The 287,632-nt window shown below is 47.5% G+C and overlaps 4 protein-coding genes and 1 pseudogene across 18 annotated transcripts; 3 read left to right on the top strand and 2 right to left on the bottom strand.

Annotated features, from left to right (window-relative positions):
- Positions 1 to 5,603: 5,603 nt before the first annotated feature.
- On the top strand, positions 5,604 to 70,454 carry Cpt1a (carnitine palmitoyltransferase 1A). The gene is made up of 19 exons (XM_028871527.2): positions 5,604 to 5,685; positions 30,561 to 30,714; positions 34,877 to 35,016; positions 39,350 to 39,521; positions 40,970 to 41,071; positions 44,436 to 44,573; positions 46,897 to 46,974; positions 48,003 to 48,110; positions 48,650 to 48,737; positions 51,721 to 51,916; positions 53,796 to 53,984; positions 54,629 to 54,734; positions 58,625 to 58,741; positions 61,837 to 62,001; positions 62,825 to 62,959; positions 64,368 to 64,520; positions 66,759 to 66,872; positions 67,168 to 67,260; positions 68,448 to 70,454. Exons 2-19 carry the CDS (start codon positions 30,574 to 30,576, stop codon positions 68,532 to 68,534), a joined length of 2,322 nt encoding a protein of 773 aa, XP_028727360.1. The 5' UTR covers positions 5,604 to 5,685; positions 30,561 to 30,573; the 3' UTR covers positions 68,535 to 70,454.
- Positions 70,455 to 74,552: 4,098 nt separating this feature from the next.
- Positions 74,553 to 91,520, top strand: Tesmin (testis expressed metallothionein like protein). The gene is made up of 9 exons (XM_028872547.2): positions 74,553 to 75,029; positions 78,622 to 78,780; positions 80,399 to 80,519; positions 82,561 to 82,634; positions 83,628 to 83,719; positions 85,689 to 85,779; positions 87,220 to 87,357; positions 88,060 to 88,235; positions 90,658 to 91,520. Exons 1-9 carry the CDS (start codon positions 74,646 to 74,648, stop codon positions 90,848 to 90,850), a joined length of 1,428 nt encoding a protein of 475 aa, XP_028728380.1. The 5' UTR covers positions 74,553 to 74,645; the 3' UTR covers positions 90,851 to 91,520.
- A 1,686-nt stretch (positions 91,521 to 93,206) lies between these two features.
- Gal (galanin and GMAP prepropeptide) lies at positions 93,207 to 98,621 on the bottom strand. Its single transcript, XM_028872562.1, has 6 exons — positions 98,406 to 98,621; positions 98,116 to 98,196; positions 97,408 to 97,462; positions 94,774 to 94,863; positions 94,345 to 94,422; positions 93,207 to 93,451 (listed from the first exon to the last, which is right to left on the bottom strand). Exons 2-6 carry the CDS (start codon positions 98,194 to 98,196, stop codon positions 93,381 to 93,383), a joined length of 375 nt encoding a protein of 124 aa, XP_028728395.1. The 5' UTR covers positions 98,406 to 98,621; the 3' UTR covers positions 93,207 to 93,380.
- Positions 98,622 to 148,626: 50,005 nt separating this feature from the next.
- Positions 148,627 to 282,230, bottom strand: Ppp6r3 (protein phosphatase 6 regulatory subunit 3). Of its 15 annotated transcripts, none has more exons than XM_037208602.1 (25): positions 282,127 to 282,229; positions 244,467 to 244,618; positions 227,184 to 227,416; positions 222,249 to 222,435; positions 218,995 to 219,132; positions 215,875 to 215,940; positions 213,259 to 213,371; positions 208,931 to 209,044; positions 194,585 to 194,714; positions 191,167 to 191,319; positions 189,610 to 189,759; positions 188,161 to 188,225; positions 184,906 to 185,021; positions 182,806 to 182,891; positions 175,993 to 176,079; positions 171,572 to 171,651; positions 169,721 to 169,775; positions 169,263 to 169,393; positions 165,445 to 165,566; positions 163,194 to 163,347; positions 162,511 to 162,617; positions 160,953 to 161,103; positions 153,686 to 153,703; positions 153,299 to 153,418; positions 148,627 to 150,744 (listed from the first exon to the last, which is right to left on the bottom strand). In XM_037208602.1, the coding sequence occupies exons 3-25, from the start codon at positions 227,408 to 227,410 to the stop codon at positions 150,693 to 150,695; spliced, it is 2,622 nt and encodes an 873-aa protein (XP_037064497.1). In that variant the 5' UTR covers positions 227,411 to 227,416; positions 244,467 to 244,618; positions 282,127 to 282,229; the 3' UTR covers positions 148,627 to 150,692. The 15 variants fall into 15 exon arrangements, with proteins under 15 accessions (XP_037064497.1, XP_028727374.1, XP_028727393.1 ...); XM_028871541.2 differs by having other exon boundaries at positions 171,572 to 171,669; positions 282,127 to 282,228; XM_028871560.2 differs by having other exon boundaries at positions 171,572 to 171,618; positions 282,127 to 282,228.
- On the top strand, positions 249,914 to 274,890 carry LOC114692348 (annotated as a pseudogene).
- Positions 282,231 to 287,632: the final 5,402 nt, after the last annotated feature.

The raw sequence follows: 287,632 nt of genomic DNA, 5'->3' as shown, positions 1-287,632 counted from the left end.
GTATCCCAGAATCTAATCAATATTTATATGTATAGTTCAGCTATTATTTGGCTTAAAATGGCTTACTGGGAAATGTTATCATTTACTATTTTCTACAGAAAATATTTTCCAGTTTCAAATAACTCTGGACTTTGGAATTATAACCTGTTTTTATGTTAAAAAAACATTTAAGTGGAAAATACTGAAGGACTACTGAACTCAATATTGTATTTACATATCTATATCCGTATAAAATAATGATTATAAATGTTTGTTTTAAAAGGTGAAAAAAAAACAAAAAAGAAAAAAGAAAGAAAAAACCATGATGTAGAGGGATCTAGCTTGAACAATGGACACACACTTTCAACCACCACCACTTGTAGTAAATATGAAGCCCTCGGTGAATATTTTCAAATGAATGTAGGATGGTTCCATAATTAAATGAAGACTGCAGAAAGATTTGCTTGTGTGTTTAGAGACAGGGTCTCCTGTAGCCCTGAGCTGGCCTGGAACTAGAGAGGAGTTTACCTTGGACTCCCTCTACCTCCTGAATTATGGGATTAAAGGTGTGTTTAAAAAAAGAAGAAGAACAGTTATCAAGTAGGAATTACATTCACAATGACCAGTCCATTTGATTTGGCAAATTCAGAGAAACTACTCTGTTATCTATCCTATCTTGGTGAGTCCAAAGTTTGGTATCTAATTCACTTTCTATCCTAACTTATATTACCACCCAAAACTATCTTTTTAGACCTCTAAAACATTTTCTTAGATAAATAATTTAAGCTTCTATGTCTCTCAACCTTATACATTTTATACCTCTTTGGTGAGTTTCTTTTCTGAATCTGGTAACAAAGAAAACTGTAACTGTCTCATCCTCAATTCCATCATAGACTCAAGAAGGATATAGTATTACCTGAGTAAACAGGAAGTGCAGCATAAACTACTTCTAAAACTATAGAAATGACAAAAACAGCTGGCTGCCTGGATAGTCACCCAAGGTTCCTTTGCCACGTTGGGACATCCATCTTTGGCCTACAGACCTACAATATCTGACAGACTTTTCTGTGAATCAGGAATTTTGAAGGACTGTCCTACCTTGTCTTGGCAAAGTTCTGCAGTTGTGTGTGTGTGTGTGTGTGTGTGTGTGTGTGTGTGTGTGTGTGTGTGTGTGTGTTCTGCTCATCCAGTTTGAACAGCATACCGTCAGTAGTCCAGGCAAGGGCAGTTTCTTGCCCAAATGGTTAGCTTTGTCACAATAAAAGCAAACTCCATATGGAGGCTCTTCCATGCCTATCATCCTCTTGATGCTGCCAGAGGCAGATGTGTCTCATCGTCATGAAAAGCCTTAGGTTATTAAGACATCTTAAATGCCATATTATGTACATTATTATGTAGGTCTCTGAAGTGTTTAAAAACCACCTATCTTTCTAAAATATATCTCTGTTTAACCTTGAAAACTTACTTAACATGACTACAAGTTTGATTACTGTAGATGACTAACTGGTAACCTGTATTTCTTAATTATACATTACATTTTTTTTTTTTTTTTTTTTTTTTTTCTTTAGTTTGCGCTTTTGACTCACTTGTAACAGGTGGCTCGAACTCACAGATCGCTGCTTGCTTCTTTAACTGCACTATATACATTACATTTTTAAATGAGCTGCATAGTTACAATACCTTAAACAAGAGTAGAAACATATGCGTAGTATGCCAAAATAACTTTAAATTTGTATCAATATACAAAAATATCTTAAACAAGAGTAGAAACAGATATAGAGTACAGTCTAAGGTGTGTGTGTGTGTGTGTGTGTGTGTGTGTGTGTGTGTGTGTGTGTGTCTTTTCCCTCTGAGCCATCTCACTGGCCTTGTCTTCATTTCCTGAAGTAGTGAAACTGAGGCTGACAAGGAACAGCACGCTGACACTCCTAGCCTCTGCTCTGATGTCTTCACAAGTTTCTCTGGGACAGCAACCAAGGCCAACCTTCCCTTCTCTGGGTGCTGGGGGGAAGGGACAGAGGAAACCAGAGTGGAGTCATTGACCTGAAGGTGGCCGGCAGGGAAGGACACCGTCACAGGACGTTTGCACTCTCTGGTGGGAGCCCCGGGGAACAGGAAGAGCCCCATGGATTCCGAGTTCCTTTCCCCACGTCCATGGGCAGCCTTGTTTTTGTTGTGCTTGTGACGTCTCCGCTGTCCCTCATTGAACCTGGTGACGCTGGCTGAACAAATACTACCTCCGCTATTGACTCAAAACGTGTACAGGGACTCAAAGTTCAAGTCCAGGGGGACCTGAGGCTTTGAGGGGAGGGGAAGCACCGAGTTCTGGGATTACAACATTCTTTATTATGGGGTAGAGTTCCCTCAAACTGTGCCCCATAGCCGGGTTTCCAAAAATTGTATGCTCTTGGATGGAAACCTGTTGGGCGCTGCTGATGGGAAAGGAGGCTGGGGAAAGCGACCATGCAGCGGCCGAGCTCTTAGCAAGACAGTAGGGGTTTTGAGAATTCCCTGTTGTCTATCTGTAGTAAGTGGGATAATTAGGGTTAGGATGTGGCTTGGCCTACTATGTGTAAGACCTTGTCTATCAGCACTAGTACTGCAAAAAATAACAAAATAGGAGGGCTGTGGTAGCTCAGTGATAAAGTACCTGCCTAGCATGCATTCGTCTACTTAACTTATTCTTTTCATTGTTCTCAAACTTGATATGTGGCCAATGACAACCTTGAACTTCATGCTGGGATCACAAGTGTGCATCGCCACATCTGCTTTATGTGGCACAGGGGATGGAACCCAGGACTTCAAGTATGCTAGACAAGCACTCCAACACCGAGCTACATCACCAGCCCTGGTTTGTTTCTTCAGAATTTTTATTTTAAAAAATATGTGTGGGAGGGTATGTACACACGAATGCAGGTGCCCGAGGAATGCCGGAAGAGGGCCTCAGATCTCCAGAAATGGGACTTAGAGGTGATTGTGACCCCCTCTTGAAATGGGTGCTGGGAATCAAACTTCGGTCCTAGGCAAGAACAGTGCTCCCTCTTAGCTGTTGAATCATTTTCTCCACCTCTGTTTTTGTTGTTGTTGTTTGTTTGTTTTGATTTTTTGAGACAAGGTTTCTCTGTGTAGCAGTCCTGAATGTCCTGGAACTCACCTTGTAGACCAGGCTGGTCTTGAACTCACAGAGATCCGCCTGTCTCTGCCTCCCAAATGCTGGGATTAAAGGCATGCACCACCACCGCCCGGCTTTATTTTTATTTTATTTTATTCTATTCTATTTTATTTTATTACTTTGAGACACGTTCATGCTGTAGCCCAGGCTGGCCTCCAATTCATATGTGATCCTCCTGCCTCAGTCTCCCAAGTGCTGGGATTATAAATGTGAGCCACTACAGAGGGCAAACGTGTCTATCGTGAGCAGCTGGCACAGTCTATGTGATTAAAACTGGGGAAGAATGTAACAAACAAACAAAAAAAAAGCAGAAGAGCTTGAGAAAAGTTATTCTAGCTTGGGGCCAGTTCCTGAGATATTTTCAGCGCTCAGGGAGTTTAGGTTAGCCCCCCCCCCCCAAGCTCTCCCCAGGGGCGAGCGTGCTGGCTCGCTGGCGGCGGCAGGGGGGGGGGCGGTTCGGAGCGGTGTTCTTTAAGCTTTTATTAATAGCCACCTCGGGAGCTACAGTCCCTAGGAGCAGAGTCATAGTGGGGGCAAAGGAAGGAAAATGAGGTTCCCATAGCATAAACCAGTTGCAGGCGGTTCTGACTCATTACGGTACCTCCCCAGGGCACAGGTACACGAAATAAAAGGCGCCGGGGCGCTCCCATTGACCAAGTCCCCGCCCTGCTCCTGCCCCGCCTGCCCTGCAGGTGGCACCCAGGCAGCGGCAGGGAGGGCCCACGGTCAAGGCCGCAGAGCCTTCCCGACAGACAGGGCACAGGGCCAATCCAGATGGACGCAAGGGAGGAAGTGTCCTTGGGGAGGGGACTGGTTAGCGCTGGGGTTCTAGGGAGAGGAGGAAGGGCATTTAAGGTGAGTGTGACAGTCCACACTGTAAAGGAGCTTTAGGTAGGGAGCGGCAGGAGGTGACGCTAGGGCCACCAGGGCAGATGCAACAGGTAGCAGTGCAGGGCCTAGCCTCCTGCCTTCTAGGTCGGAGAAAAGCGGCCTTCTGCAGGCAAGCCTCAATAACAACAATAATAACAACAACAATGATAATAATAATGCCAATGAAATTAAGAAGTTCTTCCCCCTTCACCACTTTCGGCCGGGTGGACGGAAGAAAGTGTTCCCAGATAGCACCTCGGTTGGTGCCACCCACATGTCACACTTGTCATATGCTTCCACGCCCAGAAACAGGTGCTCAGAGAAGGGTGCTTAAGAAGGCCCATGGCATGTGCGTGTGGATGTCCCTAAATGTCCTTTGGAGGCCGGTTTAGTTAAGTCACAGCAGAACTGTGCAGCCAAGTGAAAGACCCCAATTATATACCGAGTCACTTCACATAAACTAAGTAAAACCGGCCAAGTTACACGCAGCAATCGCCTGGGCTTTTAAAACAATAGGGAGTTGGGGGCGCGGTGAGACACAGCAACGGTTAACCACAGTCGGGGGCGGGATCAAAGGGGAACTTTCATTTTCTCTTCTGAACCCTTCCGTAGCACCACAGGGAAAGATGGAGGCAAACAACAAGGCTCTTCCATGACCGGGCGTGCTTGACTTCAATCTTCCTTCTTCAGTGCCTTTATGGAGCGGTTGCTCTAAGCAGGGCCTGGATCCGCAGCCTGGGAGGGCGCCCCACCTGGCGGGGAGAGCGCCCTGCCTGGTCTGGCCCGGCTTCTTCGTAAGGCACCCGCCAAGCACCTGCCACCTTCTTCCCCTGAGTGCTGCCAGGCGGTCCCTCTGCAGAGGGCCACTCTGCACCAGGTTCCAATCTCTTCTCTCCCGGCACCTATTAGTTCTAGGCGTCCAAAGAGTAATTCTGTTCTATTGCCTTTTGGTGCTGAAAATCGAGGATCTTACACAGGACAGGCGTGCACCACACCATGAGCTACACCCCCAGACCCCAATTGTCATGCAAATGAGACTTTAAAAAAAAAAAAACCTAGATGATTTTATACAAGGGAGCCTACGAGTGTGTTGGCCTCTGGAGCCAACCTGTCCTAGGATAAAAAACATATGTCACTCAGGCTTGGGACTTGGGCTTCTTCACTCGGTGATGTCAGGGAAGCCATTCCATTCCTTTTTCCGCCTAGCTCCTGTCTTGTTTTGTTTGGTTGGTTAGTTAGTGAGTGGGTTTAAAAAAAAAAAAAAAAAAAAAAAAAAAAAAAAAAAACAACCAGTCCGGAGCATGAACAGCAGGGGTGCAGAGAAGTTTATATGCCTGTGCGAATGTAAGCCAGGCATGATGTAAAGAGTTTTTGTGGGCAGAACCCTACCTAACGAGTTAGCCCCTTTTGCAGAAGAAGAAACAGGCTTGCAAGGTGAGGAATGGTGTACTAGGACGGCTGTTGGCAAGCTCCGGTGCTAGCCTCAGTTTCCTCACGGGACTCCTCCCCTTAGCCCCGCCCCGTCCAGGCCCCGCCCCGTCCCGCCCGCGCTGCAGCCGGGCCCAGCTCAGCCAATCACCCGCGGCGCGCGTCCGTACGCTTGGCCTCGCCCGCCCCGACTCGGACTCGGCTCGCTCATTCCGCCGCCGGCGTCCTCAGACTCGGTAAGGCAGCGCTTGGGTAGCGCTGCGGCACCGCCCTGGGCCGGGCGCGCGGGTGTCACCTATGGGAGCGCGGAGGGGGACACAGACTGTGCCCACAGGGTTCGCGGGAGCTGCGCGTTGGAGAGGCTGAGGGCACTCCCTCCCCCGCAAAGTGACCGGTCTGGGGATCCCCGGGTGGGAGGAAGGATGCTTGATCCCCGGACTGGGCAAAGATGCCTTCGCCAGGGACGCGTGGGGCCTCGGCCCCTGGTGTCCCTCCCCACGGTGGAGTCTCTCTGCGCGTGGGTTTGGGGTCCTCAGTGCACCATGACGAATGCTCAGGATTAGGCATGACTCCTTGGTCCCTGTCAGTAGGGACGTCAACTCTTTTTCCCGCCCCATCCCACTCCCCACTCTGCGGGTGGCTTGGGGCCAGTGTAAACGCCGAGCCCTTTTCCAGCCCCATCCCACTCGTCACTCTGCAGGTGGATTGGGCCCGGGGGTCCGCGAGGGTCGGGCGCGGCAGCAGGAAGGATGCTCGGCCTCGGGACTTGGCAGGTGGCCGGCGCCCCCTCCCCGTGCGGGTCCCTGCAGTGCAGCCGTCGGGACACGCCCTTGGCGCAGAGACTCAAGGGTTGAGCACCCCTCACTCTGTTTTGTGCAGGGTTCAAGGGCAGGTGGGTGTCCAGAGACTGCCCAAGGTCGCGCAGGGACTGGAGCCCGGGAGGGTGGGGGTGTCACGTGACCCGGCCTGGGCGAACTTGGCCAGGGACCGCCCGACGGCGCGGTCTGGGCAGCCCCGAGATCCGCTTGGCTGTGTTCTAACAGCCGGTTTTTCTTCATCTTCATATTGTGAATCCGGGCCTGGCTTTCGTTAACGCCACAGAAAACAGATGAATGCTCACTTTTTGAAGGAGTTAAAAAGTTCCTAGGGTGAACCAGGCTAGACATAGATCAAGATCAGTACTCTCAACTCCGGGGACTCTCAGCTCCTTTCTGTCCCGTGCATTCAAATAGCAGTTCCAAGAACAAATTTTAGTCGGAAACTGCAAACTTTGAAAGTTCGTAAATAAAACGAAAGTGAGTTTAGAAGCCTTTGGGAACGCGTATTTAGTTACAGCATTTCCTCGCACAGGCGTCTGGTTTCTGGTCATTCCTGATATTCAAGCATGTTTATCTCTGTCAAAACCACAAGCCAAATGAGTAAAATACAGCTTTGGCCTTTTATTTGTGCCAGCAAGCATACATTTCCCCCACCCCGTCTCTAGTCAGTCGACTCTGGGCTAAGTGAGGACATAAACCTGAGGACTTCGGTGCGGGGACGGTGCAGGCAGTAGGCAGGACTGCACCATCCGCATTCAGTGTCTTCTTCTTTGCGGCAGCACCAAAGCTCTTTTGTCATGTAAATTAACGTTATCTTAACTATGTCGCCTCGTTAGATTAACCTTACACTTCAATTTTCTCTTTTATCTATTACTTTTTTTTTTTTTTTGAGATTGGGTCTCACGTAGCACAGGCTGGCCTCGAACCCCTTAATCTCCTTCCTGCCTTCCCCCCACCCCCAAGTGCTGTGATTTCAGGCGTGTACTACCACTCCCGGCTTTGAACTCCGTCTTAACCGTTTCTGGAATCGACCCCGGGTCAGGTTTTGTATCAAAATTGGCCGAGGCGGCTTCTTGCACAAGACAAAACCCTTTCGAGTTTGAGCTAGAAAGCCACCTGACTGCAGATGAGGGAGAGAAACGCCTCCCTCCCGCCGCTGCGCTTGGCCGGGACCCAGTGGTCACCGAACGGGCAGGCCTGGTTCTCCCGGGATTTGGGGGCGCTGGCCGGAGTTTACCCAACCGATTCCTCTTGCCCATTTTGCCCATTCATAAAAGCGCTGTAATTTTTACTTTTTTTTTTTTTGGCTTGGGAGTCTCGGTGAAACCCTTTGAGGCAGAGAGTCCGCAGGCTGTTTTGTTGCAAGCGACATCTGTTGTCGGACAAAGCGGTCGGTGGCCCGGGGCGGCGCTCTGGGATGGCAGCGGCGACGCGCGCCGGCTAGCTCCGGAAGGCCTGCGTGGGCTCGGCCGGTGGAACAGGATCCGAGCGCCCGGGACGCGCCAGCACGGGGGCGGGGCTCCCGTAACCTTTCCCCTACTTTTCTCAGCCGCCACGTGACCCCCGCCGCGGTGGGGGAAGGGGCGGGGCGGGAAGCCGCGGTTGCTAGTGCCCTTCCCTTCTCGAGCGCCTTGAACTTGCAGTCTTGGTCTCCAGGCGCCCAGAGGCCCGGGACGCTCCTGTACTTTGACCGTTTGCAGGTTTTGTTTTGTCGGAAAATATGTTTAGTCACCCTGCATAGATATTTACGGCTAGGCCAGAGTTTTATGGCTGGTGGAAGCCTGCACTTGAATTACGTTAGAATAAATGGTAGTCCAAGGTGAATCTCTTTTAAAAGTGTGTTTAGCAGATGTCCAGTCCCCTGAGAGGGAGGATCGCTTGAATCCGGGAGTTGAGGGACAGCTTGGGAACATGCAAAGATCCATCCCCAGAAAGAAGGAAAGAAGGGGGGGGGGGCGGGATTGCTAAGCCAGAGGCTCGCCTAGCAGGCTGAAAAAAAGGATTACTGCACACTTGAATTAATGCCAATTTGAGCTTTTATTGCAAGAATTTTTGTTGTTAGGAAAATAGCCTGCTGCCAAACCTGACGACCTGAGAGGGATTCAATCCCTGAACTCACAGAGTGAAAATTATCCCGACTTCCGCACACGTGCTATAGTGTATAGTGTGTGTATGTTGCACTACCATAAATAAATGTGATACACATTTTTGTTTAAGTAAAAAGCAATAGCATCGTACTGTGCAAAGCTGAAAAGGCGAAAATGGGGGGTGCCAAGTGATCGCTTTCCTGCTTGGTAGCTGGTGCAGAGGCCACACCTGTGAGCAGTTTCTTCAGGACTGTGATGGTGTTTGGGAGGTGGGTAAAGGAGATCAGGGTTTAAGGCCAGCTGCAGTAGCAGGGCATCGGATTCCTGAGCGGGATACACAAGAACTTGCTTCTAAACCAAACCTAGGCTATGCATAGTTTGGGTTTGGTTTGGTTTTGTTTTACCTGACACAAGGAGTAAGTTCTGCTTGTTGATTTCAAATGTCTGTTACCTTTTGTACCCTTCACCTTGAACCCCATGCAAATACTGAGGCGGACATTGGGTCCCCGTAGGCGCTGGGCTAAGGCCAGCTTTGCCCTGTTTAGGTAACGTGGCAGCCAGGTTCCGAGAAATGCCCACCTTTGCCCTTTTTGTGCGAGTTGTTCTGACCTTCAGGAATGTTTTTCCGAAGTTAATAACAGAGGGCACGCTGCCCGTTGAGGGGCCCGACACCTGGGTAACTGCCACTTGGAAGGTTGGGAAACACGGTGACTGCTGACCTTACCTCTGAGGAGTGTCAACCCATGTTGCACACAGACCCATTTAGATAAGAGGGAAGTTTGATATGGTTGAAAACATCTTTACTCCCAGTGGGGTTTTGGGGGGGGGTGGTGGTGTGCTAAGGCAGGAAGATTGCCATGAATTCCAGGGCTATATAGCAGAACCTTCTCTCAAAAAAATAAACAAAACAAACCCAAAACAGCAAAGCCAGGCTTAGCTATCTATGCCTATAATCCCAGCTCTTGGGAGATGGAGACAGAAATTTAGGAGTTCAAGATCAGCCTCAGTGACATACCCAGTTTGGGGCTAGCCTGGACTACATAACAAAACAAGGAAATAAAAAATGCTGTGTTGTGCACTGGTGTTGGTGGCTTGTGGCACTTAGGAATGCGGGGTCATCTGGACTCTGTCCCCTTGTCCAAGTGTGGTCGGAGCTGAGTCTGTTACTTCTGTTCCTTAAGTCCCTCCAGAATTCAGCTTCCTCTCGGTCTCCCTGACCCTGTGCAGGTGTGCGTGTTCTTGCTGAAGGAAGGACAGAGGTTGGGGCACCCTTTCTCCACTGGACTGATCAGCCTACTGATATTAAATTAAGAGGGTGGGAGTCCTTTGGGAGTTTCACTGGTTGTACCCTAGAAGTTCATGCCTGGGAGGCAGATATCAGAGCAAGTGGTTGGGCCCCTGCCTCAGTGCCTCTTCCCCCATGCTCTGTACCTGATACCAGCATCCTACCCCCATCCCGGCCACTAGCTGCAGTGACCTCATCCACACCCACCTAGATGGCTTCCTTTGGGGTTCCCTTGGCTTTGAGTTAAGCCATAAATAGAGAACTCAGCATGCCTTGTTATGATGCCCTGAAGGGACATTCATATGCAAGGAACAGTGAGTGACTCCTTACACCTCTACCCACCTTGAAACAAGAATCTCACTATGTAGTCCTGGCTAGCCTGAAACTCACTGTGTAGACCTTGCTAACCGGCTGACCTGGAACTTCTGATCCTCTTGCCTCGACCTCAGCCCTTTATGAAATGGATTCATCCCTAGCTTCCCAGCAGCTGCCGTGGACATGCTCTGAGGAAGGTCTACCCCCGGAGATTTGTTGAGCACAGCCCATTCATCGTGTCCTGTGGGTCAGTGAAGGCATTCTGAGAAGAAATGAATGAACTGTCCAGGTTAGTCAGAAGAGAGGCTAAGTACCCCGTGCTGACATTGAGGCGTTGATGTAGGTGGGGTGTGGAGGAAGAGCAAGGACGGACACCCACTTTCTTGAGCACAGGCTCCTGCTGGAATGGCAGAGTGTAGTGCTTTGTGCTGATGAACAGTGTATACGAGTGATGTCGGCCAGTGACAGATAGAGCTGGAAGTGAACCCACATCTGTGTTGAAGCCACTTTCTGAGCTAGGCCCAAGTCACCAGTGTCACAGAGCAGGGCTCTTAGTGGTGACCCTCACCCCCGTTCATGCAGACTGAGACTGCCTGTGGCCAGATGTGAGCATGCCTAGGTGTTCATTTCTTCCTCTGTAGCAGCTCTGATGCCTGCCCTCCTGTGTGCCCCGACTCCCATGAGACTCCACTAAGGGGTTAAACTCAGTCTCAGCACTCAGGCGGCAGAGGCAGGCAGATCTCTAAGTCTGAGGCTGGCCTTGTCTTCTGTGAGTGTGACCTATGCACAATCTTGAACCTCATGATGCTTAAAAAAGAAAAAATAATTTATTCTATTTTGTTTTTGAGACAGGGTCACACTTTGTAATTCTAGCTGGCCTGGAATTCGCTGTGTAGACCAGGCTGGACTTGAACTCACAGAGATCTACCTGCCTCTGCTTCCCCAGTGCTGGGATTGAAGTGTGCCACCACACATGTTTTTGTTTTTTAACTTTTTAAACTTGTGTGTGTGTGTGTGTGTGTGTGTGTGTGTGTGTGTGTGTGTGTGTCTGCATATGTGCACATGAGTGCAGGTGCCTCTGGAGACATCAGCTGCCCTGGGGCAGGAGACAGGTGGTTGTAAGCCGCCTGACATGGGGGCTGGAAGCCAAGCTCCATCCTCTGAAGAGCAGCATACACTCTGAGCCTCCTTCAGCCTTGTCCCTGATAAGTGAAAACACTATACGTCCCATAGAATGTGAATGTAGGAGGTTAACTTTGGATCTTTCCCTGGAGCTGATCTTTCCCTGGGGCTGATGGAGTGAAATGCCATCTTCTCTGTGACTCTGGTGATTTCAGTGTGACCCCAGGCCCTTCACAGGACATTATATTGCTAAGGTACAACATTCAGTAGATTGGATTGAGTCAACATGTTTTATTTTTCCTTCCATTTTATTTATTTAATTATTTATTTTGAGACTGGCTGCAAGGTTGTTTGGTGGGGTGTGGGATTCAGCACAGGGGAAGCCCTCAGGAGTGCAGGTCCAGGGGACCACAATTTGTACCCCGAGTCATCAGGGATGAATCAGTCTCAGCTTTCATGTCTTCAAATCCATCTTCCTTAAACTTGAAGCCCCGCGCCTTTGAGATGCGGGTCCTCTGGCGTCCAGGGAACCCAGCCCCTCGAAGGGGCTCATTCATACCTCCCTTACTCTGAAGCTTGATGAGCATGGACATGCTGACCTAGTCAATGTGAACCCTGGCCGCTGTGCCTGGGGACTTCTCAAAGGCATCCCATACCTATCTGGAGCTGAGGTTGGGGACATCAGCGGCATGAATATCCACCAGAAACCTGTCCCCAGGGTCTCTTGACAACATATACACTTGACAAGCTTCTTTAGCTACAGCCCCACCATTCTTAATGAAGCAGAGGTGGAGTCAGGAAAGGTATCTAAGTAGAGGCTTAGGCACAAGAGTTAGGAGGAGAGGCACTCGGTAGAAAGTGAGACAAGACACGTCTGAGAGCATGGAGAGTTGGTGGGAGCCCTGTTTTCATCTAACACTTTTTTTTTTTTTTTTGAGACTTATTTTCTGGAGACGGTGACCCATGCTATAATCCCAGGACTCTCTATAGGCAAAGGAAGGCAGCTCTCTGTGAGTTTGAAGCCAACTTGGTGTATACAGTTAGTTCCAGGCCAACCAGGGCTACATCGTGAGAACTTGTCTTTAAAAAAGTTATGTATTTGTGTGTGTGTGTGCGCGTGCGTGCGTGCGTGCGTGCATGTGTGTGTGTGTGTGTGTGTGTGTGTGAACCACTTGAGTGCAGTGACCTCTGAGTCTAGAAGAGAAGGTTGAAGACACGAGAGCTGGAGTTTGAGGTGTGTGAGCTACCCCACGTGGGTGCTGGAAACTGAACTCCAGTCTTCTGCGATCAGCACACATTCTTAACCCCTAAGCCAAGTCTCCAGACCCATTCAACAGCATTTTTTTTTTAATCTGGAGGAGGTCTGTGTCGTGTGACCCCTGTCCCTGTAAATCGGGACATTTGTAGATCATGTGACCCCTATAAATCGGGACATTTGTAGGTAGAGTTTCCAGATGTCAGGATTGCGGCTGGACAGGTTTTCAGGTTGTCGCTGTGTTCTGCGTTGCTCGTATTGCAGATGTCAGATTGCTGAGGGGACAAACGTGCACAGGATGAGCAGGGCAGCCCCAGAGGTTATGGGACATTTGTGGGAACAGTGTCTTGGCATGAGAAGTTTGAGCTTCTTGAGTTGATAGATACGTGCCCCTTCCTGCAGGCTAGCATTCTGTTCTGCACACACACACACACACACACACACACACACACACACATTTCTGTGCCACCTGTGAGGAGGTCAGAGGACAGTTTGTGGAATTGGTTTTCTCCTGTCCTGTGTGGGTCTCTTGAGGACTGAACTCATGTTGTCTGCTTGCAGCAGAGGCTTCTTCTGCTGAACCATCTTGTTGGTCTCCTTTATTATTTTTATTGCTGTTTTGTATTTTTTTAAAAGATTTATTTATTCACTATGTATACATAGTGGCCTGCATGCCAGATCTCATTACAGATGGTTGTGAGCAGCATGTGGTTGCTGGAATTGAACTCAGACCTCTCGAAGAGCAGCCAGTGCTCTTAACCACTGAGCATCTCTCCAGCCTTGTTTTGTATTTTTTTGAGAGAGAGTCTTGTATATGCATGCTGTCCTCAAACTCACTGTGTAGCTGAGGGCAGTCTTGAACTTCTGATCATTTTGCCACCACCTCTTGAGTGCTGGGATTTCAGGGGTGTGCCACCAACCTTGCTTTAGTGGTGCTGGAGATGTGCAATCACCTGGACTTCTGACAGGCTAGGCAAGCACTCTGTCAGCTGAACCATATCCCCAGCCCTTGTTATTTTCTTTATAAAAGAGTATCCTTTGGTTGCTTTCCCTAAATCCATTTTGCCAAAGTCACATTTCTCTGATTACCAATTCTTAATGACATGGTGCAGTATAAAGCCTAAATTTGAGTTTCCTTTACTTTTACATTGCTTTTCTTTTTGAGACAGGACTCACTATGTAGCTCTGGCTGGCCTGGAACTGGAGATAAAGACCAGGCTGGTCCCAAATGTACAGAGATCCTCCTGCCTCTGCCTCCTGGGATTACAGGTGAGCACCACCACATTCAGTTTTTATTTATTTATTTGTTTGTTTGTTTTTTTTTTATTGAGATAGGGTCTCAGGTAGCCTAGGCTGGCCGTGTAGTCAAGGATGCCTTTGACTTTATGATCCTCTTGCTTTCGCCTCCCAAGTGCCAGAGTTAGAAGTGTTCACCATCATGTCCAGCTTGAATTTTTACAGTGTGTGACAGGTGGGAGTTGTGTTATTTCTGAGGGTGTAGGTTGAATGATGACTGAAAATTTACTTCTTACCATCGAAATGCTAAGCAGACCTCACACCACTTCTACTTTGAGAGCAGATGGCACGGCATAAACCTACATTCATTTTCCACCCTGACCTGAACTGTTTTGTCTAGCCCATCAATGCGGGTGGCGTATGGTGATGTGCCTTACTGTGGGAAGTCACCTGTGGCCGAATTATATAATAATGCTAGGGAATGCTCAGCCATGAATTCGAGGTACAGCTTTTTACAGTGAAGGTTCCTTGCTGTGCTTAATCTACGACCACACGTGCCCCAAGTGAAAAAAGCTGTTGAAATCTGGTAGCCAAAGTGACAGAATTTCCAAGTCTTTGGGTCTTGGAGTCTTGAGTCTTTGAAGGGGACAGAGGTTAGTGTCTTGGTCTGGAGCTCGAATCCGTTCTCATAAGGCGCACTAAGTCAGTGCCTGGGGCCCTGCCTTCTCCTCTCCACATGCTCACTTCCACTCTTGTCCAGGCTCCCACCAGTCCAATGGCTTCTCCTGTCAAAGGACATAGCATAAAGCCCTCACCGGGAGGGAGTGACCCTGAACTCCCCAGCCTCTGGAACTGTGAGGCATGTAAATCTCTTTATAAAGTGCCCCACCCTCGGCTGTTCTGTTACAACAACTGAAATGTGCTAAGATGTCCCTTTGTACCCCAAATCCACCAAAAGCACAAGGTACGCATGTCCCGTTCTACGTCACTTCCGCTGGACACATCAGTCATACTGAGATTTGTAAATCTCTTTTTTATTTTTGATGTGCGTGCATTTGACATGTGCATGTAGTCCAGAGGCCCGCAGCCAGTGTGGTCTTCAATTTTTCTCCAACCTTTTTGAGACAGAATTTCTCTGTGTAGCTGTGGCTGGCCTGGAACTCGCTCTGTAGACCAGGCTGGCCTCAAACTCACAGAGATCCGCCTGCCTCTGCCTCTCGAGTGCTGGGGTTAAAGGCGTGCGCCACCACCAAGCTCAGCCTCACCAAGTTGGAGCCATTTCTGTTTAGGAGAGCAAAGCATTCCTAGGAGTTACGGGTGATAAGAGACCCCACTGGCAGCATCTTTGGGGTCTGTCCAGGGGCAGGGCCCAGCGCTCATCAGCCTGGTGAGGGATGCTTGCCATGTTCCTAGATGCCCTACCTGGAATCCCACTAAGCTGCCTCTTCCTGTGGGTGACGCTTTCTCTAAGGATTTCCAGCAGTTGTTTACTGCTAGGCGAGATGGACAGCTGGTGAGGGATTAGAGCTGGAGCAGAGCTTGCTCTTGTGCACCGTGAATTACGCAATTCTAGTGGGCAGCTAGGCCACACTGATAAAGTTAGCCCTGGGCCGTTTGTAACAGTTGAATTTCCCTGCTGGCTGCCACCTATTATTTTGGGTACAGCAGTGACCTAAGCCAACGTGTGTTGCAACTGCAGGAATCTCAAGCTGGCCTCTGCTGTCACAGCCACCACTGCACTTTGGTAAGTAAGGACATGCCCGTTGGCTCTGGGCCTAGACTTGATTCCTGCTCCGCTGTTGGCTGGCTGTGACCTTAAGCAAGCTTCGGATGTCTAAGTCTTGTTTTCCTCGTAGTGAATGGGGACAGACATGGGTTCATTTCTTAGAGTTGTAGTGAGAATTTAATGAGTGGGTAGAGGTAAAACAAATTAGTAAGAAAATGATGTCAGGGGGCCTCGTGTGATGGCCCATGCCTTTGATCCTACTTGGTAGGCAGAGGAAAGTTGATCTTTGTGAGTTCCAGGCCAGGCAGGGCTACACAGGCCCTGTCCAAAAAAGAAGAAAAAGGCAGGGGCCGAGGAGACGGCTCAGTCAGTAAAGCACTTGCTGTGCAAGCATCAGGACCTGAGTCTGGATCCCCAGCAGCCCCCTAAAAAGCCAGGAGCAGTGGTGCACATCTGTAATCCAAACACTGGGGAGGCAGAGACAGGAAGATTCCAGGGACCCACTGCCCAGCCAGCTGGGCCAAATTGGGGATCTCTGGGTTCAGTGAGAGACCCTGTCTCAAACAATAAGGTAGAGAGTGATAGACACCAATTTGGACACCTGTCTTCACACACATGAGCACACACACACAACGGGCATTGTTTGGTGTGTGCCAGGTAGGTAGGCGAATGGGTATCCCACATTTTCCTTGCCATGGAAAACATGAAACGCACCTGCCTGCCATCTCTGCTGGTCTACTGAGTCACCGCTCTGCCTGTTATCCTCTCTACCTGTCTACCAGCCTATCTCACTCCCCATCTGTGTACTGCGCTGCGTGTTGAAATACTCCCTGGAACACAGAACCTATTTGCATGATTCCGTTGCTCGGAAGCCTGTCATCCCTGGGCAAGCCTGACTGTTTGATTTATATGATGGACACGATTTCCACATTGTCGTTTCCCTGGCGTGTGCCAGTTTCTGGCGGTGTGCTGGGCCTCTTGAACTTTCCCCTCCTTTCCTAGCTGGCTGCCTGCCTAAGCTCCGCGGCGGCCGCAGGGAACTACAGGGAGAGCGGGGATGCTAAGAGGACCTGGTCTGGGAAGGGAAGTTGGTTGTCTCTCAGGGGTGGCAGCTTGGTGGCATGGCCAGTGTTAGGGCTCAGGGGCTGACCTCAGAGGTGAAAAGCTTTTGATGGAGAGGGGTCGGCTATGGAGAAAGCGAGCCCAGTGGGCACATCCCATCAACAAAGCACAGAGCCATTTATGTAGTGAAGGACTGGGGCTCAGCCCAAGCCACGTTATTAAAATGAAGACAGTCTTAAGTCAGCAAGATGCCTCAGTGGGTAGAGTGCTTTCTATGCATGCCTCTGAGATCAGCCCCAGATCCCGTGTACATGTAGGAGTAGAGAAGAGCAACTCCACAATTGTCCTCCACATATGCTCAGTAGCACACACACACACACACACACACACACACACACACACACACACACACACTAATAAATAAAACTTTAAAAATGAAGACAGTTTTGTCAGTGGCAAGTGAGATGCAATCCACAGGGTCCTCAGGATTCAATCAAGAGCATGGTAAGATTGGTGTCTTCGAAAAGCTTTCAGCTTATTGGGGAATGATTAAACACAGCTTGGAAGGGGAAGCCCTCTACCAGAATGCACAGTTGAGTGACTGAGTGTGTCTTGAGGCATCACTATGATTTGGGAATGTGAAGTCAGTAGCTGGTCAAAACTGGGCCCTGATGGAGGGGTGTATTTAGCTAAGTGTTATGAAAGGTGAGCACAGGAATGACCCAAGAGGGCTTGAAGAGATGCATCAGTCAGTAAAATGCTTGCTTTGCAAGCATAATGACCCGAGAAAGGTCAGGCATGGCAGTGTATGCTTGTAATCCCAGCTTTGGAGAGGTAGACACAGGAGTTTGCCACCAACCAGCCTGGCCTAATTAGCAAGTCCCAGGTCAGTGAGAAAAAACAATGTGCGTGCCCCCTGAGGAACAACACCCGAGGTCGATCTATGGCTGGTGCGCACACACACACACACACACACACACACACACACACACACACACACACACACACCACCCAAGGTCCATCTATGGCAGGCACACACAGGCACGCACGCATGCACTCACGCACACACCAAGAGTAGCAGGTAAAGGTTGGAAGCATTGAGTCTAGTGCAGGTGGAGGTACAGAATTACAGGCTTGGGGGCAGCTACACACCAGACCTGACATGTGAGGTTGGTGGTTTTCAATGCAGGCATCCTGTTCTGCATTTCGGTGTGCCAGGAGCGGATTACAGTAAGGGCTTAGGACTCTGCTGCAGCCCTCCTTGGGAGTCCCTCCCCAGCAGTGGGGCTGGTGTATAAATGGTGTAGGGCCTGAGTGTGGGGGCACCTGCATGTTCCCAGGCAAGGAGGTTGGCAGGTGGGAGAGGGCAGTCATCACACCAACGCTGTCACTTGGGGCAGGGGCAAGAGCCCAGGCTCCACACCCACTTCTCAGAAATAATTTTGTCCTCCCTCTGACACCCGATACCACAGCCCAGCCCTACCTACACTGTCAGGATTTTTTGCCTCTGGCATGGTGCATGCCTCCCTAGACATCTTCCTGGCACCTGGGAGGTTCCTGCCACAGCAGCCACCTGCATGCAGATTTGCCATGAGCCAGTTTGAGGACACAGGGCAAGAAGCCACCTTGTGTTAGGAACGATCCCGGAGGGGCCTTTCCTTTGTGCCTGGCCAGACCTGCTTCTGGGGTGGAGCAGTCAGTGTGTTTACCTAGAGGGTGTGTCCCGGGTAAGTTTTTCTCCCTGGTTTAGAATTCTAGTCCAAAGGCTAACAGTAGGTAGGTGTGGTTTCGTATACTGTAACCCCATTATGAGAAGAGCCATGAGTTCAAGGCCAGCCTGGTCTAGATACAAGTTGTTCTTGTTGAACAACTTGGGAGGAACAGTGAATGGCGGAGGGGGAAGTCCAAGCCCTCTTTTCTCCCATCTATATGTTTTTCGCTTTTACGCTTTCCTTTCCAGTATACGTTCTTGTGGCTGTCGTTGAACTTGGGACACAGGTGCATGCCCTGCGGTGCAGTTACTTCCCTGTGGTCCTGTGTGTAGACCTTGTGTCCAGGGACACTACCTCTCCACCCTGGGCTGCGATGGATCAGAGGAGCCCCACATGGGCCAGCCCCCGGGGGAAACATACAAAGCAGAGCTTCGCAGGACACTTGGGACATCTCTGAGAGTGGCTGTAGAACCTGGAGAATTGGGAGGAGCCGTGGAAGGCTGAGTCTGTGCCCAGGCAAGGGAGGGTGTGGGTTTAGGGGTGGGGGGCGCTGGTGGGCTGACATCCTCCGTGGGTTGTGTTGCCTGGGTGAATGAAACGCTGGGGGGGAAGGCAGTTGAGACAGGTGTGGTCAGTGCATGCCCCACTGAGGCAGGTCTAGTCGGAGAGAGGCAGATAGAGAGGGTGCAGCTCGAGAGAAGGTGGGCTGACGTCCAGTCTGCAGGTTTGGCCTTGAAGGTGGGCTTGTAACACCTGTTGTGCACGGGTTGTAGAGGTCTGATCAGGGACGAGGCTGGCTGGCTCCCAAGGTCCAGAGAGCCCAGAAGAACCTTCCATCAGTGCCGACAGAGGTCAGGGGCTGGAGACCATCGCAGATGATGTGGTAGGCCAGGCTGGAGCCACTGGTGACCTGGGCGGGAAGAAGGAGGAACTGGAAGTGTGGGCTAGTGCTGGGAAACCAGTGTTTTAGTGCACACTGTATGGAGACATGGCTGAGGCCTCCAGCCACCATGGAGGCCTGCCATGCCATCTTTGCAGCAGCCTTGGGAATGGAGGAGGAGGCTGCCCAGAGTCAGTGGCCTGTGTCCAGGCACAGCTGGTCTGCCAGATAGAATGGCTGGGCCAGCGGGCCCTGAGGGCCCTCTTCTAGTACGTCAGGGTCCCCCGCTGCACGGACGCAAGGACACAGCCTTAGTGCCGGGTTAGGCAGGGTGTGATGGCTGGAAGGGCTCCTGGGAAGGGAGAGCTGAGGGCAGGGCAGTGGGAGTCCTCAGTATCCGGGCTAAGGTGCTTTGCAGAGAGCCACCTCGGGAACAGACTAGCTTTCTGTGGGCAGGGGAACCGGTGGGTGGGTCAGTCAGGGAGAGGCCTGTCCCCAAGCCTTGCATCTGAGACAGGAACACATTTCTAGAGAAAGAAGAAGGGCTACCAATGGGCAGAGAGCTTGAGCACGCTTCCTTATGAGGAGGCCAAGGTGAGGTGAGTGGGGCAGCCAGGCTCCAGGGAACTGAGGTGGGGACACAAGGAAAAAGACAGCCATATCTGTGGACCACTTGTACAATAATTCTTGCATGTACAAACACACACACACACACACACACACACACACACACACACACACACACAGTGTTAGGTAGCCTGTGGCTGCTCAGATATGAATGTGAAAGAGAAGCCCAGAGTTGCAGGGGAGATGTGGTGTGACAACGGTGTCCTGTGTGTATGAATGTCTGCCTGTGCCTCATGTGTGTGCAGTGCCCTTGGAACCTAGAAGGCGGCACCAGACTCCCTGGAGTTGGAATGGGCCACACAACTGGGGTCCTCTGCAAGAACAGCGTGCACCCTTAACTGCTGCGCCCCCTCTCCACTCCTTTAATGTTGTATTCTTATGTTTTAAATATTTTTTTATCATTTTAAATTGTGTGTCTATGTGTGGTTATGTGCGTGTGAATGAAGGTGTCCAGTCTCCCTGGAGCCAGAGTTACAGACAAGTTCTGAGCCACTTGATGTGGGTGCTGGGAACAGAACTCTGGTCCTCTGCAAGAGCAGTGTGCATGTTCTTAACCACTGAGCCACCTCTCCAGCCTCCCCCCACTCCCATCCCCATGCCGTATTCTTAATTAAAAGGGCCAGATAGCTCTGTAAGTCTGTGTCACCAACCAGTCATTTCATTTCAGGGTCCGGTACATAGACGAGGTTTTGTACTCAGCTGTGTGTGTTGTATTTTATGACTTTGAACATTTGGGGGGGGGTTTAGGTTATGGCTAAGATCATGGAGGCTTTGGGGGACACTTCCAAGGTCCTTGGATTTATGAATGTTTTGCTCTCCTCCAGGGGGCGGGATACCCCTGCCCCTTCTCAAGCATCGGTTGGTTTTTCATCCCTCCAGCTTGTCTGGTCACCCCTGCGCAGCCACTTTGGGCTGTCTGCATGTTGGATGGCTCTGCCAGGTGCTCCCAGGACTCCCAGTCCCACAGACAGGTCCCCTCGCAGCCACTGTTGAGGGCAGACTTGCTTTTGGTGTTTTACAGAGAGCTATTTATTCTCCCACGTAGCTTCAAAAGGGAGATGAGGAGGGACACGAGGATGTCCAACCCACAGCCTGTGGGGCACATGCAGCAGAGGCTATGAAAATAGCCTGACATAAATCACAGAATGACACGTGTGTCACAGCACGTGAGTAGAGGTCAGAGTTCAACCTCCAGGAGTTGGCTCTTGTATTCTACCCTGTGGGTCCTGGGGATTGAACAGACAGGCTTGGCGGCAAACACCTTTGCCCACTGAGCATCTTGGCCCAGAATTTTTTTTTTCTGTTTACTTTTTATTTTTTGTAACTTGATTTTTGTAGATAGTAATGGCCTGTTGAAAGTCAAAATATGGCTGGAGAGATGGCTCAGAGGTTAAGAGCACTGGCTGCTCTTCCAGAGGTCCTGAGTTCAATTCCCAGCACCCACATGATGCCTCACAACCATCTGTAATGAGATCTGGCGCCCTCTTCTGACATGCAGGCAGAACACTGTATTCATAATAAATAAATCTTGAAGAAAAAAAAAAAGTCAAAATGTGAGACGCCCTGAGAAGAAAGGCCTAGTTTACCGAGCATACTGACTCAGTCAGGGGCCAGGAGGACCTCCCCCATCTCTGGCCTGGGATCAGGTTGACTAAGTAGAGCTATGGTGACTGGGTTGGGACTCATTGCGACTGCTGTTTCTGCGGTGACAAAGCCTTCCAGAGACATCTGTGCCCACCTGAAAAGTAGGGAGCTGCAGGTGGCAGTCTCGGCCAGGTGTGGGGTGTGGTCTCCTGTCCAGGAAGAGGACAGCAGGACCAGCATGCAGCCCATGAGGGACCAGTATCAGCTCAAAGACCAAGTTCTCAGCACAAAGGAGATTTATTTGCTCCAGAGGGACAAAGGGCAGGGAGTAAGAGACAAAGACAGGAGACAGAGGATGAGGGAGAAGGACAAGGAGGGGAGAGGGGTATTTGTCCAAGGGGCAGGGCACACAAAGGGCCCATAGGCAGATGGCGGTTTATAAAGGTCAAAGGAGAAACCCCGTGTTAGGATGAGGTGTTTAATTTTGATTGGGCACGTTAATTAGGGGGGCCACAAGGGGACTTTTGATTGCTGGACTTCAATACTTGGACAGCTGGACCTTGGTAGTCAGCCTCAGGAGGAGGACATGGCCGCCTAAGGGAACAGACCTTGGTGGCCAGCTTTAGGAGTGTGATCTAATGGTTTTTAGCAAGGCAGAGGGAGTGGGGGAGAAGGACAAGGCCCACCAGAGTCATGCTTGCCATGGCCGAGCTGGCCAGAGTCCCCTCAGCCAGACCAAAAGTGCAGTTCGGTCTTGTCAGGTCTCAGAGAGTGGTGTATGTAAAAAAAAAACTTGCCCTGGAGAGAACAACACACGGGTGTACTCACTCCCAGATAGGGATCCCACAGCAGACCACCAAAATCCAACTTGCTGGACCAGTGGCTTTATTGGGGTGACTTACGAAGCAGAAATGACTCAAAGATAGCTGCATCACCAATACCCACCCAGCATGGTCACAGTCCACAGAAGCTGGGAACCTGGAGCTCACTGGGCCCTTTCTAGGTGCCTCAGTTCTCAACTTCTGGTCAGCTTGGGTGATTTCTGCTTCTTGCAGGCAGCTGGTCTGGTCTCAGAGTCTTCCTTGCAGCTGGGCTCGTCTGGGCTCATCTGAGTCTTCAGAGCAGCTCTGTTGTGCTAGTCTCAGAGGGACTCAGAGCCTTTATTGCTCACCCTGGCAGGGAGGAGCCTAGTGCATCTGGTCGGTTTCAGGGACTTCCTGAAGGTATTGTGAGTTGTTTACCGTCCCACTTAAGGAGCTTCCCTGCAGGGTGGAATGTTTTGGAGGCAACTGTTACCCAAGTGGGCATATGATGGGGGTGGGCTCCCGTTGCAGCAGCTGTCTCCCATGCTCCTTGGCCACCTGCTTCATCCTCCTGTCTCCACTTCATCTCCTACAGGAGTCTGCTGTGCAGTACCTGGATGGAGCAGGTGCTTCCCGTCCCAGGAGGCAAGGGCACTCGGGACTTATTTAGCTCCCATGGGAGCTCTGGGACATGGAGGGGACAGCTGCATTAGATACATTAAGAGTTGTGGGGAGATCTCAGATGTGTGCAGAAAAAGAGCCTAACAGAAATGACCTGCGTGTAGTCACCATCTACTTTCCCTGGCTCTCAAGAAGCCTTTGCTCGCCCCTCCCCATCCCAGTTCTAGGTGCCATGAAATCCGCAATTGTGTGTGTGTGTGTGTGTGTTGTGTGTGTGTGTGTGGTATTTATATTGTGTGTGTGTTGTGTGCATGTAGGCAAGAGTCTACCTTGGTTGTCATTCCTTGTACCGATCACCTTACTGTTTTTGAGGCATGGTCTCTCTTTGGCCTGGGCAGATGCCTTGGCAGGCAGGCTGGCCAGTGAGCTCAAGGGATCCTCCTGTCTTTGCCTCCCCAGTCTGGGATTACGAGAGTGCTCCACCATGCCTGGCTTTTTATGTAGATTGAATTTAGGTTTTCATATTAGTGCAGTGGGCACTTTACTGACTGAGCTGTCTGCAGATATTCGGTATTGACCCTACTATGTTAGATGATCTCTGAAGAAAAAAAAAGTATTTCCTTAGTGCTGGAGGATGGCGCTCATTCTCAATGGAACCTTGGTGAGTATGTTAGGGTCCTGGAGAAGTCCCACAAAAACTATTGCATGTACAAGGCCTCCCTATCCTTGCTGTCAGGGGTGTTGGAGACTGATTGTCCTTTGTTTGAGGCTCTCTCAGAAAATGCTTGTTTAGTCTCAGCAAACGAAATTGAGGCCTGATCTCTTGAGAGAAGACTGAGCAGCCTGTTATGGCATATGCTCAGTCCTCTCAGGGAACAGTGATCGGATGGACTTCTAGATTCCACCCTGATGCCTCCAGTTGTGTATTTGGCCAGGGAAGGATTAGATGCTTGAGTGTTAACTAGACAATATTTGTGTTTTGTGAGAGGACATTTTCTTTTCTTCAGTTTATTTTTCTTTGTGAATGTGCATTTATGCTCATGTGTGTGCATGTGTGTGTATGCATGTGTGTGCATGTGCATATGGAGGTCAGAGGTTAACGGCAAGCATTATTTCTTAGCAGCTCTCTACTTTTTTCACTTAAAAATTTTAGTTTATTATTACTGTATGTGTATGGTGTGTGTGTGTGTGTGTGATGGTGTGCATGTAGTGAGTGTGTGGTGGAAGGCGTTTTTGACATGCACCACTTTACAGTGAGGTGTGGCGCACGCTTTTGCATTGGAGCAGAGGCAGCGATTCTGTGGAAGTCCAGTTCGTTTCCATTCACAACTTTTTTTCTTTAATAAAAAAAAATGTTTAGGATGTGTGTATTTATGTGTGTGTATACACCGCATGAGTTCAGTGCCCACAGAGGCCAGAAGAGGGTATCAGATCTCCTGGAACTAGAGTTACAGGTGTTGTGAGCTGCTTACTGTGGGTGCTGGGAACTGAACTTGGATCTTCTGAAAGAGCAGCCAGCAATCTTGCTCACCAAGCCACCTCTCCAGCCTCTGAGATAGTATTTTTGAATAACAGTCTCATTGAGGTGTGCCCTAACTAGTTTTATGTCAGTTTGACATAGACTATAGTCATCTGAAAGGAAGGAACCTCAATTGAAGAAATGCCTCCATAAGGTCCAGTTTTAAGGCATTTTCTTAATTAGTGATTAATGGGGGAAGGCCCAGCCCACGGTGGGTGGTGCCATCCCTGAAAGCCTTGGGGAGCAAGCCAGTCAGCAGCACTTCTCCATGGCCTCTGCATCAGCTGCTGCCTCCAGGTTCCTGCCCTGCCTTGAGTTCCTGTCAGGACTTCTTTTGATGATGGACTATGATATGGACGTGTAAGCCAAGTAAACCTTTCCTCTCCAGCTTGTTTTGGTCTCGGCGTTTCATCACAGCAATAGTAACCCTGAGTAGGACAATGTATAATTCACATAAGCAATTCACCTATCTGGTATTTTGGAGATTTTTTTTTTTTTTTTTTTTTTTTTTTCAAATTTTTTTTTTTGCGCTTTTAGTACTTGGTAGCCAGGCTCGAACTACAAGATCCGCCTGTCTGCTCCCAATGCTATTAACGTGCGCACACGCCTATTTTGGAGATTTTTAATTTATTCACAACCATGTGCCACTATCATTCGACTCAGTTTGGGAACATTTTTATCAACCCCCAAAGAAACACTCCTTCCTAGCCTTCATCCCCTTCCAAGCTCTCTCAGTCCCTGGCAGCTCCGATCTGTCTATTTCTATAGATTTTTCTGTTCCAGACATTTTGTGTAAATGGAGTGAGATGACATTTGGCTTCTCGGGCTTCGTGTTGTGCTCTTGGCCTTTTTTTTTTTTTTTAATTTATTTAAATGAGACAGAATCTCATGTAGCTCAGGCTGGCTTCTAGCTTGCTCTCAAGCCAAGGATGATTTCAACGTCTGATCCCCCTGCTTCCCTGTCTCAAGTGCTGTGATGATAGGCATGTGCCACCATGCCTGGTTTATGTGGTACTGGGCTTGGAACCCTGGGCCTTGTGTATGCAAGGTGAACCCTCTGCGCACTGAGCCATGTCCCCAGACCCTGGTGTCATAGTTTCATCTGTGTCGCTGCGTGTGTTGGTGCCACTTTGCTTCTGAGGGCCGAGTCCTGGTCTGGTGTGTGAGTATGTCACAGTTGGCCTACGCTTCTCCTCCTGTGGAGGGCCCTGGCTGTAGTCTCCTCTCCTGCCATGGAACACCTGGTGTTTTTGTCATGATCGAGGCTGCTGTGGACAGGCCTGTATAGGTTTTAGTGTGGACTTGTTCGAGTTATCCTGGCCAAGGAGAGGAGTTGCTGGGTTCCAAGGCTTTTACATTTTTGCTTTGCTTTGTTGAGATATGGTCTTTTTGTGTAGTCCAGGCTGGCCTTGAACACACCGCCTCGAAGGAGCTTTATGCTTAGCCTGTCTTCTGGGATGACCTGACCCCGTCACATTTCTACGGCAGCAGTGGGTGAAGCTCATGATTTCTCACTGTCCTTCACACCTGTCACTCACGGATTGCATTCCAGCTGTTCCCGGGGTGGCTCTCCAGTGCCTGTCACTCACGGATTGCATTCCAGCTGTTCCTGGGGTGGCTCTCCAGTGCCTGTCACTCATGGATTGCATTCCAGCTGTTCCTGGGGGTGGCACGTGCTGTGATTTGATCTGTACTTCCTGGTGGCTTCTGGGAACACTGACCATCTGAAGTAGCCCGTGAAGCCAACATGGAGCCTGAGGCTGACTCATCTGGCACCAGTGCCTGCTGAGTGGTTTAAAGCAGTGAACCTGCGTTGTGAACTGCTTTTGCAAGCCCACAAAGCAACCGGAATGCCTGCTATGATGAACCTGTCAGAACAAACCAGGCCTTCATCAAGTTTAGGCAGTCTTTTTGTCTCTTTGTGTCATGGAGACCAGGCTGGTAACTCACTGTGTAACCAAGGGTGACCTTGAACTCCTGACCCTCTTGTCTCTACCTTCCTGCTGCTGGGTTTCTAGGCTTGTGCCACCACACCTGGCAGGTTCAGGTGGTCCTGAACATTAAACTCAGGTCATGAGGCAGGGACATTTCACCCTGGAAAGGACACTGTAAGTCCTCATGATTGTCCTGAGACTAGGTTTGGTTTCTGGGCAAACCTGGGGTTCACGCCTTTGGGTAGAAGTGACTGCAGCACGGTGTTTAATCTGCTGTTGACAGCTCCTCGAGGGCTGTGGAGGTGACTCAGTGGATGAAGTGCTTGCTGAGCAGCTCGAGGACCTGAGTTTGAGCCCAGCATCCTGTAAAATGCTGAGTATAACAGTGCTGGGCCAGTAATTCCAGCTCTGGGGTTGGCAAACGGTGGGAACAGGATACGCGGACTCAGGGATCACTCCGCCTAGCCAGTCAGCACTCTCCAGGTCCGGTGAGACACCCTGCCTCCAAACAGTAAAGTTGAAGGTGATAGAGGAAGGCAGCTGGTGTTGAACTCAGGCCTTGATGCACAGACGGGTACAAACACCGGGGAAAACATGTGCACACACATATGCACAACAGAAAAGTTTACATCAAAATAGTTCCCTTGTGTTTTAAAATTTTTCATTAATGTTTTTATTGAGTTTGTTTTTGTTTTTGCAACAAGATCTGTCTGTAGCTCAGCCTGGAACTCAGTGTTTAACCCAGGCTGGTTTTGAACTTGAAACAATACGCTGGTTCACTTTTGAGGTCATGTAAACGATTGGCAGGGTGGTGGCCAGTCACGGAATCCTGTCTGCCCAGATTGATGCCTGTGGTGCGGGGTTCGTGTCTGTGCTACCAGCCTCGTGAGTGCTGCAGATACGGGAAGCTTAACCTGGGGCTGGCTCTGCAGTCAGTAGGGTGCCTGCCTAGCATGCCCTGCCTTCATCCCCGGCAGTGGATAACGCGAGTACAGGGGCTCCTGTCTGTAATCCCAGCACTTCAGAAGTAGATGGAGGAGGAGCTGAAGTTCAAGGGGATTCCAGACTCGAGCCTCCTCACCCCGACCAGAGCTGCGTTCTGTGCCTCACTCAGGCTGTGTATGTGTCTGCCCAAGCACAGGTCGGTAGTCTTGTTGCTTTCTCAGGTGGGGTCTGTGCCTTCATCACGGCCAGGCCCTGTCACAGTTTTCCAGGACGTAAACACACTGGAACGTAGCTTGGGCTTTAAGTTATTTTCAGGACCAGGTTGTGTTGTCTCCTCAACCTTTTGGAGGTCAGCGCAGAGCCCAAAGGCCAGTTTCCAGTTGCGTTGCCCACCAGCACTGTCCTCATGCTTCCCACATCCGCCTGTCCCTGGCTGCTCCACCTCGGTGTACTCTGTAAGCTCTGCGACACTGACTTTTCCAACTCAGCAGGTCCACAGGTGAATTGTCAGCGCCTGCTCCCCCACCCCACCCCACCCCACCCCCACCCCCCCCCCCCCGTACCACCACCCCGCCCCAGGACGTGGCTCCGCAGAGCACATAGTTCAAGGCTGGAGGGCCCCTTTTATCAGCATGTCCAGCCCATGGGACTCAGACCTGTGGAGTTGGTTGTCGTCTTCATCCCTGATGGCACCGCACTGGGCCAGGGCTGTCTGCTCTCCTCTCTGGGATGGTGTGCTGAGCTTCAGGGTCTCCTGTTCGGCACCTCCTTTTCCTGCACCTAACTGCCACGGAGGCATTGCTTGCTCTCGGCCTCCTCTCTGTGCCACAGGAGGGCAGAGGGGCCATTTCTACCAGGGTCTAGGTTCTCACCTCACTGGTACATGGGAAGCAGCCAGCAAATACTTGTTGAATGAGCAAGTGATTGGCAGTTGACAGGGTTTCATTCTGCAACTCAGGCTGATAGATCAGTCTGTGACAATCTTTCTGCCTCATCCTCCTGAGGTCCATGCCAGCACGCCTAGCTTTGGTTAGTATCTTTGAACTATATTGATATGTACCGATTAAAATTGTTTTTGCATTGCTGGGGATGGAACCCAGGGCCTCACAGATGTTAGACAGATGTTCTACTATTGAGCTGCATCCCCAATTCTACTTGTTAATGTCATGTAGCCCAGGCTAGCCTCTAGCTTTCAGTATAGCCAAGGATAACTTTGAACTCCTGATCCTCCTGCCTCCACCTCCTGAGTGCTGGGATTACAGGTGTGCGCCACCACACACAGTATTGGACATCGTACCCAGGGCTTGTACAAGCTCAGTGGGCACTCTCTACCTGAGCTACAGCCCCAGAAACCTGGTTGCTGTTTTGTTTTTTTAAATACACATATTTGGGCTGGAGAGATGGCTCAGTGGTTAAGAGCACTAGCTGCTCTTCTAAAGGACCCAGGTTCAATTTCCAGCACCCATGTGGCAGCTCACAGCTGTCTGTAACTCCAGTTCCAGGAGATCCAACACTTTCATACAGGCAAACCAATGTACATGAAATAAGAATAAATAAATCATTTTTAAAATGCACACTTAAAATTTGGGGGTGTTGTCTGAGTGTTTTGCCTGCATGTATGTATGTGTACCATATGCATGCAGTGCCTAGGGAAGCCAGAAGAGGGTGTAGGATCCTCCAGAACTGGAGTTACAGATGTTTGTGAGTCACCATTTAAATTCTAGGAACCACACACAGGTCCTCTGTAAGAGCAGTAAGTGCTCTTAACCGCTGAACCATCTCTCTAGTCCCGTTACCTGTTGGTTTTGACAGGTTTATCAGACCTTGTGGGCCTCAGTGGGAAAGTTATTATGTGATGAGAACATACCCATAAATTAGATCTTACTATGGTTCTGAATAATTTTTACCTCTTATCTTTAAAAAAATATATGTATACTTAGTGCTTTGTAACAAACAGCTTTGGAAAACAGAGGGGTTGCACACCTTCAGAAGAGGTGACTCCTCAGGCAGCTGCTGGGGGAATGAGGGAACCAGGAAGGGAGGAGGTGACATTTCTGCTGAGTGTGAGAGTGGGTTGAAAGCTGTTGGATTAGACAGACCACAGGAGTAAGTGAAGAAGTGAGGGGAAGAGCACATTGTAGATCCCTCTTGTTTTATTATGTATGCGTATTAGTTTGTTCTATGTGTATGTGCTTGTGAGTGCAGTACCCACAGAGGCCAGATGAGGGCATCAGATCTCTTGGAGCTGGAGTTACAGGCAATAGTGAGCTGCTTGACTTGGGTTCTGGGAATAGAACACCAGGCCTCTGCAAGAGTAGGAAACATTCTTCCTGGCCATCTCTCCAGCCCAGCTCCTCTTTGTGTGTATGTGTGTCACTGAGACAGATTCTGGAGATTCCTAAGATTTCCTGTAGTGAGTGAGACAGGACAAACTAGTGCAGAAGAGGCCATGTTTTGTGCAGGAACAACTAAGGCCTGATACATGGATGCCTTAGACCAGTTGGACTTTAGGAATAGCCTCAGAGGATCAGGATCAGTTAGGGTCTGTGCAGTTTGTGGGATGTTAGTGGAATCTTTTTTTTTCCCTAAGTTTTTGTTTTCTTTTGTTTTGTTTTTGTTTGGGACAATGTTTCTCTGTGTATAGCCCTGGCTGTCCTGAAACTCACTCTGTAGACCAGGCTGGCCTTAAACTCAGAAATCCGCCGGGCGTTGGTGGCGCACGCCTTTAATCCCAGCACTCGGGAGGCAGAGCCAGGCAGATCTCTGTGAGTTCGAGGCCAGCCTGGGCTACCAAGTGAGCTCCAGGAAAGGCGCAAAGCTACACAGAGAAACCCTGTCTCGAAAAACCAAAAAAAAAAAAAAAAAAAACTCAGAAATCCTCCTGCCTCTGCCTCTTGAGTTCTGGGATTAAAGGCATGTGCCACCACCACAACCCAGTGTAAAAAGTATTTTTATTTATTGGGGGGGGGAGGGCAGGGCGTGCGCACCACAGTGCGTATGTGAAAGCCAGAGGACAGCTTTGTGGGATTGGTCCTCCTTCCACCTTTACTTGGGTTCTGGGATTGAATTCACATTGTCAGTCTCTGGAGGGAAGGGCTTTTCCAACTGAGCCACCTTACCACCCATCCTGAGTCTTCGTAGCCCTCTCTGAAGTTGGAGGGGCAGTGGTCCTGCCTGAAGGTCGGGGTTCAGGGCTGCTGGGGACTCGTTTGTTGCTACTTCCGGTGTTTTCATGACAGTTCTGGGGATGGGCTGTAAGAATAGTCATCTCTGCTGTGCAGGTCAATACATGGCCGCCAGTGACCTTTGTCATGCTGGCTGGGGATGCCTTTGGGGGCATGGTTCTGTGGGATGGGCAGAGGGCGTGGGACGGTGGTGACGTGGGCCCACACCATCACCCTAGGCCTGTATGGATCTGGACAGGTGAGAAGTGTGGAGTGAGGGACAGCACTGTATCTGTTGGAGACATGTGTAGGTCTGTTAAGGCACAAGGTTAAATTTGGAGGACCTCCTTCCACTGGAGGCATGTCCCTGGTTTCTGGTGTCAGGCTTCTCTAAGCCATCTCTGTCCCTGCTCCAGGTGCCTATTCAAGATGGCAGAGGCTCATCAAGCTGTGGCCTTCCAGTTCACTGTCACCCCCGATGGCATTGACCTCCGCCTGAGCCACGAAGCCCTCAAACAGATATGCTTGTCGGGACTGCATTCCTGGAAGAAGAAGTTCATCCGATTCAAGGTTGGCTGGCTGGTCTCTGCAGTGCTTGCTGGGATGCCCAGTGTATCTCCTTGGGTCCCGCTAAGGAGAAAATTGTGTCTTCAGTGGGTCTCTGAGAGAGCAGAGGTCTCCATGCTGGCTAAGGCTTGTGGTGGACACTTATATAGAATGGGCTCATAGCTCCTTATTGTTGGGTTTTTAGAGGTTTTTGTAGTTTATTTTTATTTAATGTTCTTTGGTGTTTTTGCCTGCCTGTGGGAGGGTATCAGAAACCTTGGGACTGGAGTTACAGACAGGTGTGAACACACAGGCAGCATGTATGTGTCTGGTGCCCAAGGAGGTCAGAAGAAGGGGTTGGATCCCCTGGAACTGGAGTTACAGATGGCTGTGAGCCATCAAGTGGGTGCTGGGAAATAAACTTGGGTCCTCTGTGTGGGGCCAGGGCTGGAATCCAGAGCCTTGCCCATGATGGGCAAGTGATGAATTGCTGAGTTATAACCCCAGTCCAATTTTACTTTTTTTTTTAATGAATCTAGGTCCTCTGGAAGAGCAATCAGTGCTTTTTTTTTTTTTTTAGATTTTATTTATTTATTATGTATACAGCATGTATGATTGCAGGCCAGAAGAGGGCACCAGATCTCATTACGGATGGTTGGGAGCCACCATGTGGTTGCTGGGAATTGAACTCAGGACCTCTGGAAGAGCAGTCAGTGCTCTTAACCTCTGAGCCATCTCTCCAGCCCCGTTGTTGTTGTTTTTTGTTCTGTTTTGTTTTTCGAGACAGGGTTTCTCTGTGTAGCTTTGCGCCTTTCCTGGAACTCACTCTGTAGACCAGGCTGGCCTCGAACTCACAGAGATCCACTTAGCTCTGCCTCCCGAGTGCTGGGATTCAAGGCGTGCGCCACCACTGCCCGGCTCCAATTTTACTTTCTTTTAAAAATCCCAGAGAGAGTAAATGCAGGTTTGGAGCAATTGCAAACAGTCCCCCATCACCAGGGCCTGCTCCTCCAGCCTGCTGGGTACCGCAGAGGAAGGTGCCACCACCAGAAGCTGGGGCTGTGGCAGATGCATCTCCAGGACCAGGCACAGCACAGGTGTCCCTGGATCTCAGTGGCAGCTTCTGGGACTTGGTGATCAGTGTTCTGTGAACCAGAGTAGTGAAGGTTCCACCTACAGGAAAACCTAAGTCTGAGAGCTGGCCACACTTACACAGGGTGAGCAGTATAGGGTAAGTGGCACGTGGCTGAACTCCAATACTTTTTTCTTGGAAGGCAGTGCCTTCACTCTGAGGAAGAGGGCTGGTCAGGGCCACCACTGCTGCAAGGAGCTTGGCTTTCATGTGGATTCAGAACCAGGAGGTTCAGTGGGCAAGAGCCCCGCCTCACTTTTACTTATGTTTTATCTTTGTTTTTTGAGATAGGGTTTGTCTGTGTGGCTCTGGCTGTCCTGGAACTCACTCTGTAGACCAGGCTGGACCTGAACTCACAGATCTTCCTGCATCTGCCTTCCCAGTGCTGGGATTAAAGGCGTGTGCCACAATGGCTGGCTTATTTACTTGTTTTTAACTCTAATGAATTACTTACTTACTTATTTATGCTCATATTTTTGAGATAGGGTCTCATTCTTGCCCAAGCTGGCCTTGAATTTAAGACAGTCATCCTGCCTCAGCCTCCAAAGTGCTGGGATGACAGGGGTAAAATCATACTGGCCTTGAAGAACCTTTTGGTTTTTGTGACACGGGATCTCATGTAATCCAGGGTGGCCTCCAACAGAGTGTGTAGTGAGGGATAGTTTTGAATTCCTGCCCCTCCTGCCCCTACCTCCTGAGTGTGGAGATCACAGGTATAGGATTTTATTTTATTTTTTTTTAAGATTTGTTTTATTTTTTAACTATGTGTATCACTGTGCATCGGTGTATGGGTGGGTGTATGTTAGTTACAGGTACCTGCAGAGACCAGAGGCATTGGATTCCTGGAGCTGGAGTTACTGGTTGTTACTAGTTACCTGACATGGATGTTGGGAATCGAACTCAGGTCCTCTGCAAGAACAAGTGCTGTTAACTACCTAGCCATCTCTAGCTCCAAGAATGTGTTTTTAATTGAAAGATTTTTCTTCTTTGTTTTATTTTGTTTTGTTTGCCTGTGTGTATGGTGTGTGTGGGTGTGGGTGTGGGTGTGTGTGTGTGCATGTGTGTGTATGTGTGCATATGCGTGCACACACACTTGGAGGCCCGATCTTTACATTGGGTGTCTTCCTCTATAGTTCTCTACTTCATATATTCAGACAGTCTCACTGAAACCTGAGCTTACTGATTCTGGCTGGTCTAGAGCTTGGCTGGTCTCAGCCTGCTGGTCTAGAGCCTGGCTGGTCTCAGCCTGCTGGTCTAGAGCTTGGCTGGTCTAGAGCCTGGCTGGTCTAGAGCCCAGCTGGTCTAGAGCCTGGCTGGTCTAGAGCCTGTCTGGTCTAGAGCCTGTCTGGTCTAGAGCGTGGCTGGTCTAGAGCTTGGCTGGTCTCAGTCTGTTGGTCTAGAGCCTGGCTGGTCTAGATCCTGGCTGGTCTAGAGCCTGGATGGTCTAGAGCCAGGCTGACCTAGAGCCTGGCTAGTCTAGAGCTTGGCTGGTCTAGAGCCTGGCTGGTCTCAGCCTGCTGGTCTAGAGCGTGGCTGGTCTAGCTAGCCAGCTTGCCTCTGGAGTGCTGGGGTTACAGGGGGCACCGTTCCTGTCTAGCTTTTACATTGAGTCTAGAGATCCAAATGCTGGTCCTTCCTCCAGTTTGTGTGGCGAGTATTTTACCCACCGAGCTCTCTCCCCAGCCTGGTTTTACTTTTTTGAGATCGAATCTGACCCTGTAACCCAGGCTGGTCTGTAACTTAAAGCAGTTTTCCTGTTCCCCTCTCACGTGCTGGGAAGACATGTGAGTCCCCACACCTTGCTCGGAGAATTGTTGTTCTTCTTGTTGTTATTATTATTGTTGAGTTAGGGTCTCACTGTATAACTCTGGCTACCCTGAAGCTCACTATGGAGACCAGGCTGGCCACAAACTCACAGAGCTCTGTCTGCCTCTGCTTCCCAAGTGCTGGGGCTAAATGTGTGTATCTATTAAGAATTAATTTATTATGCTGGGCATGGTGGTCCACCCCTCTAATCCCAGCATTCAGGAGGTAGAGGCCAGCCTGGTCTACATAGTGAGTTCCAGTACAGCCAGAGCTATATAGAGAGACCCTGTCTCAAAAAATAAAACAAAACAGCAACAAAATAGATTAATTTACTGTAAGTTACAGACAGCAACAGAGCAGAGAGAAGACAGACAGCATTCCGCATCTCTTTCCTGCCGGTTCCAGAGCCGGCAAAGTCTGGCCAGCTCTGATTCACACAAGTCTTCTCCCACCAACCTCTTTTTTCAGAGACAGGGTTTCTACATAGCCTTGGCTGTCCTGGTACTCACTCTGTACACCAGGCTGGAGATCCGCCTGCCTCTGCCTCCCAAGTGCTGGGATTAAAGGCGTGCGTCACCACCACCCGGCTAACCTCTTTGTTAGACAGATTTTTGAGTTGGGTGGGCAAGATTGCAGCCCAGCCCGACGACCTGAGTTTGACCCAAAGTCCCCAAGGTGGAAGGCGAGAACTGACCCTCACAAGTTGTCCTCTGACCTCCACATGTGCACCATGGTGTCCTTTATCCACCCATGTACAATAAGTACATGTAACAGGATACTTTAAACTTAATTCTGCCGGGTAAGGGTTATTTTACAGCAATCCCAGTGGTGTGAGGGCTCCTATAAGCACATCTTGATTTGGACAGTGCAAAGGGAATTTGGGAGCTTGGCTCCCTGTCTGCCAGACAGTGTCAGACTGGGAGTGGGACCTTATGGTACCCAGGCTGTTAGTCCTGATATGAGACCTGTGTGGTAAGTCAGGCCTAGTGATCCTGCTGACCAGGGGTCCCTCTGTGAAATCTCCCAGGGTACATTGTGGCTCAGAAGTTGGGAAAGAAGAAACTGCATAAAGGTGAGGCTGTTGTAGCTCCAGGAAGAGTCTCAGCTACTGGGTCCTTGGTGGCCTGTATGCCATACCTTCTCCCTGCTGCCTGCTGTCCCAGCTGCCTGCTGCCACAGGCAGGGCTGCTGCAGGGCAGGGACAGTGGCCTCGAGAGGGTGCTGCTTACAGCTGGTGTGTCTTTCCAGAATGGCATCATCACTGGTGTGTTCCCGGCGAGTCCCTCCAGCTGGCTTATCGTGGTGGTGGGTGTGATATCATCCATGCATGCCAAAGTGGACCCCTCCCTGGGCATGATCGCAAAGATCAATCAGACCCTGGACACCACGTGAGTAATCCCCGCTCCCAATCTTGGTAGGAGGATGACAGTACCCTCTTGACTGTCCTTGCTTTGGGATCTCCACATGGGTCCTCTTCACTTTTCTGACCCGGTGTTGAAATCCCTTGGAAGTCTATAGACACAGCTGTCCTGGAGATTAGGCTAAGAATGGCAGGGGCCATTCCCTAAGGTCATCTCCCTACGGTCAAGCTGTGGCAGTAGGTGGAGCCCATGGTGGCCTCAGAGGGCATCTCTGCCCCCAGAAGATGGCTTCCAGTGTGGCTGTTCCCCTGGAACTAGTCTATCCAGTGATCTGGTCCCCTGAACTGACTGCCATTGGTTGCTTAGGGACACTTCAGCCCTTGGCCCCTCTAGAGTGGCTTAGATCCCCCAGGGAGGTCCATTATACCTTGACTTTGAGTTTTAGTATATTCTGGGAACTTGAAAGTAGTTGTCATCCTGTTCAGAGGCAAAGCCTGGCCGGCTTCGGGCTTTTCTTTCCTTTTTAAATTTTTTTTAAAGATAGGGTCTCACTGTATAGCTCCAGCTGGCCTGACTCTGTAGACCAGGCTGGCCTCGAACTCACAGAGATCCACCTGCCTTTGCCTCCCAAGAGCTGGGATTAAAAGTGTGTCCCACCACACCCAACTTTTTTTTAAGTTTATTTATTCATTTTTATGTATGTGAGTATTCTGCCTGCATGTATGTATGTATGCGTACCATGTGTGCCTGGTGCCCTCAGAGGCCAGAGGAAGCTGTTGGATCCCCTGAAACAGGAGTTACAGGCAGTTGTAGCTGCCTGATATGGGTGTTGGGAACTGAACTCAGGTCCTCTGCAAGAGTAAGAAGTGCTCTTAACCATTGAACCATCTCTCCAGTCCCATAAGACTTTGTTTTAAAAAGGGGTCCTTTGTATCTGGGGCCTCCTGCTGGATGCCGGACCTGCTCTAGAAGGTAGCCAGGGAACATTCTATGCACTTCTCTCCTTTTCTGGGATGGCATAGAGGCCTGGGCCTTGTGCATGCCAGGCTAACTTAGCACTGAGCCACGCCTTGGCTCAGGTCACCTCTGGTGGCAGTTATTCCAGGCAGCTTCCCACAGGTCCCTGACACCATCCAGGATGAAGGATGTTAGACCCTCTCAGTGTGGAATGACTTGGACACAGGACACCATGCCTCGGTTACCCTGTGCGTTATGACTCCTGCATTTAGACACATTTTTTTTTTCTTTTGTATTTTCTGAGACAGGGTCTTAAGTATCCCAGGCTGTGTAGCATAGGATGACCTTGAACTCTTAATGACCTTAACCCTCCTGCCTCTCCTGGGAGTGCAGGCATTTACTACCACACTGGGTTCAAACAGGTTGTTTCAGAGTTGTCCTGTGCTATGTGTCCTTCACCACATGACCGTCAGTGGGTTTTTAACTGAGGAGAAATAGCCACAAGGTCCTTGTTATGCACTTGGCTTTGTTTTCTGACCAGGAATTGTGAAGGCTCAGTGCAGTGTTGAGGGTCAGGGCTGAACTCACCGAGAGTGTGAATTCAGTACAGTGCTGAGGGTCAGGGCTGAACTCATCTGGAAGTTGTGAGTTCAGTACAGTGCTGAGGGTCAGGGCTGAACTCATTGAGAGTGTGAGTTCAGTGCCTTTGGAGGCCAGTTGAGGGTGTTGGGCCCCCTGGAGCTGGGGTTACAGGTTGTTATGACCCACTCGAGCATGTATGCTGGGAATAGACCTTGAACTCGGGTCCTGTGGAAGAGCAAGTCCTCTAACCACTGAGCCGTCTCTCCAGCCCAGCTCTGGACCTTTCTGATCTTGCTTTCCTGGTTGTTCCGATGTAGAGACTGTACACTAGAAAGGATTGCAAAAGCCAACTGACAAAAGAGTGACCCCAGGGGACGCTCACAGCTGGAGGAGTTGGTTTCTGCTGACTCAAAGCCATGCACAGATTTAACCCAACAGTGTGGGTGTGTTTAGGACAGCTTGGGTAGGTGCTCCAGAATCCTGGGCCTCCATGCCCTGCCCTCTGATTGAGACACCCAGGAGTTACAGAGAAGCCAGCCAACTCCTCAGCCTCCAGCCCTCCAGGCAGCATTGGTCATGCCTTTGTAAGCAACCGCAGGAGACCAGATAAAAATGCCCGTTCAGGCATCCTGCCAAGTGCCTTGTCTGCCTGCGGCCTGGAGCATCCACGGGGCCTAGGTTATCCGAAGCAGCTGGTCACCGCACACTGGACCTGTGCTGTCCTCCTCCAGGTCCTGAGAGGCGAGGGAAGCCCTGCCAGCATCTCGGCGTGCTGTCCTGTGTGTTGAGCAGGGCCAACAGTTCTGCTTTGCTCTTACCATGGGCTGTGCCTCAAAGCCGGATTGCACACAGCCATGCCAGCTACTAAAACCTTGTTTAATCTCAGTCTTTATAAGATTTGTTTCTTTGTCCCTCGGGATTTATTTTCGTCAACTGGGTCATCTCTGACCCAAATTTAGAAAGGCCAGGTGAAGGGTCAGAGTCCTGCAGCCTGGAAGGCTGTTCTGGAACCATCTTCCCATTGAGGACGGAGTTCCTGTGTCCCTAGGCTGCAATTCTGTTTGATTAGATCTGAAGAGAAGATGAAAGAGGTTGGAGACGTAGCTGGACTTTGGATTACTTCTTTATTTTATTTTATTTTTTCTATTTTGGTTTTTGAGACAGGATCTCTCTATGTAGCCCGAGATATCCTGAAACTTGCTGTGTAGACCAGGCTAGCCTTGCAAACTTAGAGAAATCTGTCTGCCTCTGCTTCTGCATGCAACACCATGCCCAGCTTGGATTATTTTAAAAATTTTATTCTATGTGTATGCGTGTTTGACCTACATGTATGTCTGCATACCATGTGTGTACCTGGTGCCTTCGGAGGTCAAAAGAGGGCGTCAAATCCCCTGGAACTAGAGTTGAAAATTGAACCCAGGTCCTCTGGAAGAGCAGCCAGTGCTCTTAACTGCTGAGCCATCTCTCCAGCCCTTTGAATGCTAGGTTTGACCAACTGTGGGAAAATACATTTACCTCAGAAGAAACTTGTCTCTGTTACTTACATGATGTTAAGTTAATGTTTTCTAATATCTGAACTTTTATGGTTCTGTGTGCAATTGTTTTGATTGCTTGGGGACTCTTAGTTTTTTTAAATAGAGTATCTTTTATTCATTCCTTGACAGTTCCATACATGTCAGCAGTGTATCTTGATCGTATCCATTCCAACTCTCCACACCCACTCTTTTTTTCAATCCACTGAGTCTAAATCGTGCCCCTGCTGGAGTGTCCACTGATGCAGCTGGCTGGACCTTGGTCCACGGCCTCAGTGAGTCCTCGTGTGCAGCGGTATCATATCCAGAAGACGGCGTTTCCCAGCTTTCCTCCCCACCCTCCTGCTTTGCATTATTTCACCCCTTCTTCCTTGATGTCTCTTGAGCCTTGAAGAGGAGGGGGCTAGTTTTTATTTTTGCCACTGTTTTTCAATTTCCAAAACAACTAAAATAACCCCACAAAAATAGCTGCATTTTTGTCTTGGTTTTTCTTTCATAATCAGTGGCCTTGTTTTTTTTTTTTTTTAAGTATTTAAGATCTTTAAAGTTTTTTTTTTTAATTAGCTTTATTTATTTTTATTTACGTGTATTTTTTTGGTTTTGTTTTTGAGGCAAGGTATGTAGACCAGGCTGATCTTGAATTCACAGAGATCCACCTGCCTTTGCCTCCAGGGTGCTGAGACAAACAACATCTAAGTATATTTGAGGACTGGGGGTGTGGCTCAGGGGTTGAGACCCTGCTTAGCATGCATGAAGCCTGAGTTCAGTTGTGGGCACAGCAAAAAACCAAGGAAATCTGGGATCTCTGTGAGCAGCAGGTGGCAGTCCCCGCCCATGGGAATCAGTTGCCATTGTGAGCAGGTCTTCGCTCCCCCCCTCCCCCCATGGTCTCCACTGTTCCCCTGAGACTGAGACTGGAGGGAATTGTGTTGTTCAGGAGTGCTCAGGTCACTAGCAGGTCTCTGGCCTCTTCTTCGGGGATGGAAGGCTCACTGTGTTGCCCAGGCTGGTCTGCGGCCTCTGCCTCCAGAGCTCCAGGACAAGAGGCCACTCTGCTGCACCCAGCCAGGGCTGGCCCATTTTGAGAGGGTTAGAGAATGCCACAAGCACTAGGAGAGTTGGTGGGTCCCTCAGGCTTCCTTCTCTAACGACCCCAGCTCTGCTTTGGGGCGCTGCAGCCTACTCTCTCCTGTCCCTGGAAAGGTGCTTGGTCCCACTGCTTGGAGGTAGTGGCCGTGGCCACCTTCCCACACTGACGCCTTCGCTACTTGTCTGGTCCATCCCCACAGTGGCCGCATGTCAAGCCAGACGAAGAACATCGTGAGTGGCATCCTCTTCGGCACGGGGCTCTGGGTAGCGGTCATCATGACCATGCGCTACTCACTGAAGGTGCTGCTCTCCTACCATGGCTGGATGTTCGCAGAACACGGCAAAATGAGCCGGAGCACCAGGATCTGGATGGTAACTACCTGCCGCTAGCTAGGGGACCCGCGGTGCTGACGTCACGAGAGGAGGACCCTTGCCTTGTTAGACCTCTCCTCCTTGGCTCCTTGGTGTGTGACCTGTCCCCAGACTCTGGCTGTGGGAGAGCTACCGCTCACCTTGACACTCTCATGGAGCCGAGGGCTGCTTGCTAATGGTTTCTGGGAGTTCTGCCATCTCTGTTCACCTCTGTTGAGTCTGTAGTTCAGGCTGGACGCTGAGCCGACATGCCACCCACCAGGTCTTTGTGGCCTTGGGGCCGCTTTGCAGTCAGACGCTTTTGCTGGCCAGATCACCTGATTTACCCTAACTTTCCAGTGCTCTCCATTTCACCCTGACCCTAAGGCCAGGCTCCCTCATTTAAGGAAGAGGGTTATGCCATATGCAGGAGAGCTATCAGGTTTTAACTACTGGTGCAGGTTTTGTTTGTTTGTTTGTTTATTGTTTTTGTTTTTTGAGATGAAGTCTCAGGTCACCCTGGCTGGCCTTGAATTTACTATATAGCCAAGGATGACCTTGAGTTTCTGGTTCTCCTGACTCCAGCTCAGGCATGAACCACCATGTCTGGTTTTTTTATGAGATGCTGGTGATCAAACCCAGAGTTTCGTGGCAGCTTAACTTGGTGAGCTGTCCTACCCACTGAGCCATATCCAAAGCCCCAGCTAGTTGTTTTTATAAGCTCAGTGTTCTGGCGTGGGGGTGAGGGGTGGCTGTCCAGAGTGGAGATCACCCCTGGGGCCTCCTCTTTGGCATCCAGCACCCCCTCCACTGTGTGGCTGTTACATGTGCCTCCACCCACACGGTCACCACTCGGCTCTGGTCTTGAGTTCTGTTTTTTGTTCTTGTTTTTTTTTACATGAATGTTTTTAGAAGTAGAATGCTTAATACCATAATAATGTTACACAAATTTAATATACGTGAGTATAAAGTATCTAACAAAAATCTTTTTTTTTTAGTTCTGCTTTTTTTTTTTTTATAAAGAAACTAATTTTCTGCTCCCAAGGTTTGTAAATGATTTTAATGAATTTGGTTCTAGTGAAATTGTCTTTTGAATTGCTTCTCTCTGGGGCTCCTTCTTGGTGTGTTGGAGAAATGGGTCAGCTTGACCTTGACCCCTGGGGGTGGCTGGAGGACCAGGCGCCTCAGCTGACCTTACTTCCTATATCCAGAGCCTGCACCAGCCTCAAACCAAGAACCTTCTAGAAGGCTGGCAGTCGCCTGCAGAGCGCTGTCAGCTTCAGGGCTCCAGCCAGGGGTGACAGTCGGCAGCCACACCTGAAGCCTCTGTCGGACCTGGTTTTTGTTCAGCCCAGTTTTTAACCTGATGTTGTAGGTCACCATAGACAGTCAGCAGGTCACGTGCAGGTGAACCCCGGCTTTGACTCTTTAACACAGCCTCACCTTTGAAATGTATCTTGTATCTTCAGGCTATGGTCAAGGTCTTCTCAGGCCGAAAGCCCATGCTGTACAGCTTCCAGACATCTCTGCCGCGCCTGCCTGTCCCAGCCGTCAAAGACACTGTGAGCAGGGTAGGTATGACTCCCCTCGTGCTGAGATGCCTGAGTCCTTTAGATTGATGTGTCTGTCTAATTGTTACTGTAAATTACAGTCCTTACTCTTTATTAGTGCCCAGCAGCCTCTCCTGTAGGGTTAGTGTAATAATGCCACCCCATCTCAGAGTCCTTGCATTGGCTAGACAAGACCATTGAGCCAAGTCTGCAGCCCTTTGATACATAGTTTCTGCATACCAGGTCTTGCTAGGTAACGCACACTGACCTTGAACTTAAATTTTCTTTTAAGATTTGTTTATTTTGTTTGCTTTATGTGTATGAGTGTTTGACTTTTTATAGATATGTACACTGTATGCATACACTATATATATGTATGCAGTGCTCAAAGAGGCCAGAAGAGGGTGTTGGATCCCTTGGAGCTGGAGTTACAAACAATTGTGAACCACTAAGTGGGTGCTGGCAATAGAACCCAGGTCCTCTGCAAGAGCAGCCAGTGCTCTTAACTGCCAAGCCATCCCTCCAACCCCATGACCTTGAACTCTTGATCCTCTCGCCTTAGTCTCCTGATGCTGAGATGGTAGACATGCTTTACCATACATGGCTTGATGTTGTTTTTCTCTGGCACATTAATCACATCTTCAATGTTTAAATGTGCCATATCCCACCTGTTGGGGAATGTTTACTTTTTAATCTTATTGAGATGCAGTTTAACACCATAGGATTCCCTTGTGCATGGCTCAGTAGTTTGAGTGCATCCTTTATTTTTAACTGTGGCAAATACATACAAAACCCACATTTATTATTTTTTTAAAGGCTGGTCATGGTGGCATATGCCATTAATCCTAGCACTCAGGAGGCAGAGATGGTCAGAACTCTGTGAGTTTGAGGCCAGCCTGCTCTACATAATTAGTTCTAGAGCAGCCAGGGCTACACAGTGAAACCCTGTCTCAAAAAAAAAAAAAAAATTGGAGGAGGAAAATGGGTTGAAGGGATGGTTCAGTCAGTAAAATGCTTGTCTTGCAAGCACAAAATCCTGAATTTGGTTCATCAGAACCATTATAAAAATACCAGGTTTGTGGCACACATTTGTAATCCCAGTACTGGGGAGTGGAGACAGAAGGATCCCTGTGACTCGCTGCCCAGTGTGACTAGCCTGATTGCTAAACTCCAGGCTGCTGAAAGACCCACTTCCAAGGGGGTGGATGGTGTTTGTAAGGATGGCACTGAGGGCCTGTGTCTTCCAAATTCCTCCATGCATGTGTGCATATCCTTGCATGTGCATGCACGCACACACACACAAGCATTTTAACTGTTTCAAGTCTAAGTTTATTAGCACTAATTATATCTAGGACATTGTGCAATTGTGGCCACCAAGGATTGTCAAGCCTTTTTATGGCCTCATGCAGAAACTGTAGCCATTAGGCAATAGCTCACACGCTTCCTGCCCCGGGTCTGCCAACCTCTGTTCCACTTTCTGTTTCTAGTTTTGCCGAGTCAGGGAATATTACCTGACTGGGGTTATGTAATGTGTGACTCTTGTGGGGTTTCCCACACACACACTTTTTTTTTTCTTTGAGGCAGGATCTTACTGTGTAGCTCAGGCTAGCCTCAAACTTGTAATCCTCCTGTCTTAGCTCCCCCAAGCAGGGTGACTCCTCTCTGTCTCAGCATGCCTGTGCGCCTTCCCTTTTTGTGGCTGATAACGCTCATTGTGTGGGTAGATCCTGTGGGCTGTGTTGTAAGCAGGGAAGCTGGGGATGTCCATGCAGGCGTTTTTATCTGGCTGGCTGCTGCTGCTTCTTGATGGCAGGTGTCCACGGGTGGGGTTTCGTGTCACGGAGTAGCAGAGAGTGGTTCTGTGTTGAGCCTGACCTGCTGTAGTTCTGTGTTGAGCCTGACCTGCTGTGAAACGGCCATACCTAGGTGTGCTCCAGCCTGCAATTCGAGAGGACACCCATGTTTTGTGCCTCCTGCCCGATTTTCAGAACCGTAAATCAAAAGCATCTTGGCTTCCGGGTTTGGATCCTGCCTTAGTGATTCAGTCCCTGTTGACCTTGGCAGGTTTCTTTCCATCTCTGTTCTCCCAGAATGGGAAGAATGAGACTTCGCATCCCAGCCACCTGGCTGTTGTGGTCGGTGCTCACGCCAGAGTGTCCAGGGCCCCTCTTTTGAGACAGGATCTCACATTGCCCAGACTGGTCTTGAACTCCCTAGACTTTCCTGTGTAGCTGAGGATGACCCTGAACTTGTGATTCTTCTGCCTCTAGCACCTGAGTGCTGGGGTTGCAGGCTGATCCTACTATACTCAGTTTTACGCAGTGCTGGGGCCCAAATCCAGGACTCCGTGTGTGCTCGGCAGGTGGTCTGCCAACAGAGCCCGGGAGAGTGCAACCTTTCTGTCTCATCAGTGTTGCGCTTGCAGTGAGCCTCAGACCGCAGCGGCTGGCCCTGCAGAGGAACGGCTCCGCCCCTCATTGTGCAAAACGGGTCCTAGAGAACACTGCTGTCCCCAAGCTGGAGTTGGTTTTTATTTGTTTTTTTCTTTGGAGACAGGGTCTCACTATGTAGCCTTGGTTGGCCTGGAACTTTCCATGTAGACCAGTCTGGCCTTGAACTCTCAGAGATTCCCCCTACCTCTACCTCCTAAGTGCTGGGATTATAGGTATTGTACGTCACACTCAGCTCCAAACCTGGTTTTGTTTCCTGACTCATCAGATCTGATGGCAGTTCTGCTTCCTGGAACTCACTCGGGGTACAGGTTCTTTGGGGGAGCCTCTGAGGTTCTTAGAAAAAGTCATGCTTAGTCAGGCATGGGGGCACATGCTTGTCATCCTAGCACTTGGGAGATAGAAGGAGGAGAAGGATCAGGAGTTCAAGGCCAGCCTCAGCTACATGGTGAGTTTGAGTCCAAATTAGGCTACATGAGACCCTGTCTCAAAAAAAGAAAAAAGAAAAGATGGTGTGTGAGATATTCCTGTGTGTCTTACCTCCAAATGTGTTCAAGGTGTGTACCTGTCAGTCTTTCTGAACCAAGCGTCCAGACCCTGGAACCATGGTCCTGTCCTGCTCTGCCTGGGCACCTGCCTGACCCTCACTGGGCTGTCAGGGCTATCCCACCCATCTTAGGACACCATCTCAGGTCATCATTGAAGTAACGGCCAAATAGTGGTTGAGAGCTGTCTTGATACCTCCTCCATGAGGAAGCAGTGACCTTGATTGTCGCTCACCTGCCCTGCAGGGGGTTGTCTTGTCTGTAGAGAGGGCAGGCCGGCCTAGGGAAGCTTCCCCAACCTTTTCTACATGGTCTGACTTTCTGAGGTGTGTGAAGTGGTCCATAGCTCAGGGGTGGTTATCTAACTCAGCCCATGTTTTCTCACTGCAGTACTTGGAATCTGTGAGGCCATTGATGAAGGAAGGAGACTTCCAACGCATGACTGCACTGGCCCAGGATTTTGCTGTCAATCTCGGACCCAAATTGCAGTGGTATTTGAAGCTAAAATCCTGGTGGGCCACAAATTATGTAAGTATTTCTGCACCTGAATCTTTCCTCATAGATCTTTTCTCGATGAGATATTTTGGTGTGGAAGGGCTCACGGAGTTCTAACTGTAGCTGAGGGCAGCCATACTCATCCCTGAGAACTGCACAGAGCTACTGCAGCCTTTCCCTCATGCAGAGGCTCCTTAGTAGCCTTGGCACCCCACTCAGGGCAGGGAGCTGCTTTGCCATGAGCCTCTAGTCCTCGCCTGGCAGGCCACTAAAGGCTGTTCCTCCTGTGGTGGCCCAGCCACCTCACCTCCTTCTCTGGTACCTTTTGCATCCAAGAGTATCTATCCCCTCTGAGTTCCTGGTCAGGGTTCAGATGTTGCTGACAGGGGTAACTATGGGAACGGCTAAGCTACATGTGGTGTTGGGCGGGGCAAGAGGGCATGTTGGGGGTGTGACACCAAGATGGGGAGTCCAGATGTAAGGAATAACTTTTGTGGAAGGTAAAGGTTTGAAAATAACCTATTAGCCAGACACAGTGGTACATGCCTATAATCCCAGCACTCACAAGGCAGAGGCAGGAGGATTGTGGGCTCAAGACTAATCAGGACTGCACAGTGAGACCTTATCTCAAGAAAAGCTCTTAAATTTAAAAACGTATTTTTATTTATGTGTATGCGCCTGGGTGAGTTCATATGTATTGCATGCACGTAGATGCCAATGGGAACCAGAGGGCATTGGATTCCCTGGAACTGGAGTTTTGGGTGGTTATGAGCTTCCCAACATGGGTTCTGGGAACCCATCTTGGGTCCTCTGCAAGAGCAGGACACACTCTTAACTCCTGAGCCATCTCTCTAGTCCCTCAAAAAAAAACCCTTATAAGCGCTGGTAAGGAAGCTCGGCTGATGGAGTCCTTGCCTATGGTGTACAATGCCCTGGGTTCAGCGCCCAGCATTGCATGTGGTCACACACATGCATTCCCAGGGCTTGGGAGATAGCGGCAGGAAGATCAAAGTTCAAGGTCATCTGTGGTTATATAGAGTTCAGGACGGGCCTGGAATGCATCAGACCCTGCTTCAAAAAACAAAACGAGGGGCCACAGAGATGGCTCAGTGGTGAAGAGTGCCTGTCATTCTTGCAGAGGACCTGGGTTTGAGTCCCAGCACCCACTTGGTGGCTCACAATCACCTGTAACTCCAGTGCCAGGGGATTCAACATCCTCTTCTGGCCTCAATAGGTACCAGGCACATGCATGGTGCACAGACATATATGCAGGCAAAACACATACATGAAAAATAAATCTTAGCCGGGTGTGGTGGCACACGCCTTTAGTCCCAGCACTTGGGAGGCAGAGGCCAGCCTGGTCTACAGAGTGAGTTCCAGGACAGCCAGGGCTGCACAGAGAAACCCTGTCTCAAAAAAGAAAATTTTTAAAAATTTAAAAACACAAATAATAAATAGACAAAAGCAAACAGAGAAAAGGGTCAGACAGAACCAGCAGAGGGTACTAGACACAGGTACTATGCCCAGGAGGGCAGGACTCCACCAGACTCCCAGGCTATGAGTGGCCGCCATGTTTTGGTTTTCATCATAGGCCAGCTGGACTTCTGCGTACCTAGACTCTCATGCATACCTTTTCCCAGTGTACCTCAACACAGTGCTCAAATCAGCATGGGTTGTGAATGGGCAGCTCAGGGTAGCATTGTAATGGTCACTCTGGAGAGTAAAGACAACCCATGCTGACCTCTGGCTTATTGCTGTAGCTCTGGGACAGACCCAGCATCAGGAAGAGGAAGATTGATCATTGGGGAGATGTGGGCTCATCTGTGGGTTTTTTGTTTTGTTTTTTCTGCAGTGCTGGGAATGGGACCCAAGGCCTGGCAAATATCAGGCAAGCATGTAACATTGTACCCCACTCTCAGCCAGGGCACTTTGGCAGTTACTCTTGTTTGGAGACACGGTCTCATGGGGCTCCCAGGCTAGCCTCAAACTTGCTACACAGCAGTCTTGAATTTGCTCTAACCTAGAGCTCCTGACCCCCCTGCCTGTGTGTGTACCACTGTATGGTTTTGTGCCCAGTTCTGTGCCATGCTAGGGATGAACATTCTAGCAGCTGAGCTCCATCTCCAGCCCTGAAACTTTTTTCTTTTAAGTGAATGCTAAATGATATTCTACTATCTAGCCAGGTCTCCCCTTAAGACCAATGTGTTTCTCCTTGTGTCCTGTCTGCTTAAGACAGCTTTGTTTTGGAGCAGGACTCTTCCAGAAAGTTCTGCACACATCTAGAGCAGCCTGATCCTGGGAGGGCAGCTGCGTGGCTGCTCCTCAGAACTCTCTCTTGTTTGTGTTTGCACCGTAGGTGAGTGATTGGTGGGAGGAATATATCTACCTGCGAGGCCGAGGGCCGCTCATGGTCAACAGCAACTACTATGCCATGGTGAGTTGGTCTTCCATGACTCCTGCAGCCAAGGTGTGTGCATTGTGCTGGACAGCCCTGCTGGCCGCCTGGGGAAGCTTGGGGTGGATTCCTCTCCTCTTGCTCCTGCTTCTGTTGTCCACAACTTCATGTTGCTGTGAAGTTCCGACCTGGGGCCTGTGTGTTAGATCCCTTGTGCCTGTGGGGTCCCTGCCCTCCACCCAACAGTACAGACACCTTTGTATTGCAAAGTGCACCTTCATGGCAAACAGCACTTGCTTAGTAAGCCCAGGCTGGCCTTGAACCTGTGGTAGAAAAGGTATACACCACCATGCCCAGCAAAATCCTGCTGGCATTTATAGCCCAGGAACAGATGGAGGCTGGGGTTAGAATAGATCAAATAACAAATGTAGAGCCTCTTGTGGTGGCTCATGCCTGTCAGGCCAGCACTGGGGAGTTGGAGACAGGGGGATCAGGAGTTCAGGGTCATCCTTGGCTACACATGGAGTTCAAGGCCCTCCTTGGGGCTGAAGAGATGGCAGTGTAAGAGCACTCGCTGCTCTTCCAAAGGACCCAAGTTCGGTTCCCAGCATTCATGTCAGGTGGTTCAGAACCATCTGTTACTCCAGTTGCAGGGGATCTGGTGCCCTCTTCTGGTCTCACTGGGCACCTGCACACACATGTACACTTAACCACATACAGACACAGACACACATAGACACATAAAGAAAAAACAAATCCAATCTGCCAAAAACCACAAATGGACGTAAAGCAATAACAGAGCTGTCCAAATACAGGGAACTCATATAACAATTTGTTAAGTTGTAAAGTCGGCATAGTGACACATGCCTTTGATCCTAGCTCTCAGGAACCCGGGAGCATCATATAACCTGGTCTCAAAACACCAGAACCCAAAACAAACATAAAAAGTGGTTGTAACTGAGCACAGCTGTAGGGACACCTTGGTGTCATGGAGGGAGGGCCTCCACCATGTGTGCAAATCCCCATGCCGTCCCCACGAACACTCTCTGCTGTCACCTCCCTCACAGGAGATGCTGTACATCACCCCCACCCACATTCAGGCGGCCAGAGCCGGCAACACTATCCACGCCATGCTGCTGTATCGTCGCAAGCTGGACCGTGAGGAACTCAAACCCGTAAGGAAACTCCCCTTTAAAACGTTCTTTTGGGAGGCTGGAGAGCTGGGCTCAGGGGACAATAAGGGGCTGGCTTTGAGAAGAGCATGAGGAGCTGGCACAGTGTCCCCGAGGCAGACGCATTGGTGCATGGTGGGAACCCCAGCACTGGGGACCAGAGATAGGCAGATAGCTGGGGCTCGATAATGGACCTAACCGGGGAGCCCCAGGTTCAGTGAGAGACCCTGTGAGGGCTGAGCACATGTGTTCAATTCCTGGGGGAAGAGAGAACCAGCTCCTGCGCATGTGTGTGACAAGCTGGTGAACTGCTCGGGAGTACCGTTTCTTTCATAACCTCGGGTGGCTTAAGTGTTTCTCTGGAGAGAACTTCAGTGCCCTGGCACAGCCCAGCAAGGCCCTCAGGTACCACCCCAGGGGACAGCAGGAGATGGTGAAGTCAGACTGGGCAGTATGCACAGGAAATAGCATTTTAATCAACTCCGTTTCAAGTTTTCCTGGGGGATTTTTGCCTGTTGGTTTAAAACACATTTTTATTACAGATTCGTCTTCTGGGATCCACAATTCCGCTCTGCTCTGCCCAGTGGGAGCGACTCTTTAACACCTCCCGCATACCCGGGGAGGAGACAGGTGGGTGGTGCTCACTGGGGCCTCCCCTGGGACCCAGCGTTTGGCATTCTGCTGCTCAGAACCAGGAAACACTGGGGGACATTGAGGGCTGGATGATCGGCAGGGTCTTTCCCGAGAGCTTCCATTTCTGAATGTTCCTCCTCTTGGAATCCTTTTGTTTTCTGTCATTGATAATGGTTTGGGAACAGGAGCTCGTGTGTTCCAGGATGGCCTGAAACAGTATTTAGTTGAGGATGACCTTGAGTTTCTGGTCCTCTTGCCTCCCACTGGGATTACAGGCATGTGTCACTGTTGGGAGTATTTGGTGTGGGAATGGAACCCTGGGCTTCACACACACTGGACAAGTATACTACCAACTGAACCCCAACTCCGTCCTGGATTCCTGTTGTCTTTACTAGGTCTAGACAATGGGTCAGTTCCAGATTTTAATATTTCTTCAGTTCAGAGTTTTGTTCACTGGACATTTTCCCTAGACCTGCTGAAATATTCTCTTGGACATCTTACTTTGGCCCACATGCAGGGTTTGCCATAAAATACCGATGCCCAAGGAGCTGGATCATGGCCCAGCTTCTTGCTGTTGGCCTCCTGGCCCAGGCAACGTGGTCATATAATCTGCCTTCCAACCTAAGACATCCTTGGAAAAGATAGAGAGGGGGAATGGATACTAGCTGGTACCATGCAGACCTGCAGGGTTCAAGTGCACAGTATCGGTCCCTTTTTAGCACTGTGACAAAATACCGGAGCAAAACCACTTAGGAGAGGAATGATTAGTCTGCCTCATGGTGCCAGGTCCATTGTTTCTGGGCTGTGGGAAGGCAAAGCATCATGGGATGCAGGGCACATGAGGGAGCAGAGTGCTTACCTTCTGTCAGCCAGGACACAGAGCTCGAGACGGGCACTGGAGTCAAGGATACCCTTCAGGGCTGGCAAGACGGCTCAGCACGTCACTGTGCCTGTCCCCAAGCCTGGTACTTGTGTTTGATCCCAGGAACCCTTGTGGTAGAAGGAGAGAACCGACTCCCACAAGTTGTCCTCTGCCCTGTGCATGTGTACTGTGGCATGCCTGTCCTCACATGCTTGAGCACCCACACAAGATAAGTGAATGAGTGTAATTTTTAAAAATTTGAAAAGCCCTTCAAAGATGCACACTACAGAGGCCATCTTGAGGGAGTTGGTTCTTTCCTTCACCGTGCGGGGTCAGGCTAGGCAGCAAATGCCTTTACCAGCTGAGCCGGCTCGCCGGCTCTGTCACGGTCTTTAATAGTAGTGACAATAAATATTAAAATCTGGGTAATGCCGGGTGTGGTGGAGCACACACCTTTGATCGCAGCACTCAGGAGGTGGAGGCAGGTGGATCTCTGTGAGTTTGAGCCCAACCTGGTCTACATAGTGAGTTCTAGGTCAGCTAAGACTACTTAGTGAAACCCCGTCACAAACAAAATCAACAAATAACTCATTAAAATGTAGTGTGCCTGGTGGGCTCATATACACCACATGCTGGTGCTCGGGGCTATGTTGCTTAGTTGTCCAGTCTGTTTGCTTTCTTCTTTTGAGACAGAGTCTCATGTTCTAGAACCCCCTATGTAGACTAGGCTGGCCTTGGACTCACAGAGATCCACCTGCCTCTGGCTCCCAAGTGCTGGGATTAAAGGCGTGCACTGCCGTAACCAGCCTTCTGTTGTTAATTCTTTTTAAGTTTTTTCGTTGTGTTTATGTGTGTATGATTGTGGGAGGCACACAGCCACACTACATCACTCCCGTGTGCTCAGACGACAGTGCTGTGGGGCTGGCTCGCTGCTCTGGCCTTTACGTGGGTTCTGGGGATCAGACTCACACCACTAGGCTTGTGCTGCAAGGGATTTTACCCACAATCCTCTCCCTGTTCCCCTGTTGTTTTTTGTTTTTGTTTTTGTTTTGTTGTTGTTTTATTTTTGTTTTTGTTTTTGAGACAGGGATTTATGTAGCCTTGTATGTAGCTGAGGCTGGCCTTGAACTACTGATCCTCCTGGGTGGTACACCATCATAATGCCTGGCTGAAGGATTTCATATTTTTAAGATTTATTTTTGCTTTTTATTTTCATGTACGTCTGTGTCTCTCTAAATATGTGTATGAGGTGGCCAAAGGAGGGCACCAGATGCCCTGGATCTAGACTTACAGGCGGTTGTGAACCACCTGATGTGGGTATTGTGAACTGAACTCGGGTCCTGTGGAAGAGCAGCAAATGCTGTTAGCCACTGAGCCCTCCCTCCAGCCCCCGAAACAGCTTTTATGTTGGAGTGTTCCACTTTCTTCATCAGAACATTTTCCAGGGTGCCCTCTTATGTAACTGTGTAGCTTGGGTGCTTATAAACTCATAAGCTCTGTGGGAATTGGGTGTTCATTCATGAGGAGGATGCTATATTATTTTCTGTTGGGATAAAACACCTGTCCAAAGCAACTTCTAGAAGGAAGGGTTTATCTGGGGCTGGCAGTTCCAGAGGGATAGAGCCCACCCCCATCATCCAGGGGAGCATGGCGGCAGACAGGCAGGCGTGGTGCTGGAGCAGCAGCTGAGAGCTCACATCCTGATCCACCCACAGGAGGCAGAGAGAAGAACACTGGGGATGGCAGGAGGCCTTAAGCCCATCCCAAAGGACACACTCCTAATCCTTCCCCAATAGCCACCAAAGGGACCAAGTATTCAAATGCCTGTGACTTATGGGAGACATATCGCTCAAACCATCACGTGTGCCACCCACGTTTCACAGATGAGGAACCCGAGCCTTAGAAGGGCTGGTTAAGCCAAAGGAGTGACTCAGTCTAGAATCAAGGGCCACACACCTGTAATCCTAGCACTCAGGAGGTAGAGGCCGGAGGATCGTCCAAGGCCATCCTTGGTTTTCTATATAGGGAGTTTGAGTCCAGCCAAACGAACCCTCGGATCTGCGGCTCCCACCAAGGCCTTCTAACCCCTCCTCTCCCTTTGTGTCCTCACTGCCTCAGACACCATCCAACACATCAAGGACAGCCGGCACGTTGTGGTGTACCACAGGGGGCGCTACTTCAAGGTCTGGCTCTACCATGACGGGAGGCTGCTGAGGCCCCGAGAGCTGGAGCAACAGATGCAGCACATCCTGGATGACGCCTCAGAGCCTCAGCCCGGGGAAGCCAAGCTGGCCGCCCTCACTGCTTCAGACAGGTGTGTGGCCTTGCAACCCCTCCTGGGTCTGGGCTAGTGCTCTGAGGGGCTCTTCCTCATGAGGTCCGCCCCCACGGATGCCAGCAGCGCCACCTAGTGTTGCTTCATGATGTCCAGTCTCGGGGGCCGCAGACGGTGGGTCACAAGGGCAGCTGAATTCAGCACATGGCAGCAGGTGTGTGTGGGCAGGGAGGGCCACCCAAGGGCACATGGTAGAAGTGAAGGCGTAGCCTTTTCACGTGGCTGTGGACACACTTGTTAATGGCCTCAGGCTTGCTGTGTGGCTGTTCTTAAACTCAGGGTCCTCCTGTCTCCACCTCCTACATGCTTGGATTGAAGTCCTGTACCACTACATCCAGCTAACTTCCTTTGTTTCTTGATTTCTTTTTCTGAGGCAAGTGCTCTGCCACTGAGCCAGCCCCCAACCAGGGAGACTTGCTTTGTGTGTGTGTGTGTGTGTGTGTGTGTGTGTGTGTGTGTGGTGTAGTGTATGTGCATGTGCGTCAACACTGGGTATCTTCATATTATTTTTTTTTTTTGAAGACAAGGTTGTGCTCAGAACCTGGAGCTCACTGATTGGCTATTCTGGCAAACCAATGAGCTCTAGGGATCCTCTTGGCTCCACCTCCTCAGTTCTAGGATGTTAGGTGAAGGCCACATATCCTCATACCACTGAGCAGTCCCTCTGCCACTACCCAGTGAGTCTGTCTTTAAGGCCAGCTCCACGAGAGCAAAGGGATCAGGTAAGAGTCTCTGACTCACAGGGAAAGAGAAACTGCCCTGTGCCCTGCTTGATCACAGTAAGGAGCAGGTGGATCAAGAAAGTGTGGAGGAGATTTTGCTCTGTGAGGTCAAAAGTCCCGACATTTCACAAAAGACCATCTTCCACAGAACTGCTCTCAGGAGCCAAGGCCAGGGGCCAAACGCGTTAAGAAGCAGTTGCTCCAGGCACTCGGGAGAAACAGGCTGTGTGTTGTTTGACATTTGGAGCCTTGGCCTGAGAAGGAAAACCAGTTTCATCTCCTGCCTTGAAGGCTGGGTGCCCTGGGGACCTGTGGCATTTGTGGGTGTTGACACCAAAGGTTGCCAGAGAGTGGGGTGGAGGTGGGCAATGGAGGCTGAGGACTGAGTGAGGGGCCCAGGAGCAATGGGAGGAAGCTACCGCAGAGGGTCTTTGAAGGGACGTGGGCCTCACACCGAATTCAACAGGGTGGTAGGCACAGGATGATCATCTTAGGAGTATCATGTGACCCGTGTTCAGGGGTCAGATGGTTTCACTCCTTCCTGCTCCAAAGTAGTTGTGGCCTGTTCTCTGTGCCTCGGGTTTCCTCATCTGGAAGATGGGTCTAAGGTGCTGAAGAGATCAGTGGACTCAGGCTTGAGAGAGGCTCAGAGCAGACCTGGCTCCGGGGCCAGGTCCTTTGGCATTTGTTGTGCCTTCTGCTGGGGGATGTTTGGGGCAGGGAAGGGTGCCCCTCCCTGGTAGCTGCAGAAACAGGCTGGACTGCATTCTGAGTGTTTATTGATTTAATCCAAATCCCATGCCCAGTCAAGTGTGTGTGTGTGCGCTTGCATGCTCCCGCACACACAATTAGGGCATTGTTCCTCAGGCACTAGCCATCCCCATTGATTTTGGAGACAGGGTCTCTCACCAGCCTGGAGCATGCCAGTTTGGGTGGCCTGGCTAGCCAGTGAGCCCTGAGGAACCTGACTTTCTCTGCAGACCTGGGATTGGGAGTATGTCCCACCACACCTGGCTCTTTTATGGGGGCTCAGGGGGTGATATCGGGTGCTCGTGCTAACAAGAGAGCACTGTTGTCCACTGAGCCGTCTGCCCACCCAGGGCGGCCGTCTCTAGATGCGCTTCCTTCTTCCGCAGAGTGCCCTGGGCAAAGTGTCGGCAGACCTATTTTGCACGTGGGAAAAATAAGCAGTCCCTGGATGCGGTGGAAAAGGCAGCGTTCTTTGTGACTCTGGATGAATCGGAGCAGGGTTACAGGAAGGAGGACCCGGAGGCATCCATAGACAGCTACGCCAAGTCTCTGCTGCATGGCAAATGTTTTGACAGGTACCTCCTCCCTTTAATCTCCAAGGTTGATGGGGGCTGTGGGAGATGTTCCTGGGTGTGCTTTGGAGCAGCCTCCTGGAGTCTGACCCCACCCCAAGGGTTGTTCTCTGAAGGGATGAGCATCAAAAACCAACCCTGCTTCCCTCCACCCACAGCCCAGGCCCGATGGATTTGCGATCTCTTCCTTAGCCTGCCCCAGCATGTTTCTTAACTGTGGGTCACTGGGCTCCCAGCAGAAAGGGGCACACAGGGCAGAGGGGGGTCAGTCCCAGGAGCGAGCGCTGGCCTTGGTTGTGGTTGTGCAGCTGCTGTGGTCCTGCCCTCCCGGATCCCCTTTCCAGAGTGGCAAAGTGAGGAGGAGGAGGTGCCTCCGGGCCTGGCTGGAGAGGCCATGTGCCAGTCCCAGGGTTACGGTAGTCTGCACTGCTCTGGTCCCAGGACACACAGGTTGCGTTTTATCTCTGGTAGAAGATATGAATGACTCTGTGTCCGGTGTGTCCCTCTATTATGCCTTGCTGGGGTGTAGAAACCTGTAGAACTGTCAGGGGTGGGGAGAAGCCATTGGTCAATGCAGAAAGAAACACGGCTTTGGGACTTTGGTGTTGATGCAACCCTGGAAACCCTGATCGCGTTTTCTTCTGTAGGTGGTTTGACAAGTCCCTCACGTTTGTTGTCTTCAAAAACAGCAAGATAGGAATGAACGCAGAGCACTCCTGGGCGGACGCGCCCATTGTGGGCCATCTGTGGGAGGTGAGCCACGCCATTCTTACCTATGGCTGGATGTGGAAGGTGCTCTGGGAAACCCACGCAGACCTGCCTGAACTTGGCTGTATTTGTCTCCTCCTCTGGTCCATGACCAAATACCTGATAGGAAGGAAGGAGAGATTTCTTTTAGCTTAGGCTTTGAGAGGGCATACCCCGGGGTGGCAGTGGCGTGTGGGGGCTGCGTGCGGGCTGCATGCTCACTTCCCAGTACACCAGGAAGCAGACACCAGACAGGAAGCAGGGCCCTGGCTGTGGACCTCAAGGCCTGCTCCCAGTAACACACTCCTCCTACTAAAGTTCCTAACACCCAAAATAGCACCGCCAGCTGGGACCAGGTGTGAAAACACTCGAGCCTGTGGGGGACTTCTTACATTCACACCACCGCACAGCGTCCTTCACTGGTGTCGGTACCACACAGGGAGTTAAAGGCATTTGAGCCTTGGTTTCCTGTAACTTATGTTCCTTGAGTATAGGCACATGTGATGTCTCGTGATGCAGCCGAAGTCACACTGTGGTTCTCAGCTCACGCAGCTTGATCTGAAATAATAAACTTATTGCTAGACTTCCTGGTTTCCCCATTTAGTTCGAGGGCAAACAGAAAGGTGCATATTGAAATCTGGCTGTGGGGGCAGGGGCAGGGTTTGCCCGGGATAAAACCCAGGACCTCACACACACACGCTAGGCAGTGCACTCCACACCAAGGCAACAATCTCAGCCGTTATTTTAGAAACCAGGTCTCACTAAATCAAACATGTTAGACTCAAACTCACTCTGTTGCCAGGTTCCTCAGACCTGGAATCCTCCTGCCTCAACCTGTTGAGTATCAGAGATTATAGGCAGTACCACCAGGTCTGGTTTAAAGTCTTAGCTTATAAAATGGTGATGTGCCAGTGGCTAGAGAGACACTAGCAGGGCAAAGCACTTGCCATGAAGGCCTGATGATCTGAGTTCAATCCCTGAAGCCACATGAAGGTAGAAGGGGAATGCCTCGCGTGTGCACTCACACACATCAGAATAATAAAATTACAAATTAAGTTAAAAAATTTAAGGTGATATATCTTACTGAAAACTTATTTTGTGTGTGTGTGTGTGTGTGTGTGTGTGTGTGTGTGTGGTGGGGGGTTTAGACAGGGTTTCTCTGTATATCAACAGCCCTAACTATCCTGGAACTCACTATGTAGACCAGGCTGGCCTCAAACTCACAGAGATCCTCCTGTCTCTGCCTCCCAAGTACTGGGATTAAAAGTGTGCACTGGGCTGGAGAGATGGCTTAGAGGTTAAGAGCTCCTCTTCCAGAGCTCATGAGTTCAATTTCCAGCAATGACATGGTGGCTCACAACCATCTGTAATGAGTGCCATCTTCTGGCCTGCATGGATGCAGGTGGAACACTTTATACATAATTTAAAAAAAAAAAAATCTTAAAAAAAAAAATAAGAGGGAAAATATGGCTTAGATCTTCAGGTGGATCTCTGTGAGTTTGAGGCTAGCCTGGTCTACAGAGTGAGTTCCAGGACAGCCAAGGCTACACCGAGAAATCCTGTCTCAAGGGGGGAAAAAGTGTGTGCCAGCTTTTTAAAACACGTTTTAATGATTTATTTATTGTTATTTTATGTGTATTGGTGTTTTGCCTAAATGTATGTCTGTGTGAGGGTGCCAGGTCTCCTGGAACGAGAGTTACAGGCAATTGTGAGCTGCAGGTGGATGCTAGGAATTGAACCTATGTCCTTTGGAAGAGCAGCCAGAGCTCTTAACCTCTGAGCCATCCCTCCAGTCCCAACTGAAAACATTTAATTACTAAACTAACCTAAAATTACTTTAAGACTTAAAGACCACCAGATCTCTGCACCTCCTTTCTCCCAACCCAGCTTTCAGAAATACAGAGTTAGGTGTGGGGACATGTGACTGTCACTCTAGTATCCAGGAGGCTGAGGCAGGAGGATCAGGAGCTTGAGGACAGCTTGAACTACAAAACAAAACCCTTCTCAAAACAGAGAGGCAAAGAGAAAGCAAAGGAGAACGTCCTTCTGCTTCTCAGTCAGGCTCTGTGTTCCAGAAATATGAAATACTTTAAATGCTAACACAACTCTCCACAAAGTTTAAACTTTTGGAAGATTTTAGATTTCAGACTAGGGATGCTCTCTTCCTTCCTCTCTCCAGGGTCTCACCATTTAACCTAGGTCAAATTCCAATTCACAGCAATCCTCCTGCCTCAGGCTCCAGAGTGCTCCTGGGATCACAGTTGTACGCTGCCACACCCAAAAGTGCTGTGCCTGGGATTTCTTTTCTTGTGGTGCAAAATCAACTGCAGAGTACATGCCGTGTCTTCCTGCTCATGCGCGAGCTCTGCCCTCTCTCTGGAGGGGAGAGGTCTTCTTTAGGACTAGCTGACCCGACTCCCCTCCCCCCACTTCCCCGAAACATACCCCCCTCCCACGAGGTTAGCAGCACCTGTCTCACCTTCTCTCATCTCTCAGGTGCTCTGACCTCTGCTTGGAGTCTTGGCAAAGTTCCAGGTGCTGCTGATTCAGCAACGGACGCTTTCCCACATGGAAAAGCCCGGAAAGGGAGAACCAGGCACTGGGAGCTTTAAGACACCAGTGCACTTCTAACACACAGACTCCAAATGGCGACGTGCAAGGGCTTATGTCCCTGCCAGGCCCTGAGCTGATGCCAGCAGAAATGTGGACTCGGTCAGCCCAGATGTACATATGTGCAGATGCCTCATCTCCATTGGCCCCCAGACACTGCAGCTCACACACACACCCCAGGGAAGCTCTGCACAGCCCAGTAGTATAGGCCAGCACATCCCAGGGACTTTGCACATAACACTTGCAGAGAGCTGTCGCTGGCTGTCGAAGGTCTGTGGGGCCCAGGCGGCTTGCAGCACACAGATCACAGTTGTCAAGGGTAAACATAAGAGGACAAATGGTGGCACATGCCTATAAATCCAGCACCTAAGAGGCTGAGACAGGAGGATTACTGAAAACTTGGGTAATCAGGGCCACATAGTAAAACAGACAACACAAAAATCCAAAAGCATGGAAAAAGAAGGAAGAGAAATCCGTTAAGATATCCACCCGGTCTGCCCGAGTCTAGGGTTTATTGTGTGCGTATGCGTACAGTACGTGCAGCAACCAAAAAGGCAGATCCCTAGGAGCCGGAGTTACAGGTGACTGTGAGCTGGGAACCAGTCCCCAAACTCCTGTCAGAGCAGCAAGCCGACTCTTATCGGCTGAGTCATCTCCAGTCCCTCAGCCAATATTTTAAAGTAAGTCTGATCAAGATAAGGTTAAGGATGTGAAGCCTTAGGCCAAGGATACAAGTGGAATCAGTGTTTAGTTTTCTGTCCACTGGATGGAATGATGGGGCCTCTTAAATGGAGCCCAGGTGCCTGGGAGAGTGCTGGGGACCTGGCTTTCATCCTGGAGGCTGAATCACATTGCCACGGGCCTGATTCTGAGATGTGAAGCCTGGTAGAGGCAGACACAGCTGAGGCAGCATCCTGGGAAAAGCCTGTACTTCTCGGGTATCACAGAGGACACAGAAAGGCTGTGCAGGTGGACACCGGAGATGCAGAGGGTGTGACCTGCAGTGAGGTTGGAGCCGTTTTACCCCCCTGACCTCTAGAAACCACACATCCGCTGTCTGAGAGCTCCCCAGTCTGTGTGTGTGTGTGTGTGTGTGTGTGTGTGTGTGTGTGTGTGTGTGTGTGTGTATGTGTGTGTTGAACTGAAATGGGCACCCACCACCCAGCTGGTGGGCACTGGGGAGGTGATGCCCTCACTCCCAAGACTGGTCCCAGGTGTGTTCTGTGCTGAGCATGGAGGAGACACTGTGCTCATTAGAGTTTTCATTCTTTCTTCTTTCTCCTCAGTATGTCATGGCCACCGACGTCTTCCAGCTGGGCTACACAGAGGATGGACATTGTAGAGGAGACACCAACCCCAGTATTCCCAAACCCACCAGGCTCCAGTGGGATATCCCAGGAGAGGTAAGCCTGCTGATCCAGAGCATCCTCACCCGGGTTGGAAGGCTATTTTCCCATGATGTTCCTGAAGTGGTCCCAAGCGCTCTTCCAAACAGAGGGAAAGCTGTTTGCCCAGAGCTGGAGAACGGGCCTGGGCTGCGGAGGGAAATGGGGCTTCGGTTTTCAGCTCTCGGTTGAGATTTCAGCTGTGAAGTCACTGAGCTTCTGTAAACTCCCTGAAAATAAGGATAAAAACATAAATCATAGCTGGGTAGTGGTGGTACATGCCTTTAATCCCGGCACTCAGGAGGCAGAGGCAGGCAGATCCCTGTGAGTCTGAGGGCAGCCTGGTCTACTAAGCGAGTTCCAAGACAGCCAGAGTTACACAGAGAAACCCTGTTTTGAAAAGCAAACAAAAAAACCTAAGTCATGTTGACTTGAAATCCTCTAAGTGGTTTTTTAAATTTTTACTTTTTTGAAACAGAATCTCATGTAGCCCAGGCTAGACTGTAGCTTGCTCTGTACCTGAGGGCAACCTTGATCCTCTACTGGGATGACAGGTGTTCACCACACCGTGGATTTCTGGTTCTGGTGATGGCACCCAGGGCTTCATGCAAGCTAGGCAAGCTCTCTACCTAATGAGCTACATCCTCCCGCTGCCAGATGGGTAATTTATAATATTTAAAACTTAAAACATTCACTTGGGAGGCAGAGGCAGGTGGATCTCTGTGAGTTCGAGGCCAGCCTGGGCTACCAAGTGAGTTCCAGGAAAGGCGCAAAGCTACACAGAGAAACCCTGTCTCAAGCCCCCCCCCAAAAAAAAAAACTTAAAACATTATTTTCTCCCATAGATATTTTGGGGCTGTGTTAGGGTGGCCTACTTCTGTCATCCCTGCCCCTGTGGCTGAGGCAGGAGAACCACTATCACCTTGTCTCAAAAAGCAACAAGATTCAGAACTGCAGTTTACATGTGTGAGATTTTAGAAGCATAAATAATATTATTTTTAAAGGACAATAAAGAGATTTTTTTTATAGGAGTCCTGGGAAGAAGGGAGGGTAGGGTTGGATCATCCCAGCCTGTAGGAATTTCTGGAGCCTGAGAAGTACTCTCTCATGTGGTAAAGTTCTAGACCCAGTGCTCTCAGGTCCCAGGGCAGTATGGGATCCATGGAGAAACCTGACCTTGGGGCCGGGGCTGACCAATCACAGGGTCTCCCCAACACACCTTACGTTACAGCAGTGTTGGGTTCTCGGCAGAACTGAGAGGGTGAAGTGGTATTTCCTGGGTGCCACATAGCCTGCCCTGCTCAGCATCCCTAGCAGAGTGGTCTGCCTGTGAAGCGTCCTGGCTAATCACCAGATTCCTGTTTACACCGGGTCATCTGGGTGGCGTAGGTTGTGTAGGCTTGGACAGTCATGTGTGTCCTGTGTCTGCTGTCACAGCATCAGTCAGCGGTCACTGCTTTAAATACCCCGTGGCCTCCCCCTGCCGCCACCCCCCTCCTGGCCCCTGGCAAACACTGATCCCTTTAAAAAGTAATATTATTTATGCTTCTAGAATTTCACACGTGTAAACAATATATTTTGATTATTTCCAATCCTCCCTCCAACTCCCCCTGGGTCCTCCCTGACACATCTTCCTCCCAACCTCATGGCCTCTTTTAAATTTTTACTTTTAATTATATGGGTCTATGCCCTTGTGGGTTATGTGTATGTGTGTGAGGTGCCCTTGGAGGCCAGAAGAGTCAGATCCTCTGGAGCTGGAGTCACCAGTAGCTGTGAGTCACCTGATACGGATGCTGAACTCAGGTCCTCTGCAAGAGCAGTACACACTCTAACTGCTGAGCCACCGCTCCAGATTCTCTATAAAATAATAACAACAGCAGCCCAGAGTCCACTAGTGCTCCCCGTGTGCTCTTGGGTGTGGGCTGGCCACCAGAGCAGGGAACCTCCCATTGACCTCACCCCTAAAGAAAAAGGACAGTTCCACTCCCAGCAGCCAAGAAGTCCTCAGCTCGAGGTGGGGCCTCATGAGCCCCTCTTTCGCCCATCCATGCTAGAGTGTTAACTGGCTTGCTTGTGTGCAGGCGGCCACAGCTGCTGTGAGTTCATGAGCACAGCCGTCCTGTCGAGTCCAGAAGATGCTTTCATGCCCCCTTCTATGGAACATCTTCCTCAAAATGAGCTTGCTTTGTGCAACGGACCCACAGCTGGAGCTACCTTCAGTGTCTGTTGGGAGAAGTCTGTCCCTGGGGAGACACAGAGTCTGCCCCTCAGAGACCCCAGTGGCAAATCAAAGTATGGTCCCACCAAAGTCGGAGTTTATTAGGCTTGCTCATGGAGCCTGGGTGAAGGTTGCTTCCAGGAGCGTGTGGCCCCAAGAGCAGCTGTGCCAGAAGAAGGTCTGACTCACCATGGATGATGGCTCCCCCATTGCCTTATAGATGGAGTTCTACTTTCTGGTACCCTTCCGTCACCCACATAGTCTAGCATCTTCCAAGGTGACAAAGGCCACTTATGGTTGGGGCAGAATCACATACAAATGGCTACAAGGAATGTGAGGGCACACATCTGTCACCTAAGTGCTCTCCAGTGTTAATTCTTCTGATCTGGCTGGCTAGGCAGGTTTCCTTTCTTCATTACTCCTCCTTGTTAGTCCCTCCTGAAGCTGCCCACCTCGTCAAAGAAAACCTTCTCCTTAAAGAGCAGGGCCATCGTCCTATCAGAGGCAGAGAGTAGCTGCCCTCTCTAGACCCTCCGAACAAGGACCTGGGCGTGGGGGAGGGGCTGCCTCGGAAGTTTCTTCCACGCAGTCCTAGCTGCTGTGATGGTGTTGCCTGCCGCATCTGTGACTGTTCTGCTGCACTCCAGGACAGTCTCAAGGGCAGCAGGAGCTGTGGCTCCTGACTGGGTCTCCCCAGGGGTGAGGTAGCGATGCTGTGCCTTTGCCTCACTGGGACTTCCAGGTCGCCTTTCCAGAAAAATCCCAGAGGTGGTGAAATGCACATCTGCAAACTTGGTCCTGCCGTGCTTGCCCGCTGAGCAGGGCCTGCTTCTTTCTCCACAGTGTCAGGAGGCCATCGAGGCTTCCCTGAGCAGGCCTGCTTCTTTCTCCACAGTGTCAGGAGGTCATCGAGGCTTCCCTGAGCAGCGCCCGTCTTCTGGCAAATGATGTGGACCTGCATTCCTTCCCATTCGACACCTTTGGCAAAGGGTTGATCAAGAAGTGCCGGACGAGCCCCGATGCCTTCATCCAGCTGGCGCTGCAGCTGGCACATTACAAGGTAAGAGGGGAGCTGGGCTCACCGTGGGCCCTTTGGGGTCCTACACACATGCATCTGGGCCGTTTCCCTAGTGGGCAGAAGGGGTATGAAGCCTAGCATGGAGGGCAGCTGATACCAAACATCAGCCCAGTAGGTCTCTGAGGTCCTCCCCTTGCTTCAGCAGCTGTTGGTACCTCCCATCCCGCCTTCCACAGGTGGCCCTTCTGTCCCATCCTGAAAACAGGCTTTTCTCTTAGGGACTTCTTTCTGCATCTGCCAGCTCCCAGGGCTACTGTCTCGTCCATGGCCACACTGATTGAACTCCTCTTCATCCCCCTGGTCCTGCCCTCCTGCCCCTGTCCTCCCCTGTGTCTCTCAGATCTTCTCATGGCCATGACCTTGCTGTGTGCCTTGTCCTAAGCGTATTCACAAGCATTCACATCAGCTTGGAGGGCTTTCGTCAGGGTGTGGATGGCCTTAGTCGTATCTAGGAACAGAAACCAGGACCATCCAGGGGGCTGGAGAGATGGCTTGGCAGTTTAGAGCACTGGCTTTTCTTCCAGAGGACTTGGGTTCAATTTCTAGCACTCACATGGCAGCTCACAATCATCTGTAACTCCAGTCCTCAGGGATCTAATGCCCTCTTCTGGCCTCTGGACGCCAGGCACATACATGTTGCTCAGATGTACATGCAGGCACAACACCCATACATATACAGTTAAATTTTAAATAAAGGGGGGACAGACTCCCAGCTCCTCCAGCCCCATTCCAGGCCACTTCTCCCTGTGGATGTAGATGGTCGCTCCAGCCTGTCAGCCTTGAGCTGTGTTTCCTTCCTTCCTAGGACATGGGAAAGTTCTGCCTCACGTACGAAGCCTCCATGACGCGGCTCTTCCGAGAGGGTAGGACCGAGACCGTACGCTCCTGTACCACAGAGTCCTGCAACTTCGTGATGGCTATGATGGACCCCACGAAAACGGTAAGGCCGTGGTGGCAGGGCATGGCACGGTGCATGCTTTCCCGGAAGACCCTAGAACGCCGGTCCTGAGGCTCTCTGGCCCTCCCGTATGCACCCCTCTGCCCTCTACACCTCCACTCACACCTCCTCCCCTGGCTCCTCTCCCCCAGCTCTTCATGCTTTCTCCTTTGCAAAGGAACAGAAAGCATGAAGAAGTTCAGGAGGGACACATACAGAGTGTTGTCCACTGAGCTTTTGGGAAGGAGATTATGTGTACTGAGAACGTTCACGTGAGAGTGAGCATAGCCTAGGAACAGGAAGCACGACACCATCACTGGTGTCAGTGGACTTTGGCCCTGGGGTCTTCTGAGCCCATTGCTCGCTCTACCAGACAAAGCTGGGACTTCCTGTGCTCTGCCTCATAGGAGCCCTGTAGTAGCCTTGTGAAGGGTAGACTCAGGTGAATTCAGTTCACTGTTGGTACCAGCTCGCACATGGCCACATGCAGATCTGTGCCCAGGTCCCCAAGCCCCCGATAGGTGCTTACCACCAACAGACAATAGGCTGCAAGAGCCCCGACTAGGGCTCTCTTTCCTCTAGGAAAAAAAAAAAAAAGGCAAGTGCCTCGATCTGTCAGTAGATGCTCCTGCGAGGCCGGGTCTGTCATAGGAGGGTCAGTGCCTCGACATATCTCCAAATAAAGGGCATATGGTGCTCAGATGATGTTCTAATGTCCAGAAGAACCCAAAGCAGCCTGTGTGTATGTGTTTGTGGTGTGTGGGTGTGAGTATATGCATGTGTATGTGTGGTGAGTGCGAATGGAGGCCAGAAGTCACTGTTGGTGTCTTTCTCCTTAGTCTGCACCTTGTATTTTGGGACAAGGTCTCTCACTGAGTCTGGAGCTTGCTCTGTTTGGCTAGACTGACTGGTCAGCAAGGCCCGAGGAACGAGCTTGGGTCCCCATGCATCTGTGCGGCAAGCACCTGTTTTCAGTTTCCCGAAGCTTCCATTCAGATCATATTGAGGCCCTCACAGTACTGTTTTAGCAGAATTGCCAAGGAGGGTTAGTACTCGTCTTCTGTGACAAAATCAACTGAGGGACAGCCGGGGTAGAGCTCCAGGTTTAACAAGAACTCTCTCAGCTTGAGAGGTCCACATTTGGCTAGTTCACAGGGCTGTGTTCACAGCAGACACCCCACACACACACCCCGACACACACAGGATGCCTCTCCAACAACCAGCCTGCCCCAGCAGCCCTTCTTGAGGCAAGAATCTAGGAAGGGATAGTGGGCCAGTGAGGCTCTGTGAAGACACTTGGTCATGAAACCCTGGCACATCCCCACAGCCTTCTGCAGACCACTGAAGAGAAAGTGGCCCAGTGCACAGCAGAACCGTGCAAAGCATATGCCCTTGTCCTGTTGACCCTTAGGCGGAGCAGAGGCTCAAACTGTTCAAGATAGCTTGTGAGAAGCACCAGCACCTATACCGCCTCGCCATGACGGGCGCCGGCATCGACCGCCACCTCTTCTGCCTCTACGTGGTGTCCAAGTATCTCGCAGTTGACTCCCCCTTCCTGAAGGAGGTAAGCCGCCTGCCCCAGGCTGCGCACTCAGCCTGCTCATCGGGAACACATCTTAGTGCTCCAGCCTTGCACATCAGCATGGGGGAGAAGGCAACAGGCCTGTGGAGATGCGACCTGCAGCTTCGGTACCATGCTTCTTCAGCAGCTCGGAAGGCTGGCCTGGGCCCCCCTGACAGCAACAGCAGGAACTGAGTGCTGGTAAAACATGGGAAGGGATTAGGAAGAGATGAGCACTGAGTATCTGTCACCTTTGTTCTGTGGGTGTGAACCTGTGTGCACTCACGTGAGCAAGCGTACGCACACATGTGGGTGGCACAGGAGGACCACAGACATCTTCCGTCGTCACCCTCCACCTTAGTCCCTTGAGAACTGAACCTCCAGGGTCAGCTCTTCATTGTTTTGGCAAGACTGGCAGTCAGCGATGCCCTATGGTACTGTTTGCACCCACACCCAGCACTGGGGATGCTGGCATTGGTACTGCTGCATTTTGCTGTTTCTCCCGTGGATGCTGGGGGTCCAAACTCGGGTCTTCCTGCTTGTGCAGAAAACATTCTTACCCACTGAGCCGTTTTCCCAGCCCTTCGTTTTTGTTCTTTTTTTAAATGATTTTGTATGTATGGCTGTTTTACCTGCATGTATGTCTGTGTGCCATGCTTGGTGTTTATGGGGGGCATCAGGTCCCCTAGAACTGGAGTTACACATGGTTGCGAGCTGCCATGTGAGTGCTGAGAACAGGACCTCTGGAAAAGCAGCCAGTGCTCCTAACCTCTGAGCCCATCTCTCCAGTCATCTTTTTTTGGGGGTTGAAGCAGGGCCTCACTATGTAGTCCTGGCTACCCTGGAGCTCACTCTGTAGACCAGGCTGCCCTCAGACTCACAGAGATCCACTTGCCTCTGCCTCCCACGTGCTGGCATTAAAGGTATATACTACCATGCTGGCTTCATCTTTGATCTTAATATTTGTGAGTTTAAAAACATGTAAAGTTTAAGATAGTGTCACCATATTGGCCAAGCTGTTCTCAAATTCCTGTGTTCAAATGATTCTCCTGCCTCAGCAACCTAAGATAGCCAGGACTAAAATCATGTGCCACTACATCCAGATTTCTAAAACTTAAGTTTTTTGTTGTTGGGATTGTTTTTTTTGGGTTGTTGGGTTTTTGTTGTTGTTGTTGTGAAACAAAGTCTCTCTGGCCTCAAACACACCACATAGCCGAGGTAGCCTTGAACTGCAACCTCCCTCCACCGCCGAAGTGTTCAGCCTGGCTTTCCTGTCTTCTTGAGACAGGATCTCACTTTGTCGTCTAGGCTAGCCTTAACTAGCAATCTTCTTGTCTCTGCCTCCCAAATGCTGGGAGTACAGTTACACATCACCATACTGGCTTTTAACGGTGGCCGAATATAGTAACTAGCTTTAAAAAAATCAGTGAAAATGTAGAGGTGGGCTCTTAGAGACTGTCCCAGACCCCGCTGACTGTCTTCCACCTCCTAAGTGAGCGGTGGTTTGGTCAAGGGGAGGGCCTCCTGCTCACACACTTTAATCTTTGTTCAGCCCTTGGGGTCTTTTCCTTGTCTCCCTGTTAGGGGTCCTCAGGCTGCTGTCAGAAAACACTCAGACCACTTGCCACTTGGGGAGGGATGGAGTTATCTGGCTTACACTTCCAGGTCACAGCATCCCTGAGGGAAGTCTGGGCTGGAACGTAAGCAGGAACTCAAAGCAGAGACCATGGAAGAACGCTCATTGCTGGCTGTGCACAGGCTCACATTTGGTTAACTTTCTTTAAAAATATTTTTTTACATGTATTAGTGTTTTGCCTGTATGTATATATGTATGTGCATCACGTGTGTGCAGTGTCCAGAGGGCTGTCTGGAGTAATAGATGGTTGTGAACCACCATGTGGGTGCTAGCAATCAAACCCGGGTCCTCTGCAGGAACAAGTGCTCTTAACCACTGAGCCACCTCTCCAGCTCTGTCCAGCTAGCTTCCTTATACTAGGACACCCTGTCCAGGGAACAGAGCCACCTACAGTGAGCTGGGCCTTCCTGCTTCACTTAGGACAATCTTCCACAGACACGTTCACAAGCCAAGCTGACACAGTTACTCAGTTGAGAACATTTTATGTGCCGCCCGCCCCCTGCCCAACCAGGTGATTCTCAGCCGTGTCCAGTTGATAGGCAATGCTCACTAGGAGGAGAGAGGGGTGGGAAAGTGTCATTCGGCTATGTCTTGCTTTGTCACAGGTTTTGTCTGAACCGTGGAGGTTATCCACAAGCCAGACTCCTCAGCAGCAGGTGGAGCTGTTTGACTTTGAGAAGCACCCCGACTATGTGTCCTGTGGAGGTGGCTTTGGACCAGTAAGTACAGCCAGGCCTGCCCACTAACTTCAAGCCCATCCCATTGTCCTCAGGCTGGCCTTGAACCCCTCACTACATATCCAGCCTGGCCTTGAACCCCTCACTCCATATCCAGCCTGGCCTTGAACCCCTCACTACATACCAGCCTGGCCTTGAACCCACTGCTTCAGCCTCTCCAGTGCTGGGATTCCAGTGGTGAGGCCCCACTGCTGCCCAGTTTTATATTGAGAACAGGAAGTCCCCATACACATGACCTCATTTCCTAGTGATGAAAATGACCTTTCTCTCTCTGTAGGTTGCTGATGATGGCTATGGTGTTTCCTACATTATTGTGGGAGAGAATTTCATCCACTTCCACATTTCTTCCAAGTTCTCTAGCCCTCAGACAGTGAGTATATTGGGAACTCCTTTTTCCAGAAATGGGGTAATTTCCTTTTTGGAGGGAGCACATCATTAACAGAAACATTAATTCAGGTTTATTAGCTTAGGTATTTTCACACAGATGAATTTTACTCATTTGAAAGACATATGTTTATTTCGTTTACCTACCTTTGCTGGTAGCAGTGGTCTTAAGTGTGTGTGTATGTGTCTGTGTGTTTCTGCCATTCTATTTTAAACAACTCTGTAAACAAGTTCTGGCCTCACATGAACTTGGTGTTGTCTGAGGACCCCCGGGAACCTGTTTGATGGCCTCTGTAGCTTCCAATTCTACAAAAGCTTCCTGGCTGCCAACCCCCACCATCGACCCAGAGTCCTTGAGAGTGTGGTTCAGGAAGCCAGGTGTGAGGTGCGCACCTGTAATCCTAGCACTACTTAGAAAGCTGAGGCATGAGGGTTGAGAGTTCAAAGATAGCCTGGGATTCAGAGCAGAGTGACAGGAGGCCTCAGATCTGACCCATCCACCTACATAGCAAGTCACCTGTGGGCTGTCCCCCCGGATGCTCAGGATGCTTCTCTCACCCCTTCAGTCATTCCCTCAGAGCTCAGAGAGTAGGAAGACAGGAGGCTGAACTAACCCAGGACAGAAGATAATGGGAGACTCTCTGCATTCCATTTTAGTTCTTGTTCTCTCCCTATCCCTCTCCTTCTCCCCCCCCCTCTGTGTGTGTGTGTGTGTGTGTGTGTGTGTGTGTGTGTGTGTGCGTGTGCATGCACACACACACATGTGCACACATGGGTGCAGGGAGCACTCAGTAACTATCCTATCAGTCTCTTTATTCCCTGGAGACAGGGTCTCACTCTGGACTTGGAGCTCAGTTTAGGCCTAGGCTGTTTGACTAGCAGGTTTTCAGAAATCTTGCTGCCTCTGCCCCCATCCCCAGCTGGGTTAGAGGTAGGTAAGGCCATGCTTGGTTTTTATGTGGGTGCTGGGGATTCAAACTCACGTCCTCAGGTTTGCACAAGCATTTTGTCCACTGAACCATCTCCCCAGCTCCTTTCATTTGGATTTTGAAGACAGTCTTGCTATAGCCCAGGATGGGCTTGAACTTGATGCAGTCCATGCTCCTGCCTCATCCTCTCAGTTGCTGGGGTTTGCCCGGCTGCTGATGTGGTGTTCTGCTCTGTTTCCTTCAGGACTCACACCGCTTTGGGAAGCACCTGAAACAAGCCATGGTGGACATTATCACCTTGTTTGGCCTCTCCATCAATTCTAAAAAGTAACTCTCCTGAGGCACGTGGAAGGAAAACGGACTCTTGTGATACAAACCAAATGAAGAATAGGTGTCGCTCCTGATCGTAGGACAGGCAGAAAATTGCTCTTCTAAAACTCAGTTTTCCTTCCAGAAGGTTTACCGTCTGTCTCCCTAGAACAACAGTGGGCTCCACCGTGTGAAGTGCGACCCTACGACATCCAGGGATGCCCTGGCTCCAGGAATACTGGGCACAGTCCCCTGAAGTCTTTTGAGTCAGCTCCTACTGGATGAAGGGATTAGAATGCTGGTGAATTCCTGGATTATTGGGGTTGTAGCTTCACACGTGTTGGAGGTGACAAGACTTCCTCGGGGTAACCTATAAATACCTGGGACTGGAGGGTGCCTGACTCCACCCAGGCAGTGCAAATGTCCCCTTGTGCAGAGAGTCTTCGGAGCCAGCGGAGGTAACAGCTGTCGCTAACACACACGTAATGCACTAATGGAATGCCTGGGCTGGGGTTAAGGTTCTGCTGTGGGTGCCCGGCGTCATTCCTGTGGGAGTCCGCATCTGAATCTCCACATTCCCAGGAAACACCATTTGCTCAGTGTCGCCATCCTCACGGGTCTCCAAAGCCCAGTGCCTTAAAGACGGAAGCCCCTTGGGAAGTGGGGCATTAGGAAGACTTACCTGTCAAGTCTTTGGGTGGATATGTGAGGATATTGCTTCCCCTCACGGTTGCCTACATAGGGAAGCAGGCACTTCCCCCTCCCCCCAGAAGACCAGGCCCCTGGTGAAGGCAGTGATGCTGGAGTCTCATTGCCAGTTCCTCTAAGCAACAGAACAACAGGCGAGTGTCAGCAGGGGGGCGGGACTTGGTAGTCAAAGGCTCCACAGCTGGAGGCCAGCTGGAAGGTGTGGCTTGCTGTGCTTGACCACTGGTGGTCACTGAGTCGGGCACAGAACTGACACAGGCAGCCTCACGGGCAGCAGGAGACGAACAGCCTGGACATCCATGGAATTACCTTCTAATCCCACCCAGTCAGAGAGGAGGCCTGCCCTCAGTTCCATAAAGATGAGGTCATTTTGGTGACAGACTCAGGGGTCTCAAGTGATGGGTGCTTTGTACCTAAATGCCATCCCTCAATGGGAGTGCCTTTCTTGAAAGCGCCTGACGGACCGCAAGGCAATCCCACACCAAGTCTGTGTGGTATTATGTAAACTTAAGCATAATGGATCCCCCCCACCCCCGCCCCCCTGTCGCCATCCTGTCCTGGCAAGCTTAGCTATCGGTGTTGTCAATCATGTATTTATTTTTCTGACCACTTCATTGTGCCCTCCGGCCTGGCTCCATCCCTGCCCCTGTGCTCGCACTAGCACGAGAGTGAGGGCGGGGTGACCAGAGTGCCGAGGCGCTGGCTGGGCAGCTTATGCATGTCTTATGCATATACATGTACAAATTTTGTAATCTAAAATGATCACACCTGAAAGGGCCAAAGATTTGTTTCCTCTTAAAAACAAGAAAACAAAAGGCAACATAAATGCAAGAGCAGACACAAACCTAAGTCAGAGCCACCTGAGGGTCGCTGTTCATGACCACTGACCAACCTGGGTTACCCCGAGGAGCCCCGCTAGTGCCCAAGCGTCACATTCCTCTCTCTCGGGTTTCCAGTGTCCTTGCTGCTCTGAGCAGTTACCAATGCAATTCCATACTCCTTACAAGGCGGAAGGGTGGGCTTTCACTGTGTGTGTCGAAAGGAGGAGGTAAGACTATTATGTATTTAATTTAATGTTGAACAAAACGTAGTCTTACTGTAGCTGGTTTGAATTCGGTATCCTAATCTGTCCATTGCCTGTAAATACCATATGCTGTCTGGATATAAATCTTAGAAATGCATGTGTGAATGAACATAGCTGACCATTAATAAAACATTAATCCCATCTACGACAGCATTTGTCCCCATCTCCTTCGTCATACTAATCACTGGGGGTTATATGATGCGTCCTGGCTTCTGAGCCAGCAGTGTGGGGGACAGCACTGTTCATGGGGGACAGCACTGTTCATGCACTTGACTGAGGAGCAGCGTGCAGTGGAGCCCGCCTGCTGTCACATTCTCCACCCACTCCTTTGTGAGTGCCTGGCGCCACAGCAGGTGCTTAGTAAACGCATGTTACATGAATGATGGATGTGTTTCCTTTCCTAGGAATGTGTAATTGTGTGCCTGTGTGGCATATGCTCATGTGTGTACAGCTGTGTAGGTACATGCAGAGGCCGAAGGCGTCCTCCTCCATCACTCTCTGCCTCCCTCCTTTGAGACAGGGAACCTGGGCTTGCATTTCTTGGCTATGCAAGCAGCCAGCAAAGCCCCTGCAGTCCTGACTCTGCCCTGCCTCAGTGATGGGGTTACAGGCGAGCACACCTGGTCTTCATGTTGTCTGTGGCTTGCCTCCTGAGCCATCTCTCAGTCCAACACTGAGTGTCCTCCACAGGCTTTCCTGAACATCTGCTGTAAGCACTGAGAATGCAGATCCGACTCCCCACCGCCAGTTCTGGGTGTCAGCTCCAGTCCAAGACAGCCAACTGGAGAACGAAGTATTGTAACTCCAGTGAAGGCTGGGAATGATGGCATGAACCCTGAATCCCAGTACTAGGAAGGGGAAGGTAGGGAGATCATACATGGATTTGAGGCCAACCTAGGTTACATAGTGAGTTCCAGACTATCCTGGTCTCATAAAATTAAACAATATGGAGCTGGACATGGATCATCAGTTAAGAGCACTTGCTGCTCTTGCAAGGGACCTGGGTCAATGCCCAGCACTCATATGGTAACATACAACCACCCATAACTCCAGTTCCAGGGAATCTGATAGCCTCTTCTGACCTCCACCAACACCAGGCATGCATATAATACACAGACATGCATGCTGGCAAAACACTCATACACATTAGAAATTAAATCTTAGAATATTATTTTTAAAAAAAATGAGAGCTCCAAGAGGCATTTGTGGAGAGTGGAAGCTGGTAGAAGGAAGGACCCAGCTGGGAGTGGATTGGAGCTAAGACCAACAAGAATAACAAAACAAGACAGAGCCAGCTTTGACCAACCCACTAGAGACAGCATCAGGCACAGAATTACCGGGCGTGGTCTGACCAGCTTGGTGACACACCAGCGTCTGTGTGTATCTGGTGGGTAGGTGTCTAAGACTCCTTACCATGCTCTTGGGTGGATTTTGGCTTAGTGCAACAGGATTCCCTGGCCTGTCCCCTACAGTGCTGTGCTTATTCCAGCTGTGGAACATGTGTTCATAGACAGCAGAAGGTTGGAGATAGGAAGCATCGTGACAGGACACCTAGTGCACAAGAGGATGTCAGTCTTGTCTACCATTTAAACATTTGGTGGGAGGCTTGCTGAATAGGGGGCTCTCCTCATTTTAACTGGAAGAAGCTGCCAGAACATTGTGTAGAACGCTTCCCATGGATGTGGGAATGGAGAAGCTGCAAAGAAATTCTTGCTGCTAAATTGAGGATATGGCTCAGTCTACAGAGTACTTGCCTAGCATGCAAGAAGTCCTGAGTTCAATTCCCATACCAAATAAGCTGAGCATAGTGGTGCACACCTATGATCCTGACACTCAGTAGATGAAGGTAAGAATATAAGTTCAAGATCAAACTTGGAGTACATAGTAAGTTCAAGGCCAGCCGAGGGAGGGAAGGAGGGAGGGAGGGAGGGAGGGAGGGAGGGAGGGAGGAAGGAAGGAAGGAAGGAAGGAAGGAAGGAAGGAAGGAAGGAAGGAAGGAGAAAGAAAGAATTTAACTGAGATCAGTAGCGTACAATTGTAATCCCAGCACTCAGGAAGGCTGAGGCAGAAGGACTACTTCAAGTTGGAAAGCAGCCCGGACTAAATAGTACCAGGCCAACCAGAGCCACACAAGACCCTGTCTCAGAAAAACTAAATCGGCTGATGAGATGGTTCAGTGGGTAAAGGCTTGCTGCCACGCCTGACAACCTGAGTCGGACCCCCGTCTAAGGGCCTCTGTTGCAGTGATGAAACACCATGACCAAAAACACAAGTTGGGGAGGAAAGGGTTTATTCAGCTTACACTTCAGCATTGCTGTTCATCACTGAAGTGTAGCTAGAGTTTTCCTGCCTGGCCCACAGTCAGGACAAATCTCTGTCACCCGCCAGTCCCACAGCCGCTCCGACCCAACCAAGTAAACACAGAGACTTATATTGCTTACAAACTGTATGGCCATGGCAGGCTTCTTGCTAACTGTTCTTATATCTTAAATTAATCCATTTCCATAAATCTATACCCTGCCACGTGGCTCGTGGCTTACCGGTGTCTTCACATGCTTCTTATCCTGGCGGCGGCTGGCAGTGTCTCCTTCTGCCTTCCTGTTCTTTCTTTTCTCCTCTCTGTTAGTCCCGCCTATACTTCCTGCCTAGCCACTGGCCAATCAGTGTTTTATTTATTGACCAATCAGAGCAATTTGACATACAGACCATCCCACAGCACTGAAGGAAGTCAGGACAGAAACTGAAACAGAGCAGGTTCCTGGAAGCAGGAGCTGATGCCGAGGCCATGGAGGGAAGCTGCTTACTGGCTGGCCTCCCATGGCTTGCTCAGCCCAACTTCTTATAGAACCCAGGACCAGCAGCCTAGGGATGGCACCACCTACCATGGGCTGGGCCCTCCCCCATTGATCACTAATTGAGAAAATGCTTTACAGCTGGATCTCATCGAGGTATTTCCTTAACTGAGGCTCCTTCCTCTGATGAATCTACCTGGTGTCAAGTTGACACACACACAAAAAAAAAAAACAGCCAAGGCCGGGCGGTGGTGGCACACGCCTTTAATCCCAGCACTTGAGAGGTAGAGCCAGGCAGATGAGTTTGAGGCCAGCCAGGTCTATAGAGCGAGATCCAGGACAGGCACCAAAGCTACACAGAAACCCTGTCTCGAAAAACCAAAAACCCAAAACAAAAAAACAAAAAACAACAACAACAAAAACAGCCAATACAATCTCAGAATCCACACAGTAGAAGGTGAGAATCAACTCTTCACTCTGGAAAGTTTTCCTCTCCTTCAGACTCATGCCATGGTGTGTCTACACATGTACACACACATGCACAATAACTGTAAATAAACAAAAACAAAACCTGAAAGCAAAGACTTATGGTACAGGACTTTAATTCCAATTGCTAGGGAGGCTGAGACAAAGTAACAAGTTCAAAGGCAGAGAGCTTGCCTAGCATGCAGGAGACCCTAAATTCAATCTCCCATACTACATACATAAATAGATAATGAATAGATAAATAGGCTGGAAGATGACTCCGAGGTTAAGAGCATTTGCTGTTCTTGCAGAGAACCAAACTCACTTTCCAGCACACATATGGTGACTTACAACCATCTGTAACTCCAGTTCCAGGGGATCCAACACCCTTTTCTGGGCTCCTCAGGCACTACACACACACACACACACACACACACACACACACACACGCACTAAAAATAATCTTGGAGAGACAGGGATCAGATGTCAAGCTAGGAGGCCCACTTAGCACTGCTTCAAATTCCTTGGAATCAGTTATGATTTTAACCTCAACTCTAGGGAGGCAGAGGCAGGTGAATCTCTGTGAGTTCCAGGCAGCCTGCGCTACCTAGTGAGATCCTGACTTAAAACAAAAACCGATGGAAATGATGTAAATACAGTACTCGGTATGAAATTTTCAAGAGTTTACAAAAAAAAAAAAAAAAAAAAACACCACCTTGGGAGCCTCAGTTTCCCCACTGGAGGCAGGAGTAGTGGTTGATGCCTGGAGAGCCGGTCCCTCCAGCCTCCATCCAAGCACACAGAAAGGCTGCACTACAGGCCCTGCCCACCAGCCACAGCCCAGGCCTCGCCCATCATGCTCGGGCCCCGCCCACCACGGTCCAGAGCCCACCCTCCACGGCAAGGCCCCGCCCACCACAGGCCCCACCCACCACAACCCAGGCTGCTGTCAGCTTGGCCGAGGCCCCACCCACCACAGCCCTGGCCCCGCCCCGTCCCTAACGGTCAACGGTCCGCACATCCTCTCAGGGTCGAGGCCAGCCGGGCCACCGGGTCGGGTCGCGGTTCTCGGGTCCCCACGACCATGGAGGACGCTCTGCTCGGAGCCATGACGGGCCCCGAAGACGAGCTGGGCGCCGAGCTGTTCGGGCCTGAGCGCGGGTTTACGGACGGGCTGGCGCTGAGCCCCGCGACGGGTGCGGCCGAGCGGGATGAGCTGCCTGTGCTGGCCGACGCCTACCTGGGCGCCACCGAGCCGGGGGAACAGCTGCTGCGCGCGCTCAGCCCCTCGCCGGGCGCCGAGGTACCGGCCGCCCTGCTCGGCGACTTCCCGGGGCTGCCTGAGCTCCGCAACCCAGACGACGCCGCGCCGCCATCCGCCTACAGCGTGCACGTGCTGTCGTCGTTACTGCCCGGTGCGCGCGGGCCCGCGCTGTTGCCGCTGAGCGCAGGAGTGCGCGTGATCCCAGTAAGCGCCGGCAGGGGGCGCCGTCGCGCCGTGTCTCCGCGTGCAAACCCCGGGGGTCTTGTCCCAGACCGCATGCTCACAGGGAGTCCGGGCGACGCCCCGCCCCGCGAGAGTGCCTCTCGAGCACCCCTCAGTTTCCCTGTCCGGCCTTTTCCCCTGCAGGTGACTGTGCCCCGCTAGAAGAGTTTATAACTGTTGCCATCACAGTGGGTGTTTGTATTGGACACCTGCTTAGTTAGCATCGCATAGCCAGGAAATCCTTCCTTTCTGGTCTGTTGGACTTGTGTGTTCCCACCCCGCCCGGGCGGTTTGAGGGATGGAGCCCAGGACCTTTTGTGTACTCTGCAGATTGTCTTCAGCCTAGTCCTATAGGTTTGGGTTTATTCATACATACTTGTCCACACCAAAGACTTTAATGTATTGAGGAGTTGATTAATTGATGATTTTTCCTCCTCTGTAAAATAAGGGTTCTTCAAACCTATGTAATGGAGTCTGAATGAATGCTGCTTCTCAGTGAGCTACTATTCCTTGAAATTGCTATGTAGCTGAGAATGACCTTGAACCCCTGATTCTCCTGCCTCTACCTCCTGAGTGCTGGGCTTATACCCACCTTTATACAATGCTGGGGATCAAACCCAGGACCCAGTTCATGCTAGCCAAGCACTCCCAACTGAGCCACATCCCCAGCCCTTCTGCTTTCTTGCCAAAATGAAGGAATCAGCTCTTTAAAGGGAGCCCAGCACATGTGTTAACCCCAATAAAACCCAGCTAGGGAAAGAAAATGGGTTCCTCATCCAGTCAAGTATGTCAGGTCCAGAGTAAGCTCTCACGGGATAGTTGTTGAATTGCTGTGGAGATGACAGGAGCCTGGCTTTGTAGAGCATAAGTCACAGCTGCTGGAGCTCAGGGTCCAAAAATCCTGTTCCCTGCTTAATTGAAAGTTCCCCACAGGAACTTTAGCCCAGCCTTACCCTGAGGCAGAGGCCTCCTTCCAAGTGTCCAGTGGTTCCAGATGCCAGCAGCCCCCTTTACCATTAGTGGAAGCTCACCGGGCACAAGCTTGTGTCTGATGGTCCTGAGCCCTGCCCCCTCCCCTAAGAGTGGAACAGGGGAGGCAGTGAGCCAGAGTGGAAGAGGGGAGGCAGTGAGCCAGAGGGGAAGGGGGAGGCAGTGAGCCAGAGGGGAGGGAGAGACAGTGAGCCAGAGGGGAAGGGGAGCAGTGAGCCAGAGGGGAAGGGGGAGGCAGTGAGCCAGAGGGGAAGGGGAGGCAGTGAGCCAGAGGGGAAGGGGGAGCCAGTGAGCCAGAGGGGAAGGGGGAGCCAGTGAGCCAGAGGGGAAGGGGGGAGGAGGGGGGGGGGAGGCAGTGAGCCAGAGGGGAAGGGGGAGGCAGTGAGCCAGAGGGGAAGGGGGAGGCAGTGAGCCAGAGGGGAAGGGGGAGGCAGTGAGCCAGAGGGGAAGGGGGAGCCAGTGAGCCAGAGGGGGAGGGGGAGGCAGTGAGCCAGAGGGGAAGGGGAGGCAGTGAGCCAGAGGGGAAGGGGGAGGCAGTGAGCCAGAGGGGAAGGGGGAGGCAGTGAGCCAGAGGGGAAGGGGGAGGCAGTGAGCCAGAGGGGAAGGGGAGGCAGTGAGCCAGAGGGGAGGGGGAGGCAGTGAGCCAGAGGGGAAGGGGGAGGCAGTGAGCAGAGGGGAAGGGGGAGGCAGTGAGCCAGAGGGGAAGGGGGAGGCAGTGAGTCAGAGGGGAAGGGGGAGGCAGTGAGCCAGAGGGGAAGGGGGAGGCAGTGAGCCAGAGGGGAAGGCAAGGCCTCTTTCAGTGTCATCCAGGTTTAACAGATCAGTGGGCAACAAAAAAGAGACTCAGCTTTTTGAAAATTTTGAAGATTTTTTTTAAACATGTGTTTGTCTACGTGTAGGCACACTGTGTGCATGCAGTTTCCATGGAGGCCAGAAGATAGTACCAGATGCCCTGAAAATGGAGTTACCACAGTGAGCCACCATGTGGGTGCTGGGAACTGAATCCAGGTCCTCTACAAGAGCAACAAGTACTCTGAACAGATGAGCCGTTTCTCAGGTCTCTAATTGAACTGTTGGAGACTATGTCCTAACTCATTATTTAAAGAAAAAAAAAAAAGATAGGACATGGGAGGTGTATTTACCCTTTAAACAGATGGAATTGCTGTTTCTATTAACTATTCAGAGGGAATCACTAACATCTTTTTTGTAGACCTTTTGTTTGTTTGGTTTTTTTTCTGTATTTTTTTATTTTATAATTTAATTAAATTTACATATCAGCCACGGATTCCCCTGTCCTCCCTCCTCCTGCCCCCCTCCCGCCCTCTCCCCAACCTCCCCATTCCCATCTCCTCCAAGGCAAGGACCCCCCTGGGGATTCAGCTCAGCCTGGTGGATTCAGTCAAGGCAGGTCCAGTCCCCTCCGACCAGACTGAGCTAAGTGTCCCTGCATAGGCCCCAGGCTCCGAACAGCCAGCTCATACACTGAGAACAGGTCTGGGTCCCACTGCCTGGGGGCCTCCCAAACAGTTCAAACTTAATCGACTGTCTCACTTATCTAGAGGGCCTGATCCAGTTGGGGGCTCCTCAGCTATTGGTTCATAGTTCATGTGTTTCCACTAGTTTGGCTATTTGTCCCTGTGCTTTTTCCAATTATGGTCTCAACAACTCTTGCTCATACAATCCCTCCTCTTTCTCGCCGATTGGACTCCCAGAGCTCCACGTGGGGTCTGGCCATGGATTGTTTTGGTTTTTTGAGGCAGAGTTTCATGCAGCCCAGACTGGCCCTGAGCTCTGTGTATGATCTTAGACTCATGCTCCTCTGTACTTGTAGCTCAAAGGGGCTAGGATTCCAGGTGTAGGCCAGCCCACCTGGCTCTGTCTGTGGGAATCCTCCCCTACAAGTCCATACATTTAGGTCCAGTCTCAGAAAGTGGGTTTCTGCTATGAAACAAATGGTTCTGATATTTGGTGCTGATGGAGAGGCCAGCAATTGTGTGTTTGTGGGTCCAGGGAAGTCATGTCAGTGAGACTCCAGTGCACTAATTCTGGTGAGTTCCCAAGGCAGCGAGCACACACAAAAAGTAAGTTTTCTGCATTTCCATAAAATTTGAAATGTCTGAGTAAGGCTGTCACTCAAAATCTAGCTGTGCTTTGTCTTCTAAGGTTGGGGCCACTCAAATTTGACATAAATTTGACGCAAGTGCCACAGTACACATGTGGCAGTCACAGGACAAGTTACAGGAATTGATTCTCTATACCACGTGTGTCCTGGGGATCAAACTCGTGTTGTGAGGCTGGTGGCAAGTGCTCTTACCTACCAAGCCATCTTACTGGTCCTATTTCTTTCTTTCTGATGCAGGCTCTCAGTATATTCCTAACTCTAGTCCTCTCCACACCCTGGGACCGCTGACTGTCCTCAGAGGCCTCTGTCCTGGGGCTGCTCAGCTGGCGTATTCCCTTCTTCCTTTCTCACAGGGGAAATGGTTGCTGTAGAGGGCCAGCACTTTGCTCTGACTTGAGTGTCCTGTGTGCTGACACTGCAGCACACAGCCTGTGCACTCTGTCACCGTCACTGCTTTTCCAGGTTGAGATCAAGGAAGCGGGTGGCAGCGTGCCGGGCAGCAGCCCCGAAGACGCAGCCTTCCAGACCCCTCTGGCTCAGGAATCCTGCTGCAAGTTCCCATCATCCCAGGAGGCAGAGGAAGCTTCCAGCTGCCCCCGGAAGAAAGACTCCAGCCCCATGGTAACTGGGGGGGAAAAAAAGACATCATTCAGCCTGTCAAAGACCCCTGTCCACTGTCATTCACCTGCTAAGTCCCCGTTCTTCGCTTGTCCATCTACGAAGGGGGAGAGTAAACTTGAGCCCTCCACCTTTCACCTTTCACCCCTAAGATTCTCATCTCCACCCCACCTCAGAAAATCAAATAATGATTGGGACATTGCTGTGTCCCATAGGGGAGCGGCCGTAAGTCACACTGTCCATGTAGAGTCCAGAGTTAGGAACTGAGGTGGGGACTAGGGACCGCCTAGGTTTGCAGTGTTGGTTGGCCCACGGCTGCGCTTCTGCAGCCTTCCTGCCTGCAGGTTACCAGCGACTCCAGTGTGCAGGGTGTGGGGAGTGTACCTGTGTGATGTCATTTCCTTCCCCCCAGCTCTGCAGGCGGCCCTTCTCTGACTGTCTTAGCCCTGGGTGTTGCATGGTGTGCTTCTAGAACTGCTCAGGGGACATCAGGGAGTCACCAGTGCTTCAGCCGAGCTTGGGCTACACACGTAGTGCGCCCTCAGAGCCTTCAGCACCTCCAGATGAGGCCTGATCGAAGGCAGACTGTGCCCCAGAAATACTGGAAATAATGTCCTTGTGAAACCTGTCTTTGGGGTGCAAACACTGATACCCCTCTGTGTCCGAGACTTATTTGAAACCCCAGGTTCTGATGGCAGAGCTTTCCCACGACCTTAAAGAAGCCATAGGACAAAGGACTCTGACTCCCTCTACACTGTAGGGTGGCACCTGCAATCTCTTCCTGGGGTGTGAGCTGGAACATGGCTGCATCGCCCTCTGAATACAGCTGTGCAGGGTGCTGGCCTCTCCAGTGTCAGGACAACATGAGCGTTTGCCCTGGAACCTGCTTTTCCTCTTCTAGCAGGTCAATGGGCGCTATTCAGATGACCTCGGTCCTTTGTGCCTGTTTGAGTGCTCCTGCCCCAGTGTCCACACCACACCCTAGAGCAGCTGGGTGTGCAGGGCGCTGCATCCCCCAGCATCTGGATTGGTGGCCCTGATGTGCAGCTATCCATAGCTTGCTGAAGATCGGCAGTCAGAACCCAGATGGGGTCTGGCAGCGTTTGTCAGACCCCGTAAGCTCAGCACGGTTTCTCAGGAGTTTCCAGTCACTGACTTTACCTTTCTAACTGGATTTAGGGGAAATAAAGTCAATGGGCATAAAACTACCTGTTAGATAGCAGCCTGGTTCTGTGTCAGGAAAACACACAGCAAATTAAAGCTAATTCTACAGATGTGCTCAGTCCCCAAGGGTCTCAGAGGTGGGAAATTGGGGTTCAGGAGACAGCCCAATCCCTGTTCACAAGGCTGTGGATTGAAGGCCATCAGGAAGGAATTCCTGTGCACAGGCACGTGGTCCTTCAGCCAAGTCCTTCAGAGGATGCAGGAGCTCCTCGAGTGTGTGGAAACATCACAGGAATGCATGGGGTGGAGGTTAGGGACAGCAGTTATTATAGAGGAAGACAGAGAACACACCCACCTTCTCCCTCCTCCCACTTAAACCCCAGGGGGAAAGTCCTCAGATTTCCTCCGTTCCTGCTCCAAACTGGAGTCCCTCACCCTCTTCACCTTGTCATTTCAGGTGATCTGTCAGCTGAAAGGAGGTGCCCAGATGCTCTGCATAGACAACTGTGGCACGCGGGAGCTCAAAGCGCTCCATCTGCTTCCTCAGTATGACGACCAGAACGGTTTCCCACAGTCAGGTAGGTACCACAGCACAAACGCTGCCCTGGCTCCAACTGGAGGTGGCGAGGGATGGGGCAGCAAAGGAATCTGTTAGACTTTGTATCGAAGGATGTGAGGGGCTAGGAGGAGGTTGTCAGTAGCTGGCAGGCCAACCTAGGCTACTCCCCAAGAGTCCCAGCCCAGTGAGAGACCCTGCCTCAAAGAAAGAAAAGATGGTGGATGGTTACTGAAGAACAGCATCTGAGGTTGTCTTCTAGCCTCCACATACAAGTGCATACATGAGCACACATGCACACAGAGAGAGAGAGAGAGACAGAGAGAGACAGAGAGAGAGAGAGAGAGAGAGAGACAGAGAGAGACAGAGAGAGAGAGAGAGAGAGAGAGAAACAGGCCATTAGTGTATTAAATGGGTGCTTGGACAAGCCTGGACAATAGCAGTCAGAGAATGGAACAAAACCAAGCACCACAGCCTAATCTGTCCAGACCACATTAAGCCTTCCTGCCTGGCTTCTCCCACTGCCTTGCCTTCTAGCAAGTGGCAGCTCTCATCAGGATGGCTCTGCTTCGTTCCTCCAGTCAGGGCAAAGGTGTCTTGCCTGAAACATCAGCCTGCCTGATGACCGGAGGCCGTGCTGCTCACATGTGCTCTAAATTACTGGTGCTTTAATGCAAACAGCGTGTGATCAGTAAGGCTGATCCCTCTGCTTTCATCATCAGGAGTGATTGATAGTCACCCAGCCAACTCCTCCCATGACACACTCAACAAATGACCTCAAAGGCCCTCCCCTGCTGCTTGTAGCACACCTACAGCCTCCAGTCTGTCTCACTGAAAGGATACAGAAGCCCAGGGCAGGAAGTAGATGCAGGCTGGAAAGCTGGAGGGCTGCAGGGAGGAGGAGGAGGACACACCAGCTCTGTGGGGCTGTACCCTGATGGAGCCTTTGGACCAAAGTACAAATGGTTTCATCTAGAAAGCATTGATAGCCTAACAAGTTAGGACAATGCAAAGAAAAGGAGATGCATCAATTGAAAGTCATGGATCCAACAGTGTGGATCCAAAATGGATCCAGCTGGGCGGTGATGGCGCACGCCTTTAATCCCAGCATTGGGAGGCAGAGCAGGCGGATCTCTGTGAGTTCGAGGCCAGCCTGGTCTACAGAGTGAGATCCAGGAAAGATGCAAAGCTACACAGAGAAACCCTGTCTCAAAAAACCAAAAAAAAAAAAAAAAAAAAAAAAAAGGATCCAAATCACTAGGCTTCCATTGAAAGTGTAAAATGACTCAAGGTGTACAGTAAATTCACTGTGTCATGTAAGGGCCCCTTGGTACGTGGTGTTAGAAGCTGGGTGTTAGCATTTTTTCAGTATAGTAGACCTCTGCAATGCTCAGGCCAGCAGCTTTATGATTTTTAAAAAAACAGCTAAGACTATAAAAGTTTAAAAGTTACAATAACCCAGCTGGGTGGTGGTGACAGTACACATCTTTAATCCCAGCACTCGGGAGGCAGAGGCAGGCAGATCTCTATGAGTTGGAAGCCAACCTGGGCTACAGAGTGAGTTCCGGAAAAGGCTCCAAAGCTACACAGAGAAATCCTGTCTCAAAAACACACAAAAAAATTACAATGACCCAAAAGGGTCTATAGAAAAATCACAAACCCCAGGGGTAGTGATGCATGTGTGTAATCCAGCACTGGAAGGTGGAGACAGGAGGACCACATAGATGGTGAGCTGAGTACCGGCTCTCTGAGACCCTGTCTGAAAGCAAGGGGTAGAAGAGATGGCTTAGCAGTCATGAGCACTCGCTGCTCATCCAGAGGCCCCAGCTCACACCCACTTCATGTGGCTCACAAACTGCCTGTAACCCTGCACTCAAGGATCGGACACCCTCTTCTGACCTCCATGGGCATCTGAACACACACACAACATATACCCACACATCCCCACAGGTGCATAAATAAAAAATTAAACACACTGACTAAATCAGGATAAGTTAAAGCCTTGCCCGTGGACCCCACTTTTCGACGCTTGCTGTCAGTTCATGTCAGTTGTTTTCCTACAGATCTCCCTAAGCCAATGACAACTTTAGTGGGAAGACTTCTGCCAGTGCCAGCAAAATTAAATCTCATCACACAGGTGAGTCATTCAGGTCCAAACACTCAGGTCTTCTCCTGGCAGTGTATTGCTGCGTGTACTTCTGAGGTTCTCCAGGCTAGTGAGAGCCAGGCCGAATGACACATGCCTGGAATCTCAGAAGCTGGGGAGTGGAGATGTGAAGATCAGGGGTTCAAGGTCATCCTCATCTATATAGCAAGTTCAAGACCAGCCAGGGTTACATAGAACCTTGTCTTAAAAAAACAACATCAAAATCAATAGTGAAGTAGTTACTATGTATTTGTCCCTTCACACCTGTGTCAGACCCTAGCTAGACAGAAGACCAGCGACAGGGCCATGAGGGTCTGGAGACTGTGGAAAAGGGCAATAGTCACAGCGTTGGCCAGGAGTCCCTTAGGTTCCCATGGCTGGCCCTCCACCTGAACAAATGCAAGATGGGAGAGATGTGCTGGCAAGGGTGTGGGGAGGAATAGAGGGTGCCCATCTGAGTGTTGACAGCAGGGATGTTTTTGGACAGGTGGGCAAGGTATGGGTATAGGGATGGAGTCCAGCTACAAAGTCTAAAAAATAAATGAACAGTGTTTGCCAGTGAGACTTAAGGCCTCTTTGTTATTCTGAGAACCTAATACTTTGGGAACACGTCTAGTCTGTGGACATCTGTAACTAATTGTGTTTTCAACTACTTGTTTGTGGACACAAAGTGCTCCAGTGACAGTGTCAGCAGCCTCCAAGTGACAGCTGTACATACTGCTCCCTATCTTGTCCTTGCAGCCCTGGGCCCCACCCCACCCTGACTGTTCTCCTCAGCCCCATGGTCAGAGACTTTGAACTCGGGGGCCCTAGGCCTGGACCTGGCCAAAGCTATTAGCTGGTCTTAGCCTATAGGCTCAAAGTTGGTGAGCTTGCTGTGGCTATGAGGCCTGGCCATGGGATTGTGACTTCCACCTGTAGGGATTGCTGCTGGCACTTTACACACACTCTGAAGAGACCATTATTGCTTTTGCCTCCATGCAGGTTGATAATGGAGCTCTTCCATCGACTGTCAATGGAGCTGCCTTCCCCTCAGGACCCGCTATGCAGGGGCCACCCAAAATAGCTCTGGCTGGGTAAGGATTAAAATGGGAAGCAGCCGGCCGGGCGTTGGTGGCGCACGCCTTTAGTCCCAGCACTCGGGAGGCAGAGGCAGGCGGATCTCTGTGAGTTCGAGGCCAGCCTGGGCTACCAAGTGAGCTCCAGGAAAGGCGCAAAGCTACACAGAGAAACCCTGTCTTGAAAAAACCAAAAAAAAAAAAAAAATGGGAAGCAGCCACTGCCTTTAATGCAGGGCCCCAAGATGCTGTGTGTAGGATGCACTTCCTGCTGCACTGTAGAATTAGCTTTGCTGGAAGATCAGGGTCATCTCCCCTCCCCAGCAAGGCCACTGACCTTCCTATGGGTACATCAGTGATGGCCCCGGCTTCTCCTCCACGCTCTGCTGTCCTGTGCATGTTCCAGGGTCCCCTGGCTGTTCGTAGCTGTCATAGTTTTTCCTGTACTCGGGTAGTGCCACTGTTTCTTCTTGGCAGTCATTGATCCAGGTCTCATAGGGGCAGCTGCTTATGTGGATGACCTTTGCCCCATCATTTCACAGAGCAGGAAGGGGGCTCTCACTGGGCTGAGGGCCTCTTCCTCTTTGGGGCGCACTCTGAAATGGGGGCTGGTTTGTAAATGAGTGTATGTAGTTTACAGAGCAGGGTTTTTTGTTTGTTTGTTTTAGGGGGTTTCTTTGTATGAGACAGAGTCTCTCTGTAGCCCTGGCTGTCCTGGAACTTACTACGTAGATTATGCTGGCCTGGAACTCACAGAGATCCACCTGCCTCTGCCTCCAAGTGCTTGGAGTGACAGGCCTGGTCTCATGCAGCTCAAACTGACTTCAAACTTGCTATGAATCCAAGACTGGCCTTGAACTCCTGATCCTCCTGCCTCCCTCCCCTGAGAGTTGGGGTGACAGGCCTGTACTCCCTCTTCTTTCCCATGTTAGGACACTGGGTCATTTGGAGACTGCAGCTCACAGCACTGGTATCTGAGGCGCCAACTTGTCTGAGTCCCTTGAGTTTCTTGAGTTTCTGCTCACCTGGTCACCTTGTGTTCTGTGGCTGCTTTTTCCTGTGGATTTCATCAGTGGGGAGTTTAGGTGAAGGAATTTTTTGCAGTTTGGTGTGAATGAGCTTCCCCAGAGAGTGTCTTCACTTCTCCCCAGAGCTGTGGCTCTCAAATTGTACTCTCCAGCTCCAGGGTCTGCTGCCTCGAGAGGGAACATGGAACAGGACATCCCAGACATGTCCTTGAACACTCTTACCTCTTCATAAGCACCAGGGCAGGATGACCCAGAAAGCATTGCCCTCAGCCACCCTGGAGCAATGTAGATCTAGAGTGGCTGCTGGCAGGTACCAGAGGCAGCAGGTGCTTCACCAACACAAAGGGACACCACATTCAAGTGGTGGCTTCCATGAGGTTTCCCAGGTAACAATGGGGGTACACTGATGGCAGATGATGCCAGTACCTTGCAGGAGCCTGAGACCAGGGAGAGTGCCGTGCCCAGCTTCTCCTTGCTGCCACTGAGGTTGCTATGCCAACTTGACTTGACGTGACAGGTCAGGGCTGGTGGCAGAGGGGAGCAGTGCTGCCCAAAAGGAGAAGCCACAGTCTGGGAAGAAGGGCCAGCGGCTTGGTAGTCCCTCACTGCTGTGCCAGGAAGATTAGAGGAGAGCGGAGGGCGGTGTGTGTGTGTGTGTGTGTGTGTGTGTGTGTGTGTGTGTGTGTGTGTGTGTGTGTGTGTGTGTGTGTGTGTGTGAGATGACGGACAGCATGTCCTCCAGGAAATGGGGCTCATTTGCAGACTGCTGTCTTATAACCAATGGCTTTACCAGTTTGTCTTTCTCCTGTGTTAGTCCTCAGACATCACACCCCACCTCCAATTCTGATTTTCATATGAAAAGTCCAGAGGAAGGCCCTAAACTGGGTCACCTGTCCTTGATGCCTGTGCTTATCTCAGGCTGCCTGTGCCTGAGGACTCAGTGAGCCTTTCCTTCACAGATACTGCGACTGCTTCGCCAGCGGAGACTTCTGCAACAGCTGCAGCTGCAACAACCTCCGCCATGAGCTCGAGCGCTTCAAAGCCATTAAGGTAATGCACTTGGCGGCTTTACCGGTGAACGGTCTCCAGAGTCCGATTCAGGCAGAAGCCCAGATGGATGCAGTGACCCGGGCTCCAGTGATACCCAGCAGCCAGGGGCTGCAGCCAAGTCTGGGAGGCTCTGACTCAAGAGCACAGAGTCTGTCTTGGCTCGGGGTTCATAACTCTGGGTGGCGCTGTGCAGGGAGGTACAGTGTATCACCTGTGGGTGGGAAGCACTTGGTTGGGCCTCATAGACTTTAATCTTTGATTCCTTTAGCTTCAGGTGCAAGGGGATCTAGGCTTTCTCAAGGGGCAATGAAGCTGCAGGCTGACTGCAAGATCCTGCTGCATCTATGCCTTCCTGTGGGCCCAAGGACCAGGAAATGGGAGGGGTAGCTAGGCTGGACCTGGCAACTTCTCCAGGGAGATACTTCCAGGGGCCTCAGGAGCCATCAGCTGAGGCCTGAGGGTATCCTGGTCAATGGAACAAAATGACCCTGAGCCTTGAATCTGTCTGGTTTGTTTTTCCCCAGAACAATTTCATTCTTCCTCTTGAGTTGCAGGTACATCATTTAGAACTATTACCAATTCTGAGATGGCCAGGCCCAGAGGAGAAAGAAAATGGCCATGCCCAAGCTTCATGTCCCCAGCTTCATGCCCCCCCCCAAGCTTCATGCCCCCGAGCTTCATGCCCCTGAGCTTTATGGCAGTCAATTGTCACTTTTTATTTAGTGGTGAGTGTAATCTGTTACTGTGAGTTTAGGGTTCTCATGTGCCAGAGATGGAAACATGGCTTGATACAGCTGCTCTGAGAAATCTTTAGCAGACGCTCTGACGGCTGCATGGTTGCCTAGATGTCACCCAACCCCAACACACAGCCAAAGGAAATTAGAGGAAACCCTCACAGAGACTTGCCATGCAAGTTCTCAGCAGCTTCGTTCATAACAGACAAACCCTGCCATAAGCCCACAGCCCATCAATGGAGGGATAGAGCAACTGCCAGCTGGGTGAACAGAGGGAAAGACCAGCGGTTCCCTCCAGTGAAGGAGTCATGTTGGCCTCACCCTTGTTCTGAGCTGGTACACATCGTCTGCCTGATGACCCCACAGCTTTAAGCTCCCAAGTTTGCCAGCAGGATGAAATGAGAGACAACACACAGCACAGAGAAAGATGGCTGGGTGTTGGTGTGAGCTCTTCTATGCCATGGCCTCACCTGCCTCAGGCAAAGATGCGAGGCATGCCGGGAGAGTGCCCTGGTTTCCTACCATGCATATGCCTAGCTATCAAATGCAGAGAAAGGGCTCGGGGCTTTATCATAGAAGCTTTGAGGCCTCCGGCGTGTCCTGAGGCCCCAGCTACCTCAGTGGCTTCCCCTGTGTGGCCTTCTCTTGCATGGAGCTGTGCTTCTTGCTCCCACACATTTCCTGATGTTCCCATATTCTCTCTTAGGCGTGTCTTGATAGAAATCCTGAGGCTTTCCAACCGAAAATGGGGAAAGGCCGGCTGGGCGTTTCCAAGCTGAGACACAGCAAAGGGTGCAGCTGTAAGCGCTCGAGCTGCCTGAAGAACTACTGTGAGTGCTATGAGGCAAGTGGTAGCTCCCGGAACAGTGGAAACATCCAGATAGCTGTGTGGTTAGATGTTTACTGTGATGTAAAAAGAGACTCACAGTCCCTGTCCTTCCTTCCCGAGTGTGATGGTAGGTGCTGCCAATTTGACAGTCTAGAGTCCCCTGGGAGACAGGCCTCTGAGTGTGCCTGTGGGATTATCTTGAGGTGGGAGGAAAGACCTGCCTACTGTGGGTGGCACCACTCCCTGGCTCCGGTCCTGGACTGTGTGCGTGGAGAGAGGGAGCCGAGCAGCAGCGGCGGCGGCTTTGCTTCCTGATTGTGAATCCCATGTGACCAGCTCCTAGCGTCTTGACCGCCTCTCCATGCTGGAGAAAGGAAGCCCTTCTCCTTCCAGTTGCTTTTGTTCAGGGTGTTTTTATCACAGCAGCAGGAAACAAAACTAAGACTTAACTATTCTGTTTTTATAGGTGGGTCTCATATAGTTCAGGCTGGTCTGGAACACAATCCAGACCAAGGATGGTGACCTTGAATTTCTGATCCTACAGCCTCCACCTCCAGAGCATTCACTAATACTGCCATGCCTGATGTTCTCCCTGGTGAAGCCTCTAGGAGTCATCTGACTAATCTGATCAAGCAGATGGGCAAAGGCAGATGTGAGTTCTGGGTGGCTTGTGTGGGGGGGAACACTGATTTCAACAAAGCATTTTTCTATTATCAGGCCAAAATCATGTGTTCTTCGATTTGCAAATGCATTGCTTGCAAAAACTATGAAGAAAGCCCAGAACGAAAAATGCTGATGAACACACCCCACTATATGGAGGCCGGGGACTTTGAGGGCAACCACCATCTGTCCCCAGCCATGTTCTCAGGACCTCCAAAACTGAGGAAAACTAGGTAGGTGCTGTGAACAATTAGACTGGGGTGATTCCAAAGGAGGTTTAAAGACCACATCTGCATTAGCTGAAGTGTGCAGGGCAGAAGGTACAGGAAGATGGAAGCCCACTGTGCTGGGCATACACACACACACACACACACACACACACACACACACACACACACACACACACACGGCTTCTTAGCTTGTCCTTTCTTTCCCTTTGCCCTGTCCATGTGTCCCTGTTTGTACTTACAGGCTCTGCCCACACTGTTAGCAGGACTAGTGGTATTCTGATGTCTCTGAATGAGGTCAGAGTCCTGCTCGGATCTGGCAACAAATGCTGGGTCCTACCCCTGCCCCCTTCCAGCCTCCCTTCCCTTCCTCTTCTTCTCTTTCTTCTTTCTTCTTCTTCTTCTTTCTTCTCTTTCCTGTCCATTTTCTAGGCTAAGGATGGAACTCAGGACCTCCCTCTTGCTAGGCAAGCACTTTCACACGCCTGACCTTTCTTTACTGTGGACAGCAGCACAGATGTATCTTGGACACATGCTGAACTCTTAGCTGAAGGGACTGTGGTTGGATGTCTTCCAATGCGTAGTTCTGAAGCCACGCTGATCTTAGTCTCCCAGAGGCTGAGACATCATTTGATCATATATTAGACTTGATTTACCTCTTTAAAAATATTCTTTCCAGGGGTTGGGAAAGGTGCCTCTATAGGTAAAGTGCCTGCTGTACAATCATGAGGACCTGAGTTCAAATCCCAGCTCCCATAAAAAGCCAGGCTTGATGGCCTGTGCTGGTAATCCAAGTACTGGGGGTGGAGACAAGATCCCTGGGGCTCACTGGCTAGCCAGGCAGCAGGCAGTGAGCTCTAGGTCAACCAGTGAGAGAGACTATCCTGAAAATAGGGTGGACCTTCTGGGAGAGTACTCAGTGCTCAAGCCTTCAAGTGCAAACTGTGCAGTCTGGGCAGCTGTGGCAGGTGCCTGTAATCCCAATGCGTGGGAGGCAAGGACAGGGGATCCTGACTCAATGATATGTATTTGTCTCAAAGTATAAAGTGTAAAAATGATCAAGGAAGACACCCAGTGTCAACATCTGGCCTCCACAGGTGCATGCAGTTACACATGTCCATACACACGCACCATACACCACACATGTACACACATGCACACACACTGCAAAACCTAACCAAACAAAGGAAGGACATTCCTTTAAATGGTATGCAGTTGGTCACCCAGGTGTCACAAATGAACTGTTCATTTGCAAAGCCAAACTCAGGCTTATTTGGTTAAAGCCGTGAGATAGACTCTCACCAAACCTGCATCCTCCGTGATGCTCTCCTCCTCCTGGGGCCAGCCTCCTCTGAGGTTGTCTGAGGGTGTCACTGTGAGCCCCACTCATAGGTGCCTGGGTAAGTCTCCCTGTTCCAGAGCTCAGAGAGGAAATGGCCAGCCCTAAACAGAGCAGACCAGGCCAGGACTCTTCAGAGTGTCCAGGGTGAGGTGACCGCATGGTATGCCCACAGGTGTGACAGCAGAGTCTCAGCCACACAGCACTTTGCAGCTCTCAATGCCCTGCAGGAAGGTCCTGCGGACCCCCGGGCTGGCTGTCACACTGCCAGCTCTCCTCTGCTGACTTATCGGGGAGCCACGAGCAGCTGCAGATGTCTGGAAGTCCTACATGGCCGAGCCCTGTGTGACCTGGGCTTTGCCACTGAGGCACATGAGCCTCTAGGTCTGTCAGTAGCCATGACACTGAGCAGGGTCCCTGGGCTGCTCTCCCAAGGCCGGCCTTCACACCGTCTCTGTTTAGTTCTTTATTTCCGGTGTGTTAAGACAGCATCTCTCCCTCTACCTGGGCCAGTGGGCTTGGCACAAACGAAGACCTTTGATTAGCAGAAAGGGACATGCTCCTTTTAAAAACTGGGTTTTGGGAATTTCATGCCTGTGTAGAATGTGTTGTGATAGTCCCCCTCTTGCTCTCTTTTCCCTCACCCCATCCCTGCTGACCCTCCTCTTCCGAACTAGTCCTCTTCCTCCGCGCGCGTGTGTGTGTGTGTGTGTGTGTGTGTGTGTGTGTGTGTGTGTGTGTGAGACAGACAGACTGACTAACTTTTTGTGTTTAATTATGGCTTCTCACCTGTGGAGGGGATGTGGTTATTTACTGGGACATGGACTATTTACCAGTGGGTACATCCCTGAAGAAAATGACCCTTTTCTGCCAGCAGCTATTAACTGCCAATCACTCCTCAGAGAGGGCTGGGACCTCATGAGCCCTCCCACCCGTGCTAGGCTATTGAAAGACCTCTGAGATGTTTCCTGGGCCTTGAAGGGAAGGTGATGTAGGTGTCCCTTCTAGAGGCCATTGATCCTTGAACTAGAGTGATGGGCACTGCCCTGCTGAACTGGGAAGGCACTGAGTGGCTGTGTCTCTCATCAGGCAGACCTTCTCCTGCATCTCCTGGGAAGTAGTGGAGGCCACATGTGCCTGCCTGCTGGCTCAGGGCGAGGAGGCAGAGCAGGAGCGCTGCTCCCCAAGCTTGGCCGAGCAGATGGTCCTGGAGGAATTCGGAAGGTGCCTGTCACAGATTCTCCACATCGAGTTCAAGTCCAAAGGGCTAAAAATTGAGTAGAGTGCAAGCTGGTAAAGCAGAATGCCTGTGCCAGCCTCAGCTCTGGGGAGTCCGCACCTAGGAAGGTGGTGCCAAGGGACAAGCAGGAAGCCCTGCGACATGGCCAGGCCAGCCAGCCATGAGGGCTGAGCCGTCCCTCTGCTCAAGGCACCCTGAAGTGCGGGCAGGCAGAACTACCCTGAGGGTGGACACTGGCCCTCCTGTCCCTGGGGAGGCCCTCTCCCCCCCCACCCCCGCCCTGCATAAGACGAGGGTGGCTTTCTGATTGTTGTTACGTGTTCACTTTTCAAGCCGCTTAGTGGTTTCCCCATTCAAGTTGTTATGAGCCTGCTTCAAGTCTGGAGAACAAGGCTCTGCAGGTCAGGTGGCCAGCAGGGGTCTCCCAGGCCAGGCCTATGACAGCAGGGTGCGGGAGGGGGTCAGATGGGAGCCAGGTTCTTGTGAATTTCTGCTTGAATTGAGAAAATGTTCTCCTGTCCAAGCCTCACTCCTTAACTACTATTGCACTGTGGCCTGCGAAACAGTCTAGTGACCAGCTTGCCGACCCCAGCAGGTGAGGTGGCTTACTGTGCCCATGGTTTGCATCCTGTTGTGAGAGTGAACCTTCTAGGTTCCCAGTTGGACCTAGGTTAGTAGCTGAAAATACATTTGTCTCAGTAGCCACTCTGGACTCCAGTGAGGCCTTGTCTTCTCCCGAGTCTGTGTTCCCCAACAGCACTGCACGTCATCACTGTGAGAGTGTTAGGAAACCTGGGCCCAGACAGGAAAGTGCCAGGAGGCTGGCTGGAAGCCAGGAGTTCACTGACGGGGAAGGAAGGGACTGGAGAAGGCTCAGCCAGGAAAGTGCTTGCTGAACAAGCATGGGGACCCGAGGTCAATTCCCAGAGTCCCGGTTAAAAACAAACATCCCCACCCTCGCTGCAGCCATATGAAAACACAAAACCAGACTCGGACTTATAATCCCAGCACGGGGAAGCAGAGACAGGAGGCCCTCTGGGGCTCACTGGTCAGCCAGCCTAGCCTAATTGGCAAATTCCAGGCAGAACAGACCCTAGCTAAAAAGGGAGCTGCTGGAGACTGATGCCCGTACGCATGTGCCCTTGTACAGACATATATGCACAAACACACCATAAAGGAAGGATCTAGAGAAGTCCGAAGATGATGTGTGGGGAGCAGGAGGGAGTGGACAACTGTGCACTGCTGACCCAGATGTGGGCAGCCAGGGCTACAGGAACACTCCTGGAGGCCAGCCTGGTACCAGTGGCCTTGCAGGAACGTAGAGCTCAGGAGGCTCTGATGAACTGGTCAGCTCCCCACAACTAGAGCAACAGCTTTTTATTAGGGTGCCCCCACCACTGGAGCCAGAAGAGAAGAAGGCTGCTGCATGACAAGGTGGCCCTGCCAGACTCCTGGACCATGTGCCAAGGTTGCCAGGCATTAGGAGGGACATGTGGGAGGGCTGAGGTGAGGTGAGCCTGGAGGATTGGGGGTGGGGCACATGATGTCACGGCCCTGGACAGGAGGGAGCAAGGCTAAAAGGATGCCACAAGGGCAGGCTTCAGCCTGGGGCGCTGAGGACCAGCCCAGGCGTCACCCTTCTGGGGATTCTTCGACAGCACAATGTGGCCCACAGAACCCCTGACACTGGGCAGGGCCTGGTGTTCTGTAAGTCTCAGGGTCCAGATGTCTGCTCAAGTCAGGTAAGTGTGAAGAGGAAGAGTGGGAGGAGCCGGAGAGGTGCTCGGCGGTTAAGAACACGGGCCGCTCTTCCAGAGGACCTGAGTTTGGGTCCTAGCACCCTGTCACCCTGGGTGACTCCAGGTGAGGCCTGGCTGACAGCTGGGGAGACACACAGGCCAGGCTCCACTCAGTCTAGCACGGGGCACCTGGCTCTCTGTCACCCATGGTCACCTCTGACCACCTGCTGTTGTCTGCTTTCGGCTTAAAGCCAGTTCTCTTCCTGTCTCCACAGCCGCCGCTCCAGGGGGCGAGGTACCCGTTTGTGCCTTTGTTCATGCCAGCAGCACGCTGGACAGCTCCATCAGACTGAGCGAGCACCGAGATAACTAACTGTTCCGGGCACAGCACTTGCTGACAGGTGTTCTTCAGTCCATGTGGAATTCAGGTTTAAATCTCACCTAAGGCATGGGTGGATATCTGCCGTTACCCTTCAAAACACACTGGTGGGGAGCCAGAGAGATGGTTCAGCAGCAGGTAAAGGCGCCTACTGCCAAGCCTGTTGACCTGAGTTCAGTCCCAAGGTGCACGTGAGGACGTGCACACAAATAAGCAGGATAAATAAATAACCACACTGGAGGTGATGGACTGCAGCCTAGAAGAAGCAGACAGTCCCAGGTACTTGCTAGTCTTTATTGTGTCACAATATATTTACTCCAATCAAAACATCTTAGTTATAACAACACAGGATCAAAGCGGAGAACAGAGGGTTTGCTTGAGGAGCTGGCAGAAGATTCTTCCTGGAGTGACTTTCAGTTACAGCACAGGACACAAGTGCCCTGTGAGCATGGTCTCAGGACTGCTCTAGGTCTTCTGAGGAGGTGGCCAAAGGGAGGCCAGGCAGGCTGTCGAGGGCCCCGGCCTCTGAATAAGGAAGAATAGCAGTCAGGTAGTTAGCTTCAGAGAAAATCGCATGGCAGCACCCATGGAGGGGGCGAGTTCTCACTGTGGGGACCCTGAATTGGAGACAGCATCCGTGAGTCTAACCTGAAGGACTGTCCACTCTTCAAAGAGGGTAGGCCATTAGAGTTGTGAAGCTAGTGTCTAAGAATACTGTGTCACAAGATCAAAACCTCTGCAGCAGTCATGCAGAGATCTGCAGAAAGCCCTAGAAGCTCCCGAGAGGCCTGGGGACCTGGGGCCTAGGCGCTAACACTATCGGCTCCCCCACTCTCCCTGCCCGGATGGTTGGTTTTGCTTTTTTAAAGGCTGCGTGTGTTCAGATCTTCTGAACCTGGGTTACGAGTGGTTGTGAGCCACCTGACCTAGGTTCTTGGAACTGAACTGGGGTCCTCTGGAAGAGCAGCAAATGCTCCCAAGTACTGGACTGTGTCTCTAGGTATCACCCCCTGCCCCACCACTGTACCCCTATAGGTTTGAATCCCCTGCCCTTCAGCGCCTCTTGGAAGGGCAGTGACATGGCAGAAAGCTGAGTGAGGAAACAGCTCCCAGAGTCGACCTGCCAGGTCCTGTGCTAACAGAATATGACTTCTCATGGCCTCTCAGAACCTGGCTTGAGGCATACCATGGGGCCCCCAAAGCTCCTCTCCCTTCTTAGTAGTGACATCAGCCTGTTGACATTGTCAGCCCCAGCACAGGATGTTTGAGTGTGCTGGGCCTCAGTCCTAACATAGGGCAGAGTAGGGTGATGGATGTCCCCCTGTGGCATTCCATGAAACCCATTTTCAATCTTTCCTGCCAGTGCTGGGGATGCCCTGAAGCCAAGGTGCCATTTTAGGTGGAAAATACTCCCATACCTTTAAGGTGCAGGAAACTCAGGAACTCCATTATGGTGTGCACGATGTTGCTCTCAGGCAGGGGCCCATCAACGCTTCCTAGACATTGGAAAAGAACAGTGTTCATGGCCTGTTTTCTCATCACCCTTCTATCACCCATCAGAGGCCAGAGCAGCTGGCTGAGAGCCTGGGGGCATCCTAGGCCATCCAGGGCCTCTAGAGAAGTGGAGGGGCCCTGGGCCAGCTTTTCCAGGACCTCATGGCCAGCACCCTTGTTGTAACTGCTCCATGACTTTGTTCCCCATCCTGGCACTTGAGAGGTGTGTGAGGCCATAGGCTCTCAGGTCCTGCCTGGCCAGGACAGTCTCAGGCAGGTGTGGCCACCATCTCCCACATGTGCCTGGGAGTCCCAGGAAAGATGGGATGTACATCCAGGGACTTGGGCCTTACCTGGTCTCCCTTCCTCTGCTTCCAGTTGTAGCTCCCGCTTGCCTGTGAGGCCATGCTTGTCGCTAAATGATCTGTGGTTGTCAATGGCATCTGTTTGCAGACCAGAGAGGGAGAGTCTGCTGTCAGTGTGGCTTATCCCATTTCCACCCCCAGGGGAGGACCACACACAGCTAGACCACCAGCATAAAGCCAACGTGGAAACCCCAGAAGAGGGAAGCATTGTCTCCAGGGTCCCTGGGTGAGGGTGGTGATCATGGGGAACTGGGACTCCAGTGGGAAAAGGGAGGCTGATGGCAAGGAGGGGTGGGTACGGAGGCAGGGGTCTCAAACAGAAACAGGTGCCAGGTGCAGCTGGGAATACCAGAGGAGCTGGCTCCCAGGACAGTACCTCCCACAAAGATAACAGAATCTGGGTCTCTGCATCCCTGGAGACTAGGGACACTGGAGATGTCTAAAACATGCCAAGGACCACTCCCATGCAGGAGGATTAGAGCCAGGTAAGGTGGGGGTGAGGAGTGGGGGTGCAGAGAGCTGACTGTGGCTGTGGCAGAGAGATCCCTAAGAGATAAGGTCAGAATCCAGGAAAGGAACGACAGCCGATGAGTGTTGAGAAATGGCACAGAGGCTGGAGAGGGCAACTTAGGAGACAAAATCGGTGATGTGGGTGGGGCTCAGGGCTTCTGGCCACTTAACCCACTTGCCAAGCTTGACAAAAAGGCCAGCGTTCAGAGCTAAGTTCGTGGAGTAAGTCGCCTCATCTCGGAGCTCCTGCCTGAAGCACTGACGTCCCAGCAGCTCTGGCCGTCAAAATTTGCCACACCTCAGTGACATCAAAAGTATCTGACACCTGGCTAGTCCACAGTGCACCTGCCGACCCACCTGGATGGCTACATGAACTTGGCAGTGGGAACAAGTTTTCTACTCTAACGCCAAAGTTTTCCTGATAACATTTTCAGTATTCTAAAGCTACAAGGGTCAGTGCCAGACTCATACCTGCAAGGACCCTGGGTACCAGTCTGCAGGCCACTCCACAGACCTGAGCTAGGAGAGTTTCCCAGGAATCTGGTGACTACGTGGACCCTGCACAGGGCCCAGGCAGGTTTGGTCAACCCTGTGCCTTGTTTCTCAAAGGATGAGCACAAATCTGCACTGTGAACACATGGCCTCAGGCAGACTCAGGCTGAGAAGCACCAGCCTCACTCCACTGTCCCTTCCAGTCTGGTGGACTGAGGATAGGGGGTAGATGGGGGATACTTTGCCTCTACCCATGTGTCAGGGAACAGTGACTGGGCATTTAAGATGGACAGGCATCTCAGACCCAGCTGTGAATGGAAGTTTGAAAGCCACAACAGCCAAGCAACTAATCAGTCAGCACTCAGGAGGGAGCCAGTGTCTTCCAGCCCAGTCCCCTCCTTTGGGATAATTCCCCTCTGAAGGCATGAATGCAAGTCACAGACATCCAGGACATAGACCATGGGCCCGGGCAGCTGTCGGGGGAGGGGGACAGACACAAGATGCCTGTCTGCAAGCCCTTCCCGTCTATGGCTGCCCTGTCACAGCAGAACTGTCTGCCCCCTGGTGATTCTGCAGCCCCAATCAAAATCCCTGTCTCCGGTGGTCACAGGTAACAAAGCATTCGCACCACACAGAAACATGAACTCAAAGAAGGCCAATCGTCAGTCTCCGTCCCTCACAGGGTGACGCATTGAGATGTGATGTGTCATCAACACAACAGGGGTGATCTGCCCCACCCCACTCTGTGCAAAGTCCTCAGATTCTAACCCTCCCCAGCCATGAATGCAGAGAAAGTACTAGTGACAGAGTGGGACCTGTGTGGAAGGGACAAGACTAGCGTTACTGTAACGTGCGGGGGTGACAGGAACAGGTTTGAGCAAGAAAGAAACCAGCTCAGGTGGGTCTCGAGGTGGGCTATCTGGCTACCTTAGTTTGTCAGAGTGCCCTACTGGAGCTCAGAGGGAAGCTTCAGGATGCCAGGAAGTGGAAGAGGGTGTTAGTGAGACCCAGGGATTCAGGGAGAGGCCCAGTCAGAACTCCAAAGAGACCTGGAAGACTCGCCCAGAAAATCTGAACAAAGCCCCATGGAGTGGCAAGGCAGTAGAAGAAACTTTTAGAAGGAACAGGTGCTGGGGAGAGCAGTGCAGAGCAGTGATGGGTGGTCCCTGGTTTGCCCAGGGGCTGTGGAGCGCTGAGTGGGGCAGGGCGCCTTTCAGAAGTGGAGGGAAAGGAGGTTCAAGCCAGAGCAGGCTCAGAGGCTCTGCCCAGATGAAGCAAGGAGGCTAGGCACTGGGCTTCCCAGGAGGCTGGTGTGGATGATATCAGGAGACCCCAGGAATGAGCTCATCTGCTCTGAGTAAGAGTGGAAGCCTGGAGGGGTAAGGCCTTTCTGGAAATGGGAGAGCCCCTCCCTCCCTGACACAGCAGGTGTTTTAAGTCGCAGCAGCGGGTTAGGCTAATGGAAACCCACAGTTCCCACAGCCACATGAGAATGCCCCCTGCTTTTCATCTGAGAGTGAATTGGCTATGAGAACAGTGCCTGACTCCCATAGTCACATCAGGACCCACACGCAGCCTCTGCACCCCAGCCCTACTGCACCCCAGCCCTACATCACTCACGTGGGCCCAGAAGGTAGCCAGCGCTGTTCAGGGTCCAGCCTCTCTTCTCCTTTGCCTAAAATACAATGACACAGGTCAGACAGCCTAGGTCCCTGGGCTGAGGAGCAGAGCATATTGTGCCTGGGCATCCAGGCTGCCCAGAGTGACAGCATTTGACCTGAACACCTGTTGTATGCACTAATTTGGGGTCCACTAATGTTCAAACCAGAGCAGGGCTCAGCTGATAACACCTAGTATCGGTGACAGACTTACTCCCCAGCAGCCTCAGGGCTGAGGGCTGTGCCACAGCACTCCCAATCTCCAGGGGAGGTTAGTCTATTCACTACAGGCTGGTCAACAAATGGGAGCCCCTTCCTTGCTGTTTTGTTGAGACAGCACCGTGTGTAGCCCAGGTTGGCCTAAAATTCGCTATGTAGAGGGAGGCCGGCCTTGAACTTTTGATCCTCCTGCCTCTGTACCTCCCTCCTGAGTGCTGGGATTACAAGCCTGGGCCCCTACACCTGGCTAAGAATGGAGCCATTTTGAGCCTGTCAGTGTCCAGCTGGTCCTCACCCCTTCTCCTGGGACCCTCCCCCACCCTCCAGCAGCTGCAGGGAAACGCCATCCCCCACCCCTGCTGTGGGGAGAGGGAACCATCCTTTGCTCCTGGCTGATCCTCACGTCTGACCCCCTTAGTCCTCTTTGGTGGTGGTCGTCCTCAGCACTTACTGGCATCCCAAGCCCCAGAGTGGCTGACAGGGTCACAGCCAGCAGGAGCCAAGCTAGCAGGAGGACGCTGCGTCTGGCCATCTGGAAGAGAAGTGGACGAGTTGACACCATCTGAGCACCCCCGCTCACGCACATGTCTGGGGGCCACTCGGACTGCGGACAGGAATGTCGTCGGGGTGGGAGGAGAAGCGGGGAGACAGGGACAGAGCTGTGAGAGGGGCAGGGGCAGGGACGGGGCGGCCAGCCACCCGAGGACTCGGGTCTGGCGCACCTCAGTGGGGCGCGGGTACCTTGAGCAGCGGTGGGAACCGGGTGTGGCTGGTCGGTGCAGATCCGGGGTGTCTCGGTCCGGGCGTGGCGTGGCGGATGGGCGGGTCGCTCACCGCATGGCGCAGCGCAGCAGCGTGAGGAAGCGCGCGAGGATCCCTCGACGTGTCCGCAGCAGGAGCGGCGCTGCCACCGCTATTTATGCCCCGCGGGAGCTGCCGCGTCACCCGCTCAGCGCCGCCTCCCGCGAGTCCCAAGGGCCGCAGTGACCGGAATCCGCTCCCGGGGAGCAGGAGAGGACCACCCCCACCCCAGACCGTCACCCGGGCCATCCCTGCATCAAAGAGCCCCTCCCCACTCTTCCACCCCGGTGCTCAAACAAGAGTGACTCTTACACCCCCATCCTGAGGCAAGCGGGCGAGGAGTCTTCCTCTCCCTCGCAGGGCTGGGACTGGAAGGACCACATACAGCCCAAGCGAGGCCAGTCACAGTCGGGCACCTCCTGAGAAACCAAGTTCCCAGGTCCTGCTCCCCACCTGGATGTGACCGCAGCTTCACCACCCTGGGCCCAGCGACCTCCACTCCTGTTTTGCTGAAGCGGGAGGAGGCAGCCATTCAGGGGTGAGGGCAGAGCGGAGGGTGGCTGGCCGCTGCGCACTCTTCCTCCTGCACCCCAGCACGCTTCTTGGAGCCCCCTGTCCTGAGCACCCTGTGAGTGGGCTCTGTGGGAGCTGCAGTGGAGTCCTGCAGAGTCCAGGACCAAAAGGCAGGCAGGGGAGCAGAGCTGCCCTCCCCCGGGAGTTTAGCCACCTGTCTGAGAAGCACACGGCCTGGCCACACACCCTGCAATCACATCTCAGAGCAGCCACAGGGGTAGCAACTCCGGACTCCCAAAGCGTAAGATATTCCAAGCAGGTGCAGCCCCATGATGAATGGTACTGCCCTTGAGGTCACCTGGCTCAGAAGTGGACCCCACTGGCATTGTCAGCCAGTTCCGAGACGCCTGTAAGCTCAAGAGAAGAGTTCCGCTGTCTGCTTAACACGGATCCTTTGCTGGAGCAACCAGCAGAGTGTTCACATGAAATAGGGTCACTCGGGATAAGCCAGATGTGAGGCCTGTCCTGGTGCACCCTGGCCTGACTCTGGGCAGAAGAATTCCCCTCTCCCATAACCCCACCAGGGACCCTGTACTGAGCGAACTATGGGGCAAATGGTGTTTGTCAATTCCACATTCCAGGTGTCGCCACACTAAGGAAGCTGTGCAGCCTTGGGCCACCCCTGAAGGCGTCCCCTGACTCACATGGACAAGGCTGTAAAGTGTTGGAACACTCTGGATCAGTATGCCTGGGCGTGTGTGGCATGGCACACGTGTGGACGTCAAGGGACAGCTTTGCAAAGTTAGTTCTGTCATATTTACATGGTTCTGGGTCTCCAGGCTTGTACTGAGTGCCTTTGCCCACTAAGCTGTCTTGCTGGCTCTCCTTTTAACAAAATGATACTTTTGTCTTCAATCACCCCCTGTCATGCAAACGTTCAAAACCAATAGGGGAACAACACCCCTCTGCCCACATCTCCCAAGGTCTCCAGGGAAATGTGACCTCATGCAGGCGAGGGTCTGAACACCTAGCCATCAGGCCCTGCAGAAGTCTCGAGAAGAGAGAGAGAGAGAGAGAGAGAAGAGAAGAGAGAGAGAGAGAGGAGAGGAGAGGGGAGAGAGAGAGAGAGAGAGAGAGAGAGGTGCCTCTCATGTTGGCTTCTGGCTGAGATCTCGGCCAGCTGAACAGAAGATAGAGCCCCAGTGTGTCCCCCTGATCAGAAGCAGCCAGGGTAGAGGAGGAGCAGACCAAGCGAGTGTCTGCCCCCAAGTCAATGAGAACATCTTAAAAGACCGGAAGCCAGGCACAGTAGCAACAGCCTGCAACTCAGCTGCCTGGGCGAAGACAGGATGGTGTCTTAAGCCTAGAAGTTCAAGGCCAGCCTGAGCCATGTGGTCAGATCCTATCTCAAAACAAAAACAAAAACCAAAAACAAGAGCAACCAAGACCACCCACTGACCATCTCTCCATTGTGTCTCACAGGGAAACCACGTGGCCCTAAACAAACACTTGAGTGTTTGAACTCATTTAAGCTGGCTGCAGTGGTATGCACCTGCAACCTCAGCACTGGGAGGGCTGAGAGGCAGGCGATTGAAGGTCCTTCTCCACTATACAGTGAGCTCGAGGCCAGCTTGGAATAAATTAGGCCCTGTCTGAAAAACCAGAGGAAAGGAAGGAAGGAAGGAAGGAAGGAAGGAAGGAAGGAAGGAAGGAAGGAAGCTATGTGGAAAACTTGGGCCAGACTCAAAGCTCACCCTTCAACAGCACTCCCTCCAGGGTGCTTCCACCACTGGGGGTGGCCCCTGCAGTCACTGGTCCCCATTTTGGTGGGGTGACAGGGTTTCTGTCCAACTCTTAGAGTATGACTGGCACCTTCGGGGGAGACACTGGGAGGGGGGAACAGAACAGGGCTGTGGCTTCCCACATCACTGACAGACGACTCCTCCAGATGAGCACAGGGTGCAGGATAAGAGGCCCCCGCTTCCTGGTACACGTTGTGCTGGAACCCACGGCCATATTCTAATGGGCTCCTCACTCAGCAATGACCCAATGGAGTCATTGTCAACTTGTCATCTTCAAGGCGGCCCAGCATGTGGCTAGCAAAATGGATCACCATTAGAGTAATGGACACGAAATACAAAGCGTCATTTTCCCTCCTGGAAGTCCAGACTTTCTCAGAAGCTCTGCTTGCCGCTGCCACCAAGAAAAAGCACCCAAACCCGAACAGCCAAGAGAGCTGGGGGCTCAAGGACAGTGCCCCGCATGGGAATGTGTCAACAGTGCCCTGGCGCTGCAGCTGTGGCCCTGAAACCATCAACAGAGGGGCCTGCCCCCAGGGGGACTCCAGTCTGGTGCAGACCTAAATATTCATGTGAATTCAGGGAGCCGGATCTAACTGGCAGGCAGGTCTGTCTGGCTGAAAAGCCAGGGCACCGCACATTCCAAGTGGAGGACAGCACGTGGGTACGCCTCTTTTCAGTCTGCCTTTTCTTCCTTCTCCGGCCTGGAACGTAAGCGTGAGGGCTGGAGGGAAGAAACCATTCTGGAGCCCAAGGTGATGGATGCCAGCCAGACTGAGGGAGCTGTGGTTGTGGGGACCGGAAACTGGGTCCCGTGCTGCCCACCTGCAGGCATTTTTCAGAACCAAGTCCACCTTTTACTCAAGCCTACGTCATTTGGAGTTTGTCAGTGGATGCATTTGGAGCTCCTGTGATCAGCATCTCCCGCAAAACACCCACCGGAAGTCTGATGGATGAAGGAGCACATAGACAAATGGAAAGACAAATCACTGCCGTCGTTCTGGTCATGCTGGGAAATGGACTCGTGAAAGGAGAGTCTGGGAAGAGCCGCCAGCCTGAGAAGCACCCCACACCCCACTGTGATCTCAGTGTGACTGGAAAAGCAACCAAGGGAATGGCCGGGTGATCGAACACTGGTTGACCTTCACCCTGAAGATGCCTGTGCCCTCGACTCTCTTCCCGTGGTTTCTACTGGCCCCATTCTTTCCACCGACCCGGTAACGCTGTGGTCACTGGGGAGAAAAAATCCCCAGACTTAATTCTCGGGGGGAAAACAGTAGATGGGTCTAGGGTTGTGGTTCAGGTGTAGACCACATGTTTAGAATCTTCCAGTGAGCGGCTGGGAGTGTGGATCAGTGGTAGAGTCCTCATCAGGCACTCACAAGCCACATAAATAGAACATTAAAACAAAACATCACCTTGGGAAAGATTTAAATAAAGTGACATGTCAACAGACAGAAGTGTGTCATCCTGTGAGTGAGTCCCTGTACTCAGTTGTCCAGCCTAACTCTGTGACAGGGTTTCAAAACACACGTGAAAGTTCACTAACATCCTTCATATAAATAGTGGGCACTTTCCTCAGGGGTCAGGAGGGCTGGGGCTGGCATGCAATTCGAGGAGGAGGGAAGCTTGGGGACATTTGAGGATGTTCAGTTAACAAGCTCTATGTTTTCTAAAGTGCTTACATTTTTATTTATATTTGTATGTGTGTAAGGTTTCTTGCCTGAGTGTATGTGTGCCAAGTGCATGCAGTACCTACAGAGGCCAGAAGGTGAAGTCAGAGCCCCTGGAATGTGATTGTGAGCAGCCACAGGGATGCTGGGAATCAAACCTGAGTACAGCCTGTGCTCTTAACTGCTGAACATCTCTCCAGCCCCAAGTTGTTATCTATCTTAATTCTGGAGTGTTCATTTAATTTTTATTTAATTTACTATTAATGGTGCGTGTGTGCGCGTGCGTGCGTGCGTGCGTGCGTGCGTGCGTGCGTGCGTGTGTGTGTGTGTGTGTGTGTGTGTGTGTGTACAGGTGAGTGTGCATGTGGAGGCCTGTGATGCTCCCCAGGAGCTGTCCACCATTGCTTCACTTTGTTTTGTCTTGAGACTTGGACCCTCAGTGGGATCTGGAGCTTGCAAATGAAGCTCTGCTGACTGGACCCTGAGGCCTGAGGCTTCACCCACTGCTTCACAAGCGTGCATCGTTTATCCCCTGGGTTTTCACACAGCTGTTGGGGATGGAATGCAGGTCACATGGCACCCACTTTACTGACTGCATCCTCTCCCCAGCCCCTATTAGCATACATCAATTATGCATAATAATGGGTTTCATCATGATATGTTCATATGTGTATATAATGTATCTTGATTGTATTTGCCTCCCATTAGAGAATTCTGTCCTTAAGAAGCTTCTGGAAGATGGCATGCCCACTTTTAAATTTTAAAGGCCTAGGGGCACCCAGCCATGGCGGGGGCAAGTGGTGATGTCCTTCGTGTGGCCTATGAGGTGCTGGATGGGCACCATGGCTCTGAGGTTGAGAGGAGAGGAACATGGGACACAAAAGGACCTGGCGAGCACTGTGGCCTGCTTCAGGTGGGGCTTCAGGGCAACGCCACTTTCTTGTGAAACCCCGCCCAGCATGGTTACCTCACACCGTAACTTTGTCCACTGGCCTCCCTACATGGGGAGGGTTGAGTTGGTCAGGCACACTCCTGGCAGGCTGAGATTCCACCTGTACCCTGAGGTGACTCACCCAGCTCAGCGTGGAGGAAAGAGCTGCTGCTGACCAGGCCACTGCCCACAGTGAGGGCTGAGGGAGCCTGTGACTCAGAACCAGCCCTGGCCAGCTGCACCTGTTTCCTGGCCCTGACTCAGACAGACCCTGAGCATTGTCCAGACCAGACGGGGACCATCTGGCTTTCGGGATGTGAAATCCCGGGAGGACCAATTGGCTGTGGGGGACATTCTGCCTCTGCCTGAGCTGTGCAAAAAAGTCATCACAGTCTTGCTTCTGTATCAGTCTAAGGGACCCACTTCAAAGAACTTCAAAAACACTCGTCACCAGGCCTCATTCAGAGTGTGACATCCATTTCCTCAAGCATCCATGTCTTCTGTCATGCCGCCCAAAGGTGCCAGTGTTGAGGGCAGCTTCTGAAGCCTCCCAGTGGCTGCTTTTCTTCTCAGCACCTACTTCATTTTCTCCCAATGGTTTCTGGGGTTTCCACCTCGTCTCTTCGCGTCCCTGCATGTCCAGAACCTCAAGGGCCAAGGAGCAGCTTCCTCTGGGGGCAGCAGCATCTGCCAGCCTCCTCGCCGCTGAGCTTTTGTGTGACTAGGACAAGAGAGCCCTACTGAGGCAGTCCCCATGCTCATCTATCCAGTCCTCCTCAGGGGACCCCCATCTGCTCACACCGTCTCCAGGCCCCAGACACACCCTCACAGCTCCATGCTCTTACCCTCATCCTCTCTACAATCCTTCCTGTTCCATAAGCAATCATGCCAATGTCCTAGCGTGGAGGGGGTTATGGGACACGGAGTTTCCAGTGTCAAATCCAAGGCAATCTGAGACTCTAGTGGGTGCCCTTCACCCTCCACGTCTACCCCGGCCACTCCTCCCCTCAGCTTGGGAAATCTGCCTTGCCCAAGTCTCTCCCACAGGGTGCACCCGTGTCTTGACTCTCCCTCCTCACCCCACTGCTCCCATCCTGGGCACCCCAAGCCCCCCTTTCTCTGAGTCTTTCCTGTAACCCTGCTCACCTCGCTGATCCCTGCGTGCCTCAGGCCTGGTCAGGCACATACAAACAAAAAAAGTGTAGCTAAACTGGAAATTCAGATAAACAATTTTAATTTTTTTGTCTTATTTTTTAAAAAGATTTATTTATTTTCCTTTTATGTGCAAGGTGTTGTGCTTGAGTGTATGTTTGTGCACCACATGTGTGCAGTGTCCATGGAGGCCAAAAAAGGGCGTGGGATCCCCTGGAACTGGAATTAAGAACAGTTGTAAGCCACCACGTGGGCTAATGGGAATTGAATCCAGGTCCTCCGGAGGAGCAGCCCTGTCTCCAGCCCCTAAAAAAATCTCCTTACCCTTATTTAAGTTCACAAAACACCCCTGTAAAGGTCAGAGGACAATTTTCAAGAGTTGGTTCTCTCCTTCCACCCAGGAATTGAACTCAGGTCACCAGACTTGGCAGCAAGTGCCTTTCCCTGCTGAGCCCTCTCAGCCACTCAACAAAGAGTTCTTTTGAGCATGCGCTCCATGCAATACTCAGGACATATCATCCACAAGAGTTTGTTCTAATGGTCTGAAGTCTAAATGTAACTGGATGCCCCACATTTCTGCCTGTCCCCAGGTGCCAGAGCAAGTGGAAGGTGGGAGTCCAAAAACTGAACTCCAGGACTGAGGAGACGGAGCAGAGGTTAAGAACACTGGCTGCTTTTGCAGAGGACCCAGGTTCGATTCCCATGGTCTACATGGCAGCTCACAACTGTCTGTGACTTCAGCTCCAGGGTATTCAAAGCTCTTTTCTGGCCTCTGTGACCAGATGCATGTGGTACACAGATGTAAGTGCAGACAAAATACCCAAACATGCAAATAAATAAATTAGTTTATTAAAAACAAACAAACAAACAAACAAAAATCCTGAGCTTTCAAGCCAGGTGTGATGGCCCAGACATGGTGGTACACACCTTTGATGCCTATTTGTTTATTTGTTTGTTTGTTTGTTTGTTTGTTTGTTTTTCAAGACAGGGTTTCTCTGTGGCTGTCCTGGAACTCACTCTGTACACCTGGCCTCGAACTCACAGAGATCCGCCTGCCTCTGCCTCCCGAGTGCTGGGATTAAAGGCGTGAGCCACCACTGCCTAGCACCTTCAACACTTTCCAAGAGGAGGAAGTAGACAGAGCTCTGTGCATTTAAGGCCAGTGTGATTTACATGGCATGTTTGAGTCCAGTCAGGGCTGCCTAATGAGACCCTAAGAAAAAGCAACCAACCAACTAACGAACATAACCAACTAAGCCACCTTCGTGGGTTAGTAGGAGCCATAGAAGATGGAGCATCCTGTTGGGGTCTAGTTTGTTTTTTTTTTTTAACATAAATCTGGCAGAAAAAAAATGGACATAAGCATTAATTAAGAGGAAGTCCAGTTGATGGGCCCTTGGTGCCTAGGGACATCCCCTGTGATACACAAACACCAGCATGCATTGTGACCTGGGTGGGGGGAATTAGATTGCCAAACTCGGTTATTCTATTTGAAGAGTCGTACTGAACTCAAAAGGAAAGGACATGGCCAATTACTGTCTCCAGGGACAGCTTTTTCCGGGGAGGGCAGCTGTCCTACAAGCTGCCCGGATGGCAGCCCCTGCCCGACAGCTGGCCTTGGCCCGTGCCATCGCCAGGGAAACTCACTCTGCTGGATATGGGCATGAGTGCGGAGGAGGTTGCAGGGACTTTTCTCAGGAAATGACACTCAGGGACAGCTGTCCAACCTGCCCAGATACCCTGGGCCACTGTTCTGGTCCCTGCTCAGCACCCATGAATGAACCAGGCCAAGTTCTCCTTCCCAGACACAGATTGTTCCCAAACTGAGTGGCAAGTGCTAGGAGCCCGTGTCCACCACCCAATGCAGCACCGCCCGGCGTCGCTTTAGCTTTTGACTCAACTAGTTGGTGTGATTTGGTGCTGGCTGGAGGCATGGGCACCACAGCAGACAGTGGTTGTGTCTTCAGGGCCAGCTTTTTGATTTTCCTCCTTGTGGTTGCTTGGCCTTCCTCACAGGATGGCAGCTGAGAGCCAAGTCGGAGGAAGTGGAAGACGGCCCGGCCCTCCACAGGCCAGGCCTGATTACGGATCACTTCTCTTCTGTGGTATTGGGCAAAGCAGCCATAGGCTCAGCCTGCATGGAGGGGCGTGTGGTGAGGACTAGCCCTTCTCACAGCAGCGCTCAGGTCCCTTTCACCTTCTCAGACACATATCTGACCCTTATTTTGCCTGGAGACCTCAGGAGCTATGATCCGCATTGGTCAAGTTCAAACGTTTTTCAGCATCCAAGGCTCTCCAGGTCTGACTTGAACCCAACTTCCTGCCTCACTGGATGCTTTGACCTTCTCACTCCTAAGCCTTTGGTCTGCACCCCTGAGATGCCAACGGCATGCTTGCTCTTATTCTAGAAACATCTGTCTTTCTCGCCACTGGGAATGGAACTAATGGCATCATATTGACTTGAATTGCTTTTCTTTAAACTAGTCACCTGACCAAGAGAATGGTAGCTATCTGGCTCGGCTCAGCACTGGGTCAGTCCTGAGTCATTCCCACCCACATCACAATAGCTTCCAGGAGGAAGGTGCATCCCCAGTCTGCAGTGTCTAGGAGGGAAGTGGAGGTGGGTGGAGAGATGGGCCGGGGGACCAGAGCCTTTGGTTCCATGCTCTGTGAATCTGCGGAACAGTAAGAGGGCCCGTGGATGTGGTAGCACATACCTGGGTCCTCAGTGGCCCTCAGAGGCAGGCTGGCTGGTGCCTCTGGGGACCAAGTCCAGCATCACCAGTGCTCACAGGGCACATGAAGGTAAGCGACATCTAGTCTCTCTTGGAGAACCAGAGCGTGTGTTTCAGGGCCTGACAGCTAGAGCAAGGCGAGAGCCTCAGTGGTCTCTGAGCCCTAATGAGGCGTTTCTCCAAAGATGAAAGGCCAGCCTGGGCTGCCCAGCCTGCCAGACTCCAGGAGAGTGGCTTTCATGTCATGTCTTCTTTAATCTGGGGAGCTGCTCGCAATGGGCCTAAGTGGCTGGCTGGTTCTGTCTATACAGGCTCAGTCCACAGAGCCCTGGCGGCTCTGGCTGTCCTGCATGGCCTCTGTCCCTTCTGGGCTTCCTCTAAGGAGGGGTTACAGATGCTTCTCACTCACCCTTGGGTGACTCGAATGTCTTTCCTCACCGCTTGCTGCCTGGTTCTTTGGAGCCTTCAAGATCAGGCAACTGCCCTTAATGGGCCCTTGTAGTTCATGGATCCTCAGGAGAAGAGACCGTGCACTAGCCGGGACACTCCTAGGGGCCTTCACACCCCCGTAACACACTCTATGGGTCACCCAACATGCCTTTCTCCTCACCCCAGTTTCAGACTAGAAAGTGGGGCTCAGGGAGGCACCAGCCATCCCAAAGCCACACTCTGGACAGGGAGAAGGCTTGGCCCTACTGGGGAAAGGTTAACTTGAGACCCATGGACAAGAGGAAGGCCTGGGCCAGGCTGAGGTCCCTCCTGACCCATCCTCACCCTCGTAGTGTGGACTAAAGAGAAGCTGCACTGGGGGAGGGGCTAGGGGGTTGATTGGCATTTTCAGAAGGGACAATGAGCTTGCCTGGTTTCTGTAGAGGAGACGGGCTTGATCCCAGGTGGGAACCAGACATGGGCTAGTTTAGCTGGGTGAATGCAGACAATTCCAAAAGATGCTACCCACAGGTTAGAGGTGTGTGTGAGGTCTTGGGAGGACAGCCCCCTAGGCCCTCCTATTGTTCTCCATGGGAGAGAGCAGTGTGCAGGCTGAAGCCCTCAACACACACAAAGCCCAGTGTGGGGATGCCATGGCTTCCATCTGGAATGTCCTCACAGACTTGTATACTGGAAGCTTGTTCCTCGGCTGTTAGTGCTACTTTAGAAGATTCTAGAAACTCTGAGAGGTGGATCCCCGCTGGGAGGGACTGTCATCAGGGGCAGGCTTTTAGAGGAACTGGTTCAGGCTTCGATTTCGGCTCTGTGGTCCACTGAGCTGTGAGCAGTCTCACACAGCCTGGTGCCGCCCCACGGCGATGGAGCCCTGAGCCAAAGAAGCCCTTCTTCCCTCAAGGTGTTTCCACCAGGCATTTTGTCACAGCCCACTGCAGTGACGACTACTAAGACAGATTCCATCCCCTTGTCAACTTCAGAAGTGTTTATACCGTCCCTGCCCAGCCCCAGGGGTGGGGACCGCCACCATCCAGGGAAACTGGCTCTAAGCCAGGTCCCCAAAATCACAGACCCAAGTCCACCATGAACGAAGTCCCCTGAGACAAGGACATTAAGAACGTCTCTCACGTCTGTGTGCCTGGTGCCCACAGAGGCCAGAAGAGGACATCGGATCTCCTGAGACTGGATTACAGATGGGTGGGAGCCACCATGTTGGTGCGGGGACTCCTCTACAAGAGCAGCCAGTGTTCTTAACCACTGAGCCATCTCTGCAGCTCCCCCTCCCCCCAAAAAACCAGTATCTTTTGTTCCTTTGGACCCATTGTCTTCCAAATGGTGAGCTTGGTGTCCCCTGGAGCTTGGAAACTGCCTGTCACTTGATAAGTGGCCGCAGCCCATCACAAGACAACCTGCAGATAACAGATCCACACTTAAACTCTTAACTGTGACAAGGGACAGAACTAAGTAGCATTTAGCACCTCTCTCTAAGAGTTCAGCAGTGAAGACGGCTGCTGGCATTTTTGTCCGATTAACCAAGAAGAGATTTCAAATTACCTTCAGAAATCCCCTTCCCAAGACACAGCGTTCTTTAAAAATAGAGTGGGATGCCCCAGCGAAGCGGAAGGAAGAGAGACGGGTACCAGCTGTGGAGCCCTGTGGGCTGTGGGAGCCCTGGAGCTTCGCTCCCGCAGGCTATGAGGTCCCACAGGCTGGGCTGGCTGAAGCAGAGAAGCCCCAAGGCTACCTTGGCCACTGGTGAAGAGCAGACTGCCAAAGGGCACAATGTGGCCACCCACTCACAGCAGGTGCCCAAGAAGAGCACAAGAGGTCAAGTTCGTGGAGCCCCAGGGCAGGTGGGCTCTGCCTGCTCAGGGACAGGCAACAGTTGATCACAGGCAGAGCTGTGACTGAGTCAGGGACCTGGTGGGTGGTGCTGGCCCCAAAGCCAGTGAACAGATGCGGTGGCAGAGGCCAGTCTGTCTCTGGGAGGGAGTCGTCTAAGGAAGTGTATTTACAAAGCTTCCAGAGCAGGAGAGCTGTCTGAGTGGGTAAAGGTGCCTGGTACCAAGCCTGACGACCCGAGTTCGGTGCCCCAGGACCACATGGTGGAAGGAGAGAATCAGCTCTGCCCTCTACACATGTTCCAAGGCATGTGCACACACATCTACAGTACACACACATGCCTTCCCATGCCATTGCTCTCTCACACACGTGTTACGCGTATATGCACACTCAGTACCGGCAGACACACACCTGCTTGTGCATCCTCTTTACACTACACACATCACAAGCATAGGCACTTGGTCCTTTGGCCCAGTAACGTGAGGGCTGCTGGTTAGGAAACCACAGTTGCACAGGGATGCGGTGTGCCATGCTCCATGGCCCCTGAGCTCTCCTGGCTGCTGATCTGAGGCAGGGCCTGCTCTCACCCTGCCCACCCTCCTGGGCCTAGCTGCTCACGTAAGCTCTACCCTAACTGGACTTCTGAGGAAATTAAGGACAGCTCTGATGAGAGACAGCGGAGCCATGTGTGTGGCGCTGCAGGCTAGAGGACACTGCAGGTCTGGGGACAGAGGGAAGGTTCAGTTTTCTCTGGTCTCTGGTTCTGCTCTTAGAAATGGGGATGAGAGCCAGGCGGTGGTGGCGCATGCCTTTAATCCCAGCACTCGGGAGGCAGAGGCAAGCGGATCTCTGTGAGTTCGAGGCCAGCCTGGTCTACAGAATGAGATCCAGGAAAGGCGCAAAGCTACACAGAGAAACCCTGTCTAGAAAAACCAAAAAGAGAAAGAAAGAAAGAAAGAAAGAAAGAAAGAAAGAAAGAAAGAAAGAAAGAAAGAAAGAAAGAAAAAAAGAAATGGGGATGAGAATTAGGGGAACTGAAGTCATGTGTGTGGCCAGGTCATCCCGGGCTAAACGCCTGCTGTAGTTGGAAGTGGCTTAGGAATTGACTTATGCATGCATGGCTAGCAGGTGATCCGGTGTTTCTCTCTCTCTCTCTCCCATTGTTTTTTTTTTACTTTTAAAATTATATTTATTTTCTTATTTTAAAGATTGTTTTTAACTTTTAGTTTGGTTTGTGTTTGTTTATTTTGTGTTATGTGTATGGGTGTTCTGCCTGTGTGTGTGTGTGTGTGTGTGTGTGTGTGTGTGTCTGTGTGTGTCTGTGCACTGCGTGGAGTCAGCAGAGGGTGTCAATTCCCCTAGAACGAGAGTTACAGATGGTTGTGAGCTGCGGTGTGTATGCTGGGAATTGAACTCGGGTTCTTTGGAAGAGCAGCCAGTGCTCTTAACCACTCAGTTGCCTGTCTAGACTATTTATCTATTTGTGCAGGCCTGTGCTGCCATGGACATGTCAAGCAACAGCTTGTGGGAGTCAGTTCTCCTCACAACATATGGGTTCTGGGGACTAGAGTCAGGTCATCACCCTTGGTGCAACTGTTCTCGCCCACGAGACTCTTGGGCTGTACCACCGTAAGGAAGCAGAGAATGGCCCCCACCTCGGCTCTGTGGGCACCCAGGACAGCCCATGGCAGGCAACAGAGAGACAGACCAGGCAGCCTGTCCTGTCCTGACAGGAGCTGAGCTGGCAGCATCAGCCACGATCTTCACATCTGTACCACAGCTGTCATCTGAACACCCGGCCATCACAGTGACCTAGAAATAGACGTGACTCCGAGGAGCTGGAGAGCACCATCAGAGGGTCGCAGTGTCCTCCTGCTCCTCCTGACAGCCGTGGACTTATGCCATCCAAGCCCATTTTCGATATTAAGTGACGCAGCTGTCCTCGCTGGCCACTGTGAGTGACTCTGGCATTCTCCCAGCCTTCCCGAGCCTCTCCAGCCCGGTCAGCATCGCAGAGATTTTGGAAACCGAGCTTTGAAATTTGTAAAAAAAATTTTTTTTTGGTTAAACTACTTTTGGGGGGATTTGTAAAGAATCAATATTTTGAGGATATCTCCCACTAACTCCCTTGTCCGAGTTTCCTATAGCTCAGACTGGCCACCAGCTTGCTGTGTAGTAGCTAAGAATGGCCCTCACAGCCCAGGGACTTGAGAAATACTTAATAACGGTAAGTTTCTAAGCACAGGTCATTTGTTTTTTGAACCGAACAAATTCGGTTCCTCCAACAAAGCAAGGCTTTCTTTTCTTCTCACCGACCATTCCGCCCCCCACGGTGTTTTCTTTAAAGCAGTGATCCCTCAGACGACACCACCCTCCAAGCCTGATGACCTGAGTTCAATTCCCATAACCCACATGGCGGAAGGAGAGAACGACTTCCCACACATGTGCCATGGTGTGCGCCTGCCTTCCCTCCAGATAAATAAATAAAGATATATCCAAATGTGTATCGAAAGGAAAGCAAGATGTTAACTCTAAGAATCACGGGAAGAAAACACCAAATCCACGATTGTCCAATTAAAACAAGTTGGATTTGGGGTACACCCGGGACTTGACAGCCAGTAGTCTCTCCCTAAGTCGGGATTTGAGAGAGCAGTCTCTGACAGCCCCTTGGGGCCCTTTTTATAGATAATGTTTTTGTTAGTGTTAGAGATAAACGCAGCTCGCCTTTATCCAGATCGGAGCAGGGCAGATTGGTGGTTAGCAGGCTACAAGTGAGTTAGAAAGCAAGCTACACAGAACCTGTTGAAACAAGAAGTAAACGCAAGGAAAGGAACAAGGCTAAGGACAGACATCATGTGACTGGGGTCGCAAGTTTAGTGTAGGTGGAGAGACGTGTTTTGAGGTTTACTTCAAATCTAAGAAGAAGGAACTTATTCTTAATTACAAACAGAAACCTTAACTTACGAGGACTTAGGACAGGACAAGCAGGAACTTACTCTTTAACCACAAACAGAAACCTTAACCTGCAACATGTATCAGTCCTGTCTTGGTCTCACACCAGGAAGAAAATGGCAATGGGCGAGGGCTGCACCTCCGGAGGTGAGTTCACCTGAGTTCCACTTGCAGAGGACGGAACTCCAGTCCTTGGGCATCCAACAGCCTCCTCCGACCTCTGAGAACACCCAAACACACATGCAAGAGCACACACACACACCAAACACACATGCAAGAGCACACACACACACCAAACACACACAAGACACACACACACACCAAACACACACATGCAAACACACACACACACACACACACCAAACACACACACACACACACACACACCAACACACACACACACACAAACACACACACACCAAACACACACACAAACAAAAAAACAAAAACTAACAACACCAGGTGACGATGACAAAATTGAGGGGGGACTGGACACTGGGGAGACGTGGGGTGCTCAGCCTCATAGCAGGACCCAAGCTGAGGACAGTAGTGCTCACCTACTGATTGTTCTGGAAACTGAATTTGCTCTAATAAGGAAGCATGGTTTGATTTTGTGCTGTTTACTGCTAAGTAAGCCTCAAGAGATTTTAAATAAAGATAATTTCCTGACTATCAACGTCTTAGGACTCAGGCTTCCCTTCAGGCCAGATTTCTCGCTCAGCATTCTCTCTAAAGCTGTGTAAACAACCTGGGGTGCCACCACAGGCCTCTCTGCCCAGTATTTGGGAAGGGGAGGCAAGAGTTTTGTGAGTCCAAAGCCAGCCTAGGCTACGTAGAGAGATGCCATCTCAAACTTTTTTTCAAGATTTATTTTATTTCATGTGTATTGGCTTTTCACATGCATGTACGCACACCATGTGCATGGCTGATGCCCTTGGAATCCCAAAGGGCAACAGATCCCCTGGAACTGGAGTGACAGACGGTTATGAGCTGCCATGTGGGTGCTGGGGATTGAACTCAGGTCCTCTGGAAGAGCAGCCAATGTTCTTACCCACTGAGCCCTCTCTCCAGTCCCTCCCCCTCTCAAACTTAATTAAGCAAAATAAAAATGATGAATTAGGTATGGTAGTGCATGCCTGTGACCCTACCACTCAGGAGGCTTGTCAGTTCAAGGCCAGCCTAAGCTACATATGTCAAGAAAGGGGGCTGGAAAGAGACGGCTCAGTGGGTAAGAGGGTTTGCTGTGCCACAGTCACAGAGAAAGCCGGGCGTGGGAGCTGGCGAGATGGCTCAGTGGGTAAGGACACTTGCTCTCGCAGAGGACCTGGGTTCAATTCCCAGAACCCTCAAGGTGGCTGACAGCCATCTCCAGTTCCAGCCCAAGGGATCTGACGCCCTCTTCTGACCTCCAGGCACACCAGGCATGCACGTGCACATATACACATGCAGGTAAAACATCCATGCACATTAAAAAGGAAAAAAGCTGGACATGGCTATGTACAGGCCTTTAACCCCAGTGGCATGGGGATTGGAGACAGGAGGATTGCTGGGCCTTGCTGGCTGCCAGCCAAGCTCAGTGAGAGACCCTGACTCAAAGGAACAAGGTGGAGAGTGACGGAGCAAGACACACACATACACACACACACACACACACACACACACACGACACGCGCACACACACACACACACACGCAGAGCACACACACACAAAGACACACACACACACAGACAAACACACACACACATGCACACGCACATACGCACACACACACACGCGCACACACACACACATGTGCTGGTAATCTTAACAGTGAGGAAGCAGAGGCAGAGGAAGGATCCAGAGTTTAAAACCAGCCTCAGCTACACAGTGAGTCCCCAGCCTTGGTTGCATGAGACCTTGTCTTAAAGTATAAAATTCAAATGAAAGGGAAATAAGGCAAAATTGGCTCACAGGGTGAAAACTGTACAACTCAACAGGAAGGTCACTTGCGCCATCACAGACAGGCTGCAGGACAGCAGTGGCATTTGGATATTTGGTCTTGGCTGGTGTGTGTGCCTGAGCGAGTGGCTGTGTGTGTAAGGTGTGTCTGTGGGTGCTCCTGTAACGTCACTGTGTGCACAGTGTGGCTGTGGGCTGTGTGCACCTGCCTGGGTAGCTCTAACGGCCCTCACCTCAAGTCATTCCCCCTGCCCCCTGCCAGCCTTTCAGAGGCAATAAGGACCCCACCAAGGGAAGACAGAGCCCTGGGGGAGGCCCGATGTGGGCCTCAGCGTTGTCACTCAGGTCAAGAGCCGCTGTCCTCTCTGTTTCTCCTGGTGGTGGCACTCTGCTCACTGTCCCAGATGTGGCCCTGGGCACTCGCCACCTTGCACAGTGTCCTGGCCCTTGACTCAGACTCCACCCATGCCCCATCCTCCTCTCCCATTTCAGCCACGCTGGCAGCCGGCTGACCCCAGCCGCTGTACAGACACTGGCTACAAATCAGATTTGATTTATTAGGTTATTTCTGCCCTTTACAGAGAACGTCACCATGCCTGGCAGCCTTCTTGATTGAATGACCCACCAGAAATGAACTTTTCTTAAAGTAAAAGCCCCACAGCCCCCAGGGAGGTGACTGTGGCCTCCAGAGCCTGCGCCTGCTTCTGCTCCCCAGAGAATGCTGCCCCACCCACAGGCCATGCTGCCTCTCTTGGTACAGGTTGCTCCCTTGGTCATGCCTGGCGGGACGAGATAGGTCCCTTGGGCTCAGAACACAACAAGGAAGAGCCAAGGCCTCCATGGGCGTTCCTGTTCCCCTGTCAGAGAGCTGGGTCTCTGGAGAGCTGAGCCCTGAGTTAACTGAGCCTGCCCATTCTCAGGATCAGTTGCTGGGCGAGGGTTCTAATGGATGGGGATACTGAGGGTCTGTGAACAGCCCGTGGAGATCTAGTGGCACTCGGGAGAGAGCCACTCGGGTGTTTGGAGGGCCTCTAGGCTCTGAGATGGCTTGCAGAGGCTCACCTCATCAACATAGCACAAGAAAGGGGCTGTGGTGGTGATTGAATGAGAATGGCCACTGTCTTCGTCACTGTTCTATGTGAAGAACATGGCCATGGGGGGGGAGCATTTAACTGGGGCTGGCTTACAGTTTTAAAAGGTTAGTCCATTATCATCGCGGCAGGGAGCATGGGAGGGGGCAGGTGTGGTGCTGGAGAAGTAGCTGAGAGATACATCCTGATCTGCGAGCAGAGGGGAGAGAGTGAGCACCTGGGCCTCACTTTGTGAGCTTTTGAAACCTCAAATCCACCCCCAGAGGCTCACTTCCTCCAACAGGGCCACACTTCCCAATCCTTCTAATCCTTTCCAACAGTTCTGCTCCCTGGTGCCTAAGCGTTCAAGTATATGAGGCCATTTTTATTCAAACCACCATATTCAAACAACCCCCATTAGGTTCATATGTTTGAATACTTTGTCCCCAGTTGGTGGGACTTTTGGGAAAAGATTAGGAGGTATGGCCTTGTTGGAGGAGATGTGTCACTGGGGCTGGCTTTGAGGTTTCAAAAGACCTGAGCCATTCCCAGGTGAGCTCTGCTTTCCACTGGGGATCCAGATGTGAGAGCTCAGCCGTTGCTCTGCTGTCATGGATGCTAACCTCTGAGACTGTGAGATGTCTTTTGTCAATTGCTTTGCCACAGCGTTAGGAAGGGAGGTAGGGCCGGGCGGTGGTGGCACACCTCTTTAATCCTGGCACTCAGGAGGCAGAGCCAGGAGGATTTCTGGAGTTTGAGGCCAGCCGGGTCTACACAGAGAGAGATCCAGGTCAGTCACCAAAACTACACAGAGAAACCCTGTCTCAAAAAAACCAAAACCAGAAAGGGAGCTAGGACAGCAGAGTGGGGGTGGGGGTGGGCCGTTGCTGTGACAGCCTGGCCAGGATGTTGTTTGGAGGAATGTGGAAACTGGGAGATTTAGGACTAGGGAAGCGGTTGAATGTTGTAAGTGGGACTTAATGGACCATCCTCGTGGGAACTTGGGAGACACGAGTGCTTTGAGCAGTGTGGACAGGAGGCCCAGCTTAAGTGGTGTCAGAAGGGAACAGTACTAAGAATAGCAACTGGACTAGGGCCCAGACGTGTGACATTTTGGCCAAGAATGGGTCTAGCTTCTGTCCCTCTCCTAAGAATCTGCCCGAGACTAAATTGAAAAGAAATTGGACTAATTTCCTTGTCAGAGAAGAGCTCTAGACAGCCTGATGATAGTGAGGCTATCATGTGGTATTAGTGATCACTCTTGTGACCTGATAGTGACACTACCCCGTGTGGTATTAGTGATCGCTCTTGTGACCTGATAGTGACACTACCCCGTGTGGTATTAGTGATCACTCTTGTGCTGGTCTGCAGTGAAAAAGAGCAAGTGGAGCGGAAAGAGACAGACTGTTCAGTCTAGAGAGAAAAGGAGCGCCAGGAAAAGGAGCGAGGGAGCCTCCTGGCCTGAGAGGACAGGAGTGAGGAGAGGCCTGGTCTGCACTGGAATGGGGGGTGGGGGGAGGGTCAGAGCAATCAGAGCAAGACTCCCTCCAGCTAATCCTGCTATTGTGGAAGAAAAAAAGCCTAAGGAATTTTCTGTTCATAAGAAGCAACCACAGCTGGGCAGTGGTGACGCACGCCTTTAATCCCAGCACTCGGGAGGCAGAGGCAGGCGGATCTCTGTGAGTTTGAGGCCAGCCTGGGCTACAGAGATAGCTCCAGGACAGCCAGGGCTACACAGAGAAACCCTGTCTTGATAAACAAGGTGGGGGATCCCACAGCAGCAGAAGCTGCTGCAAATGTGACTTGAGGGGCAGCCCCCAGCCCAGGCTAGCCCCAGCCCAGGCTAGCCCCAGCGCTTCACAGGGCTATCTACTTTGTTCTTCCAAGTTTCACTGCTGAATTGGGGTAAACCCTGGCAACCTTGAAAAAACCACAAGAGATCTCAGAACACTATCAGCAGGCTTGCTCCTCTCCCTCCAGGTAGAAGTCCCACCCAGTGCAGCGTCCCCAGGCCTGTAGCCATGCTAGAAGCCCATCGGTTGTCACAGCTGGTGACAAGCATTACTGGAGGAGAGTAGACCATTCATCAGTGTGTAGATCACTGCCCCGCGCCAAAAAAACAAACAAACAAAAAAACAAAAAAACAAAAAAACCTCCACTGCTGTACATGCAGTGGCCAAGAGCCTCCTGCAGGGCCTGGGACATGCTGGAGCTAGAGGAGTGACCGCAGACAGGCCTCATTGTAGTTTCTGATGCTTGCAGCTCAGCTCTGGATCTCTCTTCTAAAAACTGTGACTCCCCACAGCCAAGGAGTGTAAGGCAACCAGAGCCCTCTGTTCCAGCCTGCAGGGCCTTTTGAGGTCCCACGAAGATGTCCTTCTGGCTCTATCCCAGGCCTCTGAGCATCCTGTTTCCGCTCTGTGATGCCCTTCCAGAGGCCAGCCTTCAGCCGGGTGACCCCAATTTGGGGTCAGTTTAGTCTGCAACAAAATGCCAGAAACCAAACAGCTTAAGCAACAGAAATGTCATCTTTCTCGTGCCCCTGGAGCCTGAAGGCTGGCGTCGAAGCGAGACCTGCCTGTATCCTGAGGTCTGCTCCCCCGGCCTGTGAGTGGTACGTCTCTCTGCATGCTCACTGACCTGGCCTCTTGTCTGTGGGAGTGGAGGAGCAGGGAGACAGAGAAACCAAGAGAGGTGGCCGGGAGACAGTTTTGCTGTCTCCTCTCGGAAGGGCACTCATCCCACCAACCCAGGGCCCCACCCTCATGGCCTCACCACTCATGCCAGCACGAAGGCTCAAGGCAAAGCATCCTCTACTTCCCCAGCTCTGGTCCCCCTGTCCCACAGCCTGAGCCCAGTGACTCCGACGTGATCCACAGAGGTTCTATGCTGGGTGTCAGTCTCCTGACATCACTCTGGAGTCACATGCGGGCCTGCTAGAGGGCAGGTCAGAGCTCACAGCCTCATCCTGAGTCTGGCAGGCCCATTGGCAGCCCCAGATCTTCCAGGAAAAGGGGTGAGGGGCAAGCCAGGGACGTGCCCACCCCACGCCTCTTCTGCCTGCAGAGAACAGTCTCACCTCTCACTCTTCAACAAAGGACAGGAACGTCCTCGCGGCAGCGAGTAATGGTCTGATTTGTGCTGAAATTATCGGTAATTTGGGCCATTAAGACTGAGCGCTGACTGAACACTGAAGACCACGACGTGCCAGGCATTGTGACTGCTGTCACATTGGGGATTTTGCTTTTTGTTTCTTCCTATATATTGTCTCTGAGGCATGAGGCTCTTCCTCCGCCATAGCCCAGGCTCTTCTTTTTGCTGGGGGTCACGCTGAAAGGTGAGACCCTGGCAGAGGTCAGGCCAGGACCCCAGTGCCCAGGGAAGGGCTATGCTCATTTGCATTTTTATGACTTTATTCACCTCTCCGTGCATAATTTTAATAACTGAAAGTGTTCCAGGCAAGTGGAGATTTATATTTAAATTCGCATTGGCGTCACCTAACAAGATTTGAGCCTCACTTGAAACTATTAAAAACACATTTCAAGACCATTTTCCAGAATTATCAACTCAAGCTGAGAAAATTCCAGAGAAGTGCCCCTCCTGAGAGTCAGCCAGACTCCCATGGGGAGTGAGTGCCATAGCCCACGGCTCTATTTCACACACACCAAGGGTTCAGGGTGGGGCCTCAGGCCACGGGATCAGCCCACGCTTGAGCTCTGTGTAGCTATCTCCTGACCTGGTTCGAGTCTCCTCAGGTCTGCTGGTGGCTGAGTGGGAAGCAGCCCTTGGCTACCCCTAACTTCAAAGCCAGCAAATGTTTTCTGCCAAGGACAACAGCATGTTGCCGGCCATGTAGTCACGGTCACAACTTCTGTGTCCCACCAGCATGCACACAGCCACCAGCAGCACAGGCTTGACCAAGTAAGGCTGTGTGCCAGTAAGACTTTATTGATGAAAGGCAGCCTGTGGGCCTGAGCTGGCTCACAACAGAGTTCCTGTCCCTCGCCGTCTCCCCTGCCTCTTTGCTGCTAGAAAGGATTGCCTCAGCTTTTTCCCAGCATCCCCTTGGGCCCTGCCTTGGTTTCCCCTTGTGCTATATCCCCTGCCTTTCCTTCCCTGCTCAGGCGGCTCTTCTCTCTGTTCCTGTTCACACCCTCACCCACCCACACGTTCACACCCTCACCCACCCACGTGTTCACACCCTCACCCACCCACATGTCCACACCCTCACCCACCCACACGTTCACACGTTCACACCCTCACCCACCCACACTTTCACACCCTCACCCACCCACATGTTCACACCCTCACCCACCCACATGTTCACACCCTCACCCACCCACATGTCCACACCCTCACCCACCCACATGTCCACACCCTCACCCACCCACATGTCCACACCCTCACCCACCCACACGTTCACACCCTCACCCACCCACACGTTCACACCCTCACCCACCCACACGTTCACACGTTCACACCCTCACCCACCCACATGTTCACACCCTCACCCACCCACATGTCCACACCCTCACCCACCCACATGTCCACACCCTCACCCACCCACATGTCCACACCCTCACCCACCCACATGTCCACACCCTCACCCACCCACACGTTCACACCCTCACCCACCCACATGTCCACACCCTCACCCACCCACACGTCCACACCCTCTTGCCCCTGACTTCTCTACTTCCAGCCTCTTGTGTCCAAATTTTATATAAAGACCATGTGATTCCCCTGACCTGACCATGCTCCCAAGTGCCCCCTGGGTAGAGGTGAGACCGGACAAGTGGTTTGGGGTCACCTTTACCTGACAGCCAGTGGAAGTGGAGTGAGTGAGGTCTGGCTGTGTGAGTCCATTACATACCTGGACCCGAATGTCTTCTGCTGTTAACACCCCCCCACCTCACCCCCCACCCCCCACCCCACCCCACCCCTGCACACAGCAGCCACAGCCCAGGGCCTGCACAGGTTCAGCAGTTGGTGCTGATAGGGGTGCCCAGTCTTTATTCCAAAGTCACAAATTCCAGACTACTGAGGGTCCCCTGGCCCACTCCTGGGATCCAGCCTTCCTCTGGGGAGGGTTTCCATGGCAACACTCACTGTTCCTGGCATAGTGGGGTTTGGGGATCTCCTGAAGGGCTCTAGGGGGTTCAGATGCTCAGCCTGTTAGGACAGCCTTTTGGGGACTTCTAGCAAACAGTGTCTGGGCCCAGGGCTGTGTGTGGCCAGCTGCGGCTGTCTCCCTGCGGCCTAACCCAGTCCTTTAGTTAGCTGGCTCTGGATCCTGCGGGCCTTGGTGCTAGGCCAATATGAAGCCTGAGGAAGACAGCAGTGGTCCCAGGTGGGAGAGGAAGCCCCAAGCTGAGCCCCCAAATTGGGCAGTCTTAAGGAGGACCTGGAGGTGTGTTCATGCCATGTGTGAACAGAGCCAAGTTTAGCTGTTTTCAATGCAGCCAGGTGCAGATTCAGCTCAGAGCTCTTTAGCAGTACCCGCTCCCACCAGCCATGCTGGGGACCACAGTCCTTTGCTGGGCTGACAAGGAGCGAGGGAGTTGGGTTTATAGGTTCATCTCCAGTGGCTGCTGTGGCAACACCATGGACTGGGTGGTATAAGACAGCAGACACTTACTCTCGGAAGTTCCAAATGTCCAGGTGTCAGGTGTGGCCTCCCCTGAAGCTGGCCTAGGGGGCTTGTCCTGCCTCTCCTAGCCTCTGTGGGCATGCCTGGCCTGGAACTCACTTTGTAGACCAGACTGGCCTCGAACTCAGAGATCCTCCAGCCTCTCCTCCTGAGTGCTGGAATTAAAGGCATGCACCACCACCGGCTGGCTGCTTATGGCTACTTTCTAGTCCCTGCCTGTCCTTCCTGTGACGGTCCCTGTGTCGTCACAAAGGGACTTCCTTCCAGAGAAGAATACCAGCCATTATATTAGGACAGCCTAACCACTCCAACCAAGTGGACCCCATCTTGACGAAGACATTGTTCCCAGATAAGGGCCCTGAGATAGTGAATTCTGATTTTCTATTTGATTTGATTTGGAGTCACCTAGGAGACACGCCGCCTCTGGGCATATCTGTGAGTGCAAGTCCGGAAGCTTTAACTAAGGAGGGAAGACCCATCTTGGATGTGGGTGACAGCATCCCGCAGGCTGGGTACCAGACTGAATAAAAGCAGAAAGCGAGCTGAGTCCCGGCACTCCTCTCTGCTTCTCACTATGGCTGTGATGTGACCAGCTGCCTCATGCTCCTGCTGTGGCGCTGTGCCTTCCACGACAGACTGTGCCCTCAGACCATGAGCCGAACAAGTGTCTCCCTCTGCAGCTTGTCCTGAGAGGAGCCGGGAATGCCATCCTGGTTTCTGAGATCGAAGCTAGAATTTGAATGGTAGATCCATCTGAAACCATCACCCGCTTGTACTTTGCTACATCAGTAGGTCAGCACTCTGGGTGCAGAGGTTGGCACTGTGGGTGCACAGAGACTCTGCTGAACCTGGGGTGTGAGCGGCTGTGCCCCCCTGGGAGGCCAGGGCAAATCTCTATGCATGTCCAGGTATCTGCTTGATTCAGTTCCACAGTATGATAGTACTTGAACCCGTCTTTGGGGGGCTGCCATTGAGTCCCCACACACCATGGGGTTTGGAATAAGGTTTGAGGTTACTTCTGGGAATGGTTTCCAGTTGGCTGTCCCCAAGCAGAAAGGACCCTGTCCAGGACATCACACCGATGCCCTGGCTTGCCACAGGGTGGAAGCTGCGTGTGGTGTGACTACCTGTAGCACCCAGCAAAGATGGGGTGAGATATGGAGCTGGAAGCCAGCTGGGCTCTCTCCCAAGATCAGCTAGTGAGGGATTCTGTGTGCCTCACACAGAATCAGAATCCCACTCCTCCTTATCCTTTTCTTTGTTTGGTGGTGGTGATGGTGGGGAGAGAGAGAGAGAGAGAGAGAGAGAGAGAGAGAGAGAGAGAGAGACCTGTTCATGCATGGGCACAAACATGCACGTATGTGTTCATGTGCCTGAGGTTGACGTTGGACGTTGGAGGTTATTTTTTCACACAGCGTCTCTCACTGGACCTGACTTTAGCAGTTCCCTAGGATGTCAGCCGATGGACTCCAGGGATCCTCCTGCCTCCCGACCCTCCCTGTGCTGGGATTACATTCCCCATTTTAGCACAGGTTCTGGGGGTCCAAGTGAGGTCTTTGCACTGTGCCGCAGACACCTTCCCATCTGTGCCCCTGCCCCTGCTGGTCTAGGGGTTGAAGGTGGGGTTTCATACCAGCTAGGCAGATGCTTTACTCCTGAGCTGTGTTACCAGCCCCTCAGAATCAGAAAGGCTTTCCTCCCGGGCACCTGCTCGCCAACGTGGTGCCCACCCTGCCAAACCCACCACTCTTTGTTCCTAGTGGGGGCTGAATGAGCTGCAACACCGTGCGGGGCCAGCCCCACAACTACTGCTGCCTCCTCCAGGGAGGAAAACAGGGCACTTTCCCCTAAAACTGCCCGCAGCACCACCAGGCCTGAAGTCTTTGGGCCACCCGGCTTTATCAGTCATGTGAGAGGGAGGTTGTGGTGTCCTTCTGTTCTGTCTGAAGGGTGAGAGTCACATGTTGGCCGCCACAGGAGAGGGGACCAGGGGCGCACTGTGGAAAGCAGGGTGAAGGTTTGTGGCAGTCAGGTGACTGCTGCCGTGGGACCGTAAGCACTTTGAACACTGGTGTCTCTGGTCTTCAGTCTTGTACCCTCTGGAAGCTGCACTTCCGGCCGGACATTTGAGACTCGTCACTGCATGACTAGAGCACTTCCCCAGCCTCCACAGTCCTCACCTGTGACATGCCCTGTCCCCAACACAAGACACCCAAAAAATGTCACCAGGCAAACTGCTGCATGTCCCCAGGTGCAGAATCTAACTCTAGACCAAGTAATGAGGACCTGACTGTGGACAGGTGACATGGAGCTAAGGGTGTCTCCTACATAGTCGTGCCTCAACCTCTCACATCACCTAACGCTAGGATGTCCCAGAGGGTAGAGGTGGCTCCCCTTCCTATCCATGGCTCATAGCACCTCAGAGCCTGGGGACTGTCCCCCTGGAAAAGTCAGCTGCCATGCCCAGCTTTGGGGAAAATGCACCTTAGGTCAGGTCGGAGTGCACAGTAGAGAGGGGACCTGGACTCCTGAGAGTCCTTGGCTGCTCTCCAGCTCTTGGTCTAGCAGAGCACCCCCTCATCGGGACAGAGCACCCCCCCCATCGGGACACAGCGTAGTCACTGGCACCAGACAGCCCCTCCCCCTGGATTTGGAGCAGACTGCTTTTTAACAGCTTCCCTGAGACCTGTCTACCAGACAAGAAAGCTACAAGAACAAAGCGAGTTATCTGGGGACTCCTTGTCCCCAGAAGGAGAGATGACAGGGGACAGCCTGATAAAATGTGTCTGCACCTGAATGCCACTGCAAGGTGGCTTCAGTGAAGAGCCCACCCATCCCTGAGACGTCTTTTCTTCCTTTCCGGACAGTCCAGGCAGGTCCTGAGTGACTTGTACCTTGGCCTGGCAAGGCCGGGGGACCCAGGCCGGCAGAGGTGGCATGCAGCTGGTGCAGCCGGGGGACCAGGCTGGCAGAGGTGGCATGCAGCTGGTGCAGCCGGGGGACCCAGGCCGGCAGAGGTGGCATGCAGCTGGTGCAGCCGGGGGACCCAGGCCGGCAGAGGTGGCATGCAGCTGGTGCAGCCGGGGGACCCAGGCCGGCAGAGGTGGCATGCAGCTGGTGCAGCCGGGGGACCCAGGCCGGCAGAGGTGGCATGCAGCTGGTGCAGCCGGGGGACTCAGGCTGGCAGAGGTGGCATGCAGCTGGTGCAGCCGGGGGACTCAGGCTGGCAGAGGTGGCATGCAGCTGGTGCAGCATGGGCAGTGGGTCCTCAAAGTGCAAGGTTTTCCCTTGTCACCTCTGTCCCCTGGCTCCCCAAACTGATGTTAAATTGCCCTTTGCCCCTGTGGGTTCTGAAACTGGCTTCAGGAGCCATGGCTCTTCAGAATTTCTTGGAGCAGAATTTGGCCAGGCCAGGGCTCTGGATTGCCCACCTCAAGGGGCAGGAGGAACTGGGGTCCCCATCCTGACCTTCTGGAATGTTCTCCCTCAGCAGCCTGAGTAGCCCACAAGGGTGGCCATGACATATGTGGATGATTTGGCCGCCATGCCCTGCTGTTCTGGGGTCCTGGGGAGCCCTGGGCCAGGAGGGAGCAGGAGAGGGTGGCCCGGGGAAGGCGTGAATCCCCAGCCCCTGGTATTTGGCTCTGTACTGAAAGTCCGTTTGATGAAAACACATTTTTCATCTCAGCTCAAATACCCATCTCCACCACAATGGCTGCCTAATGGAATATCACAGAGATAGAGAAAGTGACGCTGCGCCCTGTAACCCCAGGGTATCTCACAAACTCCCTATGTAGCCAAGGACGACGAATTCTCCTGCCTCCATTTCCAGAATGCTAGACTTACAGCTCACATCACCACTCCTGGTTTCTAAGGTGCTGAGGACTGAACCCAGGGCTTTGCATGTGGGAGGCAGGTGATCTAGCTACAGCTCTGGCTGGTTTGCCTGTTTGTGACAGGTTCCGGAGTACACTGGTCTTGAACTTACTATGTAGCCAGACCGGCCTTGTACTGCCAATCCCCCTGCCTCCACCTCCCAAGGGCTGGTATTGCAGGTGTGTGGCACCACACTCCAAAGGCTACGGTTCCAGGACAGACGACAGAGAATATCACACTCTTCTTTTTCCTCTTGTGTGTTGAGGACGTCACCTCCACCCACGAAGCATCCACTTTGTGGCTGGTCACCAAGGTCCTCACATGCAGGGAGAGGATCCAACTGCAGTTGGAATGGATGTGGGTTTAAGGTGCACACACCAGGCCTGTCCTGGAGTGTGGAGTGAAGCCACCCCCAAGAGGAGAGTTACCAGCAAAACCCGAATCTAGATGACAAGGCCAGGAGCCAGGTCTTAGAGGACCCTGAGAGTGGGTTGGAGATGGGAGGTGCCATTGAGCACCCACAGGTCACTGCTGAACTGAGCGTTCAGAGGTGTGGAACTTAGTGACAAGAGGCAGGATGTCTCAGGGGCCCAGAGTGCGGCATGCAGCGAGCTGTCCCATGGGGATCTCGGGCTACAGCATGGATGGCAGGGCTCAGGAGGGCCCCTTGCTTGGAGGGGGAAGGGCTGCCACTCCAGGCTGGGCTGTCGCCGGAGGCTACCCCCTCCCTGGAGCAAGTTGGAGAAAAGTGCAGCTGCATCTGTGAGGTCTTCTTAATGGGCTTAATGTCGCCCGAGCTCCGAGGCCAGTCATTTGCCTTCCCACGCACAGCTTTGAGGAAGAAGAGAAAAAAAAAAGGGTGAACAATGCCTCTCATCCTCTTCAGCAGAGAAAATAAAATAGTAGAAAAATAACAGAAATTATTGTGCAACTTTGCTCACCTTTAATTTTTATCCGCCTGCTTTCACGAGTCCCAACAATGTGCCAGGGTCCTGATTAATTTCCGGATAGCGGAACCTTTCGGGCGCTCGGCTCTAACAAGCTGCTGAGTAATTAGCGTAATGCCATCCTCTGTTCAAATTGCTCTGCTAATGAGGCTGACTGACAGCGGCAGGCAGCATTAGCGTTAGTCACAGCCTGGAAGGCCCCCAGGCTCCTTTGGTTTCCTGGGGGAGGGGTGTCACATCTGTTTGCAGCTGTGGTTACTGGCCCTCAGGACAGGGACCCCTGAACTCTTCTCTGAGGCTCAGCAGTCAGGGTCTCTTCACAGAGAGTTGACAATGGTGACCATGTCCTGTGTGCCCTCATCTGCTTTCTGTGGCTGTGACAAAACTCTGGCCAAAAGCAACTTGGGGAGGAAAGGGTTTATTTGGCTCAGGGTTAGAGTCAAGCATCCAGGATCCAGGGAAGCCATGGCAGAGACCTAAAGGCAAGACCTGACGCAGACGCACTGGAGAAACGCTGCTTACTGACCTGCTCCCAGGCTCATATTCAGCTACATTTTTAATTTAATTTAACTTAACTTTATTTTGAGATAGGGGCCTCACTATACAGCCCTGGCTTAGAAGTCACAGAGATCCATCTGCCTCTGCCTCCTCTGCTGGGATTAAAGGTGTGTGCTAACCCGTCCTTTCTTATAAGGCCGAGGCCCAACTACCTAGGGATGGTACCGCCCACAGTGGGCTGGGCCCTCTACATCGGTTAGCAATCAGTTAGCCTCACAGACACGCCCATACAATAAAACAGACCCTAGACTGTGGGGCATTGGCTCCTGTGCCGTTAGCACAGGTCAGGACGCAGCTCTCAATCCAGCCCTGACCCCAGCAGAGGAAAGATTCCCCCAGGAAACACACCGGAGAAAGTAGGTCAAATCGCCAGTCCCCCAGTTCCCCAATGTGCTTTACCCCCGATTCTGGGGGTGGAACCTAGGGCCTTGGATATATGGTGGGCAACTGTCCTATCCCTGAGCTATGCCCCGCCCCCTTTGTTGAGGCAGGTCTCTATGTATCGCAGCTGGCCTCAGACCCTGTGTGCTGGGACCACAGGGGGGTCCCCACGCCTGACTCGCTATACATTTTGAACAGGACAGAAGAACCAAACATTATGTTTGTAAAAAGAGGAAGCTGTAGCTGTGGTTCAGTGGTAGAATGCGGCCTACTGAGCATGTTAGAAACCCCGACTGCGATCCCCAGCTCTGCATAAACTCCAGAGGTGGAGGCAGGAGAATCAGAAATTCAAGGTCCTCTGTGAGTTTGAGGCCAGCCTGGGTTGTATGATTTCTATCGCAAAAACAGTAAAGCAAATCTTTGAAAATATAATAGTGAACACCTCCTTAGAGGAGGAGGTTCTTTCTCCATAGCTTTCCTCATCTGAGAGCAGTGGACCCTGAGGACAGCAGCAGCTTCCGGATAGACCATGTGAAGTCAAAGCTGGGTGATCTCTGATCTCTGTCCTTGTTTTGTTTTTTTAAGACAGGGTTTCTCTGTGTAACAACCCTGGCTGTCCTAGAACTCACTCTGTAGACCAGGCTGGCCTAGAACTCAGAGATCTGCCTGCTCCTGCCTCCAGAATGCTGGGATTCCACACTGCCCTCCACGCCCACCCAACCCCCCATGATCTCTGTCCTATTCAGTCTGCAAGAGCTCCCCTAGGAAGGAGGTCAGATCCTGTCTGTCTTCCAGGGTGGTCCTCTGCGTGCTGAGAAGCAAACTCAGAGCTTTGTGCATGCTCTGTCAGCACACTGAGCTACAGTCTCAGCCTGAAGGTGTGGCTCCAGCTGGCCTCAGAATTGTGCTTCCTCCCTGTCTCTGCCCCTCAGCATTTGCCTGCCAGCATGTGCCTCCACAACTGGCTTGTTTTGTTTTTTGAGACAACATCTGGATACACATCAGACTGGCCTGGAATTCTGGATCCTCCTGCCTCTGTCTCCCAAGTGCTGGGTCTTCAGGTGTATGCCACCATGCCAAGCAAGTGGGGGGGGGGCGGTTATGTCACCCCTGAATGTTTGACACTGTTTAAACTATCTTCCATATTGACATTTTGTGTCTGCCCTGAGGAGTTTGAGAATGTTCCAGATGCAATCAGCAACCTTGAGGCATGATGACCCAAGTTAGGGCCTGGTCTCCATTGCGCTGTAGATGTGAGCAAAGCAAAGGTCAGCCTCCCTTTGGGGGATCATCTCCTAAGCTAATAAGCAAGCCCCCATCCCACCACCCCCGACATGTAACTCTGTTAAGGATTGGGCAGCACCAAAAAGGCCCCCGGTTGCTGCCTTTGCCTCTGCTGAGACCCCACCCTCCTACAGTCTCTCAGAAGGTTCTGGCTGTTCCAAATGTCCTTCTCCTTGTCTGTTTGTCCTACAGCTCGCTCCTCCAGACAGTGTCTAATGGGCTGCATTTATCTTGTCTGTTGAGGTGATGGCCACGTGTGACTGCCCACCCCGAGGCAGACACTCCAATTTTTCTCTTTAAAAGCTGCATAAAACTCTCTGGCATCCAGCGCTCCCTCGAAGATGGCATTGTATTTCATGCCTGGTTCCACGAGGAGCCAAGCCGCAGTGCAACCAGCTCTGAAGTCCCAGGCCTTCACAGCTCCGTCACTTTTAAAGTCTGTAGGGCTGCCTTTGAGGGTCCTTAGTCTCACAGAAAATGATGTAAAACAGACTTAGAGGGGAACCCGGGGAGACTCTCGGGAGCATTCGAGAGGGAACAATTGGGAAGGCCAGCTGGACAGCTCCAGAGCTGTGGGCCGGAGGGAAGGCCACACTTTCTGAACTAGAAGACAGTGGGTGTACCCAGTGCTGGAGATCTGAGAACTCTGTCTGGGACAGGGACAGGATGGGGGGTGGGGAGAGAGGGAGAGGGAGGCAGGGAGGGAAGGAGAGACAGACAGACAGACTGAGCCCTGAGGATGGGGATATGTGTGTGACATCTCATTAAGGGAATAACTGTTCCTCCTGTCTAAGCAAATATGAGTGGCCATGCCTGGGAACAAGCTCCAGGTTGTCCCAAACAGCATATTCCAACATGGCCACAGTCGTGACAGCAACAGAGAAAGTCACAGATCAACACACTTGGTAAACACGTGGAGTGTGTGCGTCAAGCAGGCGGGTTTCCAGCAGCGCAGGCGCGGGTACTGCCAGGGGCAGCCATTCTTGGCGCTTGGCTTGCTGGAAACTGGGGGGATTCCAAAAGGACTTACCTGCTTGTCACAGGCATTAGGGCACACAATGGAAGGTTATTAAGGAGAACGTGAAGGACTGTCCAGATCGGGTCGGCCTGTAGACACATCTGTGGGAGGCAGCCTTGATTTTGTTGATTGATGTAGGTGCTGTGGGGACACCATTCCTGGCAGGGGATCCTGAACAGTGTCAGTGCAGAGGGGGCTGAGCGCTTGCTTGATGGTGGAGGTGACGCGCTGCTGCTTCAAGTTCCTGCTGCCTCGACGTCCCCACAAGGACGGACTGGGACTTGGAACTGCAGAACTGAGCAAACCCTACTTCTCTCTTAACGTCATTTCCTGTCAGGATAGTTGATCACAGCAACAGGAAATAGCTAGAGCAGAAGTTAAAGACAGCCCAAGATATCTGCCTCTGACTTGCAACATTCTAACTCTCCACAACCACAGAAGCACTTTTTTTAAATCCACGTGGAGAGTTTATTATAATAGAGAGAGATGAAGAGGCAGAAGGACAGAAGGAGGGAGAGAGAGAGAGAGAGAGAGAGAGAGAGAGAGAGAGAGAGAGAGAGAGAGAGATGCCAAAAGTACTTCTTAATTGTAATTTTTAAAAGTTTAAATGCATTTTAATTTTGGGCAACCTACTGTATTGCAAATTCTAGTTGGTCAGATATCAGGGTAAATGCTGCAAGACCAGAGAAGTAAAGGAGCAGCCGCAGTCACCTCTTACCTCCATGACTTCTCAGACCAAAAAGGGGCCGAGTTCTTGTCTCTGCCTGCCTTATATTCTTCTCTCTGCCCAGCTATATCACTTCCTGTCTGTCTGTATAGACCTCCAGACCTCTATGGTTAACTAGTGGCTAGCTCCACCCTCTGATCTTCAGGCAAGCTTTATTTGTTGGAGCACTAACAAAATATCACTGCATTTCCCCCTTTTTGTCTAAAATAAAAAAGGAAAGTTGTAGCTAATATAAGAGAAACTATATACAATAAGTACAATAACTATGTAGAATATATGCAAGCAATAATTACATCAACAATATCTAGTTCATTAACAATTGACAAATTCAGAGAAAATAATTAAGACCAATTAGAATTCGTGCTACAACCTACACGACACTTTAGTCTTAAATAAATAATTCCTCCCCTCTAAATAAATCATGGTCATAGTAAAAGAACTCAAGATGACATCAGTCTCCTTTGTCTAAAGTTCCGCTGTATGACTGACAAGCTGCATCCAGCTGACAGGTGACAGACTCCAGGTAACTGGCTCATTTGCTACTCTAAAGACTGGAGATTCCATGAAGAGCTTCCCCAACTTGAGCAGGTGGCTTTCCTGCCATACGAATGTCCTCCCCGGTTCAGTCTGGACCATGACAAAGACAGAAAGTGCAGGGAGCATTTTCAGCTGCTCCCTAGTGTTGGTGTTATTTCTATTTACGTGTCTGTCTGTGTGTGTGCCTGCCTGTTTGCATGTGCACATAAGCATGCGGGTGCCTGTAGAGGCCAGCAGAGGGCAGCAGAACCTGGCACCTGGAGCTAACAAGTCGTTGTGAACCACCCAACAGTGCTGGGAACAGAACTCAGGTCTGTTGCAAGATCAACAAGTGCTCTTAACCCGTGAGCCGTCTCTGCAGCCCCAGTCACAGAATTACAAGCTCTGTGGCACCTTAAGCAGGAACATGGCTTTTATTTTTCTGGAAACCTTAGTTCAGTTCAGAGTCTCATCTTCTAGATGTGTCTTCAGGTGGGTCACAGTTTGGAAGTTTCTGGAACAGACTTTTTTTTTGTGTGTGTGCATGCGTGTGTGTGTGTGTGTGTGTGTGTGTGTGTGTGTGTGTGTGTGTCCGTCCAGTGCATGCAGAAAATGTTGGCCCAGAAGCAAGGCTGTGTTACAAGCATCTCGAGTATTTACCTTGGCGGAAGGGAGTAAGGAAGCCAAATTGGTGGGTTTTTGAAAGCCTCAGTCAGTGTGTGGAAAATAGTGCAGGCTTCTTTCTTTCCCTGAGTGACCTTTTGCTGAGGTAAGGGATTTTTCTGTACCAACTTTTCTCCCTGCAGGAAGGCTTCAGAGCAGACTCAGCCAGTGGACACTGAGAAAGTGTAAGAAAGGTACTCAATGAGGAATGTAGCTCAGGGTTAGAGCAGTTATGTACAAAGCCCTGGATCTAATTCCCAGCAACACACACGTCTCTGTTTGCAAAACAGTTTTTTGTTTGTTTGTTTTTCCAGATGGGTTTCTCCATGTTTAAGCTCTGGTAGTCCTGGATCTCTCTTTGTAGACGAGGCTGGCCTTGAACTCACCAAAATTTGCCTGCCTCTGCCTCTCGAGCGCTGGGATTAAAGGCGTGAGCCACCTCTGCCCGGCTAATTTTTTTAGATTCATGTATTAGAGGTTTGAGAGATTTGCCTGCATGTGTGTCTGTCTGTGCACCTCGTGTATACCTGGGTGCTCGTGGAGGTCAGAAATAGTGCCAAATCCCCTGGGACTGGAGTTGGAGATAGTTGTGAGCCTCCATGTGGGGGTGCTAGGAATTGAACCTGGGTCCTCTGCAAGAGCATCAAGTGCCCTTAACCAGTGGGCCAGCTCTCTATCCCCGCTTGTGCGAGTGTTGTCTTTTGTATCCTGATTCTCCGATGAACTCATCTCTTAGTTGTATAGCTTTGTGTGGAATGTCTGGGGTTCTGCTATAGGTAATTTACTAGCCTGACTGCCTTAATAGGACTCCCCGGCTGATTTCTCCTGGATGCTTTGAGGGTCTGATTTGATGTTTTATTTTCTCTTCATTCTCTTTTTGGCTTGCTATATACTTACTAAAAACTTCCTCATTCAAAACCAAAAGCATGACTACCATGGATCGTTCCCCAGACCATAGAGAACTAGTGTATGTGGTGTGCATGTGTGTGTTTGCCTGTGTGGGGACAGATGGTGTGCAGGCATGTGGGCATATGTGTACGTGGAGGGTCTGAAGTTGATGCCAAGGGCCTTGTTCAATCACTCTTCCACCTTATTCATTAAAACAGGGCCTCGATTAAGTGCAGAACTCACTAATTCGACTCTTTTTTTTTAATGTATTTTATTTATTCATTTTATTTTATCTCTGTGTATGTGTGCTTGCCTGGGTTTTATGTGCACCAAGTGCTTGAAGGAGCCTGAGGAGGTCAGAAGAGGGCATTGGATCTCCTGAACCTGGCGATACAGATGTTCAGCTGGAATCTCCAGCTCGGGGCCCCAAGTCTCTCTCTCCAAACGCTGACCTCTCAGAAAAACCGATTCTCCCCTAAGGCTGCCAGGCCCCATTTCCCAACCCAAAGCTTTATAATTGGGCACAAACAAACCCAATTTGTGGAGGATGAGTCATTGCCTCACACCTACAGAGTATTTAAGCCCCCTTCTCTAGAACAGCCATGTGATTTCTCTCCTGCCCTCTTCCCCCACCTCCCTCTCTGGGGCCTGGAGGACTCACCTGGGAGTGCTTTGCTCAAATACACCTGGTCTTTTACTTTTTTTTTTTTTAAGGTAATTTTTTTTTTTGGTTTGGTTTGGTTGTTTTTTTTTTTTTGTGATATATATTTTTTATTTTACAATACCATTCAGTTCTACATATCAGCCATGGGTTCCCCTATTCTCCCCCCTCCCACGCCCTCCCCTTACCCCAGCCCACCCTCCATTCCCACCTCCTCCAGGACAAGTCCTCCCCCGAGGACTGTGATCAACTTGGTAGACTCAGTCCAGGGAGGTCCAGTCCCTTCCTCCCAGTCTAAGCCAAGTGTCCCTGCATAAGTTCCTGGTTTCAAACAGCCAATTCATGCAATGAGCACAGGACTTGGTCCCACTGCCTAGATGCCTCCCAAACTGATCAAGCCAATCAACTGTCTCACCTATTCAGAGGGCCTGATCCAGCTGGGAGCCCTCAGCCTTTGGTTCATAATTCATGTGTTTCCATTCATTTGGCTATTTTTTTTCAATAATTGAGTAAAACTGAAATTTATTATATGCCACAGTCGTCCTAGGGACCTCCATGCTATATATATATATATAGCCTTTATGGTTCTATGGGTTGTGGTCTGATTGTTCATTTTATATCTAGAATCCACCAATGAGTGAGTACATACCATAACTGTCTTTCTGGGTTTGGGTTACCTCACTCAGGATGATTTTTTCTAGTTCCATCCATTTGCCTGCAAATTTCATGCTTTCATTGTTTTTCTCTGCTGAGTAATACTCCATTGTGTATATGTACCACATTTTTTTCATCCATTCTTCCGTTGATGGGCATCTAGGTTGTTTCCAGGTTCTGGCTATTACAAATAGTGCTGCTATGAACATAGCTGAGCATGTATCTTTATGGTATGTATCAGCATTCTTTGGGTATATGCCCAAGAGTGGGATGGCTGGGTCTTGAGGTAGTTCGATTCCTAATTTTCTGAGAAACCGCCATACTGATTTCCACAGTGGTTGTACAAGTTTACATCCCCACCAACAGTGGAGGAGTGTTCCCTTTGCTCCACATCCTCTCCAACATTGGTTGTCATTGGTGTTTTTGATCTTAGCCATTCTAACAGGTGTAAGGTGGTATCTCAGAGTCGTTTTGATTTGCATTTCTCTGATGATTAAGGATGTTGAGCATTTCTTTAAATGTCTTTCAGCCATTTGTAGTTCTTGTTTTGTGAATTCTCTGTTTAGCTCTTTAGCCCATTTTTTAATTGGACTGTTCAGTGCTTTGATGTCTAGTTTCTTGAGTTCTTTATATATTGTGGAGATCAATCCTCTGTCAGATGTGGGGTTGGTGAAGATCTTTTCCCATTCTGTTGGCTGTCTTTTTGTCTTATTGACTGTGTCTTTTGCCCTGCAAAAGCTTCTCAGTTTTGAGAGGTCCCATTTATTAATGGTTGTGCTCAGGGTCTGTGCTGTCGGTGTTTTATTTAGGAAATGGTCTCCGGTGCCAATGCGTTCAAGAGTGCTTCCTATTTTCTTTTCTATTAAGTTTAGTGTAACTGGATTTATGTTTAGGTCTTTGATCCACTTGGACTTGAGTTTTGTGCATGGTGACAGATATGGATCTATTTGTAATCTTTTACATATTGACATCCAGTTATGCCAGCACCATTTGTTGAAGATACTAATTCGACCCTTCTGGCTAGCCGGCTTGCTCTGGGGAGGCCCCCTCTGGCTTCGGAGGCTGGAATTACAGGCAAGTTGTCATTCCGGTCTGGCATTTCCATGACTTCTTAGGCCCTGGACTCTGGTCCTCTGGCATGTGTGGCAGGTGCTTCATCCATTGAGGTCTCCCGAGCCCCAGATCTTCCTTTGTAAGCTTGGTGCCTCTTGTTTTTCTTGTCTAACGGCCTGGTCTGCAATGTTGAGTACTATGTATAACAGAAGACTCTGCCCTGTTCCTGACACTGGAGGACAGGTTTTGGGATTTTTCACCATCTTACTATGCACCGGGGCTAGGCTTGAACTTGAGAGCCTCCCGGCTCTGGCTCTTCCTTTTGCTTTACCCAGACAGAAACCGCAGGTGTCCAGAGAGATGCTCTGAAGTGCATAGGCAGCTTTGGTATGGTTAGCATTTGACAGCAAAAACAGGCCAGCAGCCGCGAGTGGCGCCCCCTAGTGTTACAGCTCTTGGGAGGTACAGCTTTTCTGCAGGTCCGGGAAACTGCAATTCCTTGATCACTGGCGGCAGCTAGCTAGCATTGCGGCTTTGGTGTGTTTTCCTTCTGCAGCTCTTTACAGCTTCCTCTCCTTCAGCCCCGACTCTTGGACTTTTCTTTGCTTTGCCGTTCCTGTCGTGACGACCACGGCTTCTTCGGCGGCCGAGCGACTGGTCTCCTTGCCTCTTTTGCAGCTTGACCCTGTCAACTCCTGTGGCTGCCGCTGCTCCATTGGGCTGGCAGCCAAGCCTTTCCTCGCTACTGAAAGTGTAAGCCCCCGAGGCACACAAGTGCCCAGGCCTCCCCTGAGGACCTCCAAGCATCAGGTTACATCCACAGAACACTCTAACTGTTTTAATGCCTGGATCCAGTCCCTGCCCTACAGAGTAAAATGCCCACGCTCTGAACTTGAAATCCCACCAATCCACACCCTGGAAACATCCGCCCTGGAAAGCTCTGCCCCCAAAGAAACTCTATATAAACCCCATTTTCTGCTCAGTTCTGTGCTGCTTCTCGCCTGAGCGGAGGCAGCCTCCCTCCTGGGGTTTTCCCCACCGAATAAATCTCTGTGTGAAGTTTGTTGTGCAGTGTGATTTTGTGGTATTCCTTGGCTTCTGACTGCCAGGAAGCCTTTCCCATCAGAGCTGTAACACTTACTTGGGGTCTCACCTTCTAAGGTCCAGTTGTCCATTCCTCAGGTAACTTATCTGGGATTAGCTGTCACTCGGACTCAAAAGGCCATTGTCCTAGAAAGGAAACATCTAGTCCAGTCGCTTCCAGATCCCGCCACCAAGGACGAAATTCTATCCTTTCTAGGGCTGGCTGGCTTCTTATGTTCCTGGATTCCTTTCTCTCTTCTTGCCTGCCCCTTATATGAGGCAGCCTTCAGACGAAACCCTCCTGTGCCCACTTCCGATCCTTTTTGTAAGCTTCGACAGGCCCTCCTCAGGCCCAGCCCTACATCTTCTGAACTTAACTCTCTCCTCCCTCTGCTACAGAAAAGGAGAGATATGCCCTTGGGGTCCTGGGTCACCGACTGAGACCTTCCTTTGTGCCCACTGCATATTTATCAAAAACAACTAGATCATACTATCCGAGGATGGGCACCGTGTCTGTCTGCACACTCTGGTCACAGCTGAACTTCTATGCAGATCAGAAGAAGCTAACAGCTGGCTCACCTAGCACTGTTTTCTCTTCCGACACACAGTGGTCTCCAAACACTACCCTCTTCCCGAGCTCTCTCTTCAGGCAGTATTGATAGAAGACACCGCACTGACCTTCCAGCCACACCCATCTCTTAACGTTTCAAAGCTCTTCCCCTGACCCATCCCAGAATACTCTCCATATCACTCTTGCATTGAGACCCTGTAGGGAGCCGCCATTCTAAGATGGCGCTGACTTCCTGGTAGCCCAGCTGTAAACAACTCCATATTTGGCTATGCTCCTAGGACTACGTGTCCCGAGGTCTGCGCATGCGCGTATATGGTAATTGACTCTATGTCCTCAGCCTATCCCATGGCTCCCCGTGCTCTCATTCTGGCGGGATCCAATCACGGACTGACCCGTGTGCTTGAGTCCTCATATCAGCAGCTGCATTTTCGTCCTCGGGGCCCCTCACCTCCCGCTCTCCCTTAACCAAGAGGCGCTCCAATAAAGTGTGATCTGAGAAGAATCCTCGAGTGGTGGTCGTTCTTCCTCGCTGGCCGAGGAGCTCGCCACAACTGGTGCTGAAACCCGGGACACTTCGGACACCAGGTGAGGGGTCGAAGAGGATTCAGAACTCAACACACGGAGTGGTGACGTCGGTAAATTCTCCAGGTAGCGGCGACATCGGTAAATTCTCCAGGTATGCAGATTGCTGGGATTAATCCGCTTGTGTTTGCTCTTGTGTTCATTCTTATGACAATTGTTGTTCTTCTTTGCTGTTTTTTTTTTTGGTTTTTCGAGACAGGGTTTCTCTGTGTAGCTTTACGCCTTTTCCTGGAACTCACTTGGTAGCCCAGGCTGGCCTCGAACTCACAGAGATCCACCTGCCTCTGCCTCCTGAGTGCTGGGATTAAAGGCGTGTGCCACCACCGCCCGGCTACTTTGCTGTTTTTTACATGCATGTCTTAAGGAAGGACACAATGTGGAAATCATTAGAGAGAGACACAAGGCATTGATTAAGCACCAGGATAGTCTATCAGAGTCAGACTCTAAAGGGGAGAACTTAAGTAGGCCTAAAAAGAGAGAAAAGAATAAAGAAAAGGAAAATAAAGAAAATAAACCAGAGAAGGAAGAAAATTCAGAAAAGAAAGGGAACCCTTTATATTCAGTATTAGAGGAATTTGCAAAACTTGATTTTTCTGACAATGAGTCAGACCTTGATGAGGAGGAAGATTTAGAGAAAGCCGCCGCTGAATGTGAGAAAGAAAGATATGGGCGGCGGCGACCCCCTCCTTATAATGTTTCTGCTGGGGTGAATGCGGAACCAATGGCGCCTTCGAGACCACATCCACCCCCAGCATCATATCTGCAAACAGGTGGAGGTTGTCATTTTATCAGGAGAGACACCTGGGCGCGGCTAGCGTCCACGTTTCCAGTTTTTGAAAATCCGCAATCAAACAACAGATATCATGAACCTGTGCCTTATAAACAATTAAAAGACCTGGTAGAGGCTGCTCGAGCCTACGGAGTAACAGCCAGTTATACCTTAACATTATTGACTAGGCTCACTACTCAGGCTATGACTGCAGCAGATTGGTTCGAAATAGCTAGAGCATGTCTAACTACAGGACAGTATCTGGATTTCAAATCTATAGTTACAGATAGAGCCCAGGTACAAGCTAGAATTAACCTCCAGAATAATCGACCATAGTGGACGGTTGACATGCTACTGGGTCAAGGACAATGGACTGTAAATCAGACGGCATATCCTATTGAAGTTTATCAACAGATAAATGAGATTTATTCTAAAGCTTGGAAATCATTACCAAATAAAGGAGAAGTTTCAGGGAATTTGACTAAGATCATTCAGGGCCCGAATGAACCTTTTTCAGATTTCGTAGCTAGATTGATGGAGGCGGCAGGAAAGATATTTGGAGATGTAGAAACAGCTATGCCTCTGGTTCAACAATTAGTATATGAGCAAAGCACAAAAGAATGTCGTAGAGCTATTACCCCATGGAAAGGAAAGGGATTAGAAGCTTGGCTAAAAGCCTGCTGAGAAATTGGGGGACCACTAAGTAATGCTGGCCTAGCGGCAGCAGTCCTTGTGGCCACACGAGCTGCACAAGGGAGAAAGAATGAAGGATGTTTTCACTGCGGGCAGAAGGGACACTTTAAGAGGCAGTGCCCTAAGGCCAGGGAACGCTTATCTATGCCTCAAAATCCCACAATGAGGCAGCCTGGCCTGTGTCCTAAGTGCAAAAAGGGGAAACATTGGGCAAATGAATGTAGGTCGGTCAAGGACATCAATGGTCAACCTATCCCTCAGTCTACTGACCAAGAGCCAAAAAACGGGGTGAGGGGCCCACGTCCCCAGGGCCTGAAAGTTTTTTGGGGCAATACAGGGTCCCAACATGAGGCCCCCTCCTCAGCAAGGAGAGCAACCCCAGGCTCTGCAGGGCTGGACCTCCGTGCCACCACCGGACTGGTACTGACTCAGAAAATGGGAGTACAAGCAATTGAAGCCGACATGTCCGGACCACTAGAGAAGGGAACTGTAGGAACAGTACTGGGACGGTCTTCCTCCACCATGAGAGGGTTGTTGGTATTTCCTGGGGTTATAGATTCAGACTATACAGGGGTGATTAAAGTACTGTGCCATTCCCCCCACGGGATCATAGCCATAGCTCCAGGGGATAGAATTGCTCAATTGCTTATCTTGCCTTCCATGCATGAGCGATTTCAAGCTAAGGACAAAGAGAGGAAAGGTGGTGGTTTTGGTTCCAAAGCATGAGTTGACATTCACTTGTTATTCCAACCATTCTCAGATAGGCTATAGAGAAGACGCCTCTCCTGCCTTTAAAATTTATCAAACTTTGGTGAACAGCACCACCTATCAATCTAGCCTTGTGTGTGTGTGTATCCTCCGTTTTTGTTTGTCCTATCCAATTCTAGCTTTCTAAATTGTACAAATGATACCTGCTGGATGTCCCAGTGTTGGGACAGTGAGAAATTTCCCAGAGCTCTCGTTGCTCGGGTGCCTCGATGGATTCCAGTGCCAGTGGAAGTGCCCAGTACAATGACACTGTTTAGGCCAAAGAGAGATGTTGGCATAACTGCAGCAATTATAGTTGCCATTTCTGTTGCTGCAGGCGCAGCCACCGCTGCTGGTATAGCCATGTCCACCACTGTGCAGACAACTGCTACCTTAAATAATTTGTCTGCTGCAGTGGCCCAAGCCCTGGATACTCAGACTTCTTTAAATGCACAGTTGAAAGGCGGCCTTATGGTGCTTCACCAGCGCATTGACGTGGTACAAGAACAAGTCGACATCCTTTGGCAGCTGGCCCAGTTGGGCTGTGAGTGGAGAATGCCTGGTTTGTGTGTCACCAGTGTGCAGTTTCAGAATGGTTCCCGAGCAGCGAATTTGTCTAAACAACTGTCCAGTTATCTTATAGGAAATTGGTCCGGAGAATTTGAAGAGACCTTGGAGAAACTGAGAGTGGCGGTGGTGACCATCAACTCCACACGAGTGGATATCAGCCTGGCGGAGGGACTGTTCTCCTGGATTGCTTCTACCTTTTCCCTGTTTAAAGAATGGGTGGGGGTGGGTATATTTTTGGCATGCTACCTTGAAGGATGTGTGTTTTGTCTGTGGTTGGTCTGCCGTTTGCGAGCACGTACAAAAAAGGACAAGGTCATTATCACTCAAGCATTAGCCGCTCTGGAGTGTGGCTCCTCCCCTCAAATCTGGCTTTCTGCCTTAAAGAACAACTAATATCCACATAGCCTTTGCACCCCTGGGACTGGCAGTCCATTGCACTCGGGAAGGTATGTGGACAGCTTTCACATACTTGTATTGAGCACAGGATGCCAGGCTCGTGCACCGCACTTGAAGTGTAGGACATTTTCCTTCCTTCAAGGAGAGCAAGTCTGACTGCATATGGGTTCACATAGCCTTTGCACCCTTAGGACTGGTTAGTCCATTGCACTTGGGAAGGTATGTGGACAATTATCACAGTTACTCACCTTCGATCAGTCAACACATCATGAGGTGGGGACCTGATTGGGTGAAATGGCTGTGTTATTCATCTTCGATCGGTCGACACATCATGAGGTGGGGACCTGATTGGATGAAATACTTGTGTTGCAGAAATCAGACCTATACTCTCTCCTGCTGCTTAATTAATAAAGAGGGGGGAGATGTAGGGAGCCGCCATTCTAAGATGGTGCTGACTTCCTGGTAGCCCAGCTGTAAACAACTCCATATTTGGTTATGCTCCTAGGACTACGTGTCCTAAGGTCCGCGCATGCGCGTATATGGTAATTGGCTCTATGTCCTCAGCCTATCCTGTGGCTTCCCGTGCTCGCATTCTGGCGGGATCCAATCACGGACTGACCCGTGTGCTTGAGTCCTCATATAAGCAGCTGCAGTTTAGTCCTCGGGGCCCCTCACCTCCCGCTCTCCCTTAACCAAGAGGCGCTCCAATAAAGTGTGATCTGAGAAGAATCCTCGCGTGGTGGTCGTTCTTCCTCGCTGGCCAAGGAGCTCGCCGCAAGACCCCAAAATAATTATAACCTCATCCTACACATATACACAAGGCAACACTACCCCAGGCCACCTCCTGGGTCAAACTCACAACCACCATTCAGAGCCTCACCCACTGGACTACTAGACTCTTACCTCACCTCTCTTAACTGCTCTGAGCCAAATACCACACCACCCCTTCTCTCTCTCTTCAATATCGCAGGCTGTTTTAACTCCTCAGGGACATGCTTTAAGGCACACTGGCTCTCTCAGACTATAATAACAGTTTGACTCTGAGCACTGTCCCCAGCCCCTATGTCCGAATGTTCACAAAAACTCGGCCCTCTGCTGCACTCAGGGTTTACCGCTGCCTACCTGCCAGGACTTGTGCCCTGGTGTGCCTTCTCCAAAATTAGAGTGGTACCTGGTGCAGAACCCTTGCTGAGTCCCATCACACGGTTAATAGTGGCATGGCGTGACAAAGAAGCCACTCGGAGCCTGTGCTTTCTCACAGTCCTGGGTATAGCTGCTGGTGTTGCCACTGGAGCAGAGACTGACTGCTCTTCTTGCTGTTTACCATCAGTTTCCCCTAAGTCCATCCAGGACCTCCAGCGGGTGGCTCAGACCATCCTTACCCTCCAGGGCCAAACAGACTCCCTGGCCACCATAGTGTAAAACAAGTGAGAATTAGATTTATAACAGTAGAGAGAGGTGGTCTTCATCTCTTCCTCAGGAAATGTTGCTTCTATGTCAGCCGGTTGGGTATAGTAAAAGATGAGATCATACAACTCCAGACAGATCTCCAAAACCATAAGAAACAGCTTGATGCCTCTGGTTAGTGGATCACTGACAGTCCAATGTGGAATTGGATAGTATCCTCCTTAACCTCCTTTTCTTAACCCTACAGTCACATCCTGCCTTATAAACTTCTTGTCTAGATTTCTTCAACAGACCCAAAAGATTTCTATCCAGATATTTTTATTAACATAATTTTATTGATTCTTTGGGAATTTCCCATCATGCACCCCAATTCCACTCACTTCCCAGTCCTTCCATGTCTTCCCTCTACCTTTGTAGACTCCCTCCCCTAAAAGAAAATTAAAGAGAAAAAAATAATAAAAGAAAGAAATGAAAAACCACTTCAGTCAGTCCCATGTCTTTCCTGCCTCTCTATCACAGAGTCGTGTGTCCTGGTGGCCTCGGGAGCTGCAGTGTAGCATGCATGTACCCTTCTGCCCAAACAGCTTTACTGCAAATGTTCATTGCAATGAGTTCAAGGCCTCTGGCTTCTGGTACACCATCAATACTGGATCCTCACAGAAACCTCTCTCAGAGATCCCACTGTTGCCCTGAGTCTTGCAGATCTTGCGGTTATGGTTACCAAGTACCAGTCCCTTCATGTGCTCCAGCAGGTTATAGATGGGGTAGATGTTGGGGTGGGCCAAGTCAAAGCACATGTGGGCCTGTGTGGTAGCTGAGTTGGTCAGTGTAGACCTCCACCAGGACCTCCCCTCCAAGTCCCTCGCCCATGCCATCAGGTCCAGTTCTCCTGGCATGGATGGTGAGGGATGGAGCCAGCTCTCCCATTTCAGTGACCAGCGAGGGGGAGGGCAGTTTTCCTAGGGCCGTTGAGGGTCTCAGAGGTAGCTTTCTCAGGACACTGGGGCCAGTTCTGCCCGGAGGTGGGGCAGCATTCCCATTGAGGTGGCCTGCAAGGAGTGGGACCAATTCTCCAGTGCCCAGGCCACCAGGGCCAGCTTTGCCATGGCCTCTAGTAGTAACACAGGCCATGGACATCGTCATAGACCCTGGCTGTGGTAGAGCCACAGACCCAACCATGGCCGTTGGCAGCAGCACAGGCCATCACATGGCCCCAGATGGCAGCGTAGGCCACCCATAGCTGATTGTCCCTCATGCCCTCACATCTTCAATTCTGCTTCTCTTCACAGTACATGAACTGCTCTGCCTCTCCTCTCCCATTTCTCCATCGCATACCTGTTCATTGTAGTGGTACCTGTCCACCCAGGTCGCTTGGTGTTGGGCAGACCATCTAGACAGACTTTTAATCAGTTGCTATTACAGGATTACCGGTTCCTAGCTCCAGAGCCAGAGAGAGGCCAGCGACTTCTGATAATATCCTAATAGTGAAAGTCAAGTTTTTCCAAGGGATTTCAGTGTCCTCATTGAACAGGAAGTAGTCCAGTGATAGCATTGTTCTCCCTTTCCTGACTCCTAATTATTTGTTGATAAACAAAAAAAGGGGGGGAATGTAAGGCCCTTGAAGCACATGAGTGGCTAGGTCCCTCCCCTGAGGACCTCCAACCACCAGGTTCCACTGACAGAACACTCTAACTGTCCTAATGGCTAAACGCAGACCTGACCTACAGAGTAAAAAATTTCAGGACTTGAAATCCCACCAATCCACACCCTGGAAATCTGCCCCCCTCCAAGAAACTATCTAAACCTGTCTTCAGTTCTCTGCTGCTTCTCGCCCCAGCAGAGGCAGCCACCCTCCTAGGTTTTTCCAATCAATCTCTTGTGTGAGGTTTGTTGTGTGGTGTGACTTTGTAGTATTTCTTTGCTCCTGACTGCTAGGAAGCCTTTTCCAGATAAGATAAAAAGGTAGATTATTGTATCTACTTTTAGAAAGCAACTACTAGTTTTAAATATTTTACATTGAATTGGATTTTTGTATATTATATACAAATTTTGTATATTGATACAAATTTGAGATTCATTTTGTTAGAAAATACTGTACATATATGACTAATCTTGTCCAAGGTAATGTACATATACACATCATATAACAATGTAATGCAAATTGCTAGTCTTTGAAAGTTGTTATTATCCACTAATTAGGATATAAAGAAATGCAAGTTAGCATTTAGTCATCTATTACACTCAAACTTATAGGCATATTAGGTATGTTTTCAAGGTCAAACAGAAATATATTTTAGATACATAGGTCATCTTCAAACACTTCAGAGATCTACAGAATATGGCATTTAAGATGTTTTAATAACATAGATTTTTTTTTTATGACAATGAGACATGTCTGCTCTTGGCAGCACCAATCTACTTCAGAGAAGATGATGGGCATTGAAGAAACTCCTTATGGAGTTTACTTTCTTTGTGGCAAGTTAGCCACTGGGCAAGAAAATGCCCTTGCCTGGACTGCTGACAGTATGCTGTCCAAAATGGAGAAGCAGGACACAAAAGAAAGGGCTGAACCTTGCCAAGACAAGGTAGGAAGGCCCTTTAGAAAATCCTGCTTCACAGATGAGTCTATCAGATATGCTAGGCCTGTAGGCCAAAGATGGATGCCCCAACGTTGCAGAGAAATCTTGGGTGGCTGTCTAGGCAACCAGCTGTTTCTATCATTTCTCACATTTTTTGGAAGTCACTTGTTTACACTTCCTGTTTACTTAGGTAATATTATTTCCTTCTTGAGTCTCTGAGGGAGTTGAAGATTTTATAGGGTTTTCCTTGTTAATAAATTCAGAAAAGAAACTCACTAAAGATGTGTAAAGTGTATAAGTTTGAAAGACATCAAAAGATAGTTTTTGATTGGTAATACAAGTTAGGATGGAAAGTGAATTAGGTACAACATTTTAGACTCACTAAAATAGGATAAATAATGGAGTATTTTCTCTGAATCTGTCACATGTCAATGGACTGGACATTGTTAATGTAATTCTTGACAGTATATATTGTATATACTTATTGTATATAGTTTTTCTTATATTAGTTATAACCATTTATTATTTTAGACAAAAAGGGGAAATGTGGTGATATATTGTCCACCCTAATAAACTTGCCTGAGGATCAGAGAGCAGAGCCAGCCACTAATAAAACATAGAGGCCAGACAGTGGTGGCACACACCCTTAACCCTATCACTCAAGAGGCAGAGATCCATCTGAATCTCTGTGAGTTCAAGGCCACACTGGAAACAGAGCCAGGCAGTGGTGGCACACACCTTTAATCCCTGTACTGGGAAGCACACACGCCTTTAATCCCAGGAAGTGATGGCAGGGTGGAGAAAGGTACATAAGTCGTGAGGAAACAGGAACTAAAGCAGTTCAGCTGAGACCCTTTCGGGTGAGGACTCAGAGGCTTTCAGTCTGAAGAAACAGGATCAGCTGATGAGTTGGTGAGGTGAGGTTTGCTATGGCTTGTTCTGCTTTTCTGATCTTTCAGCCTTCACCCCAATTTTGGCTCTGGGTGTTCTATTAATAAGACCTTTTAAGATTCATGTTATATTTCCCACCAGAGCTATACAAAATACCAGAGCTATATACAGCTCTACTTACAAAAAGGAGACAAGAGTACTTGGGAGAAGCCTGTGTTTTGCATGTGTCTCCCAGCTCACCAAGGGTGCCAAGCACCTGCTCTATAGCATAGACGGGCATCTGTCCCAACCACAGAATTGTCTCTTTAGCACCAAACATGGCAGCCCTCTTGCTAGGTCACTAGAGGAAGTGTCAGCTCTACCTCAGGTGGAACACAGGTTCCTCTAAGATCACCACTGCTTCTGATGACATCAAGTCCAACATAGTTAAGATATGGAAGATGGCCTTACTCAGTTCCCACGCCTCTTTATTGTTATGGCTTAAGTATGGTGTGTCTCTCCAAAACTCACTTTAGAGTTGAATCCCCACTGTGAGGATGAAGTGGAGGGGATTGATCTGACTCGGGCGTCTGGAGATGAGTCCTTGGGAGAAGCGATTGGGATCTGATAAGGTCACCAGGGTGCAGTCCTATTAGATGAGAGGGAACCCAGGAAGCAAACACACATGCTCCTGTCTCTGCACAGGATGCCTGGGGCTGCCAGGACTCTGCTAGCTGTCACAACCTTGGACCAGAACCACAGCCACAGTAAACCTTGGTATAACTTATGGTCTGCAGCAGTATAACTTATGGTAGAAGAAAATCAAATACCTCCTTCTTGTGAGGAAAGTTTTTATTTATGGTACTACCAAATGGTTTGCCCCATTCTATGACTTTGTAGACAGGTGGACTATGCACTCTGGGTCTCCATCCCCACTATACTTTGAGGTTCAGGTACACTGAGGCACTCATCATAGTTCATTCTTGTTTACTCAGGGGTAGACTTCTAGTATGTGACTGGACTGTCATCCACCTATTTTCTGGCCATTGGACAGTTATTATCAGTAAAGTGACAATAAATTTCTCTGTGAAAATATTTTGTGGGCATGTTGTCATTATGTGAACATGTAAATCGTTGAATTATAAGTCCGTTTGCATAATTAAAATTCACCCCCACAAAAGCCAAAACAAAACCACACATGCTCAGCAACTTTCTAAACAGGTGCATCATTTGCAGTGATGACAGATGCTCCAGTGCTTCATGCTCTCACCAGTACTTGATCTTGCTAAAGATGTTCCATTATTTGTGGGAAAATTTGCCCATATGGACCAGATCACAGCCCCTGCAGCTGAAGTTACAAGCAATTGTGAGCCACTCAATGTGGGTGCTGGGAACTGAACTTGGATCCTCTGGAAGAGCGGCAAGTACTTTATCTTAAAGGTTTGTTGTTGGGACAATCTTTTTGCACACTGTGTAAAGGTGTGTGTCTGTCCTTCCTCACCTGCCTAAGGCACCTTCTGATTGTTTAATAAAGAGCTTAACAGCCAATAGCTAGGCAAGAGAGGACAGGAGGGACTTCAAGGGAGAAACAGGAACTCTGGGAAAGAATCTGAGGTAGGAGATTCGTCAGCCAGAAACAGGAAGTTGTATGTAAGGTACTGAGGAGAGGTAATAAGCCATGTGGCAGAATGTATATTAATATAAACAGGTTAATTTCTAGTTTTAAGAGTTAGTTGAGAACAAGCCTAAATTAAGATCAAGCTTTTGTAATTAATAAAAAGTCTCCATGTCATTATTTGGGAGCTTGCAGTCCAAAGAAAGTCCAACTATAGTTTGTTTATATGAGTGTCTGCCTAAGTATGTATACTAGGTGTGTGCCTGGTGTTCATGGAGGCCAGGAGAGGGAGTTGGATCTGCTAGAACTTGGGCTATAGATGGTTGTTAAGCTTTATGGCCTGCCACATGACTGCCGAGAATGGACCCTAGGTCCTTTGGAAGAGCAGCAAGCACTCTGCTGAGCCATCTCTCCAGCCCCGGGTTGCTTCTTGCCAGGTAGTTATAACAAGTATAACCGACACCCCCCAGGACAGGTAATGTCGGACCTGTAATGTTGACTTGCCATCTGAGTATTCACCCACTGCAAACGTGACTATCCTACCTTACTTCTACTTTTTTCTTGTAAGCCATTGCTCCAGCCTTGTCCAGTTTTATTTACAAGTCCAAGTGTTGTACCAAGGTTGGCACACACGTTGTAGCAGATCCCAACACATGACAATTAAATACATCTGACTGAGAAATATGAACAGCATGAGTGAACACACCAAAAGGCCAACAGCAGGTGCCGCTGTGCTAGCGCAGGACGATGGCACCTTCACCCTCATCAGGAACCATCCCACTAGATTCTACACACACATACTCTTGACCCCCAGAGAAACCAGCAGAGGAACCGACCTGCCCTTGCCGCACTAGCATCTACGGCCAAAGCCAGCTGTGATTTTCAGGGCTGTCTCTAGAGCCCATGACGTTGCCTGTGTTGACACCTGCCTGGGATAGCTGCAGAATCCAGGAGCATGAGGCATGTGCCTGGCAGAGGCAGGACAAATGTGATGAGAAATGAGTTATGGCATGCCATTCCTCCTGCTTCTGCCTTGAAGGCAGTGTCTCTGAGCCAGCACGAAGGCTCAGTAGATGACAGCGCCTGCCCATCAACTGTCCAATACCGTGGACCAGCAGCTCTCAACCTGTGGGTATCGATCCCTTTAGGCTCAAATGAGCCTTTCACAGGGGTTGCATGTCAGATATCCTGCATGTGAGATATTTACAAAAGAAAGTAGCAATGAAGATAATTTTATGGTTGGAGTCACCACAGCATGAGGAATTGTATTAAAGGGTCCCAGCACCAGGAAGGTTGAGAACCAGTGCCTTAGATCCAGAGAGTGGAAGGAGAAAGCCAATTCCCCCAAGCTGCCATCTGAGTTCCACACATGCATGATGGCACATGAACAACCTCACACACGTGACAGTCTAGGCAGCCTACAGTGGCTTTGAACCAGCGATCCTTCTGCCTCAGTCTTCTAGGTGTTGGGATTATAGGCATGCTTCACTCAGCCAGTTCAGTATTTCTTTAAAAAAACAAAAAAAGGCAGACACTACAACTACTGCCATGTGTTCTGATTATGTGTGAGCTGACTGGCACAGAAATGCCATGATGTGCATGTAGAGGTTAGGACAGCTGAAGAGCTAGCTGTTTGTCCCTTTGCCCTGGCATGTGGCTGACTTCATTAATATCAGCAGACTAAAGGCAGAGGCAGAAGGACCTCTGTGAGTTCAGGGCCAACCTGGTCTCCATCAAGTTTCAGAACAGCAAGGACTACAGAGACAAGGTTATCTCTCCTCCTGCAGCCATGTGGGTTCTGGAGACTGCTAGTGGACTGCTCAGCTGGGGGAGGGGGGCATTCTTTAAGACAGGAATAGAGCCGGGCGGCGGTGACATACGCCTTTAGTACCAGCACTCAGGAGACAGAGCCAGGAGGATCTCTGTGAGTTTGAGGCCAGTCTGGTCTACAGAGCGAGGTCCAGGACAGGCACCAGAACTACACAGAGAAACCCTGTCTCAAACAACAACAACAACAACAACCGACAGCAACAGAAATCTGTGAAACCATCCTAATGCTATCTGCTGGCAATCAGAGCAGCAGGGCGAGAGACATGACAAAGCTGACAAGCTGGAGGACCAGGCAGAGTATCTCAAGACGGCAGCTGATGGCCAATTCCTCTTAGCAAAAACGTACTGAGCACCCATGGGTCAGGCACTGATGGCTGTAGGTAGGTGTGGGTCACAGCAGTGGCTGAGAGCGTTTCTCCGGAGCTGGCATGCCCAAGAGCCAAGACAGGAGAAAGCTGGAGGACTCTGGGCACAGACCCATACCATGTGGCTACTAGAACCCAAAGAAGGCACAAGAGAACTCTTTAGAAAGAAAGCATCAGGCTTTATTTTGTTATTACTTTTAATACAGGTATTGTACTGCAGACATCTGTTAGTCTTGCGATTCATACGGCCAATACACAGAAAGGAAAGGAGCAGGAACTCATCTCAAGCCCTGGCTGGCACCCTCCTACCCAACACCCCCGTCCCTCTTACCCTCACAGCCGTTCCCCAAGCAAACCTAAGTTCTTCCCCAAAGACAGCACCCAAGTGCTCCTTCCCTAGTGGACGGTGGGATGGAAAAGCCAGCCCAATCCACAGCAAAGAGGCAGTGTGGGCTGACAGAGGGCCAAACCCTGGCTGTGGCAAGCAAGGCTCATCACCAGGAGAGACAGGAGCATACCATCCGCCAGCAATGTGAGGTCCTGGGCCACGCAGGTCGACCATCCCTGAGACGAGCAGAAGGAGCCCTGTCCTCTGGTGGCACCAGGTTCCAGAGGAGAGCAGCCTCTCCTGAAGGAGCTGTGACTTAAGGGTCCTGGGTGGGCATGCACAGGCCACCGAGCCCCTCACCACCAGTCCCAGAGCCTCCTGCTGCCCACTGAGCCTGGTGACCAGACCTGCCTCGGTCCCCTGAGGCAGCCCCTGCACTGTCTACAGTGAGAAGCGAGGAAGGAGTAAGGCATCGGACACTTGACTCTTCTTTGCACACTCGATGTCATGTAGGCACGCTGCTTGGGATGCTGGTTCTAAAAAACTTGTTGGCCATTTTTCAGAATATCCTTTTGGTTTTAAATACTGGTCAGGAAAAACAAATGATGTAAAAATACGTGAAGAATTTCCTATTAAAGAAATGAAAAACTGATCTGCATCTAAAAGTGCAGGAGGTGAGGTGACTGAGCCCTTTCCCCAGACGCCACGGCAGTGCGCAGGCCATTGCTTCAGCTGTTGGAGGAGGCTGGGATGTGTTTATGCTGACATAGAAAATTATAAATTACACTGAATTAGTATCCATAATCACTATATACACACAGACCAGTTCAAAATCCACTGGTTCACGAGTGAAAAGCTCACAAGGTACAGTAAAACAAGAAACATGCTTGGTGCCAGGTTGTGATTCTGTTAAAGCCAGCCCGCTTGATGGACGCATCCTACTCCGTCACCAGCGCGAGCATTTCCAGGGACTCACTTCTGTGACTCGGAGCAGTGTGGATGCAGACCACTCTGAAATGGCCACCAGTGATGCTTGCTGACAAGGGATGTTTTGGTGACTGGGTTAAAAGGCAGATGAACTACCAAAACAAAACAAAAAACAGAACCCCCCCCAAACAAAACAAAACAAAAACAAAAACAAAAAAAAGCCAACCCGACCACAGTCATGTATACTCCAATAGTCTAGTGTTTCACCTGTAAAAGAAACGCTCTGAGCAAACAAGACCTCAACAGAACATATGGCTTTACAAGAACTAAGTCATAGCAATAAATACTTAATCTCCACCAAGACTCACGCATTTGATCCATCTGCAACAATACAGAAAACAGTTACCAATCAAAAGCGGGTTATAAAAGAACACCGAGTATTATTCAAAATCACTTTGTAAGTCAGAACAACCAAAAGAACACGCAGAGGGCTTTTCCATCGACAGCTTCCGTGCCAACCTGGAAGAAAAATGAATTCAGAATTTTGTACAAGGTGGAAAATGTATGAAAACTGCCTAATACTTTGGTCACACTAATAATTGTCAAATAGTTATGTTTTGAATACAATAGATCTGTGTAGTCACTTTATAAAACTATTCTTACAACCATCTGAACTATGTATCACTACTATTATTACATGGGCGGCAAGATCTGATGTCACAGGCTACCCATTATTTAGATCAATACAATATAAACATACGCAAAAATTCTTGGTATTTCTCAATGTGCAGTATTTTTACACTTCTGAATTTCTCTGTACAATGTCTTAGAATCTAGAGTATAAAGGTTGCTGGTCCTGATCCCTTGCAGAGTGCAGCAGTGGCGGCTTGGTAGCTCTGGGTGACCCCTCCAGAGCCCCTGGGTGGTGGTGGCCTGCAGTCCTCAGTCAGCAGCAGCAGATGTCACTCATCATACAGGGCCGTTAACTGACGTGTCGCTTGGCATGCTTGGCTGGTCAGTCCTACAGAGAAGGAGACGACACCTGAGGCACTTGAAGCTGAGCGGGTCAGCTCTGCCCACCCTCCCTAGGGCACACAGCTGCCAATGGTGATGGAGCAGGTGTTGGAAGCTGCCCACGCAGCTGCTCAGAACTGCACGTAGGTATGTGTGCACACCATAGTTCAGCTCTGGGCTTCAGAAACTCTGCTCTGTCCTACGGGGGTGCAAACCGACTTCCACCTGCAGAGCCGAGCTCTGCTACTAGGAAACGGGAAGGAAAAGGTGTGTGCAGAGGCCCACTGTTGAGAACACAGGGAGGGCACAGCCACAGACAGACAAGTAGCCAATGGAAGCAGACTGGGGCTTCTGCCACAACCCCAACCCGAGCCGAGGCACCGGACAGGTTCAGCCAGGCTGTAGCCAGAAGGACACAAACACTGTTTCCCTGGACTGCTTTCCCTGCGGGAGGCCTGCCAGCTGTGACAGGAACCAGCAGGTGCTCCCCAAAATTGTACTCTAATTACACATGATGGTGCCTTAGTCCCTGAGAATTCTAGTCCGACAGAGCTGGTTGTGACTGCAAAGTTAGGTTGCTAACCTCTCAGTCCTGTTTCCCCTCAGCAGCAAGGGGACAATACCGTCCACTCTAGGGCTTTGTGAGGCTGGTGTGTGCAAACACTAGCACACCAGCTGTGAAAACAACAGGTGGGACGAGACTGGTGGAGCTAGATACAGTGGCCACGCAAACCCTTCAGGCTCCACTAAGAACCGTCCTGGGAAGGCCAGGACCCAGAGCAGGGCCAGCAGCACGGGTGTGTGTGTGTGTGTGTGTGTGTGTGTGTGTGTGTGTGTGTGTGTGTGTGTGTGTGTGTGTGCGCGCGCGCGCGCATCTACACTCTGCCCACCCCACTGGCTGCTTCCAACACGAGTGCTGACAGTACACTGAGCTCCCTGGCACCAGCTCACTGGCACTGCTCAGGGGCCAACCCCAGTACCCTCACTTCTACATGCAACTCTACAGTCTCCCTTTGAGCATGCTCTTTGGGCTATGAGACACCTGCCACTGTGGCTTCACCAGTGAGTCCTGTTCTAACCAGTGCTGGGTGGGGAAGGGCAGATGGCCCAATACAAGCAGTGCCGGCTCTTCTACTGGCTTGCCCTAACATCTTGCAGCTCATCCTGCAGACTGAAGGGCAGGGCCTTTCATGCCCATATAAAAAGCTAGAGAGGGCTGGACAGTGGTGGCGCACACCTTTAATCCCAGCACTTAAGAGGCAGAGGCAGGCCAGTGAGTTTGAGGCCAGCCTGGTCTACAGAGTGAGTCCAGGACAGTCAGGACTGTTACATAGAGAAAAGAAAAGGAACAGCTAGAGAGGAACCCAAGGTGCCCTTTGGCAAATAAGTCACCAAGGCAGAGCCAAGAAGCGAATGCAGCCTCTTGTATGAATTCTGTCAAGACGGCCTGGCTGTCCTGCCTGTTCCACAGCCTCAACTCAGGAAACAACGGGCAGATGTAACCATTTAAAGATACTTGCAAACCCCAGGAAAAGGGGGACTTTCCCAAATAGCTAGAAGCCTAGCTGGTGCCCTTTTTTCCCAAGCCTTCCCAAGAACTATCTGCTTACACAGTACCTACAATTAATTTTATAGGCAAAAAGACAATTTTTAATCATAACCCATACTTCATTTTGCCTAGAATTTCTATGAGAAACCAAACAGGGCGGAGGGTTGCATGAATAGGCGCTTCCAGAGCAGGAGTGGTGAGCGCCCCCTGCTGGTTCCTGCTCACTGGTTCTGCAGAGTGCAGCCTACAGGGGAGTCTGGCCAGGGGAAAGCACAATGCCTCTGCAATTGCTTTAAAGGTCACTTTATTCCTTCCAGAAGGAATACATATGTTAAATGTATATACATATATATATACACACACACATATATACATATATACACATATACATATATATGCCCTCTGCAGATGAGGCCCTTGGCTTGGCCTATCCCTTCAGACCACTGGCTCAATCTAAGCAAAAGATGACTAGAAAGAAAACACCACATCCCAATCAAATGGCTCTGGCAGTGGGACCCACCCACATGGTATCAACCTTCCAGGGATTGATCTCACAGGGTCTCCCCTTCTAGGACTTCAAGTATTTAGCAGTCCATGGCAAAGGGCCTCAGACAAGTCCCGTGGTGTCCCAAGTGTGACTGTGGGAAATGAGGCAGTTAGGCCTGTTCCCATCACAGGATCACTGAGGACTCCAATCCTGAAGGGCTCAACACCATTCATAGTACAGCCTCAGAAGAACTGAGTCAGGAAACTGAGATTGCCTAAGCAATCATTTCTCCCCAGGACCCTTCCTGCACAAGCAGCACATCAGGTAGGCTTGCTGGCTGGGGCATCTGACTCCTTGAGACCCGAGAAATGCCACTGTGCCTAGCACACTGCTAAAGGTTTCGGTACAGCTGTACAGACCTTTCAAGGCCCCACCCTCAAGTGTTGACTCCCTTCTAACTTCCAGGAGATGTCAAGCAGAGGCATGGTAGAACCTTCAGAGGGTACAGGCAGGTGGGGTGGTTACCTTTGCTCAGGACTACTGCTGGGGGTTTGGGGAGCTGTGCACTTGGCCTCTGCTGGTTCGGGGTTCTCTTCTGAATCTTTGCAAGCAGCATCTTGAGAGGTAGACAGTTTTTCTTCCTCACTATAGGAGAGAAGAAGACAGGTGCATCACATACCAGGCATGATGTCCAGGGCCAGAGGATGAGGTCACATGCAGATGGCTCTGACGTCATGACTGCCATGGAGGCAAGCCCTGGGGCTGAGCATGCTCAGGGTGGAAGGATCACAGAAATGCAGACAGTGACTGGGGAAACCACAAGAGGAAGGGACCACACGCAGGTGGGAACTGAGAGGGACAATGTAATGTGGCTGGTGTCTGAGAAAGAGCGGTCCGTGTCACCGTACATACCGGTAGGACTTCAACACTCTGAGGCCAAGTGTGCAAAACAGAAAAAGAAACGTACAAGAGTTTCAGAACACTCCTAGAAATGAGGAATTGGGGAAACATGTCCACGACTGCACATGGCACCCCGCAGATTCGGTGGAGGTGTGAAGAGAACCTGTTTGAAGGAACAGGAGCCTTTAGTTCCACCGTGCACTCAAGGCCACGCCCACCACTCGCACGAGTTCCTGGCTTGCAGCCTCGCCTCAGACAAGAGGTACCCACTGCTAAGCCAGGCAGTAGAAAGCCTTCTGCTGCCCTCCAACAGCGCATGCCTAGAGCAGACACTAGGAAGGAACAAGGAGCCAAGAGTTGAAGCAGCAGCGAATGGGAGCCAAAGTTGCCTGTGGGCAGTTCTTGATGGAGAAGAGAGCAGGCACATTCCTGACTGATCTGGAAACTTATCTGTGTCTCGCTCTACCTGGATTCCCACTTCACCCAATTTCCGAAGGTAAGCAAGTCCTCCTCAGATCCAAGCGTTGGCTTGGACTTGCACATGAAACCCCCAACTTTAGGGCAGTTTACCAGGCCATTCAGGAAACTAATCACAACCTACAGATCGGGTGCAGGTCTGACCCCTAGGCTTTCTATAGTGCTGGGGGTGGAACCAGGGCATGGGCATGCTAAACATGTACTGGATCACCAAGCGGCATCCCAATCCCTCCTAACTTCTTTGTCAACTCACTTTTCTCACCCTCTCCTACCCCTTCTACTCTAGTGCACTTATCCAGACTGTCTTTATTTCAAGTCTACTTCTCTGAATCCTGCACATCTGAAGGGCCACACGTTCCTGAGCAACAACACTATGCCCATGGTGAGCACCACTTCTCTGTGGCCACAAGCAACCAAACCTCACTCAAGCTCCAGGCCTCAAGTAACCACCAGCACAGACACTACTTAGGGTGGTACATCCAGGAGAACATCACGGGCCTTTTGTTTTGTTTTGTTTTTTTGTTTTTCGAGACAGGGTTTCTCTGTGTAGCTTTGCGCCTTTCCTGGATCTCGCTCTGTAAACCAGGCTGGCCTTGAACTCACAAAGATCCACCTGCCTCTGCCTCTGCCTCCTGAGTGCTGGGATTAAAGGCGTGTGCCACCACTGCCTGGTGCAGGCCATCTTTTTTTTATCAGCAAAGAACCTCTCCTACAAACATGCCTTCCCCACTATCAAGGCCTGGTCCCCAACTTAAGTCCCTTTCCAATCTCCGGAAATTTCTGAAGAAATGGGTTGTGGTGCCTGCTCTCATCTCTACAGTGACTCAGAATGCTTTCTTTACCTTTTCAGTCTTTTTTGGTTTGCCTGCCTGTAAACTGCTGTTTTTTGCTCATATTCTGATTGGGTTTCTTCTGCCCATCCCATCCACTTCCTTCTCTTTGAGACAGGTCTCACTATGTAGCCCAAACTAGTCTCAAAGTGACTAGCTAGGCTGGAGACATGGCTCACTTGGAAGAGTCTCACCAAGCCCAAGGTAATTACCTCCTCAGGATCTGAGAGGTGGAGTCCGGAAGATCACAAATTCAATATTATCCTCATAGTGAGTTGAGGCCAGCTTAGGCTCTACGGAACTGTCTTAGAGAAGACACTTTCTCTGTAGTCCAGACAGGCCTGGGCTGCCTACAGTCTTTGACAGGCACTGCTGACTCCTGGGACCACACCCCAGCAGCCTTTCTTGTTCCCATCATCATACAAAGATTATCTGAACACTAAATTCCAGTTTCTTGTTTAGGCACTACGCATGTCTTTCCCAATCTGCTCTCTGCTCTTTCTAATCACTGAATAGAGATTTTTAATATCAATATGATCATCTCAATTCTTTGTGCATTACAGTTTCTGGTTTTGTCTCTATTTTTTTTTTTTTTTTTTTTGAGACACAGTTTCTCTGCGTAGTTTTGCGCCTTTCCTGGAGCTCACTCTGTAGACCAGGCTGGCCTCGAACTCACAGCGATCCGCCTGGCTCTGCCTCCCGAGTGCTGGGATTAAAGGTGTGCGCCACCACCGCCCGGCTCTATTTTTTATTTTTACTTTATGTATGTGAGTATTTTGCCTGCATGTAAATCTGTGTACCATGTGTATACCTGGTGTCCACAGAGGCTAGAAGGTGTCAAATCTCCTGGAAATGAAGTTACAGATGATTGTGAGTCACCATGTGGTTGCTGGGAATTGAACTTGGGACCTCTGGAAGAGCAGCCAGTGCTCTTAACCTCTAAGCCATCTCTCCAGTCCTGTTTTCATTATTTTTTTAAGGTTTATGTTTATTTTTATTTATTTATTTTTTTTTCGAGACAGGGTTTCTCTGTGTAGTTTTGGTGCCTGTCCTGGTGCTCTGTAGACCAGGCTGGCCTCAAATTCAGAGATCCACCTGGCTCTGCCTCCTGAGTGCTGGGATTAAAGGTGTTCACCACCACCGCCAGGCTTAAGGTTTATTTTTAATGATGAGTAGGTGTGTCTATCTGTATGTGAGCATGTGTACGTGACTGCAGGTCTCCTGGAGCTTGAGCCATAGATGGCTATGAGCTGCCTGACATGAGTACTGGGAACTGAACACAGGTTCTCTGAAAGAGCAGAAAGTGTCCTTAACCATCGAGCAATCTCTCTCCAGCCACCCTTCTGGTTTTCTGCCCACAGGTCAGAAGCAGAGTCTACCTTTTTCTCTGTTAATTCCCATGAGACTATGGGCACACCATTTAGCTCTAATGCTCAGCTCCTGGAAAGTGTGGACACCTGGAAAGTGTGGACATCTCACAGTTGCACCTCAGAGGGTTCCTGAGAGGAAAGAGCTTCTGTAAGCAGACCCACGCACAGGGTCTAGAGAATGAGGACTGACATTGAAGACCTAGGTGTATATGCATTCTCTTACGGATATGTTTTAGATATGAAGCAAGACATTAACACAGTCAACACTTGCCTCAATTTCCCAAGTGCTGAGATGACAGGCATGTGCCACTATGTACAGTTGGTTTCTCTTTTATGTGGGTGTGGCGTATGACTCTGTGCATTTGCCCATGTATGCATGCCTGGAGGTCAAAAGCTGACGTTACCTACCTTCTTCAACTGCTCCTCACATTATCTGAGCCATTGTCTCTCCATAAGCCTGAAGCTCTCAAAGCTAAGCTGGATGGCCAGCAAGCCTCTAGGGTCTGCCTGTCCACTCAATGTTGGGGCCACAGTTGCACACACCTGTGCTAACCTTTTACATGGCTGTAAACTAAAGTACTCATACTTAGGCAGCAAACACTTTACCCACAGAGTTGCCTCCATAGCCCCATCAACTTGTATTCTCTTTGTAATCCCCCTGCGGTTGCTTTACAAGCTATTTAGGGGGGACTGACTGGACTTGACTTTTTCAGGGGAACTAACTTCTTTCCACTCTTACTTTTCAAAAGGATGCTGGGGATGAACATGGCCTTATATATGCTAGGAAAGGCTCTACCACCGAGCAACCCTGCCCTCTTTAGCTTCATCATCATGGCCACCCCTCAACTACAAGAACATCACAGCTTCAATGCCCGTGTCTTTGCAGCATGACTGCACAGGCAGCAGGCAGATCTTTTAACTGGACCTCTTTGTCCTCCAGGCAAGCTAAGAACCTTGACTTTCTACCTACAGTTTAAGAGTATTCGGAACAAATTCCTTCTAAGAACTCTTACTGAACTTCAAGGCTAATTTGAGTTAATGGATGTCTCTGTAGCACTGAGCTGTCCCACGATGGGCTACAGACGTCTCCACTTGCTTAGGTCATCTTCAAACTTCTCTACAGAAATCTTCATTACAATAATTCCTAAATGAAAATGAACTTCATGGTTGTCTGTGTGTTTGTGTTCAGTTCTGTTGTAGTATTTTTTGTCTTACTGTTGTTTGCTTGATTTGCATTTTCTTGGTTTGGTTTTGGAGAAAATACAAAGTTTGGGTGGGTAGGGAGGTGAGGATGTATCTAACAGAGGTTGGGGGGAGTATGATCATAATATATTGTATACATTTTTTTTAATAAAAAATTCCTAAATGGATATATTGATGTGTTTTGTGAAAGGTGTACACCAACACCCCCAGCTTAAGGCTACTCATTAAAAAAAGAAATTGGCTCGACCACTCTTCTGAGGTTTTGCTGAGTTCTGTTTGCTACCGACCTGGCTGGCTCACTGCCACGTCTGCAAACAAGCCGCTTCTCCTACTCCTTCCCAAGCTCTCTCCCTATCTCCATCCTTTCTTTCCAGGACAGCTTCCCTCTCTCCTCCTGACTGATACTTCTCTTTAATTCTTAGCAAGTTAATGGAATCCACCCTTCTGTTATGGTGGTTTACAGTATTAACCATGTACTAAGTATAAAACTTTATTTTAAAAAAGTCAAATTTCTTTGATCTGATGTATGGATTTCCCTGATATCCAACCATCCTTGAATTTCAGGATAAACTTTTTTTTTTTTTTGTTTTTGTTTTTGTTTTTCGAGACAGGGTTTCTCTGTGTAGCTTTGGCGCCTGTCCTGGAACTCATTCTGTAGAAGACCAGGCTGGCCTCGAACTCACAGAGATCTGCCTGGCTCTGCCTCCTGAGTGCTAGGATTAAAGGCGTGCGCCAGCTCAGGATGAACCTTTGCATTCAGTCAGTAACTAACACCCACAGGACTTCTGTATTTAGTTTGCTTACAAATAAGTGGCTCTATTTTGTGTTTACTTCTGTGGTTTTGGAGTGGCTTCACTGCCATCATGAAATGATCTGGGTGAGTTTGGCATTTTCTGTAACTTAAGCTGGCAATGGCACTGAGCAGCACTGCAGTTGATATTGGCCAGCAGCCAGGCATCCCTGTGTGCTTTGCTTCTCGTTTTCCTCCACAGATGCAAACCTCAGTATATCCTATATTCACCTTTAAATGTGAGTTCTCTCTTGCTGACATCAGACTCTTTTTATATTCTACCTACTCTTTCCTGGTTGGGGCTTGTCTTTTAACTGTGTCTTTGGCAATATTAAAAATTGAATACATTCATCAATATTTTCCTTTATAGTTAAAAAACATTTCATACTAAACAGTCAAGACATTTTCTGTCTAAAGGCTGCATGAACATGTCATTCCTCTTCAAATGAGGAGAGGCCTGATTTTATTTTTCTCCCCAGGGGGCAATCATTTCTCATTCGTCTGCAGTCTTCCTCACTGGAGTGCATGTCGTTCTAACTTATTAAGTTCAGGCTGAGGAGGGGCCTCTCTGTTAGTATTTGGTCATCAGTGCTTTATTAACCAGTCTTAAGATTTACCTATGGTGAAGCCCTGACTCCTTACCACAAAGTGACTTTGGGTTTCTTTCTGCTCTTCTTCAGAATAGCACAACTTCTGTGAAACTGTCTGTGGGATGATGGGGATCTGACTAATTTTAAACGTTTGTTGAGAAAAACGTTTGTTGAAGGTACCTTTCCATTAATAAATCTGGCACATCTCTGTATTTATTTCAGTCTTTATTATAGGTTCCAATAAGATTTTAAATTCTTTTCCCTTAAGATTTATATTCTCATTGATGAAGGCTCACATTTTATTAAAGCACATACACCTCAATCGCCTGGTTTATAAGACAAATGAGTTTTCTTATGCATCCAAAAAAATTAATTCCAATTCTTATCTATAGATTTAATCAGAATGTTCTATGTAGAAAGTCAGTCTATAAACAATGACCATTTTCTCTACCTCACATCTTTACATCTTATATTTTTATACTGCATTCACTAAGACACCAACCCAGTGCTGAGGAAAAGCAGACACTAGGTCACGCTGGCTCTGTCTGTAATGTCCCATTATCACTAGTAATTTTATGTCACCCCAATGTGACCTCATGCTGATGTTATACAGTCTTGTAACGTAAATATACTGTGGAGGAGGCTAGAGAGATAGCTCAGCGGTTAAGAGCACTGGCTGCAATTCCCACTACTCACATGATGGCTTACAACCACCTACAGCTTCAGTCTCAGGGGACCTGACACCCTCTTCTGGCCTCTGTGGGCACTGAATACATGTGGTGAAGACATATATGCAGGCAAAACACCCATACACATAAAATAAAATGGGAAAAACAAATAGGCTGAATTCTTTGCTATTTTTAAAATTATTTTATTCATTATTATATGTGTATATGTGAGGTAGGTGTGTGTGTGTATCTGTGTGTCTCAGAGGACAACTTTCAGGGGTTTGTTCTCTCTTTTTACCATGAGTCCCAGGGAATAAAAACAGGTTATCAGGCTTGCATAGCAAATGCTTTTACTTACTGAGTCATTTTACTTGTTTGTGTGTGTGCATGTGTGTACAAGTGTGCACTTGCTTGCATATGTGTATACATGTGAGTGCACATGCACTTGCCTGTGCATGCATATGGAAGTCAGAGCTCAACCCTGGTGTCATGCCTCAGGAGCCATTCACTTCTGTTTTTTTTAGTCCCTCACACTGGGACTTGGGGTCCAACAAGTAGTCTAGGCTGGCTGGCCAGCAAGCCCTAGGGTTCCTCCTGTTTTTGCCTCCCTAAGTGTGTGCCACCATGCCCCACTTTTGCAGTGAGCACTTGGGATTCAACTCAGGCCCTCACTCTTGCCCGGCAAGCCCTCTACCCGCTGAACTGCCTCTCCATCTCCGAGTGTGCAAGTTTTTAATGGCCAAGTGCTGACTGCATCGCCACACATGGCATAACTTTACAATCTACTTCTCTCATTCGTGGTTCTGTCTTGTGGTGTCCTCATTAGGCAATGAGAAAGGCACTGCTTCAGCTGCAGGCCAGATCATGATGGAAGTGTTTTCTGTTACCCTCTATAGCTTCCAGATGTAAATTTCCATCTGGATTTACGATTGCTTTTCTATTCCATGAATTACAGAAGTGAGTCTGCTATTTTCTAATCAAGTCTGGTGGAGTTAGCACTAACCTCTTGCTGCTGAATTACAATGATTGCATTACATCTACAGAATACAATCTATCTGCACACTGCTGAGCCTTGGATGACAGGTGGCCTTTGCAGCCTCTGTCCACGTCAACTTAGCAAAGCTGAACACTGTCAATCTGCTAGACTCTGAAGACACACACACATGAGGAAAAATGCACTTTAGGGGCCTAAAACTCTCCATCTCTTGGTTAACATGAATGGAGATGTTAGGAAGACAGCAAGCTAGCTTTTAAATACTCATTGGAATCTAAACATGTCACACTGGTTTCTTCCCCTCTTCCCCCTTCCTCCTGACAAGCTGTCACCGTAGGAGCCCCAGGCTCTGGTTACCTTTTGAAGACTGCAGTCTCTGTCTTGGCGTCTACAGTGAGGCTGAGTGTTTCCTTCATGCCGCCATTCATCACGGTCTCAGTTACCTTGTCTGTACTCTCGGCATCCTCTTCCCCGTCTGAGCTGGCTTCCATGGCCACACTGCCTGGTGCTGAAAATGCACACAGTGGACAGTCATATCCAACAGACCTACTGTGGAGCTGATGCCCTTTTCTAGAAAGACTCCCCTGCCTTAGTCCTGCCTACTGCTTCAAGATGTTAACAGTAGCAGCTCCAACTCTTGATGGGCACAAGTTGCTTATAAATGCCCACTGGGGTGGCTCTCTCACATGTTTTCCTCAATGGAGGACTGCTAAGTTCCAAAGAGCCTTCTCAGCTCTATGGTCCCATTTCCCTCCTAGCACACCCCCATTGTTCCTAGGTCTACTCTACAACATGGGGGAATGTGCCTAAGGGTCTTTCCTTTGTTCTACGATAGGAGGCCACAAGGTACGTTGGTCATGAGCTTGGACTTGTCAGATTTCTGGGTCTGAACCCAGTGCCCCTACTCCCACTCTCAATCTGTGCAACCCCAGGCAGAGGAGACTATCCTGTGCCTCTAGCTTCTTACTCATCAAACCAGCTACAATGGTGTTTTAAATATTAAGTTGCCACAGTTCACAAAGAGCATCTCAACTGAGTAACTCTATCAGGTGGGTCTGAGGGCATTATACAGATGTTAACTGATGTAGAACACAATCAAGGTGGTGTTTTATGGCCTCTGCTCCTGCAGGTGGATGCCATGTGGCCAGCTGCTTGAGTTCCCAAATGATGGACTAGAACCTGAATTGTAAGTCAAATGGAGCTTTTTCTTTCCTAGGTTTTTTTTTTTTTTTTTTTTTTTTTTTGTCAGATGTTTTATCATGGCAACAAAAATGAAACCCGAATACCAGGTCAATGGAGTGCTGACAGAATTTTTTTGGGCTCAATTATTTGGAGTGATAATGCCCCCACCAGCTACCTCTTCTGGCTCTGAGGCTTCTGCTCACTGCCTCTTTCTTTTCCCAGAAACTCACTGCTTCGCTCTTCCTGAGGCTCTTGCCTCCATACACACACACACTCCCTACCACAGGCGCTGCTGGTTCACTCTCCCAATGGCTCTTCACCAGTCTGCAAACAGTTCAGGGTCAATGCAAGGAACACAGGTGAACATTCTGAGCAATGAGATAGCTCCCTAGGATTCAGACACCTATGACCATTTCATCTGCTCATATGGGGAGATCAAGTTCATACCCCATGTGCCTCGGCAAAACCCCAGGGGGTCTTCAGGAACAGGATGGAGGCATGGTATCTAGTCTGGTCTTCTCCACTCTGGGCATTATGCTTCCTCCTCTCTCTGACTTTAGATACCTATTCTTAACCCTGACAAGATGGACACCTGGAACCAATCCCTTCTAGACTCCCCGTTTTGTGATTCTGCCACAATACAGGTTCTTCTCTATGATGACCAACAGACATTAGAGCCACAGCCTGTCTGTTTCTTCTACCTGCTGTGGGCATGTTGGCATACTGTACTTACCCTCTGGCTGAGTGGCCAAGGCAGCAGCACCAGGTGTCAAGGGATCCATAGGCTCAGTGCTGGTTTCCATTTCCACAGGAGAATTACTCCTTAAAGACTCCTTTGTGCTTTCAGAAAAGAGAAAATTCAGATGTCAGCAGTGGGAACAGACCTCAGTTACACAAAATGAAACATGAAATCCACACTTAATATTCAAATGTTGACAAAGCTATACAGGAAAATTATGCAATGAGGTCTGTCACTGAGCCGCAGTGACACCTGCTTGCACTCTAATTTACAGCACTAGACTGATGGCAAGTGAGAACCAAGCTCACAGACACAGGGAAGTCAGACTCTGCCTTATATTGTGCCATTCCACAGGTGTTGGTCAGGGACCGGCTCTTACTCCCCACAATGCACCTGTGGAGCCTAAGACACTACGCAGCTCTGGAAGTGCATCTTCCATTCCATTCTGCTAAATACCCTGGGGCTTATCTCCCCAGGGTGTCTGATGAAAAACCTCCCTTTCTCATTTGCTGTGGTGCACAGCTGTGTCAGTATGTCCCAATCACATGCTGACTATTAATCCTGTTCAAGGTGCCACATTCCAAGGTAAAACAAGGTGCAGAACACATGCTCCCAGTAAATGCATACTGCCTGCTTCACGCAGGAAAAGCTTCAAAAGACAGCACATGCTTGCTCACCTCAGAGAGGACGTGAACTCTGAAAACGAAGCCCAGCCTGTCTCTTTAGTTGGCATCGGCTCCTCTGTGCTCCAGACATCAGAGCCCACTGAGTCTAAGGGTGCACCATGGGTGGTTTCCATTGGGACGTCAAAGTTGGCTGACCAGGTGGGTGCTGAAACGAAGGGACGATTATCACTTGAAGAAGTCAATCCTTGAGTTTAAAAAGGGACCATCTTTCTGAGGCTGAGTGTGGTGGGGTATGCCTGTCATTACAGACACTTGGGATGTGAGCTAGGAGAACTGTTTAAGCCCAGGCAAGATGAGAAGAAAGTAGTTCCTCTAGGAGAAAAGTTAACATGGTGCTACTGGGAGGTGGGACTGGCACTATCACTGGAAGGCAAGGTGACCCTTGTGGCTTTTCATCTAGCAATTTGATTCCTATGAATATTTCCCAATTGAAATATTCTACAAAGCTACAAAGTATATACAAAACTCCGCCTAACAATTAATTTTCCTGCTCACCACATGCAAAGTTCTGGCACCAGTTCATTGGGTCAAGAGCTCTACTTCACAGTGAAGACTACGGGGAAGGAATTCTATACTCTTAGGATGTGTGACAGTCCTTCCCAAGGTAACTCCCAGACCTAACAGCAGAAACTGCTCAAAACTCTGCAAACAACCCAAGAGAGCGGCAGGGAGAGAGGTAGGCGTACACACACACACACACACACACATGTACACGCACATGTGGATCACATGTTCAGAGAGTGAAGTGTCTCATATCTACTGATAAAAAAGAAGCCTTTCCCAAACAGCATGGAGATAGGAGGCTGCTGTCCTGTGGTGCTGAAGTAAGTACAAAGGTCATCCAGACATCCCCTCAAGGTACAGCAGAGGCATGTTGTTTAAGTCACACTAGCTCACTTCCTTCTGAATCCCCCATCCATCATCTTCCCGCCCCCACCCCCTTTCTTTTGACCCTCCTTTTTCTCTTTCCAGTTTTTTGATACAGGCTCTGTAGCTCAAGTTGGCCTCAGACTTGCTGAGTAAATGAGAATGAACCTGAACTGCTGATTCTTTTGCATCTCCCAAGGACTGAGATTACAGATATGTGTCACCATGCCCAGTGATTCTGGAAAATTCTTTAGCTTTAAAGGAAAAAAAAAACAAGCCCTGTATCAGCTACAACAGGGAATAAATTTGAAGGCACTGCTGAGTGGAGTGCACCGTCCCCAATGACAGGGCTGTAACGGCTCCGAATACATGAGACATCTAGACTAGCTAGATCCAAACATCTCAAAGAACAGCAGCACTGAGACTGAGGGCAATGGGACTGCTTGGCAGGGATGGATGACAAAGCTCCGGTGACCTGCTGCACAACAGTGTGAAATGTGCAAACCCAGGGGCAGAGCCCAGGAGAGCAACCCTGCAGACGCCAGAGCGCCCTCCCCCTGCCGATTTTAAAGGGGCAGCACAATCAAGTCTTCTAGTTAGTAAGCAGGAGGGTACAGATGTGGACCAGCTGAACAAGGCTAAAGTTTGGAGTTTCACAACTGTAAGACATGTTTACAATTATCTGAGCTTAATTTGGCTCCCCTGGTGCACTCCATTCATAACTCCATAAGACACAATTATTTCCTCATTTCTATAGGCTGTCTATGTCCTAACCAAAAAAAAAAAAAAAAAAAAAAAAAAACCTTTGTGTCCAGGTGCCCACGGCAGGCAGAAGAGAGCATCAGATCCCATGGAGCTTGAGGCAGTTATGAAGGACCTCCTGATGGGGTGCTATGAACTGAACTTAGGTCTTTGGCAATGGCAGCATGTACTCAGAACCACTGAGCCATGTCTCCAGGCCCAGTCTGTGATTTTTTTCCACTGCTGTTACAGTATCAGTGCCTGGCTCTGGAGGGAGGTGAGTGTGTGGGGTGGGGGGCATGTTCTCTAGCTAAACCGTATAGAGACAGTGTTCAAACCGATCATCTCCAAGTATATATAACTCGTTCCTCCCTAGGAAAGACTCAAAGTTACACAGCAGTGGCAACAGTGTTTCTACCTCAACTGTGCCTCAGAGAACATCTCAGATGTCACAGGCCATTCTTTTGCCAATTTTCAAAAACAGGCAATCCCCCCACCCCCCACCTCTTTTTTGAGACAGGGTCTCTGTAGCTTTGGCTGTCCTGGCCTCAACCTCACAGAGATTAAAAAAAAAAAAAAAAAAAAGGCAATTTCAAGCACTAGAATATTAACTCCTAAGGACTGGGTGACTCACGCTCATTCAGGTCCACCTCCATCTTGTCCTCTGCGCTTGCACTGCCAGACTCAAACAGGTCTTGTTTGGCCCCATCCTCTTCTTCTGAATCTGTACTTTCTTCACTGTCTGTACTGCCGGAGCTACAAAACAACATTGACATATTTAAGCTGCTTAATCAGTGACCAGCCATGTCCAGGAAGCTTTCAAAGGACATTTACAATGAAATTTACAGTGAAAACACACGGTACTTCAGCTGAACAGTGCCTGTCTATGCCATTTCACAAAAAGGAAGACTCTGTATGTGCCAAGCATACTAAGCATCTTTCCAGACCTTTTGTTTTGTTCTTTTGTTTGCTTGTTTTTTGAGACAGGGTTTCTCTGAGTAGTCCTGGCTCTCCTGGGAATTGCTTTGTAGACAGGTTGGCCTCGAACTCAGAGATTTTCCTGCCTCTGCCTCCTGAGGGCGGGGATCTTTTCTTCTCATCATCCTCTATAGACCATCTTAGGGTACTGAAACCCCCCCCCTTTTGTTTCAATTGGGAAAGAGACTTCTAAAGCCTATGTGCGAGTTCCTGATGGACTTGACCTGCAGTGCACTCTCCCCCAGCTGTGCCAGTGCATGTGTCCTTTGCCAGCATATGGGCTGGTATTTTATCACAGCAATAGAAACCCAACTAAAACAGAAATCACAGAGAATGGCCTATTGCTATGACACACCAGACCATATTTTGAAGAGAACTACAGAAGGATTCTAGAACATTGAGCTGGGAAAGCCATTGAGTACTTGGGTTTAATGGGCTATTGTTCTGTGTGAGTCTGAATATGTTGAGAGCAATGCATAATGATGGAGGCCTGGCTTGTGAAGTTTGAGAAGGAAGCAGAGACTGAATCTGGAGCATTTGCTATTCTGTATTAAAAAAATTAAGTGGTTTTGGTCACCTGGAGCTGAAGAATTGACTATGATTAACAAGAGACCAGAACTTCTAAAATGAAACCTTTGCTTTGCTGGGACAATCAATACAGATCCAGCTGCTGCTGAGATTAAGAGATGTGCATAACTGAGTCAAAATCTTCTGGGAAGTGTTTTGTCTGTATGGATTTAAGAACCAACTTGTAAATAGTTTGAGAAATCACTTCTTAGGATTTTGTTGGGTACTGTGTGGATCTCATGGATCCATGTGGGGAACTAGAGCTTATCTCCAGTTCATCAACCCTCATGAGTTTTAGAGTTCAGTGTACTAGCCTTTAGAGCTATGTATCTTACTTTTTACAGTCTTGTGAACAGCATCATTTAGTAATTTCAACAGTTCCAGTAGGGAGGGGTACAATTATACTGATCATGAGCTGTGAGACTTTGCTAAATGCATTTGAATTATCCTACAGTCCTTTTCTATACTCAAGCAAACTTTCTACATTAACAATGCTGTCCAAAAACTGTTCAATTTCTTCCTTTATGATTTGCCATCTTTTCTCTTTTCTAACTGAAATGTCTAGCAGTCCGGTATAATATTAAACAGAAGTTACTCATCAGACACATCTGCAAGCTCACAATCTCCACAGGAAGTCATTCAGCCTTGACTGCTAATGAGGTGAACTCTATAGTTTTCATCAATACTTTTAATAAAGGTGAAAAATTCCTTTCTACTTCTAATGTGTGGAGATTGCTTAAATTTAAGACTGGATGTAGACACTTGAAGAGGTTCAAGCAATTCTGCAGTCTTGGAATAAACACTTGGTCCTTTTTCTATGTTACTGTATTTAATCTGTCGTAAAAATAGTTTTTAGGTCATAGTCTCATTACGTAGCTCAGACTAGCCACACAATTTTGATCCCTCTGCCTCAGGCTCTGAGCACTAAACTACAGGTATGTGCTACCACAGTTGACCTGTTACAACTTTTAAAGGGGTTTCTGCATCTCTGCTTATGACCCTACAACCCAGTTTTCTTCTCTATAATGTGAGCGAGTCAAATTTTTGTATCCAGAAGCAATAGTGTGATTTTAGAATCTTTCTGAAATGCTTACTGGCACATCAGTGAAGTCATTTAGACCCAGATCTCTAGAACTTCTTATCCTCTTGTTTCTGTCTCCCCAAGCATTGTTCTTACAGATGAGTGCTAATAGGCCTCCCTGAGGAGAAGCCTTAGAATAGAAACTCAAGCCTAACAGATACAGCACTGTTCATGTCACACCCTCCAACCTTTTCTTAATTATGGTTCTTCGTGTCATTCAAAGATCATTTAGGGTGCCACTGGCACATGGGTTGTTCATTATCTCTCATCGTTTTCAATCTTTCTACTATCTGTCCAACCTCTACTGACATGAACACTCATTCCTGCCATTAGTTGCTACCTTTTCCTGCTCACTGGGCAGCTTAGTACAGTGGTCTTCTCAAAGAGCCACTTCTATTTCACAAGCTTCCTCTCCTGTTTTTGTTCTGGAGTTCAGATCCTACTCTAATCTATAGCCTATGTATTTGGCTTTAATCTGTTCATTTTCTATTTTCTTAATGTATATGCCGAGGCCACAGAAGCGAGGTACTTTAAATCTAATATGGCCAGTTATTTCCCACATTCTGCTATACTGGCATTTTATTTTCCATCAGTTTGAAAAAACATGAAGTTCCTTACCCCCCCACCCCTATTTTCCCACAGTTTCACTATGTAACTGAGGGCTGGCCTAGAGCTCCCTCACAAGCTTACACTAGCTCCCATGTGCTGAGGTAACAGTACGTGACTCCATACCCAGTTCCCAGGGACCTGTTTCTGATTTCCAATTTAATTCTTCTATCAAAAAACTATCAACTCAATTTGTTCACCACGCTTTGCAGTTTTGTTTGCTGAATTTGAATCTGTGTCATTAGGTAAAAAGCAGTTTAAAACTGTTATGTCCTCTGAATGAACTGATCTCCTCTGCTTCTTGGTGAGAGAGAGTTGGAGAGTGAGAGCGTATACATGCATGCCTTCATGTGTGTAGAGAACAGAAGATGATATGGGGGGGGGTCGTCTCAGTTGTCGCTTTATTTATTTATTTTTTTCCAAGACACTGTTTCTCCGTGTAGTTTTGGTGCCTGTCCTGGATTTCGCTCTGTAGACCAGGCTGGCCTAAAACTTACAGAGATCTGCCTGTCTCTGTGAATACTGGGATTAAAAGTGTGCACCACCGCCCGGCCCACTTTATTTTTTGAAAAGTTTCTCACTGAACTTGGAAGAGGTTGCTAATTGGCTAGACATTACTTGCTGGATAGAGATGGTCCAGTGGGTAAAAGTGCTTTGTGTCAAGCCTGATGAACTCAATTTGAGCCCAAGACCCACATGCTCAAAGGAAAAAACTGATTCCTGCAAGCACATACATGCACAACCTAAATAAATAAATACATAAAATTTCTTCACTAAGTTACCTACAAGGGAGAACCAAGTTAAAAGGGAAAAAAAGGATGTGTGTGTGGGGGGGGGTGGCAATAGGGTCACATTCCATGCTTCCTATGTAAAGAGTTTTTAGGGTGGCTTTACCTGCCATGTTGCTGGAAAGAGGGGGCTGGCCCATTTCCTCTGAATATTTTTTGCTTGTCTACTTATTTAATGTGTATAGGCGTCTGTGTACCACCACTTCTGTGCCGGGTACCCACAGAGGCCAGAGAGAGCACTGGATCCCTTGGAACTGGAGATACAGGTGGCTATGAGCTGTCATGTGGGCACTGGCAATCAAACTGAGACCTCTGTGCTCTTAACCCCTGGGTCTTCTTCTCCAGGCCTCCATCCACTCTTCAGAGCATTCCTCCTGATAGAACAAAGCACTGGCCCTGGGTTCAGGCTACACTGGTGGTGCCGCGGCTCACCTGGACCTCCTCTGGGATTCTGGAGTAAACGCAATGTGCTTCTCCTCCCAGATATCCTCCTCATCAGAACCGCCATCGTCAAACTGCTGTATCCGTTCTTTACAACATGCTTCAAACAGGGCAATATTTCCCTACAAAAAGTGAGCAAAAGAAAAACAACTAAAGTCAAAATTGTTTTCTCTCTCAAATCACCAGTGAAAATTATTTTTCCATTTGCTTTTTAAAAAAAGGTGCCTATCACATATACCCAAATAAAGCATAAATATAAAATGTTAGCTTCTATGTAAACAACAAAAAATTCCCAAGAAAGCCTGGACTTTAAACTAGCATGTAAAAGGCCTGCATACATTCTCCTTATGGGCTCTCTTGCACAGGACAAATACATGCAGCCTCCAGCAAAACCCATCGGTTCTCCACCTCTTCAGTGGCATATCACTTACAACAGTAAACTTACTTACACTTTCATTTGTATTGAGAGTAAAGTTGATGTCTGACACCCGATCAAAAGAAACACTGTAAAGAAAGCATAAGAATTGTTAATTATCCATGGGTAGCTGTAAACAGTGCTCTGAAACTCTCAAAATTTGAAGTACTTATCATTGTACTCTCCATTGGTAATATACACACCCACTATATTGCTATATTCAATGGTGCCGTCTTCCTGGTACTAATGAATGGATAAAGAGGACAGCTGGGATGGGAGCCTGTTGAGATGAGGCTGTGAGGCCCCTGATAGCCTTTCTACAATGCATTTCTAACTTCTGTGCCAACTATGGTTCCAGGGACTACACCAAAAAAAACAAGGAAAAAAAGCTTTCTAACAACCAAGCCCAAACATTAAAAACCACAAAAGCATTGTAAAGTACTAGGACAAACTCATAAATGAAACACAGGGCAACCATGCCATCCTGCCTCCATGACAGTGAGGGGTAAAATGCAGTTACAATGAGCTACATGACTGTAAGTGGTGGGATAATGTGATCAATCCTCAAAGGTCGGTTCTAACCAATCACCAGCCCAGCACCATGTTCTAAAAGAGAATGCTAATTCTGAACTTAACACTTAAAAGAGCTGAGATGGGAAAATCCAAGATGTCAAGTGGGGATGGGGTGGGGATGGGGTGTGTGTGTGTGTGTGTGTGTGTGTGTGTGTGTGTATGTGTGTGAATGCTCATGTGTGCACACACGCGTGCAGACTGCTAACATGACAAACACATAACGGCCTTGTACAGTGTTCTTGTTCTTTCTGGACAGAAATGCGCCAACGTGGAGGGCAGCTGGCTGCCTCAGTGCTTGCTGCTTGCAGGAGAGCCTCTGCTCCCGAGTGCCAGCACAGGAAGTTCATGCAGTGTGCTGTAAAAAGATTCTACCTTCCCAGACTGCAAACTCCAATGTGTAATAAAGTAGCCTATACTGGCTGACGTCTAACAACTACTGCAAACTACTGTTATGGTGCCACAGTGGACTCAGTGAGAGACATCACCTGAGATCTAATCACAATAGCTTAAATCCTCGCTTCACCCCTGTTCTCAATAATCCATGAACCTCATGTTGAGATGTGTTCTCCTTCCCAGGCAGGATGCTAGAGTCTGGGCTCTCAGTTCTGCCAATCAATCTCCTTGTACATTTCCTTTCACTGCTCTGCCAGTTTCTAATTCCCTCTCTGCATTTGACTCTGACCACAGAACAATGGTTAGAGTGCTTGGATCTTGCAAAACCACCCCAACAACATTCTTACAGGGACTTCCCCAGAGCAGAGAGCACATGCAAACAGGGCTGGTCCTACTGCCCTGGTCATCTGCAGGAATGAATGCAGTACCCAACAACATGCTATACAGTCAGTGACTGTTCTGACCAGGTACCAAAATGGGAAAGAATTACTGACTTACTCTCAGTAATGCTATTACATATGCTGAAAAGAGCAGAATGATGGCTGGGGTCTTTATAAGCAAAGTAACTTGAGGGCAAGGGCAGGTATCTATGGTACTAGATGCTTAGGAAGCTTAGGCAGGAGGATACTTGAGCTCACAACTTCAACACTAGCAGGGGGCGACATAGTGAGACTCATCTCAAAAACAAAGACCCCTTGACCCCACTCCCACCCCACAAGGTCCCCTGGAGTGTGGCTCTTAGCTGTTCTCCTAATTACCTAGGCTCAAGGTTGGATACTGTAAGTAAGCAACAGGTGGGGGTCTCCCAGCTCAGGGCTGTTACAGAATCCACGAAGCCACTCACGGGAACCGTGTGGAGACAGTTCACTTTAAAAAGCATGTGTGAGAGGTCATTAAAGAAACAGGAAAACAGACTCACTTGCCAATGTCGTCTTGATCTGCAAACTTCTCATCGTTGAAGCCAAACTGGTCAATAAAATTGGACGTCATTTGTTGCATCTGATAATCAGAAAAGGCCTGGCAATCCCAGGACCAGTGACAGTGACATCATGATTCTAATGACATTCTATACATTATTTGCCCATTTGTGTTCCAGAAACCACTTAAATTCACACAGCCATGTGGCTTTAAAAGTTGGTGTGTTTTTCTTTAAAAAAAGAAAAATCAAATAATTTCAGACACGTTTTCCCCCAAAGGGGGGAATTTTTAAAATGTGACACACAAACTGCTCCATTACACATCATTAAGAAATACTTAAAAGATCACACTAAAAAGTGATTACTATAAAGTCTCTGGACAGAGAACTGGGTTAACCTTAGTGTGAAGAGGTGAGAGACATGTAAGTCTGAAATTATCAGAAGCATCATCATCTCTAGACACAACCAACGGCATCCTAAACTATAACACACCACCCCTAACTTCCCACCCTCCCTGGCCCCCACCATATCCCCACTCCCATCCACCAGAGCAAAAATAGCATCAGAGGAAGAAAGATTGACGGACATAGTCACAATCCTACAAATGAAATGCTGTCTGCCTACGTCTTGGAGGCTGGGAACTGTCTGAGAAGAACACTTCTCACAGCCTCCCTGAGAGACAGGGCAGGAAGCTTTAACCTCATCAGAAATCGTTCAGAAAAGCCTGAACACTGCAAGGCCTACAGAGGAGCCAATTCTATTTCCATCAGGCTCAGGTGAGTCTTCCCAGGTGGAAAATGGGGGAATGTTCTACTGGACCCCACCCAAGTGCTAACAATCTACTTATGCCATCAGGAAACCTGTCCTCACCACCCAAAGACACCAAGTGCAGCCTCCCTCCTCACTCTCACCCACACGATCACCCTGTGAGTACTACCCGTGGTCAAGGACAGAACCAGCAGTGGAACCCACACAACAGCACTTGCTAACGAGGGCTTCTGAGGACACTGGTTGCCAAGGAGGCAGCTGTAATGGCGTCAATAGAGTTCTCCTTGGGTCCTTACCTCAGCAGAGCCCACAGTTCCCACCCTGCACTGTAGAAATACCTCTGCCGTTCATCTTGACCACACTAACTCTCATAGCAGGGAATTATGGCATGGATAATCCAAGTTGTATGTAACTTAAAAATAAACTTCATGTTTGGCTTTGGAAATTATATTTTGCTTAGGTGTGAAAAGAAAACAAAAACAAGGAAAACCTAACCAACCCAAGCTTCACTTTCCTCTCAAGCAAGACAACACCCTCCCCCATCAGGCTCACGGAGATGGCATGACATGAGCTCATGGGCGTATGGGGACAGTGGGCAGTTGGCTGTGGGACAGGTATTCACAGGGTACCCAGAGGCAGCGTGGCAAGACTGTGCTGGGTAAGGTCTGCAGTACAGCTGAAACAGTCATGGGAAGCTGATTAGAGCAGAAAAAAAGGAAAAAGTTCTAGTGCTCCAGGGAACCAAAGGAAAAAAGGACAGGCAGCCTTCACAGCCACGTCAGCAAAAGCAGCTCAGGTCCTCTGACCTGAAGCCTTATCGCTTATGAGGCAAAATAGATGCTCAGTACTTCCCAGGTGTGTAAAGGACCCATGGGGAAATCTGTTAAGCAAACAACACAAGATAGGCTCTAGACTTATCTAGACTAGAATCTCAGAGCAAGGCAAGGGTCCCTCCCAGCTGCTTGCTATAGATTGGCTTTCTTCAAACTTGTCATGCCGCTTGTAATACAATTCTTTTAGATATGAATGGGAAGAAATATTCCTTGAAGTTCAACACTTTACCAGTAAATATACAACAGCAAATACACTGCAAATGTATGCATACATACATGGATACATACAGATACATTCACATGTACCCATATGTACTTTTATTTGTTGGCCCTATGCACCTAGATAGAGAGAGCTACAGCAACTGACAGAAGCTAGGATCAGAGAGTCCTCCTCTGTCCTTGGTGTAGCACAGCTTCTGAGTAAAGCAAAGAACTTCCTGTTTGCACTGGCTTTCTACACTACTGCTACAGAAGCCAGCACAGCCAAAGTGAAGAGCTGCCACACCTTCCATGCAAGGGTGCTGAAAATTCACCTGTCCTAACCTGGAACAACACACCTGGCTGCAGTAACACTAAGGAGCACTGTCCAGTACTGCCACCCTGGAGAGGGTGGGGACAGATCTCTAATAGGACTGCCACCCTGAGCACTGAAGCTGCTTTGAACTCAGTGTGACTTGTCCCAGGCCTGTGTGTGACAGGAGGTGCTAAAGGCGTCTGCTTATTTCTGACACCTATCCACACAGTAAAGGGGAAGAGCTCGTTCCCTCCCCACCTCTGGGAAGCCAAGTTTGGGGGACACTGGGAATCCAGGAAGTACTAGAGCAAACAAAACAAAACTGGCAGAGGCACGCACATCCCGAGGCACTGGCTCTGCTCAGGGCCACATCTGTGACAGGATTACCTTGTCAATAACTGTCCCACATTCTGCACACTTAGGGGCTCTGAGCAGGAAGCCCACCTTTCAACAGGAATGAGAGAATTAACAAGCTGCTATCTACAGATTGACATTCTGCTGACAGCAGAGACTATGACGACACTGTTAGGTTAACCTAGACCTTCTTTCTCCAGAAACACATTTTGGATCAGATTCATTTCAAAACAGTCCATGATTGGTTCATAGTGTAAGTGTGCAAAAAAGAGCTACCATATACATGTCAGTAAGAGTGACTAGTAATTACTCCCTATGTATAGAGGTTACAGGCAGGGGATGGAGCCCTAAGCTGAGGGTTCTGGTCAGGGCTATGTCAGGAAACCAGTTTTGTGACAGGACTGAACATGAGAAAACACTCAAAAACAGACATGGGTCTAGAACCAGGTATCATAAAAAGTGAGGCAATCCACTTTCTAGATGCCTAAAAATAACATCTAGATTAGATCAGTAGCTGTAAGTTTAGCATATGTAAAGTTTTCAGTTTGATTTACAGCAGTGAGAGGAGGGGAGGGTATGTATGACAAAGTTTAGCGACATAGGAAGATACTAAAGGTATCCTTTTTCCCTTCATATATTTAAAATTTATTTATTTAGTGTATGTATGTGGAGGTCAAAGTCCCATGACTTGTGGGAGTCAGTCCTCTCCTTCCACCATGTGGGTTCTGGGGAGCAAACTCAGGTCTGCAGCATCTCAATGGCTGAGCCACCTCACTGGTCCAGGCATCTTTTTTTCTTAATAGTAGATCCGAACAGGCACAAATCTAGGTTTACAGTGATGCATTTGGGCTCAGGCCTGGTCCAGCTGACTGTCTAAATAGTCTCCGGTGGAAGTGGGACAGTGCAGAGCTCTGATAACACAGGGCTGCTTGGAGCACAGTTTGCGGGGCTGGGCTCCTAGGCAGCCAGTGCTTCTTGAGTAAGATGCGTGTTCTCCAAGAAGACACTGCTTCTCCACAATGCTTCCTAATTCTAACTTTAGGGGAATGGCTGCCAACAGGAGCTAGTGTCAAGAAAGATAGGGAGACCAGCAAGTACTAAAATTTTACATCATATCTAGCTGGCTGGGAAAAGCTAAACTTCTTCAGTATCAAAAGCAGGCAACTGCTCAGTTGCAATACTGGAATGTGATGGGCATGCAATGTGGAAGCAAAAAACAGCCATGCAGAGAATTCAAAGCTTCACACCGACCCCAGTAAAAAGTGTTGCTGGGACTGAGAAAGAAGCCAAGCACCACCTAGTCTAGTGTGGCAGTGTTTCCTTACTCCTACTGTCACACTGAAGCCTGGACCAGAACAGTTAAGCACGGCCTTCTCCCATAAACAGCTGGCCATCTGCTTCTATTCTGAACTCTCAAACTCAACTCCCAGTAGACATGTAAAATCAACTGTCAGTTTTCTAAGAATGACCACAGTATGATAAGTCCTCTGTTTTTGCTAGACAAATTAAATGCAGTTAACAAATAGAGATAAGTTGGGGGCAGGAGTGGCAAGAACGATTCCAACTAAAACTCCATTTAGATTCCACAAGACATAATTCACTGAAGAAGGACTATCTAGATAGCCCACGTGGTTCAGAGGCACTGCACAAAGGTTACATCTAAGTAACACAGCAGCACAGCCATTACGGTCTGCAGAATGAGCATGGAGGTGACCTGTTGACTACCTGTTTCATGCCGTGCTCACCAACACCCACCATTCCTCACTGTTACCCAGGAACATAACAGTATAAGCACACCTAGCGAGTCCCCAGCTCTCCCTGTTTCAATCATTTTTGCCTAATTGGTAGCAATTCCAAACCGCATTCTAACACAGTGACAGATGATGATTTCCAAGGGCAGCTAAACTATGCACTTAAGATAAAAATAAATAGCAAAGCTTTAGGTGTGACTCACTTGCTGCAAAGAGGAATCCTGTGAGAAACCCGTGTCTTTAAAGTCAATTTCATCATCACTGGATGAATGAATATGGCAGGTTGTAACCTATATGCATAAAAATGTAAAAAACTATTTAACATAGAAAAGTGGTGGACATTTTGTATCAGCATTTTTTATGGAAAAAAATATCACATTCAGTTTTTGTTTCAATGTACTAAAAAACAAAAAACCCCAGAAATAACAGTTACGTGGTCAAGCACACCCAGTCAATGTAGAGTCCACTTTGGCTGCACACCCAGTTGGCTGGTGGTTCCACTCCTCAGGACTAGCATCCCCAGGAATCACACAGGAAGGATGAATTACTCCATTCAAGGGGAAAGGCTGAAGTGCAGTACAGATGAACAAAAATAGCATGTACGTGTCAGGCCTGTGGGGGTAAAACACTACCCTAGGAATCACTCATGAGCCACTATAGAGGTCGGCCTTGTAGATAACCATTTCTCTTCAGTCTTGACTTTTCTGCCTATACCAAGAAAGACACTGGTCATAAATGCTCTAAAGTCAACAGTCTCCTGACCAATAAAAGACTCTCTGAAAATGTGACCTCCCTGCACCACAGAGAGTAGTCAACTCAGTAACTACGAAAAACACCAATATGAACTGCTTACCATTCATGGTCAAGTAATGCTTGCTAATCAGAAACGTGTTGACTAGCACAGTACTGATAATAGCCCTCACTGTTAGCATCTACCACAATGAACAGTCAGTCAAATTCTGTAAGAAGTGTTATATTTTGGAAGGTCACTTACAATGACTCTAGAGTTCTTTATATTGGTTTACTATGTAGCCTAGGCTTGCTTCAGGATCAGATCTACCTACTTCACTCAGCCTCCCAAATGCTGGGATTACAAGCATGTGTCCCATGCCTGCTCTTCTGTGCCTTTAGTACAAGTGTTCTGGGTAGAGATAAGACACGCGTTCCTCTGCCAACTCTATGGCTGTGCTTCAGAGCCTGGCATTAGCAAACCAGTACACACCATGTTAAGCCAATGTGTATTTGGGGTACAGCCAGAGTATTAGGCATAGAAACTGGACAATTGAAATTTAGCTGGCCTGAATGAAGACAGCAGAAACCTAGCTGCTCCCAGGAATCCTGTCAAGTGCAACTAGGGTACAAAAAAACCACAGGTCAGTGGTTCTCAACATGTGGGTCACGACCGCTCTGAGGCCACAGATATTTTTACATTACAGTAACATTAGCAAAATTACAACTATGAATGGCAACAAAAATCATTTTATGGTTGGGGGTCACCACAACATGGGGAATTATATTAAAGGGTCGCAGCATTAGAAAGGCTGAAAACCACTGCCATAGGATACCCCCTCCCCAAAACAAGAGTTAATCACACTGTTGAATAAGGAGGAGAGTTTTGTGGAGTAACTAGGAAAGGCGAGACATGCAGCTCCTTTACACATGGTTGCTAAACTGTTGCTGTGAAGCACCTCCCTCCAGGGAAGTGTTTATAATATCCCCACTTTGGACTAGGCAGGCCTTGAACTTGGGATTCTTCTGCTTCAACTAGCATTATTGGGGTATGTTACTGCACTCAGTTTACAGTGTTTTCTCTAAAGATAGTTTTAGCTAATTATGATTACTAATAGCACACAATGCAGGCAGGCCTTCAGTTGTGTGTTAATGGAGGGTGCAGCTCTGAGGACACCCACAACATGAGAATCTGAAAGAATTAATAAAGCAAGCTAAAGAGGACTTCATTGCCTCATAGGGGATCAGAATCCCAACCCATTCATCAGCAGCTAAGTGGAGCCTGAATTCCTGATCTACATCACACAGCCCTTCTGAGGTACTAGAAGCTCAGAAATGCTACCTACATTCTTCTTCAGCTAAAACCCTGGCTGTTTTCTATCTTGTTCACAACTGCCATGCCACTCTGACCATGTAAAGAAACCTTACCACTCCTCACTAAACCTGTCAACAGCTAGTGAGGGGTTATGAATAATGTCAGTGAGGCTGCTTACCATGCAGTCTGTGTTCAGCTCAGAAGCCATAGAGATCTTCCAGAAGTGTACATGGGATTAAGTCACTTTTTCCTTCTAAACTTAGTGGTTTCTCACTGTCTGCCTCTGTCTTCACTTCCACCCTTATTTGCTCTGATACAATAGCCACGGCAGACTCTATACCCACCCCCTGCACACACTTGCAGCCCCTCCTCTGAGGTCTGCACTTTGCTTCCCTCTCTTTGGCTACACTACCTTATCTGTAGTGAAGTTTTCCTTGTTTAAAAAAATTTAGTGTGTGTGTGTGTGTGTGGGAGGGGGTTGTGGGGAACAAGTTCCATAACACATGTGTAGAGGCCGGAGAACAACTGTTTAGTCAATTCTGTCCTTCCATGTTTACATAGGTTCTAGAGATGGAACTCAGCTCTCCAGGCTTCCCTGCCTGCTGAGCCATCTCACCAGCCCCTCCGACAACCTGTATTCGGAACTTCCCATCTTGCTCCCTGGCACTATGACAAAGAACAGGCTATTCGACAAAGCCCTGTTTCCCAAGCTTCTGTCTCTTCCCTGCTTGGTTAAGTACTAGTTAGTATGCTCTATGAACGGCACTGCAGGCACTAGATTGTCCGCTCAATAAAAGAACACTAGCAAGTCACTAAATGACACCACTCCTGCCAAGGCCATCATGTCAGTGAGATTACATTTGATGCAGGCATGAAAAGGCAGCTCCCAAGGTAGCACACTCTTTCATAATTAGCAGTCAGCATTGCTAATGTGTTAACAGAATGAGCAACAGAGTGACCAAACCCCGAGGCTCTAAAGGAACACCCTAAGCATGAGGAGACTGCTGAGTGTGGAACCCATCAGCAAGATGTAACACTGTAAGTTCTTTACTGGAGACTCTCAGCACCTGCCAGCTCCAGGGCTGGGGAATTCTTGCTTTCACCCTAGCTACATGGACAAGACATTCACACAAGTGTGTGCCTATCACTCCACACTACCTCTAGGCCCTGTCTGTCAATGCTGGGGAAGAAAGAGCAGTGCTTCTAAAATACTCTCCTCGCTGGAGGGATAAGCAAAGACAGACAAATTCAACTTCTCAAAGTTAGTACAAAACATTTTCTAATTTCCATTTTTATCTAAGTCAAAATTCAGAGCTCTTTGTATTTAACTAAAACACCAAAGTTGGGTGTGGTGGTGTATGCTTATAATCCAGACATTTGAAAGATTGAGGCAGAAGGATCAGAGTTTGAGGCCAGTCTGGGCCACAAAGTGAGATACTGTAAAAACAAAACCAACCCAACAACCTAGTCCAAAACACCCAAGTTTAACAGTCTAGCTCCCTCACATGAATAGCAGCATCACAGAAACCAACTGTGCACATATTTTGGCTTCATTCCAGTGAAGGGGCTGAAAGACTGGAGATTCCTCCAACTTAGAGCCAAGTTAGAAAGCTGCAATGGAAGCCATAGGAGCTTATGCTGACATGGTGGGGGGCAGTAGGATAAGTGTGGAAGAAGCTATCCTTAGGTAAACTTTAAAAAACAAAGGGCCAAAGCAACATACCAACATAGTAACTCAAGCTATGACTACTCAACACTGCAGAGAGGCATCTGAACCACTTAACGCAACAGAGTAAGGCAGCAGATCTAGTCATCTACTTGGCAAACTCAATCTATTACCCAACTGACATTTCCACTGGTGAATGAGCTTTACTAAGACCACACATTACATTCACAGGCACTGTCACTTTTTCAAGGACAAATAAGGGCCACAGTATTTAGAAATTATATTTACAGCAGTATTCTACAGTAGCCTACTGCCCCTCACCCCTCAAATGTGTACCTAACCCCACCAAAGTAAGTTGAATATATTCTGGGGAAGAAAATAACTAAAACCTCTTTGGTAGCTAGATTAATCCTTAAAATCTTTAAGAAAGAAAGAATGGAAAAGGTCTTAAGCCAATCCAACCATGTCAGCACAGCAAAATCTTGGGAGAGGGGCTAACCCAACAGGACATCAACATGCTTTGATATTCTTTTAATTAACTAATTAACTAACTAACCAACTAACTAACTAACCAACTAACTAACTAACTAACTTTGTGTGTTTGGGGGGCACACACATGCCACACATGTGGAAGTCAAACTTGTGGGGAGTTCATTCTCTGCTTCCACTGTGTGAGTTCTGGGGATCAAACGCAGGTCAAGCTTGGCAGCAGGAGCTTTACCCATGGAGCCACCTTGCTGGCCTGTTTGAAGGCTTCTCCCCGGGTCCTCTTCCTGTAGAATACCTATGTGGTCAAGGTATGATGACATCTCAGGGAGAACATAACTCTACTTTGAGTGAAAGATGGTGCTCATACCAGCTTTCCCTCAATATGGGATGGGTGTAAATGCCCACCAAGACGGGGCTGGGAACACGTCTGTGCTGCTTGCACCGTGTACTCAGGATTTATAAAATCTCGCCGGGCGGTGGTGGCGCACGCCTTTAATCCCAGCACTCGGGAGGCAGAGGCAGGCGGATCTCTGTGAGTTCGAGGCCAGCCTGGGCTACCAAGTGAGTCCCAGGAAAGGCGCAAAGCTACACAGAGAAACCCTGTCTCGAAAAACCTAAAAAAAAAAAATAAATAAATAAATAAAATAAAATAAAATCTCTGCAGGCCTACTGATAGCATGCAAAGGAGCTGAGGAAAAAGTGTGGGCAGCAATGGCACCTTCTTTTACTACAGACTGCTCTCAAAGAAATCTGTTAAGACAGCTTAGATACAAGATTGTAAAACATCAGTAGCAAACTTCTGCCCTCCGGGGTCCTCCCATTGTGCTGTAAGCCTGTAATTAAGACCTCCTACCCCCTTCAAGAAATGACATTCGACATTTAAAATTAAATATATATATATATCTGAATGAATACTGCAAATGTAATCTATGAATACCAAAAATGTGATTAATATCATGAGTGTAATTTAATAAATAAATAAATAAATAAATAAATAAGAAAGAAATCTGTTAAGATTAAAGTTGTTTTTCTTTTTGGGGGGGTGGTGGTGAAATAGGAGGGAGATGTTTCTTGTAGTCCAGGCCTCAATCTTGCAAAGCAGCTGAGGCTGGCCCTAAACACCTTGTATTCCCCCTTACCCCATCTGTATGTTTCTGTATGTGTAGTGCATGTGTGGGTACCTGTGGAGATCAGAAGTTTCTGACCCAGAGCTCACCATTTCCATTAGGCTGGGATCCTCCTGACTCTCCCCTGAGGCTGGGTTACAGGTATTTACTGCCATGCCCAGCTCTTACATAGGTCCTGGGAATTGAATGCAGGCCCTCATGTTCCCACACCAAGTGCTTTATATAACAAATCATCTGCTGGCCATATAATCAATATATCAATATATCATATAATCAATAAGATTGATTTGGGACCCCAACTGGCAACAAAATGTCACAACATAAGAGGGCAGTGCCACTCTTCAGAGCAGCCAACCATTCACAGCTACCAGCTGGAGTGGTTTCAAATTCAGCCTCAATTAACTTTAACCAAATGACTAGTACAGAGAAGCCCAAACTACCCAGCCAGGTAACATTTTTATAAAAAGACTGCCTGCCCTTTCTGCTGGTCAGCACTGTTGACAAGAGTGTGTGTTTGTCGGCCAGGCAATGGCACACACATCAGAGCCCTCAGACCTACTGTAACCACATGGCTCCACAAAGCTCCCTTCTACAGTCATCTCTTTACTTTTCATGTTTCATAATTCTGTATTAACCCCACCTTTAAAAGCCATTACTTGGGGGCTGCAGAGATGGCTCAGTGGTTAAGAGTACTACTGGCTGCTCTTCCAGAGGACCCGGGTTCAATTCCCAGCACCCACGTGGCAGCTCACAACTGTCTTTAACTCCAGTTCCAGGGGGTCTAATACTTTCACACCAATGTACATAAAATAAAGTTAAATATAGATATAAGCCATTACTCCACTACTCTAGTCAATGGAGAGGCAAAGGTCTATGCAGAGAAACACCGGATGACCCACGGCTCTACAGCTCTTACCTGTGAAGAGCTGCCTCCTGCTATATAAATAATATATATAATTTTGTTAATGACTGAGGTATTATTACAAGAAACTCAAGGCCACCGTGGCTAGTGCTGACAGCACTTCTGAGTCAGGCCACCACCCTGATCACCAGCTGCCACATGCTAACAAAGATGCATTCTCTTCTGCAAAAACTAAAACAAAGCAATACTCACCTTAAAACTTAATGTGTTTAAAAAACAAAAACATATTCCAAAGTCCAATATAATTTTTTAAAATTATCAATGCCATTATTCCCTGGCTGAAAGTACCAACAAATTCAGTTCAACATTAAAAAGCTGAAGTTTCAGAGTCATCTACAACCCTCTTCTCCAAAACTGACCTAAAGTGAGAATAATTTCAACTCCATAACACTTGGAACATCCATGGGAGTTTGGGATTCTAAGCAACTCAAGAGTGACATGAGGCCCAATGTAGAAAGCCACAGAACAAGAGGAAGGCAGAGGATGGTGCTGAGGTGCTTAGGGGGCAGGACCCAGGTGAGACAAGACACTCATACAAGCTGCAGTGGACATGGGTGGCTTTTTAGTACCCTTTTGCCATGCAAGGCAGGTTACTAGGAGGTGACTGAACAAATCAAGAATGCCGTGAATACTGTCCTCTTTCTGCAAAGAGCTTATCCTTGGCCCACATTCACTGGGCCTAATGGATATCTTTAACATTTTTCCAAGTACATAGGCAATGGCCGAGAGCACCAAAAATCCCCAGAGACATAACCTTGTGAAACCTACTAGATCTACCGTGTTCCTCTTGTTCGTCTCTCCTAAGGAGCTCGTGCAGAATGTCTCCCATCGCTCCCTGACTTCGTCGGGAAGATCTTCAGAGTGAAAAAGGAAAAAAAAGCATTATCACACAGTGACCCATGAGGACAAGAGTGCACAGTCTCAAAGAGGAGCTACATTAAGAGTATGTGGGGAGTCCAATCAGCTGAAGTCCTGGCTATAGCTAGGACAGTGGTCCAAGAGGAATGAGTCTAAAAAACTCCAACAGGCCCAGTCCACAGACTTGAGCCCTAACGCCCCACTCTACCAACAATGTAGGCCTGATCTGGGCAAGAGCCGTGACTTAGTAATTACTAACAATGCTTCGCTGAAATGAAACATGGAATTGTATCTCCAAACAACTCTTCTGAAAGGAGACAGGTAGAGGTGGGGTAAGAACTGTTTGGTCAAGTTTAAGAAACTCTACAAGCATTAGCTTCTGTCCTTCGCTGGGATCCTGTAATGGACACCTGGCTGGTGAATGAATGGTTCACAGAACCCTGCTGGATGCTGAGATTGCACTTGTACTGTCTCCTACGTATTTGGCTCATAAACAAATCATGAAGAAATGCTCTACAGCCAAATTCTACTTTCCAGAGAAACTTTGAAAGAATGACTTACAATGACTTTCTGAGAAAATGAAGCCATGGCTCTACACCTTAGAGGCCTACCTACAGAAGGGTGGTCACCTGAAAATTCTGGTTTAAGCAACCATACACAGGCACACACTTATACAAGTAACTTCCAGGAATGGCCTTCTCTCCTTGATAAGGATATGAACCCTGAGGGGTGGCTTAAGCAAAATCACAGGTGAACCAGCCTCAGTTTTTTTGTCACTGGGTAAGAACTAGGCTTTTAGTGCACACTCAACAGAGCACCACTTCTTACCAAGAGTGCCTCAGTTTCCCAAATTCAAAGAAGTCTCTGAACTAGCTATGCCCACTAGACAGAGGCCTGCAGGTCAAGGCACTGGTGCTCTCATTCTGGCAAAAATGAACTTGTGCTCTGAGCCCTGTAAGTCACCTTGGGCTGATTCAATTTAAATGTTGGTAGAAGAAGAATCCTTTAGGAGCCAAAGTCTGTCGTTTTAGTAACAGAGACATGGAAGAAAGGCTGACAGTGCTTTAGTATCTCAAGTAAGGAATTTAATCCACAGGAGGGAGGATGGGTTAGATTCTGGACGATGAGAGATAGCTCAGTGCTTACAAACATTTGTTACTTTTCCAGGGAACCTAGGTTCTGTTCCCAGCACCCATATGTGGCTCATAACCATTCATAAAGCAAGTTGCAGGGGATCCAATACCCTCTTCTGACCAGGTATGAACATGGTGTATATACATGCATATAGGCAAAGTACTAATATACATGGGGGGAGGGGGTAACGCTTCAGAAGAAAAAGCAAGAGCCACCATAGCTTGAGTGGTTCTACTCCAATACAGAAACACAGAACCAGGTCAGAAGCTGGAGAGATGGCTCAAGACTTAACAGCACTGACTACTCTTCTAAAGAACCTGGGTTTGAAGAAAAAAAAAAAAAAGAACCTGGGTTTTATCCCAGGCAACTCACAACCATCTATAATTCCAGTTCCAGAGGAATCTGACATCCTCTTCGGACCTCCACAGACACTGAATGCACATGGTATACAGACACACACACAGGCAAAATACCCATACACATAAAATAAATAAATAACCCTCCCTCCCAAGACAGGGTCTCACTGTGTAGCTCTGGCCATTCAGGAACTCACTGAACAGACCAGGCTGGCCTCAAACTCACAGAGATCTGCCTCCCAAGTGCTGGGATTAAATTCGTATACCACTGTCTGGTAAATAGATAAATCTTAAAACAAAACAAAAAGCCAGGGCATCAACAGTGCTCTATAACAGGAAGTGACTCCAGCATGCAAAGGTATAGTGAGAACTACATGGTTCAAACATTCTCAAGAGCCACAGTGAGCTAGCCAAAGAGTCTCTAAAAAGTAAAGAAACTTCACCCTGTTCCCAGCACTGAAACCTCTCCCCTGCTCTCTGATCCCACACAAATGCCATGAGAACTGGTGAAATGACTTACCTTTGATAAGCTGCTGTACTAACGCACTATTCGGACCCTTGTCAGTGCTGTGCACAATACAGTTAGCTATCCTGGTGAGGTGCCCCATGTAACCATGCCGTCGTCCTCCCTCAGCCCTGACAAGAGAAAGAAAAACTCTTCAGAATGGGAGAATGGACACTTAGCATGGCAGCAGAGTAACAGGACAGTTACTCCAGTGCCAGCAACAATCTCTGCCACTGACGGTATCTGAAGCAAACGTTCATTAATGCCCCGCCACTAGAATTTTCCTTTACAGTTTTTTTAAAACTCTCAATTTCAGAATTTAATTAGATTATAAGAAACTGAGGTCAGAATTTTGTTGGCCTAACCCCCAATAAAAGACATCAAGTTCTATTTATGCTAACTGACAGGCATAAATTATAAATACTAATGGCAATTCTCAACGTGACACAGTGGCTTCTCTGAAAACTTGGCTGAGGTAAGGAAGGTCCCTTGCACTTGTTAGAGACCGTTCAGAACGGGCCAGTGAACTCAATCCTCAATGCTTTCTTCTGCCAAGATCTACTTTCTAACCACATTCATTTTTACATTAAGATTATTTTTTAATGTCCATGACTTACAAAATAAAGGATTTTTGTTGGAGTCAGCAGGGCAGAGACTCAAGAGACACTTGCTTAAAGGGAGAAAACCCTTTCAGGAGTCACTAAAAGATAACAACTCTGTGCTTGGAGGTCCGCCTGGAAAATACAATACCTGCTGGGTAAACTCCAGGGCATGTGTGGAATTTGAGGCTCACACTGAGCTGCAAAGGCTGCCTTTGGTTCCACAATAAGTTCCAGAGACTCTAGTGCTCCCAAAGACAACTTCTTAGCCCTCCCATACTCCCTTAAGGCCACAGGTAAGAAACAATAGCCTATCTGCATGGCTTCAGACATAGTGAAGCACTAGAGAAAACTCTTAGGATCCTCGAGATTGTGGGACTGTTTATTCATCTGGCCTTTAGAGGACAGGCCCACAGAAAGAGAAGAGCATACCGGATACTTATGTGCTGGCCCAATGAGGCAGGAAGAGGAAGAGAATGTAGGTGGAAGGTCATAGAGCACACAGAACAGCTGACAGGTCAGACACAGAATGAGAGTTGTCCAGCAGGCCTCACATAGTTCCCCTAAAGGAGTGCCACCTGGAATAATGTGCCTGCTAATCAAACCCCTTGCTACAGCCACAATAGCTAGTACCAATTTCCAGTACGGCCACATCAAAACCCAACTGTGTTTCTCAGTGTTTATTAAGTTCATCATGACCACCACCAACACCAATACACGCAAGCTGATTCCTGCCCTGAATCACTCAGCTCCTTCAGGAGCTAAATCCAGATCCGAACAGTAACAGCATAAACTACTGAAGATAAACTCAGTTGGTCAAATGCAGCCTAGCTTGCACTAAAGTACTGGATTTGATCACTTGCACCTCATAAAAGCAGACATGGGTACATGGTTGTAATCACAGCACTGAAGAAGAGGCAGGACCAGAGAGAGGTTCAAGGTTACTTTCAGCTCACCTTCCAATGACTTTGATGCCAGCCCCCCAAAAGAGAGAAGGGGAGGGGGAGACAAGGCATCTATGAACGATGATGGAGCATTCATTCTACATTCTGACTGCAGTGGTGGTTATGTAAGGCTTCACACAGCAGTCATACTTCCTGAAATGGGTTATCTAGGAAAGGTATATCATGACAAATGAGAAACAGACTTAAACCTGACTCAGAAGGAAGCATAGTCATGTTCATAAATAGCACTGGTCAAGCTAGACATACTCATGAAGTACAGTGAAGCCAGAGAGCCACCTCCTCACCACAAACTAAAGCAACGCAAAAGGACGACTGAACTGAAAACAGACACCATGAAACCACTAGAACAAAAAACACTCACAAGCCTAGTCTGGGCAAAGACATTTTGGAAAACACCCCAAAAACACTAATAAGAAAAGCAACCAAAAGCAAATGGGATCACCTCAAACTACGAAGAGACTGTAGCAGATGGGAGACATTGCACACAGGAGGTTAGTGGGAGCCTGAGCACTTCCACAGTGGAGCACTGCCAAGAGAACACAGAAAGACCAACAGCAAATCCCTCCTGATTCTCCCTAAATTTTATGTTTATGGTATAAATAGTTATTTCCCAAGAGAAGACACACAAATGGCCCAAAGATATACAAAAGACACACAGTGTCACTAATTGACAGGAACATACAAATCAAAACCACAAGGCTCAGATGAAGATTGTTCAGAAATGGTATTAATAAAAAATGGGGCAGTCAGACATAATAAACAAAATTCTGCCTGCCATTGTGGAATTGAACACTATCAGGAGAGGTAAGAAAATATGAGAAGACATTATGTTCTTACTCACGTGGAAACTAAGAAAGCTGACTTCATAGAAGCAACAAAAGTAATAGTGGTCACTAGAGGCTGGAAGGATAGGGGAGGAGGGCAGAGGGTGAACAGTGAATTCTAACCTCTCCCAGTGACTAAGTCCCAGCATCCCACGGCATGGCAGGACAACCAGTTTACCTACATACCCCAAATTATCAAGAAGAGAAGGGACCGAGGATTCCAGCACAAACCAATGCTAATGGTCAGGACTCAATCTTCCCACCAATATAAATGCATATAAAAACCACCACCCAGTAATGCCATCCGTAAGTTAGGTGTCACTTTTATAGACACACCCAGCCTCATACAGCAGCACATCCTGAAAGGATTTTCCAAACCCTCCCTACACTGCATGTTTCAGAATCCGGGGGTGATGTAAAAACTGCCAGGGTTTTTAAAATGGTGCCCACTAGCCACTGCTGTTGCTGCCGCCACCATGATGATGACCACCACCACCACAAGAACATCTTATGTATGTCCGTAGGGCCAACTAATACTTCCCAAAAGTTTGTCTATGAAGAAAATAGTCAACACTGTTCCCCTTTAGGTACTACCTGCAGTGACGCTTTTCTCTGAGAGCATGTGCATGGAATGCTCTGCCCTGAGAGGGAAATCACTGCACACCAGGGGAGAGCCAACTTCGGACTGTTTTTATTCAACTCAATACTATTTCCAGAAAGTCTTCCAAAACAACAGTTCCAAAACCTGAACAAAGGTTATTAGAAAAGTATCTGTTATGATGCAACTTTATTTTCACTTTCTCTAACTAGCCAAGGGGAGATGCTAAGATTTTCTGTAAATTACAAATCAAATTGTACTGCTTTCCAAAACAAGTTACTTACTGTTTCTTCTCATTTGTGTCCCAGGCTTCAAGAATTCGCTCTATTAGTTGACATTTTTGGAAAAGCTAAATAAGAAAGAACACTCCAATTATTCCTATTATTCACACAGTGGTTAAAGCATTAAAACACTAAAGCAAACTAAGTTTGGTGTATCTGCCTTTAACTCCAGAATTCTGGAGGTACAGACCAGCCTGATCTACATAGTGAGGCCCTGTCTTTTAAAAACAAAAAACTTTACATAAAATGAAACTGCATGTGGTTCTTAGTCACTGGTCCACCCAAATGCAACATGGTGTCATTTATTCCAGATCCCCTGTGGTCAGTTCCATTAGGACTCTGGCCATACAGAGCACTAGGTAACTTGCTGCTAAAGGTGTTGCCACAGTAAGCAGTGAACCTGAGGCAAAGCTAGGATCTGTTAACTAGAAAAAGCTGGTCAATAGCACAGGGTCCAGCTAGAATTCAAATGATGAAAGTATGCTCTGGTAAATTTAGTACAGCTCTATTTTTCTGTTTGCTTTATTTTACTAGAGGATGGGGGTGGGGAGTGGGTTTAAGACAGGGTCTCATGTAGGACAGGCTGGTCTTGAACTCACTAATTCTGTCTTTACCTAGTATATGCTAGGTTTCTAAGCATGCACAACCATACCTAGCTTACTTCACTTTTAAATGTGGACAACACGACTTGAACATATCCTAATACTTGTGTAATACTGAGAACTTGTGTCCTACCAAAACACTAGCAGTCCAAGAGAAGCAGCTGTGGGCTACAAACTTCAGTGAGCAAATGGCACCTGTCTGCTCTAGTCACCTGGGTGCTCAGGCGAGCCTTTCTGCTTTCCAGGTCAACCACAAGGGAACTAGGAGTAGGTAAAACCATAGGAATGTAGAACTCTGAAGACTGACCCAGAAAAATCACTGTAAAATGGGAATTTTACAGAAAAGAGACCCTCAAGCCAGGTATCACTGCACATGCTTATTTATAACCCCATCTCTTGGGAGCCTGAGACAAAGTTCATGAGTTCAAGACCAATCTGGTCTACACTGCAAGTACCCTCTGCCCCTTGCCCATAAAACAAAAGAGAGACCCTAAAAACATCACTCAACATTGACTAAAACTCATTTTGCTAAACTTTTAGGCACCTATTCAGCACCAAAAGTCAAATTCTGGTGTGCCATAGTACTGTATAAGCATTCTCAGTAGTACTTAATTATCTATGGTTCTTTTAACGCCCTCAAGGTAAGTTCAAACTTCTTATGTTGCCAGGAGAGTGGGCCTACAGTTCATTTAGAGGTGTTACGTCCAGGATGTGGTTAACAGAATCACTGGTCCAAGTGCAATGAGCATGTGGTAGCTAAACCTTCCGACGTGGAAACTACTCAATCTGTTTTTCAACTGTGATTGATTTCACACTCTGGAAAACACAGTAACAAGGAAATAATGCTTACATGCTTCAATAACAAATTGTCACCAGCAGAGTCTTGATCAGTAATGGTGCCATTTTCTGCATTCTCAAAAGGACTGGCAAGAATGAGCGCAATACAAATTTCTACTTGCGTATGTAGAAAGTTATTCCACGTGTACTTGAAGAACATGTCCTACAAAATAAAGTGCAGTCTCTTCAATTAGCTCAGTGCTGGAGCCACCACTTTAAACATCCACACAGTAGTAATTGTTTCAGGGTGAGGAGATGCTCACTCAGTAAAGTGGTTGCTGAGTAAGTGGAGGATCTGATTCTGGGTCCCAGCACCTACTAAAAGCTGGACATGGTGGCATATAAGTCTGCAATCAGTGCAGGGGAAGTGAAGACAGATAGAGCTAATGGACCAACCAGTCTAGCCTAACTGATGAGCTTCAGAGTCAATGAGTCTCTGTCTCTAAAGACAAGAGAGAAGGCTAGCAAGTTTTGGCCTAGAAGGTAAAGGTGCTTGCCACCAAGACTGACTACATGAGCTTGATGCTGGGAACACACATGATAGAATAGAGAGAACTGACTTCTAAAGCATGTAGTCTGACCTCAACATGGAATCCATGATGCCATATATGCGTATGTACAAACAGACATGTATACATCCACATTAAAAGTAACAAAAGTTTAATATTTAAAGGGGAGGTTTGAAACACTACTTCATAATCCATATAACTATTCATTCAAAATGAAATGCTAAATTTGCATAAACTATATTAGAAAATAGAGGAAAGTTCCAGAAACACGAAGAAAAGATGAGCATAACCTTCTCACAGAGAAAGTTTTTAAAGTGATGCAAATATCCAGTTGAGTCCATTTCCATGCTCTTCACTTTGTGACTCCAGGGAGAATTACCATTGCTTCTTCAGACCACCAAGCAAGCAGTAGGCTTTGCTTTGCACTTTCATGAACTGCACAATTAAGGTTCATTTTTAAATGAAGAAATGGAATACAGAGCATTATTTTTATTGAAAATGAAGGTCTAGGTTAACCTAACAGTGTCGTCATAGTCTCTGCTGTCAGCAGAATGTCAATCTGTAGATAGCAGCTTGTTAATTCTCTCATTCCTGTTGAAAGGTGGGCTTCCTGCTCAGAGCCCCTAAGTGTGCAGAATGTGGGACAGTTATTGACAAGGTAATCCTGTCACAGATGTGGCCCTGAGCAGAGCCAGTGCCTCGGGATGTGCGTGCCTCTGCCAGTTTTGTTTTGTTTGCTCTAGTACTTCCTGGATTCCCAGTGTCCCCCAAACTTGGCTTCCCAGAGGTGGGGAGGGAACGAGCTCTTCCCCTTTACTGTGTGGATAGGTGTCAGAAATAAGCAGACGCCTTTAGCACCTCCCGTCACACACAGGCCTGGGACAAGTCACACTGAGTTCAAAGCAGCTTCAGTGCTCAGGGTGGCAGTCCTATTAGAGATCTGTCCCCACCCTCTCCAGGGTGGCAGTACTGGACACTGAGTTCAGACCACACCCATTTCAATTTGTAAGACTTAGGAACTATCAAGAGTGATTTCAAATGCCTGTGAGGAAGAATCTCACCAATATGACACCAATGCTGTTCAGTTCCATCAGGTCCCCATTTATACTGCTGGTATTGGTTTGGAGCAGGCTGGATATCAACCTAATCACATTCAACCGAGTGTTCCCAACAGGAGGGTCCAGTATACCCCATGTAGTCTTCATTACACTTTTCTGAAGAAGAAAAAAGCCTTCAAATTAAATTCAGTTAAATGAATAAACAAAAAGCCCATGTGCTGACATATAAGGCCAGCTAACACCCATACCATTTACACCTGACCCCTGAGAGAAATCTAAACTTGCATGCAGCTGGAATCTTTACAAGAAGTCAGAAACAGCTACATATGGTAAAAGATGAGTGTTTGCCCCGAGAAACGTGATGGATGCCTTGTTCTGGTCTAGAAAGGGAGTTTCAATAATCTGAAATCACAAGACAGAAGCAGATACTGCAGCATTTTAGACATTCTGACAGGAAAGAGTGACAAACTAAAATGCCCTCCCTGAAGGTTCCATACAAGGCCCCCAACTCATTCACTCATCTCTGGAACCCACATAGTGAAATGGAAGGAGATAACCAGCTGCTACAGGTTGTCCTCTAATCGACACACACAAACTTTTTAAGAAACAAAACAATACCAAAACATAGTATGTAATGCTAATTAGGGTCAGCCTCTTATTTCCAAGATTCTCAGACTGCCTAAACCAAACCTTTACACTTGCCCACTCTCCTCTTCTGGCCCAAGCCTTACAGTTCCACTCCACGGAACTTGGAGACTTTTTAAAAAGCTTCATGATGCCTAGGGGTGATTGCCTGCTTAGCATGTATAGACTACATTCAATCCTTACCACAGCAAGCAAGTTCATTAATCAATTAAGCTTCTTTAAAACACTTCCTGAATCTACTTATACTTACACACGTTATCACTGAGTGCAGCTACCTGTGTTACTCATTCCTAGAGTGAAAGGAATCTCAACAAGAGACTGACTCATTATGAATTGGGGCCATGAGTCAGGGGCCTCTTTATGCACTTAGGGAGAAGCTGAGTGGACCATCTAAGACACAGGCTGAGCCCCAATCACACCTCTCCTATCCTCTTGTCTCCATTTTTTATTGGTGATGCTCGCTCTTCTTCTAGATTCTTTTTCTTACTCTTGCTCCGAGGACTGCCAAGAAGGATGCCACTGGCAATTTAGCTGCTAATCATTGAAAAAAAGTTTCCTAGGGTGAATGAGCTGAATAAAGATGCAGAGCTCTGGCTGGAATGGGCCCAGTAGGACCCTGAGCACATAGAGAACTGCTAGGTACTCACACAGCAATGGGCATCTGAACAACAATTTGGAAGCTAACCAGACCCTTGGGCTCTAGACTTAAGGTATTCTGCTGTCCCCTCCTTCAAAAGGGTAAACAGAAAACAATGTGGTCGTCTGAACAAGAATGGTTCCCAGAGGCTCATGTATTTGAATTCTTGGTCCCCAGGGAGTGATCAGCAGGATTAGGAGGTATGGCCTTGTTGGAGGAATTGTGTATGTTGGAGGAAGGGCTTGGAAGTTTCAAAAGCCTTGCCAGGGCCAGTTTAACCCTCTCTGCCTGAAGATCAGGACATAGCTCTTAGCTACTGCTCCAGTGCCATAACCCTTACTCCCATAATGACAATGGACTGAGACTCTAAAACTGTAAGCAAGACCCTATTAAATGCTTCCTTTTCTAATAGTTGCCTTGGTCATGGTGTCTTTTTACAACAAAGAACAGTAACTAAGTACCGAGACCTCCTATACAGTGACAAATGCATATACTAACTTCTCAATGCACCATAACAATGTATACACTACAGATGACACTGGATCCAAATGTACAGGGTAAAGACTCAGCACTAGAACAGTGATTCCTAGTGTGTCTCTGGTAGGTCTCCTCAAGTCCTACTGTGTTCAGTTCTGCACACACATGTTCCTCACGGAAAAGCAACACCCTGCTCCAGGTCCTTTCCAAGTTGTACAAGACCTCAGTAGACTGTATCTCAATTAAAACATTATCTGTCCATACTATCCCCAAGCTCTTATGAAAATGCAATTTCAAAAACCAGGCCATGAAAGGTTAATGTAGTGGATAGCTGTTCTGTCTAGGACCATGAAACATCACCCCTAGAGATGTAGCAGGTAGTTAACTGTCCCACATACCCATGACTTTGAAGTACCTGCTCCCGGGGAGTGCCTCAGGCTACCCTTAAAACCTGAGACACACATAGGCTGCCCTCTTCCCTCTCTCATGGAACTTGGATGCTGGGACAATCTCAGGCAGAAGAACAGTGTGGGACCCTGCTTCACCTTTTCAGGACCCTGTGACAATTCCTCTGTTCTATCTTATGAGGTTTCCTTTCTTAATAAATCCCTTTGCCCTTTAAGCAGACTCCATGGCTTTCTCACTTTACCTGTTGCCCACATGGGTGGGCCATCCCCACGGCCATTATCTGTGAGGGGAATCCTAAAACCCTCGCCTGCTAGCAGCAGCTCAAATCCCACCCACAGAGGTCAGCAGTTTCTGCTCCGCCAGACACATGCCTGCGACACCATCTAACTGTTCTGCGGTCCAGGGCTAGCTGCATGTGGCTGAGTGACCTTTCATGAGCCACACAGATCTCAAAGACCAAAAAAAGTATGTTACAAATAGGAAAATGTGGGCTGGAGAGATGGCTCAGCAGTTAAGAGCATTGGCTGTTCTTCTAGAGGTCCTGAGTTCAATTCCCAGCACCCACATGGTGGCTCACAACCATCTATAATGAGATCTAGCGCCCTCTTCTGGCCTGCAGGCATACATGCAGACAGAGCACTGTATACATAATAAATAAATCTTAAAAAAAATAGGAAAATGTTTATTTTACTGATACATAAGTGCTCAAAGATTTGTAAAACAAAAAAAGTCTGAGTTTACTAACTAGATATTTTTAATTCTAATTTTCCCTCATCTACTAATTTTAGACAATGCATATGAATAAAAGCCAATGAATAAAAGCCAGTTTCAAAACTAGCTTATAGGAGGCACAGTGATACATGCCTGTAATCTCACTACTCATAAAGCTCAGGTAAGAGGATAGCAAATTCAAGGCTAACCTGGAATATATAGCAAGACCCTGCCCCCAAAAACCAAACCAAACCAACCAACAACAAAATAGCTCAGAGGCAGCAAAAACTAGTAGTGTACCTTTCAAAATACCATGCAGGCTGAGGAGATGGCCCAGCGGGGGAAGCACTCCCCTCCTAACCTGAGTTCCATCTCCAGAACCCAGAGTCAGATGGAAGGATAACTGGTGCACATGCATACTTTTACAAAACACAGTATGTAATGCTAATTATGGTCGGTCTCTTATTCCCAAGGTTCTCAGACACTCTTGACTGCCTAAACCAAACCCCTGGCTGCCCGCAACACTTATGACAGCAACCTTACCTTGGGTGGCTCAAGCAGGAGTTCGTGGAAAGATCCAAGTCTTCCTCGGATGGCTTCTAGAACACTCTTGTTAACTGAACAAGCTGAGTGACCCATGCCTGGTGGGCAGATCTCTATATGGCCTTCAAATCTGGAAAGCAAATGAAGGTAACTACTGTGATTCAGAAGAATTCACTAGAGTTCTCCATGTCAACTCTGCAGGTTCACACTTCATGAATCTGTGACTACATTACGGTGGTATCAAAGGCTGAGAAACAGAGAGCATTAAGACTCATGAGATTGGCCACCATGCCCTGAGAACCTAAAGGGGTTGAGGTATTGACAGGTAAGCTATTATGTCATCTCCAGATTCCCCTGAACCATCCATTTCCTGTCTCTACCTGATCAGAAAATGTGGAATCAAATAGAGGGCTGATCCAAGTCACAAGACACATTGCATTACCTGCCAGCTGGAAATGTTAACAATTAGTGGGCCCCTACTTATCCCTTAGAGTATTTTTGGATAAATATCACTGATTTCTATTTAGAGGATTTAATTTATTTTACATAAAAGTCAGTTTTCAATCATTACAACTCATCCCTTAAAAAAAGAAAGAAAGGAAACTCTAGGTGTCTAGACTTGATGTGGGAAAAATTTCACAAACGAGCCTCTTGCACTGGGCAGCCAGGCACCATTATGGTGAGTACAGGGTGGCAAAATGGCAGGGGGTGGGAGAGAGAGACAGACAGACAGAGGAGGGGGATTCATGTGCTGGGGAAAAGCAGATCTGAAGACATGAGGGCAGTCAGGAACGGGCTGAGGTAGATGCCCTGTTTGTCACCCAGGGCCATGACTTGTTTCAGCTGTGGGGATCATGTTGATATCCATGGCTGCTACCATGAAGGGCCCTGTGGATGCCTGGAGTCTGGATCACCACCTGTGACCAAGTTGATGTTCAAGAGATGTAGACTCACAGGGGCCCTGATCCAGAATTCCTGTGCCTCCACCCAGGACCATGGTGACGCCTGGTCCAGACTGCTGCCGGGGGCCACGTCTGGGTCCATGGCCCTGCTGCAGCTGGGCTGAGTTGATATCCAAGGTTCCTGTTACCACCAAGGGCTATGCAGAGGCCCGAAGTCTGGGCCTACACCTGAGACAATGTTAGTCTTAGAGGATCAAGCTGCTGCCGGGGTCATACAGACCTAGGTAGCCTATGTCGTCACCTAGGGCCATAGTGTCATCGGGTCCTGAACTATGGATGTCCATGGACCATGTCTCGTTCCATAACACAACAAGGGTCTGTGTCAATGTCCATGGCTCCTGCTACCATCAAAATCTGAGTGGATACCCGGGGTCTGGGCTGCCACCTGGGGAAATATTGGCATTTGGGGGCTTCACTGCCATTTGGGCCATGCTAATCAGGGTGATCTGCAATGCCAACTAGGGCTGCGATGACATCAGGACCCAGGCTGTTGCCAAGGACCATGTTTGGGTCTGTGGTCCTACTACAGCCTGAGTCTGTGATATCTGTGGCCTGTGTTGCCACCAAAGGCCATACTGATGCCCAGAATCTGGGCCCACACTAGGAGCCATGTGGGGGTGTGAGGATTTGAGGGCCACGCTGCCATAGTAGAGCTGACCCTGTGGACTGAGGTGCAGGTGATCTGGCACCGCTGATGCTTGTGGGAGATACAGCCCTACCCTTCCTCTACAATATGGAGTGGGTGAAGGAAAGATGACTTCTCCCCTCCCCTGCCCTGTGGTGGGTGGGAGAGCTGGCACTGTGGTCATGAGAGTGGGAGAATTGGCCCTGTACCTCAATAGAGCTGACCCTATCGGCTGGGATGCAGGTGAGCGAGCTTGGGGGCATAGGAGCGGGAGGACTGATCCTGCCCGCCCATCACCTGCCATGTAGTGGCATGGGTGAAAGAAAGAAGCCCTCCTTCCCCGCTTGCCACTTGCAGCAGTTGAGAGAGCTGGCTTTGGGGCCATGAGTGTGGGAGAACTGGTCCTGCGCCCCACCAGCTACAGCACACGGGAGAACGGGCACAGCACCTCACTAGAGCTGACCCTGTTTGCCGGGGTGCAGGTGAGCAGAGCCTGTGGGTATAAGAGCAGGAGAGCTGCCCCCGTCCGCTCTGGTATACCAGAGTAGGGCAAAGGTAAAGAAAACATGCCCTCCTCCCCACCCCTTGCCACCTGCGACAGGTGGGAGAGTCGACCCTGGGGGCATGAAAATGGAAAAGCTAATCCTGCCCCTCACTGAGTTCAGCAATCCAGAAAGTAGGCCTGTACTTTGCCTGAGCAAAATAGTAGAGCTGTTCTTGGGAGTGTGAGTGTGGGTGAGCTAGTCCTGAAGGTGTGAGAGCAGAACTCGCCCCATTCCTTGCTGTCTGCTACATTGTGTGAGGTAGCAGGGGCAGTGCTGGAGAGCTTGCTTGGGTGGTGATGATGATGAGGGAAAACTGGCAGGCTGACCAACCTAACTATCAGCCAGATCCAGAACCAGACTATAAGGGAGTCCACCCCAGCACCCACCCACCTCATCTATGAACTGTTGGCATATGTGAAGGAGAGGAACCTACAAATCCAAAGCTGCAGGATCTCGATGACACAAGGCAACACAGCATATCCATGAGGAGCACCTGTGAGGCCCAGTACCAAGGGTGAGCAGAAGCCAGAGGCCTTGAACCAGACCAGTGCCTCATCTCAGTGAAGTTACAAGACGTACGGACTAAAGGATATACTGTGTGACTCACTGGGCCACACTACAGCTTCCATGCCAAGATTTCTTAATTATTTCTATTTTACTTTTAAGTTTTGTTTTTCTTGGGGTGGTGCAAGGGCAGAGGGCAGAAAGAGTGGGATTAGGATGCATGGTGTGAAATCAAAAAATAATAAAAGACTAAAGATAGAATGGGACTCCCAATTTAAGTGGTACTGTGACTACAAGGGGACAGTAGTTCTCAAGTAGGGGAAAGAATAAGTCCAGAAAGGGAAGGAGGACCTAGCTCAACGTGAAATGGGGCTATGAAGTTCAATTAAAAGTGCTATGTAGACTGTTACAGTCAGATTGCCTCTGACCTCTTCAATTATCAGTTAATTACTTATCACTAACGAAAGAAACCCCTGAGGATGTCCTTCCTGGGACAGCAGTGAGGAGCCCATCAGGCCCATCAGCAGGCCAAGGGCTGCACACCTCTGGGCACACCTGGAAATCAGAGAGTGCTCACTGCAGTCAGGAATGCTGGAAAGCACACCACCTGTGCTATGTTAGCTTCATCGAGTGCTGAAGGCAGCTTTCAGAAACAAAATTCCTAAAGAAAGGGGAAGAGCCATCCCTCTGACTGAGTGCTAGCTCCTCCAGAGAAATGCCACCTTAATCCTCACAGCCTGTGGAAACTATTTGGGGAAAAGACCTCCAAAGATGTAAGGACTTTTGAGATGAAAGAGTAACCTGGATTGTGCAGATGGACCCACAGCGCTATCACAAGGGTACTTAGAGAAAAGAAGACAGACAGACAGACACACAGAAAGATAAGGACAAATGAAACAGTGGCCATAGGCTATGGAGTTGCCAAAAGTCAGTAGAAACTGCAGAGGCAGGGAACCATTTCTCTGTGCCTCTCTGGGAATGTAGCACTGCTAACACCACAGTCTTTAAAGTCTGGCACTGAGGACTGCTGCTCTAGGACTCAGCTCCTGAAATGGTGGGTTGCAACCCAATATGGGGTAATATAATTGACGGTGGGGGTGGGGGTGAGGAGGAGAGATGGAAAAATATTTGGCAACAATAAAGACTTCTGGATGTACACAACAGGCAAAAACTAATTCACAATCAAACGTGTAATGAATCCAAGGTGCTTCTTACAGGACTCACTTGGGTTGCATCACGAACTTCCTGGCTGCCTGGGTTCTGGACATGTAACACATGCACATCCATCACACCACATGATGCCAATAAAGACCACTGAAATACCTTGTCTTAGTTGGGGTTTTTATTGCTGTGAAGAGAAACCATGACCATGGCAACTCTTATAAAGGAAAACATCTAACTGGGGCTGGCTTCCCGTTTTAGAGCTTTAGTCCATTATCGTCATGGAGGGAAACATAGTGGCATGCATTCAGATGTGGTGCTGGAGAAGGACCTGAGAGTTCTACATCTTAATCCATACGCAGCAGAACCAACTGTGTCCCACACTAAGCAAAGCTTGAGCACAGGAGTCCTCAAAGCCTTCCCGCACAGACCTCCTCCAACAAAGCCATACCTGCTAATAGTACCAGTCCCTATGCGAGCCATTTTCTTTTAAACCATCACACACCTTGGCTCAGATTTGAGGCTATGGTCTGCTGCACTGTTTTATTGCACAGTTTTCTGCTCTTAGACAAATATGACAGTTTAATTATAATAATCTCAGCACGAAAAAACCAAATTAGTAAGTCATCAGATCACACTTTGTTACAATGTTTGATTTTAAAACTACTGTTGGAGTTAATGATGAAGTTCACACGCCGTTAATCCCAGCACTCAGGAGCAGAGCCAGGCAGATCTCTGTGAGTTCGAGGCCAGCCTAGTCACAGAGATCCAGGACAGGAGCCAAAACTACACTGAGAAACCCTGTCTCCAAAAAACCAAATCAAAACCAAACAAAACATTAAGTGAACACTTACTTGGGATTAGAACAAAATTTCTTTATATGGTCCTAACTATACATCTGCCATTTTGCACTGCATAGCCTTCTTAGCATTGAGGAATATAAAATAAAGTTGAACAAGCTCCACAGCCTGCAGCCATGATTTATTTATTTAGGTAAAATAAACAAGCATATCCATCTCACTATGAAAATTTGCTTTTACCTTTAACAGTAAAATTGTATGTATACTAACGACTGTTTTAAAAGAAACTTAAAGCCAGGTGTGGTGGCACACACCTTTAATCTCAACTCTCAGGAGGCAGAGGCAGCCTGGTCTACAGAGCAAGTTCCAGAATAGCTAGGCCAACACAGACAAACACCCTGCCTAGAAAAAATGAGAGAGAGAGGGAGAGAGAGGAGGGAGGAGGAGAGAGGAGGGAGGGAGGGAGGGAGGGAGGGAGAGAGGGAGGGAGGGGGAGAGAGGGAGAGGGAGAGGGGGAGAGGAGAGAGAGAGAGAGAGAGAGAGAGAGAGAGAGAGAGAGAGAGAGAGAGAAATTTAAGCCTTGTCATCAATAAATGTTTGATCTGCACATTTATTTTATATAAAGTATTAAGTGAAAATGTCTTTAGTCAAAAGGGACCATGAGTGGGAAAAGTTCAAAAAACTTAACTGTAAGCTGCCAAGTCGTGGCTTTGTTTACAGACACAGAAAACAAAATGGGACTTTCAGAAGTATGCAATAGTGAGACTAGAGATATGACTTGGTAGAGTGCTTGCCTAGCATGGAGGAAGCCCTGGGTTCAATCCCCAGCACCACTGAAACCAGGTATGCTGGTACAAGCCTGTAATCCACTCTGGATTAATGATCGATGGGGGGAGGACCCAGCCTTGTTGGGGGAATTCCTGCAGAGCAGCAGCTGGTTTGATGACCTGCCTTTTGTGATCCCTACCTTCTACCTTCTATCTCCAGTACCTTCTGTTTCAAGTCTTATCTAAGAGTTTCCTAGGTGTTCAAAACCTATGCAAACTTGGTTGAGGGACAATACAGAAAACTGTGGTATTGCTTAAATGAAAATTTGCATTTGGCATTGTCCCTTTGGGGAGCTTAGATAACAGGTTTTGGGATACGGAGATTAACTTGCTAAAGGTGTAAATTAGGGAACAATAAAAAGCCCTTTGCTAAGCTATGGTGAGTCAGTCCAGAGAGGGTGATAACCCTGCAGATGGAAAGGCTAAAATGCTCCTTAGGTGCCTCTGTCTTCTTTTCCACAGACGCGTGTGAAACCCACACCGGATATACAACACAGACCACAGTAAGCAAGGACACCATTTGGCTAGTAGTACTGGGTGTTTACAAGAAAGCAGACGCAGCAAGCCATGAAGAGCAAGCAGCACCCCACCATGGCCTCTGCGTCAGTCAGTCCAAGTCCAGGTTCCCACTCAGTCTGAGTTCTTACTTTGGCTTTCCTCAAATGAACTATCATTCAGGATATGTAAGCCAAATAAACATTTTCTCCCCTAAGTTTCTTTTGGTCATGGTGTTTTATCACAGCAAAAAAATCACCCTAAGACAGTCTCCCATATTGTACTGGTTTTGAAGACATGAATGGGTTCATGGAGAACAGCTGAGGCTTGTTACAACATAAAGAGTCAGAGATACTGAAGGGAGATGAAGAGAGGCCACTGGTGAAAGTACAGCCTATCTGCAGCAGAGACCAGAGGATACTGGAAATGCCAGGACTATGGACCATCTGCCAAAACAGTATGCAGTTGTTAAGTTCTGGAGCCTGCTAGGCCTATCAGACAAACAGTGTACAATACAGATAGCAGAGCTGGAGAACTGGGAATAACCACGAGTTAATCTCAGAAGTTGAGCTGACATTGATCTGTTTACACTGCCTTTTGCTGTGATCTGTTCATAACTATACTTTGGTTCTTTCCTTCTGGAATAAGAAAGAATGTAACTCAATTTGGTTTTTCGGAAGCTTCGGAAAGATGGACTGTGTTTTTGTATTGTCATACTCATATTAACATGAGCTCTAAGGGACAAAGAAAATGTCAAGTTGACAAGGAGTGGATCTGTGGTGGCTAATCGTGGTTGTTAGCAGGGAAGAGGGAAGCACACTAAAGAATTGCCTCCATCTGATTGGTTATGGACATGTTTCTGAGGCATTTTCTTGATTGCTAACTGGAAGGGCCCAACTCACTGTGTGAGGCAAAATCCCTAGGCTGATGGGCCTAGGTTTTAGAAGAAAGCTGGCTGAACATAATTCTGAAGCAAGTCAGTAAGCAGCATTCTCATGTTCCATCTGCTTCAAGCTCCAGCCTGAGCTGCCTTGTCTCCTCTCAATGACAAGACTATAAACTGTAAAATGATATAAACCCTTTCCTCCCAAAGTTGGTTGGTCACAGCATTTGTTACAGCAACAGAATTCAAAAGTAGAACATCAAGGATTATGATTTGGCAACATGTCTAAGAAAACTGCCTGGGTCAAAGATTTTCTTCTGGAACTTCTAGAGTTTTAGGATTAACTTCTGCCTCAATAATACATTTCAAGTAAGTTTTTCTACGATCTAGGAGTTAAAACTTTTTTTTTTTTTTTTTTTTTTTTTGCATAATGATGTCAAATACACTGCCCCACAGGCACTTATTGAAACTTTCCCCTTTCCCCACTGCACTGCCTCCACATCCCTATTAGAACTTGGTGTGTGTGTGTGTGTGTGTGTGTGTGTGTCTGTCTGTCTGTCTGTCTGTCTGTCCTAGGGATCTGGGCACCTACTCTCTTTCCACTGTCCAGTTGGCTATGGTTTTGTACCAAGTCCTGAAATCACAGTATTAGCTGTTCAACTGCATTTGAAATGATTGTCTGGGCTATTGTCTTCACTTTAGAGTTTCCACAAAGTTTAGAATTAGATTGATTTCTATTACAACTTTTGTTTAGATTTTGAGTGGCACTGTCTGCATCTATAAGTTAGTTTGGGGAGCACTGACAATATGGAAGTATTTACATTGACTTAGGTCAGTAAACCTTCCATTTTGCTAGATTTATACATACATAATTCCTTTTCTATAATGGACAAATGTTTATTTCAAATTCCAATTGCTCATGACAAGTACGTATAAATGCAATTATATTTTGAGTATTTTATTGACTTTCTGTCCCAGACTCTTGCTACATTTGCTTACTAGTTACGAGGTTTCTTTTTGCTTTTTAAAAAAAGACAAAAATAGGGTCTCTGTACATAGACGTGGTATGCCCAGCACATGAAATATTATTTAAGATTTGCTCAAAAACAATCCTGTGATTTATGGCCAAGCAGTTCTATATTATCCTCTCCTATCTAGATGCCATTTTCTTCCTCTGCCTTACTATACTGGCTATAATCCTTGCAAAAGATTTGCTAATTTACATGAAAGAATTTAAAGAAATGATGGAAAGGTCTTCTTTTGTTTATATGATTTTTGAGAGACAAATGAGCCTTGCAGTCACTTCACTGTACCATATTATGCTTTTAGTATATTATTTTATTGCTACATATTTTGTTTTAAGGGGAGTGTACACGCATGTGTGTGGCTGTGTGCCTCTGCATGAGCATGGAAAACAGAGGATGTCTGGTGTTGTAGAATATTATGTGTGTTACTTTTGTTTATGTTGTATTTGTTTAACTCTGTGAAGCTGTGTTACTGTGCCTGTCTAAAACACCTGATGATCTAATACAGAACTGAATGGCCAATAACAAGCAAGGCGGGAGAAAGGATAGGAAGGGCTGGCAGGGAGAAAGAATATAAAGAGAAATCTGGGAGGAAAAAAGAAGTAGCCAGGGAAGGAGGAGGGCTCCTGGGGCCAGCCATCCAGCTACACAGCAAGCCATGAAGTAAGAGTAAGATTTACAGAAGTTAAGAACAGAAAAAGTCCAGAGGCAAAAGGTAGACAGAATAATTTAAGGAAAGCTGGCAAGAAACAAGCTAAGCTGAGGCCTGGCATTTATAATTAAGAATAAGTCTCCATGTGTGATTTATTTGGGAGCTGGCTGGCAGGCCCCCCAAAAGAGCAAAAACAAAACAATATTTTGGCATATCAACATGGTGCTCGAATTTCCATAGGGCCTGAGAGTTTAAGAGTTTCTGCCTGCTGGCAGCCCTTGAGCAGCCAGTCTGTTAAGCAGGAACAAAAACTAAGTACAAATGCCTACCACAGTACAAGCACTGGCATTCTAGAGCTCTAGGAAGGTTGAATGCAGTTCCTGGTCAGACAAACTTCCAAGCAGCTTCAAATTTCACGCTTGGTTTTCATGACCTGAGAAGCAGGTGGAGCCAGCTAAGAGTCGTGCAGAGGATCCGGGTGTAGGTTAGCAGTATAAAGGTTTGCTCATACGGTCAAAAAAGGCTGAAGATAAGATGAGAAATACATATAGGGAGTCTGGATCCTATATGCTATTAGGTTGATTTTGAATTTTTTGGATAGTTGAAAAGCAAAGGACAGCTGCAAAGAGACCTGGAATTGAAAGAGGGACTGTTGAAATAAATCAGCCTGTATACTTTAGGACTACCTTAACTTTTAACAAGTCAAAAAATACATTTGTCAAATGGAAATCAAAAATGCTTTGGAGAAGTTTTTGCTTTTGTTCCCACAGGAGATGAGAAGCTATGGATTCCTTCAGTGTTAATATGGATCAGGTTTGATCAGAGACCTCCTAAATCTTGACAGGTGATATCTATCAGCAAAGATTACTGCTGGTCTTCCCCAAGATTTGGCCATTATCTCAAATTTTCTCTCTGGGACCCTAAAGATAATTCGTCCTCAGACAACAGGAAGCAGTTTGGAGAATACTATGCCCAAATTCCAAGAGAGGGGTGGGAAGCTTTTGGTTATTTGGTGGGTTATGGGTGTTTGTTATCATTTAGGGAAATATAGAATATTGTTACAAATTTAGTTATTTTTGTTACATTGTATGTTCTACTCTTGTTTAAAGGGTTTTTTGTATATTGATAAAAATTTTAGGTTATTTTTGCTTACAACATATTGTATGTATGTTTCTATTTTTGTTTGAGGTTTTGTGCCTATGCAGTTCATTTGGAAATGTGAAGTTCTAGTTTTTGAAAACTATTATAAACTATATAGGATAATCAGGAAACACAGGTTAGTGGTTAGTCATTTATAACAATCAAATTTGTAGATATGCTTTCGAGATCATATAGATATATTTTAGATAGATAGATGGTCTTCAAACCTTTCAAAGACCTACAGAATATGGCATTTAAAATCTTTTGTTAAACATAGGGTTTTTCATGACAATGAGACACATCTGCTCCTGGCAGCAACAATTTATTTCTTTACTGAAGAAACTCCTTACAGAGTTTCCTTTCATTGTGGCAAGGTTAGCCATGGAGCAAAGAAACTGCTCTTGCAAGGTTTGACTGCTGACAATGTGCTGTGCAGACTGGATATGCAACACACACAGGAAAAAGACTGTTGAACTCTGCCAAAACAAGGCAAGGACAGTCCTTCAAAATTCCTGTTTCACAGAAGAGTCTGCTAGATATTCTGCAGAACACACAGGAAAGCGACTAACAAATTTTGCCAATATAGGCAGAACAGTCTTTTAAATTTCCTGCTTCACTAAAAAGTTTACCAGATATTCTGGGCCTATAGGCCAAAGATAGATGCCCTAACATTGATGAGGAACTTTTGGTGAGTGTCCAGGCAGCAAGATGTCTCTGTTGTTAGAGAATAGTAATTCCTTCTGGGGTCTTTGATGAAGTTAAAGACTAAATAATTAGAGTTTCAATTTTTCTTAGTTATGACAGAAAGTAAATTATGAATAAAACTTTGGAGTCACTAAGATGGATGGATGGTGGAGTGCTTTCTCTGAATTTGCTAAATGTAAATGGACTGACTATAAATTAATTGATAACTGTTTTTGTTGTATGTAGTTATACAATGTTAAAGTTAAAACCTTTCTTTTTATTTAGATAAAAAGGGGGAAATGTAGAATATTATTTTAAGGTGTGTTACTTTTATTTATGTTGCATTTGTTTAAGTCTGTGAAGCTGTGTTACTTTGCCTGTCTAAAGCACCTGCTGGTCTAATAAAGAGCTGAACAATCAATAGTGAGACAGGAGAGAAAAACAGGTGGGGCTGGCAGGCAGAGATGATAAAAAGGAGGAGAAATCTGGGGAGAGAGAAGAGCAAGCCAGAGAAAGAGGAGGACATCAGGGGCCAGCCACCCAGCTACACAGCTAGACAAAGAGTAAGAGTAAGATTTAAAGAAGAGAACAGGAAAAGTCCAGAGGCAAAAGGTTGACTGCATAATTTAAGGAAAGCTAAGGCCGAGCATGTGTAATTAAGAATAAGCCTCCCTCTCTCCATGCTCCTCTTCCTGTTTCCTCTCTCTGTTCCCACTCTGTTCCCTCCCCCAGGCCTGGCTCTCCCCTCACCCCCCTTTTTCCTCCAATAAAGCTCTAAAAACTGAAGGAAAAAAAAAAGAATGTGTGATTTATTTGAGAGCTGGGTGTCCCCCAAAAGAGCAAAAACAAAACCAACAACAGTCTGGTGTCCTGCTCTATCAGGTATCACATTCCTTGAGACAGGGTCTTTCACTGGACCTGGAGCTATGCTAGGAGCCAGCAAGAAACCACCGTGAGCCTCTTTGTCTCTGTCCCCCCTGGGGGGACAGGACATTCATTAAGCCATCCATCTCCAGGTCTAACTGATGTAATTGGTCAGCTACTATTTCCTTCAGGCATTTTCACCTAGCTCTTGTGTACTCCTGTTATATGTAATGGTTATTTTCATCTACTTCAGTTAGTTTCTTTTTAACAGGGGTTTGCAATGCGTCCCTTTTACACACTGATACATCTCTACTCAGAATTCATCTTCTGCACCTAACTCAGGCAAGGAATGTTCTTTCTGAAGGGTTCAACACGAACTTATTTTCTTCAATGGCTATAAAATGGAGCTATTTCTTAAGTAACCCTTTGCAGGTTTTTCCCTTTAGGAAGTTAAATTCCTTCAACTCTTGAATATTTTTAATGAGTTATCTGTGGCATTTCTATATTCTTTTAATGTCCACAAAACAGCTTCTTTTCCACCCACCTCCTTTTTGTTCTAATCTGTATCTTTTCTACTTTTCATTTCCACAATCCGTCTAATGGTTTACCCATTTTATTGGTCATTTCAAAGGATCAGCCTTTGGTTTAATTGGTTTTCTGTATTTTTTTCCTCTTTATACCACTGATTTCTTCTCTTTAGTTTTATTATTTCTCTTCTACATAGGCTTAATTTTAAAAAGGCTGAATGGGCTGGAGAGGTGGCTCAGTGGTAGAAGAGAAGCAATTCCTACAGTTGTCCTCTGATCTCCACACAAATGCACGCGCACGCGCACACACACACACACACACACACACACACACACAGAGTGAGGGGGTGCCAGTGGAAACCACACCTTCCCCTACTACTTTCTCAGTATTTCCTTGCTTCGTGGGACTTTCAGTTACTGTGTGTTGATTGCACCAGCCATTTCTTCAAGGGTGCTTTGGTTCTTTTTTATCAGACAACAGGGTCAGAAAACAAGACTTAAGGCACTCAAATTTGTTCCTGTAGTTACTGTTTGTTTGTAGTTACTGTTGTTCTCAGCTGACAGGAGATGTTTGTATTTAACTCTTCATCATGGTCCTCTCTGTGAGATTCTCTCAAATGTTGGGGCCTATGATAAATGCTGAGGGCTCTTCATTTGTTTTCATCTCTTGCATTTCTCCCACAATCTCCCATCCCTGAATCTTTCCATCTGTTCTGTTTGCATACTGCCTACTTTTCCATTGCTCTAACATGATAATGGCGTTTATACTAAATTCCCTTTTTCTGACAGTGGTCCTTTAGTGTTGACTTTGACTCGATCTGGTTAACAGCGAGTGAAGCAAGGCTTAGGTTCTGTTGTTATGCTTGCCTTCAGTACTCCAGTCTCTAGTTATTTTGCATGTATGGTTAGGGCTCGTGTGCCAAATTCTTCTCTACATATGTTGTACCCATGGTTTATATTGTCCCTGTAGGCCTGCTCCTCCTGGGCCTTGGGAGAGTTTACATTACACACACACACACACGCACACGCACACGCACACGCACACGCACACGCACACGCACACGCACACGCACACGCACACGCACACGTACACACACTTTACAAAAATATAATTGAACTACTGTGTCATCAACATGAGGAAACTCAGGGAGGATGCAGCTAAGATGCATAGGTGAGGAGCTGTAGTGTGCACTCACACCTTATTTTTTGAACTCTGTTAAAACAACCTGGAATCTATTCCAGTTTTCGGCATGTGAATTTTCATATCACTACCTTTCTTGGTTGTAACACAGCAGCAGGTTTCCCACCATGGATCTTCACTTGTACTTCTTGGGCCTTAGTAACAGGACAACACAAGGTAGGGCACAGTTCTTCCTCTTCCCTCACACCCCATAAGCCTTTCATCTGAGATCCTGGCTTTACAGATATACTGCCTGGTAATCTGATGCTCTTCACAAGTAATGCTTTCTTCTTAGCCAGATACTTCTGAGATTTAACCCTTTTTCCCTGGGATTCAGAAATCTCACCAAGATCAAGTGAAGATCCATGATCTAATGTACTTTCAAAGTTTGATCTTGCTCAATGGTACTGTGTTTTCTCCCTTACATCTGCTAAAAATGTCATATCTACTATTCCTCGGGTTTCTTTCTTTCTCAAGTCAGAGTCATCCTATAAGCCACACAGTACCACTCAGTATGACATTAAAACATAGAGAAGGTAGAAGGCCCTGAGGCATGAGCTGAAAGATAGCTGGACACAACTGAGGAATACCTACCATGCTGGTTACGTGACTTAAAATATGAATTTCTAGGGAAGAAGGAGAAAGGCAAATTACAGATTCTCCAAATTACAACAAATTTGAAAGTCTTACTACCAAACTGCCTTCCATTATTACTGAGATTAGGCAGGCCAGTGGCAGGGGCCAGGCATTTGGGGAGTAGGGCTGGTAAGGCTGCCTTCACTATTACCCTAGAGACCTACATTTCATCACTAAGAGGAGCAACAGAAGCCTTGGCTGGCGGAAGACTTCACCCTTCTCTTCATGTCATCTGCTTCACTGGAAAGGTCCAGTAACAACAGGCGAAACAATGCAATCTCTGCATAGTCCTCCAACACTTAATCCGTGGCTTATTGAGACACATTCCACATTCATGATATGAAACACAAGTGTTTCCTTTAAAGCCTCATGCTGCCTGCTCATCCAACCTCTGAAGTGCAATACTCACAGTGAGCCCCAAAAAACAACAGAAGTTAGTCTGAGGAAGGGAATCCGGAGATGAAAGAGCCCCTCCCTCCATCAGCACCTGCCAATTGGGGCACCCCTCCTCCATCTTCATAAGAACATAGCCAGACAGTTGTCTGGGCCACTGTCCATGTTTGGGGTTTACTCACCTCGCATCCATTTTGGTGGCACACTAACTACAGCAAAGACAAAGCTGTGTCAAAAACCTGTTTGATCAAACCATACTGTTCAACTAAATCTCTATAGGTTGCACTCAGTTAAATGACATCAGTGTCTCTACAGCAGTAAGATTCAACATCTCATCTTCAAAGGCATGCTACTGTAGCTCACCTGGCATTTAACTCTTAGTTTTTAAGACATCTAAAAGCAAAACAAGAAGGATGATTTAGTGAGATAAAAGGAAAGCTCACGTTGGCCGTCGAGTCTCAAGTAGAGTCAGTAAAATCTGGATTGCACTGACTATGGCTGATTCGTTCTTCTCCTTGTGAAAAATATTTGATAAAAGCTGCTCTATAATTTCTTGCCTGGGGAAAGAAATCAATAGTCAAGCACTGATTGCAATGTTATTTAACAGTAACAACTAAAAAGATGCAACACAATCCTTAGGAGCACTCATCCATACACAGGCATGTTTGCTTTCCACTTCAAATGTCACTACTACAGCAATTCTTCTTAGTTAGGAAGTTTATCCCCCTTTAAGAGGATAGGGGTCCCAGTTTGCCTTTACCAACCTTGCTGTTTTCCCTCACAGGTATGGCTGCTGTGTGATTACCAACGATCCAAAACAGGTAAAACAGACTATTACCCACTGACTTTTACTCTACAGTTCTCAATGGTAAGTCAGGAGAAGTAGCACTATAAAGGTGGGAATATCGTGTAGAGGAGTCACAGCACTAAAGGATAGACTACAGCAGTGGTTCTCAACCTTCCTAACACTGCAATACAGTCCTCATGGTGTGCTGACCCCAACTATAACATTATTTTAGTTGCTACTTTATAACTGTAATTTTGCTACCGTTATGAATCGTAATATAAATATTTGATATGCAACCCCTGTGAAAGAGTCATTAGACATGCCACCCGCCTCCCAAGGGCATTGCAACCCACAGGTTGAGAACCACTGGGCTAGGGGTTTGGAGCTGTGCTTCTGCCAACTATGTTCTTCAATGGTGGCTTCCCAGCTGGAATAGCACTGATGCCTGTCTCTATCAAGCTTGGACAATGCAGGGTTCTCACCACAGGAAAGTCGCTGTTAGAAAAAACTGACATCTATTCAAAGGCAATGACAAACAGGCCCCAACCATCTCACGGCTCTATCAACTCGGAATTCTGTCACACCAGGAGTTCTGATGGACAAAACAATGTAATAACCAGCAAAAACTTAGGATTTAACAACACAGTAGTGGTGCCATATCCAGAGCCTTATCCAAACACCACTATCCATCACTCAGACACCAGCAGCAGGCACAGGATAGAACGTGCCACACAGGATAAGGGGATGCCTTTCAGCCTCTAGATGAGGAAGGGCTTTCTCACAGTCATGCTCCCATTTTCAAACACAGGAGTGATATTAGCCAAGCATCAGTAAAACTCACAATGTATGAAGCCTTCTAGATCATTCATCCACATCATTGGGACAAAGGCTTGTACTCTGAGTTTTGTTTTTCGTATGTGTGGCCACAGAAACTTACATCTATAAAATTGACTCAAATGAACAAAACTGAGTTCATTACGATCCAGAATTAAGCTGCATAGTCTAGCTCAACGAATTATTTTGAAGAATTTGAAATTTGGGGCTGGAGAGGTGGCTCAGGGGTTAAGAGCACTGGCTGTTCTTCCAGAGGTCCTGAGTTCAATTCCCAGCAACCACAAGATGGTTAACAACCATCTGCAATGAGATCTGGTGCCCTCTTCTGGTGTACAGGTATACTACACACGTGATAAATAAATCTTAAAAAAAAAAATTGAGGGCTGGAGAGATGGCTCAGAGGTTAAGAGCACTGACTGCTCTTCCAGAGGTCCTGAGTTCAATTCCTAGCAACCACATGGTGGCTCACAACCATCTGTAATGAGATCTGGCTCCTTCTTCTGTGTACATAATAAATTAAAAAAAAAAATTGAAATTTTCAATTTCAAAATTTGCTAGAGATACTAGCTAGAATATGCTTTTAATTCAGACTCAAACTTCCTCCTAAACTTCCTGTCCACTAACACAGGCTTTCTTTCTTGGTAGTACTTCTCTCAAACACTCTTCAATTTAGGCCCATTCAAACCCACCCCTGTACACCTTTTTCACTCGTGACATACATACACAGTGGTACCAAACCTTTGGGTTATTCAGTATTCTAATACAGGGAATTTTTGACGTCTCACTAAAAGACTGGCTCTCTGATATCTCCATTACAGTAACTACACTATTTGATCGTTAACCATAGACTACATGGTGGTGTGAATGAAAATGGCCCCCCTAGGCTCACGGGGAACGGCACTATTTGAAAGGATTAAGAGGTGTGGCCTAGTTGGAATAAGTATTTAACTGGGGGTGGGTTTTGAGGTTTCAGAAGCCTAAGCCAGGTCCAGAGGCTCACTCTCTCTTCCTGCTGCCTACCTATTGGGATGCAGAACTCTCAGCTACCATGTCTGCCTGCATGCTGCCATGTTCCCTGCCATGAGGAGAATGAACTAAACCTCTGAAACTGTAAGCCAGCCCCAATGAAATGCTCTCTTTTATAAGAATTTCCATGGTCGTGGTGTCACTTCATAGCAATAGAACACTGGCTAAGACAATACATTTTTATATACTGTTATCAGATGTATTAACCAAATATGTGGAGTGAGCAACTATAGTTAATGAAGGTTTTCCAAACTCACAGCAGCCTTCTATTATTACTATAGTTTCTCAACCCACAAACAATAAAAGAACCAGCACCACAAAACTGTCAAATATAAGATATTCTGAAGGGGAGGGCAGCGCTCTCGCTCTCTCGCTCCCTCCCTCCCTCTCTCTCTCTCTGCTTCCTGACTGTATACAAAATAACCAACTGCCCCATACTTCATACATACATCATGCCATGATGGACTTTACTTTCAAACTGTGAGCCAAATTAAACTCTTCATTCCTTAAGAGAGAGAAGTGGGAGGGAGAAAGAGAAAGAAGGAGAAAGAACCCATCATAATGTACGTTAGGTTTTAGAAGGGCACTAACTCACCTGGTACATGTATCTGAAGAAATTCACTCTAACATGTACTGATATAAACCATGACTATATACTTCTCTTAATTTCAGAAGTTAGCGAGAACTAGAGTCACAGCTTGAAGGTTAGAAGCAAGCATACACACGGCCTCTGGTGGTCCTATGGAGCTCAGAGCTCACTCACTGATGGCCAGTTCAGCAGGTAGACCTAGTCTGTAGCACTGGCCACTCACTACATGTGGACACCAACCAACAGTCAGAATATAACTCATTGACTCTAACATGTTCTAATATAAATGCCAGCTTCCAAGACTCCATATTTAAAAATCATTAAAATTATGTGTTGCTTTTTGCTGTGTTTCTATTGCACAGCAGCTTTGTAAACCATATGAAATTGCTGATACTCAAAAAAGGAAGTTTTTTTGTTTTGTTTGTTTGAGACAGGGTCTCACTATGTAGCCCTGTGTCCTGGAGCTCAGAAACTGACCTGCCTACGCCTCCCAAGTGATGGGTAAGGGCATGTGCTGCCACACGCAGCCAAACACTCAGAATTTTTAACTGCCTCAAACAGCAGTTTTACACGGCTCACTTAAAGAGCACTACAATTGGTAGGATCTGGATGTGGAAGAGGAATACATACATAAAATGAGACATAACACCAAGAACTACTGGGCTCTGTGCATGTGCCATTCTCTCCTTTGGCAACAACTCTGGGAATACAAATCCGTTTTCTCTCAGACAGCTACAGAAGCTATTTTGTCTCTGGTTTGGCCCTCCCTTGTCTTACAGACACTTTGGCAAAAGATGCAGAGGAGCCTCTTTGCATCACAGGACTACGAAGGGACACGTAACACCATGAGAGACAAGCCAAGAGCAGTAGACTGAAGTAGACCACCACTGTGTCTAGTGCTACTGTGCACTCTTTCCAGACATACCTTCCACAGGAGTCTACTTTTCCATAACACCACTTTAACAGTGTGGGCATAAGCCAAGGACATACCCATGCTAACAACCAATGTTCTCTCTGAAAATGTGAGAATCATGGAAATCAAAAGAGCAGCCAGTCCCTGAGGGATCTTCCCCTCAACACAAGCTTAAACAAGGTGACTACCCAGGCAGCCTGAGTCAGCTACAAAGACACAGTGGCCTGAGGAAGATCTTCAGAAGAAACCAACAACTTAAATGGGTCAAATGCATACATACAGAAGACTCTATTTAAAATAAAAATAAAAATTAGAAAGAAAAAAAAAAGAAACCCTCCAAGTCATGGTGTGATTGTTTCACGTCAGGATGGCTCTGTAAAACTCAGCTTTGCAGGCATAGAGGAGTTGAAAGTCCACATATACATGCCACTGGTTCCCCTTCTTGCTCTTTTGGTCTCTCCTGTGTCACCAATGGTATAAAGAAGAAAAGCAGGCTTTCCTGCTTTGCATAGGGTTTTTCTGACTCAATGTCCACAAATGAGCACTTCACTTACCAGTCACTCACAATGTAACACATCGAACTGCATCAATGAGGAAAGTAAGAACCAAACGGTAAACATACTTTTCTAGAGTGGCAAGCAGGGGATCTGGTTCTGTACTGTTCTGAACTTGTAACATCTGGTCTCTGCTCAGGCGAACAATTTCACAAAGTGATTGTGAGGCATTTGAATGTCGCTAGAGGAAAAAGGTACAATTTTAGCTATAGAACTTGTTAGAAGTTAACTTTATAGTAAAAGTGAAGGGTAACACAAGTTAAAACCATCTATGAGCTTCAATGAGCAATGTAGTCGCAAAGAAAAGGACGAAGCATCTAACCACCAGGTTGATGAGCTTCCCTTCCACAACTGCACAGTGCAGATAGATCACCATGTGTACAGACGTGTGAGCAAGGCCTGACATGGACAAATGTCTTTGACCAAATACTTAGGGGGGAAAAAGGTACCCCACACACATACCTTTATTAGCTCAGACAGATAAAACACACACTAGCTCAAATATTGAAAAAGAAAACAAAAAACTTAATACAGTTTTGTGGAAGATAGAAGGTGGAGTGTCCATCTACCTTTCGGGAAGCTCTAGCCTCGGCATTCATTTCCTGTGGGAAACCGTAACATTTCAGAACACTACCTTCCTTAGAAATGATACATACTGGGAATCAACACCCATACACTAGAATAGTAACCTAACACTTTTTAAAATGATTATTAACCCTCTCACCCCACCCCTGTATGTGTATTGTTTTTTGAGACAAGGTCTTAAGATGTAGCGTTGGCTGGCCTCCAACTTGTACAACTCTCCTGCTTCACCCTTTCATTTGCTGGGATTGTAGGCAGGAGTCACCAAGCTAGTCATGCTTCGTCCTCCTCAAAAACTGTGCTGTACGCTGGAGAGATTGCTCATCAGTTAAGAGGACCCAGGTTTGATTCCCAGCACCCACAAGGTGGTTCATAACCATTGATAACTCCAATTCTAGGGGACTGGACACCCTCTTCAGGCTTCTGTGGGCACTAGGTATGCCTGAAGTACACATACATATAAGCAGGTAAAACATTCACACACATAACATATAAAGAAATAAATCTAAAAACATTATTTTAAAAAAATTTAAATGATGGGTTAAGTATATTGGAGCAGAAAACCAGAGTGCAATAGCAATAACCAAGAATAGTTTCCTACAAAACTAAACACATACTTAACAAATGAGCAGCAATGGGGCTGTCTTCCCAAAGAAATAACATGCAGGCAAAACACACATACACAGAAAATTAGATTAAAATTGGAAAGAACTGAGTTTCTCCTTTACACTTTCTGTTGGACTCTGCAGACAAATGTAATGCCCTGTAATAAATAAAGTTCTGTTAAAGAACACAGTGAGGAACAAGCCTATTTACGTAAAGCATCCCCTACAAAGTGGCCAACTTTGCCTATGTCAACCTGTGTTGGCCATGACCCTAGAACATGGGAACTGAGCTCCTGAACTACTGAGCTCCTACCCAGAGAAGAAATAAGTACCGTTCTAGACAGTTCTTGCACCAGAGTTCTCCCTTAGCACCCAGCATATACAAGCTCTGGGATGTATGAAGAACACCAACTCTGGCAACAATAGCAGCTACTGCAAGGGAGCATGTACTCCACAATCCCAAGAGTGGATGGTAGAAAAATGAAGAATGTATCTTAGATCTGCTCTAGGCACAAAAAACTTTTTTAGATTCATCTTTACTTTATGTGTACCATGTATGTGCCTGGTGCTTATAGAAACCAGAAGGAGGAGGGGAAACCTGGGAACTGAGGTAGTTATGAGGTGTCAGGTGGTGCTGGGAACTGAAGCCAGGTCTTCTGCAAGAGCAACAAGTGCTCTTAACCACCATGCCATTGCTCCAGACTATAAACATTTTTTAAGTAGACTATTTAGAGAAGAGGTTAAATCCAACTCCACAGAAAATCCACCCTTGGATAATATCCTCTGGCTAAAAATCCAGCTTCCTCTGCCCTGCTCATCCATGCTGCTTACTCCCCATTCTAACCAGCAATCTAGAAGAAGTATGTGAAGAGGACCTAAGGCCTCAAAAACACTCTGGACCACAGAGCTGTCCTGCCTGCAGATAATGTTTGACTTTGGATAGTATCACACATCTTGGCATAAGTAATACTTGAAGAGTGGATGCTGCAGACCTCAGGGACACACACCCTGACCACTCAGGACAGGGTTCAATGTGAAACAGCCAACTCAAGCTTCAGAACCACTGTGGTATCTGTGTCTAATCTCCAGCACCAGGGGAGGAGAAGAGATGGGGGCAGGACACATGGTCACAATGTCTGTCTCTAGCCTCCACACTCAGGCTGAACCTGTTTGAGGCTTCAGGGTCAGGACCTGTCATTGTTAGGCTCAGTGGTGACCCAGACCATGTTGAGAGCTTGCAAAGCTTTAGCCAGATCTCTCAAGATGCAGATGTGGCCCCATCACCTAAGCTAAAGCAGGTATAAAAGAAAAATAAGTGTGGATGGAGATTTGTCAAAGCGGGTTTAGCATGACCCTAGCTCTTGGAAGGAGATAGTGCTCTCCTGCTCCTCACAATGCAAGATACACCATCCCCCTGATCCCTTTCATAGATACACATGTATGTTCTGTAGCCAATGAACAGTTTTATATGAAAAAATAAGTCATAGGAGAACTTACATCTTCTTCTTGCGATGGATGAACTATTTCCACAAGCCTCTGGATAATTCTCTCCTCATTTAGCCACTGCAAAACACATTGTAGAAGTGATCATAGCCACGAGTGGCTCCTGCTCAAGCCCCGGTGAAGATAAACACACTGGAAATAGCCATCACACTTTAAGGAGAAATTACATGTTTCTCTGGACTTTGAAACACTACAGAAAATTAAAAAGTCCCCCAAGGAAAATACAGTGAATATATCATTTTTAAGAGTGACCACAAGCACCAACAACTCCCAAGTTCCAATAGCCACACACTTATCGACTCTACACTCAATGGTGGTATTGACTGGATACTCAGCATTTACAGGACTATACTTTGGCTACTAGGAGCCATACTATCATAGCTACATACTATCTCTAAGAGAGTGTCAGCTCTGAACATAAGATGAATGAAAATAATAGTACCAAGCCTCTGGGTTAAGAGATCTGTTGCAGGATATTTGTTAACACTATAAAGATGTGTCTCTGCCTAAGGTGCTTTCTGATTGGTTTAATAAAGAGCTAAATGGCCAGTAGCTAGGCAGGAGAGAATAGGCAGAATTCCTGGTAGAGAAACCGGGAGGAGGAATCGAGGCATGCCATTTTACCAGCAGACTCGGAGCAAGTCAGATGTGCTGTACCAAGAGGTAACCAAGCCATGTGGCAGAACATAGATTAAAAAAAATATGAGTAATTAAGTTATAAGAGCTAGTTGGGAAAAAGCCTAAGCTAAGGCCAAGCTTTTCATAATTAATAAGTCTCTGGATCATTATTTGTAGGCTGGCGGTCCAAAGATAGTCTAACAAGAAAGCTTGCTACAGAGAACCCAGGATGAAATAGGGCTTTTAGATATCCAAACCAAACCCACTGCAGGAAATACTAGGGCCAGGTTAGGGCACCCTGGAAGAGGAGTGCTGGTCATCTGCCTATCTCAGGTAGACCTGCTAGAACCATAACAATCTCTTTGTAGCTTCTATACAAGATGCAGTGAATGAAGATACAGAAGGGATACAAAACAAAACAAAACCCCCCCAAAAAAAAAACAACAAAAAAAACCAATGAAGGATAAACCAACAGGTTTAATAATAGCTCCTAAAGGGAGCAAAACACAATAAAATGTATAAGGCGGTTCAGCACTGAGAAAGGCCACCTGACTTCCAAAGGTTGAAGATGACAGAGAATAGGATTGAGGTCAAGAAACTATATACAATTTGCTAAAAGCACAGAGACAAAATCCTGGTGCTGAATCTGGCTCCTTACATAGAACATACCAAACAAGCACTAATGGGAAGGTTTATGGTAGAAGCCCAATTGCTATGTCTTATTATATTTAATTTTTTTTTTTTTTTGCGTGTGTATGTGTGTGCCACAGCACACGAATGGAGGTCAGAGGACATTCTGTGGGAATGGGTTCTCTTCCTCCATCATGTGTGTTCTGAGTATAGAACTCAAATTGTCAAGTTTGGCAGTAGGTTCCTTTACCCACTGAGCCATCTTGTTAGCCCTTAAGATCTATTTTATAATAAGATTTAAAATATTTAAAATTTACATAAATCTAAGATCTAATTTTATAAATCTCCCAGAAATTAGTAGGCATGAGACAAAAAACTTCCCACAGTATTACCTGGGGCCACACTCTGATAGCAATACCCTAAAGTATATGCTCCTGACCATAGGAAAAGCTGGGACATTTGGTGTATGTATGTATGTTCAGTCTTGAACATCTATCCTCTGCCTAAGTACCTGTATTCCAAGCCTACTTCTGGACCTTCAAGACTTTAAGGAATTTCCCCCTACCCTGCTCTCTCCTTACTGACCACATGCTCTCCCCAAAAGCATACCTCTTTGGAAGTAGGCCCTAAAAAATTTCAGCTCAGAAGCAGCCAGAGGAATAGCTCTATTAGAGCCAACCACTCCTGATAAACATAAACCTCCCCTGTACTAACCCACACTAAAGTGACCATTATCCCCCCCCAACCCCCCACCGCTTGTTTTAATAGTTTCTCCCAGAATTTTGAACCTCCCTTGAGAAAAGACGCAGATTCTACAGAAACACACAAAAGGAACAAGGTGCCTCCATTTGAAACCTTGCCTTTCAAGTAACAGAGAACCTGCTTGCAACACTTAGCTGGGTTACCTGGGTCACCCTGCCAGATCTAGCCCTGATCTACCAAATAAAGCAATCATGCCTAGACATCTTAGCAGTGTGTGCACTGCAGTGGACAATTCCCGTAGAACTTCCTTTCATAAACCCTTCAGTCTTTTGGTCCCTTATTCTTTAAAACTACAATTTTCTAAGACACTCATTTTCAATGAGGTACAGCTTTTATTTCTTTTGGCCCAGGCTGGCTAGAACTTAAAATCCTCCTGCTTCATACTACAGAATGCTGGCATTACAGGCATGTGCAACCACACCCGACTGGGATCCAAAAGGAACAGTTCCAGAAGGCAAGGCAAAGTGGGGAGAGGAACATAGCCAATGGCCCAGGGAAAGCCTTATTTTCAGATTATTCAAATTTCCCAAGTCCAGTTTCACCTAAGACATCTATCTACTCAAGATGCACATATCCTAAAATTACCACCTTTCTAAGCTTGGAAGTGGACCCTTTCCATGTACCCCCATTCTCCTTGTTTGACCCTCCTGTAGAAGGCAGGTCTGCCACACTCTTGCCTTGTCCTGCTTACATCTAGACCCAGCTTGAGGATACATCCTCAACACGCTAACCATCCACATAACAAACCAACCAGTAAGGGGCAAATAACATTGTATCTGGTAGCCCTGGTCCTGTAAAATCTGAATCTCAGCTGAGTATGGTTGCACACACCTTTAATCCCAGCACTTGGGAAGCAGAGGCAGGCGGATCTCTGTGAGTCTGAGACCAGTCTGGTCTACAGAGTGAGATCCAGGACAGCCAGAGTTACATAGAAAGACTGGTCTCGAGACAATACAATAAAAACCGCTATCTTTTCTGTGTTGGGACAACTCCCTCCCTGCCTCATCCCCAGGCCACCTCATCCTGTAGGATTTTCTCAGCCTACAGGAGCCCAGTGGTCCACATAAGAGCATTCCCAACCCCAGCAGTCAGATCTCTACTCACATTCAGAACATCTTGCCTGGGCTGTGGAGGCTCAATACATGTCAAGAGCCTTAGCAACAAATCCATAATAGCAGAAGTTCCTATGTGCTTTATAATGAGGTCCACAAAATCACGCTTCTTTTTCAAGAAATCCACAATCTGGAGGAAAACAAATCAAACTGAAAGATGCAAAACATGAAGCATACAATCTAGAGTGACCAACATTCCCCAAATCCAGTTAGCTGAAGGACAGGCAAGCACCAAGTTAACAAGTATATGTCAAATGGGGAGCCTGGCTAACAATTACAATATTCAAAACCCTTACTTAAATAAAGTTATCTGCCAAATCAGCATGCATCCCCACTACAAATAAAGCCAATAGAACCTTTGCCTTCCCTTCATTTTCATTGTTTATTCTCCAAGAAAGAGACATTTAGAAACTCCACAACCCTACAAACTGTGTGTGTGTGTATACACATACACATACACACACACACACACACACACACACACACACACACACACTATTTGGGGCTAGAGATGAATCAGCAATTTAGAGCACTGGCTGCTCTTCCAGAAGACCTGGATTTCAATTCCCAGCACACACATGGTGGCTCACAACCACCTTCGACTCCAGTTCCAAAGGATCCAACACCCTTTTCTGGCCTCTGTGGGCACCACACATACATATGGTACAAATACATGTAGACAAAACAACCATACACATAAAATAAAACTTTAAAAAAATACTACTTTATAATTTACATACATAAAGCAATCCAATTAAACTTAAAATTAAAATGCAGAACATTAAAAAAAAAAAAAAAAAACAACCCTGTCTAACAAGAGGGAGATTCAAAGCAAAGATTTCTGTTTCCAAGTAGCTAACTTGCCTGGTCCACAGGTGATTTAGGTTACACTGCCACATGTGTGACTAGAAGGTTGAGAAGAAGGGGTTGTTCTGAAAGGGGATGAGTTAGGACTAGAAATGATGGTTCTGTCCTGCAGTTTCTTGTGTCTTCTTTTTGTCTGTGGGCCCACAGCATCCACTAAAACCCTACCACATGTCCTAAGAGAGCTTCACAGGGTAGCAGTTTCTGTCACAAAATGTCACTAAGTCCTGGAAAGTGGAAATTCATCATTCTAGATGAGAAAGCCTAGGCTCAGACATGCTAAATATCTCCTAGAACTAAAAGGTGGCTGCCCTGGAACTTAAACTCAGATCTACATGCTCCAAGAGTCACGGGCCTTCCACTAACCTGCATAAAGAAGCTTAACAGCCCCAACAGGTAGGACTACTACCACAAGTAATTTAAAACTGAGTCACTGCACTGTTTGTCTAGACAACGATGCCAATACTCATCTCTTCAAAAAGTGGCAGCCAGGCCACTCACAGCTGAGTCCTATAAAAGTCTTTGAAAGGAAAGGTGAGAGGAAGAAAAGTTACACATGGTCAAACTACACAATTCCATGCACGGCAGAAACACTGGTCCTTGAGCCTACATGTATACACCTTAGCTGGTGCTGTGAACAGTACACCAAGGACCACATGGCCTGTACTTTAGACATCCTTGTTGAAAGCTAAACCATTCAACACTGCCAACAGTTGGAAACTCTACTCTAAAAGCTTTAAATAGTCTCTGGTTAAGCCACATGAATCTAGACTTTTGTTATCCCTGCCGTGCCTAAGTCCTAACCAACACTATCAAGCAACAGGAAACACATTCTCAAGTGTGACCTTTCTGGCAGTTACACAAACAAGCAATGCTGCTGTAGCCTCATTATCATTCAAGGAATCCTAGCTGGAGAAACAAGGAGCAACCAGGTGATGGAACTCTGGGGTTCAACTGGCACACACCATCATTGCCAGACAAATAACAGAACTGAGCCCCAGTGTCAATATGCAGAGCTTCAGAAAGCCTTCCACGTATTTTAATGCTTTATCTTATAAACACCAAAAATCATAGCTCATCAGCCTGGGTCCCAATAGCAGATATAAGAAGAAAAGCATGTCTAAGTAATAGAGGTAACCACTCTGAACTAATTGTGCCAGGGTGATGTGATGGCTTGCAATCTACAATTGCCAGTGATACTTTGATTTCTATGTGGAAAAAGCAGAATGGGAGACAATCTGTACTACTCAGACCATGACTTGGAGATTGTGACCCAAGGCAAAGGATCTTCCTCCAATACACTTGGGAAAGCTGCCCTATTCAAATAAGAAACTTATTTGAACAAAAAGAACACCACCCTTCTAAAATAAAACACAGACCCAGCCTTAGCAGATCACAGAAGACAGTGGGCCCCAAACAGTTTCAGTCCTTTCACGTATGCTGATAGCAAGAACAAGTAACTGGAGACTGTTGTCTACCACGAAGAATGCCAAATCGGACTGGCTCGACCACTTTCAGCTCTGTTGCTGCGACTGATAACCTGTCAGCTTGCACTCAGCATCTGCTGCTCTAGCTGATTCTTGCAAGTGAGCTCTTGGGCCTTCTTAACAACTTCCACTACGTTAATGATTCTCCAATTCCAGCAAACATCAGTGTGAACTGGAAGATGTGCCAAAAGCATTCACTGTCAGATTCCATCTAATTCTACAGGATAGGGACAGGAATCAAGAACATGCACTGCATCATCATCATCATCATCACCACCACCACCACCACCACCACCACCACCACCACACACCACCACCACCACCACACCACCACCACCACCACCATCATCATCATCATTCTCAGGTGATGCTGTCATCACTGGCCCAAAGGCCACACCTGGTGAACCACTCCTTGGAAAATGACATTTCCACACATACATCTGAAATGGGAGGAAAAAACCAGAAGGATCAAGGGGAGGAGGTATCTGTATGAAAGTGAAGTCTGCACCTTTACCCAGTGCTACAGGCTAGGCATTCAGATATCTAAGTAAAATTAATGACCACTGTGTGCAAAGCACTGGTCAGACTCATTTTCAGGGAACAAAGCAAAGCAACTATCAAACCCAGAGGGTCATGAGCTATGTACTCAGATTCAACTTGCTGCCCTCACAAAAATGCTTCTGATTACTTGTCCGGAGAAGAAATCAAAGTATGCTAACAGCTGAGGCCCTTCAAAGGATAGTCAGAGGAAAAATACTCCTTAATGTACAAAAACCAGAGTTGCTTAAACTGCTGAAGACCTAAAAGACATTCTCTTGTTGAAACTGGACCTTAGGCAAAGGTAGAAACTACAGCACAGTCCCTCAGCTCAGGGATGTATAGCCCAGACACTTACCTGTTCTGGCTTTCTGCTGATAAGAATACTTAGCACCTTGCTGAAGAAACTGGCGAGTAGTGGGTTCAGGGGGGACTCATTTAGGAGGAAGCTATACAATTTCAATAGCAAGGACTCATCTTCCCCCAGTCTATCATTCATCTGGGAGACATCAGAAGTGAGCAACTCACAAGATATATTTGGATACCTAGAAGAATAGGACATTGCATTATCATCTAATGGCAACAGTTCATCACATCAAACACAGCACATATCAGAAAAGTCTCCTAAAATTCTGTCAAAATATCAAAATCATCTACTAGGAATTAAAAGCACCTTCAAACTATCCAACCTCTTAAGTTAAAATGAACTGGCTTTAAACCAAATTTTAGTAAGATAAATTTCTGTTGCATCACTACAGTACATGCATAGGACTCAAGAGCAAAGACTGTCACATTGTAACAATTTCTCAATGAGGGTAAAGTGTCCTGACAGTCATCAAAGCCCATGTGCACAGAGAAATGGCAAACTCAGAGAGACAAATTAGGAACTGCTGGTTTCCAGGAAACTGTACCATACACACAGCGATGACTGCAGGTACCTGAACAGGTCACAACTTGGCTCAGGTGGGTTACAAGTGGCTACCAAATGTTCGGTCTCCATCCCATCTAAGGAAAACACCTATCATGGTATACTGAATGAACAGGACAGCAGCCCAAGGTACTGGGAGATGAGGGAAGAGCATTACACAAACCTATGCTTTCCACAATAGGCTTCCAGGACCTTGTGAGGCTAGGGACAAGAAAGAAACCAGCTTGCTGTCATTCCTTACTATGATCTCACTTGGTAGGCCACAGGCCCACAGGAAGCAGCTGGCATCTGCTCTGCATCTATCTCCTCATGGCTTTAGAAAAACCTGCAACCTCAACCGTGTTTATCTCTGACAGCCAGACCACTCACTCTGAAAACCAGACAGAAGACCCATGTTCTCCATGCTCTGACCTGCCAGCTACTTCTCCTCCTTGTCCAATGGTAACGGGAGACTAACAAGAGACTCATCAGACAACACTGCATCTGACCACAGTTCTCTGCTCTGCTCGAACTTTCTGCATCAAGAGCCCCAGCTAGACCCGAGAACGGCAAGCTCAAAGGCTGACCAAGTCAAGGAGGAAACAAAACAACCACTGTGACTCTAGTATAGAAGACAGAGGGAAAGACTATGGGCTGCAGTGTGTGACACATGTGGAGGGACCCAAGGCAAGCAAATGACCACTGCACCTGAAAGGGTCTGGGATGAAAGTGGATAAACAGCATGAGCCCCCCAAAGCCCCGAGACAGGAGGAAGACGGAAAAGCAAGGAGAACTGCAGGGGTGTAGGCGTGCAGATATATATTCTACCCAACAGCTGTCCTCGGGCAGCTTCTGCTCTATTAGTCTCCCTACCCTGTAACACAGGCATTCATCAATGCCACAGCAGACTTCTCTACTGTAACCACCACCTAGTGACAGAAGCACACAGTGCTATATCAGCACCCATGCGATTCATACTAGGATCACTCCCTACCTCACCCACTTTCCAAGGTGCACTGTGCCTTTCCCTCAGCTTGCAGACTTGGAAACACAACAATGAGGGGCTGGCACTGAAAAGGTGGTTAATGAGTGACAGCAACTTGCATTACTCTCTATTTTCTAGAGCAGTGGTTCTCAACCTTCCTAATGCTGTGACCCTTTAATACAGTTCCTCAAGTTGTGGTGACACCCAACCATAATATTATTTTCATTGCTATTTCAAAACTGTAATTTTGCTACTGTTATGAATTGTAACATAAATATCTGTGTTTTCCAATGGTCTTAAACCCCTGTGAAAGCGTTGTTCAACCTCCAAAGGGGTTATGATCTACAGGTTGAGAAACACTGTTCTAGGATAAACTGCAGAAACTTCGCCAATTCCTCCCACCTGCTATAATACAGCATTACTAGACAACCCACTCCTCTGGCTGACTGACATAGCTTCCTCTTTACTGCACCATTCCTGAAAGTGTACACAGAGACCACTACTTCTTCTATTTAGGAAAACAAAACATCTACACCTCTCTTGACTCCACATGTGCCTTCAGGTATCATGTGGTCTCTCGTTGCTAAAAAGCAACTTCAAGGAGATGTCTTGGCTTGTCTTCCAATCTCCTTCAGAGCCATTTCAGCCAGGCTCTCAGAACCTGAATCAATGGGGTTGATATTTCCACATTGCCAACTTGGGAGTTCTCATAGCAGCAGCCTCTGATCATGGTCCCTCTTTCCTCCTTGAAGTCTGTCTTCAGCAGCTTTCTGGGTGGGCGGCCTCTACCTGTTTTCTTCTTGCCCTGGCTACTCCTCAGTCCCTGTGTGGAATCCTAACCCAGTTACTAGCCTCCTCCATCAGTTTCTGAGTCTGCCTCCCATCAGCTCCATAGGTGACTTCAGCCAGCTTGATGCCATCATATGGCACCCATCCACCTGCTGAGATTCCGTCTCTACTCCATACCAACCAGGCATCTCAAAATTTTTTTTTTTTTTTTTTTTTTTTTTTTTGTTTTTCGAGACAGGGTTTCTCTGTGTAGATTTGTGCCTTTCCTGGAACTCACTCGGTAGCCCAGGCTGGCTCGAACTCACAGAGATCCGCCTGGCTCTGCCTCCCGAGTGCTGGGATTAAAGGCGTGTGCCACCAACGCCCCGGCTTCAGGCATCTCAAACTTGACAAGGTTGAAGCCAAATGCCTAACCTTCCCCCCTGATATCTATCCTCAATGTTACAGCTATGCCACCCTCCCCTACCTGGGGTAAAACTCTAATAGTCCTTCCTTCTTAATCCTTCCTCTCGACCTCACACCAAGGAGGCTCCTTCAGTTCTAATTTCATTTTATATGTCTAGATTCTAAACCCTGCTCCCCACAAAAGGCTACTGAGACCTTTCTCTGCTGACTACTACCAGCTCCTTAACTGTACTTCCCTTTCTACTCCAGTTCCCCAGTGCCTAGACCCCCAGAGTGGGCAGTACTAGCAGACAGGGACAACTGTCAGGCAACATCCATCACTCACTGCTCAAAACCTTTGGTGGTTTGCTTTGGAGGGTGCTCTGACCTCATCCCAGGCCTTCTCTCTTCCTACTCACCTCCATTCATGAGGCTGTCTTGTTCTTAGGGTACACCAAACACTCAAGCACATTAGGGCTTCCACACTTTTGGTCTGGCTGTTCCTTACCAAGCACTTACAAAGACAATATTCTCAGTTCCTGCATGGCTCCAAACAAAGCTTCCTCCAGAATCCTTCCACCCACCAACTTCAGCTGTTCTGTTCTAGCCTGCTTTCTTCTCCAGGGAGCTTCTATGGTTTTACTTCTTACTCTGGCTCACTCTGACCACAATAATCAATCTTAATCTTGAAAAGTTTCAGATTCCTTTCAAAAGGCTCTTCATGCTAATACAGGTGTTCAGGTCACCCAAGGTACATTTCACACCAATGGTGGTTTTGGCTGGGCCAGAGGCACAGTAGATAGGGTACTGCTCCACCCAACTCAACTCAACTCCTGATCCTCCAAATGGCACCATCTAGTACATCTAGGAGGCAGTGTGAGAGAGGTTGCCTGCTCTCACAGCTTCAAAGGCAGCGCAACAACACAAACAAGCAGCATCACTGCCAAGTTTTCAGAGCCAAGCAGCAGAGCCGGCATGGGGTCTTTCCTTTCAATAAGTAAGCAATTCATAAAGAGTATGGCATTAGAGCAAATAACTTCATCCAGAATATGGGACCGACCCAAGAAAGGGGACCACTTGTCTACTCACAGCTTCCCTAAAGAGAGGGCCACACCACTCCAAGGTTGACTGTAGGCCCATTATCCTGGAGCTATGTATGACCACACCAGCTCCCCCTCTGATCTGGATAAGCTCTATCTAACTTGCATGCTAGCTCACTGTGGCATCAATTCCAAAGCAGCAAGGTGTTTAGGGGAAACAGAAACACACTAGTATTTTTATGCTAGACATATTTTTCTTCCTTTATAAGACACCGGTCTCCACTGAATGATATGGTCTCCAGTGATTGCTGAGTGTCAATCTTAAAGGCTTCTTGAGAACCCAAACACCAATAACTTTAAAGTCATCAAGTATTATTTTGCTGACAGCATAATTCTCTCCCAGAAGGAAAAGGAAAAGATGGAAGTCATCCTGAGACAGGAAGGCCAGCGTCTAAGATCATGATTCCTTCCATACGCTGTCTATCTATCTAATGAATCACAACAGACGTTTATTTCTGAAGGGACTCTTATTTTCAATGTGGGAGATGCTGACTACTTCAACAATGCTGGATATGGAGTAATAACTGCAACCCCAAGATTAACATGCCCATGAAGTGCTTGGTGTTCCCAGAGCTGTATAAGGAAGTCTTACAAGTGGCAGCAATAAAGGACTCATTTACTGTGCCATGCTATTTGTAAATAGATTCAATTAAACTAGCCACAAGTAGGTAAATCCACTCTATTTTTATTTATTATGGCATTCCCTGCTTGAATATAGCTTCACTGCTGTTCACCAAGACCGACACCTGATTCTTAGGCAATGGAAGGCTGACCTTACTATATGCTCTTCAAACCCAAGTTCTGACTAGGCCTCTAGGCAATCCTGGCTAGTCATAGACTTCTGGCTTTCTATATGGAAAGTGAAGAAGATACTTACTTGAATGTCTTACTAGTATGAGAAGTTTGTATGTCACTTATAAAACATGTTGTGCTTCTGGCTGAGATTAACGATTGAGATGCCTGTGATTCACTGGAGTTGGTTCTAGAATGGACTGTGTGTGTGCCCGTTCAGCCTGTAGCTCTTGACCGTTTTAACCTGTCAATGGCTATAGTGGCTCTAGGGAATTCTTAAACAACAAGAGTAATCATTTTCTATTCCAGCCTAAGGCAAAGACGCCATTTTCTTACTTGTATCTGATCTTCTCATCCATGTCTTGAGGTGGCTCTTCTATAATGAATGAGACTAAGTCTTGGAGACATTCTGCTTTTAACAGAAACTCTATGAGCTTGCGGTTCTGGGCTTTACACTCCTGTAAGACGTCCTCCTCATCCATTAGCTCCTTCAGTGTTACATCTTCTCTCTCTAGAAGTGTGTCTATGTGGGATGATGAGTGAAGATCAAATTTCCAAAACATGCTGGTCTAAACGAAACAGAGAATATTTCATAAAATTTCAGCTTTACTTATCAATTTTCCACAAACCAAATTTTAGTTCAATTTTTGTCTACAGTGCCAATTTGGCATTAACACAAAATTAAAGCAATTTCATACTGAACCTACAAAGTGCTTTCTTTCTTTTCTTTTCTTTCTTTTTTTTTCTTTCTTGTTTTCGAGACAGGGTATCTTTGTGTAGCCTTGACCGTCCTGGAACCAGCTCTGTAGACCAGGCTGCTCTTGAATTCACAGTGACCTGCCTCCCTCTGCCTCCCAAATCCTGGGATTAAAGGCGTGCGCAACCACTGCCCAGCACAAAATGATTTCTTAATGAGTAACACTGACAGGATTTTTTTTTCCTTCTCTTTTTAGACTTTCTACAAATTTTTTTTTTTAATTTACTTATTTTTATTTTATATGTGCACAATCTTCATGAAGTGCCATGGAAACCAGAAGAAAGTGTTGGATGTTTTAGAACTGCAGTTATGGATTATTTGTGAACTACTAAGTAGGTGCTGGGACTCAAAATCAGGTACAAGTGCTCTTAACCTGTGAGCTCTCTCTCCATCCCAGAATTTTTTTTTTTCAAGACAAGGTTTCTCTGTGTGGTTTGGTGCCTGTCCTGGCTCTCGCTCTGTAGACCAGGCTGTCCTCAAATTCAAAGAGATACACCTGGCTCTGTCTCTCATGTGCTGGGATTAAAGGCATGCGCCACCACCGCCCAGCCTAGAAAGTATTTTTAACTGATTAAAATGTTGAAAATACTAAACAAAAAAGCTTGGAATGATTTTTAACCTGCAAAAGCAATTCATCCAAGCCAGACTGACACATACCCACAATTCTAGTGAGGCAGGTACATCACAAGTTCTAAGCCAGCCTGGGCCACACACCAAGAACCTGTTACAAAAAAAAAAAACCTAACAGGAAAAGAAGTAATTCATTCATACTTTTAAGAATTTAACGTTGGCTGGGTATGGTGGCCTGCACCTTTGATCCCATCATTTGGGAGAGGCAGAGGCCCTGTGTGTTCAAGACTAGCCTGGTCTACACAGCTATCATCAGGAACATAGAGAGGTCCTGTCTAAAAAACAAAAAAAGCCTGGTCTACAGAGCAAGTTCCAGGATAATCAGGTCTACACAGAGAAACCCTGTCTCAGAAAAACAAACACACAAACAAAACTAATGCTAAGAGAGGGCAAGGTGGCTCAGCAGGTAGAGGTGCTCACTGACAAGTCTAAAGACCTGAGTTTGACAAATCCCCAAGACTCACAGGGTAGAAAGAACCAGCTTTTCTAAGTCGTTTTTGACTTCCATAAGCATGATGCCCGTTAATTTTAAAACTTTTTTTTAAGCAAAAAAATTTTATGCCCAAAATTCTAGCACTTGGCAGGTTGAAGCAATAAATTACTGCATGCTTGTGTCTAGTCTGGGCAAGCACAGCAAAATTGTCTCAAAAAACAGTAACAAAACAAACAAACAAACAAACAACTGAAAAAGGTAGAAAGCAACTCTTTTTAAGAATGCAGAATACATTCTTCATAGAACTGCCATCTTCAGCAACAAATAACAACTAATGAGGCCTAACCAGAACTCCCCTTATTATAAGAGGGAGGGAATCTGAATCCATAAAATTCAAGAAAGAACTAAGTTTTAGAACTTAATTATTGAGGAATTAGACAAACTTACTATCCTACATCACTATGAGAAACAACTGACAGTCAACAGCATTTCATGTAGTCTTTCCTCAACTTGGTCTCCATGCCCACAACCATGAAATGCTTGTTCTGCAAGTCACAGAGCCAAAGGCATTTGTTATACATGGAATGTGAAAGAGGTCTCAAAGGCCACTACTTACCAGTAGGTAATAAATAACAAGATACAGTCACTCAGCACAAGCTTTAGCAACAACTGAACCACTCAAAAGTCTGCTAGCCTCAGAAGGGCTCACAGAGACTCCTCCAGAGTAGTGAGGCACAAGGTCGCATGTTCCTAAACAAAAGCTCTCCGTCAACTACAGCTTCAACACCCACCCAGTCAAGTGCATCCTCTTACGACTACCATAGAAAAGCTCACCAATACCTACATGTTCTTACAAGCACAAGGGAAAGGAAGGTCCTAGCTATGTAAGCAGATCTACTTTTTTAGCTATATGTTTTGCTACATTCACCCACACCCAAAGCTCTCCTGAACAGTTACCTCAAAACCATTTCTTTAAAAGTAGAAAAATTAGCCAGGTGTGGTGACACAAGCTTTTAATCCCAGCACTTGAGAGACAAAGGCAGGCAGATCTCTGAGTATGAGGCCAGCCTGGTCTACAGTGAGTCCCAGGGCAGCCAGAGCTACATAGAGAAACCTTGCCTTAAGGGGGAAAAAAATCAAATAATAAAACAAAAATACAAACAGAGAAATTATAGAGGCAAACTTTACTCACACTCTTAGTTACAGTGACTGACCCAAGAATGAGAGGCTAAAAAGCACGCTGTGCACAATAGGTTGTTCAGAGGAGTTTCCACTTCACATAACAGATGCTCAGCACTGAGTCTGACTGCCCAGCATGCAAGCTCATTAAGAAAGTTCAAGAATTCTTAGGGAACAAGTTTCAGAAAGCAATCCTGTCAAGCATCAAGTATTACCAAAGTCATCTCCTCAGCTTATAATGCCTTTACATGCTCTCAAGGACACATGACAATCTGTTCACAATCTTGAGCAGCAAGAAGACTGAGAGCCAAGGAAGAACAAACAGCAGCTGTTCAGTTCACATGACCCAGATTCACACACCTCACTTGAGAGATACCTGGGGGGGGGGGGGGGAGTAGTGATGACACACAGACAGACAGACCAATGATACAGCTCCACTGAGAAGAAACAAGGCAGAGGTCTCCAGAGCAGCACAGCCTTTCCACAGCACAGAAGTTTCACAGTACACAACATGAATGATAAAACAAATTAAAGAAATGCAACTCCTAAGACAGATTGCAAGTCACACAAGCAAGTGATCTTCCTCATCTGTGATGGGAGGCAGGAAGGGACCTATAAAGGCCCCCTGGCAGAGAGCAGAGGTATTTAAGCAGCTGCCTAATTTAAATACAATGCTGAGCTAGCTCTGATTAGGAAGTCAAAGTAAAGATGGCAACAAGCAACAGAAAACCAGTCCAGAAAAGTCAATAGAGAGAAACCTTAAGACATCACATTGCTTTGGTTTTCAGATTTGGGGAAAAGGGCCCAAAACAAAACCAAACCCATATCATTTTATCCTAATCAGTTGACAAGCACAAACAGTACCAGAAGATAATGTCAAAAAAGGAAAGGAAACAGGGCAGTTTTCCTTTTTATATTCCCAAAGAGAATGGGGAAAGGCTGTTCCTTGTTTAGGGGCACAAAGTCACATCATCAGTGTTATCTACAATCTTCTAATAAAATAGCCGCTGCTCATTTATTTGTAAACCCTTTAAAAAATAAATCAAACTTTTTAAAGTGTATTTTTTACAGCCTCACAACTCCGAAGTTATAGGACAAAAGACTCAAGGTCCTACTGGGTTGCCTAAGACTCTATCAGAAGAAAATCAAAGCAAACACTGTTTGCCATAAATGCCTGCAAACTGCAGTTACAGTTCTAACTTATGAATCAAGTGGATTTACCCACTCCAAATGAACTGCCCAAATCTTATTCTTATACAGGAAATCCATCAAATACAAGATTTGCAAAAAGACCGATCAGTCACGAGGAAACAAGAACAAGGGTGGCTAACACACCCAACCCAACCCAACCCAACCCAACCCAACCCACAACCTGCCTATTAAGAATGGTTTTGACCTTTTTTTTTTTAAGGTTAGGTCTGAGTTGGAAGGAATGTGACAGAGCTCGTCTGTGACCCACAAAATCTAAACTATATACTATCTGGCCATTCACAGAAAGCAGTGTTTTCCGACGTGGATGAAGTTCCGCCTGCAGTCCTGTTCTGTTACCTCCTGAATCCATCCAGGCACTGTCTACAAGGCCACAACCTGCCCTTCTGCAGCTGTGTAGCTAGCTTGCTCTGCCCTCCTGGGCACCCCCCAGGTATAGAATGACATCCAGCTGCATACACAGGTAGGTGTTGGGTTGATGAGAAACTTTGCTATGCTGTGCAATTGATCAGAAAACCTACATACTTTCCCCCTTATATTTAACTAGTTGCTAATGACCCTAAAAGATAATGGATGGATGGATGGATGGATGGATGGATGGATGGATGGAAGGAAGGAAGGAAGGAAGGAAGGAAGGAAGGAAGGAAGGAAGGAAGGAAGGAAGGAATGTCTTGATTCTCAAATTGAAGGAAGCTACCTGGAGACCTATGTCTTGCCCAGGCTGTTACAATCCACTCAAAACAATATGCCCAGTAATAGTCATCGTTCCTCGGGTCTATACGTACAGAAGAATGGCGTTCCTCCTAGCCCAGTGTTGTAGAATATTAGCCAAAGATATGTTACATTCATTTATGCTGTGGAACATTTGTTTAGTAATGCAAAAAAGTGTTACTTTTTTTTTTTAAACTCTGTGAAGCTGTTTTACTTTGCCTGCCTAAAACACCTGATTGGCTAATAAAGAGCTCAACAGCCAACAGCTAGGTAGTAAAGAAATAAGTGGGGTTGCCAGGCAGACAGAATAAATAGGAGAAAAAGAGAAGGAGGAGTGAGAAAAGGAGGAGAAGGGGTCACTGGGAGCCAGCCAAACATGGAATAAGAAGGAAAGAAAAGATATACAGAAATAGAGAAAGGTAAAAGCCTAGAGGCAAAAGGTAGATGGGGTAATTTAAGAAAAGCTGGCTACAAACAAGCCAAGCTAAGACCAGGCATTCATAAATAAGAATAAGACACCGTGTATTTATCTGGGAGCTGTGTGGCAGGCCCCCAGAGAGTAAAGAAGTAAATAAAACAAACAAACAAACAAACAAAAAACCCCAAAACAACAGAAAAAACAACCACAGCCCAGGTTTTCTAATCCCCTAAACCAAACCTGTATTTTGAAGTACTTACCCTCTGTACATTTCATATCTTAAATATAAAATTTAACACTAAGAAAAATTTTTAGCATTTATTGTAAAATGATCGATTCCTTCATCACTACACTGTGTAGTACAGAACTTAAAAATACATACTTCCAAGGTGAATTTTCTTTTATATTGCAAATGCCATTAACTCAATACCAATATGTAGCCACAGTAAACTCTCCTAGCAAACATCATCTGTTTTGCTTTGTAGTCCAGCAGCTAGCTGACTGGATACAACAGGCACTAGCAAATTAGTTGTCCCTGGGCTGGTGCTCTTTGAAGTAAAATGAAGCTAGATACAAACTAACAATTACAAAGTTCACCTGTCCTCCTTCCAGGTAAAAATGTAGTCTTTAAAAAAAAAAAAAAAATGTAATTAGACTGGTGGAGAGATGGTTCAGAGACTGAGAGCACTGAGTGCTCTTCCAGAGGACCTGGGTTCAATTCCAAGCACCCATATGGCAGCTTACAACTGTCTGTAACTCCAAAATCTGACACCCTCACATAGACTTTACATGTAGGCAAAATACCAATGCACATAAAATAAAAATAAATAATTTTTTTAAATGTAACTATTCTAGCTGGGTATGGTGGGAAATGCCTTTAATTTCAGCATTTTGGGAAACAAGTAGACAGAGCTCTTTTGAGTTTGAGGCCAGCCTGATCTACACAGAAAATTCCAAGCTGGTCAGCGACCCTGCCTCCAAAAAATTTGAGAAAAAATTAAAATATAACTATTCTAGCCAAGCATGGCAGCCTGAGACTATAATCTCAGAATTTAGGATGCTGAGACTAAAAGACTCTAAGTTTGAGACTGGCCTGGGCAACACAGCAGGATCTTGTCTTAAAAACTAACAATAAGCTAAGATTTGCAAAAACCAAAACCAAAAACCTGGAGTCAGAATTAACAATAAAAACAAACAAACAAATATTGAGCATGGGAGAGAGAATAGGGTTGAGACAGTCTCTCCTCTAGCTCAAAGTGGCCTCAACCTCACCATGTTGCTGAAGCTGGCCTTCAACTGATCCTCATGTTTCTGCCTTAAAAACACTAGGGTTACACATATGCACCATCACACCTAGACCTAATAAAGTGTTTACAGTAGACACAAATATATTTAAATCCTACGCTTTAACTGAGTGACACTTAACTTCTGGATAAGCAGAAATTCAATCTCCCCTAGGAAGCTGGCCAGCAAGGTGACAAGTTTGGTCAGAGATCAGGGTACTTGAATTTACCAAGATCCTAGGCTTCTTTTACAAATTGGACCAAGAAGTTTGAAAATGTTTTTTTTCCAATGAAAGGACTAGGTATTTTGACCAAGCAGGTCACTAGGAGTCATCTGACCTCACAGAAGACGATTTCTGCTGGACTTCATCATCCCACAGTGAAAACTGCCATCTACATACACAAAATGGGGCCAAAGGACCCATCATCTTTTGAATAAACCTATTCATCTCAGATCGAGGTTTCAGTTACAGATCCATTAAGATTGTTACACTAGTTTCATACTACCAAGTTAGCTCTGGAAGGCGATCTTCGTTTCAAAGTGTGTCAGCACTGACAGTATCTTCGAGAAGGGTGCTTCTTTGCTCTAGGCAGATATGAGGAACCATCTGCAAGAGGTGTGATGAGAACACCAGTCTATCTGTAGACCCTACCAACGTCCTGCTCACAGAACACCAGCATATCCACGGAACTTAGGCATAACTGACTGAAAATCACTTGCTTCCATCAAGAAACATTACCCTTTGTGCTGGCTAGTTTTATGTCAACTTGATACACAAACTAGAGTTATCTGAAAGGAAAGAACCTCGATTGAGAAAATGACCCCATAAGATCTGGCTGTAAGGCATTTTCATAAATTAGTGGTTGATGGGGAAGGGGGTCAACCAATGGTGGGTGGTGGCATCCCTGGGCTGGTGGTCCTAGATTCTATAGGCAGGCTAGTAAGCAGCACCCCTCTATGCCTCTGCATCAGCTCCTGCCTCCAGATTCCTGTCCTAATTTCCTTTGATAATCAACAGTGATATGAAGTGTAAGCCAAATAAACCCTTTACTCCTTGCTTTTTGGTCATGGTATTTCGTCACAGCAGTAGTAGTCCTAACTAAAACACCCTAGGAACCTCTTCAGTGACAGTAAGTATCCACAGAGACCTGGATTCTATTGCCAGCTGCAGGGCTGCTGGAACTTGCCATCCTGAGACCTCATGTCAGCACTTTAAGCCTCAGCAGCTCACTGCATTAACTGATTGGAGGTGGGGGGTGGAGCAACTGGAAACTACTGCAAACTGAAGCTACTATTCAGTCAACATGCCAAAATGCCACCTGGAAGCTTAGAGCAGTCCTCCCAAGCTTTTATGTGCAAAGAGTCACCTAGAAGTCTTGCTAAAATGCATCTTGATTTCTGATTCAGGAAAGAATAGCTCTAGCCTGAGACTCGGCATTATCTACCAGACACCATGAGTGTAAGCTAGTGCTGATCAATTGTTATTCAAAGGAATAACTAAGGATCAGTTTAGACTATATTTTCAAAAACTGTAGTAAACCTGTTTAAATACATAACCATGCAAAGCATACTAACATAAACATGGGACTGTGTTCTCAGTCCCAACAGGACACAGGAGCAACAGCACACCATACAACTCCCAAACAGTGACACCAAATGCTAAATAAAAGGCTAAAATACCAGAAGCTTCTAGTTTCTCTGAAAAGAGAAACTGCTGATAGTTGCCCTAGAATGAACTGTGCACTGCAGGAATAACAAGAACCATAACAACATCAGAACCACATCATCATCCAAAAGCCTTATTTCAACTGAGCATTCCTCTCAGCAGGAAGAAATGGGTTCTGCTAAGATCCCAGTCCATACCCTGACCTATGTGACAGCTATACCAAAGACTGGCTGGGTGCGAGGCAAAAAATGCTCAGAGACTCCAAAAACAATTCAAGACATTGAAGAATTTCAGGCAGCCAACAGTGAAGCATTAAAGGAGCCCTGGGCACAAAGTGCTGCGGAACAATCTTGGTGCACTGTGAATATGTATTACTCTCACTGGTTACTAAAGAGCTGACTGGCCTATGGCTGGGCAGGAGGGATTGGATTGGAGAAGCAGACTAGGAGAATTATGGGAAGAAGGGTGGAATTACAGAGGAGTTTCCCGCCAGACCTAGAGTAAGCAAGACATGCCGGAGAGGTAAATTCTATGAGTTCTGGGGCAGCACATAGACTAATAGGAATGGGTTAATTTAAGTTGTAAGAACTAGTTAGTAATAAGCCTGAGCTATCAGCTGAGCATTTACAATTAATATTAAGTTTTTGTGTGGTCAATTGGAAATGTTGCCAGGACAGGAAAACTCCAGCTACAACACAGTAACATGTCAACCCAGCCAAATCTGTCTATGTCATTTCAGAACTAGGCCCATACAATTCCAAGTCCAAAGGGAATATCAGAACAAATCCACCAGGCTTGCAGAAAACATTGTTAGGACAACTCCCACTTTAGTGTTTATAATTTCCTAAACATGTGTAGCACAACAAACAAACAGTACAGAAATAGGAGCAGCTGCTTCTGTCTAAGTAACACATGGGGAAAGCCTCAGCAAACAAAAATGTGTCCAAAACTTTTAATATTATGTAAAGAGTGTTATGAAGGGAATATTTTAAACCACCAATTAAACACACTCTTACATACTTATTCAAAGGCATGGATGCACACACACACCGCCCCAATTTCAAACCCATTCCTATATATCCCAAGTCTCCTTTCCACCCTCCCAGGAGGCTCTGAGAGTCCAAGTGACACGTACTAATACAAACATCACGGGAGTCACATCTAAGTGTAAAGTTTTTAGTAGCCACATCAGAAAGCAGGAGAGGGTTAGGGGACAGTTCAGTCAATAAAGTTTGCTTGCTATACAAGCATGAAAACCTGAGTTGGATCCACAGAACCAAGTAAAAGAGCCCAGTGGTACATACTTACAATTCCAGCATTGGAAGGCCAGGAAAGGTGGATCCATGGGGCTTCCCAGCCAGCCAAGCTACCCTAATCAGCAAGTATAACAGCAGCAAGAGACCCTGTCTCAAAACAAGGTGGTTCCTGAGGAATGACACCCGAGTTGTCCTCACACAACCACACATATGCACATACAAAAATTAAGTGAAAAGCCTGTGGAAATCTAATGTGTATTTTACATCTATAGCACAGAAAACTTGGGCTTCTCAATGTGAAGTTCTCAAGAGCTATGTGTCACCTGCCCTACTATGCTGTGCAACAATGAGACCCTGCCTCATTTAAGATTGTTGCAGTAGCTGGGAGGTGGTGGCGCACACCTTTAATCCCAACACTCAAGAGGCAGAGGCAGGCGGATCACAGTGAAAACACAGTGAAAGACTGCCGGGGGGGGGGGGGGGGGAATAAAAAAGGCTGTTGCAGTGACTAACCAAAAATCCTCTTGTCGTACTGAAATCGTCCCTCCAATCCTTCCACAGCCAGTTAGTCATTAACAACTTTTTTCCACATAAAGGCCAATGGGGCAAGGCACAATGAGGCATACCTACAATCCCTGGCATTTAAAAGGTAGAGGCAGTGGGATCAGCAATCTCAGCTATACGACACAAGAGCCATCTGTCCCACTCCAACACAGTGGTGTGTGTCTGTCTGTGAGACAGACAGAGTCTGGAGACATAGGCCAGGCTAACTGCAAGCTCCATATTGTCCTACTTTCACCTCCTGAGTGCCCAGATTACAGGGAAGTGGCAGAAGGCATTTCCCTGGAAAAGGCAAAACAAACATGCAACCTGCTGTTGCTTTTATTGGCTCCAACATGGTTTCTTCAGAGGTGTCAAAAGCAATCAGCTTTGTCATATCCAGGTATCCCAGAACATTGTTGATATCCCTACTCTTCTTTTAAAAAGGGAAAATAAAGGAATTACATCCATGAAACTTTAAAATGCGAATTTGCACTCTCTCGGAAATACAGTAGTGCAAATGGTGCTGACTGCTTGAAAAATACAAGACACAGACAATAAAGTCTTAACAGACAGAGGAAGCAAAACCTCCAAGCATGCTCCACAGCAAGGATGCTCTGTGGAGGACAGCCTGCCACTGGATTCCATTATAAGTGAACCTCAAAGAATGGGGCCAGGCCTGGAGCTATAAGTCTATAACCCCACACTCAGGAGGTTAAGGTTCAAGTTTAAGGGCAGCCTGGAAAACACAATGAGACCCTGCCTCAGGAAGAAAGGAAAGGAAGGAAAGAGTGAGCACCTAGTTAGTGGAGAGAAAGGAGGGACTCCAGATCTAACTGCAAGGATAGAGACAAATGAAGCTTCAGCAACCTCACAGCAGGAAAGCAGGCCACAAGGACCAGAAAACAGAAAGAGAAAGGGCAACGCCAGGCCAGACCTTGAAGGGCCCAGCATGAATGCACAACATGCTCAGGTTTACTGCAGACCCAGAGAGATCAATGAGTTTTAACTGAGAAAAACAGACATCTCATCGACAGTAGGGAGCACACAAAGTACTTTTCTGACTTTCAGAAACACTAGTGAATGGGAGTGGACACATTGAAGCTGAGTAAGTACTTTGCAGAGGATCTATCACTACAGAGGAGAGAACAGAGCCTGATCCAAAAGGGATCAGTCCAGAGAAGATTCCGCAAAGGCTCAACTCTGAAAAATCAAGGTTTCTCCTAATTACCATGCTTCCTTCACTGCCAACAAATTTCCACCTCATCAAAACCTAGTTTCCCCTTTTTATTCCTGCCTGCACTTTGGTACTGAATGGCAGACTTACTGCTTACCTGTGGAATTCTTAGCCACCTGGGAAACACAATGCTCAAAGAGCAGATGCCTCCACACAACATGTTCCAAATGCACCACTGCAATGCTGAGAGCAATGCAGCAGGAAGTCTTATCATCCAGTTCACTTTTATGGTTAAGCCCAGGGGCTGGAGAGATAACTCAGCAGTTAAGAGCACTGGCTGTTCATCCAGAGGACCTGGGTTCAATTTCCAGCATCCACATGGTGGCTTACAACTATCTATAACTCTAGTTCCAAAGGCTCTGATGCCCTCTTCTGGTCTATGCAGTCACCAGGTATACATGGGGTACACAAACATACAGGCAGGTAAATACCCATACATATAAAATAATAAAATAATCTGGGGAGTGAATGGTTCTTAACGGTTCAGCAGTCAAGAGCACTTGTTGCTCTTCTAGGGAACCTGGGTTCAGTTCCCAGAACACAGGGTAGTTCACAACCACTCTTCACTCAAATTCCAGGGATCCAATGCCTTCTTCTGACCTCCTCAGACACCTGGCACATAACATACATCCAGAAAAGAGACACACAAAATAAAATAAATCTTTTTTAAAAAAAGGACAAAATTTGGCATGTTGGGTCACAGCCAAGAAAAATTCACTTACTTTTTGTCAACTAACTCAAATATTTCAAGTATTGTAGTTTGTTCCTCTATAAATATGCATGTTCAACTTGAATGAACAGCCATCATCCCTTCCAAGGGGACCTGTCTAAGAAGCATATCCATTAGGCAATTCTGTCATTTTGAGAACATCACAAACTCAGATGGCATGATGTCACTGGGCAATATACTCCTATGGAACCACTGACATTTGCATGGTCTGATGGTGTTAGAAACATCATTAAGCAGCCATAAGTAGACATGAGAATCTGTTTGTTTTATACAATTTCAAAAGCAATGATTAAGAGTATGTGAAGAATGACTTATTCAAGGAATAGGAGACTCTTGGTTTTGTTTTAAGGAAAAGTAAGAGCAACAACAAATTTGGAGCAAGGTTCTCCCAGAAGCTTGTGAGAGAAAAAAAGGAACAAAGACCTAGAAAAAAGGCATGGTCTATTCTGGAGGGAAGGAAAGCTGCACATGCCAGAATAGGGCTGTACACAAGTCAGAGAGGAAGAAATTTAGAGCTTTCACCAAAACATCCAAGGTTCTGCTCTCTAAACCTCTGATCCACCATGCACCCAGACAAGAGGCACAGTGGTAACTGTTCTTTCAAACAATAGAAACGAGTGTGCTCAGTGGGGTAAAGGCATTGCTGCCTGCCGAGACTGGCAACCTGAATCTGGTTCCTGGAACTCACATGGTGGGCAGAGAGAACTGACTGCAGCTCCACAGCACCTGTGAGTCTCTGCAAGGGCAGTTTCCATTCCAGAAGGCGGCTGCACTACATGATTGCCACATGACCTATCAAAACTGTCTTAATGTAAATGGTACAGGTTATAGTTACATGTGGGCTGACATGGAACCCCAGGAAGAAAACAGGAAGGTTCTGCAGCTTCTTGCAGGCTTAGTGGTCGTGGTCCCATATAACCCATATGCTGAAACAAAGGCACAAAGAACAAAGAATAGGAAATGACAACCAATGAATGAAAAGACTGAAAACAGAGAAAGATTTGGGAAGTCTAGTATCCAAATAAAACTGGTTTTAGTATAACATGCTCATACCGTTTTCTTATGGGGAGGAGGAGAATAGGAACTGAACCTAGGGTCTCTGGTATGCGAGGCAAGCACTCTACCGGTGAGCTGTAGTCCAAGCCCTACTTCTTAAAAATCTACCTTCATTCATATGCATCATGTGCCTGAAGTCCCTATGGAGGCCAGAAAAGGTTGCTGGATCCTCTTTGAGTTAGACTTAAAGGTGGTAGGGAGCAGCCCAATGTCAGACCTTGGAAGTTGGAAGTGAACCTGGGTCATCTGCAAGAGCAGCAAGGGTTCTTAACTGCTAAACTACCTCTCCATCCCATAGTCCTATATTTTTAAAAATTCACCATGTAGCCAAGGTTTGGCTCAAACTTGAAATCCCCAGTGCTTGGCTGACAGGTATGCCCTGTCACAACCAGCTTAGAAGAACATACTATAATCTACTACCTTGATGGTGAACACAAAAAGTAAAATGGTATTTCCCAGAATTAATCAAATAGAGCTGTCTTTAGGACCTATCTGTACAGGCCAACCCAAACACTGGTGAGACAAAGTGTCATGGATGTTCATGAAATGCCATGGCTGCAAAGATAATCTTGAAATCTGTCTAGTGAAGAGAAAGTCACAGAAACAACACAGACTAAAAATGTAAAATGACACCAGCCTCCTTTAGTAATTTTGAGGACACTTCACAAAGAGGTATTCTACAGATTCTCACCCTTTTTCAAACAGCCCCTCAAAGTGCGCTTCAGAAAACAAGGCAAACACACAGGAAACCAGAAGCCAAGATGCCTTGAAAAAGAGAGGAAGGCACGGAAGCTCTGAAAAAGGTTAAAAGGAACACATCCAGAGAAAAGCAAGCGGCATGGGGTTCTAGACAGGATGTATCCCAATGAGAAGGGCAGACAGGTTGCTGGATGTATCTGACTATGCTGAAAAATCCTGCGAATAGGTCACTGCTTTGAGGAATAATTAACCAAAGTTTACCTACATTTAATACTGATCTCAGTTAAAAGGTATGTTTTAACTGTTAGAAGATGAAGGGGGGAGGAGGTATGCATGCAACAGATCCATCCTCCTCTTCATAGCCAAAGTAGAATAGACTAGAAATATACACAGAGGCACTGAAGACATTGGAGGTGAACAGAGCCAACTAAGCAGGTCCAAGTCCACCGGGAATGAGAAAGGTGAAAAGAAGACTGTTTCTGTTTTTGTCACAAATCTGACAGACACGCTTTGCCTCTCTAAGAATAGTCTTTGTGAAACATCCATAGGCAGAATATTTTTCAAATCAGCTAAGACAAACTTAAAACAGAGTCTGCTGTGGCATACTACAACTCAACATAGTACAGTTACATTTACAGCTTAAAAAAAAAAAAAAAAAAAAAACAGACAAAATGATGCATAAGACCTAGAAAAGGTTTAGTAGGACAAATTTATTGAACTTCTAAAAAATGCAAGTTAATTCAAACTATGGCCATTCTCCTCCTATTCACCAGCAGGCACTGAGCAATGTTTAAGTTGTCATACCACGACACCAGGTATTTTCACAGTGAGGTATATGCACTTCTTGTAGGCCTATGTCATTGGTTCATGACTTGTTTGGCCACAAAGTAGCTTAATGACTTCCCAGTGGTTAAGGTTTTATTTTGACTTTTTAAGTTCAGGACAAAACAGAATTTTTCTGAACACAAGAATCGTCCTTGTGCAGTTACTGAATAAATAGCTACTATGGAGATTATGACAGCTGCTAGTGTCATGGTGATGTGTTTCCTGCTACATTCACAGGAATGTATTACACAGCAAGTGACCCAGGCACCTCATTCTCCAAAGTCATTCCCACAGCTACTTTGATCACAGGGAGAGTTAAGTTGTTCTAGACACTTCCTATGATGTCATAAGTTACATGAGAAGTGTGTTTGCCACACAAAAACACAATAGATTAATTTCCTAAGCTCAAACCACAGTGAAACAGTGTCTTTAGATTCCAACACAAGGGCAAAGGAAGTTTTCACTTTTGAAAAGAAATCTGACTATTACAGTGAGGGGCTCTATCACTTTAGCCTTCAGTTGGGAATTTACAATGTAACAAGAACTTGATAGCATCAAAAGATCTAATAGAACTTAACACACACCATCCACACTGAGTACACTTAACTGTTAAGTCAGCTGCAACAGCACTTGTCTATGTAAAAGGATACTCTGAGGCCATAAGATGCTGAGGGCACTTACCACCAAGCTGACAGTCCTATCCCCAGAACCTATATGGTGGAAGGACAGAAACTAGCTTCCTTCCTCAAGCTGTTTAATCCCAACACTGACACTCCAGCATGTGCATATTTCAAAGATGAATGCTGTTACTGATCTACATTAATGGGAGAGACATAAACCTGATTTGAGATAGCCGAGAGGGTAGTTCTGTCTTTGAGAACTACTAAGTGTAGTATTACCCCCTAGAAAAAGAATCGGTCTACTCCACAGACAAATCTGTACCAGAGAAAACAAAATACAACTGTCACATTTTACATCTCATCAATGGAAGTCTAAAAACGCACCCCTTTTTCATAAGGATCTTCTAAACATTTTTTTTGGCATTTCTGGTTTTGCCTGCAAAACCCAAACTATTTTCTAACTGGTCTGTTATAATGTAAATTTACTCTATATAATTTCCTGAGTAGTTGCATTCTAGGAATCCTCTTTAGCCACCTGCCAATGACTCTAGGGCCACTAGAAACATCTAACTTTCCTTATGTTTCCTCGTCCTAGTATAGAACAAGGTGTCTTTAGATTCCAACACAAGGGCAAAGGAAGCCAACCAGCATGCTGGTGAGCAGAAATGATAATACTAACCAAAGTGAAGAGATCATTCTATAAACTGCCAAAGCTAAGGACCCTCTGTCAACAAAGAAAAACAGAAGATACCTCTAAAATATTAGAGCCTACCACAAAATATTAATGAATTTTATTAGTCAAAAAGTACTAACTAGCCAGGCGGTGGTGGCGCACGCCTTTAATCCCAGCACTCGGGAGGCAGAGCCAGGCGGATCTCTGTGAGTTCGAGGCCAGCCTGGGCTACCAAGTGAGTTCCAGGAAAGGCGCAAAGCTACACAGAGAAACCCTGTCTCGAAAAACCAAAAAAAAAAAAAAAAAAGTACTAACTAAGGGCTGGAGAGATAGTTCAGTGGTTAAGAGCACTGTCTGCTCTTCCAGAGGACTCAGGTTCAGTTCCCAGAACATGGCAGTTCACAAGCATCTGTAACTACAGTTCCAGGGGATCCAATGCCTTCTTCTGACCTTATACAGCACATGCACACATATAGTTCACATACATACATGCTTGCAAAATATGCATAGTTTTAAAATAATTTTTTTAAAAGTGAAACAAAAAAATGCAAACCATATAAAACAGAATTCACAATTCCTTGCTCAGAAAATACTTAAAATCCAACTTAAAAAACAAACAAACATTATTACACTAATTTAATGAAATACTCTTAAGAATTCACAAAGCAATTAGCACAGTTCCAACACGTGAGAGACTGAAGCAGGATGATAGTTACAAGTTTGAGGCCAGCACCACAGAGGGGGGGCCTTGTCTTAAAAAAACCACAAAGAAAGAAAAAGTAGATACATTAGGCAAGGAGAGTAGAGAGGCTGAAGGGATCCATGGAGGAAGTTCCCACATAGAAGTCACAGGACAGGGCTATATAGACACAGATGGAGAAAATGGCAGTGATACATGGCAGAGAACGAATGTCACTATGGAAGTGCAGGGTCCTCCTCCTTCTTGGGGGGTTGGCAGGTCACAGGCAAAGCATCATTCTGTATGCCTAGGATCAATCAGGTGGCAATCATAATCAAAGGGTATTACAGGTCCAAAACTATAATAGAGATGAATGGGGCAATATAGTACCAAGAGTCAAAAGGCCTTGGGAGATAATGCCAATTAGAGATACAAAAGGAAGCCATCAAAGAGTAGCTAGTCTTGGAGCCAACAGAAAATCTGAAATGTAGATGAGCAGGTCAGTCTCACTTAGACATAATGGTCCCCTGTGGAATTTCCTATTAAATGCCAACTGAGCCAGAGTCAAATATGCAAAGTCAATCTCTGATCTTCAATCAAAAGTTCCAGTAAAGAGTTACGGCAAGTAGGACTCAAAAATTGCAAGGTGTCTGGCTAGAAGCCACTGGAAGAAAATGAACCCCCGCCCCCCAGGGTCAAGCAGACTGGGCCTAAGGTCTCATGTTCTTCCTCTGAACATTACTCCAGCTTGCAAGGCTTGGCTGCTCCTTTGGTGGCCAGCTCAATCCCCACTGGATATGGGACCCATTGAGTTCTGCAGATTCCTAGATAAACCAAAGCCAACTACCTTGGCTGCTCTTTAATTTCCAAAAACACCCTAGTACTACATAGTTTCCAGTGCAGATGGACTGCCCAGACCTGCTTACCCAGCTCTACTGTCAAGAGAGAACATGTAACTGTTTTCCCATGTACAAGAATTCCAGGAAGGAAACACCTGATGATCTTAAAAAGTCTTACCTTTCAAACCAAGGTTTAAAACTAAAAGAAATGTTTTCTTCTCTGTGGCTCCTTGCCCATTACAGGTTATCCTGGTGACAGCTATCTTCCAAATTACCGCATTAGCAGATTAGCAGGAATAAGAGAGGATATTGTATGAAACAGAAGTGTTCCTGTAGAAACAAAAACAAAACAGATAATCACATGTGTTGTATTTGGTCGGATGACAGCTGCCATTAAAAAAAAAAAAAATACTGGCTTGGGGTCTTGATTCCCACAGAACTATAGAGAATTAAAAAGCTCAAGTTGAAGCTTTTCTATGTGAACACTCAGAAAATAGATATTCCTATACTCCAGTTTTTATTCCACCCTAAAGTATAACCTGGAGATAAATACGGATGCCACAACAGCACTGTGAGTGAAGAACCATTTCCTTCCTATCTATGAAATGACACGCTCGTCAACAGAAGGCTGACTTTAAGCACTGCACTTTAAGATGCTAAGCAAAGGGCTGGGCAGATGGTTCGGCAGTTTAGAGCACTAGCTGCTCTTGCAGAGGACCCAGCCTTGATCCCCAATACCCACATGGAGACACACAACTGTCTGTAACTCCAATCTAGGGCCTTTTCAGATACCACACACATGGTGCATACATACTGGCAAAATATTCATACACATAAAAGTGTGTGTGTGTGTGTGTGTGTGTGTGTGTTGTGTGTGTGTGTGTACAAACATGGGACTGTCATTACTAAAGGTTAAGTCCAGTTCCAGCTGTCATTCTGTGTTAAAGTTCCAGACAGCCCTTTTGCTGGGCATGGTGGCACACCCCTTTAATCCCAAGGCAGATGGAGCTGAGTAAGTTCATGGCCAGCTTGGTCAACATGTTGAGTTCAGGACAGCTGGGGGGGGAGGGGGTGACGGGGACGACCAGACTGAGAGCCTGTCTCCAAAAATAAATATAATCTAAGTTAAGACACTCTCCAAAATGCATACAATATGCAAAAATTGGCATTAAATTTGTGTAGTTCCAGGTCCCTCAAGCTAATCTGCAATCAATTCCAAATACCATCAATAACCACCTATTCTACCCACCTGCAAGCAAAATACCCATTCCACTCTTAGAGGCTCCCAGCAGTATCATCAACACAGTGCCTGCAGTCCTATTTAAATGCCAAAAGCACACACAGTTGTCAGTTGGGTCTATCTACACACTGTGAATTCAGTCTGAGCTAAACTTCCTAAGGATGCTGGGGCATCATCTACCCTTTAGGGAAAGAAACTTTGTGGACTGTGTCTTTGTTTCATTTCCCACTGCTGTGATTAAACAAACAAATAAACAAAACAAACAAAAAACCCAGAAAAACAAAAACCTTAAACAAAAGCAACTCAAGGGAGAAAGGGCTTACTTCAGCACACAGTTCAAGGGTACTGTCCAACATCGAAAGTCAAGACTACAGGAGCTTGAAGCAGCTGGTCACATGGGATCCACAATCAGGAAGCCAAGAGTAATGAATGCTGCTGCTGCTGCTGCTGCTGCTGCTCAGCTCCCTCTCTCCACTTACAGAGTCCAGGACCTCGGCCAGGACCACCCACAGTGGTCAGGTCTTTCTTCCTACCTCAAAATAATTCCCACAGGTATGGCCAGTGGCCTGTTTCCCAGGTGACTCTAGATTCTGTCAAGATGACAGGTAACAAAGACCATCACAAACTGATTAAAGTGTGTGTTTAATACCAAGAAAATCTGTATACTTAAAAATGTTAGAATAGTAAGAAATAAGATGCAGAAGAACAGAACTGTGTGCCAGTACAATACTGAGACTGCTGGGTAAAGACAAATAATCAATATGCACTGATAATAGATCTACAAAACAACAGTAAAAGAATGCTTTTTGTTTTTGTTCATGTCTATTCCCCAAAGCACAAACTACAAGCAAGAAGACAGCAAAATCGGGAGTGCTAGAAAGAAACAGAATGTTGATCAAATGATATTATGCTTAGATCCTAAATCTCACTCTCTCCTTCCACACTAGCAGATTCCCTCCTATAAGCTAAAAGACAGCTCTTTGAACTGGGACAGCCACAATGAAAAAATTCAAAGAGCTACAGAACCAATGCCAGGACAAGGAACGTCATACCCCACCCCAGTCAGGATCCTTTCTTTGGTTCTTCCTTTCCTGGCCAGCAAGCAAGACCTTTACTCTTCAGACTGAAAAGTGAAACTGTCTTACGAGTGAGGTGAATGAGCTTGATGTGTGTGTGTTGGGGGGGAGGGCGCTGACGGGACACCACACGACTTGGAATTTTACTGGAGCTTATTAACCAAGTGAGCCAAACTAGTGATCTGCTATAATGCCCAGGTCAATAAGCCCTGTCTAACATTGAAGCTGCCCATCAGCCACTCTCATCTGCTAATCTTAAAAGTTCAGGGTTTGGTGCCCTAGGGGTGGGGTGCTCAATGGTTAAAAACCTAAGTTTGGTTCCCAATACCCAGGTTAAATAGCCCCCAACTGCTTTTAACTCTAGCTTTAAGGGATCTGAAAACTACTTCTGTCCTCTAAGGGCACTGATACTCATGTGCACATACCCAAATACTTCTGTACACATATGCGAGTAAAAAGCAAAATAAAATGTTTAGAAATAGGAAGTTCCATTTCAGCAGTTCAAGAAACTCCACAACAACTGAATTAGCTCCCTATGTGTGTATTCAGGTATGCTGCTGAAGATGAAACCCAGGCCTCAAGTATTTCATGCACAAGCTTTATCAGAAGTGACCCTCCAGCCTCTCCTTAACTCCTCCAGAAACTGTTTGCTGAGTTGATTCTCTTGCACAACTCTGAACACACCCAGGTGAGGAACTGCTCAACCAGAGCTGCTCTACAGCACACCTCAGTGGCAATGCCTATGCTTCAAGTCAGGGTCACACACAACTGAAACCAAGTCTCCTTCATTTCCCATCACCTAAACACATTTTTAAAACTTGCTTTCATTTCATTTCTGAATGCTGGGTGTAGATTTCTGGCAGTAATGATAACTAGATGAGGTCAACTTAGATTTCTTACTGTAAAGTAACCATTTTCTTTAGTGACTCATCAGTAAGCAATCTGCAAGAAGACATGTACAGATGATGCTCTTAGAAAAGTCACTTTAGAGTTTCAATACTCACTGGACAGTGACACTATGATACTTACATATATTTTTATTTGAGACAGTGTCTCACATAGTCCAGGCTGGTCTCAAACTCACTACACAGCAGAGGATGATGTTGAACTCCTGGTCTTCCTGCTTCAGGTGTGCCTACCAGGTGCCACACTACACCACTCAGCTGCCTTCTGCATTTATGACCCGACTTTCTAACTGTGTAAGGTATGTTCCTGTCTCCCCACCCACTCTTTCCCAAATCCATTATTAGTATGAACTCATATACTCTTCTTAGCACCATGTTCACAATGTCCCATATTTGGCCATATGAGCTGTCCTAGAAGCTTTTGTGTGAACTCCTCTCACAGCATGTTCCTGGTTCATATCATTCATTCCTTTCTCTGCCACAACTTTGGAAATCCACCATTCTCCAAGAAGTTCCGATTCTGGTCAGTGGAAGACATTTGTAACTGAAAAGCTAAGAAGTACACAAGAGAGAGGTGGTGCTACTTCCTCTGCTCTTTCAGTGGTGAAGCTTAGAAAGAATGGCAGTTCCTAGGATTAACTCTCCATTTGTGCATCTCTGACCTTTACCCATGAGCAAAGCCCAAGATTACCAGACTGCTTCAGAAAGCCTAGCATGAAGAACGCCACAGTAAACAGAAAAGTGCAAAAGAAAACAGAAAGACTTTACATAAATACAACGCACATTTAAAAAGTCATTGCTACCTCCAGAAAGATCAAGATAATGCGTCGTTAAACACCGAGTGCCACTGAAGGGTGGGGGCCTTCAAAATTTAAAGACTCAAAGCAGAAATTAAAAACTTAATAGAAAGGTTTTAAAATAAAGAGGATAGAAAACAAGGAAAGAAATTAGAGAATTCCTGAAGGAGACTTTCACAAGAAGTCTTCATCACTGAAGTTCATGAGCTAGCCAGAAAGCGTAGCCTGGGGCTTTCACAAAGAATCCCAAAGATAAAAAGCTTTGGGTTTCTCAAAGTTACACTAGAAAGCTAAAGGACTGTGTGAGAAGCTGGGTGAAGGAGGAGAGCTTAGTGGGAAGCACTTGTGAGGTACCTCTATACAATCCAAAGCAGCCCCCAAAACACTCTGTGAGGATGTGGAGAAATCCAAACCTTCATGCACTGCAGAGAGAAATGGAAAACACTACAGGGACTATAGAAAAGTCTGTTGGTTCCTCAAAATAATGAAAAATAGACTTGTTTGTTACAAAACAAACCACACAAGAAAAAAAATTACCAGATGACCCAGCATTTCCACTTCAGGTTCTATACAAAAGAACGCTATTAACTCGGTTAACAGAGTGCTTGCCCAGCACCACAATGCCCTTGGTTGATCTCCAGTATTGCATAAACAGTATGTTGGTGCTTTCCTGAAATATCACCACTTAAGAGAGAATCAGAAGTTCCTGATTATCCTCAGCTATACAGTAAGGCCAGACTAGGCTTACGAGTACCTCTAAAACAACAACAACAACAAAAACCCACATTATTCTCACAGCTAACATGTAGTGCAAACTAAGTGCCCACCAACAGCCAAATACAAAAATTATATTCAGCTGTAAAAGAAAAGAAAGGGGCTGGAGAGATGGTTCAGCAGTTAAGAGCACTGGCTGCTCTTCCAGAAGACCTAGGCTCAGTACTGAGCACCTATGTGGTGGCTGTAACTCTAGTTCCAGGGAATCTCATGTCCTTTTCTGGATTCTGTGGGCACCAGGAATGCACCTGGTACTCAGACATGCACACCGAGGGGGGAAAAAAACACTCACATACATAAAACTAAATCTTGTGGGGGGGGGGGGGGGGGGGGGGGCGCATGGTGGTACGTGCTTTTAATCTCAGAACTTGGAAGATGGCAAGAGGATCTCTGTGAATTACAGACAACCTAGTCTATGTATCAAGTTCCAGACCAACAGGGTTACGTAATGAGATGACCTGCATCAGCCAAGCGGGGCTTGCAGATGAAGAGACGCTGCCACCAAGCTGGTGTCCCCTCCCACCCTTGATATCAACCCTACAGCTAACATGGAGGAACCATGGTGGCCAAAGCAATGCTCTGTTGCGAGGAAGAGTCCACAGAGCCTGCAGTATCTATGGAACAACAACAAAAAAATGCAGATCTGACTGGAAAATGCTTTTAAAAAGTGGTCTCACAAAATTAGAAGGAAAGACAGTGGAGCAGAGCCTGGCAGAGAATGGCAAGACAGTGAATGGTATGAAAGCAATAAGGAAGAGCGCTCGGCTGCATTGGACAACAAACATGTCATTACTAAATAGGGCTGGCACTTGGCCCTTGGACTGGCCTGAAGCATGGAGCCACCGCTGCTGCTCACCTTCCTGGAAGAAGGGGAGCTCGGGACCATGGTGCTGCCCACAGCTGCAAGCACAACAGTTGTGCCACGTGAGCCTAAGGGTGGCCAGCATAGAGGACAGGGAGGTGTGCAATGGCCTGGAGCTCTCACAGATCCTGCCCCTGAATGCCCTGCCCAGCAGCAAGACCATCCTGACTCAGGGCAACAGCAAAATATCCAAGACAAGTCTCAGTGACTGTCCAGTATTTATGGTGCTTCAAAAACCAGAAACCTTAAACCAGACCAATGACTCCTTGCAATGAGTATTTGCATGTAAAGCTGTTTGGGCAAAATGCCACTTTAACAAACAAATATGTTATAGAGAGGTGGGAAAGATGGAGGAATGGAGCAACGTGTGCAATGGAGAGAGGCAGAATTAGAGATGTAATAGCAGTGACAGGTTATGGGAAAAGGCTGCAGTTGGACAGGGTCAGGGGTGAGGGCATAGCCGACTGTCAGGCAAGATGGTATGCAGCAACTAGAAGTTCACACAGGTTCTACCTCTGAACAAGCTGCCCAGCCACAGACAGGATCACCCTGGCTCTGAGCAATAAAAGGATGTCTGAGATGGAGAATGGTTTATTTTCTAGATTGGAACCCCCTGAAAGACCTCCAGGGTCTGTGCTGCCCCCAGAGACCATGTTGGTATCTGTGATCTGTGCTACCCTCAGAGGCTAGACCATGATCTGTGCTGAGCCCCAGGCCATGCTGATACCCAAGGTCTATGTGGATGTCCATGGTCTGTGCTGCTGTCGAAGGTCATGTCTATGCTCTGGTCCATGCTGCTGCCGAGGGCCATGTTAGTGTCTGTGGTCCTGCTGCAGCCAGGCCTGTGTTACTACCAAAGGCTATGTGGATATCCATTGTCTGTGCTGCTGATAGAGGCATGTCCGTGTTACCACCAAACAATATGTGGCTGTTCTGTGCTTCTACAAGAGGTCATGTTTATGTCTGCAGCCAGTGCTGCCGCCAAGGACCATGACGGTGCTGGTGGTCTGTGCTGCAACTAGAGGCCTTGTGGATGTCTATGGTCTGCATTCTCACTAGAGGCCATGTGGATGTCCATGGTCAATGTTACCACCAAAGGCCATGTTGATGTCCATGGTCTGTGCTGCCACCATGTAGAGGGTCCATAGTGTGCTGTCGCCGGTGGCTATGTGGATGTCCATGGTCTGTGCTGTCATCAGAAACCATGTGGAAGTCCATGATCCATGCTGCCGCTGACTATAAAGGGCAAGAAAGCTTCTTTTGCAGTGATATCAATGACTGCAGACTCACAGTTGAGAATGAGAGACATAGAAGGCTTCTGTGACAACCTTTCTCCTCCACCCCCCAAAAAAGACAGTCTAGACAAGAAGCCATTGAAGAGTCCTCTTAAAAATTGTGATAGCAATCCTGAAATGTCTTCACAGTTGATGACTTCTGGTGGGGGTGGGGTGGGGGTGGGGGCTCAGTTTTCTTTAAGGGACTGGCCACTGAGAGTTTGACTATGCTCCAGTGAGTATATGGGCAACACAAATTGGACTTGGTATTTTTTTTTTATTTCTTTTCTTCTTTATTTGGGGGTGAGACACAAAGAGGGGGTAGACCTGGAAAGACTAGGAAGTAAATATGATTGGAGTGCATTACATGAAACTCCCAAATAATCAATAAAACTATTATGTTGGGGATAAAAAGCAGGAGGAGCAGCACAGGGAAAAAAAGGTGGCACATGCTACAACTCAATAAACCATAATGACTGGCTAGAAATCACACAAAAAGCCAAAGTATCTCTTGGCAAAGTTAATTTTGCTAATTTCAACTAGTGTGAAGTGCCCCAGTCCCCTCCCACCCTCAGTTTCTTGCCTAAATGAATAAAGTTTTACTCTTGCTATCCTCTTTATTTAGAAATTAAACTTACCATGAGTAGGAATAATAGAAGCAAATGTATACCTAGGGGCAAGTATGTCTGCAGTTTCAGGTATTACTGAACCACATCCCCAAAGAATGAAGGGCTTTGACAGTTAAAACTGGAGAGAAAGGAGAACGTTTGGTTTTGGGGTTTTTTTGAGACAGGGTTTCTCTGTGTAGTTTGGGGCCTATCCTGCATCTTGCTCTGTAGACCAGGCTGGCCTCAAACTCAGAGATCCGGCCACCTCTGCCTCCCAAGTGCTGGAGTTAAAGGTGTGCATCACCGCCGCCTGGCAACATTGTGGTTTAAAGAGTACATAGAAGCTGGGCAGTACAGAGGCAGGAGGATCTCTGTGAGATCAAGGCCAGCTTGGTCTACAAAGTGAATTCTAGGACTGCCAGGGATATACAAAAAAACCTTGTCTTGAAAAAAAAAATAACAGAGACAGAGAGAAAGAAGGGAGGGGGAAGGAGAGAGACACAGAGAGAGAAAATCTGGGCATGGGGTGCTCACCTTTAACCACAGCATTCAGGGTGCAGAGGCAGATAGATCTCTGAGTTCAAGGCCAGCCTGGTCTACAGAGAAAGTTCCAGGACAGCTAGAGCTACACAGAGAAACCGTCTTGAGAAAACAAACAAAGAGTACATAGAGGGCTAGGATGCAGCTCAGTGGTGAAGAGCTTGCCTAGCATGCAAATAGCTCCTCTACATTCCCTCCCCAAAACATCAACTCCCAAGAGTAAGTACATAGAAAGGTAACAAAACCCCCTTCCCCTCAAAAAAAAAAAAAAGTCTGTCTAGGAGGGATGAACTGGATGGAATCCACAAGAGTGATACAAGGCTCCCGCCCACCAAAACATCAAAAGTAAAGGGGGCGGTAAATCTCCCTAAGGATCTGGTTTCTAAGAAATTACAATTTTACATCAGAAAGCATAAAATGAGGAAGAGGCTCTCTTAGAGAGCAAGACTGCTCAGGAACAGAGAATAAGGACAGGGCCACAGCAGCTGAGGGAGGTACTGCTTGCTGACTGGAAAGCTAAAATACACATAGTTGGGCCTAGTTTGATCCTGCCACTAAGGAGGCAGAAGCAGAAAGATCTCTCTGAGTAGGAGCCAGACTGGTCTATCGGGTTCCAGAGCTATTATATAGTGAGACTCTGACTCCAAAAACAAACAACAACAACAATAATAATAACAGCCATGGAGTTTAGCTGCCCATTACTGGATTATTATTCTCTTGGAGAAATGGATCCAAAGACCCATCCCCTAAAAAATAATCAAGACAGAAAAAATTAATATGCTTTCATTTTTATATATATTATCATCTACCATTCCTTACAGGAACAATACTTTTCTGAACCGACATACAACTCTACTGCTACCATAAATCCTACCTGCTTTTCAGTGCTACTCACTGTGATGACAGCTAAAGAATGCAATGTGGCATACTTATAAAAATATCAGCTAAAGTGCTGCAGATGTAGTTCAGAGGTAGAGTGCATGCTTAGCATGCTTAAAATTAAAAGTCTTAGGTTCAATCTCAAAGATATCTCATACCCCATGGAAGACTGGTTTAGCCTAAAACATAACAGAATCTCTCAACTGAACAGCATCTAAATGTATCTGCTTACTCACAAAGTCTGAGGAAATAGGATGGACCCTCACCATTCACAAGCCCTTATCTTAAAGAAAATAGGAAAGGGTTCATCCTAATCTGCCTTTTTATGGACATTGAATTTATTGAATTCAAATTTATTTACCAGGGTGGGGGTGGGGGGGAATTCCCTGCACTCTGTACTCTTAACATTTTTTTTTTTTTTTTTTTTTTTTTTTTTTTGGTTTTTTCGAGACAGGGTTTCTCTGTGTAGCTTTGCGCCTTTCCTGGAGCTCACTTGGTAGACCAGGCTGGTCTCGAACTCACAGAGATCCGCCTGGCTCTGCCTCCCGAGTGCTAGGATTAAAGGCGTGCGCCACCACCGCCCGGCTACTCTTAACATTTTTAAAATGCAGACTACACCCTATTGATGCAAAGTCACAGGAGAAAGCCAGAGCTACTCCATAACATACAAGTAAATAACTGTCTTTCTGTACAGTATCAGACACAACAAAACTATGCCCACACTACAGACAAGTGACAGCCTAGAGTCCAGACACAGAGAAGCAAAGACTTCACCTCCTGCTATATCAAAAATCCTCAGGCCATTACCTTGATCATTTTAACATGGCTCAATGATCCTGCTGTGCATGTTTCAAAACACTCAAGTCAGAAGGGACTGAAGACAATGAGATAATCCATCTACACAAAGGCTTGTTATCACTTTGCCATCAGTGTCTAACATGCTGTGAATAAAAGGTCATCTATAAAGTTTTGAATGCAAACATCATCAACACTATTTGTGGTGACACACATGCAATCCCAGCACTCAGGAGGCTGAGACAGGAGAAGCTCAAAGTGAGCCTTAGCTACACAGTCATGGACTAATAAAAAGTAATTGTAAAAACATCAATAATTGGGAGAAACATAAAACTTAAAACCTCTGTATCTTCAGAAATATCGCCCAACAATTTACATATACCTGAAACTCTATCAGGTACCTTCAGAAACACCAACCACTAAGCCTGGGAAAGGATATCAATACTTCAAAGCCATTAACCAAAATCACCACACCAAGAATATAAGAAGACTACCCTGTAAAGTACATGCCACCCTCGGGAAGCCCTCCATGCCACCTTAGGAAGGCCATATCAGTAGGCGATGCATTTTAAGCAAAGACCTTGGCACCTACTGGATTACATCACTGTCTGGCCATGCTCACTAGTAGCACTCACATCACTTCAGCTTAGTCTAACCCACTATGAAAACACAGCCAACTCATAAATTAGTAAACCAGCATCCAAAGTAAAGGCCAGATGAGCACCTATGCTTGCTACAGTCACAGTGGGTAAGAAATTACTTACTATACAACCTAATGGTCAGGCTACACCTCACCAACCCAACCTGAAGTACTCTCAAGTCAACACTTCCTCAATGTCACCAGAACTTTTTACATAGCGTATGATCAACCAAGTGATTAAAGTTGTAGAAGAGTATATTTCTTTCCTTTCTTTTTTAAGGCAATCTCACACTTTGTAGCCCAGGTTAACCTGATCTCATTATGTAATATCAGGCAGGCCTCCAATTTGCCGTCATCCTCCTGCCTCTGCCTTCGTAAGTGCTGGAATTACAGGCATGGACCAACCTGCCCCATTTAAATGAACCAGTGCAGTTCATAAGTTGATATTTCTCACTAGAGCAGCAGCATTCCTTTAAAGCCCAACAGGGAGATCTAGGCCTAAGGTGACATACATATTCAGTTCTCAACAAATAATTTCTTCTCTTTGTATTTGTTTTACCTACAAAATGAGAAACCTTGAGACTAAATCACCTCTCAATCTTACAATTCATTCCTACAGATGTAAGAAATAAGGAAATATGGACAGGTCAATCTGATGGAGACAATTCCTTAACTGAGATTCTTTCTAAGTGTGTGGATAACAACCAAGATTAGCTATCACAACAAGCATGCTTTCTTAACTGCTGAACCATTTCTCCAGCCTCTCATTTTGCTTTTTCAAGACAGGTCTTTGTAGCAGGAATCTTAAAAGTTCTTATTAATAAAATCAAACCCGAGGCGAGTTATTGGGGTCCATGCTGGTAGATCAGAGAGTCAGAACGAGCCACAGCTATCTCACCTTGCCATTTCCTCAGCTGGTCCTGTTTCCCCAGACTGGAAGCTTCTGCGTCCTCATCCCAATGGCTTTCACCTGAACTGCTGCTTAAAAGCCTGAATGCTTAACCAGCCAAAATCTTAACCAGCCAAATGCTTCTAGTTTCTCGTCCTCACGCTTTATATATCTTCCTGCTTTCTACCACCACTCCCTGGGATTAAAGGCTGGCTTTCTGGGATAAAAGGCGTGTCACCATGCTTGGCTATTTCCAATGTGGCCTTGAACTCACAGAGATCCAGAGGGATTTCTATCTCTGGAATGCTAGGATTAAAGGTGTGAGTGCCACCATTTTCTAGCCTTTGTATCTAGTGGCTGTCTGTTCTCTGACCCCAGATAAATTTATTAGAATACACAATACCACCACATTTCCTCTCTTTTTGTCTAAAATTAAAGAAAGCTTATAACTAATACAAGAAAACTATCTTCAATAAGCATATGCAATATACAGTCAAGATTACATTAACAATGTCTAGTCCATTAACATTTGACAGATCCAGACAAAAAAAACTCCATTATATATAAACAATGTCCAGTCCAGTAACATCTGATAAACTCAGACCAAAAAATTTTCATTACTTATCTTATTTAAAACAAGTAGTTCCTTTTTAAAAGTAAATTCCATAATCTCCCTTTTTATCTTATCATATCCATATTTTCTCTTTTTTCTTTTCATAATAGATTCAATAGTCTACCTTTTGTTATTTTTATATCTTCCCCTTTTTCTTCAGTGTAGATTCAGTGATCTACCTATTTATCCTATTATTTCTTTATCTTTTTTCTCAGAGTAGATTCGATGATCTATCTCATATCTATATTCTCTTTTTATCTTTTTTCTCAGAGTAGATTCAATGATCTATCTCATATCTATATTCTCTTTTTCTTTTTGCTTTCTAGGGGTGAAGATATCTTTAGGGAATCTTGAAAAGAAAATTTTTGGGTTAATCATCAAGTCCTGTATCATTTGTCCAGTCTCTGCATAATAGGAAAGTTCAGGGCTTGTTTCAAGTCCTTGTTCAAGTAGTCTGTCAGGCTGGATCATCTCAGCTAGCCATCTCGAAATTGTCCTGAGCAGTTTGTAGTCCAAAGTCGATCTTTCGGTGTTAATCAGCTTAATGGTTTTACCATAGTCCTTTTGAAGATTTCAAAGTTGCTGTTAGGTGTGATCATGGTTCCATGCAGACTTTTTTTTTTTTTTTTTTTGTGCCTCCTCTGTGGTTTGGAGCAATCATAGTCTGATAAATGTCTGTCTCTCGGAACCATGAACATTCTTCCCTAGAACAGAAAATCTTCACAACAATTTCTCCCCACCATTTTGTCTTGCCAAACTTTTCCAAACTGACCTTTGCCGATGCTTTCTTGTAACCTGATGGTCCTCGCAATTCTTCTCTGAACCAGCAGCAGTAAACTCTTCGTCCCTGGTAGCAGCATCATCGCAGTCAACAATAGGATGAGAAGGAGCTGGCAACATGAAGCAGTAGTCACTGCTTCCATGGTCCCACCACTGTTTGTGGCTCAGTCCGGGCCAAAGCTTCTCCAAGCCTCCTAGGCCGGCTCAAACTCGGGATCCTCCTGCCTCTGTCTCCTTCAGCAAATCCTACCAGCATGCACCACCACAATGGGCTGAGTGTAGCTTGGGCCTGAGCTGGGGCTCACAAGGCCACAGGTAAACAGCTTTTTCATGAATTCGTAACACGAACGTTGGGCGCCAGATGTAGCAGGAATCTTAAAAGTTCTTATTAATAAATCAAACCCGAGGCGAGTTATTGGGGTCCATGCTGGTAGATCAGAGAGTCAGAACGAGCCACAGCTATTCACCTTGCCATTTCCTCAGCTGGTCCTGTTTCCCAGACTGGGAAGCTTCTGCGTCCTCATCCAATGGCTTTCACCTGAACTGCTGCTTAAAAGCCTGAATGCTTAACCAGCCAAAATCTTAACCAGCCAAATGCTTCTAGTTTCTCGTCCTCACGCTTTATATATCTTCCTGCTTTCTACCACCACTCCCTGGGATTAAAGGCTGGCTTTCTGGGATAAAAGGCGTGTCACCATGCTTGGCTATTTCCAATGTGGCCTTGAACTCACAGAGATCCAGAGGGATTTCTATCTCTGGAATGCTAGGATTAAAGGTGTGAGTGCCACCATTTTCTAGCCTTTGTATCTAGTGGCTGTCTGTTCTCTGACCCCAGATAAATTTATTAGAATACACAATACCACCACAGGTCTTCTTCACACTGGAGAGATGGTTCAGCAGTTAAGAGCAGTGGCTGCTCTTCTGGAGGATCTGGGTTCGATTCCAGCAACCACACAGTGGTTCACACCTGTGTGTGACACCAGTTCCAGGGAATCTGAGATCCTCTTCTGAACTCCACAGGTACCAGGCATACATGTAGTATTCAGATAAAACATTCAAACGCGGCTGGGCAGTAGTGGCACACGCCTTTAATCCCAGCACTCAGGAGGCAGAGCCAGGTGGATCTCTGTGAGTTCGAGGCCAGCCTGGGCTACCAAGCAAGTTCCAGGAAAGGCGCGAAGCTACACAGAGAAATCCTGTCTCGAAAAAAACAAAACAAAACAAACAAACAAAAACATTCAAACACACAAAATGAAAGGAAGAAATCTTTTAAAAACAAGGAAATAAAAACAATATCAGGATATGAAGAAAAACAAGCCAGTGAGTAACAAGTCTCAAATGTTTAAGAAGTTACATAAATTTAAACTGAAAATGACAGAGAATTTAAAGTTCCTCCAAGCCGGACTTGGTGATGTACACCTTTAACTGCAGCATTCAGGAGGCAGAAGTAGGCCAATCTCTGTGAGTTTGAAGCCAGCTTCTTTTTTTTTTTTTTTTTTTTTTTTTTTTTTTTTTTTTTTTTTTTGAGTTTCAGGACAACATAGTGAAACCTTGGCTTAAAAACTAGGGGAAGGGGCTGGAGAGATGGCTCAGAGGTTAAGAGCACAGGCTGCTCTTCCGGAGGTTCTGAGTTCAATTCCCAGCAACCACATGGTGGCTCACAGCCATCTGCAATGAGATCTGGTGCCCTCTTCTGGCCTGAAGTCATACATGCTGTATACATAATAAATAAATAAAATCTTTAAAAAAAAAAAAAAAAAAAAAACTAGGGGAAAAAAAGTTGCTAAATACAACGTTCTCTGCTGTAAGACCAGTCTGTTTGGCTGTGTCAAGTCTCTTACTTAAAAAGATAAAAAGGCCAAACTGCAAAAGGGTCCACAGCACTGTGTTCATGTAGGTAACATGAGAATGTACAGCTCATAAAGACTTGTTATCCCCATATACACTAGGCATACCATGCAATGTTCAGGGTTCTCAATGGAATCGGACACTTGCTTACTCTGCCAATGAATCAAACCAAGTGAAATTCGATGTGGCCTTGATGGAAGATATGCTTGTTTCTAGGTACAATCAGGTAAAATGTAGTGTGGATTCATTCACAAATCTTGTAGGACATCACACACCCTTTTCCTGTCGTATGTCATCCAATAGATACATAAAACAGGACCAAATTCACCAAAGAGAACCCTCGCCAGCCTCTGAAGAAGGAATCCGCACTGACTAACATAAGTTTCTAAAGGTGATGGCCGCCCCCGTAGGGTGACCAGCACAGCTCTTTTCAAAGGCTCAATTCTTCTACAGCCTGCTCTGGCTTATACCAGACCCACTGGTATGTTTTTCAATCTTTAAGTAAGAAAAAGATTACCAAAGGATTTGACTAATATCTTAATTTAAAAAAAAGAAAAAAGAAACAACAACAACAACAACAAAAAAAAACCAGACAGTGGTGGCGCACCCACCTTTAATCCTAGCACTCAGGAAGAGGCAGGTGGGTCTCTGAGTTCAAGGCCAGCCTGGTGTACAGATTGAGTTCCAGGACAGCCAGGGCTACACAGAGAAACTCTGTCTCGAAAAAATACCACCACCGACAACAACAAAACAAACAAAAACACAAAACAATAACAGAAACCCTCGAAATCCTTTCCTGAACCATTAGTGTTTGTCTTGTATAGACTTCATGCCATGTAAGCAGGCCACTAATAACCATGTCATTTTCAACTTTTGCTTTTACAAAAAAAAAAAAAAAAAACTCCCCAGGATGGAACTGCTGGAGAACAGGACATGCACTTCTAGTTAGGTCACACACACCCCACCACCACCACTGTTGTATGAATGCCTGATCCCCCCACATCCATCAACACTCGAACATGCTCTTTTCTATTTGGAGGAAGGCTAGACATTATTGTTCGCATTTTTTTGATGTGTCTGAGTCTGCAACTGAGTGCGGGTGCCTGCAGAGTCCAGAAGAAACTATCGGGGCCACTGGCACTGGAATTACAGGCAGTTTTGAGCTGTGTGCAGGTGCTGGGAACGAGCCTTGGGTCTTCTATATATACACACATAGAACAGTACAGACTCTTAACCAGGGAGCCGTCTCCCCAGGCCCCTTTTTCACATTTTGGAAAGCCATTTACACTTTACTTTTCTGCCAAGTATCTTTTTGTCCATTTCTATTGGGCTAGGCTGGTTCGTGCTTTGTATTTTCATTTTTTATAGCATCTGACAGCATTCCCTCTTCAATTATTATACTCTGGTACTATCTGTACTAGTCAGCTTCCAGTGGGGTTCACCCCAGTTACCACCCTCTTTCAGTTCTCATTTTAACCTGCTCTCAATGCAGTTCACCAGAAGACACCCCCACATTGGAATGAAAAATGTTCTCATCGGCTGACCTCTCTGACGGCAAGTTTTCTTCTCCCCAACTACTCCTCAGGCTCTCTGCCTGGAGAGCTCCTGTGATTCTTTCTCTCTCACAGTAGCCCTATCAGTCTTCCAGGTTAACCAATCCTGAAGAAAACTTCACCTTTTAGTCAGTTTCCTCAGCAACTGAAGCAAAGCTTAGGAGATCCCAAACCAGCTAGCTTGGAGGAATGAGGGCAGTCATTGACATTGGTTTCTAACTATCTCGTGCCTCTGCTGCCTGTACCTCTTCAGCACATCCTACCGGCACACATCACCACAGCCAGTAAGTTATTAAAGTACCTCTAGAAACACAATTCTTTTCTTTTAAAGATTTATTTATTATGTATACAGTGTTCTGTTTGTATGTATGTCTGCACACCAGAAGAGAGCACCGGATCTCATTATAGATGGTTGTAAGCCACCATATGGTTGCTGGGAATTGAACTTGGGACCTCAGGAAGAGCTCTTAACCTCTGAACCATCTCTCCAGCCCTAGAAACACAATTCTTAAACCAGTGGGATCATCTCTGTACTTTAAACACCAGTGCCCAAGTAGTAGACAGTTTCCATAAAGGTCTCACAGTGAACTAAACCATCAACTACATAAACTAGTGACAGGCAATCATGCAGAGAAGGTCCTGCTTTCCATCACATGCTACACAACCACATCTTCCCTGCACTATGCCTTCCCCAGCTCACTAAAACATGCCTCCAGTTGTGAGAGACAGACTTGGCTCCTACTGCCATACACCCACCTTCAATCCAGTTCATTCAACTTTATAACCTCATTCACCCCTCCCTCCTCTCAATCTTCTGCCACTGCCTTGAAGATGAACACAGCCACTTCTACTTCTTTCTTACTTGGGTTCTTTCTTGATCAGGGTTTCCTGCTACTCACGTGTACAGTTTGTGATCTACACTTTCTCTGTAACACCCACATAAGGCTTCTGAGCACCTGAATCACAATGCTTTTGAACAGAGACATGGTATGAATGAAAAACATGCCATGGACTTCAAAGACCAAATAAGGGGTCAAGGGTATGGTTCCATGGCAGAGTGCTTGCCTGGCATGTCTGAAGCCTTAGGCTCAATCCCTAGTATAGCTTCAAGATTAAATAAAAACAGAAGTTAAAAAAAAACTTATTTATTTTGTTAAAATAATGTTAAATGTTACAATAATATTTTGCAGCTGGGCAGTGGTGGCACACACCTTTAATTCCAGCACTCAAGAGGCAGAGGCAAGTGAATCTCTGAGTTTGAGGGCCAGGGATACACAGAGAAACTCTGTCTCAAAAATAAATAAATAAATAAATAAACAAACAAACAAACAAACAAAAGATATTTTGGACATAGTGAGTTAAACACAAACACAAAATTCAAATGGCTGGGGATACAATGCAGTGGCAGAGCAAGACCCATACAAACTGCCTCATACACACATAACTATATATATGATGTATGCTGTGTATGTATCTTCCCCACTTTTCTTTTCATATATAGTACCTAGGAAATGTCAGTACACAGCTTGACTGCCATCCTGAGACAGGGTCCTGAGTGTTACACTGAGAGCACCAGCCAGCCCCAGAGCCACTTTCTTTAACCAGGTATGATTAAAGCACAGCAAACACTGGACCTGACAAAGGATAGTATTAGATATTTGTCAGATGAATTATGACCAAAATTGGTATCATTTATGTACATTCAACTAGAGACAAAGTATACTGGGAAGTAGCAGCACTCACCTTTAATCCCAGGACTCAGGAGGCCAAGGCAGGTACATGTGAGTTTAAGGCCAGCCAGGGCTAGAGTCAGATCCTGTCTTCAATAAATTTAAAAAAAAAAAAAAACAAAAAACTTTTGATTAAAGGCTAAACAACAAATTTTTAATTATGTCTTAGTTGAATGATATACCTTTTATTTGTTTGTTTTGTTTTTCTGAGACAAGGTTTCTCTGTGTAGCCCTGACTGTCCTGGAACTTGCTCTGTAGACCAGGCTGGCCTCAAACTCAGAGATCCACCTGCCTCTGGGATTAAAGGCACTGCCCTCCCACCCCCTCACACACACCTGGCGAAATGAATAGTATTCTTAAAATTGGAATCAAGCAAAAACATTTACAATTAGCCTTTAGATATGAACTGTTTACTTCTTTAATATTAATCACCCTGCCCCTGGTATTTCTAATTTTCACACAGAAATTCTCATTAGGATTCAGAAACTAAAGATTAGCTATTCAAAGTATAAAATCTTTAAAAGAATTTTAGAATTTTGAAAAATCAACCCTCAAATATTGATCACAACTCAGAAAGTTCAATGAGCCAATGCTAAGAGGCAGTTCAGCAGAAAATAAGTACAGCAAACTTGGCCATCTAGTGATCAAGAGCTGGACCCTATGCGATACTACCAAAGAGGGTATAGTTCCCAAAATGACAGGACTGTCACCCCACAGAAGACAGAAAGTTGTTCATTTGGCCTTTAAACAGACAAATTGGGGCTGGAGAAGTGGCTCAGCAGTTAAGAGCACTGGCTGCTCTTCTAGAGGACCCAGGATCAGTTCCTAGTATCCACACGGTAGTTAACTGTAACTACAGTTCCAGAGGCTCCAACCCCCTCTTCTGGCCTCTGCAGGCACTGCACACATGGAATGCAAAACATTCATGCAGGTAAAACAAATCTAGCTAGGTGGTGATGGCAGGTATCTTTAATTGCACCCCAAGCTCCTGACCCACAGAGCTGCAATGCTTAATGTTCCCTTCTGTCTTGGGTTGCTGTGTTGGAGGTAATTATTACAGCAGTGGATGGAGAACTGATAATAAAAAGGCAGTTTTCTGTAAAGCAAAAGTCCATATACACTCTTTATCAACAAGGCTATATAGGCAACCAAAGAACTTATGAAGAAATATCTGTAAGCCAGGCGCTGTCTGAAGAGGCTGAGGCAGGAGGATTATCTGGGGCTTGTTAGGCTGACTGACTTAGTGAGTGATCCTTACCAAAAAAAAAAAGGCAAGCAGTGGTGGCATACACCTTTAATCCCAGCACTCGGGAGGCAGAAGCACACTGGGAGGCAGAAGCACACTTTACATATGAACTGTTTACTTCTTTAATATTAATCACCCTGCCCCTGGTATTACTAATTTTCACATAGAAGTTCTCATTAGGATTCAGAAACTAAAGATTAGGTATTCAAAGTATAAAATCTCTGAGTTCAAGGCCAGCCTGGTCTACAAAGAAAGTTCCAAGACAGCCAGGACTGTTACACAGAGAAACCCTATCTCTGAAAGAAAGAAAAAAAAAAGTAGATACTGTCTGCTGAAATGATACCGAAGGTTGTCCTTCTGACTTCCAAGTGTTCACACTCAAAAAAAGTCCTGACCTCACTCGTGCGATTTAAATTTCCGTATGAGGCTAGAGAAATGATGGCTCAGTGGTTAAAAGTAGTTGCTGTTCTTCCAGAGGACCTGAGCCTGAGTTCAATTCCCAACACCCACAATGGGTGACAGACAACTGCCTACAAATCCAAATCCAATTCCAGGGAATCCAACATTGTCTTCTGACAGTACCCACACACAGAAGATGCATATGCGCACACACACACAAAAATAAGTTAAGAAAATAAACCACCACATGACACAGCTACCAATGGTTGCCTCAAGATGGGGGTGGGGGGGGGCACTCCAGAACATACGGTTTCTGCAGGCATACCATAGCTACTCAGCTCCATGAACGCATTGAAAACAGAAAAAAGCATGCTTTAAGCAGGTGTAAGTCTGTCTTCCAGCACTGCTTCTAAAGAGCTTGAGAATCTACATCACGCTTTTTGTTCTTTGAAATACGGTCACACTGTGCAGTCTTGACTGGCCTGGGACTCAGAGATCTGCCTGGAGTGCTGGGATTAAAAACATGCGCCTCCACACCTGGCATGCACCATGCTTTATTGACCAAACATATCCTAACATTCTCATCTGGGCTCCACAACAATCTAGTTATGTTTTTCAATTTTCACACAATGCTGACTAACCCAGTGTTAGTTAGGAAGCCACTAGGCCAGCATTCAGAATGCCACTGCCCTCCTGCATGCTGCTGATTTCCAGCTCATCAGAACCAAAGCTTACACTCCATGAGCAGCTACCATGGCAGTTACTGTTTTCTACACGACCTTGCATATGCAGGCAGCTCTTATACTTTCTCATGCTTGCACTTACTGAATATTTTCCACGAATTCATTTATAGTTGAAGACACTTACTATAAGAAATGAACCAATTCAACCTCAACAGTATAATAAATGTGCATGACATAGAATTGTCTGGGGAGGGATCTGTCTATCTATAGTGTGTTCTTAGTGAAAGAGTGGAAGAAGGATAAAATACAAGAGGAGCCAGAATTTAAAAAAAAAAAAAAAAAAAAAAAAAACCACAGCCAGGCGGTGGTGGTGGTGGTGGTGGTGGTACAGCACACCTTTAATCCCAGCACTCAAGAGGTAGAGCTAACTCATAGATCTCTATGAGTTCGAGGTCAGCCTGATCTACAGAGCAAGATCCAGGACAGGCATCAAAACTACACAGAGAAACCCTGTCTCGAAAAACCAAACCAAAACAAAACAAAAACAGACAAAAATGAGGAATATTTTCACAGCAAGCTGGCCAGCATTTCTATAAATATTCATTTATTTTACATCTTGGGGTATGTATGCATGCACACACAGAGTTCAGAGGATAACCTGCAGGTGTTTGCTCTCTCCTATCTGATGATAGAACTCAAACTGTCAAGCACGGTGCATGGGGTTATCTGCTAAGCCATCTCACTTGCCTCAGGATCATTCCTAAGCTTGCACAACCACTCAGTGCAAACCAGTGACACAGAAACCTACTAAAGCTGTTCTGAAGATCTGAACAGGGCACTCATTCATGAAGTGGTGTTCATTAGGGATGAGTGGATAAACAAATGTATAGAAACATACAATGGGATATAACATACTTAAAAAGGAAATAAATTTTGAAATATGCTACACTGCAAATGAACTGTGCTGCAATGAGGCTTCAAGCCAGTCACAAAGCACAACTGTATTCCACTCACATGAGGCACTCAGAGCTGCTGCTAGTGGCAGTGGAGGAGAATAGGGAGCCTCACCTCACTTGGAAAGGTGAGGCTTCTGGAGCTGTATGGTGCTGATGGTTGCATTACATGTCAAAGTATTTAATCTCTTCCTAGCAGTAAGTGAAGAGTTGAAGAAACTGAAAACAATTCCTCCTACATCTATAAGAAAATGAGGTCAGAGCAAACTACTGCTCCCCAGAAAAGTGGAGAGGCAGTAAAGCAGATACAAAGGATCACAACTAACCAGCAGAGAAAGATAAACAAATATGAACACTATAATGAAGCAGGCGGATCTCTGTGAGTTCGAGGCCAGCCTGGGCTATAAAGTGAGTTCCAGGAAAGGCATAAAACTACACAGAGAAACCCTGTCTTGAAAAGCCAAAAAAGAAAAAAGAAAAGAAAGAAAGAAAGAAAACTATATGAACTATCGAGGCCTGGCGTGCACAGCTGTAAGGATTAAAAACTCCTCAAGGGTCACTGTGATGGGGGTTTGACTAGGTCCTGAGAGTGAATACCACTCTCTCTAACTCTGCCAGAGGATGGGGATAGGAGCCGTCTGAAATGTGTTTCTAGGGATACAGACTAACCAACTAACTAAGACCTAGTCCCAAGGACTACAGAATGAGTCCCAGTTCCCTATAACTTACACTGATAAAAGCCCAAGATTCAGTGAAGTTCTTTTACCCAGCACATCATGTCCACCTTTCAACAAAAACAATCACAGAGCATACTACAAAAGGGAGAAGAAAAAAAAGTCATAGGACTGAACCTGTCTCAGAACTACAGTCAAGCATGAAAAGAATGATGAAATTAAAAGACCAGAAAAATGTTAAGTCCATGATTAACTTGCTAGGGATTTAGTAGAAAATGGTAGACAGCATGCAGGAGCAGAATGAAATGTCAGTAGGAGAAAGGAAACTCTGAAAACTAAGTAGTGGTGGTGCACACCTTTAATCCCAGCCCTCAGGAAGCAGAGACAGGCAGATCTCGGTGAGTTTGAGGCCAGCTGGAGGATTCCAGGACTACACAGAGAAACCATGTCTCAAAAAACAAAAACATTACAAAGAAATACCGGTGCTGCACACCTCCTGACACTCTGGAAGTGGACACAGAAGGATAAGAAAATGACCAGAACAGGATCAAGGTTCCGCCTGCTGCCATCTGTGACTCACAGCATTGCTCCTGCTAGGATCAACCCCTGGAAAAAGAGCCAACAGTGGAAAGAGGCCAGCACTAGAATGCACAGAACCTGCTGCTGCAATGTCACAAATAAGCTCTGGTACCACTTTTGTTCCAGATTATCTTTTTAAATTTGTTAGTCAAGGAGGGGGTAAGGAGAAAACCTTTTAATGGAAAGAAATATGATTTTGTATAGAAACTACAAAACTTTACTTTAAAAGCCATAACCAGGGAGATAGTTCTGTTGGTAAAGTCCTTGCTACACAAACATGAGGCTGAGTATGATACAGCACCCTTGTATCATAAAAGTTAGATGTGGTCGATTGTGCCTATAAACGGAAGTGGAGACAGTGATCTCTGCAGCTCACTAGCCAGTCAGTTCAGCTTAACTGAAGTCTCAAAAAAAAAGCATGGTGGCCAGGCTTGGTGACGCACATCTTTAATACCAGCACTCAAGAGACAGAGGCAGGTGGATTTCTTTGAATTCAAAGCCAGCCAGAGGTACAAAATAAGGCCCTGTCAAGAAAAGAAAAAAAAAGAGAGAGAGAGAGAGAGAAAAGGAGACCAGTCAGAGCTATAAAGTGAGACCCTGTCTCAAAAAAAACCAAACCAAAAATAAATAAATAAAAAACATGGTAGACAACACCTGGGTAAAGACCCCAATCTGTGTGTGGATAGCAACCTCCACAAAGATACACATACACACAAATAAATGAAAGGAGAGTGAGAGGACCATCCATCCTTGTCATCTGTTGGGAAAAGCAGGACTCCTCTTTGTGTCCGTCATAAAGACCTGCCTCACGTCTTACTCGAACTGTATGCACAGCCCTTCTCTGGAGTGTTCTGGTGTTCTGTACATGGTCAGAGTCACACACAGATTGAATTGTTTTGTTTTGTTTTGTTTTGCTTTGTTTTATTGGTTTTGAGACAGGGTTTCTCTGTGTAGCCCGAGCTGTCCTGGAACTCCCTCTGCCTCTGCTCCCAAGTGCTGGGATTAAAGGTATGTGCCCCACCATGGTCTGGCTTCAGCCTTCTTTCTTATAGAATCCAGGACCAACATCCCAAGAATGGCACTACCCACAATAGGTTGGGCCCTCCCTCATCAGTTACTAATTAAGAAAATGCCCTACAGGCTTACCTACAGCCAATCAGTGGAAAAGTGCTGAGGGCCCAATGAAGACCTAAAGACTGCAAAGCAGCTGGCATCTTTCTTACCTACCAAATACATAGCATATGGAAACATGGCTGAAACATCATGTTACAGATCTACACTCAGAGAGGAGACTCCCAATAAAGAACCAGCAGACTTGAAGAACTGAAGAGAATTTATTAAAAACCATGATGAAGGTTGGGGATACAGCTCAGCCCTAGAGTGTTCACTTAGTGTGTGAGGATCCAAGCTATTCTCCAGCACAGGGGGCAGCAGGGGTGAAAGAAATTCAAGTCAGTCAAAAAAAAAGTTTTGCAGGGCGTGGTGGCACACGCCTTTAATCCCAGCACTCAGGAAGCAGAGGCAGGTGCATCCCCAAGGTCGAGGCCAGCCTGGTCTACAGAACAAGCTTCAGGTTGGTCAGGGCTATACAAGGAAACCCTGTCTCAAAAAAACAAAAAGAAAAGAAAAAAGGAAATTCAAGTTGGTCAATGAATGAAATTCAGGATGGACTAAGCTGGATCATTAAGAACAAAGATGGAACTGAAAAAAATAACCAGACGGTGACACAGATAAAAACACAGAAGACAGAGCATAGAAAACTGAGCATGTTGGCACAGCAGCTCACCCTGCACCAACAGAAGCTAGTTTTGGCAGGAGACTACAATTCCCTTACTCAGGAGGCTGAGGAAGGAGGATCCAGTTTTAGGCTATTTTAAACTACACAAGGAGACCTGTCTCAACCACAAAAAGTCAAGTTCCCCTGACCTGTAGAATTAGTAGTCCTAACAGCCCCAAAATCGAAATGATAAACTGTCCATACAACAGACTTAATAGAAGATCAAAGGAAATAGAGGGCTGGGAGATGCCTCAAATAGTGAACTGCTTACCATACAAGTACCAGGACCCAAGTTCAAATCCCCAGCAAGTATCTATTATCCCACAGCTAGAGAGGTAGACAGGAAGATCCCTGGGGTTGGCAGGCCAGTCAGTATAGCCCAATCAGTAAGTTACAGATTCAGTGAAGACTGTCTCACAATACAAGGTGGGGAAGCAATTGGGAAAGACAGCCAAAGTCAACTTCTGGTGTCTCTGTCTCTGTCTCTGTCTCTGTCTCTCTCTCTCACACACACACACACACACACAAATACACACACACGAAAAAGAAAGTACCGGTTCTGATACATAATAAAACATGAGAGAACCTCAATATATGCTAAATGAAGAAGCCAGTCACAAAAGATTATACACAACTACTCACATAGGAGATAATGAAAATAGTCTTCATTTAGACTGGTGATTATTATACAATTCTGTGGGATATTAAAGTCTATTATATAGTTTAGATAGTGTTGTATTTTTCATTGTTTGTAAGATCAGGTTTCACAGGGGGCTGGAAGCTCAGGGGTTAAGAGCACTGACTGCTCTTCCAGAGGTCCTGAGTTCAATTCCCAGCAACCACACGGTGGCTCACAACCATCTGTAATGAGATCTGGTGCCCTCTTCTGGCCTGCAGTCATACATGCTGTATAGATAATAAATAAAAAACCTAAAAAAAATTTTTTTTTAAAAAGATCAGGTTTTGCCGGGTGTTGGTGGCACACGCCTTTAATCCCAGCACTCGGGAGGCAGAGCCAGGCAGATCTCTGTGAATTCAAGGCCAGCCTGGGCTACCAAGTGAGCTCCAGGAAAGGCGCAAAGCTACACAGAGAAACCCTGTTTCGAAAAAAAAACCAAAAAAAAAAAAAAAAAAGAGATCAGGTTTCACATAGCCCAATGATGGGCTTGAATAATGATCTTGAACATGCTTAATCCTCCTGCTTCTACCTGCACCTGCTAGCATACTAAGCTAATGTTTCTTGTTTGGAGCTGTTATTTTTTTTTTTTTTTAAGACCCCTGAAATGTAGTTCACCAAACGGGTAAATATAAAATGGTCTGACAATCCAAAGAGCCAGCAAGGACCATTTGAAAATGGTTTGCACTATCTCCCAAAATTGAAGCTGGACATGTCCCAACAGCCTCAACTCTCCAGTCTGTGCCCCAGAGACACGCTTTTGCAATTTTGTCAAAACTGTTGACAGCAACTTTCTCTTACTGGAAACAATCCTATTTTCCGACAACAGAACAAAGAATAAAATGCAACACATTCAATCTGAAACGTAACACAGGCAAAGTGGAATGAACTTCAGCTGCGCATGCCTGTGGCCACCCGTCACTAGCTGCCTTCCTTAGCTCTAATGGCAGTAATCACCCCTGCCTCTGTAGTCCACAACCCCTGTTAAGGAAACACTGTGCTGTCACCTCTCAATGCACACACCCCCCACAGAAGCCACTAAGTGGCTAGCCTGTTCACATTCAACTTCATCCTTTCACCTCTCTTCACACCCTACCTACCAACTCATTCTCACTTCCCTTTCCCTGGGGAGAAGAGGACCTTAAAGAAAATATCCATATGCTCTCATTGTCCACCCCCCCCCGATTGCACTTTACCCTCTCCCACCAAGGAGGAGCAAAGAGGGCCTGCTCTCCACGTAAACACAGACCAGTGCTGCCTGCCCAAGACTTGGGGATGGGATGGGCTGCAGAGAGTGCTGACTCTCCTGCTTCACCAAACTGTTCCTCTTGCACAGTGGCACTCCAGGCACACTGTGGTTGTCTGATTGAGAATGGGTCCCCACAGGCTAAGTGTTTGAACACTTGGTCCTCAGTTGGTGGAACTGTTTAGGAAAAAGTAGGTGTGGCTTTGGAGGAGGTATGTTTTGAGGTTTCAAAAAGACTCCAGCCATTCACAGTGTGCTTTCTGTGTGTGGATCTGGATATGAGCTCTCAGCTACTGCTAGTGCCATGCCTGCCTGTCCATGGCCATGCTTCCCATCACGATGGTAATGGACTCCTATCCCAGAAACTGGAAGCCCCAAATAAACTCTTCCTTCTAAGTTACTTTGGTCATGTTGTTTTATCACACCAATAGAAAAGTTAACTAATTCACACACTAAAGCACCTAAGGCACACCAATGTCCTAATTTACACATTTTAGTAAATTCTTACTCATCCATGCCTTCTACCCCAGACAAGTCCCCAAGAGAGAGCACTGTCTACTCTCTGTCCATCCAGGTTTCTCACACTTCCTTGTTCATCAAGATCACTCATAACTTCTATGCCACCAAAGCCAGGAGTTATCTTAAGCTCTCATCATGCTTGACCTTAAAAGCTTCAGCATTCAAGGCAGGTTCCCACCAGCCTTCACAACAGCATTTTCCCTCACCTTCACAGTCACCAACTTTGCCTGGTTCCTTCTTCCAGTGTACTTGCTCAACATACCCTCAATGCCATCTAACCACGGAGGCCTCACACTGATGCCCTTTCTCTCCTCTAAACTCTAAATGCTGTGTGCTCTCTGAAAGTGTCCCAACTGAACAAGCCCAAATTCACCTCCTGATGTAGCCTTTACAACCTGTTCCTGCAGTAAGCAAAAGTCCCTACTGTCAGCTTTTACTTCTCTTACACCCATATCCAGTTGGCCAGCAAATCGCATCTGCTCTCGCTCCAAGAAGGATCCAGATTCCAATCACTTCTCAATACCACTCCTGGTCCCCTTCAGCCCAAGCTGCCATGACTGCTTTGCTGGATCACTGCCATCACCTTCTAAAGCCTCTCCTGCCAGCTGCACAGGGACAGCTATTCTTAACTCAGCTGCAGTTGGGGGACCTTTCAGAAACCAGACCATGTCATACCTCTGGCTCAAAACAGACCTACTTTACCACTCCCTCAGGGCTCTTCCCTCCAATGCAACAGGCACATCCCATTTCATAGCACTTCATGTATGCTGGACTCTCTACCTACATATATAATGCTCCCACATACCCATGGCCTCTTGCCTTGACCTTTCACCTTCTAGGCAAAAGGCCCTTCACAGGTAGCCCTAATCTGAGCACACTGCTTTCAGTCTGAAAACAGACCACCCCTTTCCTCTTTTGCTGGCTCCTATCAGAATTCAGATGGCTACTATACCATTTACTATCTATAACTGTCTTCCTGACACTAAAATTGTGCACTGCAAGAGGATAGGAATATGGTTCTGCTCTGCTCATTACTATAAGACAGTAAGTACTTAAGCATTTGGAAAACAAAATGGATCTTAGGAACAATGTTAAAAAAGAGACTTCATAGAATAAAAGATTCAACTTATACAGTTTACTGACATGCAAAAATTATGTCACATTATTTTAGGAGACATTCACAGATGGCAACACAGAAGTAAAGGAATAAAATGCCTTGAGAAGGTCAGAGAGAAGAAGAAGGTGGTCAGAGAGGTCACACAGGACCAAAGGTAGTGGCAATACTTTCTGAAACTGGCTAGTGCCAGAATAACTTTCAGTTCTAATTTTTCTTATTTGTACTCATCATGATACACACTCTCTGAATGAACTTGTTAGACTTAAAACAAAAAGTAGATGTGAATGGATAACCTAGCCCACCACTTATCTTCAAAGCAAAACTCTTCAGGCATACAGCCACCTTTGCTAGACACATTTTGACTAGGGATGTTTTCATACACAACAGCTGAGGAGCTGCAGAAAGTAAAATACTTGCCAACTGACCCTTTATAGAAAAACAGAACTATGAAATCCGAATGTAAAATTTGTAAAGAAAATGAGTATAAAAGCCAAAGACTGCATCATCTGTCCATGACGAAAAGCATACAGCTCAGCAGGCAGCGGTGGCCCACACCTTTAATCCCAGCACTCAAGAGGCAGACAGGCGGATCTCTGTGAGTTCAAAGCCAGCCTGGTCTACAAAGCGAGTTCCAAGACGGCCATGGCTACATAGAGAAATACTGTCTCAAAAGGAAAGAAATCACACTCCAAAACCTCAAATTTATATTCTCGACTTCAGCTAGAGGAAGGATATTACATTTATATGCATGTTTACCTACATGTAAAATAAGCATGTAACAATCATAATTTAAGGGAGAAAAATTAAATACTCCAAAATTTCCCTCAACAAAAATGTCCACCAGTCAGAACTCTATAGAGTCTCTGGTTGACAAGATCACACATCTCCCCTTAGGGCTCTCACTGGCCTCAAAGCGCTGTTTCTGTACACAGCTCTACTGTCAGAAAGAACAGTGACCAGAAAGGCACAAGTGTGACTACACTTAGGCACTGTACTGAAGTCAACACTATTCATTTATAGGGAGAAGACAACTAGTACTAGAGTCACGGCTGGAAAACTGCATGTGTCAGACTCAAGGCTTGTGCACTCGTGACCACAATATATTCTCAACTGAGGACAAACGTCAAGTCCTGCATGAGAAGCATATTATAACACATGGCAGGTGCCAAATGCAGAGGTGCTGAAACCCTGATTACATCAATCAGAAAGGCCTGTAACTCAGCTACTTAAGAGGCTAAGGCAGGAGTGTAACAAGTTTGAGTCCAGCATGGGCTTCACAGCAAGATCCTGCCTAAATGAATAACAAGTATTTTAGTCCAGAATATGTTATCTTCAAGAAACACCTAATTGCTGCCTGGCCTTCTGGCCAAGACCAAGAGCACTAAGCACTCTTTAAAAAGTTAGCACCAGCTAGCTGTAAGGTGTAAGTAATCAGAAGCCTCCACTGGGGCAAATCCAGGCTCTGCCAAGCTCATGATATACAGATGTCCCAGTTAAAGCATAAAAGTAGAAGCCTCTACATGCTTACTCAATTGCTCTCTTAATCACCACTCCAACTAGTACCCAGATGTCAGTCTCTAAGCTCTCAAAACCTGAAGTACACTCACTGATCACTGTTCTAACTGGTAACTATATCCCTTTCCAACAAAAGAGAAAGGACTTTTAAAAAAAAAGTAATTTATTTATTTTTATTTAATATGCATTGGTATTTGCCTGCATGTATTTTTGTGTGAGGGTATCAGATCTTGGAGTTACAGTTGTGAACTGTCATGTGGGTGCTGGGAATTGAACCTGGGTCCTCTGGGAGAGCAACCAGTGCTCTTAACTGCTGAGCCATCTCTAAAGCCCGGGAAAGGACTTTCTTAAAAACTGACCAAGGGTGCTTGCTTTGGCAGCACATATGCTAAAACTGGAACACTACAGTAACCATTCTGGCCCCTGTGAAGTATTCCATATTTCCAGACTATGGCTCCAAATCCTGACACCATCAGAGTGAGCAAAAGTTGAGGAAGAGGAAAGAGAGGAAGTAATTCAGCAGCGCACGGCCCGAATCCTGCCAGAGGATGATTTTGGAGTTACTTGGGTGGGTGGGAAGCCTTTGCAAAACTGGTGCCCTACATAGATGAAGCTAAGACCCAGATCATAAAGGACTTGACTAAAGTCTTGGTGAAAGAGAAGCTAAAACTCCTGAAAAAAGAATTACCAGAGCTCTCGGAGCTGACAAAAGACCTGAAAGGCAAGTGGACAGAAGTGAAGGATGTGTTAGAGCCCCTGTAACAGTTGTGGAGAAAGGGACCATTCTATCTGGAGAAGGAAGCAGATACGTGATGATGAAGTATAACCTCTACTTCAACTACTGTCCCAACGTAAGTTATTTCATCTTGGAATCCGTGAAGGGACTTTTGTCTTAGAAAGGCTTGTTATCTACAGAAATCTGATCAACAACCTATCAGTGGTGGATCAACCTGACACTTGTGGCAACAACTGTCCTCTGAAATCCATCACCTACACACATGTTGCTGTAAACAAAGAACTGAATCCAAAAGCAAAAATAACCAAAACCAAGCCAAAGTCCATTTTACAGATTGCTGCTGTTGATCTATCTGATGATCCTAGTTCTGATGAAGCTGTACTAACGCTGTAAGGCCAAAGTTGAAGAGAAGAAAACAGCGCTGAAGAAAAGGATCTCAATGATCAAAATTCAAAGAGAGCCATTACCTACAAGATTGCTGAAAACGGGGAATTACACCTAGAACAGAAAACTGACAGAAATCCCAGAGTAAATAGGGAAAAGTTCAGAAGAGCCAAAATTCAAAGATGAGGCCAGATTCGTGAAGTTCATCGAAAAGAGCAATGGTATAGTGGTGGTGAACTATCTGGCATTTGTGCTTGAGTTAAAAAGTGTATTAAGCTTAAAGCTGCTCCTTAGCCTAGTTTTTGGTAATTACTACAGATCAATGAAAGCATTTTAAACTTCGAGGCCAAATGGTCTACAGAATGAGTTCCAGGACAGCCAGAGAGAAACCCTGTCTCCCCTGCTCCACTCCCAAAAAAAAAGTGTTGTTTTTTTTTTTTTTGTTTTTGTTTTTGTTTTTCCGAAACAGGGTTTCTCTGTGTAGCTTTGCGCCTTTCCTGGAACTCACTTGGTAGCCCAGGCTGGCCTCGAACTCACAGAAATCCGCCTGCCTCTGCCTCCCGAGTGCTGGGATTAAAGGCATATGCCACCACCACCCAGCTCAAAAAAAGTATTTTAAACACCACAACAACCAAAAAAAAAAAAAAAAAAAAACCTAAAAATGTTATAAAAAAAAAAAGAAGAAGAAGACGAAGATGAAGAAGGAGGAGGAGGAGGAGGGCTGGAGAGATGGCTCAGAGGTTAAGAGCATTGACTGCTCTTCCAAAAGTCCTGAGTTCAATTCCCAGCAACCACATGGTGGCTCACAACCATCTGTAATGAGATCTGGTGCCCTCTTCTGGCCTGCAGGGATACATGCAGGCAGAACACTGTACACTCCTCTTCCATTTTCTTTCTTTGTTGTGTAAGGGGAGAGACAAGCAAGGTGCCAAGGCACGTGTTTGGAGGTAAGAGGACAACTTGCTGCAGTTAGTTTTTTCCTTCCACTGTGAGTCCTGAAGAGCAAACTCAGGATGAGGCTTGTCAGCAAGTGCTTTTACCACTGAGCCACCCCACTGGATCCCATTACAAGGACCGTGCTCAAGGTGTTTATTAGCAAGAACCTACAGGAATTTGGCAAGCTGGGGCAGGAGCCTTTAACTTTATCAACTTTAAGGCTAACGTGGGCCACAGCACAAGTCCCTGTATCAAAATGGGGACGAGGGGCCAATAACAGAGACAGAAAAGACAGAGGGGGAGAAACAACATACAGAATCTAGGGGAAGACTGGATGGGTCTGGAAGCAGGGAGTTGAGTGTTTAGAGCACTAAGTATCCATCTTGTTATCACACAGCTTGCTTCACCAGCATGGAAAGGCCAGTGGTCCTTTTTAAGCCACCTAAATCAAGGAGACCTATCAAAGTAACAATTTTGAGAAACAGAAATGTAACATTTTTTTTTCTTGGTAGCCCTGGGGACTCAAACCTAGGGCCAAGAGCATGCTAGGCAAAAGTCCTTTTTAAATATTTACTTTATGTGTATACGTGCCTGTAGAGGTCAAAAGAGGACACGGGATCTCCAACTGGAGTTAAAAAGTAGTTGTGGGTGCTAGGAACTGAACCCAGGCCCTCTGCAAGAGCAGCCAATGCTCTAAACTACTGAACCACTCCCATCCTCCAATTTAAGATGGTCTTGGTAAATTGTCCAGGCAGGCTTTGAACTTGCTATCTTCCTACCTCAACTTCCCTGGTAGCTGGGTACAAACCTATACCACCAGGTCCATTTGCTTGTTTATAAGACTTCTGGCAACCTCAGCTAACCAAAGTTAAACAAGTAAGCCAGTCAACCAACAGCAGGCTTATACCTAGACCTTGGGGGAGAGGGGGAGATGGGGATGTCTTTCTGTATGCTGTGAGTATGTGTTGCTATGATTGGTTAAATAAAGCTGCACTAGCCTATGGCAAGGCAGCTTAGAGGCAGGTGGGAAATCCAAGCCGATATAAGAAAGGAGAGGAGAGAGAACCCGGCTGCCACCGAAAGGAGAAACAAGATGTCAGCAGACGGGTAACACCACAGCCATGTGGCACAACATAGATTAATAGAAATGGGTTAATTTAAGATGAAAGAGCTAGCTAGCAAAAAACTTAAGCCATAGGCCATACAGTTTGTAAATAATATTAAGCCTCTGAATTTTAAGTGGCTGAGGGACCTCGGGTCCGGGGACTGCAGCCTGGGCAAGACCTGAGAAACCTTCCATCTACAATACATTGCTGGGATACTTTCTGTATCTTTAAAACCTCTCTAGATTACTTATATGATGGAATGAAGGAAAAAATGAGGTACTCTGCATGTTCAATACAGATGCAGACCTGACCAGCAACCATCCAAAAGCTAGGACACAAACCACAAAAGCAGCATTCAAAGCACTAAAGTGGCAGACACTGAAAATCTGTGAAGTGTCTAGTGGCCACAGCAGAGCATATCCACATTCACATTTATTACAGGGACTCAGTGAAGTGCTCTATACCTGTGGCAAATTCAAATTTGGCTTTTTAGACCTTTCTGGAATTTAATACATTCAGTCCATGCTGTGTGAACCCACAGATAAGGAGCCCAAAGATACAGAGGGCTCAGTATACAATACTAACAAGCTTTGTTAACTCTCTTTGTAATTGCCAACTCTAGACTGCAGGTCCTTAAGGGCTGTTCATCAATGAATCCCTAATATATTTCTGACAAAGGACATATTCAGTTAGTACAGCTGCTGATCAAAAACGCATGAAAGACTGGGGGCTGGAGAGATGGCTCAGTGGTTAAGAGCATTTACGACTGTTTCTTGTAGATGACCTGGGTTTAGTTCCCAACACTCACACAGTTGCTCACAAATGCCTGTAACTGCAGTTCTAAGGGATCCAATGGCCTCTGCAGGCACAGCATGCACATGGTACACATACATACATGCAGGCAAACACTCATGCATAAAATAAAATGAAGCTAAAAATTATTTAGGACGATTAGAAGTAGATGGAGGTAGACATGGTGGCTCACGACTATAATCTTACACTTGAAAGGTAGAGACAGGAGGATGACAAGTTCAATGCTAGCCTGGGCTACATGGTAAGACCCTGTCTCTAAACAGGGAGCGGGGTGGTAACAGATGATGGGAACAGTACAGTGGTTGTTAAGTGTTGTAGGTGGCCTGACTGCAGTCCTTAGCACAACTACAACCACAGGCTGAGGTTCCGGACAGAAGTCAGTCAGAAAGCATCTCCATGACTCCTATCTTATAATGTGTGCAGATAGTACCATTTAGGGCTGAATTTATAGTTTTCCTAACGCTCCTCAATTTAACCACTCACATTATACCAACTTTAAGTACAGGCAAAGACCTCTGTTCCTCCCTTTACCACCACAGCATATCTCTCCAGGAAGAAAGACATTCCTCCACCTGCATCAGAGTCCAGGACACAGACAATTCCTTTCCAGCTGAGCATGGGCACTAAAAGAAGAGCATACCATATGCTCCCTCCACTCTACCCTCAAAGGACAGAACTGGGTAAACTGACCCAGGGCTAACTCTCTGGGGAAAGTCTTTCATTTTAAAAAAGAAAGGGGTAGGGGTGGAGATCTAAAAACAAAACTGACAGTTGGTCAACAAGATGATGGTGCCAGGTGGTGGTGGCACACGCCTTTAATCCCAGCACTTGGGAGGCAGAGCCAGGTGGATCTTTGTGAGTTTGAGACCAGCCTGGTCTACAGAGCAAGAGCCAGGACAGGCACCAAAACTACACGGAGAAACCCTGTCTTGGAAAAAAACAAAAACAAAAACAAGATGATGGTAAAAGATTTTTTTAATAATAATAAAATTCAGAGTGGTATGCACTGGGACAAATCCTAACTTGGGCATATCCTAACTTGCTAAGTTTCAAGCTCAATATGACAATGTATTTTCATGAGGTAAAGGGGAAAGTTTCAAAGTTGCATTTGCAAAATAAATTATTTCAAAGCTAAATCTTCAGGCATATGACATGATACACAGCTTGTCTTCCTGCCACTAACCAACCAAGCATGCAGGATCCAGGTACACAGACACAGCTCCTAGCCCACAAAGGTCCTGGAATTCAGCCCTTGAATCTCCACTCTACCACAGTGTAGGTTCTAAAAGGCAATGGCACTCCAGTTCCGTCTAAGAGGTTTATGAAGGTACATTCTCGAGCCTGCGAGATGGCCCAGTGGTTAAGAGTGCTTGTCAACAGCCTGATGACCTGAGTTTGATCCCTGGGACTCACATGATAGAAGGAAAGACCTGACCTGCACAAGCTGTCCTCTGGCACCATGTGTGCTGCAGTGTATGTGCACCTACAATTACACACGAGAGCTCACACATACATAATGAATTATTAAATGAATAGTCTCACGCTGGCAGCAGTGGTGTACGTCTTTAATTCCAGTACTTGGGAGGCAGAGGCAGGTGGATCTGTGAATTCAAGGCCAGCCTGGTGTACAGATCAAGTTCCAGGACAGCCAGGGCTACACAGAGAAACTCTGTCTTTTAAAAATAAAATGAAATAAAAAAAATTAGTCTCAACTCCACCACAAATTTCCAGAGGTAAAGTCCCACACCCATGGTTTTAAAATATCCCAAATGATTGTTATATGTGTTAGTCTATCATGATGTCAGCACCACTGATATTTAGGGTTGAATACTGGCAGGAGGGTGGGAAGGGAGGTGGGTTTAGGATAATCTGTGTACCACAGGAGGTTTAACAGTAGCCTTGACCTCTACCCTCTACAGTACACTGGAGGTGTTAATAAGCCAAAAGGAATGCTTCCTGAGAGGACAAACAGTTGAAAGACCATCACCTAGAGTAAATTTAAAAACCAAGTATGGGGTGAAATTAAATGTAAAGCACTTGCACCCCTGACAAATACTGTTCTAAAGAAGACATGTTTACTTGTAACAGCACATTTTTCTATAGGGAACTGACCAAGACTCATCTTAAAGCAGCTAAGCAAACTTCACTTGAAGTCCGAATTTCAGTGCTATCCATTTTCTGAATAGCTATAGACTACGCTTAAACACTCAATTACTGCAAACTAGCAAAGCTCCTTTTGTTTATGTGGTTTATGGCTGGTTGTTTTTTGATTAAGTGCAGTTGGTGAGTGGGTTGATATACAATACACAAAAGCTTAAGTCTATTAAAGCAATCAGTGTATTCAAGTCTACTTAAGATTGAGTTTATCAAAACACTCTTCCCCAGTGCATAAGCCAATCCAAGTCATAAGCAACTATCACCCATAAGACAAGTACCATGAAGAAGGCACAAGGCAGACATTAAAAAGCTGATTTCAGGTATGACTGAATGAGTGAAGACAGTTTGTTAAATTTTCTAGACTCCTTAGCCAAACACAGTAAAGTGCGGAATAGGTCCCAAAGCACCCATACACAGCTACTCCCAAACTACATACTGAGCACACCTTCTCCAAAATGGTTGGGACTACAATTTCAGTTTCAGATTTTGGAGTGTTGGCAGACTTTACCAGGCTGACATCCCTAACACAAACTGCTACACAATCTGAAAGTCTGATGCTGAAAAGCCATCAGGTTTCATAATGTTTAGACATTAGGTATGTTGCTGAAGCTCTCAAGACTGTAGTTCCAATTGCAGTAACAATGAGAAGAAACCTAAGAAATCAAGTTATTGATTTGGGGTAACCACACAGAAGCAGTACCTAGAAGCAGCAGAGCAACAGTGCTGTTTAGGCTCCTGGGTTATTTTCTATATATAAGTACTGGTTTAGACAAAACACTCTCAAGTGTCACGACTTGTCACTCTAGCACATGTAGGTGATTTCATGAATTTTCAACCTCTCTTCTCACAGAAAAATTAAAATAACTTCCAGTTCATTTTTTTTCCAGCCCACCTGATCCTTAAACACATGGCTTTCCTAATTGTACCTAAACATTTAAAAATTAATTTTAAACTAGGTGTGGTGGTACATAACTCTACTCATAGTGCTTGTGAGGTAGAGGCAGGAAGATCAAAAATTTAAGGCCATCCTTAGCTGAATAGAAAGGTCAAGAACATCTTAAGCTACAGGAGACCCTATCATCTCAAAAAATATGAGCCAAAACCAAAAATAATGAGCCAGGTGTAGTGGTGCATGACTTTAATCCCATTACTCAAGAGGCATAAGCAGTAAAGACCTCTGGCTATATAGTGAGACCCTGTCTCAAAAATAAAATAAAAGATGAAGTTGAATTTGGTAATTATGATCACTACTGAACTGATTCTATGTGCCAAGCATGGTTTTAGCTGCTTTGTGTTAACTTACTCAGTTACAGGTCTAACGTGTACCTCTGCTGGGACAAACTTATGAAACAGAGTTGTTTTCCCAGGTCACAGGAGCAGCAAAGATGAGTAATTTGCCCAAGGTCACAAGGCTAGAAAGTGGCAAATGGCCCAAAAGAAAGTTCAACCACCATTGATACAGGGATCTTGCATCCTGCTACTTCAAGGCATATTTTAGCGGTAGGAAATCTGAAGTCCCTTTCTCACTGGCTGCCTCATCTGCAACATGACCTTGAGGACAAAAACCAAAGTAAACTTCACTTAAGAAAGTGAAACAGTATCCATATTAACAAGTGCTGTGATGAAACCTGTCTAAATGCCCCTCTTCCCGCCCCGGAAAGCAAAACATAAACAAAGCTCTGACCCATCCTCAAGAGTCTACATCAGGTAGGGGGAAATGACAGTAGGTCGTGCAGTAGAAAAGTCCAGGCAAAGAACTAATCAGACCACTCATTCTGTCCCACCTACAACTTCAAGTCCAAGTTCTAAGAAAAGGCAACGGGATTGGGAGGGAAAAAACCTCCCAGTTAACAGTGAACCGAGCTTCTTTAACAGAGAAGTCCTTGAAGCCACAAAGATAAGCCCTCACCCCAACTCCAAAACACCAAGGAGTCTCAAGTGCCCCAGTCTGGGTATAAGAGATCCAACGGCGGAGGCTGAGGATTCACCGCGATGGCCCCGGGAGACTCGGAACTGGGTTTTGTGTATTCCGATGACTCTATGGCTAATGCCCAGAAACCCACAAAACTTGTTCCTCCGAGGACAAGAGTCCAACAAAGGCGTTCGCGAAGGTCTCCGACAAGTTGACAAGCTCCGGGAGATCCCGAGAAGTCGCTGGCAAGGCCGCGGGGCGGGAGCCTGGGAGCTCGTCCCGGACCCCCGACTTGGCTAGGGTGCTCCTCGTCTCGCCCGGGCTCCCGCCTAGCCAAGCCCGGAGAGTCACTTCGGCGTCCAAAGTTCGCCGGCGGCTCGGCTGGCTGCCAACGCGCGGTCAGGCTGACAGGAGCTGGGGACTCGGTCCCGGCCAGGACTGGACGCCGCCTCCCGGGCCGCCAAGGCAGCCGATTCCGGGGGGGAGGGGAGAGGGGCCGGGACGCTCCCTCCCCACGCCGCCCGGACCCGACCACCGCCCCCGTCGGTCGGCCGCCCGCCCGCGCGGCCCACGCACCCCGCGCCGCCGCCGCCTCCCCCGAGTTACCTGGAGGCGCCCACGACCCGCAGCTAGTCACGCTCAGGCGGGAAAAGGGCTCACCGACACCATCAGCGAAGCGCCCAAAATGGCGGACGTATCAAGCAGGCCTTGAGTTACCCCCGCCCTCCCTCCGGCCGCCTCTCAGCCAATCACGGCCAAGACTCCGCCCCCTTCCCGAAGATAATTGGCCTGCTTCTCCCGCCCCCCACGACCCATTGGCCCTCCCAGCGGCTTCCTCGCCTCCACTCCGATTGGCTCGCGGCCCTTGTCAGTCAAACGCAAGAGGCGCATTCTTTTTCCCATGGTCTTGACGCATCCGGAACCTCTAGGACCCCGGTGTCTGAGAAAAAAGTCAGAAATTGGGAGAAGCTTGGGCTAGGTCTCTCTACGCCGTAGCAACAGCACTGCCTCGCGTGACGGACGCTTTGGACCACCAATCTGCGTAGTCAATGCATTTTAAAACAAATGAGCCAAACCAATCCCGGCTGTGTAGCTTTAGATGCGAGGGAACCAATGGGATAGCACAATGACAACAGGCAGTGGGGCAACGGCCGCGGGTGAAACCGGTGATGACGTGAATCACAACAAGACTTATGGCGGAAACTAGTCATGGCTGGGGAATTAGCTCAAATGGTAGAGCGCTCGCTTAGCATGTGAGAGGTAGCGGGATCGATGCCCGCATTCTCCATTGTGCAATTTTATGACAGATCGTCTGTTTAAATTAATCACTTCATGCATACTAAAGGGACAACCCTAAAAAATGGGATTAAAGTCGAGATCCCGTTAATACGAAACAGACTCTTAGAAGAAAGGGTCAAGTTTGTACCTTTTGTCAAAGAGAAGAATTTACACATGAATTTCTTCCAAGTGCTAGTGTCACACCAATTGTACCATACATTTGTCCCGCCCCAGATCGAAGGTCCTGGACCTCAGAATCTCCACTTGCAAGCCTCCTTGAACAGCCCTCACTTCCCACTGTGATAGCTAATTCCAGTTGTCAATTCTGGGGCTGTATAAAAAGGAGAAATTGGGCTAAACACAAGTATTCATTCCTCTCTACCAACTAGCTGGATGTGCTGTGACCTGCAGACTTCTGAACCTGCTGCCTGACTTCCCTGCCATAATGGCCAGTATGCTGGAACTGAGACAAAATGGACGCTTTCTCCCTAATGTTGATTTTGTCAGAATGCTTTATCACAGCAGGATAAGGTACTACAGAAAAGTACTAAGATGCTCCTCTTATACCCCTGTGACTAACATTCTCTGTTCAGAGTGGACGGGACAGAAGTTCAGGGGCACAGCATCTGCCCACCAAGGTCAACAAGGTCTCCCACTTGGAAGCCTTTCATGAAGCAGGCCTTCCTATGCCATTTGGAAAACAGGAGATGACCAAACTGAGGGGCAGACTCTCCTGGGAAGGCAGTATGTCATAAGACAGGACAGAGCTCTAGATCCCTAGGGTGTTGGTGGCAGGGAGAAGCAGGGTATCACAGAGACCCCAGGGTGAGGCTTTGGAGCTTCAAAGGCAGGAATGGCCCGGGAATGATGAGAGACTGGGTAGCAGAGGTGGCTGAGTCACACGGCCTGGAGTGACAGTGCTCAGATGGGCTGCCTGCATCTGATCTCAGATGGGCTGCCTGCATCTGATCTCAGATGGGCTGCCTGCATCTCTCCTCCAGCAGTAACCACCATGGTCTGACCTGTCCGGGAGTCACTGAAGCTCAGAGAGCACAGAATGTGTCTCCTCAGTATCTTCTCTAGGCTGCCTCTAGGCATCCATCCCCTGGGAGGAATAACTAAGCCTAGTCCTGGACTGGAGGAGACAGGACCTGCCTTCTCTGGCACTCAGTGCTTTTCCCAGGTTCAGGATCTCTGGCCCTCCGTCCCTGTCTTTTGCACAGGGCCCAGCTGGCCTGAGCCCTCCACCTCCCTGACTCTGGCTCTAAGCTCCATGACCAGGGGAGCAAGAGAGGGTTATACAGTTATGCAAACCCACCCTGGCCTCCAGTCCAGGATGAGAGCTGAGGCTGGAGGCAGACTGCAGAAAGAGGTTATTGCTACTAAGTCCACAGCAGTGCTATAGTCCCCATTTTACACACTAGCTAACTATGGTCCAGAGATCATTTAGACACCAGAGGCCATAAAGGGGTTGGGTGACCTTGACCAGGTGACCTAACCTCTCTGCCTCTCCAGTTCTCAGAAGTACAAGTGATAACATCTACCAGTCTGGGTCACGCCCACCACTCCAGGCACTTAAGGAGTCATCAAATGTTAACGCTGTATCAGAGAGGCTGGAAGTCTTGCCTGAGGCCACACAACTAGGGACAAACATTGTTAAAACTGTTAAAGAGGCAGAAAGCTCAGGGGAGGGCAGCAGTTAAAGGTGGGCCATGGCTGGAAGGGGCAGGCATCTGTGCTTCCTCACTGACCAAACCAACCTCCTGGCACCATGTGGGTGAGTCAGCCAGCCACAGCAAACCACCATCCTATCATTCATTTATACTGAAAGCACCTGCTGGCATCTGCTCCACATCCCCTTCTCCTAGTCTCAGGTGTGTTCCAGGGCATACATATTACAACTAAGAGATAACCTACCACCTCACCCAGGCCAGGGCAGTTAGCACATAGGTTAGCAGATATGGTGCACTCATTCCTAACCTAGCCAGACATGTTGAAGTCAGGGAGGGTTTCCTGGAGAAGGAGGTACCTGATCCTGTAGGCCACCTGACAGCCCTGTAGAGCCATGGACAGGCCTGAAACAGGGGAAGACTTGAACGCTTTTTATATGACATGGATTGAGCTCTGCATCTGAAATTTGCAGATTTGATGCATCTCCTCTCCCTCTCTTCCTCTCTCTCCTTTTCCACTCCTCCCCCCAAATTCCGTCCCCTATCCCACACTCCTCACCCCACTTCCTTCTGGAATTTAATGGTTCACTTTCCAGTCCATTTTGAAGAACACACACGTAAGGTTTTTTTGAAAGCATGATCATGAGAAAGTGGAGTGGAATGAACAAGTGACCGTCACTACTTAAACTTTAGAAACAAATCCAGAGCTGCCTGATTTTAATTCTTGAGATAATAATTTAAAAGCAAACATTTCACAAAGGACATTTTAACATACCTGTCATAGACTGCAATGAGGAGTGCTGCCTCTTTCAATTACAACTTTAAATCGGTTTCATTCGAACAGAACAAAGACACCCCACTGTCTTTCTGTTCTCTTACCTTCCACTCCTTGCTGACACAGACCCAGGGGATGAAATCAGGCCATTACCGCCCTGGCAGAGGACAAGGTCCAGAAGGACCTGGGCTGCTGTCCAGGAGCCTTTCGTTCAGGCTGTTGCTGGTCAGGTCAAGAAATCCTGAGGCTCAGAAGGGGAAACCAGAGTCTCCTAGGGGACCTGAGTGGTCATCCATTTAGCCTGAAGTTCAACTCTTTCCCTCCTGTTTTTACAGTGTGAGGGCTGAGGAGGAACAGGACTTCCCTAAAAGGATGGCTGGTAGCTGCCAAATCTGTAAAAAGGAGACCTCCCCTGGACATGTTGACCCCTCTGTGGCTAGCAGACTTCTGGGGAAGGAAATGAAGGAGACATTTGGGTGGAGAGAGACTGTGCCTTGGGATTGACAACAGACCACGAGCAGGAAACCAGTGAGGGGTCTGGAGGGTGAGACTCCAGCTCCGATCTTTTGAGAGGAGTAAGCAGATTGGAACCTGAGCCCATCAAACTTCCAAAATGCCCAAGATCTGGTCATACAGACTCTGTTTAGCCACTCAAGATGGACACTGCCTCGGTGGCTCAGGGTGGCTGTGGACACACAACAGACCTTAGACACACTCTCATGGAGGAGGGATACTCTGAACAGGTCTGCTGAAGGAGGGGCTATTACCAATAGGAAACTCCTAAGGGCTCAGGAAGGTGTGAGGAAGACGAGGGGAGGTGGCTGTCACCTGAGGGGAGCAGTTGAATAGGGAAGGTAGAAAATGACAAGTGAATAGAAACAATTCTGGTTCTCAATCACTTTGCACCCAAGCCTTGGTTTCCTCAACATCAAAAGGGGAACACCTGGCTAGGCTGTTACAAAGTTAAATAGCCAGGTGAATGTCACCCCTTGTTTATACCACCACAGCTCAGACACCAGTTCCTTCAAAAAACCCTCTTGTCTCAGTGTCCAGATGTTGTCTCCACCACCACCACCACCACCACCACCACCACCACCACCACCACCCGCAGTCCACAACCCCCCCATCCGTCCGTCGTCCCCCCCCCCCCCGCGCCCCCAGATGCAGCACAGTATAAGCATAGGGCCTTCCTCATAGTTTTGAAATGTCTCTAATCTATGGATGGCAAGTACTGGATGGAAGTGCTGCACAACTGTTTTCCTCCAAATTAAAACATCCCTTCTTGGAGGGAGCTCTGGAATATTCGAGACGGACAGGAAACTTACAAGACTCAGAAATAAACAAAACTCACTAGCCTCAGGAGGCTCCTGAAATTTACAGGACTCACAAGACCCCTCCCAAAGGTTATACAAACTTAATAACTGGGGAGAGGACTCTCCAACCAGCAGCTGCCTGCAAGTTGAGCTCCAGAGATGCAGTATTAGTGAGTTGTGGCCCATGCTGAGGTGGGCTTTTGAATCACCTCTACTTCTGTGAGTAACCCTAGTAAACTCACTGGTTCACTAGGCAACATGGGTGATGTTGTTTGTTTGGTTCCCACCAATGCCTTATCTTAGATAAAGAGATAATATTCATGTCCTCCTAGGAAAATTCAAAGAATAGGGAGGATCCCTACCATCTGATCAGAGGCTCCCAGTAAGCATATAAAATAAATGCAGGGCTCTGCATCAGTCTGACCCTGTCTTAATACCTAGTAGGTGATGAATGGACTGGTTCCTGGCTTCCCCAAGCTGACTACACAACAGGAAAAGGGACAGAGATGAGGCCTCTGAGCACCAGCCAACATCCTTAGGCATGCAATAACCCTATTGAGGGAACCAGAACCCTAGCCTACCCTATATGCAGACAGTATTGCCCACAGTATGGGGGAGGAGAGGACTGCAGAAGGTGACTTGACCCTTCCCTGCTAGACAGGCTGCCAAGGCCAGCAGCCCAAGTTCTTCCTTTCCCACCCCTTGCCTGACCCTGAGCTGCATGCATAGATGGCAGAAGGAAACCAAGGATGCTTGCTGCCCCTGCCCCCAATGCAGGCATTGTCAGCTCATTCAGAGAGACTAAGCTGGGAGGTGAACTTCAATGAGTGCATTGGGGTGCATGGCCCAACGGAAAAGCCAGCAATTGGCGAGCTTGGGCCCCACAGGCAACTTGGTGGCAGGAGATCCGGCCTTTGGGCATAGGAGTTCAGATGCCCAGTCTTCCAGTCTTTTCAAACTTACACCTGTCCATTATTCTGGGCTCTATTAGGTTACAACCTCTGTACTACCAAGGACCAGCCCTGCCATGGGCCATCTCCTCTGGCATTGTTGCATAGAACCCTTAAGAGGCCCAC

The sequence above is a fragment of the Peromyscus leucopus genome, chromosome 1 (genome assembly GCF_004664715.2).
Source record: "Peromyscus leucopus breed LL Stock chromosome 1, UCI_PerLeu_2.1, whole genome shotgun sequence".
In the NCBI taxonomy this organism is placed as follows: Eukaryota; Metazoa; Chordata; class Mammalia; order Rodentia; family Cricetidae; genus Peromyscus; species Peromyscus leucopus.
The sequence above is the reverse complement of the archived record's forward strand: the minus strand, read 5'-3'. Positions and strand labels throughout refer to the sequence as shown.

What these genes read in the sequence shown, in the direction of transcription:
- Ppp6r3 (XM_028871541.2), bottom strand. Translation starts at nt 227,410, where the DNA reads ATGTTTTGGAAATTTGATCTTCACTCATCATCCCACATAGACACACTT. An exon ending in ATCCATCGCAAGAAGAAGAT is followed by an intron (nt 213,372 to 215,874) that starts GTAAGTTCTCCT and finishes TTTTTCCTCTAG; the next exon opens with CGACATTCAAATGCCTCACA. An exon ending in CTGCTTGCCACTCTAGAAAA is followed by an intron (nt 209,045 to 213,258) that starts GTATGTTTACCG and finishes TTCTTTCCCCAG; the next exon opens with GCAAGAAATTATAGAGCAGC.
- Gal (XM_028872562.1), bottom strand. Translation starts at nt 98,196, where the DNA reads ATGGCCAGACGCAGCGTCCTCCTGCTAGCTTGGCTCCTGCTGGCTGTG. An exon ending in AGCAGAGGAAGGGAGACCAG is followed by an intron (nt 94,423 to 94,773) that starts GTAAGGCCCAAG and finishes TCCAATGTCTAG; the next exon opens with GAAGCGTTGATGGGCCCCTG. An exon ending in GAGTTTCCTGCACCTTAAAG is followed by an intron (nt 93,452 to 94,344) that starts GTATGGGAGTAT and finishes TTCCTTATTCAG; the next exon opens with AGGCCGGGGCCCTCGACAGC.
- Tesmin (XM_028872547.2), top strand. Translation starts at nt 74,646, where the DNA reads ATGGAGGACGCTCTGCTCGGAGCCATGACGGGCCCCGAAGACGAGCTG. An exon ending in AGCGCTTCAAAGCCATTAAG is followed by an intron (nt 85,780 to 87,219) that starts GTAATGCACTTG and finishes ATTCTCTCTTAG; the next exon opens with GCGTGTCTTGATAGAAATCC. An exon ending in CCAAAACTGAGGAAAACTAG is followed by an intron (nt 88,236 to 90,657) that starts GTAGGTGCTGTG and finishes GTCTCTCATCAG; the next exon opens with GCAGACCTTCTCCTGCATCT.
- Cpt1a (XM_028871527.2), top strand. Translation starts at nt 30,574, where the DNA reads ATGGCAGAGGCTCATCAAGCTGTGGCCTTCCAGTTCACTGTCACCCCC. An exon ending in TTGTGGGCCATCTGTGGGAG is followed by an intron (nt 54,735 to 58,624) that starts GTGAGCCACGCC and finishes CTTTCTCCTCAG; the next exon opens with TATGTCATGGCCACCGACGT. An exon ending in AGTGGGATATCCCAGGAGAG is followed by an intron (nt 58,742 to 61,836) that starts GTAAGCCTGCTG and finishes CTTTCTCCACAG; the next exon opens with TGTCAGGAGGTCATCGAGGC.